General features: G+C 45.5%; 4 protein-coding genes across 5 annotated transcripts; 3 read left to right on the forward strand and 1 right to left on the reverse strand.

Moving 5' to 3' along the window:
• Window positions 1-2,896: 2,896 nt before the first annotated feature.
• Tm9sf3 (transmembrane 9 superfamily member 3) lies at window positions 2,897-60,957 on the forward strand. Its single transcript, XM_052186057.1, has 15 exons — window positions 2,897-3,160; window positions 12,392-12,587; window positions 18,094-18,216; window positions 19,294-19,454; window positions 20,576-20,653; window positions 25,879-26,010; window positions 34,517-34,683; window positions 38,564-38,658; window positions 40,839-40,969; window positions 49,202-49,341; window positions 51,661-51,729; window positions 55,902-56,048; window positions 56,812-56,895; window positions 57,015-57,091; window positions 59,305-60,957. Exons 1-15 carry the CDS (start codon window positions 3,065-3,067, stop codon window positions 59,370-59,372), a joined length of 1,764 nt encoding a protein of 587 aa, XP_052042017.1. The 5' UTR covers window positions 2,897-3,064; the 3' UTR covers window positions 59,373-60,957.
• Window positions 60,958-67,365: 6,408 nt separating this feature from the next.
• On the forward strand, window positions 67,366-190,305 carry Tll2 (tolloid like 2). The gene is made up of 21 exons (XM_052186069.1): window positions 67,366-67,754; window positions 90,851-90,961; window positions 118,577-118,651; window positions 130,475-130,630; window positions 134,728-134,845; window positions 141,287-141,465; window positions 143,371-143,476; window positions 150,966-151,090; window positions 153,812-153,927; window positions 157,950-158,052; window positions 165,564-165,680; window positions 166,310-166,455; window positions 167,597-167,792; window positions 172,611-172,736; window positions 174,141-174,301; window positions 176,499-176,679; window positions 178,841-178,966; window positions 180,223-180,350; window positions 182,842-183,055; window positions 185,338-185,588; window positions 187,125-190,305. The coding sequence occupies exons 1-21, from the start codon at window positions 67,586-67,588 to the stop codon at window positions 187,257-187,259; spliced, it is 3,039 nt and encodes a 1,012-aa protein (XP_052042029.1). The 5' UTR covers window positions 67,366-67,585; the 3' UTR covers window positions 187,260-190,305.
• Window positions 190,306-192,274: 1,969 nt separating this feature from the next.
• On the forward strand, window positions 192,275-208,174 carry Opalin (oligodendrocytic myelin paranodal and inner loop protein). The gene is made up of 6 exons (XM_052182129.1): window positions 192,275-192,410; window positions 198,742-198,938; window positions 201,493-201,528; window positions 203,955-204,074; window positions 205,047-205,103; window positions 207,724-208,174. Exons 1-6 carry the CDS (start codon window positions 192,275-192,277, stop codon window positions 207,898-207,900), a joined length of 723 nt encoding a protein of 240 aa, XP_052038089.1. The 3' UTR covers window positions 207,901-208,174.
• A 4,534-nt stretch (window positions 208,175-212,708) lies between these two features.
• Window positions 212,709-233,900, reverse strand: Dntt (DNA nucleotidylexotransferase). Of its 2 annotated transcripts, none has more exons than XM_052186090.1 (11): window positions 233,614-233,900; window positions 229,306-229,480; window positions 228,183-228,311; window positions 227,236-227,406; window positions 226,223-226,294; window positions 224,506-224,629; window positions 221,209-221,341; window positions 219,749-219,857; window positions 217,922-218,194; window positions 214,859-214,939; window positions 212,709-213,154 (listed from the first exon to the last, which is right to left on the reverse strand). In XM_052186090.1, the coding sequence occupies exons 1-11, from the start codon at window positions 233,814-233,816 to the stop codon at window positions 213,068-213,070; spliced, it is 1,557 nt and encodes a 518-aa protein (XP_052042050.1). In that variant the 5' UTR covers window positions 233,817-233,900; the 3' UTR covers window positions 212,709-213,067. The 2 variants fall into 2 exon arrangements, with proteins under 2 accessions (XP_052042050.1, XP_052042043.1); XM_052186083.1 differs by having other exon boundaries at window positions 214,859-214,942; window positions 233,614-233,899.
• Window positions 233,901-257,845: the final 23,945 nt, after the last annotated feature.

The raw sequence follows: 257,845 nt of genomic DNA on the forward strand, positions 1-257,845 counted from the left end.
GTAAGAATGAAGGCAGAACACAGGTAAATGTTCTAGCCTGTTTTCCGCTGCTGTGTTAAACACCATGAACAACTTTGGAGGAATGAGTTTATTTGACTTACATTTCCAAGTCTCAGTCCATCATTGTGGTCAGCACAAGTCAAGCGGGAGCCTGGAGGTGAGAGCTGGCTTGTTCCCTATGTCTGGCTCCACCTGCTTTTTAATACAACCCAGGACCATGGATAGCACTTCCTCTATGGACTGGGTCCTCCTGCATCAACCAGGAACCAGAGGAAAAAAATGTACTACAGACATGCTCAAAGGCCAATCTGATGGAGGCAAGTCCTCAACCGAGGGTTCTTCTTTCCAAATATTTCTAGTTCATGTCAAGTTGACAAACAAACAACTCCCCCAAAACAAAACAAAAAAGCAAACTTTAACTTGCACAGTAAAGTTGGATCTCATTGTACAGGTGCATAGTCATTATAGTGGCTTGAATAAAAATGGCCCCCACTGGGCTGGTGGTTAAGAGCTCTGACTGCTCTTCTGAAGGACCCTAGTTCAAATCCCAGCAACCACATGGTGGCTCACAACCATCCGTAATGAGATCTGACTCCTTTTTCTGGAGTGTCTGAAGACAGCTACAGTGTACTTACATATAATAAAATAAATACAACTTAAAAAAAAAAACAACAGAATGGTCCCCACTGCCTCATATATTTAAACATTTGGTCCCCAGGGGGTGAGGCTGTTTGAAAGGATTACAAGGGTTAGGAGGTTTTGGCTTTGTTGGGGGAAGTATGGCTCTGGGTGTGTGTGAGCTCTGAGGCTTCAAAAGTCTCTGCTAGACCTCGTCTCACTTTCTCCGCTACTGACCCGGTGCCAGGCTTGCTGTGATGCTTCCTGCCATGGACTGGAAGCCAGCCCCCCAAACCCCAGTTAACGGCTTTATTTTATAAGAGTCGCCTTGGTCATGGTGTCTGCCTTCACAGCAATAGAACAGTGATTACGTCACAGACTAAGGAAGCTGGGCTGTCTTCATTAGCAAAGGCATCATCTCTAACCTCTTTACGCATGTAGCACACACACACTTATAAGAAACATCCAAACAGGGCTGGAGATATGATATGACTCAGTAAAATTGCTTATATAAGGATTTGGGTTCAGATCCAGGGAACCCACATAAAGTGGGACGTTGAGACAGGAGGATTTCCAGGATGTCTGTCAAAACACTTGAACTTCAGCTTCAGTGAGAGACATTGTCTCAAAAAAAAATGTGGACAGTGATTGGGGAAGACATCTATGTGTCAACATCTGACTTCAACACACACACACACACACACACACACACACACACACACACGAGCATGTACTCGCACGCTTATACGTAACACACATACACAAACTTCCAAAGCAAATCACTTTAGTAATCTTAATCACTTAAGATTGTTTTCTCCAGGTAAACTAGCATGTTACCATACAAAATGGAAGCAAACTTTTCCATTTTTAAGTACTTCTTATTTCATTTATTTCATGCCAATGAGAGCACATCTGATCCACCTTTTAAAGAGCTGTATGGCTGGTAATACATTCACAGTTAAAAAACTAAAGGGGCAAAGCCAGTCTAGTCTTTCAGCAAGTCACCCAACCTGTGCTTCTGTTAGTTTTCTGTAATGTGAACACACTAGAGGTATTTGTTGCATGGTGTCTGTGTTAGTATCAGAGTGCCTGGCAGATGAAATCATTACTATTATCACCCTACTATACATATTCACTATTCAAAGCGTGTTTTGGACAAAATGATATAAATTGATTTCTTTGTAGGAAATCATGGTGGCATGCCTTGGGAATGAACAGGGAAGATTGGTAGTGGAGTCTTCTTTAGATTTCTGCATAGTATGGTGGTACAGAATATTGGCTGTGAGGTATTACATGAACAAATACCAAAATCTGTCTGATCCTAATAGATGAGACAATCTTCCTCTAAGTCCTACATTTAGGGGAGTGTTCTTCTGATGATTTCTGAGTCTGTAGTACGTTTTGGTTTGAGATGGGGCCTTGCTATGTAGCCTGGCTGAGCCTGGTACTGGGCCTGTAGATAAAGTTGGCTCCAATCTTTCTGCAATTCTGCCTCTGCCGTCCAGGTATTACATGTAATACCAGGTTTGGATTACATGCCTGCACTACTATGACCCGATTTATTTCATTTTGTTGCTTTCTGCTTTTCTTGTTTTGTTTTACACTGTAACCCAAGCAAGTATGCAATATGCAACAATCAGTCCAGCTTCCCAAGTGCTGGGGGTTAGTTACATGGAGTAACTCTGGAGTAAGACACCAAACTTAGCTCCTTACTACTACTGGCTTAGGTACAGAATATAAGATCAAGTGATTGGAACTATGAGGAGCTTCCATTCCAGGATATACATTTATGAGGTTGAGAAAAACAATAGGTAGGCAAATGAATAAACAAGAATGTCAGCTTCACCCAAATCTCTTGATTGTACGGAAGTCTAATCAGTACTCAGTAAAGTTTAAACATCCAACCTACTCTATCCAAGTTTAATAATCATCGTCTATAAAGAAGCTTGCGAAGCCCATGGCTCATTCCCTGGGTTAGATGGAAAGCGGTGTTCGCGCTGATCCCCAAGCCCCCAGTAAGGCGCCCTGCCCCGCCCGGCAGCCCCGGCGAGCTAGGCGCCGGAGCCGATGTCCCGCCAGCCCGCCGGCTTCGGCTCCGACGCGCGAGAGCCCAGGCCGAGGCTGAGCGAGCTGCCCGGCAGCGGCTCCGGAACCCTTCATCCCCGCGGACTGTGCGCGCCGGCGCCCCACGGCCGGCGACGGTTGCGGCCCCGCGTTGGGAGGACTTCCGGCGTGTGCCGGGGTGGCCGGATGACGTGGCTGAGTCAGAGGAAGAGGCTCGGAGGCCGGGGGGCGGGGGCGGCGCGGAGCGGGCGGTGACGGCGGCGGAGGCAGCGGCTGGGCCCGGGCCCCGTGCGTCTGTCCGCGCCCGGTGGATGTGAATCGGCGGCGGCGGCGGAGGAGGAGGAGTCGGTGGGCCGGCGCCCGGCCTGTGGGAGCGCGGAGGATGAGGCCGCTGCCGGGCGCTCCTGGCGTGGCGGCGGCCGCCGCGTTGTTGCTGCTGCTGCTGCCCCGGGCTCGGTCTGACGAGCACGAACACACGGTGAGACGAAGCGAGCCGCGCGGCCGCCCCCGCCCCGCTCCCCCGCCTGCCGCCCCGCCAGGCCCGGCGTAGTCTGAAGGCCCGGGGGGCCCGGTGCAGCCCCGCGGCCGCCCGAGCGCTCCTTCCGGTCGGGCATGGCGGGGCCGGATCCGCGGGAGCTGGGGAGGAGGCATTTCCGAGCATTCGGGGCTGCCTGGGCCTTGCGCCCCGGCTCCGCCTCTCGGGGCTGGTGACCTGGGGTCGGCCCGTAGCGGGCTCTGGACCCGGGAAACTCGACGCTGTGGGGCACAACACGGCGGAAGATGGATGCGTGGTGACCCAGGCCCTTGCCAACCAGGAAATACCCATCCCTTAACGGCGGGCTCCGACTTCTCCCCACCCTTCACCCTCTCTCCCGAACCGGATTTAAGCCGCGGGGTGGGGACAGCTTTAGAGAAGCGGAGGTGTGAACGGTTTACACGCGGACACGTCCTCACCCTGCGCGCACTCGGTCCTCAGGACTCCCTTGTAACTTTTTCAGCGCTCCGCGAGTCCCCAGAGGACGCACTGTCCCGGTGGTGGGTCCCTAACTGGGGCAGCTCTGACCCGAGGGGCCATTGAGTCACCCAGCCCCCAGGCCACACCCCCACTCACTTTTGCTTTTGGTCTGAAGTTGATTGGCGGTTTATTGTATGTTCACATCAAAGCTTGCCTATTAATGCCTCTTGGAGTGACTTTCACCTAGGGCTGTAATGCTGTGGATTTTTTTTTTCTTTCTTCAGAATGGTAGACACGGGGCCGCGTGGAAAGTCAGATAAACCTAGAAGATTGCTTGTCGAATGATTGTTTTTATGTTTTTTATTCGTATGAATTTTACCCGAGTAGTTGTGTATTTGCTAAATTTGAAATATGTGGAGAACGTTTGGTTGTAGTTGGTTGACCGGTGACAAAATGAGAGCTCTCTGCTTTAAGGGGCAGACTTTAGATTTTGTTTGTAGTGATCAACCTTTCTTTGTAGTGATCAATCCTTTGGCCTGGATTAGCCGATAAAAAACTCTAAACTCTAAACTAGGTTGTTGTACCTTCAGTCAGTGCCAGAATCTAATTGTGTGTGTATGTGAGTTTTTTTTTTTTGAGAGAAACATTGAATCGGTAGCATGTTTTTCTGCTACACTTGTGATTTTTCACTTTAAGATAATTTTGGTTTCTTTTAAATTTCAGGAAGTATAGTAGTTTAAATAGTATTTGCCAATTTTTTTAACACTTCAGTTTCCATGTAAAATCTGGAACTTGTTATTATAGTTCGACCACATAGACAGAAATTTATATTTGACTTTTTAAATTTTTTGTTTTATACTCGGAAGAGGGAAGACTTAGTTTATAATTAAATTCGTTGTAAGTGTACAAAACTGTAGCATAATTCACAAGTTTTGTGTGTGGCAGTTTCTTTCTCTCTTTCTCTCTTTCTTTCTCTCTTTCTTTCTCTCTTTCTTTCTCTCTTTCTCTCTTTCTTTCTCTCTTTCTCTTTCTCTCTTTCTTTCTCTCTCTCTTTCTCTCTTTTCTTTCTTTCTTTCTTTCCTTTCTTTCTTTCTTTCTTTCTTTCTTTCTTTCTTTCTCTCTCTCTTTCTCTCTTTTCTTTCTTTCTTTCTTTCCTTTCTTTCTTTCTTTCTTTCTTTCTTTCTTTCTTTCTTTCTTTCTTTCTTTCTTTCTTTCTTCCTTCCTTCCTTCCTTCCTTCCTTCCTTCCTTCCTTCCTTTCTTTCTTCCTCCCTCCCTCCCTCCCTCCCTCCCTCCCTCCCTCCTTCCTTCCTTTTTATTTCTTTATTTCTTTATTTCTTTATTTCTTTTCTTTTCTTTTGGTGTTTTCGAGACAAGGTTTCTCTGTGTAGCCCTGGCTGTCCTGGAACTCACTCTGTAGACCAGGCTGGCCTCGAACTGAGAATTCCACCTCCCTCTGCCTCCCAAGTGCTGGGATTAAAGGCGTGAGCCACCACCACCTGTGTGGCAGTTTCAATGAGAAAATTTTTAAAGCTTATTTATTTTTATTTTATGTGACAGCTTTGCCAGCATGGATGTAGTATGGGTATCATGTATGTGCTGAGTGTCTTAGAGGCTAGAAGAGGGTGTCAGATCCCCTGGAACTAGAGTGACAGGTGGTTGTAAGCTACCCAGGGTAAATACTAGGAACCAGAGCTGGGTCTGACTGCTTGAGCCATCTCTACAGCCCCCAATTCAATGAGATTTTAGTGTTAGGAACGCCATATTTAGTTGCTTCATTCGTTCATTTACTCAGTTGTGCGGATTAAACTGAGGCCCTTCTGTGTGGCACGCACATATTCCACCGCTGAATGGAAGGCTGCAGTTTTTGAAACAGGGTTCCTCTATGTAGCCGTGACCATCCTGGAACTCACTCTGTAGACGAGACTGACCTTGAATTCAGAGATCCACCTGCCTCTGCCTCCTGAGTGCTGGGATTGAAGGTGTGCACCACCACATCCGACTACACATGGAATGTTTTAATTTTTATGCACATAAAATATTTGCTAAAAGGATCCTCCCCCCACACACATACACACTGGATATGGACTCCATGGCTTCCCCTATGCAGTGCAGGCCGTGTCTCTGCTCGCCACTCTTACCGAAAAGGATGCTGTGTGAAGATCCGGCTCATGTACTGAAGCAGGAGAGTGGACAGTCAGTGTGTGTGCACCTTGAACAGATCCTTTACGTCTAAGTTTCTTGGAACTATTTCTTGAAACCTGGGTCTTTATCTTAGCCAGATCATAGGGCTCTAATCAAGTGATTTTTTTTTTTCTTTTCTTCCAAGAAGGCAGGAGTAGCTAGCGAAGGGAGAGATACAGAAGGAAGAGACAAGTTGTCAAGGGAAGACTGCTGAGTGATGTTTAAAAAACACCTGTGGCATTGAGTTATTAATTAAAGAACAACTTTCAGAAGCTAAAGCTTGCCTTAGGTCATTTCCTGCTAAAATGTTACTGAAGGACTAATAATATGACTTAAATAATATGTGCCAGGTCCTGTTGTGTTTTCCATATTAACCCACATTAAATGTGTGTTGACAACAGTGAGGGCCAGAGAGGTAGCTTGGTAGTGGTGTGCTCCTCACAGGCAAGGCCCCAGTTTTAAATCATAGCACCCTAAAATAAATAGCCCTGCCAGATGTTCCCCAATAGACCAGGACGCAGGCCTAGAGAGGTAGTCGTGGGTGAAGTTGTACCCAGTATGAATAGAGGTGGAATTGACTCCAAACCTTCTTCTGGTTAATAAGTCTTTGGAAAAAGCAAGTTTCGTGCGTGTTTTCATATGTGGGCTTGGTGTGTGTGCACGTGTGCTTATGGAGGTCAGAGCTTGGGAGGAAGTTTGTCCTCAGCTGCTCTCCACCTTTGTTCATAGAGGCCACCTTAGGGGCCTGAAGCTCACTCACTAGGCTAGACTGGCTGGCCACTAAGCCTCAGAGAGAGAGCCTCTTGTCTCTTCCTCCCAAGTGCTGGGGCACAGGTGCGGGCCACCTCCTCTGGTTTCTTATGTGGATATTGGAGAGCTTTACCAACTGAGGCATCTTCGTAGGCCCGCATTAGTGTCTTTAGACAGCTCAGCTTGTTTTCTTAGGAACAGGACTATAAAACACTTTTAAGTTCATGCGGAAATGTTTGGGTGAGTCTAGGTCCACATCCTGAGATGTTTGTACAAGCACTAAGAAGGCAGAGGGCTCGGGCTCAGTGGCAGGTGGCCGAGCAGTCGCGCAGGACCGCTTCCTCGCTCCAGTGCCCGCTTAGCCACCATCTTGAAATTATTGATGAACAAAGGAGCCTATCCTTTTCTTGTTTGCTACTTTTAAACTATTCTTATTTGTAAAAAATTACTCTATTATTTATGCACATGTGTGCATTTGCTCTTGGAGGCCATAGGAGGGTGTTGGATCCCCTGGAACTGGAGTTACAGGTAGTAGTGAGTCACCCAGTGTGGGTGCTGGGAACCAAACTGTGCGGTCCTTAGGAAGAGCAGTAGTCTTACCTGCTGAGCCATCTCTCCAGCAGTTTTACTGTTGCATTCTGGAGGGTGGAGTCTCAGTATTGGCTAAAGTGGTCATGAATTCTTGGCTGGACTCAGGTGATTCTCCTGCCTTGCCTTTCTGAATAGTTAGGGCTATTGGCATTCATTATCCCTGGTTAGATAGTTTTATTTTATAATGGGTCCCCCAAATTAGCTGGTTCTAAGAAGGAATGACTGTCCTGTTATCCCCTATAGCGCCCATACTCTTCTTTTTTCTGTACCTACTTAACTAGGGTTTGGCCTACCATTAGACCTCTATAGTGTTCTTTAAACTTTTTTGGTTATACATGTATTTGTTTATTTTCTTCTGTGCTTTGGGGAAGTGAGTGTATGTGCTGCAGTGGGCATGTGGAGGCCAGAGGAAAACCTGTCAGAGACAGCTCTTTCCTTCTGCCATGTGGACTTGGGACTGAGATTCCATTGTCAGATTTAGCAGCCGGTCCCTTTACCCAGTGAGCTGGCCGGCCATCTTGTTGACCCCCTTCTCCCACCCCCTGTATTCTTTATGTGCTTATTTATCCAACGTTCTTGCAATATTCTTGGAAAAACGATGAGAAGGAAATGTGCTGTTGACTTCTTGAGAATCTGCTAATTCTAGTTTTTAAAGGTTGGACTGTGTAGATTATAGGACATAGTGTTTGAAATTAAAATTAATGAATACTTTCACTTATCAACGACAGTCTCCTATTACATTACTGAAGGGTCATAAAAAGGTCTCTCTAAAGCCAGACATAATAGTACACACCTTTAATCCCAGCACCGGGAGACAGAGGCAGACAGATCTCTTGTGAGTTCCAGGCCAGCCAGGCTACATAATGAGACCCTGTGGGTGCGAGGGAGGCTTTAAAGTAAGTGAAGAGGGTGACAAAGTAGCCCAGTGGATGTAAAGCACGAGCCACTTTTTTGGGTTCTGTTTCTCAACATGATCAGCAGGTTGTGTCTTGTCATTTGTGTCCCTCCCCTTCCCTCACACCTGTTCCATATATACCATAGCCCTGCTTAATCTTAGGAGTACATAGCTAGCGTCTGTTGAATGACTTGAGTAATTAGGTAACTACTAGGGGCAAAGATCTGTAGTGCTGGCAGCATGAAACCTGCTTACAGCAGTGAACAAAACCAGCCCATTCCTCACTGTGCTCATAGTCTTAGGCATAGCTCTTTAGGTTACCTAACTGAACCCCATTTCTTTTTAGTCTTTGCAGTTGTGGTTTCATAATTTCTGATGTGGGATGGCCCCACCTGTGCCTAAGATGGATTACTTTGCCTCTGTTGGAAACTTTTTATATTGTACCATTGAATGATTTGGAAAAAGGTTTTAAGACTGACTTATTTTCTGTTTATTGTGTCTGGCTTGTATGTATATAAATGCACCATGTTCATGCAGTACCCATGGGGACCAGAAGAGGGCATCAGATCCCCTAGAACAGGAGTTTCAGTGGGTTGTGGACTGCCATGAAGGTCCTGGAAACGGGACCTAAGTCCTGTTTGCAAGAGCAGCAAGTGCTCTTAACCACTTTGCCAGCTCTCTAGTCCCCTACAGAAGGATTTGTCTGGTTGACAAATGGCAGCTTGTGACTTAGACTGTGTTAAAAGTATAGGAACTTTAGAAACTTCCTTGAAGATTTATCGTGAGAATTAGACATGTCTTACAAATGAGGTTTGAACATGCTAGTGCAAATTTAGTTTATACAAAATGCCACACTTGGTCCTCTTTTGGGCTGCACTTCATGATAGATGGAAAGTTGAGGTACAGAGTTATTTTAAGAAAGAATCATCTCAACATACTGTTGAAAACAAAAATTAATTGAAGGGCTTTTGAAACTAATTTCAGAAATACAGAAATGGATTTTGCTTTCTCTAATAAAAGCATTTTAAAGCCTGTAAAAATGAAAGATAGCGGTTGAGCCCTCATTTTGAGCTTTTGATCCTGGGTGGGCAGCGTAATTTCTGAGTTTTTTAGTCAGACTTTACAAAGAAGTCAGCAACGTTTTTTCAGTGTTCTTCCTGGGTTGTGGGTAGGATTATTGATGTCTATCAGGGAGTAAAGGTTCTGTGAAATCTTCCTTTTGGTTCTTCGAGCTTCAAGATATCTTTAAACATTTTTTTCTCTCTTAAGATGGAACTCTTAAAATGGAGACTGTAGCCTAGACTAACTTCAAACTCATAATCCTCCTGCCACAACTCCTTGAGCTTGTGCTTAGCAGTGTGCCACCATGTTCAGTGAAACAGATCTTCACCTAGCCTTGGGAGCCCTTACTGTCAGGGGTGAAAAAGTCTGGATGAAGTAGGAAACATTTTAAGTTCATTGTATTTAACTGCAGAAAAGGAGCCTGTTAAAGAGTGAAACATTGTTTGAGCCCCGTCCTCACCTGCAGCTCTGAGTGTTTCTCATTGCTACTGGAGCCCTGTCCCAGAGGCTTAGACTGCAGAATTGGGCACATTGTTGTTAGAGTTTTTAATGTTCACCTGCAACTTTGTGTTTCTGACTTCTGCTTTCTCTCTTCTTGGAGACACTTGGCTCATTCCTTCACAGCTCTGCCAGCCTGTTAAGGTTTCACACATGTTTAAACTTAAAGTCATTTCAGAATGTGGCTTTAATATATGTTGTTACCCTTAAACTGTTTGGGTGTGCATAAAATAAATGAATGTCTTACTTTTAAGAAGTAATTATGTTCAGATTTTTTATTTCTAAAGAATCACATATTGAGGTTTATCTCACAGGTATTTTCTACACTCAGCAGGATTCATGGCCAGGTTCTTATTAAGGGGCCCTTCTCTACAATGTTCCAATCTCTCCTTTTATCTCTGAGTGAAAACTGTTATAGTCAGCACATGCTTGACTAAGTTGCCAATGAACTTGATGGGTCACTATTTCTTCTGTGTTTACCAGTGGTATTAAATACTTTATAACATTTTGGCTTGGTGAATAGGTTTTCATTCTTGGAACTCTGATCAGAGAGAAGTGGTTGTTGGAGATCTCAGTTTGGAGAATTCTGAGGATGTACAGCTAGAAAGGAGTACTTTGATTAATGCTCTATGATTGTGGATTGACTGGATGGGAGACCTATCACATAGGTTTGTCGGGCATGCCCCCAAGTAAAAGGAATAGTTATGGATGGAGGTGTATGGAGACATTAGTACTCAGACCCTTAATTATTTACATTACATATGGAGATTATCTGTAGCTGCTTTTCTGAGCTTACTTGAAGCAGCTTATAGTTTTCTGTATTACTATTCACCCAGGCCTTTCTCTGATAGAGCAGAGTTAATTATTCCTTTATTGTTGCTACCATAGCTCTTTGTTACCGTAATCACAACCTTTTCCCGTTGTTAATCATTTACATGTATAGTTCTATGTGGGTTGTGAACTTGAAGGAAAGAAGACTTATTCTTTATTAAATATGAAAAATTCTTTATTTTTGAGACAGCCTGACCATGTAGCTCTGTCTGGAACACACTGCATAGAACAGGCTGGCCTGGAAGTCAGAAGTACCTTTCTCTGCCTCCCAAATGTTGGGATTAATGTATTACTATCCATGTGCCATTGTGCCAGGCAAGAAGGATATTTTTTTATTGTCCGTATATTTTCAAATCTAACTTAGGGCTTGCTGTATGCTGCCAGTGTGTCTGAACAATAAGGTTTTATTTCCTTGATTATCTGAATGATGTCTTCTATGAACAACGAGGCAGTTAGTATGTTTTAGGGAGGTGGCGGTTGTTGATATGAGCAGAAAGGAAGAAGCAGAGTTTTGGAGTAAGAGTAGATAAGCTAGTGGTTTGGGGTTCTCTGGAAGATAGAGAAGAGCCTTGGGTTTGAGACTCCTAGTATCTTTAGGAAAACAGATTAAACAGTAGATTTGAGTAAGGTTAATTTGGTTGTGAACACATTAGATTTTTGTTGAAAGTGTTTATCGATCAGTTTTCAATGTGAAAAGTGGAGCTAGAAATTATGTAGCTGCTAGTTGCATAGCTTCCGGTTAAATGATTCCCTTTAAGAGATCAATAGGTTAGGGAACACATTCTATTGAAAGCAGACTCCTCAGTGGTCAACACAGCTGTTGGCACATACTAGGCACTTCATAAGTATGATCCATTGGATCAGCTTTTGTACTATTAGTTGACTTGAAAGTACCTGGGGGCTGGAGAGATGGCTCAGTGGTTAAGAGCACTGACTGCTCTTCCAGAGGTCTTGAGTTCAAATCCCAGCAACCACATGGTGGCTCACAACCATCCGTAATAGGATCATATGCCCTCTTCTAGTGTGTCTGAAGATAGCTACAGTGTACTCATATAAATGAAATAAGTAAATCTTGAAAGAAAGGAAGGAAAGAAAGAAAAGAAAGTGTCAGAGCAGAGTTTGGATCCTATCACCGTATACTTCACCACTCCCTGTATCTTTAGCTCTAGGTAGATCTGATGCCTCTGGCACCAGGGCAGATACACACAAAAACATACATATAATTTAAAAATAAATCTGATTGTGTCTGGTTAATATTACTATTAATTTTAAATTTATAGAAAAATTTAAAAAATCCTTGGTAGGTTCTACTGCTGGGTAATAAAAAGGTGAGGTTGGCTGCCCCAGACCTATATATGGCTATATATATACTATTCACTGATGGTTAGAGGTGTAATTCAAAGAAATAGAGATGTAGGGTGGTGCATCTCTGATGATAGGTGGAATGTAGCTTTGGATGTTCTTGTGTTCATTGCAGTGTTGCTTTTCCTTTGCTAGTTATTTGTTCCTTGTCTATCACAGTAGCTGTGAGGAAGACTGAGGGAAGGCTGCATTGTTTTGTGCTGACATGAGTTTGTCAGGGGAGGGAGGCTAATGATTATCAAGAAGCTGTTGATTTTCTTTTCTCCTTCCTTGTGCAGGTTTTCCTGTCAAAGTATGTTGGTTTGGCGCTTACTTTTATTTAATAGTTAGAAATCTACTTTTACAAGCTCTTGACTTTTTTTGAAAAACACTGTCTTTTGTAAAACAATTTTTGGGGGAAATGGATTCTGAGACCATAATCAGGATAAAATTTCAAGATTCATGACCCTTGACTTTGAAAGTGTGGACATTGGTAGTCAGATTAAATTTCTACTGTTTCACCTTTTTAGCATCTTAAATGTAGACAGTTTACTTAATTGAAATAGATATTTTAAAAGTCCTTGTCTTGTTTTTGTTGTTACAGTATCAAGATAAAGAAGAAGTTGTTTTATGGATGAATACTGTTGGGCCCTACCACAATCGGCAAGAAACATATAAATACTTTTCACTTCCGTTTTGTGTGGGGTCAAAAAAAAGTATCAGTCATTACCATGAAACTTTGGGAGAAGCACTTCAAGGAGTTGAATTAGAATTTAGTGGCCTGGATATTAAATTTAAAGGTAAGTTAGCATTAGTAGTTCTTACTGACATTGGAGCCAGGGAGTTGTCCTGTATTGTCATGTTCATTGTAGGATGTTTAGCAAAGTAAATTGTTAATAGAATGCTTCCCTAACGTAGTTCTTTCTAAAAAGTATTTTTTTAGTAAACTTGCTAGATACATAGATGGCCTGGGAAGGCCATCATAGATCTCATAATAAAGTGATTTTTGGAGGTGTGGGATTCTAAAGGGATATGTGGTTTCTAAAAAATTTGTGTAAAGCCTCAAATCTAACTTGTACAATATACTCAGAATGTACTTGGTATTGCTATACTAATTCATCCTTAACACCTGTAGAATATTTAAAATTTAAGTCAAACACTTAGGTTCAAGGGGGAGTCTCTCTATTGTGCTGCCAATGAGAAGGCGTGTGTGTTTATGTGTGCGCTTCCCTCTGGGAGGTCTCGGCACACTCCCTGCACAGCATTTGGAGAACCATGGCTAGAGCATCTCTGGGAAGCTAAAAGTTTGCTGAATCTTTGATCTGGAAGTTTAGATTTTTTTAAAAAATATATATAGAACACGGGCTTTGTACTCAGGAGCTATGCTTTTAGCCTTATTTCTTTTACTTCATTGATTTTAGTAAAATTGTTTGCTCCAATTTTGACTTCATTATGTCTATGGATATATAATATAGATAGTAACTGTCTTCTGATATTTTTAGTGCTTTGGGGGGGCTATAGCATGAGATACAAAGATAATATTACTTTGATGTGTTAAATTGTGTACTTATTTATCAGATTTGTTTTTGTTACTGTTTTGAAAATGGATGCATATATTTATACCTTCCTCATAATGTCCCTAGGGACTTAATTATAAAATTGAGTTGCAAATTTAAATCATAGTGGTGTGGCCTTATGAGTGTTAGAAACATACCCTGAAGCTTCTTCTTTAATTTAATAAGGTAATTGAAATATTTAATCATAAATATGAAGAAACTAAATGAGAATGTGTGATCTTTGGGAACTTCAGGACTGAATTTACCCACTTAGCTTCTCCTTTTCTATATTTGGTAGACATGTCTCATTTAATACAAAGGAATGTGAGTGGGGGAGGGAGAGAGAGGGAAGGAGGAAAATAATGGGAAGGGGGAGAGAGAGAGAGAGAGAGAGAGAGAGAGAGAGAGAGATTGTGAACCTACAAGTCCTGCTTCGGTGCAGTGATTTGATCAGATTTGACATCCTTATGCCTTTCTTGTCAGAAGAAACATTTATACAGCAGTCTTAGCCTCCCTTCTGCAAATTCCTCGAGATTGAGATGGAGATAAGTAGTCAGAGGCTGTTTCCATGGACTTGAAAGTGAGATTTGTTTTCTTTCCAGACTAAGTTAATACTTAGGGATGGAAGAATTGCCCATTGTACTCCCTGAAAGGTAGCGGTTCTCCAGGCCTCGCCAGATCTACACAGACCTGCTGCTGGACCCTCTAATTTAGGCAGTCTGGATGGGCAGCAGTGGATGGAGGTTGGGCTCACTCACTGCTACAGCAGGCTTTTGCTTCTTTGGTTCATAGATAAAGATGATCATGCTTTGAAATTGTTCCTGACTGTTACTCATTGTTGTTTTTAATATTCTTTTGGGTAGAATGTACCTTTTGAGGCCCAGATGTGGGGCAAGTGTTCATGGTATTTCATACATACTAATAATGATATAGAAAGCAGAACACTGTCTCAATGGGAAACGCTGATCAATCAGTCTACTCTGTCTAGTTTTTTGAGATGTTTTAAAGTAGAGACTTGTGAAGCTCAGGCTGGCCTCAAGTCTGCTATGTATCCGAGGCTGCCCCTCAGTTTCTCATTCTCTTCGTCTCCTGCGTGCTGGGGTTATGGACATACGGCATTGTATCCAACTTCATTTGGTTTCAGTCTTTCATCTCAAGCAGTTCACTTTCCATTCTTTAGAAGGTGTGTTCATATGCAGTAAAAATTTTAAAACATACACACATAGACATGCACACACATGCTTGCACACATACATACAGAAACGTAATATTAATTTATTTAAACTTAACAGATTCTATAAGTCGGGGTGGTGGTAGCAGCAGTGGTGGCGCACACCTTTAATCCCAGCACTTGGGAGGCAGAGGCAGGCGGATTTCTGAGTTCGAGGCCAGCCTGGTCTACAGAGTGAGTTCCAGGACAGCCAGGGCTACCCTGTCTTAAGAAAACCAAAAAAAAAAAAAAAAAAAAAAAAAAAAGAAAAGAAAAAAAAAAGAAAACTAAACTTAGCAGATTCTATCAGGCTACTGGAATTGGTACCATTTTGTAGTGTGAAGGTCACTAGAGAGATTATTTAAGGAACTAATCATATTCATGGTCTAAAGACTATTTTAGGTCTGGGTTGTGTCGAATGCCTCTCACTTCAGATTTTCTGCACAGCCTTCTCTTTTTGTTATATGCTGGTGCTAGACATAAATGCTAATTGGGAGCATTTAGAGAAAATACATTAAATATGCAAGGACAGACATATATTAGGCATCCTGAACCAGCCTGACTTTATAACTTTCTAATTATGGATATTATCTCTTAGAACATTGCTGTAACTGAGTAGAAAACCTTATGTTTTAGAATGTGACATGGTATAGCTACTGCCTTCTGTGTGATTATAGAAAGAATAGTCAATCTTTTGTATCTCTTGTCTTTTGAAGCATGGGGAATAATATACCTAATAGATTCATTGTTAGGTTTAAATGAGATAATGCACTTTTAAAAGTACTTAGTATATAATTTGTTTGTGACTAGTTGTGCCTACCAATTAATATGTATATATATATATATATATAGTATGGATCTGTAATTCTACTTGTTTATATATTAGCACTTCTGAAATGTTAAATTAGTGTATTCCCAAACTACTGTACTCTTTCTGCTGGTTCCATTAGGTTAGTACATTCCTACATACCCTAGCTGCTAAGACTGAGAACGCTCTTAATAAATTGCACAGTGTGTACCTACTTTTATGACACTTGGTTCCTTTTGATTATTAGATCATCTGAGATTGTAATTCTAATATTTTGTTGTTGGCTGTGTGTGTGTGTGTGTGTGTGTGTGTGTGTGTGTGTGTGTGTGTGTAAAGGTATTAACCATGCTGGCTAGGCTAGCTTAAGCCTGGAACTTACTGTTTATCCCTTGCTGGCCTTTGCTGAAGTCAGCTTAGAACTTAATGATTCTCTGCCTCAGTCTTTGAGTGCTGAGATCACAGATGTGAGCCACCAGGCCCAGCTGGGATAGTATTCTTAACCTGGGGAAGTCACTGCCTCGTGACTTTCCCTGTTATTTGAGAATCCTGTGGTATAATAGAGGACACTAATAGTTGAAAAATAATGACTTCTAGGGATTATTCCTTTTCGCTTATTATATTCTTTTTTAAAAAATTATTTCTTCTTTGATTATCCTAACCTAATATACAGATGGCACTTTGTATTTCTTCCTACCTTGAGTGAATTGGTAAATTCAGAGTTCTGCAGATCTGGAGAAATGCCAGTGCTGTTTAGATCCTATGTAAAGTTAAGTGATTCTCTGCTTTGGCTGTTGTCCTTCCCAAAGGCGACATTTCCAGTCTGATGGCACACACACACACACACACACACACACACACACACACACTATAATACATTTATATTTAAAAGCTATAAACATTTTAAGGCAATTTCTGTACCCTTCCTCCCGCCCTTTCATGTTTTATAGTATTAGGGATTGAGCTGAGGAGAGGACCTCATGGACCTTAAGCAAATGTTTTCCCACTGAGCTACATTTCCAGGCCTGCCCTCCCCACCCCCACCCCTGTTGTTTTTACCTTTTATTTTGAGACACAGTCTTGTTAGGTTATATGACCTTGCTTTGGGTTCCTCCGGAGCCTGGCTGACTCTGGTTTGCAATCCTTCTGTATTTGCTTCCAGGTAGCTAGGATTCCAGGGTTGCTCCCTAAGCTATGTTCCCAGTCAGGCTGCTTAGTTAATCTGTGCCTTTATAGTTTTTAAAATTAACTACATATACCAGTATTTCTAGTCAATTTTTTAAAAATCTTTTTGGCAGTTATGGAATATGTAATTGCCTTTCAGACTGCACTAGGCTGTGAATGTGGAGAGTTTAAGCAGACCTCTGGCTTCAGGGGTCCATCCTTGGGCACTCTGAAATTGTGCATTTTATGTGCTTGACATTTTCAGGGTGGGGTGGAGTGGGCTGTGGAGGGAAGTAACACACTCATGAGATTCTCAAGAGTGTAAGCGCAGACATGCTTAAGAGTGTGCATACATCCCATTCCAGCCTTCACACAGCCCTGGGAAGGAGCTGGCAGCACAGTTTCCTCAGTTCACAGTTGAGGAACTGTGAGGTCATGGAGAGGTTAAACCTTTCGCTTTGGTTCAGGTAGCTAGTCAGTAGTGAAACGCAAACCAGAACTCGGGCCTTTGCCATGTCACTGTGTACATATATGGTGATTTCTTGATAACTGCTGAGCGCTGTGGAATTTGAGGGAAGAGTGTGCTTTTCCATATTAGTAATCCCATCAGAAGAAAAAGTGTAAGTGAGGTGGTGTGGCAGACTCTCCGAGAGCACAGTGTGTGCCACACTAGCGGCTGTTTTCTGGGCTGTTATTGGGCATACCCTGGCAGTAGGTTCTGGGTCTCTGAGTGATCTCTGAGAAGTGTGTGTAACGTTTGCTCGTTAGTGTATGGCTTTGCTTTTGTCTTCCTCCTCAAGAGTTTTGCATTGCTAAAATCTTAGTTGAATCTTCTTCAGAATTGATAGGTTTGTGTTTCACTTGAGGGAGGTCATTTTCAACCAGTGATTTATGGTGAGAGATTTTTTTTCAGCTAGATTTTCAGTTATATAGAATGTGGACAGAGTTTGAAGCATTAGAAATAAGAGACCATCTGAACACAGCTATGAGAACACTGTTTTGCAAGCAATCGAGAATGGAAATGATTCACCTTTAGGGTATTTTTGAGTGATTTATAAGTAGAGATGCCTCCTAGAGAGAAGCTAGCCTGTGATCTTAATGATTCTGAAGAGCCTCTGTGGCCACTGATGACTTGGGTCTCCCATGCTGTTGGAATGAATGTTATCCGAGTGGCCGTAAGCGACACTGTTATCCCTGCCTAAGCTCCTGTCCTTAAGCTTTCCCATACAGCAAATGAAAATTTCCTTATGTGCCATAAGCTTCTATCTTATTTGTTTTTATATCAATTTGTTTATTTTAAAGTGAATTTCCTATTGTTCTTAGATTATTTTCTTTGTATGAGGAGTTTCTCACATAAGGCATCTTTGAAAATAAAGATGGTCAAAACCTTTTATTATAAGATAATGGAAAATATAAAAATACTGGGAGGGATAGCATACTGAGCTCCCATATGCCTATCGCCAGACTGAACTATTGGGAATAGAATTAACTACAGCAAATGCTGACTTTTCTTTTGGTGCTGTATTTCCTGTAACTATTTTGCAAGTTAATTTGTAAATTTTACTTTGCAGATGATGTAATGCCAGGTACTTACTGTGAAATTGACTTAGATAAAGAGAAGAGAGATGCATTTGTGTATGCTATCAAGAATCACTATTGGTATCAGATGTACATAGATGACTTACCAATATGGGGTAAGTATCCTGTGTTACAAAGTAGGGACTGTTCCAGATCATGATGGAAATGTGTTTCTGTGTTTGCCCCAGAATCGTCTTTAATGCTGATTTTATGGCTTCCTCCTCCTGGAGGCGGTTTTTGATACTGCCAGACCAGGAAAGTCTCAAAATAAAAGGTTTAATATGGTATAACTTTTCAGACTCAAGGAATTCAAAGGCATTTAAAATTTTCTTCTTCCCCAGGTTCTTTACAGCTTATTTTCTCTTAAATATAGTTAGAGGGACTGAATAGGATTTTTTGAAATTTACCCCTTTATGTGACAGTGTAGTAGTAGTATGTTTTTAGGGATATGATAGTTTTTTGAATGTTTTACTTATCAGTTTCTTTGGTATTTACCAAAGCATTCAATATCAAGAAATACTCTTATCTAGCTCCTGCTTGTCCATTTTATTGGGGAAGAGACATAATATGATTAATACAAATGAAGGCATAGTCCAAAGATAACTTAAATAATTAAATTATTTTAAATGCAAGGAATAGGCAGTTACTATAGGCAACATGTTTGATCACAGATATTTTTCTTGTCTCTATACATATGCTCCTTGTATAAGTAATTATCTTTTGATCTTAAAATTGTTAGCTGATCATTATGGTCATCTGCAGCAAACTGACTGAGCTACATTAGATATGCTAAGGAGATTTATAAGAAATTTAATCTCTTGGGAGGAAAAGGCAAAGAGGATTTCTGTGAATTCAAGGCCATCCTGGTCTACATAGCAAGTCCCAGGCCAGCCAGCACTGCATAGCGAGATCCTGCCATGTGCAGCAGCAAGAAGCTAGTGAGGACGGAGGGTGAGTTCTGAGTATCAAACCGTGACCATTTGTGGTAAACATGTCTTCATCATTTTGTGCTAGCGTGACCCTGGCACATGTTTGCTAAGAAGGCCAGCCTACACATTTGCCTTGTGCTAATAACCATGAAGGTAATGGTAGAATTGCCTCTTTATGTAAAGGACATTTAATGGACTTTTAGATGCTGGGTGTTTTGAATACTAGGTGGTGTTACCTCTTATAAAGTGTCTTTTCTTTTGTAGGTATTGTTGGTGAAGCAGATGAAAATGGAGAAGATTACTATCTTTGGACCTACAAAAAACTTGAAATAGGCTTTAATGGAAATCGAATTGTTGATGTTAATCTAACTAGTGAAGGAAAGGTCAAACTGGTTCCAAATACTAAAATACAGATGTCGTATTCGGTAAGTTTTAAAATAATTGTTTAAAGGAAGAAATGGTTGTGTTAGTAAGCTTTAGAAGATAAAAATATATCTTAAAGTTAGATGCAACAAAATTCCTCAGTGTATGTACATTAAATCTCCTAAAGGAAGAGGAAGTACCTCAGATCTGTGGTATGGGATGCCACACATTGGCCTAATGACCATTGCTGTAACATGGCTACCATTGGCACCAGGTAGGTGACAGCTCAGCCTTGTATCTTGATAGTGGTTTAGGTTGGGGAAGTTCATGTTTTTTTCTCTTCATTTGCTGTTGCAAATAGAGGTGGCATGAAAGTCGTCGTGTAGGTGTCGATTGCTGTGCTTGATGAGAAGACTTCTGCACAGTAAGAGCTTGTCAGAGTCCATTCTCAATAAAGGTCATTCTATTCTTTATGCTTAAAAATGGTGGAAGAAAGAGAGGAAGTCCAATATAGGGAGACTTTTCTCTTTGCCGATTATTTTTCTGGTCATTGAGAAGTATCCCTTGCTTATAGCCAATCCTGAAAATTCTTTTTTTCCATGTGTATGCAATATAACTATTACATAACTGTAGAGAACTTTAATAGTTGCCATAAAACCATAATTTAAAGATAAAAATTACGTATTCTTAGTTGGTTTAAATACTTGTAAGCTAACAAGTATTTAGCAACTGGTATTAATCCCAACACATATATCAAGTCAGCAGTAGTGATTTGTCCTTGAAAGCTGAAATGACCCATCTGAGGAAAGCTGTAATATTATACAACTTCTCAGACTAGGACTGAAGAGATGGTTAAGAGCTCTGCCTGTTCTTCTACAGAACCCAGGTTCAATTCCTGGTATCTACATAGCAGCTCACAAGATCATAAGTCTAGTTTCTGGGGATCTAGAATCTTCTTCAGGCTTCTGCTGGCACTGCACATGGGTGGTGCACAGACACATACCCAAATCCATGCACATAAAATAGTAAAATTAAAAACTAAAACTCTGGTCCTGTCAGTATCTTATTACCATTTTATTTTAATTTTTAAGTATGCCAGTATTTCTGATTTTTATATGAGTTTTGCCATCAGATTATTAATCATTTATTGACATTAATTTTTAAGTGGGGATTTTTTTTTCAGGTAAAATGGAAAAAATCAGATGTGAAATTTGAAGATCGATTCGATAAATATCTTGATCCATCCTTTTTTCAACATAGGGTAAGTCTTGTTTCTATAAGATAGAGCATATATGTGCAAATCAGTTTCACATTGAACATCTTTACATATCTTTAAAATGCCTGTGTGGGCCATTGTGCTAAGCACTATGGATTTTAAGATATAACTAATTGTGATTTCAGTTATAACCTTAAAGTCATAAGAATAATAGGGCATTTTAAAGGAATAATAAAACTTGCTTACTTCATAGTGTGGTGTAAACCAGTTAAGCGGTATATAGGGAAAAGCTAAATACATGGAAGCCAAAAATAGTACTTTAATTGCAAATGATGATTATATTGGAAAATGCGGTTCATCTCTGTGGTCAGATGGGCTTCTTAATTCTGAAGCGGGTCTTATGCTGCTGCTGAAGTGTTGGCAGGCTTCTGTTCACAGGCCTCTGCCCTGGTGAGCGTGAAGAGACAGCAGCAGAACGGAGAGGAGAGAACAGTGCAGGTTTTGCCAGCAGGAATCCTTCCGTGTGGAGCGTCTAGAAAGGGAATAAATGTTTCTGGTAGTCCTCATTCCTCACCAACACGTGGAGGTTGGATGAAGCGCCTAGGCCAGGGTTTGTCTGGGAACTGGATCTCAGTTCAAGGTTGCACTGTTGGGGATGTTCCTCCAGTTTTAAAAATTCCTAATACCACTTACTAAAAATTCATTGTTTTTAAATAAAAAAAAAAAATCACAGTAAACAGAGTGACACTTAGGATTCATATCGCTAGGGGGCAGTGGCGTGCAATTGGTAGGTTCAGTAATCATTGCTTTTTTAGTTTTATACTTAATCTTAGCCAAAAAGCTGAGCAGTGATGCTTTATTATTTTAATAAGTATTTTCTTGGTGTAAACATTTTAAGGCTATACCACATTGTATAGTTTTTAGGGTATTGACAAAGGAATGTTAGAAGTTTTAGATTATTGACAGTGCATTATTGTAGGTATTGATTTAAACTTTATTCTTTAGATTGCATATTTCTTAGATTAGGGTATAGTAGGGAACCTCATTAGAAGTTTTAATACTTTTAAATGTATATTTTAAACTGATATATAAAACATGTTATATATATTTGTGAGGTAACATGTGATGTTCCAGTACATATATACATTATCCACTGTTTCAGCCAAGTTAAACATATTCTTTCAAATTCAAATATTTTATCATTTTTTTCATGTTGGAAGCATAAGGTGTTGGTGAGATGGCTAATAGGCTAAAGTGCTTGCCGCCAGATCCAGTGACCTGGGTTCAATCCCTGGGGTCCACATGATAGAAGGAGAGAACTAAACTCCCAAAAGTTGTCTGATACCTATATACCCCCTGGAAATAAATGTAATAAAAGTTTTGTAAAGAAACATTCAGAATTCATTTTTTGAAATATTTATTATCATTATCTACAAAAGATATCCATAAAAGAAACCTTTCACATAATTTCACATAGATATATATCTACAGAAGGACAGCACCATGGTGGGGGAAGCACCAGGACACTGCATTCGTATCTACCTATAACTTTGTACTCGGAGAACTTTGACCTGACCTTTCCGCTCCTGTTCTCTTCAGCCTCTTGATGGCTGCTGTTCTCCGGCTTCTCTGAGAGTGGCTTATGTGTACACATTCAAGTGAGATAACAGGGTGCTTGTCTTTCTCTGCTATATTTTATGTAATAATTTTTAGCTCTGTCCGTGTAGGAAGTCTCAGCATTTAAGGCGTACCTTTCTTATTACTAAGAATATATAAAATTTTTCTATTTAAAATCTTGAGCAGTTGACTAAAGATTTTATATATCATTTTTTTTTCTTGACCATTTCTGGGTTATTAATTTCCAAGTAGAAACAAAATCCCATCTTGGGAGACAGCTGTAATTTCATCTTAAACTGCTTTTTTAAATTTTTTGGTGATACTTTAATGATAAACTTGCATAGTCTTTTAATAATTATGATGCATTCATTGTTCCATTTATAATGCCAATGGGAATGCAATAAATAAATTGTTGGAGGAAGGATGGAATGATCTTGTCTGTCTTTAACTTCCGTCTTTTCCCTGAAGCCTCTGGATGAGTAGCGGAGGCAGAGCTGCCCTTCCCATTCACGCATTTCTGTAGCATGTTAGCCCAAGTAAAACTCTGCCTGCCCTCATGGACAAGCCAGTACACCCTGTGTTGTTCTCTAGGGACTCTTGTAGCTCATAGCACACTTTCTATGAAGAGCTGCAGTATGCAAGTGAGAGGCTCTGCAGCAGGGAAGGCACTACTTGACGCAGACTTAAAAGACTAGGGAGAGTTTACAAAGGAATATAAATCACATGTGAGAGGAAGGTACATGAAAATGAGAAGAGGAAAGCAGATGTGCTCTCCTTGGTCAGTGAGCAGGGCGAGAACTGACAGGAGTATAGGGTGTAATGAAAGGAAAGGTTGATAGATTTGTGGAAGGCCATGTTATAGTATGGACAGAATCCTGGGATATTGTTAGGTTGGCTATGAAGAAATTGGGCTCTGTATGTTTTAGAGTAGAGTAGTGATAATGAACATTATATTGTGGAAGATTTGCTTGATGACTTTGTGCAGCTACACTGAAAAAAAAAGGAGAGACATAAAACAGCAAGAGACTGATTAAGAGAAAATTAGACTTGTCGAGTGTGAGATTATACCGTGGGGATGCAAAAGGGATAAATATGGAAGGAAAACAGAAGTTTAATGATTGGGACCGAAGAGAATGTTGAGAGGTTAAGAACACTTGATGCTTTTGCAGAGAACATGAGTTCATGTCTGACAGTTCACAGTTGCCTGTGACTATAGTTCCGGGGATCCCTCTTCTATAGGCACCCACATATGTATGTGTGTACCCATACACTGCTACGTATATACAATTAAAACTTAAATACGTTTCTAGGTTTAATAACTAATGAATTAAGGAGAAGGAAGGACCAGAGATAATTCTAAATTTTTAAAGCCAAATATTAGTTCCAGTTAATAGACGCTAGAGGATAAGAAATGAGTAGTATGTGTGGGGGAGATGCTAGGGCAATCCCAACCTGAGATTCCACGGAGGTGTTAAAGTGGAAGTTATGGTAGTTAGTAAACGTCTGAAAGATGAAATTGTATGAAATCTGGAAATTTGAGCAAATACGGGCTGAAGGTATCTCCAGCGCCATCACTGGAAAGTTGGCTACAAGCTCTTGAGCCTTGGAGTCATGGCTGAATACCAAGACTGGAGCTTTAGGAAGAGTCAGCTAAGGGTGAACAGAGTGGAAAGATGAAACCAAAGCGGTAGTCAGTGACTTGGGATGGCGGAGTGTCAGCAAAGGTGAACACTGGCAGAGGGAAGGAGGGGAGCGCATCACCCAACTGCTGAATCAACTTAGAAGTTCATGGCAGGGCGGGAGCCGGGGCAGTGGTAAAAGTTCTTGTCCCTAAGCCCCATGGCTTCAGCTCAGTCTCTAGAGCCCACATGGAAGGTGAGAACTGACTCCCACAAATCGTCCTCTCACCTGCACGCATACTCATATACTCAAAAATTAATAAATGTGAAAAAACCCACAAAAGTTCATTGCAAGGGCAGTATTGAAATCCACATTATAAAGACATGAGGAAAAAATGTAGTTTTGTTTGAAAAGTTTGGTTGAGTTTTGATAGGGAAAAAATGGAGTAGGCGCTGTTAAAGATATGAGTGGTCACAGCAGAGTTAGCAATGTGAGCAAACTACGCTCTCTGCTTTCCTGTTACTCTTCAGATCTTGTGCTGATTCTAGGAAGTGCAAGTGGAAATAGAAGCAAATGAACCCCTTGGGAAGGTCTTATTGCAGACTGCCTTTGTTTCTTTAAACAAATTTCAGTGGTGCTTTTATGATAAATATTCCTCCCCCTTTTTCAAAGTTTTCAAAATGTGCATTCATTGTTTATAATTCTAGCAGGTGCTCAGTAGGTAAGTTAGTGAGAAAGGGAAGAAGGGGAAGGTTAGTTTCTTATGTAAGGCAGTTGGTGATCTGCTCTTCAGGAAGAGCCATGACCATAGACTTTGTCCTGTCCTAGGGTTCAGGCAAGGTCCCAGAGCGAGGACTACTTTTTGCCTTAGTGCACATCCTCAGCACATTAGCGCAAGTTAAATCAGTTCTCATTGTACAGGAAAATTGCTGATGCTGGAGAAAGACAGTGGTGTGTGTGTGTGTATATGTGTGTGTGTGCGCGCGTGCGTGTGTTGGGTGGTGTTGGTGTGTGGATTAGGAGTAGGGTACAGAGTAAAAGAGGAAGCTCTCAGTAGGAATGGGATTTGTTGCCCAGTGGGAAGATTATGGATGTATCCTAGGAAGATACATCTCAGAAATTATGTTGTATGGGATGGTAGAAGATCTGAGAAAGCAGGGCCTTGGGAACTTGGAGAGAAACTTCAGAAATACCCTCAAGGAACTTTGGGAGGTTAAAATATAAGTGACAGAATAAGTGTGCAAAACCACAGACTTAGTTCAAGTCAGATATACTGAGTTCTAAGATGTCCTTGGAGATGAAATAGTACTTTGTAGGTATAGGCCAGAATCTGGATGAAGTCAAAGGCCTTGAGGGCACGATGTTGTTGGAGGTTTCCATGTTGTGGTCAGACGATGCCATGCGCTTGTGATCACTATCTCTCCACCTCACGCAGCACAGGACGCTGTCTCCATGTTTACATGGGAAAACTGAAGCCACATAGAAATGTGCACAGCTGAAGTTAGAACCTGAGCCCCTTTGATTCTGCTGCCATGGACTTCCCGTGTAGAGTTGCATTGTGCATACCTTATGGCTAAATGATAGTTGGTTAGTAAATCTGACTTGAAAAATCTGTATAGATGATGGCATGCTTTCATGGAGGTTGGATTTTAGGCCAGCGCCTCATTTTGACTACTTCTCCCCAGTGTATCTGAAGTTTAGATTTTTTTTTTTAAAGATTTATTTATTATTATATCTAAGTACACTGTAGCTGTCTTCAGACATACCAGAAGAGGGAGTCAGATCTCATTACGGATGGTTGTGAGCCACCATGTGGTTGCTGGGATTTAAACTCAGGACCTTTGGAAGAGCAGTCAGTGCTCTTAACCGCTGAGCCATCTTTCCAGCCACTGAAGTTTAGATTTTTATATAAAAGATGAAAGATGGTAATTGTCTCCTGTTAACATACAGTTGATATCATGAAACATGAATTTGTATAACTGGTATTTCACACTGGTAACTCTTTTCTTTTTTTTTTTTTTTTGTTAATTTAGATTCATTGGTTTTCAATTTTTAATTCCTTCATGATGGTGATCTTCTTAGTGGGATTAGTTTCAATGATTTTAATGAGAACTTTAAGAAAAGATTATGCCCGATACAGTAAGGAAGAAGAAATGGATGACATGGTGAGTAAACACTATTCTATATTTAATAAAAACTAGTTATCCCATATACTAAGTTTTATTACTTTTAATTGTGTATACATGCGTGCATGTGTGTTCCTGGAGAGGCTATAGGTGTTGGATTTTCCCTTGGAGTTTCAAGTAGTTACAAGGTTTTCTTCCAGTCTGGACCAGTGCCCTGTGTAGACCTTGGGCACAAATTCCACAGCCGGTCCCACAACACCCAGGGGAAACTCCAACATACCCAGGATCATAGGATCAGAGGTGAAGACACAACATCTATCACAACATGGGGAGTAACTGGACCAGCGTGACACAGGGACACAGGAACGCTGCCTGACCAGTGGCACAGGTTCCTTCCAATCTAAGCAGATGCACTGAGCAGACCTTGGGTGCAGAATCCATAGCCAGTCCCACAACACCCAGAGGAAGCTCCACTTCCAGGTGCTCTAACACGCCCAGGATCACAGGATCACAGGAGCTTGCTTACACCAGGATCCCAGGGTCCCAGAGGCAGTTTGACTCCCAGGAGCTCTGACATACCCAGGATCTCAGGATCACAGGATCCCAGAATCACAAGATCACAGAGACAGCTTGACTCTGAGGAGTTCTGACACAACCAGGATGACAGGAAGGATAGGTTCCAGTCACATATATTGAGGGCAGGTAGCACTACAGATAACCAGATGGTGAGAGAGAAACATAAGAACATAAGCAGCAGAAACCAAGGTTACTTGGCAACATCAGAACCCAGTTCTCCCACCATAGCAAGTCCTGAATACACCATCACACTGGAAAAACAAGATTTGGGTCTAAAATCACTTTGCGTAATGATGATGGAGGGCTTTAAGAAGGACATAAATAACCCTCTTAAAGAAATACAGGAGAACACAGGTAAACAGCTAGAAGCCCTTACAGAGGAAACATAAAAATACCTTAAAGAATTACAGGAAAACATAATCAAACAGGTGAAGGAAATGAACAAAACCATCCAGGATCTAAAAATGGAAATGGAAATAATAAATCACAAAGGGAGATAACCCTGGAGTTAGAAAACTTAGGAAAGAGATCAGGAATCATAGATGCAAGCATCACCAACAGAATACAAGAGATAGACGAGAGAATCTCAGGTGTAGAAGATACCATAAAAAACATTGACACCACAGTCAAAGAAAATGCAAAAAGCAAAAAACTCCTAACCCAAAACATCCAGGAAATACAGGACACAAGGAGAAGACCAAACCTAAGGATAATAGGTATAGAAGAGAGCAAAGATTTCCAACTTAACGGGCCAGTAAATATTTTCAACAAAATTATAGAAGAAAACTTCCCTAACCTAGAAGGTGGTACCCATGAACATACAGGAAGCCTACAGAACTCCCTGGGCCAGAAAAGAAACTCCTCCCATCACATGATAATCAAAACACCAGATGTACTAAACAAAGGCAGAATATTAAAAGCAGTAAGGGAAAAAGGTCAAGTAACATATGAAGGCAGGCCTATCAGAATTATACCAGACTTCTGGCCAGACTATGAAATCCAGAAGATTTGGGCAGATGTCATACAGACCCTAAGGGAACACAAATGCTAGCCCAGGCTACTATACCCAGCAAAACTCTCAATTACTCTCAAAACTCTCAAAACTCTCAGTAGATGGAGAAAACAAGATAATTCCATGACAAAACCAAATTTACACAATATCTTTCTACAAATCCAGCCCTACAAAGGATAATAGATTGAAAACACCAACAAAAGGAGGGAAACTATACCCTAGAAAAAGCAAGAAAGTAATCTTTCAACAAACCTAAAAGAAGATAGCCACACAAACATAATTCCACCTCTAACAACAAAAATAACAGGAAGTAACAATCACTTTTCCATAATATCTCTTAACATCAGTGGACTCAATTCCCCAATAAAAAGACATAGACTAACAGATTGGACACAGGACCCAGCATTTTGCTGCATAGAGGAAATGCACCTCAATGACAAAGACAGGCACTACCTCAGAGTAAAATGTTGGAAACAATTTTCTAAGCAAATGGTCCCATGAAACAACCTGGAGTAGTCATTCTAATATTGAATAAAATAGACTTTCAACCAAAAGTTATCAAAAAAGATAAGGAAAGTTCATAGTTGTCAAAGGAAAAATCTACCATGATGAACTCTCAATTCTGAACATCTGTGCTCCAAATGCAAGGGTACTCACATTCATAAAAGAGACTTTACTAAAGCTCAAAGCACACATCACACCCCACACAATAGTAGTGGGAGACTTCAACACCCCACTCTCAGCAATGGATAGATCATGGAAACAGAAACTAGAGAGAGACACAGTGAAACTAGCAGAAGTTATGAACCAAATCGATTTAAAAGATATCTATAGAACATTTCATCCTAAAGCAAAAGAATATATCTTCTTCTCAGCACCTCATGGTACCTTCTCCAAAGGTTAAATTAACCATATACTTGGTCACAAAACAGACCTCAACAGATACAAGAAGATTGAAACAATCCCATGTACCCTAGCAGATCACCACAGTCAAAGGCTGGTCTTAAATACCAACAAAAACAATGGAAATCACACATGTGGAAGCTGAACAACTCTCTACTCAATGATAACTCGGTCAAGGAAGAAATAAAGAAATTAAAGACTGCTTAGAATTTAATGAAAATGAAGAGACATCATAACCAAAATATATGGGACACAATGGAAGCAGTGGTAAGAGAAAAACTCATAGTTCTAAGTGCCTTCAAAAAGAAACAGGAAAGAGCTTACATTAGCAGCTTGACAGCACATCTGAAGGCTCTAGAACAAAAAGAAGCAAATATGCCCAGGAGGAGTAGATGACAGGAAATAATCAAATTCAGTATCTTTCCACAAATCCAGCAAAGGATGGGATAATAGATTGAAAATACCAACACAAGGAGGGAAACTACACCCTAGAAAAAGCAAGAAAGTAATCTTTTAACCAAATAGAAACAAAAAGAACTACACAAAGAATCAACCAAACCAGGAGCTGTTTCTTTGAAATAATTAACAAGATAGATAAACTTTTAGCCAGAATAACCAAAGTGCACAGAGACAGTATCCAAATTAATAAAATTAGAAATGGAAAATGTGGAAATTCAAAAAAACATCAGCTCTTACTACAAAAGCTTATACTCAACAAAATTGGAAAATCTGGATAAAATGGACACTTTTCTAGACATGTACTGGGTCCCAAAATTAAAACAGGAGCAGATAAAACATCTTAAACAGTCCCATAAGCCCTAAAGAAATAGAAGCAGTCATTAATAGTCTCCCAACCAAAAAAAGCCCAGGACCAAATTATTTTAGTGCAGAATTCATTCAGACCTTCAAAGAAGACCTAATACCAATACTCTTCAAACTATTCCATGAAATAGAAACAGAAGGAATACTACCCAATTAGTTCTATGATACCCCAATTACACCTATACCTAAACCACACAAAGACCAAAGAAAGAGAACTTCAGACCAATTTCCCTTATGAATATCGATGCAAAATTACTCAGAAAAATTCTTGTCAACTGAATCTAAGAACACATCAAAATGATCATCCATGGGCTTCATCCCAGGGATGCAGGGATTGTTCAATATATGGAAATCCATCAACGCAATCCACTACATAAACTCAAAGAAAGAAACCACATGATCATTTCATTAGATGCTGAGAAAGCATTTGGCAAAATTCAGCATGCCTTCATGTTAACAGACTGTAAAAGATCAGGAATTCAAGGCCCATACCTAAACATAGTGAAAGCAATACACAGTAAACTAGTACCCAACATCGAACTAAATAGAAACTTGAAGCAATCCCACTAATATCAGGGACTAGACAAGGCTGCCCACTCTCCCTATCCAATATAGTACTTGAAGTTCTACCTAGAGCAATTAGACAATAAAAGGAGGTCAAAGGTATACAAAAGGAAACAGTCAAAATATCACTATTTGCAGACGATATGGTCGTATACTTAAGTGACCCCAAAAATTCCACCAGAGAACTCCTAAAGCTGATAAACAACTTCAGCAAAGTGGCTAGATATAAAATTAACTCAAATGAATCAGTAGCCTTCCTCTACTCAAAGGATAAACAGGCTGAGAAAGAATTAGGGAAATGACACCCTTCACAATATTCACAAATAATATTACATACCTTGGTGTGACTAACCAAGCAAGTGAAAGATCTGTATGACAAGAACTTCAAGTGGCTAAGAAAGAAATTAAAGATCTCAGAAGATGGAAAGATCTTCCATACTCATGGAATGGCAGGATTAATATAGTAAAAATGGCCATCTTGCCAAAAGCAGTATACAGGTTCAATGCCATCCTCATCAAAATTCCAACTCAATTCTTCACAGAATTAGAACAATTTCCAAATTTATCTGGAATAACAAAAAACCCGGGATAGCAAAAACTATTCTCAACAATAAAAGAACTGGGGGAATTACCATCCCTGACCTCAAGCTGTATTACAGAGCAATAGTGATAAAAACTATTGTATTGGTACAGAGACAGTCAGGAAGATTAATGGAATACAATTGAAGACCCAGAAATGAACCCACATACCTATGGTCACTTGATCTTTGACAAAGGAGCTAAAACCATCCAGTGGAAAAAAGATAGCCTTTTTAACAAATGGTGCTGGTTCAACTGGCAATCAGCATGTAGAAAAATGCAAATCAACCCATATTTATCTCCTTGTACAAAGTTAAAGTCCAAGTGGATCAAGGACCTCCATATAAAACCAGATACACTGAAACTTTCAAGGGAGAAAGTGAGGAAGAGCACGTGAGCGCAGGAGAAATGTTCCTGAACAGAACACCAATGGTTTATGCTCTAAGATCAAGAATCAACAAATGGGACCTCATAAAATTGCAAAGTTTCTGTAAGGCAAAGGACACTGTCAATAGGACAAATTGGAACCAGGAGATTGGGAAAAGATCTTTACCGATCCTACATCCAATAGAAGGCTAATATCCTATATACAATACAAAGAACTTAAGAAGTTAGACTCCACAGAATCAAATAACCCTATTAAAAAATGGGATACAGAGTTAAACAAAGAATTCTTAACTGAGAAGCACCTAAAGAAATGTTCAACATCCTTAGTCATCATGGAAATGCAAATCAAAACAGTCCTGAGATTCCATCAGTCAGAATGGCTAAGATCAAAAACTCAGGTGGACAGCAGATGCTGGCAAGAATGTGGAGAAAAAGGAACACTTTTTCATTGTTGGTGGGATTGCAAGCTCTTACAACCACTCTAGAAATCAATTTAGTGGTTCCTCAGAAAATTGGACATAGTATTACCTGAGGACCCATACTACTCCTGGGCATATACCCTAAGATTCTCCAACATATAACAAGGACACATGCTCCAATATGTTCATAGCAGCCTTACTTATAATAGCCAGAAGCTGGAAAGAACCCAGATGTCTGACAGGAATGGATACAGAAAATGTGGAACATTTACACAATGGAGTACTACTCAGCTATTAAAAAAACTAATTCATGAAATTCTTAGGCAAATGGATGGAAGTAGAAAATACCATCCTAAGTGAGGTAACCCATCACAAAAGAACACACATAGTATGTACTCACTGATAAGTGGATATTAGCCCCAAAGCTCAGGATACCCAAGACACAATTTATAGACCACATGAAGCTCAAGAAGGAGGAAGACCAAAGTGTGGGTGTTTTGGTTCTTAGAAAGGAGAACAAAATACAGGAGCAAATATGGAGACAAAAGAGAGACTGAACAGAGACTGAAGAAAAGACCATTCAGAGACTGCCCCACCTGGGAGTTCATCCCATATACAGTCACCAAACCCCAACACTATTGTGGATGTCAAGAAATCCTTTTTGAAAGGAGCCTGAAATGCTGTCTTCTGAGAGGCCCTGCCAGAGCCTTACAAATATAGAGTCTGATGCTCGCAACCAACCATTCACTTCGTGCTGGGTTCCCCAATGGAGGAGTTAGAGAAAGAACTGAAGGAGCTGAAGGGGTTTGCAACCTTATAGAAAGAACAATATCAACTGACCAGACTCTCCCCTACCCCCCATAGCTCCCAGGGACTAAGCCACCAACCTAAGAGTACACATGGCTCCAGCTGCATATGTAGCAGAGGATTACCTTGTCAGGCATCAGTGGGAGTAGAGGTCCTTGGTCCTATGAAGGCTGGATAGATGCACCAGTATAGGGGAATTAAGGGCGGGGAGATGGGAATGTGGTGGGTGGAGGAACACCCTCATAGAAGCAAGGGGAGAGGTGATGAGATAGGGGATTTCCAGGAGGGAGGGAAAGGGGATAACATTTGAAATGTAAATTTAAAAAATCCAATAAAAAACAACAAACAAACAAAAACAAGTAGTTGCAAGCTGATGTGGGCACTGGGAATTGAACCTGGATCCTCTTCATGAGGTTAAGAGTGTGTTCTCTTAACCGCTGAGCCATTTTTCCAAACTTACACATTTCTTTAAAGATTAAAAAAAAAGTATCTGAGCCGGGCGGTGGTGGCGCATGTCTGTAATCCCAGCACTCTGGGAGGCAGAGGCAGGTGGATTTCTGAGTTCGAGGCCGGCCTGGTCTACAGAGTGAGTTCCAGAACAGCCAGGGCTACACAGAGAAACCCTGTCTCAAAAAAAAAAAAAAAAAAAAAAAAAAAAAAAAAAAAAAAAAAAACCCAAAATCCAAAATAAATAAATAAATAAAAGTATCTGTGTGTATGATGTGCATGTGTTGGCAAGCATGCTAGAACGTGTATGTTGAGGTCAGAAGACCGCTTGATGGACAGTTCTCTCCTGCCCTTACATGGGCTTTAGGGATTGATCTCTGGTGGCCAGACTACCTGCTGAGCCATCTCTCCAGACAATTGTGTTTTTGATGTTGAATCTCGATTAGAATTTCTAATCTGAAGTCAATAAGGACAGATGAGTTTTCAGAATTCAGAATTCTTATATTTAAAAGAAGGTCTAAAGCCAGGTGCAATAGCAAATACATATAGTTCCAGATATTCAGGAGACTGAGACAGGAGAATTGCTTGAGCCCAGAAGTTTGAGATGAGCCTTGCTTTTCTAGGTTATGTAGCTCAGTGGGAAAGTTCTACTTAGTGTTGGATTTAATGCCCAGCATTACAAAGTTTAAAAATGATTGTAATGTTATCTGTGGGATCTAGGATCATGTCTATTTAAATATATTCTTTTTTTCTAACATAACTTAAATGTTCTATTAAGCAAGATAAAGAAACTTCTGATCTCCAGCCAAGTTTTGTTACCAAATAAGGACATATCACACTTAGGAAATAAAATTTAGTTTGTAGAGCTTTTGATTTCAGAATCATTTGTTTAAAAGGAAACATAGGCTAGTTTTGATATATTTTTTAAATATTGTTAAGTGTTAAGTTAAATTTAAGGGGTGGGCAGAAGGATTAGTATACATTTAGTTTACTATTTCAAAAGACTTATTCCTATTTTTTATTATATTGCAGCATAAAAGCATGTTCCGTAGAACACTAATACCTAGGTGTACTTTATCATGAAATAGGCTTGAGAAGCAGTTTAAAATGCCAAATTTTAACGTGCTTAATATATTGTAGTGATGGTAAAATAAATTCCTTCTTAAGTAGTTTGCTTAGGAAACTTTGTTTCAGAAATTAAGGATAATTGGGTTATTCAAAGCTGAACTTAAGCATGGATTAAAAAAAAAAAAAGCCCTAGATGACTAAATATAGCTAAATGCTTAACTTGAGCTATAAAGGGCATTTCTCTTGGTTTTTAGGGCAAGTACTGGTCTAAATATATTTCTCTTTTGTGTCTTTGACCATTGATGGTGGTGAGCCGTACTCACTGTGAGTGGCAGGATAGGGCCTGAGAGTGCAGTAATGTCCTATTCAGAGAGACTTTTATTCTTCCAAGTTTTTTTTCCCCTCCTTGGCCTTTTCTCTATCCGATTTTTACTTTCATGAATCTCAACATAGAACACATAACAGTCTGAGTTATTTAGACAGGAATCACTTTAACTTTGAAATCTCTGTCCTCAGTATTTTGAATTGTTAAAAAAGTGTGGAAGGAGGGAGTTTACAACTGCAGTTTCTTTTCTTTTTTCAAATATTTATTTATTTTATGTATATGAGCATACTGTAACTGAAGATGGTTGTGAGCCTTCATGTGGTTGCTGGGGATTGAATTTAGGACCTCTCCTCACTCCAGTTAACCGTGCTCGCTTCGGCCTAAAGATTTATTTATTATTATATGTAAGTACACTGTAGCTGTCTTTAGACATACCAGAAGAGGGTGTCAGGTCTCATTCCATGAACCACCATGTAGTTGCTGGGATTTGAACTCAGGACCTTTGGGAGAGCAGTCAGTGCTGTTACCTGCTGAGCCATCTCACCAGCCCACAACTACAGTTTGTTACCTGTGTATGTATTTCACTTTGATTTTAAATTGGCTGATTTTGTCTACCTGCATGTGTCTTCTCTACAGGACAGAGACCTAGGAGATGAGTATGGCTGGAAGCAGGTGCATGGAGATGTGTTCAGACCATCAAGTCACCCTCTGATATTCTCCTCCCTCATTGGCTCTGGATGTCAGATATTTGCTGTGTCTCTCATTGTTATTATTGTTGCTATGATAGAGGATTTATACACAGAGTAAGTGTTGGCACTTTATCATGTTTGTTGGTATAAATAGTTTCTTTAGTCATTGTAATCTAGTAAGTCAGTCATTATCAAATATTTGCTTTATTGGTAATTTTGTTATTTTAATACTACCTGTTCTATTATTGTAGAAAGATGTTAATCTATAAATCTGAATGTTTGTGGTTGTGTTCCCGTTACATGCCCAAGCTCGCCAGCCTGGCTGAGCCCCCCAGTCACAGTGGCTGTCACTGAGCGAGGCAGAGGCTACTCCAGTCTAACGCTATTTGAAAAAGAAAACCTGCGCTCTTTCAGATTCAACTAGATCTTTATCATTTCAGTTATGAAATTAAAACATCACATTTATACTCAGACTGAGACCACTTCAGGAGTAAAACCAATCATTTACAGTATTGTTTTTTCAAATCCTAGGTCAGTATCTTCTTTTGCGTAGTTTTGGCTATGCTGTTTATTAGCAACCAAAACCATTTACCAAACTTTGTTAAGTTACATTATTTATTTGTGTATGTGCCTGTGTGTTTAGGTGTATGTGTCTGGGCATGTGCGTGCCACAGCACGAATGTGCAAATCAGAGGATGATGCTGAGGAGCTGTTTCTCTGCTTCTGCCATATGTCCCCAGCATTGAACTCAGATCACCAGGCTTGCCGGCAAGCACCTTTACCTGCTGAACTAGTTTACTAGCCCAGTTTGGTGAAAGTTTTTTATTTGAGTCAGTAAGAAGGCTCGGGGCTCTGTCATATCTGCTTTTGTCACCTCATTTCCAGAGAGCCACAGCATGTACAAACAATTCACTGTGGTGTGGGGTAGCATCACCACCTCAGGTGTCAGCAGCAGCCATGATGTCTTCCTCTGTCAGAGCAGCCCCAGCTGCATTCCAGTTCATGTACATTCGCATATATGATAGCATTCCATGAACAAATAATACATTTGTACTGCTGAAAGAATTGCTTGTTAGTTGTAAAATATTTATCCATGCAGCAGGCAAGATGGCTTAGCAGGTTAAAAAAAAAACTTTCCCTCCAACCCTGATGACCCCCATTTGTTCCCCCTGGGAAGGAGAAGACTAACTTCAGAGAGTCCTGCCCTCTGACTTCATGTGTGTGCTGCAGTGTGCATGTCCACACAGGCACAGGTCAGACACACATAAAAATAATAAATACTTTTTTAAAAAATTTAACTATACACTAAGTTGCTGTTCCTCTTCTGGGTAGGTCCTTGAGAAGAGGACTAGATCTTAACCTCCTGATGCTTAGACTACCCATATAAAGTACCTAGTTAATGTTTAAAAGCTGATGGGAGTATGTATTAACCAAAAAAGCTGTTTCTTAAAAACGTCTGTGCTGTTTCTGTAATCTACTTTTATGTTGCCATTTATTACCACATTTTGAAATAAGGTTCATGTAAACTACAGAGTTGCCGTGGGTACGTATTCATATTTTAGGGTATAATGTATTTTAAGGTGAAGCGAACATGAGGAAAGCATTTCAGCTCTGCGAAGCAGCCGTGCTTTACACTAAGTGCTGACTCTAATTCACCATTCTCAAGTTGAAGCTGACCCCATTATTCAGTGTTGTAACTACAGAGTAACTTTTTCTAGCATCCTAGTTTTTGCATTGCTTTGTCCAAATTTTTGTTTTGATTTGCTTTTCAAAATGGTATTAGAATTTGGCAACTCATTAATGCATACTTTCTTGTAACTTTAAAGCCTTTTGGTTTTGTTGTTTGTTTTAAGATTTATTTATTATGTATACAGCATTCTGTGTGTATGCCTACAGGCCAGAAGAATGTGTCAGATCTCATTGTAGATGGTTGTGAGCCACCATGTGGTTGCTGGGAATTGAACTCAGGACCTCTGGAAGAACAGCCAGTGCTCTTAACCTCTAAGCCATCTTTCCAGCCCAAGCTCTTCAGTTTTTAGGTATAAGAAGCTACTCTTCTATGGGTAGTGTCAGGGCCAGGTCATGAGGTGTTCTGACAGTTACTGCAGTAAGTAGGTGTTGTGTTTATGTGATGTGTGTGCAGTTACTTAGAAGTGGTGATGCTGTCTGTCATAGTATGGTGGAGAAGGGACTGATGACATCAGGGTCCCATCTACTTTGTGCATATTTGCACCTTCATTGTGCACATCGATCCTGTATGAGGACTGTTGTATTTCTATCCTATAGACAGGAAAGGGAAAGCTCAGAGAGGTGAAGTAATTGGACTAAATTGCACATTGCTACTAAAGAAGTGACAACTGGTTTTGAATGGAGGTGATTACATTTCAGAGTTTTTAATTTGTACTGTTATGGAATTGAGAATAGTGATGAAACAATGTGAAGTGGTGAGAAACTGGAACATTTGAATGTGAAGTTGGGGTGATTGCTCAGGGGACATGAGTCTTAAGGATAGATGGAGTAGCTAACCTTAATAGGTGCGGATGGCTCTGCCTCTGTGATCACTGTGCCATCAGAGGAAAACATTGGCAAGGTGCAGGTAGGCCAGTTAACTGTGGTGCTAGCTTGAGAGAGCCCATGAATCCCGCGGGGGCGGGCGGAGGGGCGAGCTCTCAGTGGCCCGCTCTTTAGCCTCTCATCTGCTCTTGAGGACGGGCTGCCGCGGTGGACTTGTCAGTATAATGAAAATGGCTTGTTTGGAGAGAGGGGATGAATGCTTGCAGAAAATTGTTGAACAAAGAAACAGAAGATAGATCTGAATGTTAAAACCATCCTGCTTGGACACAGTAAACTTAACCTGGAAGTCATTTGGACTCCAGGCCAGCCTTTTCAAGCTCTTCGTGTGGATAGTAAGAACTTTTGCCTGGATTAGGCTCACCATACACTAAACTAGCCCTTTGTGTTTTCTTTTTACTGCATTTATATCTGCCTTTAACACACACATATAAAGAGATTGGGTCATATTTGTTAGTCTTTGTGTGGAAGGAATAAATTAGCACCTCAAGATGTTTGAGTTCTTAGAAAAACAGATTTGATTTTTTTTAAACTGATTAATTTTGAGATCTGTGATTCTTTTAATTTGAGAATGACAAATTTTTACACTTGGATTTAGTTGAAGATGGATAGAAATGAAATCCTGCAGTATTCTTATTTTCACTGTTGAGATGTGCTTTGCATGCATTCATTTACTTTCCCAGCCACTATGAAAACGAGCACAGGTGTCAGAACAGGTGCTACACGTTGTAAAACTAGGGGCGGGAGTGTGCAAGGTGCTAGTAAATAGTGAATATCTCTACTCACTGCCATTTAATATTTTTCTTTTCAGCTGGGTATTTTTAAACAGTTTTTTATTGCTTTACTCAGCATGAAGGTTGGTATGATTCTTTAGATTTCATTAATGGGAAGAGGTTAGAGATCAGGCTGACAAGGTTGCCTGTAGATCAGTAGATACTTTTAAAGATCATTTTTACAGAAAAAAAGTAAGTCTTAGCATGTTGTGTCATTTAAAATGGTAGCATTACAAACTATCCTACTTGATTTTTATTTCTAGTAAGCAGGCAAAAAACTTAAGTGTTGAACCAGTTATAAAAAAGGAATGTTCTGTTTCGGTTTGTTTTTAAACAGAATATCTTGTTTCATACGATGGAACTGCTTTACAGTGTTATAAGTAGAATTTTAGTTCTGACTTGCCATTGGTGGCAAAGAAACGAAAAGTGCGACTTTAGATTGTATTGCAAATCCAACTGTAGACTAGACAGAAGTAGACCCAGCTTGGTATGGTTCCAGTTCACCTGTGACTGGGAAATCTTTAATGGTTTTCTGTAATTCAGGATGGGATGATTTTCTGTTTGCATTACGTAGATCTAAGAGGACAGACTCACTCCTTTTTTTTTTTTTTTGGTTTTAATTTATAATACATATTTTTATGCCTTTGCAGGAGGGGATCAATGCTCAGCACAGCCATATTTGTCTATGCTGCTACATCTCCAGTGAATGGGTACTTTGGAGGAAGTCTGTATGCTAGACAAGGAGGTAACTTAGGAGTTAACACTGTTGCATCTTTAATTGATGGTATTCTTCTGCTGTGAAGTATTTGAAATTTTAAATGGGCAGTACAGATAGTAAAGGCCGCTGTTATACCAAGTGTATAACCTCTATCAAATCTGTTATGTTTTCTAGATTATTTTTATGGAAACTTTTAATATTATGAATAATTAATAGATTTTTCTCCATTGTGAAGTTAGCCCCAAAGAACATGTACAAGAGTACTTCTAACTTATCGATGTTGCGTTTCTCTGAGGTACCTAGCTCTTTAGATGTGCTCCAGGTGACCCTGCCTTACATTCACCCTTAAAGTTATTTTTCATGGGTGTATATAAAAGTGTGTTTAATGGCTATAGATGAAGCTTGTAGGCAGTGGCAGGAGATTAGGAAACAGTATTCATCTCGTGAGGATTTGTAGCTTTGTGTCACAGTTTCTCAGGTAAAGTTTCTTCACACTAGACCTGTAATAGTGAGGGTCAGAAAGGTACTTGCATTGATAAATATGCATATTTTCACTTATGAATGAGAGGTTTTTCAAAGATCTTATCTATTGTGATTTTTTACAGCGTATCTAAGCATGGTCAGCGTTAGGAGACTTCGCCTTGCATTATATTGTCTGTTTGTACGTCTGTATATATTTAGCAGTCTACCAAAAGCAGGGTAGGTCTGGGCACAGTGGCACATATCTGTAATTCCGGTACTTTTAAGGCTGAATCAGCAGGATTGCCTCAACTTCAAGACTAGCCTAGGCTATAGAAACCAGGAAGCTTTTATAGGTAATAGGAAATCAGAGCGTAGGATCATTTACAATCCTTCTGGATGGCCACATTTATCATTGTCTGTTTGTAGATTTTATTTGCTAGATACGTGGCCGAGTGAGTGCCTTTGGTTTAGGCAGTTCTTTCAATGGCCTATAGACATATCATTATCTATTCCTGACTCTTTTATTTAGATGTTCGAACTCTTAACTCTATCATCAAGTATAGAAAATAAATGGTGACATATATAATAACATCCTAAGGAAGTAAGGGCGCTTAATGTAATGTGGCTTTCCTACTGAAAACTAGTTGGGCTAAACTGTGTTGCTTATGACTCTGAAGTCTTCACAGCAGAAACAACTTTGCTTAAAATAGGAAGTGTATTTATGTCTGTATCTGAGTCTGTTTTTTTGTCTGATAGCAAGCTAAGAACAGTTTGTCACCCTTCCTTGTACAGTACCTGTTCTTAAATGTTGACAAGCTCAAGTAGGAATGTCAGATCTTGCAAAGTATAATTTAAAGATCATGTTCTGAGTCTAAACAAGCCCTAATAATTCAGATGAATAAAGAAGTCAGCTCAGAGAGTTGAAAATATTTCATGGATCTCAGGTCTGCATTATAGTGTGGCTTCAAATCTTTTCAGTGATCCCAGTGTACAGACTAATAGATCCAGTCTGAACCTGGCAATAGCTAACCTGGAGCCTCCCAGGTGTGAGGAGCAGTAGGAAACTAAGCACAGACATCTGAGCAACTGGTTGTATTAAGACGTGGGGAAGCGGGACCTGCAGATAGATAGAAAAGTTTCATTTGTATGTGTCTGCACCTGAGAGGATAAAGCAGTGCACAGGAAGGATTGTTAGGTGTTAGGATGGATGGGAATTTTAAAAGTTGAATAAATGTTTCACTTTAGTCGTTACCCCTATAATTAATTATTTCAAATGCTGGCCATTAGAGAGGAAGGATTTGTGAGACTTCTGTAAAAAAGAACTTCTATAAAAATGAACTAGAAGAGTAAGATCAGAATTGAGTTTCTTTGAAGGAATGTTAAGATTTGCAGTGGTAACTCTACCACTGAACATGAGAAGTCTGTGACAGAATTTAAATTAGAAAAAGTTAGCTTTATATCTAGACCGTAACAAATGACATACAAAAGGTCAGGACAGTTGAGTGGCAGAATCAGAACAATGCCACCAGACAGGCCAGTGCTCCTCACTGCAGTGCAGCCACCTTATAAACCAGAGCTAGACTGGGCTTTATTAGGTAACTGGTTTGAAATAATTATTTGCATATCAGGTTTAATAACCTTTGTATTGAATTTTTGAGTTTATAATTTGGAATTACATAATATATTTTAAACTTTAATACATATTTGTGTCGCTCAAATTTTTTATAGCTTCTCTTTTCTTTCAGGAAGGAGATGGATAAAGCAGATGTTTATTGGGGCATTCCTTATCCCAGCTATGGTGTGTGGCACTGCATTCTTCATCAACTTTATAGCCATTTATTACCATGCCTCTAGAGCCATTCCTTTTGGAACAATGGTAAGTTACTTGAATTTCAATTTTAAACAGTGCTTACAACCATTCTAATACAAGGCCTGCTGCCCCTCTGGAATCCCCTCCTATTGGGTGTTCTGAAGTTTCAAGTAGCCCCTGTTGAGTCTCAGAAAGTTTTTGCTAGGTTCCAAAAACTACCGGTTATATTTAAGGTTCTCTACATTTTCTTGATTCTGTTGATTTTAAGCCCTGTGGTAGTGCACACCTTTAAGCCCAGAACTTGGGAGGCAAAGGCAGTGGATCTCTTGAGTTTGAGACCAGTTTGGACTACAAAGTGAATTTCAGGACAGTGTGGGCTACAGAGAGAAACCCTGTCATAAAACAAAGAAAGAAAAAAGAAAGAAGGAAGGAAAAGAAAAGAAAAAGAAAAGTTGATTTCATAACTTTTATCAGAAATGGGAGAGAACTGAAGAATGAGTATATTTTAGAGAAAAAAAACCACCAAGAAGCATTAGTGTTTTATTAAAGCGGTCAGTGTTCTAAGTTGTTTTTTTGTTTCTTTGATTAAATACTGACCAAAACCAAGAAAAGAGTTTATTTGACTTAAAGTTTATAAGCCATCATTAGGAAAGCCAAGGCAGGTAGGGTTTCAGAGTAGGAGTCTGAGGCAGCAACCATGGAGGGATGCTGCTTCCTGGCTTGCTTCTGAGCTCACGTTCAGCTGTCTTTCTTATACAGCCGGAGACTAGCTGCCTGCAGTGGGCTGGGTACTGCAGCATCAGTGTCCCACAGGATGCCTGCAGGCCATTCTGATGGGTGCACTTCTTCAGTTGGGATTCTTCTCAAGTATGTTAAGTGAACAACTGAAGCTAACAGTGGCTTTCTATCCCTTACCACCTTTGACACGCGAACATGTCACTTTAAGTCATATCCTTTACCTTTTTCTTTTTTTTTTTTCTTTTTGGTTTTTCGACACGGGGGTTCTCCGTGTAGTTGTGGCTGTCCTGGAATTTACTCTGTAGACCAGGCTGGCCTTGAACTCAGAAATCCACCTGCCTCTGCCTCCCGAGTGCTGGGATTTAATATCCTTTCCCTTCTTGTTCCTCAAGATTTACTACTATTAAAATATAAAATTCAGCATACCTTTAAAAGTACCCTCTTTAAACATTTTAGTACTTTAAAAGCCCAATGTCTTTTAAAATTGAGTCTCTTTAACTGTGGGCTCCCATAAAATCAAAACCATGTTATATACTTTCCAAAAAAGAGAGAACCAGGGCATAGGGACAATCAGAATAACATAAACCTCTCTCACCTCCAAACTAACAGTATAAATCAAATATTGTAGCTCAGTGTCCAGAATCTGGGACTGATCTGGGCTCTAAAGAGATTAGGCATCTCTAGGCTGGAAAGTTCTTCCTGTCACAGCACACAGGGCTTGTCTTGTGGGCTCAAGTAGGGTCTATTCATACCTGCTGATTGCTTTCTTCTTTGGATATCTCCAGTATGCTACATACTGAAGCTGTACCTTCCTTAGTGGCCTCTACATCCTCTTCAGGGACTTCAGCCCTGCCACATAGTGTTAAACCCCAATCTCTCTCTATGACCCCTTCAGCCCTGGCATTTCTACAGCATGACTTGCTACCAGAATTGCTAGCAGGTTATTAATCCATTAGCGGGTTAATACATTGATTCTATCAGAGCCCTGATGGTCAAGGTAGCTATACATATATATACACACACCATTATTTAGCCCTGCCAGCTAGAAACCAACCACACCTTCCACTATAAGAGCCTTTTAGGGTGAATGTTTCATATCACTTGAGAATGGGGACAGGACAGGGTTACCATAGTGCTTTTAGAAAGGAGTGTAGATATGAAATATTGTGTGACCTGTTAAGCCTCAAAGAACCATAGTTGTAGTTTAAGAATTGCAGGGTATCATGGGACCCAGTCACCTTTCTACTCTAAACTGTTCACTTCAGCATGTACCAACAAATCCTGATCTCTCCTGGTTTTGTCTTTGAGGCAGTAGAGCCGTTGGTAAGGATAATGAGTGGTTTGTGTTGATTTGTCATTTTGAGACCTGTTTTAGCTGAGGATGGGAATCTTGAACATAGAAATATTCACAAGCTTTAGAAATCAGATTTCACAAACATATAGGAAGATATCCTTCCATGGTTACTTGAACAATAACCAGAAAAAAAATACTTGACTCAAATTCTAGTATGGGAAATTCATGATACATAATCAGAAATTACTACAGTGAGGAGATGGAGACCAAATTAATGGCACCTTATAATAAAGACTATAAAGCTGCATCTCAGAAGTAGTGAGCATACAGACTGCCCAGCGGGTAGCATGGACCCAGTAGCGAGGAGCTATGAAACCCACTGGCTGACTGTGGGTATAATGACTAGGTAAACACATGTATCTTATCAAGAGACTCAGAAGAAAGCCACAGCACATGGGCTCAGTATTGGAATAAAGAAGTAGTTCTTTTTTTCTTCTTTTTCTTTTTCTTCAAATAACTTTGACACAAGAAAAGGCAAAGGGAGCACTCTGATGAGAAGGAAGTAAAGCTAAAGCCAGGCCATGTACTTGACTGTGGGAGTGCCCAGCTACTCCAGTCCAAAGTGTCTTGGCTGGAGGGCATGTTTTCTCACAGAGCATATTATATGGCTGGAGAGAAGTTCATGAAACTGGACCCAAATTTCCTTTTCCAGGGGAAAAGAAAGAAAGTAGATTCCACTTTGCAGAATGAAGTGGATGTATATTGATGAGGCACATGATTTTAGAATGGGTGTTCTTTGTTTTAAAGGATAGATAGGTAGGTATGAGCTTTATAAGCTAGTGCAAATCCATTAAAGCAAAATGGCTGGAAAACCACCATGTCCCCATTTGAGCTGGTTTTAGAAGCCTAGAAGAGCACAGTGGCATCCTATTGGACAAGATTAAGAAATGTGGCCAGAGCCCTAGCAAAGAGGCTCTGAGCACACAGTGAAGCATTGGGATCTTACAGTGCAGGACACACTGTGCTTTAAGTACAGTCTGAGAAGCAGTTTGCTGCAGAACGCTGAAGACATTGCCTAACGAGATTCGCTCTGATGGGGCAGCATGTTTTGTAGTGCACATTGTTTTCATAATCATTATCCTGTTCAGCTTTCAAGGGAACTAAGTAGAAATGGGGGCACAGTTACCTCTTGCATAGAGTAAAACTCCCAAGGCTTTTATGTAGTGATCATACTGTTAATGGTGCCGATGGAGTTCTGTTCATTGGGTTTGCTGTTGATATTTTCTCCCTTTCTGTCAAAACTAGTTTCTCCAAGTAGTGCACAGCCATGCATGTAGGCAAAACCCCTATACACATAAAATTTAAAAGAAAGATTCCACTTGTTCTGCACCAGTTCAAGAGCTTGGTGCAGTTAGTCCTCTGAAATGTAGCCATCCAGTCAGGGGACAGTGATCCTAGATTTCATTTCTCTAGTGCGCTTAAGTCACATTGAAGGCTTTGTGCGGGAGAGGTGCTTATTTGGGTATACATCTTCTTTAATGGATGTTGAAGTCTTTTGTGCTTCTGTTTTTATCTCCTCCAACCCCCATTTTCTTTCCCCAGACAGGGTCTGGGTAGAATTAAAAATGTAGACCAGGCTGGCATTGAACTCACAGAAATCCACCTGTTTCCCAGGTGCTGGGATTGAAGGTGTGTAACACCATACCTGGCCTTATTTTTTTTACTTTTTTTTTTCACAAACACACACACACAAAAAAAAAACTGTAAAAAAAATAAAATAAGGCCAGGTGTGGTGTTGTGTACCTGGTGTTGTGTGTGTGTGTGTTTGTGTGCGCACACATGCACATGTGTTGGAGAAGGGAGCATAATTGTGCTAAAGTGCAGGTGTCCTGAAGAGGACAAGTTGTAGGAAGAGGTCTGTTCTCTTCTTTATCGTGTAGGCTCCAGGGATCAAATGCAGATCGTCAGATTTAGCAGCAGGCAGCTTATAGCCACTGAACCGCCTGCCCTTCCTATTTTAGTTGGTATGCCTTATTAGATGAGAGGAGTGTATTATATATTGGAGATACAAGTTCTTTGTCTTAAAAATGTTTTGCAGTAGTAGTTTCAGTAATAGTCTCAGTAATATTCTTCTATTTTATGTCTTGCCTTTTAATTTTCTTGTTTCTATTTAAGGGCAAAATCACTAAATTTGAAGATCAGTATATTAATACATTTTTTTTCTAGCTTAACCTTATAGTTATAAGTAGATAAGTTAAGAGGCATTGTGTTTCTAATCCAACCTGTTTAGATGCCAGTTCTTCCCCAAATAAAGGAACAGATAGATTCAATGCAGATCCAGTCAGAAAGTCCATTTTAGAAACCAATACAATGCAAAGATTATTGAGAAGCCAAATCAACTTAGGAAAAAAAGTCATTCCAAAATGCATAAAAGTTACAGTAACCAAAACACTGTGGTTAGAATACAGTTTGCAGGAATTGGTTCTTTTCTGCCATGCAGTTCCTGGGGCAGAACTCTTAGTGACAGGTACCTTTACCTATTGAGCCATTTCACTGGCTCTTTTTGTTAAAGTTAATTAACTGTTTATTTAGATACAGGTTCTCTCTTCATACATAGTCACTGCTGGCCTTGAACGCCCAGTCTCTTGACTCCACCCACCAAGTGCTAGGATTGGCGATATCTACCACCATACTAATTTAGCTTTTATGTCTTAGTTGCTTTCTTATATATTTTTCCTCTGTATAATTTTTAAGTTGCCTATGAATAAAGATTTTACTTCTTTTCCATCCCTCCCTTCCTCTTTTCTTCTCTTTGTCACTTACTCATTACACTGACCAAGCCTCTGGTACAATATTGGGTAGATATACAAGTGCAGGTTGTTGCCGAGTTGGGAGGGCATTTGGGCTTCCAGCACTGTGCCTTTCGGGAAACCCTTGCTTGTCTTAGATGCCCTTCATCAGGTTATAGAGTCCTGCTGTTCCTGCTTAATCAGTTTCTGCTGGAAATGAATGTTGGGTTTCGCAGCAGCTTTTTTTCTGCAGTTTTGGACATGCAATCTTAAGTTAGTCCTATGCTGCTTTAATAAAGCTCCTAGATTTGGTTTTGTGTCTATATGAGAAATACTGTTCTGCAGCTTTCTTACAATGCTTTTTCTAATAAGATTAGCTTTCTGCGGCACATTTTTCATTTCAAGTCTACTATCTTTTTATAGAATTGAAGTAACTCAAACAGAATGGAGAATTAGGAGCTAGCATGTTGAAACTGTGGACAGTAAACAAGTTTCTTAGATTTTTGAGTTGGTAGGACCTGTGTTATGGGATCCAATGGTTGGAATGCTTGATTTGAGACTTCTGAAATTTAATAAAATCATAAAATATGAGTTTGAAATGTGTTTAGAGCAATCATCTGCTGTGAACAGGGGCCAAATAAATACTGGCACACAACACAGTAATGGCTGCCAATGATGTATTTTTCAGGTGGTGACCAATGACATTCTAGCAGCTTCTGGCTGTTGACAGAGGCCTGGAAGATATAAAGTCAAGGCCAGCTTGGGCTGTGAAGCTCCCCACTCCCCCTTCACTTACTCACACACACACACACACACACACACACACAAACACACACACACACAGTGTTCTTAAGAATCAAGATAGCAATAAGCAGTTAAAGTCTACTTAGAATGTATTACCTTTAACTGTTTCTCTTTTAGCATTCCCCAAATAGTCTGTCCAGGTTACATTTCCTCCTGTAACCCATGCACACCATAGATTTTTCCAAAAGCCAGTCTCTAAGTAAATGTAGGTATTATATAGATCTTTGGTTCCTGGGTGTAATTGATCAGCTAGTAGATGTTTATATATATTAAATACTGAGAAGCAGTGCTTACTTGTAACTTGTTCTTATGTGGACACAGATCTCCCCCTGGGAAGTAATTCTGCCCCACCCTTCTGCTCATTTCACTTTCCTCAGGATGAGGACCTTGTGTTGGTTTTCACTAGTGCAGTAGACAAGTGGTTCTTGAATTTTTAGCTGCTAAATTTCACTTTAAAATAAGACCTTAAGTGAAAGCCTAGTAGAGGAACAAGATATAATAACCATGATCCTACTTTAAGTAACTCTAAATTTAAAAGAAGAGAAATCTCAAGTCAATGGTTATGAATTATAGGCAGTAATAGCCTCAGGAACCAACGTAATACTTACCGTTAGTGTTTAACTCTGATACTGAGAAAGTCTGGATTTGACCAGTGCATCGATTCCACGTCACATTTTCCTTATAGCTTGCTTTACAGTATCAGTTTTCTCAAAGTGAGCTCATCTAGAATCTGAACGGAAGAGTTAGGAACTGGTTTCAGTCTGATCAGTACAATTTCTAACTAGCTGCCCAAACTTCTTAATCATCTATATAGAAAAGATCTGATGGGAAAATATTTTAAACAGTGCTTTAAACAGTTGGTAATTCTTTGATGAGGTGTTTATGGAATATCTTCTTGAGCTTTGTCATGGACACAATGTTGAGGGTGCTTTGTATACATCTGTTGTAAACTGCATGTAGCACACAAATATCGTACTAGTGTCATTGCTTGTGTATATTTTAGTGAGCAAATGTGTGCATGCTTGAATGAGGAGAGAGGTAGACCCACAAACCAGTGTAGCATTTCACTTACCTTAGTCTGTGGTACTTGCCAGAAGTTCAAATGTAGACACAAAAATAGGAGGAACTTGATTCTGATGTTTGCATGGAAACGACTCATTCTGGCTAAGATCTCTGTTTGTTAATATTTTCTGTAGCATGTGTTTGAATCTATATTGTTAGACTTTGGGACATGTAAAAAAGCCAACTGTTTTCATGGGCTGAGGAGGTAGCCGAGAGTTTATAGAGTTCCAGCTCAAATGCCTGCAGAGGTCCTATACTTCATCAGTGAGGTTCTGTTGGTGGGGTTATAAACATCCTTTTTGGCCATAGATCCCACATAGGAACATTCCCTTCAGTTTCTCTTTCTTATTTGAAATTAATGTTATAGTAAAGGAAGATGCAGAACTCTTTATTATAATGTATTAAGCAGTGGTTCTCAACTTTCTTAATGCCGTGACCCTGTAATACAGTTCCTCATGTTGTGACCTCCAGCCATACAATTATTTTTGTTGCTACTTCCATAACCGTAACTTTGCTATTGAATGGTGACTTAGTTCCCAATATCATTGCAAATATTTGTTTTCTGATGGTCATAAGCTACAGGTTGGGAACCACTGTGTTGAAGCATATGATCTGACAGTAACTAAGAAGAGACTCAGCAGCACACGGCCTGAATTTGCCACCCTCATAATATGCCACGCTTAACTCATAATACAGTATTTAAAAATCCTAAAACGCTTGTTTATTTTTCACATCTCACATCTTTGTTATGTTAGCATGAACTTATGTCCTAACAACTAAGACAAGTACGTTCCTGACTGTGGCGCCCTCTCTGTTGTTCCATCTTGTACTTCATCAGTTTCTTCAGTTTCCACTCAGCATTCCTATACATTAGAATCTCCAACTGTAGAATGGAGATTTTAGAGATAAAATCAGTTCTGCTTTACTGCTCCATTATGGAGATGTCTTACCCAGATACTCTCCAGAGTAAAGTCTGTCTGTGTCCTTTAGAAACACCACAAAGTAAGCATTTTCATAACTGTGGCCTTTCCTATAATTTTAAACTTTGAATGGGCAGAGTAATAATTTGGATTACTTTATTATAGTAAACACACACACACACATGTTTTTGTTTGCATTCTAAGGTATTGTAGAAGAGAAAAGTACCCTGAGCCAAACAAATCTGAATTTAAATTTTGGGCTGGCATGTACTAGCTGTGTGCTTATGGAAAGTTAGCCTCACCTCTCAATGTTCTTCACCTTAGACTTGGGGAACTCCTTGTGCATATTAGGAGCTCAGTAAAGTATAATAATGAAAGATAAGGAGTAGACATGTCAACAACACGAAAGTTTACAGGGAGAGATCTGAGAGGTTCTCTGTCAGGGGCAGTCTAGGAGAGTAGGTGCAGTGGGGGCTGAAGGAGGGAAAGAAAGAGTTCAGCCCTTGTCAGTTCTGCAGGAACATTTTCTCCTGTTTCCAGTGGTGCATTCCTTGTATTGTTTTGCCCTTACTAGAAGTTAACATTTTCTCTGTGATCAAAGGGCAGTTGAGTTTTCAGGTGTCTCTCTTACTTGTTTTTATTAGTGGTTTTGTTCTCTGAGTAACCACACACATTTTTATTTAATTTACAGGTGGCTGTTTGTTGCATCTGTTTCTTTGTTATCCTTCCTCTAAATCTCGTTGGTACAATACTGGGTCGCAATCTGTCAGGTCAGCCCAACTTCCCTTGTCGTGTCAATGCCGTGCCTCGTCCCATCCCGGAGAAAAAATGGTAAACAGATGCTAAAGCTTATTTGATTGTGTCACAGTGTATGAGTTCTTAAGGCTGTTGTGTGCATGTAACTTTAGAAGCAGCTTGTGTTTATGCAGATAACTGTGTAAGTTTACAAATGTGTTCATTTTCATTTTCCCATCAGCCCTCATTGTAAAGGTATAATTAATTATACCCTTATTTTGCCATCTGAATATTGATACGATTCACATGTCAAATTTTTGATAAATAGTGTGTAGAGGTGGGTGGGAAGTAAAGTTTCAACAGCTCTTTAAGCCTGTAGGTTAAATGTGACCTTTACCAATTTTTGTAAATAAAGTACCCAGTCTTCACATATTACCTATGACTTCTTTTATTCTCCAACATCAGAGTTGACAGAGCAGTAGTTAGAACATAAGCCATACATATCAGCAAAATCTGAAACTCTCTCAACTGTTGAACAATCTGCCAACTACTAGTTTATAATCTTTTCATTCCAGATATTTTATTTTAAACATTGACCTATTTATTCCCATATAAGTCTATCAATTGAGAGATTAAATAAGATTGAAATCAGTTGTAGTTAAATATTTGAAGACAAAACAATCCAAAGATATACTAATTTGATACTTCTATGCTAAAAACAATAATAGGGAAAATATTAAAAGTCTTTGTTTTCCATAATTAAAGTATTATGTTTCTTTAAGCAGGAAACCTTGTAGGAGTAGTAAACATTGCAGTTTGTGAAACAGTAGACTGTTATCTGAGCTGTGTTGCAGATAGCACTGGTCAGAGTTATATGGCATCAAGTATACACATTCAAGTATTAAGGACCAAGGGTCAGCCAAGTCCCATGGTGCAGCATGGGTGAACCCTGCCAGAAACACCTTGGGTTCATGTTTGATTCTGAATTATGTTTTGGTCATTGAATGTTCACAAACCTTTCACTCTCGCTGAAATTTTTACAAGGTGCACATTAAGTTTTATGACCCAGAGTCCAGTTTTAGGAGTCACTATGTGCTTGTTTTTGTTATATTGGTGACTTTAAGAAACTTTGAATTGAAGAGTTTTGAATTAAGGTTTTAAACTCCTTTTCCCTAAGTCAGTATTAGATCCCTAGGTCCCATTAATACCCTTGTGCTCATGCTGGGAAGAGAAGGTAAACGGAGAAACCCGGTCAGCACGCGCAGGAGGTCTTTCGGAAGTAGGTTAGGGACAGGCGAAGCAACCCTTGGAGGTATAGGAAGGCTCGGCTGTGGATTCATGTTCTTGTTGGTTTTTAATCACATGGGAACAAAACTCTGAGTACTAGGTCTGGCTTTTTATTGGATGCTTACCTAGGTTAAATCACTTTTAACCTAGCTTTCTTTTTTTAACCTTTTTTTTTCTTTTAACCTTGGCTTTCTATAAAAACAAGGAAGATGATAATAAGTTTGTTTTTTCTCTCTGTCTTTTAGTCTGTATGTTCTCATTTTGAGATTGTTTTTGTTATTCTTTTGTTTTGTAAGTTTGCTTGCCCCAGAGGTAACAAAGAAAGAAGTATCTTTTTGCTTGTCCAGATGTTGTTCTAGGTTTTGGAAATACCTAGACAAATAGCATCTGCTGCTCAGCAGGCTAATGATTGACATCTGATGTAAGTCAGCAGAGTTACAATACAGTGTAATAAGTTCTGCCATAGAGGAAAGTCATACTGATGGGGAAGGAGTAGAGTCTTTCTGAAAACACAGGGAAGGCTTGAGAACTGTCCATGCTGGAGAGCATGGAGTTAAAGCCTCATTCCAGGTAGAGACTCGATGACTTCACTCAGGAATGGTAGCTAGAGGGATGGAATTGGGATTTTATTTCTTAGTCTTTCTTTGTCCTCATAAATCAGAATTGACCATCATTTAATTTGTTGGAAAGGAATTAGAGCCAAGAAGAAGGTGGGTAAAGAACTGGCAAGGCCATTTATGAGAACTTGTTTCAGATCGGGACCTTGGGACTTTCTTTTTTCCCCTCCCCCCCTTTTACTTTCTGTAAGTAAATGCTTATAGAGTTCTCAGAAGTTACTATAGCTGGGAAACTGGGACTAAATATTTAATGTGTTTCTTGTTCTGCCAGTAGAGACAGTATGTCTTCTTCAGATACTTCAGTCAGGCTTTAATACTGGAGAGAGTAGATGACTAGTTTGAAGTCTCATTCACAGTTATATGCCTGTTTGGATTTTGGCTTTTCTTTGTATTGATTTGTCTTTATACATTGACATGATTTTTAAAGTATTAAGTATCACCTCTTAACTGGAATTTGTACATATTATGAAAATCATGCTAGAAATGTACTTTTAATTTTAATATTTTCCAGGTTTATGGAGCCTGCAGTTATTGTTTGCTTAGGAGGAATTTTACCTTTTGGATCAATCTTTATTGAAATGTAAGTTTTGTGATAATGTTTTTGTTTTTTGAAAGATTTAGTTATGACAAGAATTTAAGAACTAGAGTATGTTAGATATTCAGCTTTTTTTTTTTTTTTTTTTTTTTGCCTAACATCCACTTATTAGTGAGTACATACCACATACCATGCATGTTCTTTTGGGTCTGATTACCTATCAGATATTTTCTAGTTCTATCCATTTGCCTGCAAAACTCAGGATGTCCTCATTCTTAACAGCTGAGTAGTATTCCATTGTGTAAATGAACCACATTTTCTGTATCCATTCTTCTGTCGTGGGACATCTGGGCAGTTTCCAGCTTCTGGCTATCATAAACAAGGCTGCTATGAACATAGTGGAACATGTGCCCCTGTGTCATGGTGGGGCATCTTTTGGGTATATTCCCAAGAGTGGTATTGCTCGGTCTTCAGGTAGATCAATTTCCAATTTTCTGAGGAACCTCTAGACTGATTTCCAGAGTGGTTGTACCAGTTTGCAATCCTACCAGCAATGGAGGAGTGTTCCTTTTTCTCCACATCCTAGTCAACATGTGCTGTCACCTGAAGGTTTGATCTTAGCCATTCTGGCCAGTGTGAGATGGAATCTCAGGGTTGTTTTGATTTATATTTCTCTGATCACTAAGGACTTTGAACATTTCTTTAGGTGATTGGGTTGTTTGGTTTTTTTGGTGGTTAGCTTCTTGGATATTAGCCCACTATCAGATGTGGGGTTAGTAAAGATTTTTTTTTCCCAATCTGTAGGTTGCCGATTTGGCTTATTGGCTATGTCTTTTTCCTTATAGGAGCTTTTTTATGAGGTCCCATTTATCAATTCTTGATCTTAGAGCATGAGCCACTGGAGTTCTGTTTAGGAAATTTCCCCCTGTGCCAATGAGTTCAAGGCTCTTTCCTGCCTACTCTTCTGTTAGATTCAGTGTATCAGGTTTTATGATGAGGTCCTTGATCCACTTGGACTTGAGCTTTGTGCAAGGTGACAAATACGGGTCTATTTTCATTTTTCTGCATATCAACAGCCAGTTAGACCATCACCATTTGTTGAAGATGCTTTCTTTTTTTCTATTGTATATGTGTGGCTTCCTTGTCACCACTGCTAGGTCTGGCTTTAGTCAGAGAAGATGCACCTAACCCTCAAGAAACTGGAGGCCCCAGGGAGTTTAGATGTCTACTGGGGTGGGGGTGGGGACATCCTCGTGGAGACAGGGGGCAGGGGATGGGATGTGGAACAGTCAGAGGGAGGGTTCACTGGGAGGGGAATAAAATCTGGAGTTTAAAATAAAGTATTAGAGTATGTTAGATTGGTATGGAATCATCAGATAAAGTGGTCCCTCTGAATTCAGTTTTGCACCACTATAATAAAATACTGAGGTTGCCAGCTCTTGTAAAGAAATAATTTTACTTAGCTCACAGGGTTAGAGTCTAGGTCACAGTATGTTATAAAGAGAACAGTGGGAACCTGGAAGCAGGAGCTGAAACATCACAGAAGAATCCTGCTTACAGCTTGCCCAGCCTGTTCTCCTATACAGTCCAACTCCACCTACCCAGGGGTGGCAGTGCCACAGTGTTCCGGCCTCCTTAAACCAGTCCCCAAAGGCTTGCTTACAAACCAATCTGATAAAGGCATTTTCTCAATCTCCTCAGATTATCCTATCCTATCTGGTGTCAAGCTGACAAAAACAAAAAACTAAAACACAAAAATCTAACCAGCACAATTGAATCATTATCAGTTTGGCACAAATACATCACTATTTAATCATAATTTTCCTTTTTTATCCCCAAGATCTCATATTAGTCACAAAATATAAAACTTAACTTTAAAAGTCCTATAGTGTTTAATATTTTCAACACTTTAAATATCTAAGAATTCTTTAAAAGTCCAAAATGTCAAATTGTATACTCTTCTAAAGCCAAAAGTTACTTTGCTACTCTAAGGGAGAAGAACCAGGGCACAGTCACAATTCAAACCAAAACCAGACTCTGAACAGTACAAAGCGATCAGTGTCGAGCATCTGCGGCTCACTCACAGCATTCTGGGCTCCAGAGTGCTCGGATAGTCCCACTCCTCTGCCTCCGCCACCCACAGAACACGCAGCTTGTAGGTTCCAAAATGGCTCTACCACACAGCACTGCTTATGCTATGGCCGCACCAACATTGAGGCCTCCCCTGGCCTCTGACTGTGCTAGGCCTCCACTTCTCTCCATGACCTCTCCAGTCCTGAGCTTTCATGCCACCAGAGCAGTACTGTTCGGGAGAGTCATGTCACCAGGTTCAGCTGCCAGTTAGAGGTGCAGCGAGATGCATCTTTGGCCTCTCTGGACCACAACCATTTGTGCTGACAGCAAGGACATACCCCAGATGATTTCACTTTAGTGATGCTGGTCCCTTCGTAATTAACCAGCACCAATTGTTCAGTAAAGCAAAGGTTTCACTTGAGTGGTTCATGTCTCCTATTAACCACAGCTGATTCTTAAGCACCAGTTGACCAGAAAGCACAGATTCTTAATTCAAAGTACACACAGAAAAAGCCCAATAGAGTATTTGAGGGATTCTTAAAACTTCCTCTGAAACTTCCTAAGCCAGGTCTCGATCATCTGTGCCTTTCTTAGCATTATTTTCAAGTTCCCACAACAACCCATTAAAACCCTGAACACTCGCTCAATGGCTTTTCAGCCCAAAGTTCCAGGCTCCTTTCAGGGTTCGCCCATAACAACACAGGTCTGTTGGAGCAGTGTGCTTCCTCCTGGTACTAGTTTATGCCTTAGTTTGCTTTGTTTTGCTGATAAATGCCAGCTTGGGGAGATGAGTTTATCTGACATACACCCCTGAATCACAATCCAGCGAAAATCAGGGCCGGAACCTGGAGGCAGAAACTGAATCCTGCTCACTGCCTTGCTCTAGTCGCTTGTTCAGCCTGCTGCCATGTACAACCAACACCACCTGCCCCTGGGTAGCACTGCCTGCATGGTTTGGGCCTTCTCACATCAACCAGAAAATGCCCCAAAGGCTTGCCCACAAGCCATCTGATGGAGGCACTCTCCCCAGCTTATTCCAGCGTGTATGAAGGTGACAGAGTGTAAGCAGCACAACGCATAGGTAGGTGTACACACACGAATAGATAGGTGTCTTTTGTTGCCTCTCAGCTGGGAGTATACTACAGGCATCAGAGAGGCCATGGTTGGCTGGTTACTGGGGTTTTTTACCAGGGAGTAAATCTCCTAGACAGTAGTGATGTTTCCCTTACAGTGTGGATCTTTACTGCTCACTTGCTTTCAAAATAGGTAAATAAAATAAATATTTTTATTTTATTTTTTGAGATTGTATATAATTACATGATTTCCCTCTCCTTCAAACTTTCCCATATCATCCCTTTATATGTAGCAAGGGATCTGTAGATAGTTTTTGAAAGGATATGTGATTGAATAAATGGATTACAAAACAGAATTTTTAAAACAAGAACTAAAGGACCCTTTTCTGAATTAAGGCTGTTTGAGCAATGGATTTTAAAGAGATTTTTTTTTTCTTCTTAATGAAAAAAAATACTGCTCTTTCTTGTCACTCTCCTCTGAAGACAGTGCCAGTCTCTATCAGACTTTGGCTTCCTAGGGTGTTTGTTTCCTTTACTAATTTTGTATATTCTTAGTTTATCACTTGTTTTTCTGTTTAATAAAATGTGAAATATGTTACTTGAGTAGTGTTGTGTCTTAAGAAATGGAAAAATGAAGGAATTGACTTTTATTTTACAAATGTAGATGGGGCTGCTCTTTCTTCTTCACATTTTAACTTCTTTAAGCTGCTAATTGGGTCATTTTTCTCAGAGATAAATACCTTTTTAAAAAGAGTTTGCTCTTTAAAAAATTTTTAATATTTAATAAACGAGTTAAGAAAAAGTGTCTGGGAATTACTGGGAAGGATGAGAATGAGCTTGAAGTGACGGACACATGAGCACAAGGATAGTGAGCACAAGGATAGTGAGCACGAGGACAGGTGAGCACGAGGACAGGTGAGCACGAGGACACGTGAGCACGAGGACACGTGAGCACGAGGATAGTGAGCACGAGGACACGTGAGCACGAGGATAGTGAGCACGAGGACAGGTGAGCACGAGGACAAGTGGCGAGGGCAGGCGAGCTTCACGATGCCCTCCTTGCCTCCGTAGGTACTTCATCTTCACATCCTTCTGGGCATACAAGATCTACTATGTTTATGGCTTCATGATGCTGGTGCTGGTCATCCTGTGCATTGTGACTGTCTGTGTGACCATTGTGTGCACATACTTCCTGCTGAACGCAGAGGACTATAGGTGGTAAGTGCTCGGTGCGGCTGGAGCGCTCAGCTTTTTTTTTTTTTTTTTTTTATTTTATTTTTTTTTTTTGGTCTTTGAGACAGGATTTCTTTATTATATAGCTCTGGCTATCCTGGAACTTGCTATATAGACCAGGCTGTCCTCAAACTCAAAGATATCTACCTGCCTCTGCCTCCCAGGTCCCAGGATTAAAGGTGTGTGTATGTCACCACACCCAGCCAGTATCCCTTCACTCTTGTTTTTCATTCATCCATCTCATTTGCCTCCCGGGGCGAGGACTGCAGGTGTGCACTGCCATGCCCAGGCCCTCCGTTCTCTCAGCAGCACCGTTCTGCCCAGTCCTCTCCTCAGCTTGACACGGTTTAGAGGCAAACCTATTTTAAGATATTAGCATACTGGCTGTAAATACGGTGAGAAGTTTATGGGAAAATAGTGTTAGTCAAAACTGTTTGTCCTGTTTGAGGTATTTCTGCAGAGAGATCTACCTTGAGTTTGGAGGAAACATCTTTCCGCTCTAAACTTCAGTCTCAAAAGGGAACTGGAGTATTTAAAGCCACTCAGAGAACACAAACGAGAACCTGACCAGATCAGGGACTCCTAGTTCCCAGGCTCTTCTCTGTTAATATTTAAACATCAGGTGCAAGTATTTGTTTTTAAGCATGCAGAATTATAAAGGATAGTTTTGTAAAATCCTTTGCCTTATAATTTTGAGTGCCATTCATTCCAGAAGTATAATTTGTTTTAACTTCGGTTTTTATTGCAGGCAATGGACAAGTTTTCTCTCTGCTGCGTCAACTGCAATCTATGTTTACATGTATTCCTTTTACTACTATTTTTTCAAAACAAAGTAAGTTGAGTTTTTCTGTCATGTCTTACCCAGGAAACTATACCTGTCCTTTAAAACAGTGTAAAGCCTCAGAGTGAAAGAAAAATCTAAGTGTTGAATATTATTTTATTGTATTGCAGGATGTATGGCTTATTTCAAACATCATTTTACTTTGGATATATGGCGGTATTTAGCACAGCCTTGGGGATAATGTGTGGTAAGTATTTTCTGTTCAAGCTCATCAAGCCTGAGTTTCATCACTGGAACCCAATACAAAGCTGGAACCAGAGAACTGACTCCAAAGAATTGTCCTTTGACCTCCATGTGCTGTGGCCCACATGGCTCACCCAATAATAATTAAATAAAAGCTAAGGAATTCTGTTTTTTTTTTTTTGCTTTGTTGTGAACACCAAAATGAATTCAGAAGTTTGCCTTATACTTTTTGACTCCCTTAAAATCTGGTCTGCAAGCTGATTAATTTCAATTTTTGTGTCCATCCTAATGATGCTACACTACATAGCACAGAATTACGATGATCAGTTTCTCATTTATACTGGGAATTGTCTTGTTTGGATACTGTGTTTTTCTGTGTTGCTCAGACTTAAACTTCAGGTCCCACCCCATCCTCTTGCCTCAGCCTCCTGAGTAGCAGGGTTACAGAATGTGGCACGTGCTCACTTTAACATGGGCATTTCACAGCGTGTGGTCATTGGAAAGGGTTGCAGTGTCAGCAGGTGCAGCCTGAATGATCTCTGTTCAGAAATTTCTCAGACTGTTGCTGAAAATACAGTTTCTGGAAGGCAGCACAGGCCACTGGCAGTGGGTGCAGCATTCCTGTTCAGTTTTCCACAGTGGATTTGGCTGATTGTGTCCCGCAGGTGTTTTCCATTGTATACTTCCTATAAAATAGTAGCTCAAGCTATATAAGCCTCTTGTACTCAGTGCTTATCCAAGAATGCTGCAGCAGATGCTTGTAGATTTTTATTGGAAGCATGAGATGTATGTAAAGTTGGAAGCCATTGACAGTTAACTGCCTACCTTCATTGGTGATTATAATATTGTAACTCTTACTGTTTTTCTGTTTATTAGCAGAGATTCCTTTATAAAGAAAACCAATCTGTTTTGTTACCTTGAGATTTGCCAGTTTGGTGAATACAGATTGGTTCATGGTTGTAGGTGCAGCTCAGACTGCTTGTCTAACATGCAGAGATCCTTGGATTCAATCTCTAGTATAGTTAGAAGGGTGATGAGTTAAATTGTGTGTAGGTGGACTATTAATTCATAGAAAATTAATGAAAAAAATTATTTTCTGAGACAGGGTTTCTCTGTGTAGCCCTGGCTGTCCTGGAACTCACTCTGTAGACCAGTCTGGCCTCAAACTCAGAAATCCACCTGCCTCTGCCTCCCAAGTGCTGGGATTAAAGACGTGCACCACCACCGCCCAACTAATTTAAAGATTTTAAAGAATAAATCCAGTGAAGAATGGTTGTTGATCACCTATCCAAAGGCCCAAGTTTAAAAAGCAGAACAAAAATACCCCCAAGTGTTTGTCTAAAAAGACTACTTGGTCTGTTCATTCATTTCTCTGCCACTCACTTAGTCAACAAATAATGATTAAGTAACTTTCATGTACTTGGTGCTTTTAGACACAGAAGGTAAATATTTTATTAGCAAAATGCTTTCTGAAATTTTGAACCTGACTTAAGATTCATTGTTTGAAATGAGCAGTTTAAAACTCCTCAGCCACTTACCTATCTCTTTTGTTTATTCCCTGAAGTCTGTAATCCTTTGTACAGCTTTCATAACTTACATAGAAAGGAGACACGAGAAAGTACCTTCTAGAGCTTCAACACTTCTGGCTCTTGCTTCTCTCAGTCCCCAGAGCTTCCCTTGTTACTTCTTACGCTCTGTATGACTTGGGATGTGTGTGTTGACATTGCCATGCGTGGACATTCACACTTCTAATACCAGCACCTACAAGGCTGAGGCAGAAGGTTCCACAATTCAAGGACACTCAGGGCTACATAGCAAGACTGTGTCCCTCCCCAACCCCAGCCCCTCCCCCCAAAAAGTAGCATTGCTTTAATGGGCTGCATTTGTCATTTTCAAGTTACTCTTTCCTTTGTGAGATGTTAATCCACAGCTACTGACAATACTAATAGTAAGTATGATTTGATTCTAAATAACGGGGTAGGTTGGCTCTAACATGCTTTTAAAGCAAATGATACCATTTAAGAAATTCAGAGAAACATTACTTTGGAATGCCAACATAAAGACTTGACCTTGAAAAAAGAGTAGAACTCTCTAGAACAGAATATTTTAGTATTTGTAAGTGGTAGACCCTGGTTCCATTGTATTTGTTTCAAAATTTGTTGTTGTTGTTATTGTTTATTATTATTATTATTATTATTAATTATTATTATTTTGCAGGAGCAATCGGTTACATGGGAACAAGTGCCTTTGTTCGAAAAATCTATACTAATGTGAAAATTGACTAGATATCTGAAGCAACCTGGAACTTCGGATCAGTTTCTCTTTCATGAGGGTGGAACTTGCACAGAAAAGAATAATCGCAAGAAGAGATTTGGGCTCAACACTGGGTACTTTGTGGGTCTCTTTTGTGGATGGCTTCAACAACATCTATTTCCATTGATCCTAGGTTCTTACTGACTGCTTTCTCCAACTGTTCACAGCAGATGCTTGGATTTTATGCAGTAGGCATTACTACAGTACATGGCTAATCTTTCCCAAACTAGCTCATTAAAGATGAAATAGACCAGCTCTCTTCAGTGAAGAGGACAAATAGTTTATTTAAAGCATTTGTTCCAATAAAATAACTAGAGGGAAACTTGGATGCTAAAATTCCATAAGTAGAAATCTTCCTGGCACTTGGTGTTTCTATGTTACTGAAAAATGATGTTCCAGAAAGATTACTTTTTCTCTTATTTTTACTGCCATTGTTGATGTGTTGTGGGACATTTTTATATATTGAACCTGGGTTCTTTTTTGACCTGTTTTGGTCGTCCCTCCATTCAACTGCATCTTTTTTTTTATAAACAAAATTAAAAACTATTAAATTCTGCATGGAATATATCTGCTGTCATCTTAATCTTAGTTGGATCAACCTCATTTATTTATCTTAAAATTAACCAGCTTTCTCAATTCCATCCAAAGAAGATACAGTATGAAAATAGAGATGTACTCTCTATAATAAAATTTACTGTACAGTTAGCAAGCAAAGTGTTAAATGGAGAAGATACTTGTTTTTATTAAACATTTGGAGATTTAGATAATTTACATTTTAACTGAATGTCTAAAGTGATTATCTTCCCCTCCCTTCCCCCAAGTTAGTCTTACATCTTTTTTTTTTTTGGGTTTCAATGAAGGCTTTACATAAGAAATTATTAAAAAAACAAGGGGGGCAATAAATGTATATAACATTAATAATGTCGTGTAGGTGTAGGTTCCTGGATGCATTTGGATGTACAGATTGACTGGAGGACTTTTTTGGGATGATGACTGGTGTAGAAACGTATGGGTTTGGGTGGCCTTTCACATCTTGCCTACCATTGCATGAAACATTGGGGTTTCTTCAAAATGTGTGTGTCATACTTCTTTTGGGAGGGGCTTGTTTTCTTCTTTTATGAAACTCCTACTGGAGCTAAATTTGTAATTTAGAAACATTTAATTTTGTTAATCCTGTCTGGGACATTTAAGTAACATCTAAAGCATTATTGCTTTAGAATGTTCAAATAAAATTTCCTGACCAAATTGTTTTGTGACAGTAGATGTGTTTATAATTTAAAGATACCTGATCAAAAGGCCATATTGTAGAATTCCAGTTTAAAAAAATAAAATATAAAGCATACTTTTCAAATACAAAGGACACTCATTAAATTTCCCCAAACTCAGAGCCAGGGATGATAGTTTATGCCTATAATCATAGCACCAGGGAAGCCAAGATGGAAGGTTGTACTGAATTTGAGAACTAGAGAGTGAGTTGTTGCTCCTGTGCTACTCCGGAAGACTCTGTTTCAAGGAAAATAAAAAATAAAAAAAAACACATCTGAATGTTTGACTACATGCAGTTATACAGTATTTCCTTTCTCTGACATTGTGACGTGCATGGCTAAGCATTCATTGGATTGCCGTGAAGTAGAGGGGCCGCAGTGCTCGCTCACTCAGCGACTGATAAGTGAAGGCTGCACTAATTGCAAAAAAATTTATTTTAATTTGCACATATATTTTCAGGATCTGCCTATATTGTGAAGTTTTCCAAGAGTCATTGAATTTCTGACTTAGTAGTTTGCTCTGCAGATTCCCAAAACTGAACTGTGTATTGGTGGTTTTAGAAAGACCCAGGTCATCTATGTTAAACCTCAGTGTGAAACTCATGCATTCGGGGTTACATGAGTTACTTTTATAAACAGATAGACTCCATGTCTTATACTAGGCATGTGGCATCTTCAGGGTGTGGGGTTTGGATTCTTAACCTTCAGTGAGCTACGAGCAATGTGACTAGAGCTGTGCTCGGTCATCTTTAACCCAGCATCTTGTTCAGTGTCACCTACCAATTCTTCTCTTTCTTGCCTGCCCCTATGATCTTAAACTAAAGGGCACTGTTTATTCCATGTAACTTTTAAACATGAAGTATTTCTAATGTAAGAACACTTAGTCTGCATGCTGGGGTGTAGCTCAGTGCTTGCCTAGCTTACACAAAGCACAGGGTCATCCACCATACTGTAAACTGGTGGGACAGGGCACGTTCGCAATCCTAGCGTGAAGGGCAGCGTTTACCCTCAGCTACTGGGTGTCAGGACTGTCCTGCACTAGATGACATTCTATCTCTAAAAATGAACCAACACTTTTTCTGTCTAATAGAGTATATATAAATTGGACAGCAAACTTTTGTCTTAATAAAATGTTTCTCATAATCATTTTAGATGCAGGTAAGGTATATGCATTTCAGAGAACATGGCGGTTTCAGGTGCATCTATTTGTCCTGCTAGGTTGAGCTCTGGAAGTCTTTGAAGTGTGCAGTGAAAAATAATTTTTAAATGTATTAAGAGCATTAAAATGGATATAAATTATCTTGAAAGATCCTTTATAAAATGACTTGTATTGACTGGTTTATAATTTCACACAGAGGTGACTGACATAAATGTACATCTTGAAAAAGATGTAGGTCCCAGGTGGCTTTGCCCTCACTAGTTCTCAGTAGAAGAGTTCAAACAATATTACTTATATTAATTAGAAGACTTTTGTACTCCATTAATGCTGTATTTAGTTTACTAATATCTGCTCAGTTTGTCAGCGGATAGTTTGAATACTATTAAAAACTAAGAACGTACTTTAAGCATGCTTCCTGAAAATTAACTACGTTAGAAACTGACATCCTTATACTAGTCTCCCAAGTACAAAAGTAGGAAAAAGCAGTAGGGAGCTGGCTAGAGAGATGCTAGAGTGTGCTAGTGCATGGTGTAGGCTCCTGAACCACAGTGGTTTGTGGGAAAGCCCACGCCCTTAGAATCATTGTATTTGCTATGTATACTTCACGGCTGGTATGCTTGCGTGTTTCCACTGACGATGGGTGGCCCTCTTTCTGAAGGTAGTTGCTGCAAATTCCAGTTCTTCTAAAAGTCACTTGATTTAAGGGTTTATCCACAAGTTGTGCTCATTTTGATATAGCATTTGTTTCCTAAATGTTTACTAATCACTTTATGCCAAATGTCTTGCAGATGTTATTTTTAAACTTACTGAATTTTTACAAATATAAAAAGGAAAAAGTATATTAGTGTAATTTGTTTAGGAATAGCTACATACCGAAGGGCTTCTATACATGAATTCTAGGGGCAAAGCCTTTTGTAGAAGCCTGCACACTGCATTCCATTTGGGTTTTAAGTTCAGATGTGAACAGTTTTAGTGCTTCATTCTCTCGCACTGAACATGTGGTAGGAATAGTGATGTGCAGAAGCACAGACGTTCATGTTTCTATCATGTAAAATTCTGTAGTCATGCTGTATATTAGCAGTGAAGGTGTTAACAAGATCATAGGATGGTTTGAAAGTGTACTGAAGGCTAGACTAGATTTGCAGGAAGGGTAGAACAGAAGAGAGGCACACACCTGCGGATGTTCTGCATGCCTTACGGTGCGGATGAGCATGCCGGGAGGTTTCCTCGTTTAATGTTCCTCCTGGAGCCATGTGTGCAGTGTGCAAAGGTAAAGGTATTTCAGAGGCTGAAGTTCTGGTGGACCAGACAAGCTGCAGTTTATGATCATCCCCTCATCAGCCTAGGTCGTTTGAACGTGTCTGAGTGCTGTAAGTAGGAGCTCAACGTCAGGAGGAAAGAGGGTCTCTGAAAAACAGCAGGTTTTCCTGTAAAAACAGTCTCATTTGGGCTTCTCGTCTGTGCTCACCTTGAACCTACAAACCTCCATGGACAGTCAGCAGGTGGGGACACATGGTGTTTGCCCATACCACTTCCATTTTGTATACACTCTTGAGTTTGTGTAGGCTGTATTCCAGTTGGCTTTTCAGTAATAGAAATCCCTCATATGATGTATCAGATAAAATTGAGGTTCTAATCTAGTCTGTTAATTTATCTAAAGTTTGATTTTTTTTTAAAAAAAAAAGTAATAAAAAAATTAAATGTACTTCCCTTGGTTGCTTGCTTTCTTTCCTTTGTGAAACAAGTAAACTGAGGCTTGAGGGGTAAGATAACTTGTCATCATCAGCCTGCCTGCCAGGATCCCACAGTTAGTAACTCAGGACTCAGTAGTTGTCAGGGATCAGATAAGACCTAAGGTTATGTTGAAGACTGATGTGGTGTATGTGAGAACTCAGGCACTGTAGAGCAGTGCACACAGAACTCTAGGACATGGCCCTGCCCTGATCCCACTGCAGAAGTAGCGGGCATAACGGGGGCTGCTGACTCCTGAAAGGAAGGGTTTAATGTTTCAGGCTTAATTTCCATGTCTGACTCTTTTGTATTTTGAAAAAACAATATACAGGAAAGTGGAAAGAATGGTATAGTGATAAGATTTCTTTTTAAACACTGTTCCTTTCCCTATTCTTTTGACTTCTCTTTATAGATAAGTTTTGAACCACTGTCAGCCATATAGGTTGCTTAGTGTAGATTTGGCTGACTTCTGATCTTATCTGCTTCTATGCCACAGAAGGAAGTCTGTTATACACCCAGCCTCTTGATTTCAGAGTAAAGTGAACTACTTGGCTTAATTTATAATAAACAGAGGTCTATGGTCTATATTCAGCCAAGAGGGATCTGTATATTACTTGAAATATTTGTTTTAACTGATTTTTCACTTTCAAAGTTTGCTATGAACAGGATTTTTCAAGTTTTTTTTTTTTTTAAGAGACTTGTGGGGGCATTGTAACTGGCTGATATTTGTTAGTCCACAGTGACGCATTGTTACTACAGGACTAACCTTGAAGTTCTGGGAAAGTAGAGTCTACAGAGATAATGTTGATACAGGTTAGTTTAGTCAGGTCAACTGAAGTCAGCTTTAGTAGGGCAGATCTGAAGAACGTAAGCTCCTTAGACGTGGCTGTGTAATGAGGATGCAGGTCCGTGGCCACCCAAGTGTTCTCAGAAAAGTCAAAAGTGGAAAGGCAAGACCCTGTTAGGATGGTTGTAGGGTTGGAGGCAGCAAGCGTAGACCTTGAGAGTCATTAAGAGTCCAGGATATGTAAGGCTAAAGGAAGCTTTGAGTGGTGGAGGGCTTAGGACGCCACGCTGAGCTTACATGGTCTTAGAGACATGACAGTTTTAACAGTAATTAAATACCTTCTTCAGAGAACTCAGCGCGTCACCTCAGTAGTGTAAACGAAGGAATGAGCCAGAAGAATACTGTTACTCCAAGGTTCATTACCTGTCCTGGAGGTGAAGACGAGAATGGGAAGTTGGCCTAGGTAGGGAAGGTGGAAAGGAGATTAACTGTAGATTTGAAGGGTTCTGAGCAAAGGAATGAAGTTGTGACAAGATGGACAGGGCATAGACTTAAAAAGACCGCTTAGGGGTTTTCTAAGGGCCGAAGACGGAAGTAACACACATCAGCACAGGAAGTAGTGCTGAGTAGAACAGCCTGCGGTCAGAAAGCCCATTCTGAAGTGACCTCCACTTTTCCCACGAGATTCAGATTTTCATTTTGTATGTATGTGTTTTGCCTACATGTATGCCTGTACTATTTACATGTGCCTGGTGCCCACGGAGGCCAAAAGAGGACTGTAGTTCCCGATGGCAGTGGAGCTGGGCATTAAACCAACGTCCTTTGGGAGAGCAACCAGTGCTCTTGACTGATGAGCCATCTCTCCAACCAACCCTGGATTTAGATTTGAAATACACTTAGTTTATTTGTGCAGTATATGATGATGCAGGCCTACAATCCCACCACTTAGAAACTGAGACCGGAGGATGATCACAAGTTTGAGGTCACCTTCGAAAGAGCCTGTCTCAAAAGAGGAAAGTGAGCGTGTTATGCACTTTTACTCCAGCACTTGGGAAGCAGAGGCAGGAGGATCTCTGAATCGAGGCCTGCTGGTATACACAGCATGATTCAGGACAGCCAGAGCTGCATAGAAACCCTGTCTCAAAAAGACGGGAAAAGTTTAAATCCATATTAGCTTGCTATGAGACTAATGTGTGTGATGGTGTAATGGAACTGTAGAAGTGATCAAGTATTGGACATTCCTCTGTAGTCATTCCCATCTGAACTTCATGACAGTCCCAACATTTGCTGCTTAACCTAATTGGTCAGCAGCCAGAGAAACATCGGAACAAGCCTCACACATAGCTGAGCAGCTTGCATAGCTACCAGCATGGGTCTTCAAAATATTTGGATAAAGGGAATTGGCGAAAAGACTGGCGGCTAACCCGCCAGGTGGCCATTAGGGGCAATAAAAGCCCCAGCTTCTGTTCAGGCCTAAGACCAGCCTCTAATGTCTGTTTTCCAGAATTCTCTGTTAATGAGGAAGCCAATTGGCTGTTTTCATAGGGCCATCTGGAAGCCTGGAAGTGTCACAGAAGTTTGTTAGCCCTTTAGATGTCGGTTTTTGTGGACTTATCTACTGACAGGTGGTGACCTTCACTGGGGTTCACTATCGTGAACTCTGGCGTTGGGTTTGACTCCTTCCGGCAGTCAGGCAGAATGCTGCCCCACCTCCTACACCTATGGGCTATTTTAGTGGCCACTTGGCCTTCCTTGCCATTTGGTGCCAGCTCTTCCTCTCAGGCCCCGTCCTCTCACCTGCCAGTTCTAGCAGCTCTTGCCTAACCTGGCTATAACTTGTGTGTCATTTGAAGACAGCCTCAGACAGGGTTGGCCATCAATTCCTATGTGCGACTCAGAACAAAATAAAATTCTTCATGTAGCATTCTTTTGTTAATCACTACATGTCCTGGTTTGAAGGAATTGTTCTAGTTAATAGATAGGCAGGTGATGATAGTGTGAGACATTTGGAGCCTGGTTCAAAAGCCAAGCTTTGGACTGCTTTGTCATTTAGCAGCTATGAAACCATGTGGTAACAAGCCCCAAAGAGAAAGCACATTGATGTGCTATAATGCTTGATTAGGGCAATTTACTTGTATAAAAAGATCTTTGAAGATCCTTGCAGTAATATGTGGATGTCAAAGTGGATCCGTTCTGGGAGTTTTTACATGGAAGGCGCATCACATAAGCGGGTTTCAAATAATGTCTGATTATCCCCCTAAATAACTTGGGTACATGTTTTTCACTGGCACAAAAATAACCAGATTTAAAGAACCACTCGTTTTTATTTTATCAAACTAACGGCAAGGCTTGCTTGGTATAACAATAACTTTAAAAAACAGCATTGTTACATTTGTGAGTCTTGACTACCAAAAGCATCCCAGACTGGGACGGTTTTACTGAAGGATAAGATCATCCTTAGCCTTCCTTATGAGTCCCACCCACAACTTTGGGTTTGGTGGGAGCTGCAGCATGCACCTGTGCTGGTGGGACGGGGTGGGGGTGGGGCTGTTGAAAGAGTGAAGAGAATCCAGTTCCTCATTTTCCCCCTTTGCTGAGGCATGTGAGACACACTGCATTCTGCAGAGAAGCGAATTTCGAAAGCACCAAGTTGGCAGTTGACAGCGAGGTGTACAGGACTGCTCACCCCAAGCTGCTGGCCCTCCTGCGTCCTGCCACGCGTGCATCTGGGAGTTGTGAAATGAGTTACTAGAACGAGATAGGGCGCGAAGCAGTGTTGCCCGCACAACGGTGTCAAAACAAGATTGTCTTCGGCCAGGTGGGCGCGCGCCCCGGGGGAGCCCAACACTTGTCAGCTTGCTTGGGTTCTTCCGAAGTTACCGAGGTGCAGGGAAGAGGAGGGGCCTCGCCTAGGGCGCATAAGTGATTGGCTGTCCGGGGCCCTTGGAGAGGGCGTGTGGTCCAGCCCTGGTGGAGAGGGGCGGAGCGGCCACTGTTCCTACCGCTGCTGCCGCCAACACAATCGCAGCCACCGCAGCCTTGGCCTCTGGGCAAGTCGTGTTGAGCGGCGGCTTCCCGGGTGTCCAGGCCAGACGGGAACGCCTTACTGGGCTTGCTTGGTACCCTACCGGGGCTTGGCAGCCAAGCAGCAGCCACCATAACCGACCCTGTACGTGGTGTCTTTCTGGATCCGAGCTTTCTGTGCACGTTAAGTCCCTCGGGCCCCGCAGACCCTTTACCGCTATGCCCCAGGCGGCGGCTCTCGGCACCCTGGTGCTTCTATTGCTGCTACCTCTGCTCAGCGGTGCTGAAGTGCCTGGGGACCACTCGAATGTCGCCTTGGACTACGGAGCCTTGGAAGGCGAGGAGGGCACGGAGCAGCAGCTGCATTACCATGACCCCTGCAAAGCTGGTAGGTACCACCGCTGTCCAAGTCTCCGGACAAGTCGGGCAGAAGTTTGCCTTTGAAATGCAAATGAGTGGTGGGCAAGGCAGGCCACTCCGCTCCGTGACACGTCCCGGGCTCCCGCGGGAGGGGGTGGCCAGTGTCTGCGGGGAAACTGCTTAAATACTCCTCCAAGTCCAGGAGGACATCCTGGTCCCAGGTTAGCAATGCACATCGGGTGGCGGCCGCAGGAGCGGTCCCATAGGGAATCCTGGCGGATGTGACAAGCAAAGCCTGTGTGGGGCACCATGTGCTCAGGTCGCCTGTCAGCCTCTAGTCCCCCCCGCCCCCCATACACACACACACACACACACACACACACACACACACACACATACACTCCCGCTACCTCCAGACACTGCAGGAGTCGAGCCTGGCTGGGCGCGGCGCTCCAGGCTCCAATAACTAGCTGGCTTCGTCGGAGTTCATAGCAGTTGGAAGTTTCCCGCGAAGTTTTCCAAGATCTGTAGTTACTCTTGGGAAGAGATTAGAAGACAGAAAAACTTCACAGGAGGCAGAAGGAAGAGTCCCCTAGGGAGAACACTCGCCCATGACTTGAATTGCTCTAGCCTTCCCCCACCCCACCCTTACCCACATAGTCTCCTCAGCACCAGACCTACCGAGATGGAAGTCAGCAGGTGCTCTAATTCCACCAGGAAGCTGTGCCCCAGGACTGCACCGGGCTCCCTGGGCTTTGAGCACAAACCTTTGCCCCAGCTATAGGGCCTGCTTCCCTCCAGCTACCGACCCCCCAAGGACCCAGGCATATCCAAAGTCAGGAGCAGTTACTAGCTGGGACCCACGGAGGTGCAGGACTCAGACCACCTGAGGCTGCTCCTGGATGGTGGCGAGGAGCCCGCTAGTAGTGTTTTCCTTTGTCCATTGGCCAACCTGATTCACTTCCGGTGGGCAAAAATAAGGGCTAGGGGGCAAGAGAGAGAGGCCTTGAGGATACTTGAGGCAGTCGGTGTGGTCCCTCTGGGCACAGTGGTGGCCCACCAGGTCTGGGCCAATGCATTTCATTCCCTCAGTTCATAGAGACCTCTCCCAGCTTCAGGTTCCTCAGCTCTTAATTGGAAGATAAATAGTAGGGCTTGTGTGGGAATTTCTTGCCATTGGAATCAATTAGGGTGTTGGCATTATTTTTACCATAGCTGTGGTGGCACAAGTGCATAGGCTGGAGTCCTTCACTGTGCATGTTGTCTGGAGAAGATGAGCTTCCAGGGAAGGCCTCAGGAGTTCTTGAGACCAGAGGGGCCTGTGTCTGTTGACGGTCAAGCCGGGTGTGGGGGACCTGGTCTTAACCACAGGAAAGAGGCCTGAAGAATCCACCTGTATATGAGGCCCTCGGTGGGAAATCGAAAGGGTGACTTCCGGGAAATAGAAAAAAAGTGGTTTCCGGATAAAGGAAGGCACCATGGCCTGACCAGGATGTCCATCCAGGAAGGTGTGAGCATGGTTGGAATGGCGGCCTGATCCTAAAAGCAGAGCACCTAAGCTTGAAATAAGTGAGAGATAAACACCTGCAGATCCTCTGGGAGGCAGAGGGGCCCGTGGGGCAGGAGGGAGGTGGGTTTGAGGAACGCTCTGGGTGCCTCGTGTATGTGGGATGCTAATCTAGATGCTGCAGATCCAGAGGGAACGATGCAGATCTGACTGCGGGTGCCCACCTGGGCTAAGCCTCCAGGGACAGCCCCGAGGCGAGTTTGCCTATTGGCTGTCCAGGGATCTCAGAGAATGTTGGGAACAAAGACGCGGCTGCTCTGACTGTTGGTAGACTGGATGGAAAGAAGAAGCCGGAGTGGGGTCCAGCTGCTTCAGAACATCCTCTGCAGCCATCCTCGGAGCCTTGCAGCCCCCACTCCTACCCCGGCCTCCCCCTGGACTAACCTGGTGCTAAGGGCAGCCAGAAGAGAGCAGTGGTAAGGGAGGCCTGCAGCAAGAGCGCACCTCAGGCAGCCGACCCTCCTCCCCTCCCCCGACTTCTGTAGGAAGGTGCAGGGAGCACCCTCACAGAAGGCCCGAAAGCAAGAGGCACTTTAGTGGAAAGACAGCTTCCCCACTAGGGGGAGCTGCACTTCCTGGTTGCATGTTTAAAGCTTACCTCCAGAAAGGGCTTCTATCCCAGAGAAACTCCAACTCCTTGGAAGCTCTGGTCAGAAGGCCAGCTCCTGGCCCCTGCTTCAGAGCTTCACCTATAAACCATTTCCCACCTGTACCTTCCCCATGTGGGTCTCCATTCCACTATGCATCCATAATGCAGAAGGGAGCATCCTGGCTCTCCCCCCACCCCCATCAGTGGACAAGTTCTGTGTGCTCCAGGCCATGGTTTTCCCCCTATAAAATGGACATACTGAATTTGTTTGGGCTCTAAACTGACAGATCTGGGGTGGGGGAGCTTCTCACTTAAACATTTTTAAATTACATTTTTTTCATGTATTTTATGTTCGGGTGGGGTACGTGTGGAGATCAGAGGACACCTTTCAGAAATTGGTTCTCCCCTTCTGTGTGGTTCTGGGATGGAACTCAGGTGACAGGGCTTGGCAGCAGGTGCCTTCACCCATTATGACGTCTTTCTAACCAAGAAACTCCCCTCTTGATGTATGGCCTATCATACCCTGAACCCACGTGACACCGTGCGGGGACTCGAACTTGGATCCTCTACCTCCTCCCTATTCAGTGTTCTGTTTCTGTGACTTTTGTTCCAGCCTAGCCATTAAAGTGATGTGCAGTCTGTGCTACAACCCCTCTCAAGGGTATATTTACCATCTTACATTGTTCTGTTTAACGTTTCTACCACTTTACAACTCCTACCTACTCCGCTATGTACAAGCTGCATGACCTGGGGCAAGTCTCCCTGTGTCTTTGTGCCCTCGCTTGTGGACAGGAATGATTTGTGACAGATTAGAGAACATAGAAAGATATGTCTGTCATCGGGGACATTGTAGACAGATTTTCTAGAGACGTGTTGAAAGAGCATCATTCCTGAAGCTTTGGATGCTGTTTTAAACCATCAATTCTAAATTTACTAACAGTTGACTCTGCAAAGAGGGTGGTTACTAAGTCAGATGATAGGAGAGTGGGAACCTTCCAGGCATGAAGATGGGGAGCAGCCAGGGGCTTCTGGGCACTGGGTCTGTTGGTCCACAGGTCTATTACTGGCTTTTCCTTAGATACTGCCCACACAGTCAGGCGCTGTACAAGAACTCAGGCATTTTCTGCATCTCCATAATAGCAGTATGCTCCCTGTCCGCCTGTCCTCAGCCTCTTGGCCGAGTGAAGCCAAGGACTGCTTCAGTTCATCCCCGCCCCTCCTGTCTGTGTGGCTGGTGACACATGGTTCCACTTACCTATGTCACTCACTCTTCCTATCTGCAAAATGGAGGTGGGAGCAAAATCTTTTGCCTTGTAATGTAACCGGGAGCAGGGCCCCAAACAAGGAAATGCGTGTATACTGGGTATTTGGAGGGTGAAGTAAGGATCAGCAGGGAGGGAACTGGAAGTGTAAAGCAGGGAAGGAGGAATTCAGTGAGGTGAGTGGGGCGCAGATAGCTGCTCTAGGCGGTGTGCTTTGAATCCTCCAGGGCCTCTTAGTAGCTTCCAAGTGCCTCCTAGAATCATCTATCCAGAGGATGGAAGACTGAAAGGAACCGACGTTTGTAGCCTTTGTTGTTCACATCTGCTTCCCTCTCTATTCTTGAGGAAGAACTCACCCCTACCTTGGTATCCAACAGCCTGACTGGCACGCCATTGCAGTCGGGCCTTAGTGGGTTAAGAACAGATGGGGTGGTGTGTGTCTGTCAGCTGGAAAGACCTGCAGGACCGACAATGAGGTGCCGGAATCTCCGCGATGGCTCCCCAACCCTTGTGTCTGCCCACAGCCTGCCTGGTTGTTGGGTTGTTGGAGAGAGATGCTCACTCAGGTCGTCTCCCTTGTGGCTTTGTTGTTGGTTTTTCCTCACAGCACGGCAACTGGATTCGAGGCGGATCTAAGAGGATCGGGTGGGAGTCTCAGTGCCTTTGCTGACCATCTCACACCCTCACACCCAGCGTGAGGAGCGTCTGCCCCAGCTGGAGCATGGCTCCCTTTCACCAACGGGATAGCTGTAAAAATGACGTTGTTAAAAAGCAAGTAGACAAGGGAGGGTTGCAGCCAGATTTTCAAAACTGACCTGCCACGCTCTTGAGGCATTAACTGGGTTCTCTAGACTTATGGAAGGTTCGAAAGTAGAAACCTGGGGAGACGGGCAGTGAGTAGATGGGCTCCACGCAGCTTCCCAGAGTCGATTTGGAGAGTTTGGGGCTCAGGTCACCAAAACCACGGCCTGTATGAGGCTCTCTTGATGCAGAGATGCTTGGGCAGCCTGTGTAAATCCAAGCGAACTGGCTGCCAGCCTGCTGACACCTGCTTACTATTTAGCTAGTGGCTTGGCAAATGCCAAAGGCATCGGACAGCTGTGAATGCTGGATCCACATGTAACATGTGACATGTGACATGTGGAGCCCCTGGTGGCTTAAGGCTCAGGAGCCAAAGTGAGAGCTACGGGTGGCAAACGGCCCATCGCTTAATTTGGGCTGTCCCTGGCCCCTGCCTGTGATTTCAAATCTCACCTCTGTCTGGAATTTGGAGGCTCACTCTACCCTTCTCATTTGTTTCAGGATACCTTATGTAGCCCAGGATATCTTGGAACTTGTCCTGTAGACAGGCCAGCCGCAGACTCAGAGATCCATCCCCTCTGCTTCCTAAGTGCTGAGATTAAAGGTGTTCGTCATCACCATCCAGCTTACCAGTGAGGGCTTTTTGAAGTTCACCCAGAGACCTTTCTGGGGAAGCTTCTGTCAGCATCCCTCCAGGTCCTCATATGTAAGGTCAGAACATTCGACTCTGTGATTTCTGGGCCTCGGTCTCTGGGCCTGGTACCGGGAGCAGCATCCAGCTTACTGCAATGTTTGTCAGTTTCTGCTGCATGAGGGAGGAGGGAAGGATGCTGGCCTTCCTTCGGTGGATCGGTTTCGTGGCTAAAGGAACTATGCGTTTGCCCTCAGTCTGGGCCATGCAGTGGTCCTTACCCAAGAATGTCAGGAGAGGAGGCAGGGGACAGTAGGGTCAAGTGGTCTCTCCTGGAAGCTTGCCTTCCTGTCCCTTGTGAGTCTCCTAAGGCTCAGACCCGGGTGAAAGCAGCCAGCATTTTTATGTCTTCCTTTACATCCTCTCCTGTCCTGTAAGGTCCTTGCTGCTGGGCAGATGGCTGATTTAATGGAATTAAATTTCTCTAAGGCCTTGTACGTTAAATGCCTTTCCAGTCTCCAGGCAGGAGCTGCTTCTGGCCCACCTGCCTGCCCTTTGGCAAGGCTATGTGAGTGTGAGGAGTTACCGAACCTCCCTCACCCTGTTTCCTCAGTAGCCAAGAACTCATCCAGCTTCCAGGATTGCCGCAAGGACTGAATGGTAGACATTTGATCAGATTCTGAGCCCAGTTGCTGGCACCAGGAGACACCCAGTGATTGGCATTTCTTTTTATTATTATTATTATTATTAGTCTTTCAAGACAGGGTTTCTCTGTGTAGCCCTGGCTGTCCTGGAACTCACTCTGTAGGCCAGGCTGGCCTTGAACTCAGAAATCTGCCTGCCTCTGCCTCCCAAGTACTGGGATTAAAGGCGTGCGCCACCACTGCCCGGCTTGTGATTGGCATTTCTGTCATCAGAGGGCAGAGCAGGCGCTGTAAGTACTTTTCTACTTGTGGAAACACTGGCAGTAAGTGATCTCCTATCTGCATAATCAGAGTTGGGGGCTCATTATTATTAACAATGTCTCAAAAGTAAGAGGGGTCGGGACTGGAGAGACATTCTGCAGCCAAGAGCAGGGCTGCTCCCCCACAGGATTAGTGCTTTGATTTCTAGGACCAAAATGGCGGCTCCCAACTGTCTGTAACTCCAGTCCAGGGGATCTGATGTCTCTTCTACCCTCTGTGGGGACCAGGCATGAAAGAGGTGTACAGACGTACATGCAGGCAAAATGCCCCCCCCACACACAAAATAAAAACAATCAATTTTAAAGAAGTATGAAAGCTATTTTTAAAAAGTGAAGGGTAAGTTTTATGCCACATTCACTATATTTCAATAAAAATAAAGTAAACAAAGACTAAGAGAAGGACGTACGTCTAGGGAGGAGACCGCTGCCTTGGCTTCGGTGTAAGGGTCAGCCACTGGCTCAGTGCTCAGCTCTCACGCCTGCTCGGGCAAGCAGATGCAGTACACGGAGCATCAGATGCCAACTGGAATCCAGGGCCCCCAACAATGGCCAAGGCTTTTAGTGGCTAGGCAGTGTCTAGGAAAGGGGAGATGAGAATGAGGAGCTTGTCAGGCACCTCACAGATGGGGCTGCTCCAGGAGCCCAAGCATAGTAAGAAATACCACCCTGTCCCCTCAGCCTCATCCCCAGAGGAGACGTGCATTGTGGCAGCTGCTACTTTGCACATGGGGGAAACCGAGTAGCAGGCTTGTCCTTTCTCCATTGGTTTTCAGCACCATCTCTGTGGACTCAGTAGAAAGAAGTGTGCACCGTGAGACATCAGAGATGGACTCCCAGGTCTTACATCACTGGGACCCACCCCGATGGGCTTTGCATGACCCTTCGAGGGGACAGCCCATTTTATCATCAGCTCAGCATAGGGATCAGGGAGGGATATTGCAAATAACCGCAGATCTGCAGCACCCTGGCAGGCGTGGTCTCTGCACTGGTGCTAAAGGTCTAAGAGCTTGCTACCAACTGACAGCCAGGCTGGGCATGGTTGTCTCAGAAGGAAGAGGCCTCTGGATGGAAGCCAAGTGGACGCATCATTCCATAGTGCTTCTGTGGTCATCTATGGTCCTCTGGCTGACCGCCACGCCCAGGACCTTCTCCTGAAGTTTTCCACACCCACATGTTAGCCAAGTCTCACACAGTAAATGTGCACAGCTATCTAACTGTGTGGCTCCCTAATGACCCGTCATGTCTCCAACTGTACAGATTGGATCCGTTCATGTGATCCCTGGTCTCCATTATTGGGCAACAGCTGGGACAAAGCAAGAGTACCTGTACTGGACAATGTCTGCGTTCAGAGTTAAACCCTCCAAGAAGACCTGTCTTAGCTCACTGGACAAATAAAACACTATATAAATATAGACCACATGGGGTCTCTGGGTAGATTCCGTGATTTCATATAGACAGAGCTCTTAGGAGACTGATTGGAGCCTGGGAGAGATTTACTTCTGAAAGTGTTTACTACTGCTCGTACTAGTCCCACTCACTGAAACCCAGCAAACTTTCTGAGTGGCGGGAAACCTGGTGGCTGAACATTTTAAAAGATCCATGTTTTCTTACCATGCTGGTGTATGTAGCCCTCCATGTTTAAGGAGATTTGCCTCAAACACAGTCAGCCAAGAATCTCATGCACCCATTGAAGGTGTTGGGCAGAGAGCTTGCTAGCAAGCCATCGAAGAAGCCAGCCCCAAATCTAGGGGTAAACAGTGGGACCTTACTCCTCCTGACTCCACCTGAAATGTGTTCCTGTGACCTCCAACTTCCAAAGAGTCAAGGTACCAGTGAGGTTGGCTTCCATGGCACATCTGAGAGTGGTGTGCATCTTCCCCAGAGACCTTGTCAAACAGTCACTTCATGACTCCTCAGATCTCGGCTTCTCATCCTCACCGGGGCTCCGAGTGGAAGAGTGGGGGCGCCAAGCCTCCATTGGAGGTCTGCCTCTGAGCTCGGGCCACACCTGATGTTTTATAAAGCACCCTGTGCTGGCTTTCCGCGGACTGGGGGACTCTGGGGAAGCCCCTGGGATAGGACCTGGAATTTTAGGCTCTTGCAGGCCATGGTCTAGGTTCTGCTTAGACAAGAACCTGTGCTGGAACATGTAACTGGTTGGCATAAGGACAAGGATATCAAATCCCTGAAGGAACCTCCCTCTACTCACAGGCAACAAGCACAGCTCTATTCTACCCAGTCTCAAGGCTGTCAGGAAGCCATAGACAAGCCTCTCTTCCCTGACTTTTTTTCTTCCTTGTTGACCCAGGTCTTGATAAAAATGAGAGAGTTCTGGCCCCAAGATATTCCTGGTCACAAGGTGTTGGAAAGAATCAACTAATAAATACAAGATCTTGAAATGTATCCCTTCTCTCTTTTCCATATCTCCCTTCCAGAAGGCCTGGGACAGAGCATGGGTGGGAGGTCAGGTGAGAGAGAAGGATACAGCTATGGTGCCCCCGAAGAAGGAAAGGATGGAGATGGGCCAGCTTCCCAGGGAAGCCCTTGTTTGGAGGAGCCAACGTCCTGTTGAAGGCACTGTTGTTGGCATGACGCAGCCTGTGGCTTGCTGTCCGTGGTGACCTTACCACCTGCGTGACGTGACCAAATTTCCTCACCTCTCAGAGCCTCAGTTTACTCCTCTGGGAAATGAGAATGTCATTCAAGTCCATCACCATGGTTTGTTTGGAGATTAAATGTGGTCGTCAAGTTTAGTGTGCTGTCCTTGGGAGCTCTTCCTTGCGGTTGCATTGTCTTTCCCCTTAAGAATTTCCCCGTGACAGGCTGAATTTCTTGTGTGTACTTCCCTCTCCCTCTCAAGGCCGCAGAGTTCTCTTGGGATCCACAGCAAGTGACAAGTGTTAATTTCCACCCCTCCTTGGCTCTTCACCGTGAAGCGAGGAGAGGGTGGCAGATACCGATATGCATAAGAGGTTTTTCCTGGTACCCACTCAGCCGGCTCACAGTCTACGTCTGCCTGGATGCAAACCTAGCAACAGGAGCCCAGCGCTCCCGCTGATTGGTTAGCGACCTTATCTGTGATCACGCCATCCTCTAACTGCTCCTGCCAATTGCCAATCAATAGACTCAGACTCGCCCGCACAGGCACTCAAGTGTTGGTGTTCAGCCTGGGTCTGCCTGCTTCACCAGCTGGGCCATGTCGCTCCCCGCCTCATGCTGTAATTTGCCCACCACACTTCCATTTCCTCCCACCTGGGTTACTGATGGGTGCTGATGGGAGCCCTTGAAGCCTGTTTCCACAGGAACTGTCAAGCTACCCCCTCTTGAACTCTTCTCCAGGTGGGTGTGTATGGGGGGAGTCAGTTGTCCTCCTTGACTCAGAAGTGGTCACAGGTGCAATAGTCCACCCCGGAACCTGGTTGCAAGCCATCGACTTTACTCACTTTGCCATGTAGCCCAAACCAAGTCCTGACTGCCCTGGACTTGAGCCTGTCTGCCTCCTTCCATCCCTACTAAGCCCCGCCCCATCCCACCCACCCCTGCCTCCTCGCCCCGCCCACCCCTGCCTCCTCGCCCCGCCCACCCCTGCCTTCCCGCTATCTCCCCCACCAGCTCCTCTGTGGATTCCTACACTCCTCAAATCTGTTTTGCTACAGGCAGAATAGTATTTTAAAACTCACATCTGTCGAATCAGACCCAGTTTAGGACCGTGTAGAATTTTCCAGGCATTTGGAGGTTGTTAGTTCTGAGCCCTTTCCTGCAGGCCCCGCCCTGTCACCTGCCACTCTTCCTTGGGGGAGGGTCTTCCTGACAGCCTCTCAGGGCTTTCCGTGCAGGCATCCCAAGCTTTTCTAAGTCTCAGCCCGTACATTTCTCCATGTCGCCTGCCCAGCCCCATATGATATTGGAATTTTCTTTTAGATTGCTCATTATTTATAAAGTGCCTCTATTTTTCCATATAGCGTTTTCCCCCTAAATAGAACTGATTAGAGTTACTGGTGTGTGGCAACTTGTTCAATGACTGTCCATGCACCAGACCATAAGATACCAGCGGAAGACACCAGCACAGTATCGGCGCCTGGATAGTGTCAGTTGTATTTATAGTTGTATGTATAGTTGAGAACCGAGCAAATGGGATACCACAGGGATCCAAAAGATAGGACTTATCATAGGATGATTAAGGAAGGGTTGCTGGAAAAGTGTGTGGTAAGCCCCCCAGCTTAGGCCGGAAGGATGGGTGGGATTTGGAAAAGCTGGGATGCAGGCAGGAGGCTGGAGAGAGTAGCGTGAGTCAAGGGGAAGCCTTGGGATGCTTGGGATGTGAGGGAGCTGGGGCTTTACCTGGCTTATTCTGAAGAACACCGGTGACAAGATTGAAATGAACTTGGAAAACAGGGAATGTGCAGTGGAGTAACTTGAAACATATCTTAGCGAAATGGGGAGCCACTGACTGCTTTCGAGTGAAAGATTATTTCAGGGAAGATATACAATGCTTTCGATCTACAGAAACATGAAACGCCCGGCCAGGATGGCTAACCCTGGGGGAGGAGGACTGTTATTATTCTGGGAGTAGAAAGGCACAAGATCCCACTCTGCTGTGAGGACCCTGAGCTTCAATGTGCAGAAAGGCAACCAGCAACACGATGAGACAGACTGCTGAGACATGTTCAGCCAACACTGGGACATCTTTGAGATGGGAAGGGGAGGTAATGCTTTAACATAAAGTGTTTTCCTTGGTTACACATCATGGTAGGCTGCTTAGAAATTACGTATAGGAAGGACTGAAAATGTTCCATCATCTCACGTCCTAAACAAGACTGTCCTTAGCAGGGCACATGTCCTTCCAGACCCTCCGTGTGTGCTTGTAACCAGAGTTCCCCTTTTCTGAATATACTGTGCAGCTCTGAACCTTCTACTCCATTTCCTCGGTGACTTGAACCTCTTTCTGAGGCAGTGAAGATGCTTATGTAACAAGAAGACTCACATAGATAGCAACAATTTAAGTTGTGTTCCTGGTTGCATAGATGCATTGTCATTTGCTTAACAAGTCCCCTTTGTTAAGACACAGATTCCCCCTCCCAATTGTTTCCTTTTTCTTTTGTAAGCAATGATGCTGGAGTCAACCTTGGGGCTGGGTATTTATTTATTGCATGCTGAAGAGTGGACCCCGGCAGGTTCTTGAGCATGTTACAGAAACATCTACTCAGGGCTCATTTTGTTATTTTTGAGACAAGGTCTCACCGAGTTGCCTATGCAGGCCTCAAAATTCTCTATGTAGCCCAAAGTGGTCTTGAACTTGTGATCCTTCCCCCCTCCTCTCCCCAAATAGCTAGGAATACTCGTAAACCAGCATTAAGCTAACTAGATCTTTATACATGTCTTTATTACTTTATACTGAATTCCTATAGAGTTGCTGGAAGCATATAGATGCTCTTGGGGTCTGGGCTGCCGATATAGCTCAGTGGTCCAGCATATGCCCAGCACACCTAGGGCTCTAGTGCAATCCCCAGCAGAGCCAAAGCAAAATGAATCAGAGTCACATTTCTTCCCTTCCCTGCATTCCCATGAGGATTGATACTGGGTAGTCTAGCTTTTTAAGATCAGAGCTGGCTTGAGAAAAGCATTTTGTCATTTTTTTTTATAACTTGCAGTGACAATTTGATTTACATTTCTTTTCCGAATGATTTTGAACTCCCAGAAATGCCTTTAACATTAAGTGGCTCTCTTAAAGAGTAAGAATGTCAACGGTTCCCTGTCATATTTGCCACAGGTAATTTCTGGAGAGATTATTTACTTATTTAGAAAGGAGAAAAGGCATTTCATACTATGAAACTGTTTTGGCCCTCACCACTCATGACTGTATCAGTCAAGATTAAGTGCCTAGTTACCGACCCAAGTTGGTCTACTGCTGATCATAGTGCAGACGAGAGACTCCAACCACAGCAGGCATTTATTTGGAGAACAGTTAGTAAATTTATCATACAGAGTTGTTAATCTGAAAAAGGAGACAAGAGAAGGTAGAGAGAACTCAGAAGAAGGCAAGGATGCTAGGTGTACGAAGCGACTACTAGGTTCCCCGCTCCCATCCCATAGACTGAAATCTAAACTTCTCGGGAGAGGGCGTGGCTATGGTCCTTGGAAGTTGAAGTTCATGGAGGTGCTGTGGCTCTGTTATTGTCGGGGCGTACCCTCCAAGACCTCCAGTGAATGACTAGAGCCACTAAAATACAGAATCCTGTCTGTACTTGTGTTTCCCTTATGGGCCACAGTGCCAAAGCTAATCTGCCTCCGGCTTCATGCCTTGGAGTTTCTTACCGCCATGTTCCGGCCTGTCCCTTAACTACAGTCAAGGAAGATGCAGCCAATCAGAACACAGATGCTGTCGCATACCAACACAGATGCTGTGACATACCGTGGCCGTGGATCTGATGGCTGAGATGAACCACTAAGCAACCGAAGGGCAGGTGGTGTGCACAGCATGTCTGTGATTGATAGAGTCCCATGCCAAACAGGACAGGATATCCTCGTGCACGATTTTATTATACTATTCAGAACAGCATGTGGTTTAAAACACTAACCATCTCTTTCTGGAACTTTCCATTGAATTTCTTTCAAGTACAGTCGATTGTGGGTAAGTGAGGTCATGGAGAAGTGGGCAGATGTTCCTCAGGGGAAGGCCTGCTGGCAAGGAGCTGCCCCATAGAGATTGGAAGACCTCGGGTGGTCGGAGCTGGTGGTTCTTTTGACTGTGGCTGGCAGCAATTCCCGCAGGGGCAACAGAGATGAGGCCACCAGAAGCAGCGAGCGAAGGTTCTCCCTCCGTTATGCAGTGCCATCCAGGCCTCTCTTCCCGTGCGACAGATGGTAGAGAGGGAATTTTTACAGCTCCCAGTTCTAGAACAGCAGAACACGAGAGAACAGGGAGTAACGGCGCTGACAGGCAACATGTGACCACAGCTGGAAAAAACTGGACATCTGCTTTGTCACATCAGATTCTGGAGTCTGCGGTCCAGGCTCATGGAGGCTCCCTCTTGGCTCTGTCCCAGGAGCCAGACCCCTCCGTCTTTCCACTTTCTCTCCCCAGGAGAGGCCTTTCTTGTTATAGTCCAAGATGGCTGCCAGAGCCCAGACCACCATTGGCAATCTAGCTGTGAGAGGCAGGGAGAAGAAAATTACATAAGGACCAGGGGAAGAGGTGTCCCATTTGCCATGTACGCATCATCTCATTGGCTGGAACATAGTCACATGGCCACAGGTAGCTACTTGGGAATCTGGAGGTGTTATTGTCAAGAGCACTTAAGCTGAAGTCCAAGGTTCTTTTCTTGTAGAAGCAGAAAAAGAAATTGGTAAAAGCAAAAATACAGCCTTCGCCACAAGCAGCCAAATGTGCAGGGCTTTTAGGCAGAAGGTTCAGTTAAGATAACACGCCACAGGCTTTGCCGTAAGCTAACCAGCAGTTCCGCCAACACCGATGGAATGTTGGAGCTCGGAGGGACCCTGGGGGGTGTCTATTCTAAATGTCTCATTTTCCCAATGGGAGCCCTGTGGCGAGGAGGGGCAGTATCTTATCCAGAGTCATAGAGGGAGCTGTGGCTCGGCTGGAGCTAGGCCCCAGACCTTCGCTTCTCTCCACCTAGTGCATCTTCCCACTCCGCTCACTGCCTAGGTCTCCAGGGGCCTTCAGCTTCAGAATGAGTCACGCACAATTGCTCCTGTAATTTATGGCTGTATGAAAGATCATTCCACAGTGGAGAGATTAGGACTTAGGAAATGCGCCCGGTCCTGCCGTCAAGCACACATGATGTACAAGTAAAAATCTGAGACGCTCTTGGCTTTTAGGATGTAAACAGCATCTTCCCCGCTGGAACTGAGTAGAGTCCGTGTGGGCTTCTGCTGTGTGTGTGTGTGTGGTGGGGGGGCAGCCGGTGTGAGCTGGCAGAAAAATCATATCGTGCTGGAATCTAGCAATGAGGAGCGTTGACCAGGTCGAAGGAGTTGCTTAGCTTCTTCCTTCTTTCTTAGCTGCAGAAATAACCGAAAGGCTTTCTCACAACCGCTACGCGGGCGAGGAAGTCCTGCGGGAAACAGGGTCACCGTGCATGTTTTATATTAATGAAGGAACTAGTGAGAGACACAAGAGTTTAAGGAGTAAAGGAGGCCAGCTCTCCCTGCAGCAAAGAATCAGGGAGGAAACAATGTCACTGGCGTCAGAACTGGTGGGAGGTGACGCAATCCCCTGAGATACCATGGCCAGGCCTAGAGCACCACAGCAGAGAAGACATACCCAGACCTCCCACCCAACCCCACCCCTGGCACTGTCTGCAACGGGTTGTGTGTGTGTGTGTGTGTGTGTGTGTGTGTGTGTGGTTTGTTTTGTTTTTTGTTTTTTGTCTTTTATTTTCTTTCTTGGTTTAAAGCAACCACAGTGAAAGTGGACAAGGGAATTGGGAGAGGCAGATACAGGAGCAGGCCTACTGGGCCAAGGATTGAGCAGAAAGCTCAGGCCTGGCCCCAGCTGTTCATTTCCAGGGATCACAATAGGTTTAACCCATTAACAATTTATGAGTAGGAAAGGTGTAGACATGGGCAGTGCCCCAGTGCTGGTGACAGACACTGATGATGTAGCTCTTTTCGTCGAGTCTAAAGTCACCAGTTGAGTGGAGAAGGCTCACAAAGTCTATCCAGAGCTTTAAAGCGTAGGTAACCTTGCAGCTGTGACAAGCCTCCCCACACCAATTTGCTGCATACACTTTATGATTTCAGGTTTGCTGACCTGAGTTTTTTATTTCGGTCAAGCTGTAGCATGGCCATCGAAGTATCGCTGTGACTCTACCCTGATCTATAGATGAAGAGTCCTGTGTTACTGCCTGCTATGAGGTGCCAACAGCTTGGAGCCAGTCTATAGGACCCAGCTGTGTAGGGCGCTCTCCCAGGTCCTGACTGACCCAGGTGTCCTGTGGACGCTTGGATCCTACAGGGTCTCTGATGTGTGCACTCATACCCCTGAGTCAGGCTTTAGGGCGTAGTGACCAGATCATCCTTAACTGGAACAAGCTGGTAATGGGCTCTGGTACAGCGGAGGGAGGAGAGGACAAGTGTCTACTTGGATGCTATTTCTCAGGCATCAATGGGCCGATGTGGCTCTGTGCCAAGATGGATTAAGAGGTCATGTTCAGGTTCAGAGGATCAGAGGGTTGAGATCAATGAGGGATGCTTGTCCTGGGTGAGAGCAAGTCAGAAGAGGTCCAGGTGTGTCTGCTACCTACCATCCCTCATATGAGGAAGAGCGTGATGGAAGACAATGCTCTGCCTCCCTCCCGGGATTCCTCCAGTGAGGCATAAGCACATTGTTTAGATGGCTTTTACATTTTTGCCATTTTAGAAATTCCTGGGTCCAAACTTGTTCCCCCCCCCCCAAGACTTCAATATAAAACTCACAATGAATCTATTTTGCCCAATTAAAATATTTACTGTTTCTTCCTCCTCTCTCCCATATGTTCAAACAGCTTAGCCGTCCATCCCTCGAGAAGGCCATTTCTCCAGGAGCAGCTGTGGGCTCTGCAGACAGGAGGCTTCCCATGCTAAACAGATCCTGTCCTTTAATCCGCACCCAAAGATCCAGGAGGCACGATTCACATATGCCTCCTTCCTCCCCGGCCAAACCTCTCCCCACCCACTTGCTACCGAGTGCGCTTGAATGCAGAGTCCAGAAATTTAGGGTCATGGTTTCAAAGTTCATGGTCCTGAGAATAAACAAAAAAACTATTGTGGTTGCATAGAGCTGTGGACCCCATTAACACCGTCCCATGAATATTTATAGCTGGGAACTACAAAAGAACATAGAGGCCATATTGTATTCCTGGAGCTTTCCCTTCCATGGGGTCCTTTCTCTGTGGGTTACTTTAATGTAAGCTTTGCCGATTTAGTTGCACACTTTAAGCCGATTAACTTTTTACTAAAAAAAAAAAAAAAAAAAACTTCTTGTTTATTTGTATATACACGTCCCTGACAAAGATTCACACAAAATTGCTTCAAACCTGGAAAATCCTTCTGCTGGAAACTCAACAGAACTAAAAGCATCTCTGGGTAGGATTTCCCTGTAATTCTCCTGCCTCTGGCCTCTCCACCCCACCTCCACAAGTTTCCTGAGAGGAATGGCAGTAGTTTGAGGCCCCATATTTAGTTCCTGCACTAACCTGACCTTATCCCCAGGTGTGCCTCTAAAACAATACTAGCAAGGTACCTCTGTGAGGTGCTACAGGGATGGGCAAATGTGGAGATCTGACTGTATCTCTAAAAGACACAGGAAGAGAACCAAACAATTGATATGGGGGGACTTAGAGGCGGTTGACTCTGTTGGTTTCCAAACCCAGTGTGAATCAGAGTAGGGTGTGACGGAGCGGAGCCTGTGTTTAAATGTGTGTCCCCGGGCTCTGTTCTTGGAGGTGTTGATTTCATCACTTTGCTTGAGACTTGGAGTTCCGTACATCAACACCCTCCTTAGATGCTCACTGCAAGCGGATTGTGGGCCAGACCTCCAGCAGCTTGGAGCCTGCTCAGCTGTCTCCAAGCTGGTGAAGGGATGCCAGTGAAAGCAAACGTTACTTGCATGGGATCATGAACAGCTTCCCGCGTGAGTTGTGGAAGTGAGCACTGTGCAGACATCCTGAGGTGTGACCCCATAGCACGGGATTTGTGGTTAGGTGGGATGGGGATTGAAAAGTCCCCCAAGCACTAAGTGTGCATGAGAGAGTAAGGAGATGGCTGGTTGGGAGTGGGGAGAGGAGGAGGGCAAAGAGGAGGGGAGAAGGGGAGAGTTCACTGCTGAAGGGCTCCTCCTTGCAGAGGCCAGGTTTCCTGGAGTTTGGAGAGAGTTTCTGGCTGAGTCATGTGACCAAGAGGCTCTGGAAAGTCTAGAAAGAGGCTTGCAGGGCTGTGCTATCTGGGAGCTAGCGAGGCATAGCTTGTTGAGTGTGGCTAGTGCTGACAGCATTGGAGCAGGGTCTCCCTCTGCCTGGCTGGGTCATTGCCTGGCTCAAAGACTTCTGGCTCTATGGGTCTGGCACCTTGAGTCAGGCACCCAGTTTCCTTAAACACTGCCAGAATTCTCAGTGTCTCCAAGCCTCATAGAAACTGTTGTGAGGGATCTCCAGGGCCACCTTCCTACACTCCATCCCCTCTAAGCACCTGCCTGACTGTCCTGTCTTGGCCCTACCAGGTGCATATCTGAAGCAGACTGCTGAGCCCACCCACAATCTTAGTTCCAGAATCTGGGCCTGTGTGGGAACAGAGTATTGAGCTCAAATCTGAAGTTGGAGCCAAAGGTCTGATTTCTCGCTAACGGCCTCCATCGGCTGCACACAACCCCCCTCAGGTCTTCCAGGAGATCCAGTCATTCTTTCATTTCATAGAACAGTTCATGGAGGTCAGGGCCAGGCCCTGTGCTGGGAGCTGGTGGAGAAAATGTGTGCACGGAAGGGGTGGCAAACCATGGCATGTGGTGCCAAAGTGAGGGACTCCTCAGAACCTCTGCACCCCTGGCTTCTCTCACAGCCCTGGATCTCCATTCACCATGCCTTCCTTCTCTGCCCCTTTATAACCTCTCAGTTCCTGTGACCTCATGACTTGCCATCTTCAGGAATCCATGTGGCTACGCCCCACAGTACAGATAGCTTTCCTTCCTTTGCTGGGACTACTTTTGACCCTGCCCTGACAGAGCTTTGCCGTTTGTCACATCTTTGCATACATCATTCCTTTGGCCAGCATGCTTTTAACTGTGCCCCAGGCCCAGGTTCTGCTCATTTCCTGTTCTCATGTTTACATGTCACCCTTTGAGGCACCGTCTGGTGCTAAAGGAGCCACACCTTAGCAATGTGGCTGCTGATGGCATCAGGGTGGAAGGCCGTCTCCCTCTGTGTGGCTACTGTAGATGGAGAGGAGCAGACAGGGTGAAGTGCTATGCTGAGCACACCCTGGGGTGGAGGATGCTGGACAGGAGTCTGTCCCAGCAACTTGTCCCTGTCAAATTGTGGGTCTTCCTCCTTTACAGCTACAAGGGGCAGGCACACCTGGTAACCCCAGGAAAGAATAGAGTTTAGGAGCTATGACGTGGCACATTCTGCCATAGCTCAGTGACCTGGAGCTGATTCACCAGCTGGTGAGAGCCACTTCACCTTTTCCAGCTTTACCTTCAGTGGCTAAAACCAGCAGCGGCGGGAGCAGCATTACACCAGGGAATCAGCCAACCTAACTAACCAAGGCTGCATCTGCCCAGCCCAGGGCTTAACACCAGTGCACGCACCACTTACTGAGTGGTAGTATGAGGTTGGTTTTCAGGGCTGGTGAAACGACTCAGTGGGTGAAAGGGTTTGCTCTGAATCCTGACAACTCGAGTTCCGTTCCCAGAACTCGCAGAAAAATGGGGAGGAGAGAACTGATTCCATAAAGCTGGCCTTTGGCGTCCGTGTGCACACGTGGACAGCAGCCATAGGTGAAACAAATCTAAACATTTTTTAAAAGGTCTCTTTTTTATAGTTCTACATTTTACATGTACTAACTTTAAAAATATATTTGGGGAGGAGAAGAATAGGAAAAAAAATACCTGATATTGCTCTCCGACCTCTGTGCATAGTTACTGATCTGTGTGTGCCCATCACCTACACGCATGCACACATTTATACAAACATGTACTTACACTGTACACATATGCATACACAAATTTCTTTTGACTACTTTATGGGAATTCCCTCTCTCCTTCCTTTCTTCCTTCTTTACTTTCTTTTAAAATTTGGAGACCGGGTCTCTCTTCATAGCCCAGGCTGGCCTAGAACTCATTATCTAGCCCCAGGCTAGCCTTGCAAGGAGCTCCTTCTTTACCAGCCTCCTGAGTGCTAAGATTACAGGTGCAAGCCTCCATGCCCAGCTACGGGCTTCTAATTTTTATTTCTGAAAAGCATTCTTCTTGTAGATCATTCGCCATTTCTTCCTGAAATGCCCTTACCTTATGAGTCAGGATGCCGTAACCAAACAGCACCTCCTGCTGGCAGCTCACTGGATTGCAGGGTAAAGCTCTAGCAAGGTCGATCAGTGGGAGATGAGGGCAGAAGGGATTTTTCAGGGAAATGCATTTGGGATTCTTTCTATGGCTCTGCAGTTCCATGTCTCACAAAGGTTGCCTGGCTTGATTTCTTAGTCACAGCCATGACGGACACAACAGAAACATCAGAGAGCCTGTGACTCCAGGGTCATGGGTGTTGGGGACAGTCTCTTGTTGCCATTACTAGTGCTATGCAGAGTTTAGTGTGTATGTAATTTATTTGAAGGATCTTTTAAGCACGTGAGTCCTTTCTCAGCAAGTCCAGGAAGGTCTCTGAGGTTACGTATTTCTGTCAAGCTCTAAGATGGCATCAATGCTCCTGGTCCGTGGATGATAGAGTCTGGCTCACTGGCAGTTGGCAGGGGAAGAGGTAAAAGGCATGCCTGGAGGATTGTCTCATAGAAGGCTTTTGTGGGTCACACTCTGTGTGATAAATAAGTAATATTACTTTTAGTGATATTTCAGTGGTTGTGGGTTTTAGATGTACTGTTTTCCCTGGGTATATGTGGAGACTGATTCCAGCATCCACCATGGAGCCTGAAATCCACAGGTGCTCAAGTCTCTTAGGTCAACTGGTGTCATACTTGGTGTGTAGAAGTAGGTGCCCCCTCCCATATAATTCTTGACATTATGCAAAGGTTTTATAAATAATTGCTATACTCTATAGCTTAGGGGACTCTGAGAAGGAAAACCGCCTGTGTGTATTTAGTACAAACACAATGGTTTTTTTCAAAATGCTTTTGACCCATGGTTGGTTGAATCTGGGTGTAGAACCTTTGGCACGGAGGACTGACTGTAGACTTTGACGTCTAAATTTTGATGAAACAATTTCAATGTTTAATTTGCTTGGATTTGATTTTGTTGTGCGGAACATAGTTCAAAGTCAACTCAAGTTTTCCTTCGTTGGTTGAGTCATTTGTTTCAACCCAAGCCATCAAAGAAGAATCTCTTGCTTTCCATGTGAGACCTCATTTTTCAGACTTTTCTTACACAATCTAGAGTCTGGTTCTAGACTATTCTTTGTGACAGAGTTGTGGCAATTACTACATCACATTCTCTCTTGACTGGTCTCACTTAATTATAGGGGTGAACTTTTAGATAGTTTTGTCAATAATAAAAAAATACTGTGACTTGAAGTATATGAACCTACACATCACCTTAGGAAGAGTTAACTTTTAAAATTATAACCTTTCTCATTCATGACTATAGTACATTTCTCCTTCAGAGCTACCTAATTTTTATAGCTTTTTTTTAGTTTTTAATTTTGATGAATTTATTTTTGTGTGTGCATGTGTGTATATGGGGTGTGTGTGTGGGTAGGTGTGTGTGTGGGTGTGTGTGCGTGAGCGTGCGCCATTGTGCATATGTGAGGCTCAGAGAACAACTTGTGGGAGCTGGCTTTTCCATCCCACAGTGTGGGTCCTGAGGATTGAACTTGGGTCACAGGGCTTAACAGCAAGGGCCTTAACCAATGTGCTATCTTGCTCACTCACTTTTATAGTTTTAGCAGGAGTACATATTTCTTAATACAGTGCCACACTTCCTATTAGACTTATTCCAAGGTATCTGATTCTTTTTGTTCCTTTAAATAATTATATATATATATATATATATATATACAACATATATATATATATATATATTGTAGTTTTGATTACATTGCATTCAACTTTATATTTATGACATGGTTGCTAGCCTTAAGCAACCATTTAAATTTAAATTAATTAAAGCAAAAATAAGATTTAAAATTTAGTTTCTCCTTCATATTAACCACATTCCAAGTGTCCAGGAACCACAGACAGTTAGTGGGTATCCAACCAAAGCTCAGATATTGAATCCCTTTCAAAATTGCTATAAGTTTCTATTATACAGCTGTCTGGTATGTTACTGTATCAACTTTGAACCAGTTATTTCAATTTATCTCTTGGATTTTTTGAGAGTGTAGTTGCTGTTGATCAAACTTGTTCGCCCCCCACCCCCTGAAACACTATGAGACCATCTCCTTCCTGTCAATGAAAGAAGAATTGACAAACATGTTCCCCACTGGGTCCATGGCAGTCATTTCCAATCAATCACAGCACTTCTACTAGTTCCTGAGTTATTGAAACCTTCTTCTTTAGTGTCCTGCTTGTCTCCATGGAGACACAATATTAACTACAGTGGGTTAAGGAGAGAAAACTAAAGCCCCTCCCTGTGGTTTGAAGAACACACAGTGGCAGGAGTTTAGGATTGCTGAATACCATGTGATTGAGGAGGAGGTGCCTTTCTGAGTTGTGGGCAGGAAGCTTCTTGGACTATCTTGGGTGGCGTATCCAGGGGATCAGTTTCGGAAGTCTTGGGGTAGAATCTGATGGAATCTGTATGACAGGAGGGAAGAGTATGGGACCTGGATTCTATCACAGGAAGTCCTTGGAGGCCACAGGGAGGGAAATATGACTGACAGTGGCAAGGCCTCTCTAGGTCCTGAGGCGAGATTGAACACCAGATCTTTCCATTGTGTGATGCCTCAAAGCCAGCCCTGGACCCTCTTGTGTCTGATGTGGGTAAGGTCTACCCTGGGCTGGGCATGTGTGAAGGTTAACATTCCAGAGAGTGGCGTGGAAGGAGGGCAGGGTCCTACCTGACTCAGTCTGACTATATATCACTGCTCATGTAGACATTGCTGAGTATCTGCCTACAGGACAGAGATATCTTGTCCCATTTACTTAGTGGGTCCCGGTTCTGGCTTTGTGCTCGTCACTTACTCACACGACCTCACCGGATGCTCACGGCAGCCCTGGAAGGAAGCGATATCACTGTTTACCCCCATCTGAGAGATGGAGAAGCTGAGATTGAGGGAGTTTGAATTGTGTGTCTGGTTTCTCCCAGGCAGTATCTATGTGATTCTGTTCCACACATTGTGCCTCTGGCTTAGTTTTCTTAGTGTGGGAAGTGGTCTTTGATAGATGAAATGTGTGTGCATAAAACCAGAGCCTGTCTTCAAGACATGTAGAATCTTGCAAAGTGGGGGAAGCTGAAGTACTAAGATCTAAGTACTGAGGGGGTTGTGGGGCTGGAGAGCGACCAGGGCTGGAGTCAGCTCTGTCCCTTGCTGGCCCTGTGACCCTGAGTATGATTTTCTTTACTGAGCCTCCTCTTTGTGGTTTCTAAGAGGGTAAATAATCAATATGGGAATATCAGTGGGGGACATGGACACGTAGGTTGACTCCATTGATCCCTAGTGCTAGTGTGTCTCGTGATCCCCAGCCTCATCTGCCCGAACCCTGGCAGGCATGGTATAGCACCTACTGGGTGAGTAGGTGACACAGGTTAATCCTACAGCAACACAGAGTCAGGAAGGGGTGTGCTGGCGTGTGAGGAGAATTCACCAGAGCAGATATGAGAGTTGTAGCTGGCAGGGGTCTTCAGGATAGAAGGGGGAGAGGGGAGCCAGTTCTGTGTTGCTCTTAGCAAAACTCGTCTGATTATTTCTCACACAACTTTGAAGTCCAGTTCCAACTTTATCTTCAGATGAAGATGCCAGAGCTGAAGTGAGCCAAGTGATTTGCCAAACAGCACCATGGTGGTGCACCTGTTGGAACAGAACTGCTTACCACATCACCAGAGGGCAAAGAGGAAATGGAGGAGGGGTCTAGGCCTATTCTCCCAGTCTCATAGCTCCACTGCTTTCCAGCAGGGCCCATCGAGGTCCACACCTTTACTACATGGGCCTCTCTGAACATGTCTCCAAAGCAGAACAACAAGGCATCCTATAAGCCATTTCTGTGTTCTACCCCATCTGTGCTCAAGATGCCAGGTGCTGGACTTGGCGATCTAGAACATTGCTTGTCTTCAGAAAAGGAAGCTGTAGACTGGGGGAGTCATTCACAGGGAAGAGCAACAGATACTGGGAGAGATAATGTAAGTGATGGCATTGTGCCTTTTTGTCTATATTCTGGGAACAGAAGAAGAAAGAAGCAGCCATCTTACATGATGGACTGCCCATAGCTGCCTGGGGCATTGGTGAGATGGTGGTATCTATAGACCAAGCCTCCAGGTTCCCATGGTGGTTGGCCCAGATACTATGGCTTTAAAACAATTATCTCCAAGACTCCAGGAGAGATTTGATTGTCAGCTCTGTCTTTCCTAGGACTTGATCTCCGCGTCTGATGACTTAGCAAATCCCCTTTTCTGGCCTCCAGGCTTAGTTGACCCACTGTGCTTTCTCTTGCTAGCTGTCTTCTGGGGAGATATTGCTCTGGATGAGGATGACCTCAAGTTATTTCACATCGACAAGGCTGAAGACTGGACCAAGCCATCCATGGAAAAAATGGGACACGACACTGGCAAGTATTGGCCCCTCCTCTGCGTGGGTCCCAGTGGACTGCTTGAGGGCTCCAGTAGGAGTCTTTGATATCTCTGACATGTAGGTCCAGAGACCTATGTGGAAGAACTGGAGGGACCACACCACCTCCTCTGATGAAGGCATGGATCTGGGACATTGAACTTCTATCTATCTGTGTCTGTCTGTCCATGTGTCTATCTATCTGTGTATCTATGTATCTATCTATGTATCTATGTATCTATCTATGTACCTATCTATCTATGTACCTATCTATCTATGTATCTATCTATGTATCTATGTATCTATGTATCTATGAATCTATGTATCTATCTATCTATCTATCTATCTATCTATCTATCTATCTATCTACCTGTCTGTCTATCTACCTGTCTGTCTATCTACCTGTCTGTCTGTCTGTCTGCTCTCTGTCATATATGTGTGTGTATGTGTAGCATGTACTTGTTCACATCTGTGAATGCACGCACATGTGTGTGGAGGCTAGAGATCAATGTCAGGTGTCTATCTAGTTCATTCTCCACCTTCCATAAGTGTACTCTCCCACTGAACCTGGGGCTCGTCAATTTGTCTAGGTTGGTCGGCTAAGGCGCTTCAGGCATCTGCCTCTCCCTGGACCTTGCTCCCAGCATCCTGCTATCACATCTGGCTCTTTAATGTGAATGCTGGCCATTCTAATTCAGGTGCTCATGGTGTACAGGAGGCATTTCATCAGCAAAACCATTGTCCCAGCCCAGACTCAGCTAATCTATCGAAGAAAATCTCTAGTTGCCTCTGTTAGAAGGTTTAACCTAGAGCTCAGTATTAGTTCTTAAGAATCTAGCTTGAGGTTTTGCTTGTCCCAGACTGGAGAGACTTGCTAACTGGGCTAGATTTAAATGATCTCCGACAACATTGTCAATGGTAATGACCAACCAGGCTAAAATGAGACATTTGCCCATGGAGAATTGTGCACTTGTTTGATTGACAACCAGGCAAGTCCTTATGTTGTCTGGGCCAGGAGACCCACTCAGTTTTCATTCTGTGTTTACTTTCTCTCTTCTTTCTCTCTTGGTTGCCAACCTTGAGACGAGGCTGGTATCCTAGGTGCTTCTCACCTTCTGCCCCCCCCCCCCCCATATACTAGATTCAAGTGGCCTTAGCTTTGCAGCCTCCTGATCATTAGAAGTAGTGCAGGGGACCGAATGTGGGATTGGAAATCCTCATGTGGCAGATCGTAATTTGTTATTTCATGACTGAGGCTCACAGCATCCTGCTCTCTGTGAACCTTTTCCTGACACATTCTTCCTTCTATTGAAGCTATTTAAGCTTCCTCTTGGGTCAGGTTCAGTGTTGGTGAGAGAAACAGAAAACAGTCTAACCTTTGCCTTAATGGAGACCCTCAGAGTAGGCAGAGGGGTGTAGATCTGGTTCTGTGTCCCAGTCTGTAAAACAGGGGGTGAAACTTGATTTCATTCCATAGAGCTTTGGAAATTGATGCCAAAGGCTAGCCCAGTTCATGGCACATAAGATCTCAAGAAATGGGAGGAATTTATGGTGAGTGTGTAGTAAATTAAGAGCAGTGGGGAGAGACAAGAGTGGAGTAGTCTTTGAGTATCATATATATGACACCATCATCTTGTGTCATAAAGGAGAATTAGGAGCCCTGAGGGGGAGAGGAGACTTCAGGTGAAGGAGAAGGCAGTAGTTAGGAAAAACAAGAGGGGGGTCTATATGGAACAGAGGTAAGTTGTGGTCACTGGAGGATGGCCTTTTGGGCAGACTCCTTTAGGTGGACATCTGCAGAGAATAATTAGGGCAGATGAAAAACAAAAACTTCTTTCCTGTGTACCCTAAGAGCTTGGGTTTAACCTGTGTACAATAGAAGTCCTTTCTGAAAGGTCTCAATGAGAGTATAGCTCACTAAGTATGGACTTGGCCATTCCTTGGTGGAGAGGCCCAACCCTCCACTTACTGTAGCTGCTCTGAGGATACTGAGTCCTGGCTGAGGATGTAAACAACTGGTCACACTGATTTCTGGTAGTGATGTCATGGGTGTATCCCTAATGATGTACTGGGTGATGTTAGGGATATTCCTGAAAACCAGAGAGAGGAGGATGAGATGTGTCCGGAGTCAGAGCCTCCAAGGTTATCTGAGGAGAATGAGCAGCTCGTAGGACTCCCCACAGGGGTAGCCAATGTTGTCAGTAGGTCATGGAGCCATTGCTAAGTGTCTGGGGACATGTCACACTTCCTCTGTGGCGTCTGAGTCTGTGAGCAACATTAAAATTTGTGTGGCCTCTTATATGTGGTTTGAAGAACTGAATAGGGGTTCAAATGAAGAATTGGTTTTTTTTTTTACAACAGCATATCCGCTGCTTCAGCTGCGTTCCAGCAAAACAAACCATCTCTTCATGATTTATCACGACATCCGTTTGCCTCTTCCTCAGTCCTTCCCAGGGGTCTGGAGAAGATGATCTAATGGATTTGTGCTTAAGATTCATTCACAGCATTGCTTAAAGCTAGTGAACACTGGATGTCTTGCACACTCACTCCGATGAACTTTACATTATGATGTCCACGTGGTACATTTCAGACCTCAGAGACTCTCCCTCAGAGTCAGTGCTCATCCCAGAACCGTCTCTAACCTGACCTTCATCAGCATTCCCCTGATTCTTCTGTGCAGGCCACACCCTGCTTAAGTGTTATTCCATATCTTGTGCTAGCCTGCACTCCCACAAAATCCACCCTAAGGTTGATGAAATAGCTCATCCCTTTGCATGGCTGTAAACTGTTCTGCTACACCTTCTGCTAACAGACATTTGGGCGGCTCAGGGTCTCCCGCAATAACGAAAGTGATAAAGGCAGAATGGACTGCCGTAAGTACCCATCGCCGCTTGTGAAGCTGCCCTGGGTGGAACGGTAGGGTACTGGGTTCAAGTTGATATTAGCAAAGCAATTTCCGAAGTGGTTGTGCCAATTCAAGGGAGCACACCTTCTGAGAAAGCAGGAGTGGTACCCAGGCAGAGCCTGTTATCAGTTTTGTGTCTTGCACTCCTTAACGTGAGTCTCCTGTACCGTCTGGCCCACACAACAGGCCCACGTGCCATCAGGATTCACAGGCTTACCTCATCAGCTCTTTCACTGCTCCTAGGGCACTTGCTATATACAGCATAGCAGTTACAAGGGAAAGGCTCCAGAGAGACAAGGCCGTGGTCAGACACAGGTGCATAGCTGCTAGAGACGCCCCGTCAGGGAAGGTCCCAAGGATGCTGTGGTGAAGGGATGCCCAGCGGTTCACCTTTCTCAGAACGCTTGCTCAGGATAGATGTGGGATTGGGATGACTATCTGCTCTGCCCTTATCTTGTGAGGTAATGGAGGACAGCGCCTACATCACATTCAGCTTTGAACTTCCCAGAGGCAGGCCAGTGCCTCAGATCTAGAAGGTGCTGACCAGTGTGGTTGGGGACAAGAAGACACTGGTAATAGACACTGCAGACCCTGGCCTTCTCCAGGAGGTCACGTGTGCCAACGGGGCTTTGGCCTCAGAAGGATGCTATGAGCACCGATCTCAGTCACAGGCTTACACTATTTGGGCTGAATCCCAGAATCCCAGAGGCGAGCCTCAGTTTCTTCATCTGCCAAATGGGAATAGAAAAATTCTTACCTCAGAGTAAGCTCATGAGGCTGCAGGAAAGAATAATTGTGATGTGTCTGGCACCTGATAAATGTTCAATAAGGGTCGACTCTTCTTCATATCTGAGGGGAGAAGATTGATGGAGGAAAGGGCTGGAACCAAAGTGAAGACCAGGGGAAACTGCTGCATATGGAAGGGCTGGGGCTGGGGTGTGGCGTGGAGGTGGGACACCAAGGCTCCACATGCACCAGTCATGTCCCCTCCTTTCTCAGCGTAGCACAGGTTTTCTTCTTCAGTGTGTTTTGGTGACAAGTTGAATTTTTATCCCAATTATTTTTCTCTGAGGGTCAATTGTATTTTGTAACTATCTAGAATAGTTATTTTATTTTCAGGTTGGGGATTTTTTTTTATTGATTTTGCTGATTAAACTAATACTGCCTGACTTTTTTTTTTTTTTAAGTGCAAAAGCTTATAAGTGGAAAAGGAAAATCCTGTTATCTCAGCCCCAGGGATCACTGGCACTAACTACTTGCTGTATTCCTTTCTGTCTTCCTGTGTCATGGCCTTGTGTATACACACACACACACACACACACACACACACACACAGATTTTATTTATTTATTTATTTATTTATTTATTTATCTATTTATTTATTTTCGAGACAAGGTTTCTCTGTGTAGCCCTGGCTGTCCTGGAACTTACCCTGTAGACCAGGCTGGCCTCAAACTCAGAAATCCACCTGCCTCTGCCTCCCAAGTGCTGGGATTACAGGCGTGCGCCACCACTGCCTGGCCCACACACCCTTTTCCTTCTGGAATGTGCTTGGGTAGTCTACATGTTTGGTAACCCATCATGGATGCCCCTCACCCCACGCCAAGGCCATCAATGGTCTCCAGGCAACCCCACCACACCACACCTAAGTCCTTAGGTACGGATGTGAAGACTGATTCCTTTCTAATGTAATTTTAAGTGAGAGTGGTGTTTCTGGGATGAAGATAATATGTAGATCTTTAAGCATTTTCTGGGTTAAAAAATATGTATAAATATAAAAGGAGCCATTCCTTAACCCAGTCTCGCTAGTTCAAAGGCGGGGAAGGATCCGGTCTTTATTATAGTTCGCCTAGTCTCTACACTTTGATAAATGCAGTTTCCTTTCTCGGAGGCTGAGAAGGGAGCTCCAGCAAGAGAGAGCTGAAGTCCCACATGGGGCAATAGGGAAAAGGCTGTCACTGCAGAGCAGCCGCCGGTCACTTCCCTGTGATGCCTGAGCTTCTCCCCAGGCTTCAGAACACAGGGATGCCAACTGCTTCTAAGGTGGGCCAGCCAGCCTCTCCGTCCAGAGGTGTCCTGGAGGTGCTCACGCTCATGTTCACGTTCTGAGTTCACTCCGTGGCAGCATTCCAGCTCCCGGCTTGCTGCATCCTCCCCTGGCCATCCTTCAGCCATTTTGTCATCAGGAAGGAATGGAGAACAGTCGGATAATGAGGAGCTGTTCTCTTGTTCAGGAGCCCACCCAGTGTTCTGCGTGGGCACGTAAGAAGTCACAGACACTGTTGAAGCCTTTTTGGGGGGGGGCGCCCAGCAGGGACTTTCGTCACTGTTCACTTGGGTGACAGGTTTGAGTTGAGTCCTAATGTGCTTCCGGGCCTCAGCTCTCTTCCTCCACATCCTGCTTCTAGATCGTCTTCCTGGCCACTGTACCACTTTGTGCTAATTGGAATAGTGCTCCCCCCATTCGTGTCCAATAGACCTCCAGAAAGTGACCCACAGGAAAGGGACTTTGCAGATCTAGTTAGTTAAGAAGCTTGGCATGAGATCCTCTTGGTTTAGAGTGGACCCCTAAAATTCAGTGAGCAAAGGCTTCACAAGAGGAGGAGAGGATGCAGGACACACACGTGGATGGAGGCAGACCCTGTAGGGATGCTGCCACGGACTGAACACAATCCTGCTCCTTAGACCCCCTTCAGATGCTCCCCTTGCTTGTCCGAAAGCTTCCCAGTCCGCAATCTACACAGACAGGCTTCCTTCCCCTTCTGTCCTCTGTCCAACACAATGACATCGTGTCTGTCCACACCCTGAGCTTCCTTCCGTCCAGCCTTCTGTTCCAGCGATTCACACTGCTCTAAGTCCCCATTCAACAGACAAACAAATGAAGACCAGAAAAGGCTGGTGACCCATGCTTAGCTCTGCAACTGGGTTCCCTCGTGACATCTCTCTATTTGGCACAACTGCCAGCTGCAGCATGCCACCTGGCTGACAGTGCTGTTGAAATGGCGGCATTTGGGCATGTCATAGAAAGAGGGCTAGCTTCTCCACTTTTGGATGGGCTCATTCCTCAGTCCTGGGAGCTGGCTGACCAGCGGATGTGGCAGTGGCATTTGGATGTGTGTGGGGCCAGGAGGCAAGAGCATCTCCTTCAGGGAGAGTCCCTCTGGATGCTTTTGATTTGCTGTGAGAAGAAAGGCGCTCTGGGCAGGCATAGGCCTAGCTGCTCTGTGAATGGAGCTCTTGAATTAACATTGTGGAGTTTCCTAAAGCTGCTAATCGGATTAGCTGTGTAGTGAAGGAAGTACTTAGCAGGACACACACACACACACACACACACACACACACACACACACACACACACACTTTCCAACCCTCTTGCATCTTTTCCGTATGCTTGGCAGGACCTGCTTGCCCTGTTTCTGAGTCTGAGTTTCCTTTCAACAGCACAAGCTGGGCAGAAGCCTGTGTGGTCAACAGGCTGCATTTTTTTCTTTGTTTCCTCTTTCCCTGAAGGGCTGAGGAGGCTTGCTTTGAACATTCCCATCTTTGCAAATGTACCTTGAGAGCAATTCTATCTTGCGGTTATCTCTGTTGGGATAATGGGTCTGAGTTCTTGATCTCTATAATAAGAACTCTGAAAGGGGAAGCAGTTTTAATTACTTATTGGCACTGATGGAAACCAATGTTTCCCGCCGTGTCCATTCTGAGCCACTTGGCTGCGTCCATCCCCACTGAACAGGCCAAGCTAGACTCTTACACCCTTAACTCCTGCCATCTGTGCAGAGCATCTGCAGAACCCCAGCAGTTTGGCTTCTAGGCTCAAAGTAAATAAATGAGCAGAAGTGAGTCTAAGACATAACAGCTTGTGTCCTCTCTCTCTCTCTCTCTCTCTCTCTCTCTCTCTCTCTCTCTCTCTCTCTCTCTCTCTCTGGGTGTCATCTTTGAGTCATAAAGCCTTCACCCATCAGCCCCTTTGGCTTCTAGATTGCTATTCCTGATCTTGACCACAACTTGGGGTGGCATAGGGACACTCATTTACTCTCTGTGTTGTCATCAAAATAGAAGGGCCCATGGGACCACATCCTCATGTATTTCAAGACCATTTAAACTCTGGTGTTTCAAACTACAAAGACAGACATCAGAGGCAGCTGTGTACCTGAGAGGCATGTAGGCGTCTGAATCAGATACTCTGGTTCAGGGTTTCTGGGCTCTGTTTTCCAAGGAGGGAGGATCTGAAAACAGACTCAGCACATATATGTTCTCTCCAACACATTTTTAGCCTCAGGGTCCTTGAGGGAATTAGTGGATGGGGTGATTTTAAGCAGGTCTATAGGCAGACCATGCGTTCTGAATATCCACACCCATGGAGAGACATTCTCCAGCCTATTTACAGGAGTTCTGCATTTTACCAGTTCTCTTCGTTGAGGCGGGATTGCCTCCAGCTAACACGTGTCCAGGTGAGAGGTGGGTAAGTGAGTGATTCTTGTGGTGTTCTGTGGAGGATTCATGTCCTAAGTATAGGAATACTGGGTCGACTTCTTGCTGGGGCAACGCCCAGGATTCAGATCTGTCTGCTCACACACTAGACACCACCAAGTGCCATCTTGGACACTTCTGACTGCTGGAGATCTGTGTTGCTGATGCCTCTGGCTTGGGAAACTGGAGAGGGTCACAAGGTTGAAGGAGCATTTCTCATCCATATCCCTTTCACTGGATCCCCAGGAGCTGCATGGGGAGGGGTCTGAGTGACAGGCTTGGTGATTTTAATTTTTGAATTATTTGATTTTGAGGGGAGTCTGATGAACATCAATGAATAGTGCTCTGAGAAAAAGGCACACACACACACACACACACACACGCATTTGTGTTTGCTTGGAATTTCAACACTATTGATCTTTAAGTTATAAGATTGTGGCCTACGCCCTTCTATTTCTGGGTGCTTCTACAGCCTTGAAGATGCTCACTCGGGCCTCTGACCTTGTGGATTTGTGCTGTGGAGGGTGTTGGACAGGCTCAAGTTTACATCCCTGGCTCTATATTGATTAGCTGTGGATTTAGACCAACTCATTTCCTATTTATAAAATGGGACACTTTTTGTGTCATCGTCTGTACTCCAATTCTTACCTCGTGGGAGAATCAAATAAATGTAGTTAGTGGAAACATTATCCCAGTCTCCCTCTCTCTCTCTCTCTCTCTCTCTCTCTCTCTCTCTCTCTCTCTCTCTCACACACACACACACACACACACACACACACTGTACTATCCCCTTTGATTGACATTTTGCTGTTTTCTTGTCTCCTTGTTTTTCTGGTTCTTATCTATGTCCCAGACCCTGGGCTCCCCAGAAATTCCTTGCAGTGCCCTCCCGTGATCCAGTGAGAATGCTAAAGCCAGGCCTATAGCAACATGCATTGGCAGGTTCTTGGAACTGACTCAACTAACATGTAGGAAATCTCTGCTAGCCCTCAGGATAATGATGTATCTTGTTATCTCAGGTCAAACTTTAAGGTCTGTACATCATTGCTCCTAGAACAGCCCCAAGTATTATCCCCAATCTGTGCCCTTGAGCTGCTAAACACCCAGTCCCTCCATTACCATCCTCAAAGAAAATATGAGATCTGCAGGCACGTGCTGAGCCTCCTCACCCTGCTAACGATTCTTGCTTCCAGTCAGCATCCATTTGCAGTTAGTTTGCATTTCTCCTTTGTCAGACCTCAATAGTACAGACTTTAGTTTGGTCTTGGCCTTCCTTCCTTAGTGCCAGTATCAGGCTGGGTGTATAAATGATGCTACCTGTAGACTATAGATTCTGTACACTGGTTGGATCTGACCAGGGCCTCAGAACTGCATAGTGGCCTTCCTGGTTCCCCTCAACTTCCTCCCTTTCCCCAGAGGCCATTAGGGTTAGGCTTCTATGCTGACTGTGTGTTCTCTATAGACCATAGGAGTAAGTAGAAGCTCAGAGAATGGTCTCAGCCTGAGTGCTAGCCCAGGACGGGGCAGATCCACATTACCTTCCTGGAGCCTCTGAAAATGATGTCTGCTAGCCACATGGGCAGTAGCTTATCTTACTGGTCCCTTCCTACAGATGGAACACATGGTCCTCGGGACATCTCTGAGACACAGAGAGCATCCGGGTTCCTGCCCATGGCTCCAGTCTTTCCTAGATGGAAGCCATCCACCTGGCCTCCACGGTCAGCCTGCTCTCCCAGGAGACTTCTCTTGGAGTTCCACAACATGGAACTTAATCTTCATGTGCTGTCCCCACACCCTGCCCTGGGCGCTGTCACGCCGCCCTGCTGTCTCTCTGATGCCAGAGTTCGCATGGCTGCCCCTTTCCTCCTTTCTTTCGTGTAAGGAATGCTAACTGGGGAGCCTTCTGTGCTCCATACCAAGACACAGCTATAGCCGTGCTTTTTCCACTCTTTAAGGAGAGTGAGTGGAAATGATGAGTGATTTTTGTCACAGTCGTGGAGCACGGGAGGGGTAGGAACCGGCATCAGAAACTTCCCTCACCGTAGCAACCAGTCATCTCCCCTAAGACTGCTTTCCAGGCACGGGTAAGTGTGGGCCCAGCCTGGAGTACAGGGACCCGCAGGCAGCACTGGGGAGGCCCTTAGCAGACTTTCTAGTTCCATGCTGGCAGCTGTAAAGAGCAGGGCAGAGCAGGGACCTCAGGGAAAGCGGAAGTTGGGGAGGACATAGGAAGTGCCGGCCCGGGAGAATATGGCAGGTACAAGAGTCAAGATAAAAGCCAGAGTCCACAAATCAAAATCAGGGGGTGAGGTAAGAGACAAAAGAAACCAGGATGAGTAGCTCCTAAAGCCTCTACTGAGGTCAGAATACCCCAGAGCCTGGACTTAGCTGGGGCTGGTGATCAGTGGGCACAGGGACCAGGACTCCAGCATTAGAACCAACAAGGCCTGGCATTGACTCTACCTACGAAGTCTTTTATTTGGTGAGATGGTTTGAAATGATAAAGAGGCATTTGATAAAGTGCACATCTGCTCTCTGGGAAGGAAGGAAAGAAGAATGCAACATAAGGATTCTATCATCTCTTCTTCCCCTTCGAGGCTGACTTACACCTTGGACAGCAGCCAGCACTCACTGAGAACTTTAAGTGTTGGTGGGGGGGGGGAGCAAGCTCACTTTTGAGCTGATATCAATCACCACTGCATTTGTGGAACTGGAGCCACAGTGGGTGCTGAGCCGGGTAGTCAGGTATTCTTGATCTATCCAGGGAGTAGTAGTACTCTCAAGGGCCACGAGTCCTGGAGTTTGAATTGGCATCAGAAGATTAGCTTGAGACGCTGTATCAAGCAAGTAGGTAATGCCTGATAGTCTAGTCAACGTGTTCCCCAGGTATGAGATACAGAATCCACTCGGGTAGCTCTAAAGAAAGACTTTGTTCTGAGAAGATATGGATGGTTAATTAATAATCAATGGATGACAGATAAATGAAGGATAGAGAGATGGCTCAGTGAATAACATAAGAACCTGAGTTCAGATCCCCAGAACACACACGGAACCAGGAGTGGTACTGACATCCCAGGACTTCTACTGTGAGAAGGGGAGAGGGGGAGTGAGGAGGTATGGGGGGATGGGTCAGGAGAATCCCTTGAGGATCACTGGAAGCTAGCTTAGAACATGCAGCAGTGACCAACACTTGTCTCAAATAAGCTGGAAGGAGATGACTTACAGCTAAGGCTGCCCTCTGACCTCTACAGATGTGCTCTGATGTTTAAGTGTCTTCATTCACATGCACACATGCTTCTTGTATGCATAATCACATGTACACTTTATATGTACCCACAATGCAAACACATACACGAAAGATAAGAGACAATTAATAGATAATCAATAGGTAGGAGAGGAAGAGGAAGAAAGGGATGGAGGGAAGGGCTGGGACTTGTGCGGTAGAAAGAGAGGAATAAGGCTGAGTTCATTTATCAGAGACGTCAAATGCCCTTTGTCCTTGCACTTGTTCCGATATGGCCACCACATGAACCTATAGTGTGATTGATTCCCTCAACTTAAGTGTCTCCTACCGTGGCACCTACCTGGGTAGGGGTTCTGTGAAAGTGCTGAGAGTAACGGGTATTACTGAGATAATTGCAGAAAGAACTCAGCGTTGGCCGACAACAGGACTGGGGACTTAGATACAGAAACAGCAGCCCTGAAGATGGTGTGGTCCCACGTCTGTGGGCTAAAAGGAAGTGACAGATGCAGCAGTCTCGGGCTGGAGAGGGGATCCCCCTGAAGAGGCTCATCTTCCTTTGGGGTAACCTGGCCTTTAGGGCCAAGCCTCATCATCCAGCCTAACAGGATATTGTTTGGAACATAATTTTTCATGGAAAAATATGAGATCCCATCAGCCATCTTAATGAATTGAATTTGGGGTCATTGTTCCGGAGGGTTGCTTCACGTGGCTTTGAGTGTCAGAAAGATTGTGCTTCGAACACTGTTGTTTGGTTTTCCTTAATCCGCGTCTATCTTCCCTCTCCTTTAACTGTGGGTGTGCTTTGTTTGTACTGATGGTGTTCTTAATTTAAGTAGTAGCTAATTTCTAAAGCAGAATAAAATGAGGTGACCCTGATACAGGTATTTTATTTATGTAGCCCCCTGATAAATATGTCCCATATCAGTGGACTAGCTAGGAAAAAAAAGAATGCTGATATAAATCTTTTTTTTTTTTTGTAAAAATGAAGGATCACACCTTAATTTTTTGTTTGGTTCTGATATAGGGTCTAATTGTGTAGACAGACTGGACTCCAACTTGCCATCCTCCTGACTCAGTGCTAGGATTGCAAGTACCACCATGCTCTGACCTTCTGAAACTTTCTCAGTTGGCCTTTCTTGTCTCGCTTCCATTTGGTCCTGGGAGTCTGAGTCTTTCTCTCTGCCTCTCTCAAGTTAGTTGCTCCTTGAGACCAGTGGAAACTGCCCCTTGGGGCACATACGCCTGCAGACCTAGCATGTACTTCTGGGCACAGTGGCAGGCAAAACAGGCTTTTGACAAAATCAGTGTCACGGCTTTAGAGTTTCCTGTGACAGAGCAAGCTTCAGGGATGTCTGAGGTTTTTACCTACATAATGGATGGATAGGCTTCTCCTGAGAGCCAGGAAAGAGTCCTTTGGGTTTTTGTTGTTTTGCTTTTGCTTTTGTTTTTTGTTTATTTTGGTTTTGTTGTTGTTGTTTTTATTCTGGTAAACTTGAATACTGTGAGGACTGCCCCTGTGCCTCTGCTGCTCATGGTATAGACTGGGTCATGATAAACCTTTGATTTGCCTTCATCTGATGCTTTGTGGAACTTCAGAACAATCATTAAATTGCATCCGATGCAGCACCTTATAAAAACTGCCCGGAGGGCTCCCAGAAGTCGGGAGTGTGTGACTGTGGGATAGCTTTGTTCCTTCTTAGAAAACTACATCCATGAGCCAGACAACAGAGCCAAAGAAAGCCCAGATTGCTTCCCACAAGGGGACGGGAACCAAGCTCCCAAGACTGAGGAAGCTGGGACACTGCTCCGGGTGCTAGGTGGGTCTACCCGTGGGAGTCTGGGATAAAGCTTTGGCCCGCTTACTCCAGGATGATGCACTGAATGACCTGGAACAAGCTGTGGATCTTAGAGGGCTCCCCATACCGAGGTTGGTATGTGATCATTTCTTTGGTTTCCAAGGAGACACAAGAGAAGGTGACAGCGTTGCTATCAAGCAGTCACACTCCATGATGCTAACCATCTTCTCCAGTCCTCTTTAACTACACTTGCTTGTCTACATATACCCAGGAAAGAGCCAGACTTGGCATCTATGCCATGGGCTCTGCAACACCCTTTCATTCCCAGGCCTCCTTGACGATAGCCCAGGGCCTTGCTCAGGCCTGTCATTAGCATTGCCTACAGGCATGAGTGTCCCCTCCACCCTGTAGTCCAGAGGTCCCAAGCTGTCAGCCCACCCCCACCCCCAGCCAAATCTGGTCTGCAGATGTGTGCTGTTTGTTTTGTAGTGCTTACATTTTTCAAATTTACTGCCAACATTTGAAAATCGGATTTCTCATGAAAACCCAGAGCCCTGGCTTGTCTTGAAGAGCTGGAAGACCCAGTCACACTAGCCCAGAGTCCACATGGCAACAATCAACCAGTTACACAATGCAACGGAGCTCAGAAGGAGCACGTTCTCTGCGAGTTGCCATAGTCCCATCATTTCAGAATCCTCTTTTGACACCTGTGTCACCTGCCTGGTCCCTGACCTAACTCACTTGAACTTGCACAGTGACCCAGCAAGGAAGAGTCGCAATCTTGGGCCTTTATGGCAAGTCCGACAATGAAGGTCAAGGGCCTTTTCTCTTCCTCTTTAAGGTAGGCTTGTAGAACTTCATCTATTACCTGGATGCCTGGGAGAAGGTCTTAATCTGGGGCCTCTTTTCTTCCTTCGGTTGAATATTCAGTCTTGGGTACCTGCTTGTAATATAGCATGCTACCTCCTGAGCTCTGGACGATGCTAGGGACACAGAAAGTGCAGGTGGAGGGGACAGACACATTCAGTCATTTGCCTGAAGGTCTTGTGACCCTGCATGTAAGTTGGCATCAGGATAGACTCTTCTTGTCTCTGAATCCATGGGAGGGTGACTATGAGTAAATATCTCTGCAACATTTCCCCAACATGGCAGTACCCAGAGCATCACTTATGGTGACCTCTACCTTCTGAATGCTCTTGATTCTGTCTCTGTGTCTCTGTGTCTCTGTGTCTCTGTCCTCTCCCTCTCCCTCTCCCTCTCTCCCCCTCTCTCTTTCTCTTTCCATGTGCACTATATAGTCCAGGATGATCTTGATCCTGAGATGCTGAGATGCTCTTGCCCGAGAGATGGCTTGGGTTTCTTTCTTTCTTTCTTTCTTTCTTTCTTTCTTTCTTTCTTTCTTTCTTTCTTTCTTTCTTTCTTTCTTTCTTTCTTTCTTTCTTCCTCTTCCTTCCTTCCTTTCTCTCTCTCTCTCTCTCTCTCTCTCTCTTTCTTTCTTTCTTTCTTTCTTTGTTTCTTTGTTTCTTTCTTTCTTTCTTTCTTTCTTTCTTTCTTTCTTTCTTTCTTTCTTTCTTTCTTTCTTTCTTTCTTTCTTTCTTTCTTTCTTTCTCAGATTCTTCGATTTCCTGAAACTCTTGCTACTCTTTCCGTGGTTTAGCACATGGGACTTGCCCTTTGAAATATCTGTAAATCTTTATTGGGCATCTCTACAAAGGGCACGGGATAACATTTTTCTACAGCTTCTCCTGAAGCTCTGGCAGGGCAGGGGGAGTCCTAGTCCCTGCCCAGTCATGGTCATTCCTGCTCCTCCACGTTCAAGCTCAGGGTTCAGTTCAGGATTTAACCCCAGCCAGTGTACACATTGGCTTAGATGTGTATTTGTTGGCACTCTGTCCACACAGGAGCATTTTCTACTTCTGTATTTAAACATGAATTAAGTATGGATTCTCCTTCACTTGTCTATACAGACAGTGTAGATGTTACAGGACTGGGCACTGCCCAAGGGCTGGCGTCTCAGCATCTATATCTGGGGAGCCTTTACTCGGATATATTACCTAGTGGCCGCTTTGCTGACAACTCTAGTGGTCTGTGCCCATGAACAGCATATCACCATCCAATACTCTTACTACCATCCATGTGCAGGGCAGCCTGAGCAGTGATCGCTCACGTTCTAGCAGCTTCTGTTGAGAAGGTGTCCATCTGGCCTGTTCCCTGCTCCCACCACATAGCTCTGAGCTCCTCCATCTCCCAAGAGAGAGATCCAGATCTTCTCTTCCTTTCTTTGGGGATTCTGTGTTCTTATGTTTCCTGATAGCCTCCTGTTCCCTGGGTCAGCTCCCACAGGGTGGGAGACTGTATCCTGTGTGTTGCCTTTAGCTAGCTCATTTGGAGTCTCTGTGCTTCTTGCTGGTGATTTAGTCATTTAGTGTGGTTGTCCAGTCATGGTACTGAAGTGCTGCCAGCATCTCCTGATCCCAAGAAGGTGCAGTAGAGAGTCCCAGGAGTAGTACTGAGGACCAAGTTACACAACCACTAACTGAGAAGTTGGTACCCATGAATATGTATGAGATGGTAAATAAAGTGTCTCTGAGCAGAAACACACATGGAATTAAAGACATGGGTGCTTGGAAACTCAAACAGGATAGCATGCAAAAATACTTCATGCTGTGTTATATATACTTGGCAGTGCCATGCTGTGCACAATATAGTGTTTCACTTCCCTAAGGAATTGGACTAGGGGCTCACTAGCTTAGCTCTCACAGCCATGTTAAAGAACATCATTGTGAATAACGAGGATGGACTAGATCTTCTTTCTGAAGACCAAGCAGCACCTAAGAACACATTCCACATCGCCCCAATAGTCCCTCTTCCCCTGCTAGACCACCAGGGAACAATGAGGCAAGGGCCTAGCTCAAGCACTCCTAGATCTCCAAACAGCAGCTGGTGTCTGCAGACCATGCCTCACCGAGCCTCACTTTCAGCTAAAAGAGGGTGGGGGACGATCATGCTTTTACCCCAGATGCGGTGTTGAGATGACACGTGTAAATGGTGCCCGATCTGATTCAGCCCACTTGGACTGGATGCACTTATATGCTTATATGTTTGTGTATGTGTGTGGTTTATTTGGGTAGGTATGTATATGCATGTGCCTGCATATGTATCTGTACCATGCGTGTGTGGGTACCCACAGAGGCCAGGGCATTGGATCCTCTGGAACTGGAGTTACAGGTTGCTGGGAGTTGCTTGGCACGGTTGCTTGGAACTGAACATTGGTTCTTCCCAAGAGCAGCAAGTGCTCATAACGGCGGAGCCAGCGTTCGAGCCCCTGGGCAAGCTTGCTGAGCCAACATGCTGTGACCACCATGTGTTGGAGGGATCCAAGCTGTTCCCTTGGTCCTCAAGTGGTAGACAGCTTTGTAGGAATGGCACATTGACAGACGTACAGAGAATTGTTCCATAGGCCAGGGCGGAGGACACCATCAGGGGGAGGAGCACTTGATCCGTAAGCCAAGGACCGGAGTTTTACTCCCTAGTGCCCACATAAAAAGCCTGGTATGTGGACACAGGTAGATTCTGAGAGCCTGCTGGTCATCCAGCCTGGGCAAAATGTCCAGCTCTAGTTCAGTCAGAGACCCTGTTTCAAGGCAACAAAGCAGAGAGGGAAAGAGGAAGATACTCTGTTGTTCTCTGACCTCTGTATGTTCATATATTAGGGGTGCATACCCCCACACTTATATGTGTGAGGTACTGTGGAAGCTTATTGGATTGGGTGTGGGGGTGGACAAGAGAGTGTAGAACCATGAATGAAGCATGGAGAAGGGGGTGTGGCTTCCTGAAAGGGGGAGGGGGCTGGGAATTTTGATTGGATGTGCAATGGGCATGACATCACAGGAGGAAGCAAGCCCAAACACGCTCATGGAGGAGGGAACTGGACCATGAGATGGAACAGCCCAGGAGGCCCGGTTCAAGGTGGACAGCTGTGGGCGTGAGGATGGAGAGGTGAATTAGTTAGGTGTGTGGGATCAGACTGGTCTAAGCCTACCCTACTCCCATTGCAATGTATGTCTAGAAGGTCTGAATCCCTCCCTTCCTCTTCCCATTTCAACCTGCCTTTCCTTCATGCTCAACCAGTCCTTCTCTGTGGATGCTCACACATCTTCCAAAGTAGCTTGCTTTAGCCTTGTGCATTCTCGGTACGCTCTGGTCCCGGCTGCTCTCTTCCTATCTTTCTACCAGTCACGAGGTCCTTGGGACTAATCTCCTCACTGCTGTCAGCCTAGCCAGTCCTTGCTTCATAAATGACTCTCAGAAGTTTCTGGAAACCAATATAAAGAACATCTTACCAACAAAGGACCGTGAAGAAGTAGCAGTTTCCCTCTGGAGTTTCACAGAACCCAACCTGAAGTCATTTCTGTGAGGGAGAATGGCCTGTTCCTTTCCTCTGTCCTGCTTTCCCCCCATTTTGATGTGTTCCATCTCAGAGAAACTACACCATCATCACACACCCTCAGGTTCAAGGCTGGCATTCTGTCTGTGCATGCAGGGTAGCTTTAGTCTAGGGAAAGTTAGGGTGAGTCGGGGCTACAGGCTGTTTGGGGAGAGCCTCATTTGGAGGAGACAGAAAAGGTGGTCCCAGTAAGGTTCTGACCTCAAGATGGTCATCAAGATGAAGAGGTTGAGGTCTCCTGAAGCAACCTGAAAGATGACAGTGAGGTTACATCCTACACATCGTCCTGCTACTGACACATAAGATGTTAGATCCTCTGATAACCATTCCACTAGCGAGAAAACAGGCTGAGAGATTAAGTACCTACCAAAGATGACTTAGACCCAACGCTGTGCTGTGTAACTAGATACTGCATTCCTCTCCTGCATCCTCTCCTGACAGACTCTCCCTTTCCGGGGTCTTAAAACCTTTTCTGTCTTCCAACGACATCCTTAGGAAGCCCTCCTGGACTTCCAGGTCGGGAGCCAGAGGTCCTGCTCTGGGTTACTCTTATGTCTGCCCCACAGCTGTCTCCTGCACACCGGGAAGTGGCCAATTGCATGGTGGAACTGGCTGGAATCAAAACAAGGGGTGGCTCCTGGCCATGGTGGGGGTGCCTTGCACAGCTCTGCAGGAGTTCTAGAGGGGTTCTGATCTCAAATAAGAGTAAAGACAACCTTCTTTATACCCAGAGGGGCCCATTCTCTATTCCTGAGGAAGAACTGCCTTCACGGCTACCTAGCCTGATGCCGGGTTTGGAGACTGAGCACTCTGACTGAGGCACCTATGTTCAGCCAGCCCCTGCTAGGGTTCCCAGAGGAGGCAGAGGAGTGGACAACTTCTCTGGAGTCTCGGGTTCCATTTCTCATCTGCTTTTCTTCTCCCTGCCTCCTCCTTCTGTCCCCCTTCTTTGGAGGCCTGCCTCTGTCACTTGGAGACTTCACATCTCTCACAGTATGCACCAGGCTCCCCGAGCCTCCAGCAGCTGCCCTGAGATACAACCAAGTAGCACGCGCTGTGAGCATGGCCTGTTACATTCTAGCTGTCCAGGAAGCAGGGATTTTCCTATCTCTTTCATTGGGGCATTGGCTATTCATGGCCAAGGTTAGCCTCTTTAGTCCTCGAGTACAAAGGCCACCAGGAGAAGCAGGTGGCACTAGGACTGCCCTCTGGGTTTGCCTCTTACCTGCTGTGTGCCTGCAGGGTAATGTTGGGGGTGCTCAAAACTTCAGTTTTCAGTTAAATGAAAGCTAGCAGCAATGCCTACCTTATACAAGAATGCCGAGAGAGGCAAATGAGAAAACCCACAGGACTCGGCACACAGGAGCACTGCACTCAGCAAAGTACCCAACAGAAGCTGACAGGTACCTCTATGAGTGCTAGGCTACAGTTCGAGAACCACTGAGAGAATCTTGGCCACTCGGAGCCATTCTTCCAGGGGTGACAGGATGACTCCACAGAACTTGGCCCCTGGGGTCTTTCTTTAAGGTCTGCCTTTTCTTTTGTTCTCTGTAACTGTGTAAGCCATACATGGTTATAGACAAGCACCATGTGGAGCAGGGTTAAAGAGATAGGATCCCAGCTGCAGTGACAGGCCTTTGTTTCAATGACTGTGGTACCAGCAAGAGTTTCTCGGTCTGAACTTGAATTTGTTAACCGTTAAGGAGAACGTGAGCTTTTATCTTGGCTTGTGGTGCTTGTATAAAATGCCCTGCCTTGGTGGTTGGCTGTTCCATCCATTCCTACTCCTTTAGACTTCGAGAAGAGATTCAAGGTCAGTGATACCAATGATGATGGTTTCATCGTATATTGAGGTTAAAGCTTGACAATGGAGCATTTGCATAATATGCACAAAGTCCTGGGTTTGTCCTTAGCACCCTTTCCCAAGTTATAGGAGCTGATTCAGTGAGCGCTGGCTGTGTGCTGGAGTCATTCTATGCACTGTGTGCATGATCTGTCTCTTAATTTACATAACAACCCTGTGAGGAAGGATAGCTTTTGTACACTAAATGATAGTGGACACAGCCAAGAAGGCAAGGCCGGGCTGGGTGTGACTGAGATGGAGTGGGTAGCCAAGGGTACACAGAGCCCAGGGGCAGGAGAAAGCTGGAAGTGTGAACCACGCTTAAGCAAAGCATCTGTGTTGGCTCATACACCAATGTGGGAACAGACACCTGCAGACACAGCCTTCAAGATGGGTGGAACCAAGCAAAACGGAGATTCCTGCCTGGGATCCCAGATCTCAGAGGCTGTGGAAAGTGGGTCAGAATCACAAGTTTGAGAGCAGCCTGGGTTATGTAGCACATTCCATTTAAGCTTGGGTTATAGAGCAATGTCCTCTCCTGAATATCCACTCCCATGATCCTCTGCCTAGGGACAGGATCAAATTCTCGGTTTCATCCTATGCCACAACACAAATATTTTGTCTGTGAACTTAGAAAAAGAGGGCCTGGTCTTGAAAAGACTGAGAGGGTGCTGACAGTTTCTCTCTGGATCCCACCAATGGGATGCCTTGCTGACAAGGTGTGGACTCTTTGTTTCTTCCAATGTTGAGAGAGAGAGAGAGAGAGAGAGAGAGACAGAGACAGAGAGAGACAGAGACAGAGAGACAGAGAGAGACAGAGAGAGAGAGAGAGAGAGAAGTAGGATAGTGGAGGGAATTGGGGTTTGGCCTATGACTTTTCATCTGCATAAACACACCCACCAGAAAGTTTCCCTAGCAACTTGTGTGTGTGTGTGTGTGTGTGTAAGCATACTTGTACTTATATATGTGTGCAGAAGTGAAGAAAACATGTTCTTTGGCAAATATCCATTGGAATGGAGTTCTTCAAAAATAATTCTTTATTTCTCAATTATAAAAACATCATGGGGTATAAAATTTGGAAGTTACAAAAAGCATATAAGAAATGTAAAGCTTACTTCACAGTCCCCAAGCAAAAGACCCCCACAATGGTCCCTGAAGCCTTGGTTGTCCCGTGTATTTTAAGCTTTTTATGAGACCATGGGGTCATGCTGGATTCTATCTGAGTTATACTTGGCATTATTTCTTAACCTGTTGGTTTGTGTTTTTTATGCTACTTTTTTACCTTACAATATTATGTTTTTCTATTTGCAAACAGCTGAAATAGTTTAAAAGGTTACAAATTGTTCCACTGTGTCATAGTTGATCTTAGCACTCCCCAAATGTGGGTACTTACTGATGTTACAGACTATTTTTAAAGCTGAAATGAGCGACCTTTGTCCTCCTGCCGATGTCCTCAGTGTGTTCAGCTTGAAGACATAGCATTGCCTGTGTTAGGAGACTTTGAAATATCTTATAAAATTACAGAATACTACCGGTTTGTTTCTCTTCCACCGGAACTGTAGCAGAATTCCTGTCATTACTCCCTAGCCAGGATTAAATCATTTCATTGACACAATCTGGCAATGACCTTTTAACTCGTTTTCCCTTTCCCTTCTGTAGCAGTTGGAATTTGAAAGCTCCTTGGCACGGGCGCGATCAGTATCACACACTGACTGCCATAGTGACCGTCTGGTTTGTTCTTGGGTCGACCTTTTAAAGGGGCAATTATTAAAACCCCAGCGGGACAGTTGTATTTTGCTAGTTCCTGTGGAGGTGAGCACCTTCTGGGTCTTGTCTGGGCGTGGTGGCTTGGACACACCTATCTAGGTGAGGAGCGAAAGGCCTGGAATTCAGTGTGGCTTCCGGACTCTGATGGGTCAGCCTTGGGAAAGGAATGCTGGTCCAACTGCTAACTGCCTGGTTCACGGATTACAAACCTCGACTCTCTCTCATTTAAAATGGGGACACTTCTTCACTATGTGTTAAATGGACCATTAGGCAAGGTGGTGAGGTGTCCCCAGATAATCCCTCTCAGTGTTATGCCTGACAGGTTTAAGTTGAGGCCCAACTGCAGCCACAGATTCCTCTGTGTTTCTTGAGACCTTTACTTGAAGTCTGGGTTTCTTTGTCACTCTCTTTGGCACACAGGTGTCTCCCTGTCTTAAGTTCCAGCACACAACCACCTACCTTCTTTCACAAAATTTGGTTACAGTTTTTTCAAAGTACTTAATTCCTCCCTGAAAAAAAAAAGAGCTTATTGCTTATGCTAATCCATTAGAACTCAGACACCATGAAGGCAGGCTGTGTGGGCAGGACCCTGCACCATTTTGCTGCCCAGAGCAGGTGCTCAACCAAGATTTTCTGAAGTGAATGGGCTGCTAGTAAACTGGTTTTTAGGCTCTTGTGCTTGGGTTTTCTTCTTCTTCTTTGATCGACTCAAAGCCATTTTCTGCTATAATTATCTATAAAGGCACGCTAAAACAATCTGCTGTTAAGAACAGTAGCTATTGTGTTTAAAAGAAAATGAAGGATCAAGTAATGTTATGCTTTAAGAATGAAAAAATAGACGGAATAATTAAAGTTTTGTTTATGCATTTCCATCTTGATGAATATTCATAGTCACTATTATTCAAATGGGCAATATTGATTTATGAAACAAGGTCCCCTTGGGATTGGAAGGAGCCTATCTCTTCCTGCCTGGATATCTTGCGTGAGTATCGTTGATATTTCATTAATTATGGTGAGTTGAAAGGGTGTTGTGTGTACACCAAAGTCTATTCTGAAGCATGTAATTAAGGCACTTTTTGTTGGGAGCGGAAGAAAATTGGACTTTCCCAAAGAAAAGCAGCTTGCTCCCAAAGTTGCTAACAGATTGCTTCTTAATTGAACTTGGGAGGTGAATTATATGGTGAATTAGAAAAAAGAACAACTTGGAATTCAGCGAATTGTTCCATAAAGGAAACTGTGGAATTGAATTGCAGATGCTGGTTAGAGACATTGCAGACTGGCCTCATGCATCACAGGCCGCTGACCTCCACTGTGTTTCAGAGAGAGTTTGGACAGGCCAAGCTCTCCTTTCAAGGCCTGGAAGGCTTTCTTTCCCAGAGACCAGCTGTAAGCCTGGGTTTCTTATGCAAAGGAGACAGTTTGAATAAACCCCTGTGACTAATGAAATTTACAAGGCTTTGCATATTGTTACACTGAAGAGGTAATTAAACATTGGCCAAATGTGTGAGATATGTTTGTATGTTTGTATACATACTTGTGCTTATATATGTGCATGTGTGTGTATGTACATGTGTACACATAGACATGTCGACCTTTTTTGGTCTTTCAGTCAGTTCCTTAGGAGGAATATACCACTGTACTATGAATGAATCCAGTTGCCCAAGTATGTTTGTTTGTTTGTTTGGTGTGTGTGTGTGTGTGTGTACACATACATTTGTTCATGTGTGAGTATGTGCGTCTGGAGGCCAGAGGACAACCTCAGGTGTGATTCCTCAAACACAGACTGCCTTTCCTTCGGAGACAAAGTCTCTCTGACATGAGTTTGCCAAGTAGGTTAGGTTGGCTGGCCATTGAGCTCCCGGGACCTCCCGTCTCAGCCCCTCAATGCTGGGGTTAGATTGTCAGCGTGCTCCCTCACATGGGTTCTGGGGTGAAACTCGGGTCCTGCTGCTTGCAAGACAAGCACCTCACTGAGCCCGGCCCAGCTCCAGTCTTTCTCCTACCGCACTTCCATCCTGTAGTCTTGACCTGAGCCTCATCTGTCAAGGAACAGTTACTGTCATTTTAGGGGTAACACAGCTTCTTCTGGGGTTGGGTGGGTCTAGCCTCAACATATCTTTGGTTCCTAAGTGAGATTGTAAGGAAGGGCCTCAGTTGTTAAGAACCTCATGCAATACATACGCCTGGCAGGGGTAAAGCATGCCTGGGAGGCAGAGGTGGGTGGATCTCCGGGTTCGAGGCCAGCCTGGTATACAAAGTGAGTGAGTTCCAGGACAGTTCCAAGGCTACACAGAGAAACCCTGTCTTTAAAAAACAAGCAAGCAAGCAAGCAAACAAACAAACAAATGCCAAAAAAACCCAAATTGCCAAGAAAACAAAAAAAAAATCATACAAGGGGCTGGAGATGGCTCAGTGGTTAGGAACAACTGCTGCTCTCCCAGAAGAGCAGGCTCCAATTCGCATTGATCACATAGAAGCTCACACCTCTGCAACTCCATCTCTAACTCCAGTTCTAGGGGATCCAACATTATCTTCTGACCTCCGTGTATGGTGCAGAGTAAAGAGATGCAGGAAAACCCACAATACACATTTTTTAAAAAAGAATAGAGTACAAGATGAGGCTTCTTCTACAGCTCTGAGCAGCTATGGTCAACTTTATTTGGCAGGCAGTGGTAGGGTAACACAGGAACCCTGTACAGAGTGTCCTAGAGCTCACTCTGTAGACCAGGCTGGCCTCAAACCCAGAAATCCACCTTCCTATGCCTCCCAGGCATATGCCCACCACGGCGAGGTCTCATTGTATAGACCAGGCTACCCTGGAACTCATGACCCTCCTCTCTCAGGCTTGTAACATCTGGAACTATAAGTATATGCCTCAGCCAGGTGGTGGTAGCACATGCCTGTAATCCCAGCATTCTGGGATGCAGAGGCAGGTGGATTTCTGAGTTCGAGACCAGCCTGGTCTACAGAGTGAGTTCCAGGACAGCCAGGGCTACACAGAGAAACCCTGTCGGGGGTCGGGGGGGGGAGGAGTATATGCCTCTTTCCCTGCCGGCTGTGATGACTCTTGATTGAATCTTCAGATCCCCTAGGACGCTTTTCAAAGTCTCCGTGTCCAGGCATGCCACAGGTCAATTAGAGCAGAGCTTCTGAGGGTAGGAATTGGGTTGTGGGGCAGGCCTCCATATTTCTAAAAGATTTCCCAGTCATTCAAGATCGTGGCAGATGTTGAGAGCTTCTTCAATAGCTGCCTCCCTCTCACTAGTAAAGCAGAGAAACACACATTTCCCCCACAGCACTAAACTGAGCTGTGTTTAGAGACTGCCACCATCCTTTGAAACACCATTAAGCTGCCCCAGTCTTTTGCAGGCTGGCCCATCCATCACCTATGTAACCGGGGCACCTGCCTCGTGCCAGGTTCTGAGTATTAGTGTGTGTGTGTGTGTGTGTGTGTGTGTCCTTTCCTTTATGTTACTAAATCTAAAATGTTACTAAGAGGGTTCCATTGAACACAAAAAGATGTCAGGCATGTGTGGTACGAGTTAAGGGCTGGGTGGGGCCTGGGGAAGCTCAGAGGCGGTATGGCCTTACAGCTGGGAAGAGCCAGGGTACCAGCCTGCAGTGTCCCAGAGGAAGTGGTGTCCAGCTAGAGGTGAGGGAAACCAGTGAGATGTAGCCAGGCCCAAGAGAAGGACATGCTTTAAGAAGATGTTTAAGATGAAAATAGGAAGGCAGTCCCTGTCTGTGGGACTGAAGTCTGTAATTTCAGTACTTAGGCACGAGGATTTTGAGTTTAGGGTCAACCTAGCCTGCATAATAAGGTCCCATTTCCACAAAAATAAAGACAAATAATGGGAAATAGAAACTCACTTTCTACAGCTTAGGGTGGTCTGGTTTGTGGAAGTAGAGGCAAGAGGTGAGGCAGAGGAGCCTCAGAGGGCCATGCCGCTAAATGTCTCAGCCACACGCAGAGCAGATCACATCCCAAAGCAATGGGATGGATGCTTTGCAAGCCTCGTCAACATGGCCTAGGTGGGTCCCAGGCGGAGCCCGGTGTCCCTCTGAGGATGACGGCAGAAGAGCGACTTCTTGTCTTATGTTGGTTTTGGTGGTAGTGTGTTGGTTTTGTCTTTTGAGACAGGAGCTTGTGTCGCTTAGATGGGCCTTGAATTTGCTACATGCCTTTACCTCCTCCTAAGTGCTGGGATGAAAGACACGCGCTTCCATTCAAAGCTGGGATTTGTCTTCTTAACCCACAGCTCTGTCATTTAATGTCAGGTGGCCTCTCACAGAGTGTCTGGACAAGGCTTGGGGGTCTTTGGAGTTGCCTATACCTCTGAGGGTAGGCAGCAGAGCACGTTGTTCTTGCTTTGATGGGAAGTCTGAGGGCAACAAGGACATCTATGACTGACACCACAGTGCCCTCAAGGCCATTGAGGCACTTGGCGTGTGTTCCCTGCTCCTTCCTCGGGTGTCTATGAGGCTGGAACCCCTAAACCCGGGCAAGGATAATATTTAGCTGCATTCTTAGCTTGTGGCTAACACCATGGTTGGCACTTTCACAGATTCTTTCAGTCATATCTACCTGTTGTGTCTCTCCCAACTCCAAAGCTTTTCACCTGTTCTAGCCCCCAGCATCAGAGAGCCAAAGGAACTAGAGAACCCCGCCTGAATCTTCTGCCTACTGTGGAACCCAGGGGTACTTGGCTCCCTTCATCACAGCCTCAGCCTTCCCCACAGCCCCAGTCTCTACCACTGCCCTAAGGGCCTCCATTAGAACCTCCAGCTCATCTTGAACCAGGGCTGCATCCAGACATCACTTACAGATCTTCCTTCCTGCTCCCTTCCCTGCTTCATTTCGGGAAGTGGAACAAGATGAAACTGGCTGATGTCTATACTGGACTCCCACTGCTTGGAGACACTTATTTTAAAGCTCAATTCTCATGCCTCCCTCTTGTCCACTCTTAACAACTCTGGTTATGCAAAAATTGGATGCAGTTAACCGCCCGAATCCGACCTAGGATCCTCAAAGATGAAGGCCAGGGGATGCCTGCCTGCAGGGCCTCTCACTGGCTGGTCTTGCAGTTGATGGCTGACAGGCTCACTGCCATTCAGTATCTTTTCCTTCCGTTCCTGGCACCCCCAGCTCCCTGCTGCTGAGTGTGTTCCCACCTCAGGGCCTTTGCACCTGCTATTCCTCAGTTTGGAATGCTCTTTGCCAGGTATCTATAGACTTTGTCTCTCTTCAGACTTCTGCTTTTCTTTCCTACAAGAAATGGCCCTCTAGAATCTCTGTTTTTTTTTCTTCATACTCACCAGCAGCCAACTTAAATACTTCACTTTTATTTGTCCGCCTTTTCCCTCCCTCCATCAGAATATAATTTCCTGAGGTCACCTCCCCGGCAGTAGTAACAGAATCTGGCACATAGCAGGTGTCGGGTGCATATTTTCTGAATGAACACACATCTAAACAAACCCATTACCTCATTTGGTCCCCGCAGCAGCCCATTTGACAGACCAAAGATGCTAACGCCCAGGTTCTCGGCAGCAGTTGCGCAGCCTGTGGGGCGGAGGCTGAGCTAGAATCGGAGCCTGGCGGCGACCCGCCCCTCTCTCTGCAGATGGCACATTCCTGTGCTAAGGAACGACTTCATACCGTCAGGATTTCCCCTGACCTTTAGCCTGAGAGGAAATGATATCGCAACTGGAATACCCAAGGGCCGAGAGCTGGCAGCGCAGACCCCAACAGCTGCAGGAACCCTGTGAGCGCATTCCTAGCTGGCCAGCCAGGCAGGATGCAGGGAGTCTCCTGTCCCTGCCTGGTGGTGGGGGTCCTTTCTCTACAGGAGGCCAGGGCAGCTGCAGGCTTTGCCTGAGGCTTTGGCTTTGCCTGAGTCCACTTGGCAGGTGGACAAGGCAGCCTGCCACTCAGGAGCTGGTGAATGGTCACACATTGCTTCTACTGGTGCGGACTTGGACATAGGCTAACCATTGGACAGTGAGGTGCCAAATGTAAGCCTTCCTCAGGCACTGGTGGCTCAGGGTAGATCTTAGGACTTTGACCAAGAGACCATGTTGTGAGCCAGACACCCCCTCCTCCCACCCCCGCCCCCCGCCCCCCGCCCCCGCCCCCACCCGGGCTCATTAGCATTCACCTTAGCCTTGGCTTCTCCGAGATGGGGTTGTTATCTACCTAGCCCAGAGTGTTCTAAGGGCCGCAGAAGGATTATGGAAGGTTGATTCATAAGCTTCAGGTTTCTCACTCAATGCAAAGAAATACCTTCTTGTTTGTCAATAAATTCTTCTTTGGAGGCTTTGATATGGTTTCACGGTCACTGTATTTCCTAGGCACAGATCTGCTCCCCGGTACTCCACCCAGCACCCACTGATGACTTTTCTTACTCTCCCACAGAAGCCCGACCCCTCCTGTGAGCACATGCTCAATTTAATCTTCAGAATGTGCAGTTAGCTCCTCTGCTGTTCCATTTAGAGAGTGCTAGCGTTGAGACAGGAACCATGTCTGCCATGTCTGTGGCTGAATCTGTGGCCCCAGGATTGGATCCAACACACAGCAGGACAGTTAGTCCTTGGAGACTGACATCTTCTGACAGTGAGGTCAATGCTGACAGCATGTCTAGATATGGCTGCCCCCACACACATTTGATCCCTACTGTCCTTGCTCTACTGTGTCTGCAGAGTCCCATTTATAAAGAAAGTACAGTGGTTCTCTAAATGTGATTCTTCATAGCAGGAAAATAGAACAAAAAGAGAAAGACCAGAACAGCAGGACCTCAGTGACGGAGCTCCGTCAGAAGTTGAGCGGCCATGCTGAATACCGCTTGCATGGACCTGACTCCAGAACGTCCTTGTGCATCCATTCTGCCTTCTCTAGGAGGATAAGGAGCTGACCTAGAATTCCCCACAAAGTCTATTAATTCCACTCTGAGCATCCTTGACTGACCAAGGGTGGTGGTAGTCTTGCTACTTTTTAAGTGGTTATTAAAATAAAAAAGGCACTATGGACCCAATAAACCTTAGTTGACCAAATCCTTGCTGCTCTGGTAATCACCCAATGGCCTGGTTTGCTTCCCTCAATGCTACTGAAGGGTGTGTCTTTAGCTCTTTTCCTGTCCTCTTTCAGGTGGCCTTGAGGAGACATCTGCAAGGTGGCCAAATGATACAGTCTCTAATACCAGCATCCAGGCGCCAAGAAAGGGTAATGTATGTGAGGCTACACCAGGCCTCTGGGGAATCTTTTGTTTTATTTTTCTTTCAAATTTTGGCAAATTTTGGTAAACAACCTAAACCCTTTAACCATTTCAAAGTATAGTGTCTAGTGTTGTTAGGTACATTGACAATGTGGCATGACCCTCTCCATCTTGTTCAGACTTTCAGCATCACTCCCAAAGGAGACCCTGTATCCATCAGCTGGTATCACCACACCCCAGACCCATGCTTTGGGTGTCTTCTGGAACCTGGGACCTCCTTTGTCAACAGCTGGACTGGGCATGCACACAGACAGCAATGGGCATAGAGAAATGTTTCCCTTGGTGGAATGAGGGGTGGTTGGGTTGGAGGGGGACTTGCTGGGGGGGTTGGGCATAGAAAATTGTCCTGTTGGGATGGGGGCAGGGAAAGCTGTCTTGCTGAAGGGTAAGAGTATGGAAAGGCAGGGTTTGTGGGTTGGGGATTGCTAGGCAATCTGTCCTCTGGGTTTGGTTTTTCTCTCTGGTTACTTGGCTTGTGAGTTGAAGGCCTGAGAAAGAGACGACAAGACCTATGTGTTTCAGAGAAGTGGGGGGTCCACACGGTAAGAAAGGACAGTAGATCTGGGGTGGTGGCTGTCGGCCACTGTAGAGTAGAGTCTGCCCAGGCAGGGATACGGGAGGCAGGTGGCTGCTGGCGGCCAGTCTAGATCCTTCCCAGAAGTAGCCTCATGGCCTCTCTACATGTGAAGGTTCAGAGGCCCTATGAGTTCTGGTGGTGTTTGAATGTGTGTCAATCTTGGAGACATGTTTCCTGTTCAGGGCAGTGCTGGAGTTAACTGGAGAGTAAAGGAGTAACTTTTTAAATGCTAGGATCCTGTGTTTAAGAATGCCTCTGTAGGGATGAAATATAAATCAATACTTGTTATAGTTTATGATTTTGCTTCAATATTATTTCTCTGACAGATGCAAATATTGAAAAGTTCATATACATTCACACGAGTGTACCAATGGCGTGATCCTCTTTAGTGCTTCCTCTTCCCCCTTACTTTGGCTACCTCCTCCAGGTCCACAGCCACCTTTCTCTTCTTCCCAGATAATGACACTTCTCCGCTTCCTTAAATGTTTTTCTGCATGCATTCGTGTTGGCATAGGAGGACTGGACACATATAAGCATGCACATCAACATGTATGTATGCATAGGTTTTGGCATTATTCTTTTTAATGCAGGATTGCATTTTACGTACGTTTCAATGCATCGTGCTTCATCACTGATGTCTTGCAGAAAACTCCAAAGCAGCTGTGATTAATTTAGTCCTAAGATTTGCAGTTCTCCATAGATTCGATTGCAATACTTGCAATTCTTAGTTGTGTTCTCGGTAGAGATTGACAGTTCATCCGATTGTTCCCTTGTTGCTAGCATTCATTCCACTTCCGACTCTTGCTGTGAACCATGCCTGCACCAAGCATCCTTGAACATGTACTTCATGTATGTAGTCTGATTTTTAAAGACGTATTTTTATTTTTAACTATGTGTATTCATTTGTGTCTCTGTGTGGGCACGCATCTATGGTAGGTGTCCACAGAGAGCACTGAGTCCCCGGGAGCTGAGAAGGGGGATCACAAGGCATGGGCAACTATGCATCTCAGGGAAGGAGAGAGTCCACAAGTCAGGGAAAGACCGCAGATCTGGGGTAGGGGTGAGAGGTCATAAAGACAAGAGTTGTGGACTGATAAGCAGCCTGACCTGACCTGGGTGCTGGGTACCAACCTCATGTTCCTTGCAAGAGCAGTATTCTTAGCCACTGAACCATCTCTTCGGCCCCACTTAGCATGTTTTTTTTAAATGGATGTTGCAATATTGAGTGTCTGCAGGAATAACAATCCACATTTCCATGGTAACCTATGAGGATTATTCCTTTCCCCAGAGCCTCACGAGTCCCATGTACTTTTAACCAATAAGCAATAGCCTATTATTACTTAGTTTGTGTTCCTTTTTGAATGCTGGTGGCCGGGAGCATCTTTTCCTGTGTTTGATAATGATCTGGATGTGCACGTTGGTATTCACCTCCTTGTATCCTTTGCTTATTTCCCTATTGGGGTGCAGATGATCTTCAAGTTGCCTTACTTCACAGAGCAGCAGATTCGTCCCCTCCCCCACCATGTTGCTGGAGGAGTCTGCATTTGTTTTCAGCTATGCATCTTGTAGCTGGGACCACAGTCAGGCCCTGTAGAATCTTCGCCTTTCTTTTCTTCTTTTTCTTTTCCTTTTGCCTGCGGCTGTAGTTCAGTTGTCTTCAGAGTATTTTCATAGCATCCATGAAGCCCTGGCTTTGGGTCCCAGCACCATGTAGACTAGGTGTCAAGGTGAAGACCTGTAATCCCAGCAGCTGGCATGCAGGGGTAAGAGGATCACAAGTTCAAGGTCATCTTCAGCTAAACAGTAAATTTGAGGCTGGTCTGAACTACACAAGACCCTGTCTCAAAAAAATCAAAACAAACAAAAATATGTACTTTTCTTCTTTGGCTTATTTGATAGTTAATAACAATATCTGTATTAATTCTTTGAAAACTTTATGTAATGTTTTTTGATCATTTTCCCGCTATTCCCCAACTCCTCCCAGATCCACACCTCTCTCCACACCACCCAACCAACTCCATGTTCTCGCTCTCTCAGACCTGTTGAGTTCAGTGTGTTGCCCAATTATTCTTGGGTGTGGGGCTTGTCCTGAATCACGATTCACCCCGGATCACCCTTAAAGAAAACAGACTCCCTCCCAAGCAGATATCAAATGCCAGTAGTTTCTCGGTTGGGAGTGGGACTCTGTGTTCCACCCCACATACTGGGGTTTTGTCTGGTCTGAGCTCATGCAGGTCTCATGTGTGCTGTCGTAATCACTGTGAGTTCGTACATGCCTCTGCCCTGTTCTGTCAGGAAGACACTGATCTCTTATGGCAAGCCATCTGCTCAGGCTCCTGGAATCCTTCTACTCTCTCTTCCACAATATTCTCTGAGCCTCAGGGTAGGGAGTTGGGGAGGCGAGTGTCCTATGGATGTCCCATTTAGGGCTGAGCGTGCAGAAGCCTTTTATTCTCTACACATTGACCAGCTGTGGGTCTCTGTGTCAACTGCAAGAAGTTTCTCTGATTCAGATTGAGAGATGGACTAATCTATGAATATAGCAACAACTCATTAGGAGTTATTTTAATACTATGGCCTTAAAGCAGAATAATGTTAGAAGATTCTTCCCTAGGGCATATTTTTCTATCTAACGGTAGGTCTTTGGTGCCAATAATGGTGCCAGGTCTGGGTTCCTAATCATGGAGTTGATCTTATAGCCAATCAGAAAGTGATTGGTTACTTCTATAATATGCATGCCACTGTTGCACTCGTGGGACAGTAATTATTATGCTGACAAGGTTTATATCTGTCTAAGAAACACTGTGGACTGCTTTTCTCCCCTGGTAGCATACATAGCACCTTACAGCACCATGAAAGCTAGCCTGTAAGGATCAAACCTTCAGGCCGGTACCTGCTTGATTTATCCATGTGTTATGATGCCAGCATGTGGCACCTCCAGCTTCTTGGGCTTCAGGCAAATACGGGGACTGCTCATTTGGCTACAGACAAGCGTGGTGGTAAAGATGGATCACCGTGTGTGGAGAAGCAGCTGGAGAGAGTTGTCACAGCACCAAAATGGCATTGGCACCATGTTGAATTTCCTCTTCTGTATTTATGTGATTTCCTGCTGCATCAAAACCATCCTTGAACTTGACTTTAGACAGTGACATGTCACGGTTCTGTGGAGTGACTGGGCTCACTCAGTGCAGTGGCTCTTCCTCTAATGTCAGCAAGGGTCACCCACTTGACTGTCTTCTAGCAGCCAGCTTGGGCTGGGCGGTTCAGAACAGCTTAGTTGTCCTCTCCTCTTCAAGGACCCAAATCTACAGCAAGGTGGTTGGCTTATTAAAAAGCAGAAAACGTAGGGCCTGGACCAGAACCCTAATAATAACTACTTCTGCCACATTTAATCAAGTCAAATGTCAGACTTTAAGGACAGAGAGATGTGGATTCCACTGAATGTTAGCATTAGCATGAGCTCACAGAGACCAGGGGACCTACTGGTCCACATAGGATACTATCATCATTTCTCATGCGTTCATCAGGGATAGATAGTATCAGGGTATTTGCATTCACTAGTTTGCAGGGCATAAAAATCACCCAGTCAAATAAGCCATGAGAATCAGAAACACTTGGGTTTGAATCCCTGCTCAGCCTGTCAGTAGCTATGACACTGGTTGCTTTACCTAACTCTTCATTTGAAGCTTGGGGAAAATTAGAAATATTCATAAAACGTGGAAACATTAAACGTGATTAGGTGTAGCTCAGCCTTCCAGCTTTTGCTTTGTTTTGGAGAGAGGTTCTCAAAGTCTAGTCTAGTCTGACCTTGACTTCAAGATCTTCCTGCCTCTGCCTCCCCAAGTGCTGGGATCACAGACACACACCACCGGGTCCATCATTCCTCCACTTTTTCTCCCCACCTTCCCCTCTAGGAACGATATTAGCAGCAGTAAGAATGCATCATCTACCCCTGGACTGAGACTCCACAGCTGTTCCACAGCTGCACAGAGGACAGGAAGGAACCAGCCTCCTGCAGCCCATTAAAATTCTGCCTCTAGTTGGGCTGCGCACAGAGTCGGCTCTGCAGCAGATGTTGGAGTTTTTTAAGCAGGATGAAGATAACACTTTCCCCTTTCCTCCCACACCTCTGAAGCCTGCTAAGCCCTCAGAGCTGCCCCTTGAATGACCCTGATTTGTCCGAAGAGGTTAAGTCCTCCTCTCCACTCTGTATCACAGCCACAGACACCAAGGTCTTTAATGGGGGAGAGGGGCGAGGAGCGAGACCCCCAAGGTGAAGTCAAGGCAGGCTGTCCCAGTCTGGCCCTTCCCTCTTCCCACTCCATCCCTCTAGGACACTGCTGGATGCCTGCCTGGGGGCGCATCTTGTTTTTATTTGAACTGAAGATATGAAACACCAACCTTAGATTTCTCTTTAATTGCAGCCTATTTCCCACAAATCTAGAATGAGATGAGCTGAACAGAAAATGGGATTTAAGGGAGTTCTGGGTTAGTTTTAGCAGAGGTTGATTTCCTGACACAATGTAGCTCCCTCCCTTTGGTCCTGCAGGTGAGCTTTTGTGTCTGTAGCCTAGAGGCTGGATTCTAGACTGCTCACTCAACATCCCACGAAGCCTTGATCAGCACAGCCCGTTCCTAGGAGCTGAGAGCTCAGCATACACTTGCGTCTGTAATGTTGTTAGTAAGGGGGAGTGTGTAACTGCCTCAAGGGTACACCTTTGGCTAGCTGAGTAGAGTCCGTTATCCAGAACCATATTTGTAAAAGAACGCGGTCCTTTTCCTTTCGGGACCAAGCTGTAAAGCCTTTGTTCCGAAGTGAAGAGCGGGAGCTGTTTTGCAACCCCAAACAAGGATCCCACAGACAATTGCAAAATGCCACCCCATCCTCAGTGACACTCCCTCCCTGAATGTCATTGTCTGTATGTCCAGGTATAACCACAACTAACTAACTAACTAACTTCAGGCTCCCGGTTTAACTTGTTCCAACTGCAGGCAATTCCTGAAGCTCTTGCACCGCCTTTCCTGACCACCAGTGACTGACAATCTCCGCTTGGTTCCATGCCTGTCCCTCAGATACACTTCAGGAAGTCATCAGGCTCAGGGGGAAGTTGATGCATAACCACAAGGAGAATAAATGCCTATAACTATCGAGCATTATCTTAAGCCCCTAAAACTCTTAATCTCGGCCCTCGAGCTTTATCAATGATTCTCAAACTCCACTGAGTTTTGGCCGCGATAGGAGTTTGCAAAACTGCAGGTGCCTGGACTCCAGGCCTGTTGGGTCGCAGTTTCAGTGCAAAAGCAGATAGCTGTAGTTTTTAATGGCTTCCTCCGTGTTTTTAGGGTGTACCCAGGTTTGAGAGTCATGGCATAGGACAATTTACAACTCCCTTTGAAACAAGGAACTGCTCTTGAGTCTTTTGAAAATGGTTATCAAGCTGTGGCTCTGGCCGCTGCCTTGTGGTGGTGAGAGGTTTGCAGCTATCTGGGCATTCAGGGTACTTATTTCTGGTGTATGAGTTACCACTTGCCTAATGTAAAAATTACAGCTCTTTGCTTGAGTCGTCTGGTCAGTTGTGCTTCTGTTTATGGCACAGCTGCACCTTCAGCTGAAAATGAAATATTGAATAGCAATGGCCGATTCACTTTCAGAGAGGACATGTTGCTCCCAGAGCCAGGGAATTTAAATGGCCTGTATCCCCACCACCACCACCCCATTCCACCCCCAGCGTGTTAAATCCTTTCAGATGCCCCCGAGCTCCTCTTGAAATGCAGAGCTCTTGGCCGTAATAAATAATTACATCCTTCTATTTGGACTCTGGTTCCAGATAGTAGTAATCCAAGAAAATCCAATAATGACAGTTGCATTAAGACCCCTCTTCCAGGCTAAGCAGAACATCTGTTTAGACATATTTTTAATCGGCAAATGCTTCCTGTGTTGAGTCCTCGGCAAATTAAATTTCTCACTGGACCGAAGGGGAAGCTGCCATTCAATAAGTCATCTCTGGAAATTACACCCCAGTCTGTTTCCAGGTGCACTTAAGATTTTCCCATGCTGACTTGGCCACATAAAACCGGCTCTTACAATGCTCGGTCACGTGTCCATAGAGCACAGCTTGTCCAGGCAACATGGGATGTCTCAGTACTTGTCCCTCAAATGGAGAAGTATTTTTTTTTTTTTTGCCCATTCTCCAAAGGAGAATTGGCAGCAGAGGAAAATTAAGAGACTTGTTGAAAACCATATGGGATATGAATAACAAACTTCCACTTGCTACATCTCTGCCTGTGATTACTTAAGACAGGATGAGTCTCAGGATGTGAACATTAAGGGCTTTGCTGCTGCCAACCTTTCAGAGAGGTTTCCGCCACAGAACCATTGGGCTGTTTATTTTTAGAATAGCTTGTCTGTTTGTTAGTTCATTCATTCAAAATACAAAAATATCGGCCGCTGCCACCCTCCAGGCCCTTGTGTAGGCATGGAGAACAGAACTGTCAACGAACAAGCCTGCCTCAGTTCTTGCTCTCATGAGGCTTCCGGTTGGCTAGACCATTTGAAATCTTGAAACAATGAATTCTATGGCTGGATAGCAAAACAGAATATGCAAGCGGCTATGTAAACAGGCTGGGTGAACTATGTAAATTGGAGCAGGGTTCTAACAGCAGACCTGCAGCCTGACTGTGTGATGGGGTGCTCCCAACTCCAGTGGGGTGTAGCCAGGTGAAAGATGGCCCGCTCTTGCCACATCCAGATCTTCCCATTTTAAAACAAACTAGAGCCCAGGTGCAATGACACATGTCTGTAATTCCACCACTTAGGAGGCAGAGGCAGGAGGATTGCCCCAAGCTCAAGGAAAGATTGGGTTTAGAGAAAGGCCCTGTCTTTAAAAAAAAAAAAAAATGTTATGTGAAATCTCTGGATTTTTCAAGAGTTGGCTTCCAAAGTAAGATTTATTTTTTTAAACACAGTATGAGCCAAAAGTGTCCAGGCCAAATAAAACACATCTGTGGGTTGGGCTGATCCCAAGACTGCAAGTGTATGACTTCTGTTCTAGAAATTCGAGCAGTAAAAGAGTTTCGGCCTTTAAATGTATTCTATAGCAACTTTCTAGGTGCAGAAGAAAATAGGGCCAGGGAGCTTCTAGGAAGCCACATGCAAACCTGTGTGTGCAGTGCTCCATCCACCATGGATGGAGTTCAAGGGAAGACAGATGAGAGGGCCGATGAGAAGAGGCCAGGGTTTCCCAAGCTTCAGATGGCAAAGAGACTACTCAGGCACAATGAAAACAGACTAGGACTTAGGGGTCAGAGCCGCTGTGCCAGCACCGATGGAATGCCAACACAGGCGTGGGAGATGTGTCCTCATGACATGTGAGGCAGGACGTGGTTCATAAACTCCCACTCAAAACAGAAGTCCTCAAAAGACCCAGAGAGTAGAATGCAACCTTGCTGTCTGTCTCAGGCTGGGATGGGAGCAGAAAGATCTTCTGCAAGAGTCTCAGTCACCAAGTCTGTTCCTCATGCAGGTGTGAATCCTCAGCCTTCCTGTATAGGAAACCCACAATTCAGAGACTGATGTGAAAAGCTCATCTGAGACCCATAGAATCTCAAGAGTCCTGAGGAAAAATACAAAGCAAATCCACAGCCAGGATCCACATCACATAGCGCTCCTAGAAGAGACCTCCAAACCTGTTTACATATGGCCGGCACTAAATGGACTCAGTAAGGTTTTTAATGTGTGTGTGTAAAAGACAACAGTAATTCCAGGAAAAGCATTCACGAATGTGGGAATGAGTCTGGGACATATGAACTTGGAGGGGGAAAGGGAGGAGCAGAAACCGTGTAAATCTGATACTCATGGATTAAATTCCCAGAAAATTTTAAATTAAAAAAAAAAAAAAGGCTAGGCTAAAAAGAGTCCTAAAACACCAGAAACACAGGAAGTTAATCAATGAAGGAAAAGTCAGAGGACAACAAATTAGAGAATTCACTCCAATCATATGGCCATCAGAAGGAATTTTAATAAGCATGACTAAGGAACAAGCCAAAGTATGAATTTAAAACAGAGGGAGAGAGTATTGCTAAAAAGAAGATATGCTTGAGGATCTTCTCGCTAGGTCTTGACTGGATGCAGGCTACGTCACTGAAGCAGGCATAAGCTAAATGATGTGGTGAACACAGCTGAAGAGAGACTAAGTGAGGAAGAACGCAGATCTCAGGACACCACACAAGTCTAAGCACGCGGATGTAACTGAGGGTGTTCCCACCTGCTCCCATGTTCCCAAAATAACCTCCAAGACTTGTCATATATGAATAATTACCCAGGCTATCAGTTTGGGCTTGTTTCCCGAATAGCTTGTAACTCAATCAACCTCTTTATTCTAAGTCCTGCCGTGTGGCTAGTTACCTCTCCTCAGGTTCATGCAATTGTCTGCAACAGCCTTCGGGGTGAATCTCCTCCCTGACTCTATCCCAGAATCCTCTCCCCCTGCCGGAACTCCCACCTCCTATTTCCTGCCTAAGCTAATAGGCCAACAGCTTTTGTTTTCTTTTCTTTTCTTTTCTTTTCTTTTCTTTTCTTTTCTTTTCTTTTCTTTTCTTTCCTTTCCTTTCCTTTCCTTTTCTCTTCTCTTCTCTTCTTTTCTTTTCTTTTTCTTTCCTTTCCTTTCCTTTTTTCTTTCTTTTCTTTTCTTTTTTCTTTTCTTTCTTTTCTTACTTTCTTTCTTTCTTTCTTTCCTTCCATTTCCTTTCCTTCCTTTCTTTCCTTTTCTTTCTTTCTTTCTTTCTTTCTTTCTTTCTTTCTTTCTTTCTTTCTTTCTTTCTTTCTTTCTTTCTTCTTCTTCTTCTTCTTCTTCTTCTTCTTCTTCTTCTTCTTCTTCTTCTTCTTCTTCTTCTTCTTCTTCTTCAGTTTTTTCGAGACAGGGTTTCTCTGTGTAGCCCTGGCTGTCCTGGAACTCACTTTGTAGAGTGAGTCTCATTCTCAGAAGGAAACCTTGGACTCTGGTTTCTTCAGACTGTTTTCCCAGCCCACTAATTCTTTATTCATCATTTAGTTCTGTATGATTATTGAAACTGAAAACTAATGTTAATGAACAGGAGAGAGAGAGAGACAGAGACAGAGACAGAGAGACAGAGACAGAGAGATAGACAGAGAGACAGAGAGAGAGGGGGGAGGGATTGAGGAAAATAATCTGCTTTAATCCACTTAAAAGCAGGAAAGAGACAGAAAGACAAAAAGGAAAACCCAAGTTAGAAGAGGAGATCCACTTAGGCAGACAATGACACAAAAAGGAGATAGACACATGGTATTGTAAGGACACATACCCAAAGCCCACTTAAACTTACATGCAACAATCATCATTAAATTAATCTCATTGAAGTTGAATAGCTCTGGGCTGGAGAGATGTCTCAGTAGTCAAGAGTGCTTCCTGCTTTCCCAGAGGACCCTCCAATTCCTAACACCCATGTCAGGCGTCTCAGAACTGCTTAAGGTAAATGCACGTCAGAAGATCTAATGTCCTCTATCTGGTTTCTGTTGGCACCACGTGTATATCTGGTGTGCACTCTTTCACTCACATATACATAATAAAAATAAACTTCAAAAATATGTATAGATGTCAGAGAGATGGTACCTGCCTCTTGATCTGAAAATTTGAGTTTCATTTCTGTCACACACATGATGGGAAGAAACCAACTCCAGCAAGCTGTCCTCCAATCTTCACCCACATTCCATGGCATGCATGCCCACAATGCACATATGCACACCCACAGAATAAACAAATAAACGTAATAGAAGAAAATTTACTAATATGAAATATTTTTCTATCTTAGCTTGCTATATATATATATATATATATATATATATATATATATATATATATATATATATATATCCAAATGTTAATGAAGCCTTGTAATCCGAATCCAATCTTACTTGGTTATGTGTATAATTCTCTTTCTTTGCTGGTGAGGACAGGACATTGTGCAGTTGCTCTGGGAAACAACCTTGTAGTTCCTAAAAGGGTTAAACGGCACCATGGGATCTGGCATTCCACACCCAGCACATGCTCGGCAGAAGCACACGTGTACACGAGTGTGCATAGCAGTATAATCTATAACAACCCCAAAGTTGGGATGACTCTGGTGTTTAACCCAGGAACAGGTAAGCTAAATGTGGTCTATCCCTACAATACTACTGAGCCACAAAATAGGATGAAGAGCTGATTCGAGCTGCAAATGTGGATGGACCTTGAAAATTAGCCAAGTCAAGGGGGCAGAGGCAGAGGTTGCTGCGGCCTGACCTCACTCATATGGAGAACAGGCAGAGCCACAGAAGCCCAACAGGTCTTGGGCTGGCAAGGCAGAGAGAGAACCCAGAAATGACTGTTAATGGGGTCGAGGTTTCCTTCTGAAGTGTTGACAAACTCATACAATTAGACAGCAGTGATGGCTGCGCACCGGATATATAGACTAATACCCGCGGAATTGCATGGTTGGCTGCACACCTGATACATAGACTATCACCCGCGGAACCAAGCGAATGCTGTGGTTGTGAATTAGATCTCATTTTTGAAGGAAAGAAAAGAGACATACAAACGAAGAGAGAAGGGAATAACTAAAAGGAAATAAAGGAAAGTGGAAAAGTGAATTTTCAAAAGCTGGATTTTTTTTCGGAGGGAGGAGGATGTAAAAACTGGAGAGGAGGCTCTCCAAGGAAGGGTGAGGAGGGGTTGTAAGGAAGTGCACCGGATGGCCCTGTGGAGGTCCAGCATGGTCTGGGTTCAGTCAGGGATCCCAGCATGACCACTCTCCTTTGTCCATCCCCACTATTTTCAGGCTCCTTTTTGGACTTCAAACCTTTTTTCAATATTAAAAAATTAATTAATTATATGTGTGGAGCTGGGGTGGGTGGGTGGGTGGGGTGGAGTGGGTGTGTGGGTGCATGTGAATGTAGTGCCCACAGAGGGCAGAAGAGGGCACTGGCTCCCTGGAGTCACTTGATCTTAGCCAGTTCACCTGCAAACCAGCTGTTGAATATCACCTACCAGGTTCTCAGAAACCTTTATGGGTAACATATTCCCTCAGAACACAGGTTTACCCACCCCTGTGTCCGTCCACCATCAATACAATCTTAAGTTCAAGCATAACTTTCAGAAGACGTGGTGGCAAGGTAATCGACCCTTTGACTGTCTTGCAGATGGCATGGATGGCACCACATTTCTGCCTGGCCCTGGGACCTCAAACACCACAGCTAAGACCTTCTCCGCTCGGGTCCGAAGAGCTACAACCTCAAGGACAGAGCGGATATGGCCTGGAGGGGTCATTCCTTATGTCATCGGAGGGAACTTTACTGGTCAGTAGCCCTAGATGTGACCCCTTTGGAGCAGGTGTTTGGGCTCTCAGGCTTGAGAAGGGACTCTGTGGGAATGTGAGGGTGCCGGTTCCACAGCAGTCCCTCCAGCTAAGGTTTCCTTGGGCTGGTGTAACATGACATCAGGCTTCTGTTGGGGCCGTGCCTGCAGAGGTCACCCTGTTCTGAAGGTAGAGAGCAGGGAGTCTCCATCAGGTCAGCCTTAAAAAAGCTTAAACAGTGAGCAGGATGAAGACAAGCGTGGAGCTGTCCACGGTGGCTTCCAGCCTCTGTCCCTTGGCTGGGGAACAGTACCGCACATGGTAACCAGAGGCTACACATAGGTATCACACAATGTGGCATGACACTGCATCTGGCTCCACCCCTGACAAATCATTTGACCTGTATGTCTGTAGTTCCCTGTTATTTAAATAGGGCTGGTATCCTGGTGTGGTGGTCACACCTTTAATTCTGGGGCTCTGGAGGCAGAGGCAGGTGGATCTTTGTGAGTTCAAGGTCAACCTGACCTACCAAACAAACAAGAGAGAGAGAGAGAGAGAGAGAGAGGGAGAGAGAGAGTTGCACACATGCACTGTCCCGTCTCCTGAGACACTACCCCAGAGCGTTCCCAGGCTGGCTTCCGATCAAATGACATATCCAAGGTCAATGCTCCTGGGTCCCCATCACCCCCACCAGCTATACATGGACAGCCCCCTCTGTAACCTTAACAGCATTCACCATGATCCAAAGTTTCCTCACTTGTATTTGTGTTTGCTTGTCTTTGCCCAAGCACAGTGGGAGCAGGGACTAACCGCTCCTTTCATTCCTGCATGTCCAGCACCTAGGACAGTGCCTGGTACAGTGGAGGAGCTCCCCATCTCTCCCCAGCAGGCCTGCAGTGTGTCACTGGCTGGATGCCTGAACAAAAGCCCCATTGGGTGAGCATCCCAGCCTCTCGGGACCTTTATTAGCTTTTTGCCTTCCTGGGATACTGTGGCTTCTCTAAGAAGCACATGGCTCAATGACTTGCCACAGGCACTGAGAATTGAGTGAGCCCGTTAGCAGCAGATCCGCAGGACTGAGAGTGGATAAGCAGAAGCTGGGAGAGACGGGCACCTTCCTAGGCCACCCTTCTGATTGGCGACATTTTTCCAGCTTCCCCATGCTTAATCAGGGCCTGCCGTGAGGAAATGGAGAAATCTTCTCCCTGTCACTCAGGCAGCCTGACAGAGAAAGCCGCACACTGAGAGATTAGAATGCATCCCCGAGGGCAGCTACCACCCAGTGCACACATGCACTGTACTCTTCCTGGTCTAGCGTGCTGTGTTTTTCTGACCAACGATTTATATTGCCTTCACCAATGTGAGCTAACTTTTTATAGTAGAATATTTCATACAGGGTTTTATGTTTTTTGTATAGTTAGTAGGATTGCTATTTTCTTTTTTTCTTTTTTTTTATTCGATATATTTTTATTTACATTTCAAATGATTTCCCCTTTTCTGGCCCCCCACTCCCTGAAAGTCCCATAAGCCCCCTTCCCTCCCCCTGTTCTCCCACCCACCCCTTCCCACTTCCCTGTTCTGGTTTTGCCCAGATTGCTATTTTCATAGGTAGTTGGGCTACAAGTAATGTGGATCTCAAGTATGCCAAGATGTCAAATAAATAAATAAATAAACAAACAGCTAAGTTAATCTTCCATGCATATTTTTTGAGAGACAATATAACACTGTACCAGTATTGTATTATAGACTATGGTGGAGGTTTTCCTCATTTTATTTATTCATTTATTTATTTTGCATCATTATTAACTCAGGTCTCTGATCCATTCCCCATTGCACTTCTCAATTATTTGTTTCTAGAAACATCTCATTGCTCCTAGCAAACCTAAAATATTCTTTATTCTTTCATCTTCATGCTAGAGAATACTTACTCACTTGGCTGCCAGCCTGAGGCTTTATCGTTTAATAACTTTCCAAACAAGGAACTCTGAAAACAGGGTCAGGAAAGGTATAAAATTCAGCTGTTTGCAAAGTCCTTACAGGAAATCAAGATCAAGGACCCTAGAAAATACTGAAACACCATTCAAAGTGCATAGCTGTATGTGCAACTGGATGTATAGTGTGCATGGGAGCACTCTCCTGCAGGTGTGCAACTGGACATATAGAGTGCATGGGAGCACTCTCCTGCAGGTGTGCAACTGGATGTATAGTATGCATGGGAGCACTCTCCTGCAGGTGTGCAACTGTATGTATAGTGTGCATGGGAGCACTCTCCTGCAGGTGTGCAACTGGATGTATAGAGTGCATGGGAGCACTCTCCTGCAGGTGTGCAACTGGATGTATAGAGTGCATGGGAGCACTCTCCTGCAGGTGTGCAACTGGATGTATAGTGTGCATGGGAGCACTCTCCTGCAGGTGTGCAACTGGATGTATAGTGTGCATGGGAGCACTCTCCTGCAGGTGTGCAACTGGATGTATAGAGTGCATGGGAGCATATTTCTGCAAGTGTGACAGAAAATGAGATCAGAATGCCTTGCTGGAGAGAGAACTCTCTTCTGTCCAGAAACCCGAAACCACTAGTTGAGTGACCAGGGTAAGACAAATGTTTAGAAAAAATACTTTTAATACAAAGGAAAAGCTGGGAAGCCTAGGACATTTCTACTGTTAAGATCCCTTCAACCCACAGACTCCAAGTCCCTGGGTTTTGAGTATTTGGGAATCTATCTACCTATCTATCTATCTATCTATCTATCTATCTATCTATCTATCTATCTATCATCTATCTATCATCTATCTATCATCTATTATCATCTATCTATCTTCTATCTATCATCTATTCATCTATCATCTATCTATCTATCAATCTATCTATCTAGCATCTATCTATCTAGCATCTATCTATCTAGCATCTATCTATCTATCTATCTATCATCTATCTATCTATCAATCTATCAATCTATCTATCTATCTATCATCTATTATCATCTATCTATCTTCTATCATCTATCTATCAATCTATCTATCTATCATCTATCTATCTAGCATCTATCTATCATCTATCTATCTATCATCTATCTATCTATCTATCCATCATCTATCTATCTATCATCTATCTATCTATTATCTATCTATCTATCCATCATCTATCTATCATCTATCATCTATCTATCTATCTATCAATCAATCATCTATCATCTATATATCATCTATCTATTATCTATCTATCTATCTATCTATCATCTATCTATCATCTATCTATCTATTATCTATCTATCTAGCATCTATCTATCTATCTGTCTATCTATCTATCCATCATCTATCTATCATCTATCTATTATCTATCTATCTATCTATCTATCTATCTATCTATCTATCTATCTGTCATCTATCCAAAATGAATGTTTAGCCTACATGTATGTCTGTGCATGCCAAGCCTGCAGAAACCAGAAGAGGATACTGAATATTCTGAGATGATTATGAGCTGCCTTGTTGGTGCTTGGAATTGAGTCTGGGTCCTCTGGAGGGGCAACAAGTGCCTTTAACCACTGCACCATCTCTCCAGCCACAACACACCCCTTGGCAAGTTTTTGTTCACTCGGCTGGATGAAGCTCACTCTGTAGCTGAGATGTGCCTTGAACCTCGGGCGAGTCAGCTCTCGCCTCTGACTCCTTAGTGCTCAGATGGCCGACTGGCACCAGCACCCTCAGCAAAGGGAATTGTGATTCCCAGTGGATTTCTTTTTTCGGTTACTTTAAAAAGCCTTCTAAAGACATTTTAAAACATTTGACAAACCTACATATACACAAGATAGTCTAAGTGCTGACCTGATATATTTATAATGTATAATTATATAATGATACATTGTTTAATGATCCTCACAACCCAATTAATGAACACATTCATCACCTCCATAGTTAACACTTCTGCGCACATCTGTTTAAATGATGTTAACACTTCAGACCTCTCTTAAGCCTCAAGTAAAACAACACTATCAACATGATTTTTAAAAATCAGAGCAAACTTGGTCTTAAGGCTGTGCCTTCATGTCTGAAGAAGGTGTGCCCAGGAGTAAAGTGGCCAGCATTGCCCTGTTGTTTCAGGTACCCAGAGGGCCATTTTCAAACAGGCCATGAGGCACTGGGAGAAGCACACCTGCGTGACCTTCATAGAGAGGACAGACGAGGAAAGCTTCATTGTCTTCAGTTACAGGACCTGTGGGTAAGTAGGAAGTCAGACTGCCTCAGCACAGTAGGAGGCAGCAGATGGAAGGACGAGGGTTCTGGGAGGTTCCGTCACTGGACATTTCCACTGAGCTGTGGTTTACCAGAGGACAGGGTTTGCTGGAAGCTCTTTGTCCTCGGTGAAATCGCAGAGCAGCTGAGTTCACAGTGTGTCTCCAGGAGGACTCCCTGTTGGTGGGTCCTGTAACCAGGACAGCGTGGCTGCTGACTCCTGTGGAGACTTAGGTCAGGACTCCATGGAGGAACTGATAGCTGATGAGGTGGCAGGCTCACCCTGCTCTCAAGTGGATGTTTGAATGTATGAACTTCTGCCATTTTAGAGGCCCTGGCAGAGATTGAGTTATTATAGAAGAAACCTGTTAGGCTAGCTGGGGAGATGGCTCAGTGGGAAAGAGCTTGAGGATGTTAGTTCAGTTCCCCAGTCCCTGTGTAACAGCCATGTGTGGTGGATATGTCTATTACTTCAGAGGTGGAGCCTAGAGACAGGTGAATCAGACAGCCAGGCTCGTCAAAATGGTGAGCTCTGGATTCTATGAGAGACCCTGACTCAAAAAACTAAGTGGAGAGCAATAGAGAGAAGCGCCTGACATTGACCTCTGGTCTGCACACCTGCATGCAAGGGTAAGTACACACATACACACACACACACACACACAAACACACACACACATGCATGCACACATACACACACACTCATGCATGCACACATACACACACACATGCATGCACACATACACACACACTCATGCATGCACACACACACACACACACACACACACACACACAATGTCTGTCATGCTAATAAATGTGAGTGATATACTCTCTTACCCAGGTTCCTATATTGGATTTAAAAAAAAAATCCCCACCACATGCTCTTCACATAGACGATTACTAAAGAGACGACTGAACTTTGAAAGGAAAGGCAAATAAGTTGGCAGCAAGTGCAATTGAAGAGGAAGCCCAAATAACAAGTTCATATACAAATAAGACATTTACTGTTTTGTTTTAAAATTTTTTAAATTAATTATCTAATTAATTTTGCAGCACTGGGCATCAAACCCAGGGGCGTGTGCTTATTAGGCATCGAGCTGCACAACACACACACCCCCGCCCCCACTGTCATTTGTAAAGTCAGAGGATAAAAAAAAAAATAGGACCTTCATAATGAGAAGCAGTACAAGCTACGGTGAGGATCAGCCTGCATACGTATTTATTGTGACTCTGTCAGACATATAGAGAACATTAAGACTCCTAAGTCAAGTCTAGTAGATCCAAGAGGGAAGTGCATGGAGAAATGTCCCCGGGATAATTGTTTTTATTTCTGTATCCAAATAAGTTGGCATCGAGTTGACAAAAAATAATTAGGGATTTGTAGAGGATTTGTAAGATACAGTTAACAGGGTTGATTCTGCAAATCTGCTAATTTATACTCCCATAGTGTATCTTTAAACGCACATCAAAGGCCAGATACCTGCTCATCCATTAAATACTAAGAATAGCTCAGTAGCCTGGGGAGATGGCTTTATGGGTAAAGTGATACCCACACCAGTTGGAGGACCTGAGTTCAGACCCCCAGAGCCCACCTAAAGCTGGATAGAGCAGGGTAAGCCGTTAATCGCAGCGCTCTGGAGGGGAGATGAGATGAGAGGCACTGAAGAACCTTCACTCCCTGACTGGGTGGTCCAGTGAACTGCGAAGTGAACAATGGGAGGTGTCGTCTCAAACAAGGTAGAAAGTGAGCACCAACACCCTGGGCTGCTCACTGACCCCAACATGTGTGTTCTGGGACACATACGCCTGCAAGCGTGTGTATGCATGCATGGGACACACACACATTTTAAAAGCAAAAATAAACAATAAATTTTAAGAATATCTTAATAGGTTATAAAAGTTAGAAACAGCATTAAAATATTCTCATATTGAAAAGCAATAATGGCCTTGAGAGATGGCTCAGTGGTTAAGAACACTGACTGCTCTTCCAGAGGTCCTGTGTTCAATTCCCAGCAACCATGGTGGCTCACAACCATCTGTAATGGGATCTGATGCCCTCTTCTCATGAATCTGAAGACAGTAACAGTATAGTCATATAGAATAAATGAATATTTTTTAAAAAGATAGAAAGAAAGGAAAACAATGAAATGACATGGTAATAAGAGTAAACATCACTCTTTTGTTAAAACTTCTACTTGGTCTATAGCCTTTATCAAGTAATCAAGATCTGCATAATGTCTAGTAATGAAATCACTATAGTTCAAAGGGAAAGAGATAAAGCTAAAGATATGTCTACAAAATAAACCACATTGCTAATTAAGAATGATGATGACATTGTTAATTCATAGAAGCTGGTGATCTCTTGTGTGTGCGTATGTGTGCACGCACATGTGTGTGAACCATCATTACAAAAGAAATAGCCCAATGAGAACACAAATAAACACACAAAGCAAAACATTATAAGGCTAATAAACTGAAGAGAGAATTCTTTGACCAAATAAAAACAGTACATAATTACTTCAGGCAAGAAAAAGCAACAGTACAGAAACACACAAGCAGAGAGAGAGAAAAGGGAAATAGCTGGAGAATCAGCAGCAGAATCATGAATAGTCCCTGCAACACTGAGGGTAAGAAATGTGGATAAACTCCAAGGTAAATATGTAGCATTGGCACAGACCAATAACTTTGTAGGCTTAGATTTTTTTTTTACAACCTACTTTAATAAGGGTTCTTAAATGCTTTAACCTCCCTTCTAGCCTCTCACCACACACCACAGGCAGTGGAAAGGGAATGTTAATAGGGCAAAAGGGAAATGTAGGACTGTGTAGAAACAGTTCTTTGGGGTGGTCCCATTCTTTGCTGTCAGGATAGCAGCAGTTCAGTTCACATGAATCAGCAGTGGTAGCTCGATCCACTGGCAAATGCCATTCACAAATCTGCAATGGCAGTTCTATCCAGAAGAAACCTCGAGGCTCTGCCTATTGGCCCAAGCCCAAGGAAGTGGCAAGAAGCCACTGGCACACCACCAGAAGTGCTTTGCTGTGTTTCTCTCTAGGAAATCATGACAAAAGAAGATTAGCCAAGAAAGCAAGGAGAACCAATGCCACACGGTGTTGCCCACTGTCTGTCGGACTGGATTTATGTCTTTTCTAAGCATCACATACTCTCGCGAGCTTCTGCTCACTCTAGCAAAACATCAGAAGCCTTTTTCCAGGCAGCTTCCAGAAGAATTCCACAAGTCTGTTCTCAGCAAAATATCCTCCCACATGTCTCTCCAGCAAAAACATCCTCTCGAATAAGACAGTTTCTGGAAAACATCACATGACACAGCTCAGTCTCCAAAGAAACAAGATATTTCCACTTCATATGTTTGAGAGAGGATCTCACCATATAGCCCTGGCTAACCTGGAACTCTATGCAGACCAGGCTGGCCTCCCCTGACTCTGCCTCTAGGGGCTTTCATTAAAATGTGAGCACCACCATACCTGGCACTGTGTTAGACCGAAGCACATTCTTTGTAGTTCTTGTCCCTCCCTCTTCCCCATCTCCTTCCATCCCTCTTCTTTCCTCCCCTCAGACCACTTTCCTCTTCCATGTCCCATGTGTCCTTTTACCCACAATCCATCCGTTCTCACCACCTAATACTATCCTTTCTTAGTTACCTTTCTATTTTTGTATTTTTTGTATTTTACTCTTATTTACCTGTTTACATACATATAAGCCAGGATCTGCATATGAGGGAGAACATGCAGTTTTTGTCTTCCTGAGTTTGAGGTTACCATGCTTAATATTATACTTTATAGATCCATTCATTGTCCTGATTCTACTTTTCCTTGCAGTTGAACAGCATTGCATTGTATTTGTCTATCACTTTTTCATTATCCACTAACCTGTTGAAGGACACTGTGATGGTTTGTATATGCTTGGCCCAGGGAGTGGCCCTATTAAGAGGTGTGGCCTTGCTGGAGTATGTGTGTCACTGTGGGTGTGGGTTCTAGGATCATCATCCTAGCTACCTGGAAGTCAGTATTCTACTAGCAGCCTTCAGATGAAGATGTAGAACTCTCAGCTCCTGTGCAATGCCTGCCTGGATGCTGCCGTGTTTCTGTCTTGATGATACTGAACTGAGTCTCTGAACCTGTAAGCCAGCCCCAATTAAATGTTGTTCTTATAAGATTTGCACTGGTCATGGTAACTGTTCACAGCAGTAAAACCCTAACTAAGGCAGACACCTAGGCTGGTTCTGTGTCCTTGCTGTCACTAATACAGAAAACAGCCATAAACACAGATTGTAATGTCCCTGTGGTGGGACACAGAGCTCTTTAGGTACATGCCCTGGAGAGATACAGCTGGGCAGAACAGTAACTTTTAAAGAGACTGATAAACAGAAGGAAGAAATTCGTTCCCTTGAAGCCCCAAATCCAGAGTCGCATGAGGAATTCTTTTAGATCTTTCAAGGCTATTGATATTGAAACATTGAAGCATGTAAGAAAAAGAACATTTCCAATGCTTTTTAGAGAACTCTCATGGAATTGCCTGCTGTCCTGAAAACATCCATAATGGATGAAGAAATTGACAAGTACAGATGCACTTCACACGAATAGCTATGCAAAAGTCCACCTAAGATGTTAGAACTCCCAGTGAGAGAGAAGAAGAAAGGCTACCCATCAGTTTGTCTAGAACACAAGATCTGTTTGTATCCAGGAAGTCTACTCATATAGCTGACAGATCGGAGAGATCTGGGCATACCTCCACAGATGCTGAAGGCATCTAGGTGACCAGGATGCACTTGTTTTTCAAAAAGTAACCAAGACATCACATGAATAGGTGCTAATTATAAAAGTGTGAGTTTTCATGTATAGAGATATTTCTATGTGTATGTCTTATATTTGTATGTGTATGTTTTATGTATATACGAGAACACACTGATCCTAGAAGTATTTCTTTAGAATCAGGAAACATTCAAAGAGATGCCCAGTCTTCACAATTATTTGAACTGTTCTGGAAATGCTAACATGCCTAGACAGGAAAGTGAAATCAACACACACAGTGGAGATTGGCAAGAACGAGGCCAAGGTTGCATTACTGAGAGTTAGCATGACCATGTGCCTGGAAACCCCAGAAAGCCAAGTGAGAAACTTAAAACCCAAGAGACTCTACTAAGTGACTGATCACAAAGTGCATAAAAAGTTAAATACGTTCTTTATTCATGCATTGTCTGACAGGTTTTTAGAACAGGAAAATGTTATAACTTTATTGTTGTCTTTGGATAAAAGGTGAGAGAACTCAGTCTTTTGCAACATGGATGGACATGCGTGCTTACATGCTCAATACATGATGTGGCAGATGGAATCATTCAATGTTTTATTTTTTTTTAAAAAGATTTACCTTAATGTGTCTGAGAGTTTTGCCTGTGTGTATATGCTCCTTACAAAGACTTGTACCTTTGGAGGCCAGCGGAAGGCATCAGATTCCTGGTAGCTGGCATTTCAGGTGGTTGTGAGATGCCATGTGGGTGCTAGGAATTAAACCCTCTGCAAGAGCAGCAAGTGCCATCAACTACTGAGCCATCTCTCCAGCACCTTTGATTTCTTTTTTATATCTTTATTCAAGTATTCTGATAAGCCTGGTGTGGACACCTGAAATCCTAGCACTCCAGAGGTTGAGGCTGGGATATCAAGAAACTTAAGGTCAGCCTGGGCTATATGAGTTCTAAGTTCACCTTGGCTACAGAGTTAAACAATACTAACAGGCTAGAGAGATACCTTAGTGGGTAAGGATGTTTGCTATGGAAATCTTAGGCTCTAAGCTTAAATTCTCAGCACCCACTTCATTCTTTGGCGAACCTCTGTACATGCAAGGGTATACATACCTTCACACTAATGTGCTATTAGGTACATGCGCACATGTATACACACCACACACACACACACACACACACCACTTAATAGCAAAATAATAATAAAAGTCCCATAAAACCAGTGTTTACCTGTGTATTAGGAATAATGAATAAACATTTCTTGAAAAAAAAATTGTCCCCAATATAGACTTTCACTGAAGAGCATTGACAATAACACCCAGAGGAACCCTTTACAGAACTCAGACACCTACCCCTCAAAGAAGGTCCCATAGACACAAAACTTAGAAGCAAAGAGAGAGTATAGACACACTTCATTCTGGGTAGGAGGCCCATTTCTGCCTTTGGGTTCTAAATGGAATCAGTGACCACCAAAAGGCAGAGATGCTTTTTGAGGGAATTGTGGCCTCCTTGTGGAGAGCTGGACAGTGGAAGTCCCCCACCTCTGAAATACATTTCTGTTTTTCAAACGCACCTTTAGACCACAGGTAGCAAGGTGAAATGGGAATGGGCGTGGCTCTTCATTTTGATATCCTCAGACCTGATAATATGCACATTTCTCCCACCCAGATGTTGTTCCTATGTGGGACGCAGAGGAGGTGGCCCTCAGGCCATATCCATCGGGAAAAACTGTGACAAGTTTGGCATTGTGGCTCACGAGCTGGGCCACGTGGTTGGGTTCTGGCATGAACACACTCGGCCAGACCGAGACCAACACGTCACCATCATCAGAGAAAACATCCAGCCAGGTAAGGGATCTTGGGTAGAATCTAGAATCCAGTAAGGTTGGACACCCACAGGCTTTGGGACACCAAAAGGAGGACTGCTGGGAGCTGATCAGGCTCGTGGCTAGCAGGGGAGGCAGAGACTCCACTTTGTAGGCTGTTACGAGCTCTGCCACGGTCTACCTGTGGCCTTCCTGAGAACACATCTGCTGAAGCTTGTGGCGTACAACAGAATGGAAACAATGATTCTCCTTCCATGTGGTAAGGGGCAGTGAAATCCAACCCCAGTTCCTAAGTGGCAGTGTCTGGGTGATTAGCCAAAAGAGGAGTTCTGGCAGCTTTTCTGAGTCACTTTTGCTATGCAATGCAGCCTTTTGAAATGGTAACTTAATTAAGATACAAATGCATGCAAGAATAACACCTCTGCAGAGTGTCCTGCCCCAAGGCAGACAGCATGCACAGGTCAAACAGGCATCCATCCCCTCATGTCAAATAATTTGGTCTAAAAGTTTGTATTGGAGCCTGGTGAGGTAATATTGGCTTATAAGTTATACACCAGGGAGGTTGAGGCAGGAGGATAACAAGTTAGAGGCCAGCCTGGACTATGAGTGAGTTCAAATCTATCTCAGTCAACTAATGAGACCTGTCTCAAAACAAAGAGATACAAACAAAAAACTACAACCAAAAGGATGATATTAAATGTGAAAGTACCTAGCTAAGTGGTATGGCTGCCTTAAATCTGCTTTGTATGTATTTGTACGTGTGTGTTCACATGTTTGTGGCATGTGGAGGCCAGAGAACAACCTTGGGTATTATTTCTCAAGGCCTTTCCATATCATTTTTTGAGACAAAATTTCTTATTGACCTTGAACCTGCCAAGGCTCCTGGAATGGATGATAGTAACCCCTGGGAACCCACCCATCTCTGTCCCCGAGGCCAACTTTTTAACATGGTTCTGGGAATTGAGCTCTAGTCATCGCGCTTGTGAGGAGAGCACATCCCAGACCAAACTCCCCAGACTGCTTTAAACTTCCTTCAGAGGACGAAGCACTTGGCTTTTATCTTTCTGGTTTATTTCGTGTTTCTTCACATTGTAAGATCAGAATTTGGGCGAGTTTTTTTTTTTTTACTAAATTTATTAATTTGTTCATTTTACAACCCAATATTAGCCCTTCCTCTCCTCCTAATAATCCCTCACATGAGTCCTCCTCCCGTTCCACCTTCCTCTCTGGGTGTCCTGCACATCAAGTTGCTGTGGGGCTAGGTGCATCCTCTCCCACTGATGCTAGACAAGGCTGTCCATTTAGGGGTTCAGGACCCATAAGCAGGCAGGTAACAGGCCCAGAACAACCCCTACTCCAGTTTCTGGGAGACCCACATGAAGACCAAGCTGTTCATAAGCTACATATGTGCAGGGGTCTCCCTCTTTGGTTGGTGACTCAGTCAATCTCTGGGAGCCCTCGAGGGTCCAGGTTGGTTGACTCTGTTGGTCTTCCTGTGAAGTCCCTGTCCTCTTCTGGTGCCTCAATCTTTCTTCCAACTCCTCCATAAGGCTCCCCGATATCTATCTAATGTTTGGGTGTGAGTCTCTGCATTTCTTTCTGTTGGCTGCTGGATGAAGGGAGAATTGTTTTAGCAAAATATTTTGGACAAGTAGATTGAGTGCTAATCTTTCTGCAGGCATAGTTGTAAGTTTCAAATGGCATTTAGGGAGGGGTGCTGGACAGTGGGGCAGAGAGAACATAAGACGTGCCCTTTGTTTCAAATTTCTACACTTTTCCAAACAACAGCCAGAAGTCCCACAAATCCTGTTTTCTAGGCTGTTCAGGCAACAGGAGCAGTAGGAAGTCACCCTGGGCCCTCCTACCCACAGCTTCACTTTGGGTACTGCGTTAATTCTACAGTCCTTAACAGAGTGTTGTGTTATAGGTCAGGAGTATAATTTCTTAAAAATGGAAGCCGGCGAGGTGAGCTCTCTGGGAGAGACCTACGACTTCGACAGCATCATGCACTATGCCCGGAACACCTTCTCAAGGTCGGAATCTTTGCTGGGACATCTGTTTTATTGCAACTGCTTCAGGCTCGGGTGGGAGTCCTGAGGTCTGTGGAGAGTGAGTGGGTTTGGGCATGCTCCTACCATGTCTGGCCTGTCCATCCTTGAAATACAGTGGCCTGTGGGCTGCTGTGAAATACAATCTAATCATGTTCTTGCTAATGAGATTGAGCCCCGTTGTGAAGCTGGCGTTCCATCATGCCCTCATGTCACAAGGAGCAACTGGAGAAGAGAAATTATGGAAAGGTCATTTGGGAGAATAACCTAAAGGCCCTTTGTAGAATTCCTATTAGGTGGGGCATCTCTGACTAATGTACATCCTAAACAAATCAGGAGGTACTTGCCGTTGTCCTAGAAGAGGCTCTGTTTTCTTGGAAGCTAGGCTGTGTCAGAGGAAGGGCTGTAAATCACAGGTTCTTTTCAGAGACAAAGGAAACTAGGCTCCAGCCATCTTGAGAGAGCTCAGTTACTCAGATCAGAGTGAGAACAAAGACCCAGGTTTCAGGTCCCAAGGAGCGGGTGCTACTCATCAGAGAAGGGCTGGACCTGCTGTTTACCTCAGGTACACTTGGGGTCTGCCCCATGTGTGGGGCTGTGCAGGCAGGTGTTGTGTTCTCCACGCTGCTTCTGCATCTAGTTCCCATTGTCTATGCACAGAAGCTCAGCCACACTAGTCCCAGCTGGTAATCTTTTCAATTCTTAAAGGGATCATTTAAAAGGGCACACTGCAAATATCCCCCCTCTCTTTTAGCTGTTAAGCATCCTCCTACAACAGTCTGTTCATTTATCTAATCCTTCCCCTAGAAAACTGAGATGATTTCCAACGCACGCATGCACGCACACATGCGCAAGAGTAAGGTAGGAAAACAGGCAGCCAAGTTGAAGTCTGGAAGCCAGTGCTCAGAATGTATGTCAGCAGGATGTGGAGGCTTGTCAGTGCGAGCGGCAAATCCTGCATGTGCTTCCTAGTAGGCAAGGCAAAGAGGAACACGGATCATCCTGAGTATCCACGTGTGTCAGGATTAAGGGGAGCCATTGGCTTAGCTGTGTTGGCTCTGAATAGGAAACCGATTACCGAGAGTGAGGTCTTTGGTTCTTGGGCAAGGCATCCTATCCCTGAGGTGGCCAAACTGGTAAATGCCAAGCTCCTCGGGGACACTATTTCACTAGCCACATATCTGCTTCAGTCATGACCTGCCTACTGCATCAGCGTGGGGTTTCCAGCCCTCTCACCAGAAAGCGTTACTCAAATCAGTTTCTGAGTCTCTTGGAGATGGGTGGAGCAGCTGCTCTCTGAGCCCCTTCCGGGTCCAGCCTTATGTGCAGCAGTCTCTGAGTCTATAGGTGACAGAGGGGTGGGACAGTGATTCTGTGCATTGCCACACAGGAAATCCGAAGTGAAGGGGCTTCCTCTTTCAGACTGGTAAATTAACTAGACCTGGAGGGGTCCATTCTGGGCTTGGGAGGTGTTCTAGTTTCCATTTTTTGCTGTGATAAGATACTAAGACCAAAGCTACTTTGGAGACAAGAATTTATTTAATCTTATACTTTCAGGTCATAGTGATTTTTGAAGGAAGTAAGGAACTTAAGGCAGAAGCTATAGAGCAGTGGTTCTCAACCTTCCTAACGCTTGACCCTCTAATACAGTTCCTCATGTTGTAACGACCCCCAACCAAAAAATTGTTTCGTTGCTACTTCATAACTGTAAATTTGCTACTGTTATGAATTGTAATGTAGATATCTGAAATGCACGATACCTTATATGTGGGTTGAGAACATACAGGTTGAAAACCACTGCTATAGTGGACTATTGCTTTCTGGTTCACTCAACAGGTCCATTCAGTCTGTCCCTGTCTCTCTTTCCCTCTCTCTCAGTTATGTACTTCTATTTCATATGTATTTTGCCTGTACCTAAGTGTACCTCATCTGTGCCTGGTGTCCTCAGAGGCAGCACATTGGGTCTCCTGAAACTAGAGTTATAGACTGTTGTGAGCTGCCATGTGGGTCCTGGAAACTGAACCTGGGCCCTCTGCAAGAACAGCAAGTTCTCTTAACTACTGAGCCGTATCTCTAGCCCCACAGCTAGTTTTCTCATAACAACCCAGGATCACTTTCCAAGGGAAGAGTGCCACCCACAGTGGACTGTGCCTACCTATATCAATTAATGATCAAAAAATTGACCAATTTGATCTAGGCAGTTCTCTCAGATGACTCTAGTTATGTCAAACTGATAGTTGAAGCTAACTGGAACATGGAGGGAGTCCCAGGAGGCCAATGGAGCAGGTAGGTTGAAACCTAACCAGGGATCAGAGAGGTGGGTAGGAATGTAAGTATTGGGATTGGGCTGAGACTCAACTTGGAAAACAAGCAAGGAATAACCTGGCACCACCTGTCAGTCAGAGGCTATGGGCTGGTATATAGAGGCAATATCAATTGTCAAGGACACAATGTCACATTGACCCAACTGACAAGCTTGTGCCTTGGGTCTTATGTCTGTAACTTCTGTAACTCTTCATATCACTTTATAATTTTTTGGTCCTGAGCCCAGTCTTTAGTGGTTGAGCCATCTCTGTTTATCTGCAACATGCCTCCCTCCCCCAGTAGACTGAGATCCTTCAACAAAGACACTATCTCATTTTCTTTGTGTCTCTAGAATCTGGTGGTGTCCCAACTAGGTACCCAGTATATTTTTGTTACTTTTTAAAGTGAATGTGTGAGGTCGAAGAGGCCTATAGAGCTACACCACGGAGGAATGAACAAGGAAAGTCCTGTCTGTTATTCTTTCTACGCCTTTGCACATACTCATGGTGGCCGCTCCCCTCCAGAATGGCAGCTGTAAGCCTCTGCTATGTAGGGCACGCAGGGCTAGAGGAACAAAGCCACCTTCCTCTCACCTGCTCTATGCCATCCACTGCACAAGTTCTGGGGCCTGAGGCCAAGCAGAGGCTCCTCCTACTTTGCCTAACTTTCTTCTTTTCCTAAGTATCATTCCTCTCCTGTGATCTCTAGCTCATAATCGCATCACTTCTGCCCCTCTGGACAAACTCCAAAGTCAGCATGAACTAGCTTATCAGCATAGACCAAAGGAAACCCTTGGGCCAAACCCATGAAATAATCACACCTCATCCAAAGCGCCTATAACTGCTAGGAGGGAGATTGGCAAGGGACAGCACCAGGGTGTGATGCGCTCTGGGTGCAGGGCCATAGCCCCCAGACAGACTTCTGCTACTGCTCCAATACCCGTTGCTGCACAATGTCCTTACCAAACTTAGTCTCTTAAACCACAACTTACTGTTGTTGTTTGTGATACTCTGGGTTGGCCCAGCTCTTTCTTCTTTGGTCTGGTTTTGCCCAGAACTTTATTGGGCTGGGAGTTTAAAATGGCCAGCCACACATCCAGGACTCAGTGCCAGCTGGCTATAGCCCATGTCCTCCTACCCATGACCCTTCACCCTTCAGTGGATTTGGTCAGGCACTTCTCCGCTAAAGGACTCAGGGTTGTTAGAAGGCAGCCTGTGTAGCTGCAAGCCTCTTAGTGGCCAGGCTCTAGAACTTGCAGACATTTGATTGGCCAGAGAAGACCAGAATCAGGTAAGAAAAGAAATACACTCTGCCTCTGAATAAGAGAAATGGCACTGTTGTCTTTCAAAGGCACGTCACTATCTAGATGGTGAGGTGTGTTATTTTAACCATCTCCCCAGGCTCTCTTACCAGCTCTTGCCCCAGAGTTTGGTATTCTCCCCTCCACAAATACGTTTTGCTGCAGGTGGATGCCTGTCCTGGTGTTTATGGTGGTTTTCTGTATGAGGTTTTAGAAGGCTGTTTTGTACAACAGGCTCTTACTGGCGGGTTTTGTGGGTGCTTTGTTAGATGCACCTCTTCTCTTCTAACTGCAACTCATTCCTCTGGGTTGTTTCTTTCCCGGGGCCACACTGTATCTTGCCTTTTAGCTTGTGAAGGAGCAGTGATTGCCTGCAGCGCCCAGGCTGGTGGAACAAAGCCCTTCCTGCTGATGGGAAACTCGCTCTCTGAGTCTCTTTACGACCTGAGCTCTCTCCTTTGAGCTCTGTCTCCTCTGGTTTTATTGCCCTCCCCCCACCCCCTTGGTTGGGCCCAGGCAGTGGGGAATGATGACCTTAGAAGTTTTACTGGGCATGGGTCCAGGAGATGAGGAGACAGTTCTCTGGTACAGGGATGTCTTTGTTTGGAAAACTCCAAGCTGACATTTTATCCTCCAAAGCATCTGCCAAACCTTCCCTGTTTGGCCTGCAGTCAGTGCTGGGCACTGTCTATCCACAAAGGGGAAAGATGCAGTGCTCTGGAACTACATACAGGATGGCTCTCCTGTGGGCATTCCCCAGAATCCAGCTGTCTGTCAGTAACTCAGAGAATTGCATCGATGTCCCAGCCCCAAAGACAGACTGTGAACCATCATCTAGCCTGCGACTTTTGTCTCAAGCCCCTCTGTCCTCTGGGCACTCAGACTGTCACATACTGTGCTCAAGGAGCAACAAACTTCCATGCACAGTAGGCAGGAAGATGAACATCTCTAGCAGAAAGTTCTCGTCTTGGCCTGTGTAGGTGCTGGGGCTGGCTCTCCATTTCTAGCTCTGTTCCCACATGAAGTCACTGGGGAACCTGGTGACAATAGGCCTGCCTCCCAGGGTCCTCTGAAGAGGAAAGGATAGGAAAGCTTAAGAATAATGGAGGAGGGAAGGAACATGGTCTGTACACGCCTGGCCCACTGGAGGCTTTGCCAGTGATCTTCTAAGCCCAGGCTACTCCTTGTACAACAGGCCGATACTTGTTTGCAAAAGTCCTCTTTCAAGGATGCTGTCACAAAGTGACACATCTTTTGTTAAGGCAGAAGTGTCTGAGTAACTGAATTTAGGGTTTTAGTTGTCTTAGGGGTCATGATTTGGGGTTTCAAACCTGGTGTCAATAGGGGAGAACAGGGGTGCCACTGAAGTGTCTTGGGGGACTCTGGAGAATAAGGGCCTGAGACTCAGAAAGTCAGGGCAGAGGGTTAAATGCTGGGCAAAGGAGACTCAGCTCTGCTTCTTGGAGAGAACGTACGCTGGGAGTCTGAGGAAAACAAGCATTTCACAGCCAAAAAGATAACAAAGTGATGTAAGCAGAAAGAAATGGAGGTGTGTACTATCCAGTATGGCAGAGAATTTAAGAGAGCACAGAGGAGAGAGAGAGAGAGAGAGAGAGAGAGAGAGAGAGAGAGAGAGAGAGAGAGAGAGAGAGAGAGAAAGAGAGAGATAGAGAGACAGAAAGCAGTTCATAACTAGGCTGTGTATGTTTTAGTCGATTCTGTTGCATGTAAATAACTATTTTGTGAAGCTCTCTGAAGATAGTCCCTGATTGTGGCTGCATAATTTAATTAAAGCAGTAGGCAGGGTTTGTGTTCGCCCCCAGTCCCTAAGGATAGAAAGGAGAAAACTGGTCTTGAGAAACTTACTTTTGGCAGAGAAGAAAATATCATCACACACTAAAAACAAAAATAGTATGACATGAAATTAGTCAAGAGAATATGACAACATAAGATGGGAGGGGTAGAAAGGGTCCTGGAAGGCTTTTAAGAGGGGAGAGAGAAGATGGGGATCTAGAGAAAGAGTAGGAGTCTGTGGGTGGGCGAGATGGGGTGGGGGTGGGTATCCTAGAGAGATGACAGTGTACGCAGCAATTTGTTTGTTAGGAATTCTCTAGAAGGAGATAACACAAGGATGGCTGGAGCAGATGTCAGAAGCCATAAGCAAAGGGCCCAGACAGCCAAGTGACAGGAAGTTTCTAAGCACACATCTATCCTTGCCTGCTGGGGTGCCCATATCACAGCACTGTAGGACTGGAGCCAAAGAGGCTGAGCCCACAGAGGGGGACACAGTCAGGAAGTGTCTGGAGAAATTTCAGGAAGAGATGCTGATCACGTGAACTCAGGAAATGGTCTGGCACCCAGGAGAAGGATATGGGGTCAAGGGATGCCTGCAAGGTATACTGGACAGAACTCGATCATTGGTTTCTTCTCAATAAGAAGAGAGTGAGGAACAGGGAGGAGCCGAAAGCACTTTCTGACTCAATCTCCAGAGACAAAGGTCCCTGGACAATTCAAAGGGTGGGATGAATTCAGTTCCTAGCCAAAGTTAGAGCTGGTTCTAGGCCCCTGGCACAGCTCAGGGAGGTGGTGCCAGGAACTGGGGTCTACTAGATGATTCTGAACAGGAAACAATTCTCTGTGGGTAGTTAGAACTCTCTGTGGTATAGCATGGGAAGAGAACAGAGGCAGGGGCATCTTCCAAGCAAAAAGTAGATATGGTCGCTCTCTCTCCCAGATCATGCAGCAAAAGCCTGTGGACCCGGGGAGGACAGTGAGGAAAGAGAAGATGACAGCTTCGGAGATGTAGAGAGGCAGATGACAATGACGTGCCCCCACCCCCAGCATCGCTGATGTGGTTAGATCTCAATCAGAGTGGCGAGTGAACAAAAGCTGAGCTCCAAAAAAGGAGCAGAGATAACTCTTCTCAGAAAGTTGGTTAAGAAAGGAGCAGATGAGACTTGGAGAAGGGATGCCTCGTAGGACAGGCCCAAATAGAGAGTCTACAGGCAGAGGAGGGGTCCTGCGCTCTGCATTGAGTTGTGAGTAATCCAGGGCTCAGCCAGGCATCTGGGGGTCCTCTTGTGTTTTAGAAATGCCCCTCGAATTTTAGATCTTAGTCACACAAGTGTAGAGTAAGGTGCTAGGGCTAGGAGGAGCCATTATGACCAACCAGACAAACTCCTATTGTACAGAGGAGTAAACTGAGGCTCAGAGAAGGGAAGAGGCTTGTCAAGTTAACCCACGTGGCGAAGGCAGGCCTGGCATGGGAATGCGGAGCTTGGCATCTTTTGCTGACCCCTGGTGCTCTTGATTTAGCTCACGCTCCATCTGATCTGACTAGCAAAACCACTCACAGTTTGATTGATCATCTCATCCACCGGTGCTTGTCGTCTAGCTGCTGGACCAGCTCTCAGGCTCTTCCTGAAGCAGCTCCCAGACCTGTTATCTACACGAAGTACTGCCTAGTGTACAACTCCAGGGGGAGCCACTCACACCGTGATCTCCAACTGGTAGTCTCTGATTTGTGGGACATGATGGCCCCAGGGCAAGGGCCTGTCCAGAGCCTCGTGAAAGTACTCAGTACACATAAGGAAGGCAGGCCTCTGACTACTGGACTAGGGTATATTTTTCGACTTGGCAGTTGCCTTCCCATTGGGAAATGAGTAGGCAGATCAGATGAGATGGAATACCGCAAGGCAGCTTGAGTGAAAGGAACCACTCAGCCATGCAGCATGGGACAGGGGTGGCAAGCAATGGGGACAGGGATGCTAATGGGAGGAAAGAAATGAAGACTGGGAGTCTCCTCGCACATAGCTTGGTAGCCTTGACTTTTCTCCCTCTCTCTCTCTCTCTTTTTTTTTCTTCCTGTAGAGGAGTTTTCTTAGACACCATCCTCCCCCGTCGAGACGACAATGGCGTCAGGCCAACCATTGGCCAACGCGTGCGGCTCAGTCAGGGAGATATAGCCCAAGCCAGGAAGCTGTACAAATGCCCAGGTAACTGTGAGCCACGGGGACTCCCAGCGACTCCTAGCATCCCACGCTACACAACGCATGCTGTGTGCAAGCAACCCCATCCCCTTGCTGGGAACCGAGAGGACCACACCTCGGCAGCTGTGGTTTCTTGCGTCTCTGTTAGGAAGTGTGCAGTGCAGTGCAGAAAACTGAGAGGCCTGTAGCAGGTTCAGAGTCCCTAGCCTGACTATGAGAGGCTTTTGAAGTTCTCAACAAAGCACTGAGTGAAGAGAGAAGAGAGCACAGGGACCCAGCACAGTGTGACACGTCGCTCCGAGAGAGACAGGCCCTCTTCTTTCTAGGGAACTGGGGAATGTTAATATGGCAAGGGAAAAACCAAGAGCTTCTGGAAGGAAGACAAAAAGTGAGGGGAATACTTTGGGGACTCTAGGAGTCTGGTTCCCCAAAGCCACAGTCAGAACAAGTCTCAGTGCTGCGGCCTCAGGGTTGGTTACCAGACGCTTGCTATTAAAGTCCAGAGTATCTTAGGGGTAGAGCAAAGGCTTGTTCTGTGCTAGGACAGCAGTCCCGCCTCAGATGGACCCTCTGTGCCTTCATCTCTGTTCTAGTTTCATTTCTCTTGCTGTGACTAAATACCCTGACAAAAAGCAGCACAGGAGACAGAAGGGCGTTTGTTGTTGTTGTTGTTTTGTTTTTTACTTAGAGTTTTAAGTTTCAATCTATTATGGTGGGGAAAGCCAAGGCAGGAACTTAAATCCTCACAGCCAAGAGCAGAGAGAGAAGAAATGTGTGGGTCCTTGTTTGCTGTCTCATGTAGCTCTCTCCTGCCTGATATGGCTTGGGACCCCTACCTAGGGAATGGCACCACCTACATTAGCCTACATCAAATTACAATCAAGACAACCTCCCATAGACATGCCCATAGGCCAGCTGATCTAGATAATTCCTCATTAGGACACTCTCTTCCCAGGGCACCTTGTATCAAGTTGACAATTAAAACTAACCTGCTTTGGTATCTTTTTGTTCTGTGTCATCTTGGGATCAGGACCCCAAGGCCCTTCTAAATCCATGCAAAGGGTCAATGATAGCAGCCAGGTTTGTGTCACTGATGGGGCAGAATGAACTCTAGGGGATTGGGAAGGACAGAAGGAAGCTCCATCACCAGGAGCTCCGGTAACTTTTTCTACACCCTTCAGACAAGATATGTTTTCATTTGCGGTTGAATATTTGAAACAGGGGCCACTGGAGAAAGTCTGGGCTGTGACATTGCCCTACAGTGCAGGACCATGGGGACTGCAAAATGCTGTGTAGGCTGCATCCTCACGAAACAAGGAAATATGTTCAGCCATCTCCCAATCGTCTGGGGACATGCTAGGGCCGAAATACAGGACACACATATCATATAACCCTCTAAATTCAAAGGGAAACCTTAGAGCGGTCCCTGGGAAATGCCGTAGTATTTATTTAGTTACACTGTATGAGCTGCTTATTTCCCCGAAGGCTCCCAGGCAGCTGGTAAGTATCCTGGAGCACACAGTAATGTATCTATTCCTGCAGAATGCCGATGATTATTCTAAAATAATTTCCATGGAACCCTCGGGGGTGTTGGCTGCTGGGAGTGAGCCTCTCCTTGCCTGGCAGTTGTTCTGTAATGTGACACTCGGGCTCCGATAGCCAGGATTTCCTGAAGTAAATGATGGGCCGCCCTCCGCATGCCTTTCCCTGGAGCTCCAAGCAGCGGAGGGTGTTCCAAGCGGGTCACTGCAAGCTAGGGCAATGGCCAAGCCAAGGTGGCGTCGAGAGAGGGAAGAGATGTTTAAAGAGGCCTGTTCCCTGCACTTTGTGAGTAACTCCATGGAGGGAATCACTCGGCAAGCAACTGGCTTTGTATTTTAGGGGTGTCCATCTCCATAGTTCGGGAAATACAAATATTGTTTGCTCCCAAGCTCCAGGATTTCCCCTTTCTTTTAAGGAAGAACTAGAAGAAGTAATCTTTTCCCATGCAGGTTCTGTGTTCTAGTCCCATTCATTACTGGGCAACCTTCAGAGACTGAACAGGCCCAGGGGCATACTGTAGACCATAGCTTCCTGGTCCCCTGCATTTTCCTCTGCTTCCTTGTTTGTTTGGTAACTCTCTCAGAGGTAAACAGCAAAAAGAAAAGGGTTGGGAAGGAGGTGAGATCAAGCTAGAAGCATAAACGAGTCTCCAAGCATATTTCCTTTTGGCTTTCCTGCTGTATCCTTCTGTATTCACCCTGCTGTGGCTGTTGTTAGCAGTCTCAAAGTCTCCAGTGTGGCTGGAGGCATGTGGCTCCGTGTTAGAGCATTTGTCTAGCACGCTCAAGGCTCTGGACTCAACCTTTCTCATAACCAATCAGCAAACCAATTCTACACTCCCTGAAACAGTCTGTAGTTGCCAAACCCATTTGGTGTGATACAGGTGACCCATGAGTTGGTTCAGCTCATGGCTGGAGAATTGAGATCTAGTTGAACCTAGATGAAGCCACACGGAGTCCCAAGAGCCTTTGGGGTGCTTTGGCAGGAGCTCTGGGCGCTACCCCTTGGCACCAAGATACTGCTTTTGCTTGCCCTGGCCGGGGAAATGGCCATGTATTTGGCTCACTTCCCATCAGTCGTTCACGGGGCTTTGGCTTGGGAAAGGCTTTCACTCCGCAGGCCTGGGCAGGGTAGCTCGGGTGGGAGACTCGTGCCTGCATCAGAGTTGTCATTTTGCTTGTGCAGCATGTGGGGAGACACTACAGGACACAACGGGAAACTTCTCGGCACCTGGTTTCCCAAATGGCTACCCCTCCTATTCCCACTGCGTCTGGAGGATCTCCGTCACCCCAGGGGAAAAGGTAGGTGAGAACACTGGCTCTTTTGATTATATCAGCGCATGCTGCGAACACGCCTGGGTATCACACCACACCTCATACACACGAACAGTTTGCATCATCTTTAAAAGGTAGGCTAGACCCCCATGGGGAATAGTATGGCACCCTGAGCCAAGTAGAGTAGGAGAACCCAACCCTTGTGCTGTTAATAATAGCAGGTGTTCTGAGTACCTACTATGTGCCAGGAGCATTGCGTTCCCTGTTTTATGACCTCAAAGTCAGTCTTACTCATATAAATGGAGGCCTGGCATGTACTCAATGTCCATCTAGGTTATAAATCAAGCTACCTGTCAGGTAAAGCACACCCTCTCCTCTACCTGCACTGTTACTCTCAAGGGCAAGCGTCCAGTCTAGAGTTTGTTGACATACTGGAGTAGTGATTTGGTAGGTGGCAATGTGGCCACCTGTGTTGATGTCCAGCCCACACCATTCACTCCTGCCTCGAGAGCAGCTGCTCCGTGGCTGCCCTCAGGCAGGGTGGGCTGGTCAGTCAGGAGTCTGAAGTCAGATCCAAGAAGGAAGCCAGGGAATGTCTTATAACTGGGCTCAGAGAATGCGGAGGCCCTGGAAGAAGATGTTAGGGGTGTGGCAGGCTCTGTGTCCGTTGGCCTTGAAGATTCCGTTGCCTTCTAGAGCTGAGCTCAGGACCAGAACTACTTCTCCTTAGTCCAAGGACGGTGTGCTTTATTCTACTACAGGGCACTTCATGTCCATCCCGCGTGAACAAAGAATATGAGGGGAAATTGCCCAGCCACACAGTAAAATGCAGAATGGGGCTTTGAACTCTGAACCTTATCTTTTCTTAAAAGATTTTTTAAAAAATTAAGTTATATGTATATGTGTGTTGAAGTTTGCGTGAGAACCCAGATCCCCTGGAGCTGGAGTTACAGCAGTTATCAGTCACCCAACATGGGATGTGGGAACTGAGCTAGGATGCTCTGCTGGAAAAATACACAGGGATAACCACTGAGCCATCTCTCTGATCGTTATCTTTTCATTGGAAAAATCCCAGATTTTTCTTTTAGCTTGTCTCAGGTCATCCCTCCTTCTTGGGCTTAGGTGAGAGGATCTCCCTGTGTTCCCACACATGTCATCGTGTGTCTCAGTATCATGACTACTGTGTTCTATCATTTATAGTCCTTAAGCACACCGAGGACAGAGATCGTCCGCATCAGTCCCAGCATCCCATTTGAGTGGCACAGCCATGGCACAATGAGCCTTTGTCAAACGGACATGAGGATGTATGAGGATGGAGCCCAGCCTGGACAACTAGGGACAGTGGGGTGTATTAGATAAGTTCAGCTCGCCACAGCCAGCCTACAGTACTTCATAACTTTACTTCATAACTTTGTACTTCATAACTTAAAGTATAATGTGAGAACTAGAGAGCAGTGGTCATGGTCCATTGAGAGCATTTTCTACACACTGGAATCTTTCCTCAGTAAAGCCATGTAGGCCACACCCTTGTATCAACCCCCAGGCTAGATGCCAATACCCTGCTTATCATAGAGTAGAACTCGGACTTACTCAAGGTGACTGAATTTGATGGAGAGTTGGGAAGGGAACCCACACCACTGAGGACCCGAGGACCTGAATACTGGACGGTCATCATGTTACACAAAGGAGACAGAGTTCACGCACACATCCACTTACTTGTGCGTAGGCACTGTCACAGTTAAGTAGTAAGCCAATGCCAGGGCTTGGAGGACTGCACAGCGGCTAAGAGCTCTGGCTGAGCAAGCGTGAGGATCCAAGTTCAAATCTCCAGCACTCACATGAAAAGCCTGGCATGACCCATGCATGCCTGCGACCCAACACAGGATGGAGATAAACCAATTCTGAGAGCTTGCTTGCTGGCAAACCAGCACAGCCAAAATGGCAAACTTCTGGTTCAGTGAGAGACCTTATCTCAAGAAAATCAGGGAATAGGTGACAGCGGAAAAGAAATGACCTCTTTCTCTGCCTTCTGCATGTCTCTCTGTGTGTGCACATGCATGTACACACACAACGCTCATGACGCGCACAAACACACACACACACACACATGCAAACACAGTGTTGTTGTCTTCTTGAACCCTTTTGCATGGCTATGACTGTGTCTGCTAGAGGTGCTAACGTGCAGGAAGCAGGAGGAGGAGGAGGCTGGTAATCCCCACATTGTTGACTTGCTGCACAGCAGGACTGTGTGATACGTTTGAACCGTGTAAGCTTCACTAAGTCTCAATTATTAGGGCTCACTGGGGGCGCGGAGAATAGACATCGCTGAAATTCCTGCAATTATTCCCATTTCTGCTTCACCCAGCCTTCCCCAGAGCTGCTGGTAATTAGCAAACTTGATTGACTCTCAGAGCACCTCTCGCTCATCACCTCTTCCCCTGATGGTCTTTATGGTTCACTAACATACTTAAAATAATCAGCCTGAATAATTATCCCTCTCAGTCAGACCATGAATGTGTTTCCAGGGAAGTTTTACTAACATTTCCTCACTGTAATCTTAAAAGAGCAAAGACTAAAAGAATTCTTGTGGGGCCAGCTTATAAGCATTCCTGAACCCCACTGCCTCACCACAAGCATGACATAGAGGTGAGAGAAACCCAGGGACACCCCAATTTAAGATGCTGCTCAGCTTGGGTTCCTCACTCTCTAGGCATCTGACAGACACGCCCCTGGCACTCACACACCCACACGCAGCCCCATCTGTTGTCCTCTGGTACTCATTCTTCATTTCCTAGGCGACCACGGGGCTCCGTGGAAGAATCTCACTGGATAGGGATTGGCCCCGGGGAAGGAGTAGGCGCTCTGATGATGATCAGGACAGAAAGAAAGCCTGAGAGGGACTGTGGGATATCAGCTGAGATACGCCAAGGGCACTCGCAGTGTAGTCTGATGTTTAAAAGCGTGCTGTTGGAATACTTCCTGCACGCCAGACCCAGCACTGGCCACTGTGTATGCACTCTATATCACAGACCCCTCCACAACCTGGTCATGTGCCCATTGTCTTCCAGATGAGTACTCCCTCAAGATTCTAGAGCCAGTGAGGGGTGGAGCTGAGGAGTAAGGCCAAACCTGTCTGATTAGACACCCCTGAGAGGGAGAGGCAATGGGGACTCCTAAAGATCAAATATCAATCATGTGGTTCCACCTGTGCACAGACTTACTGTGGGGGCACCTGTCTGGTCCCAGCGAGGGTTTTTGTAACCTATAGAGCACTGAGAAAGAGTCACAGGCTGGCCTTGGAGAGTCTAGAAAACAAGGCGGATTTGACTTAATAAGATAAGGGTATAAGGACTTCTTTAGGGGTCTTCTAAGTGTGGAGTGGGGACAGTCTGAAAACCCTGAGGTGTAAGCTGTGGAAGGCTGGGTAGTCTGGGGATCATGACAAGAGTAGCCATTGGGAGGGGGCATTGAAGAGAAACAGCACAGGAACACACCGTAAGCAGCCAACCAGTAAGAGCGAGGAGATGACAGAACTGAATGGGTGGAGTGACTTCAGGAAGGCTCTTGGAGATGATGACACTTCAGGAATGAGACGTCCTGGCTAAGGGATGCGGATCGCAGCGGCAGTCGGATGCCCTTGCGCTAACCCCAGACCCTCTGGAGTGATTGATGATGTTACAAGATCCTCTTGTATCTCTGAACCTCACTGACCCCTTACCTCCTCCCAAATCCCTAGTCTCAACTTGCCCTTGCCTATCTTTAACCGCATCTTGCTTTCTGTAAACCACCTAGCAACTTCAAAAGCTCAAGTGACTCCCCAGACAGAACTAAAGGACCCAGCTCCCTCTGTTTACTCCCCTCCCACCTAAGGTTTATTATCTGATGTCAGGAGACTTCCTGTGTGTGTGTGTGCTTTGAGAAGATGCTCCTACTGTGGTCTGAGGGCCCTGTATGCTAAGAGGTAACACGAGAACATGGGCGTCTAAACGCGCCTCTCAGAACTCTTCGGGCTCTGTTGTTCAAACCTACTTTATGGTAACTCTTTGCAGATCGTCCTAAATTTCACCTCCATGGATTTGTTTAAGAGCCGCCTGTGCTGGTACGATTACGTGGAGATCAGGGATGGCTACTGGAGAAAGGCCCCCCTGCTGGGTGAGTGGACCTCAGCCTTCAGAGAGTGAGAGATGGGGGAGGGGGCGCTGTTCTCCGGGAGGCTCTTCCTATCTGGAAGGTTCCGTGTGGCAGCAGCTGGCACAGCAAACTCCCGGGCGCGCTTGTCATTGTAAAACTCTGGCCACTCCATTTGGCCACACATGTTAAAGGCTTTTAAAAACTGTCAGTGCCTTATGACCCAGCAATTCCTCTCCTTGGAATGTCTCCTAGGGAACTAATTAAGGGAGTGTGCAAAGCCTTAGCAACACGGGGAGGTGCACTGAAGCAGGAAGAATCAAAGCAATTTAAATGTTCAGCAGGAAGGCTTAGCGGAGTAAATTGTGACACACCTTTTCAACGGGAAATTCCCATCCAATAAAAATGAAATTGGGGGTGGGGAAGTGTGTATTGATACAGAGAGATTATTTTTTTTCTGGCCACTCTGTAACCTGCACAATGTTACAGAGTGGAGTAAATGGAGTTATTTCAAACACACACATGAACATAAAGATGTGTTTAACGCAGGAATTGCAGTTAGCGGCTGTCACGGGCGGAGGTGAGTGCAATGGACCGGCTTGATAAAGTGAGGAGCACAGCTGTGCTGTCTTAAATTGTCAAAACTAAATCACTTGAACCATTGCGTGGGCTGAATCCAACGGCAAGGAACCATTTTATGATTTACGATATAAATCTCGAATAAAATTAGAGATGTAAAGAACCCATAGTGGTTATCTTAGAGTTTTTTTTTTTTTAATGTTTCTATTCTGTTCTTGGCTTGGTTATCTCTTCCAGAGTTTCTGATGGGTGGGGATTATTTCTGTGGAGTAGACAAGAGTACAGACTCATCCGCCAAAGGCCTCTTGGACCTTCCTGCGAAAGATCACAGGAAGACACTGTAAAGAGAAAGGTTTCCCAGGAGAGGTTTCTCTTGATGATCACAGAAGATTAATATTGCCTAGAATCAGTGGTCTTGGGTTTGGGGGGCTGGCTTGGGACTCCCTGGTCTGAGGAGGACAGCTGTAATGGAGCTGCAGGGAGAACAGATCAACAGAGAGGCAGATGAAGGAGTTGCAGTTGACTGTGGGATAGCCCCATCACTAGGATGATCTGAACGATGCCCTCCTGGCCTGGTCAAGTCCAAGGTTTTGGTGATAACTTGGTCCTCCGTATTCCTTCATGTGAGTGGAAAAGCCACACTGGCGGTGCCGCCAGTGATGAACCTAGGAAGGGGCTGTTGTCAGGGCAGTTGGCTGCAGATGGTGATGAGACAGAAAGCCCTGATGTCATGTCAGATCCTGCGGGACCAGGAAGTGACAGTCACACAAGACAGGGTAGTCTCTAGGGAACCTGTAGCCCTCTGCATGAGTAATCTGTAGCCATCAGCTATCAATGGGGATAGCCCACAAATGCCTGTATCTAGAAAGATGTGAGTTTGATTTCCCAAGGGTACAAACAGGTGGGAATTTATGTCCTTTGACACTAGCAGCAGCTAGGTCTGTGTGCCATCACTGGGAAAAATCCATCAGGCAGTTCCTAGTCCAGATATACAAACTAAGTTCTCCCCAGAAGTATGCATAGGAATGTGGTTATACTGCCTAAGACCGGGTAGAGCCTGTCTGCACTGGGTTGTTTCCAGCCTAGAATGAATAGACAAGGAAGTAGCAGTCAGAGATCTAGGTCACAGATAGCACTGGTCAGGTGTGCCAAAATGGCAGGGTGCGGGGCATGGGGATGACTTGGCAAGGAAAGTGCTTTTATCACTAGTGTAAGGACCAAAGTTTGGATTCCTGGGCACCGCCATTAAAAATCAGGCACTGTAGTGTATGTCTGTATTCCAGGACTAGGGGTTAGTAGTAGAAGTAGGTGGGGCCCTGAAACCCCGGAGCCAGCCAGATTAATTGAACCAATGAGGTCCAGATTCAGCAAGAGACCCTGTTCTCAAAAAAAATAAGGTGGAGAGTCAGAAGACACATGATGTTGGACTCTGGCCCCCATATGTACCGGGATACACATATGTAATCATATCCACACCCTCACGAATGTGCAAGTGCACCTGCACACTCCTATGCATTCAAGCACCCTCCCCCACCCCCACTCCCAACAAGGCTGGGCTCCTGGGGTTTCATTGCCATCATTGCCTGGAGAATATCTCTAGGTAAGAATCCTGGAATACAACCTAAACAGAACCCATAAAAGTGAGTCACAGAATGATCGCATTGGCTGCCCATGTGTCCTGTCTGGTACCAAACACGTAGGAATGGTGCTCATCAAGGGATGGGCTTGTTGCCTCCAATCGAGGAAGCACGAGGGTGGTGGGCAGCATTATGTGTGTGCCGTACACCCGTCTACCCCACAACAACATTCTATAAAAGCTGTGTGGGAAGAGCTTCATCAGTACAAGGAATCGGAGACCCTCACCCTGACATACCTCCCAGTCACTGAATCCCTCACGGCACGGGCAAGCCAAGTTTCTCAAGAGTACTGAGTGCCTACAGCTTCAGGCCTAGCTAGTGACTGAAGTCAAACCGGAATTCCCATGTGTCCTGGTGAAGGGGACAGGCGACTGCTGGATATTTACAGTCCTTCCCACACAGATGAAAAAGGCCACGCGTTGCTTATCTGAGAGCCAGCGTTAACCAGGCTTCCTGGATTTCTGCTTGCCAAGGTTGGCAGCCCTGTGCCCCAGGAATGGGTTAGACTAAAGCCATGGGAGGAAGGAACCAAAGTTCCCCAGAGAGTGGGCACAGCCAGCCTTCCAGGCATTCCCTCTGCTCCAATGGCAAGCGGAGAATTTTCTCAGTAGGGATCCCGGTGTCTCTGCTGCACTCAGGACTGGGACGGGACTTGTGAGGTTTGTCAGTTTATTGGTGGTAGTGATGGCTTGGGCTGATGGGCTGGGGGGAGTTAGTGCTCATATTTTACCTGAGTTATTGCTCTCTCTGTCTCTCTGTCTCTCTGTCTCTCTCTGTGTGTATGTGTGTGTGTGTGTGTGTGTGTGTGTGTGTGTGTGTGAGAGAGAGAGAGAGAGAGAAAGAGAGAGAGAGAGAACACATCATTGCGGCCAAGGCATGGCCGGGTGCCTGAAACTATCACTCCTCATTTGTAAGTTCCCTCCTTCGCCAACTATTTGGTCTGCTCTGATGTTTCCAAATGCAGTCGTTAGTGGATTTTTGTGTTTGGAACAAGTGCATTGTGTTGGCTAAGCTGGTCCCCGGGAGGGGTCAGTGCCATGCAATCTGTCGGGAGGGGGCAGGTCAAGGCCCCTTTGGCAGGAGGGAGAGCGGATTAGGGCAGATTGTAAAGTAGGCATCTTTGCTCGGAAAACCTCTGCATCACAGTCCCTTTCCCAGGGCAGTGTGCAAAAGCCCAGGCACAATGTGCACGTAACTTTTTATGAATGGAGCCTTTATGACTCCCCGCAGAGCCCACTTGGAGTGTCCTCCTCTGCATCTCCTCTCGATATCCTTATTAAACGCCTCTAAACCCAGGAACCAGATTTCAGTCCAGGAACTGACACCTCTTTGCGCCCGCTTCCCCGAAAGCCTGCCTGGGCTCTTCCGAGGGAGGCTGTTTGTGATTCAGATTCGCACTTACTGGGTTCAAAAGAAAATTATAGACAAGAATATTTCACAGCTGGGGTTTCGGTGCCAGGGGCCACTTATCCTTCCTTAATAGAGTATGTGCAGGGGCTCGTGGGTGGGGCCAGTTGGTAGTCTCAAACAGTGCCCTTCAACACGGACTCCCCACCCCCCCTGCAATCCCCCCCAAAGCACCATATTTTTTGTCTGCAGAACTGCCTTGGCTTTCGGTGCTTCTATAACATACACTAAAGCCCCTTATCCTGTTTCCTTGAAACCGGGAGGGGAATTCAGAAAGGTCAGGTTGGCCCGTCGAGTCGCGTGGCCCCACTACTGAGGCTTCCTGGGCAAAGGGAATTTTCCCAAAGGAACAGAAATGATAGCGTGAGGCGAACAGCCAAGCCTGGCACTGGCACAAGTGTGCTTAGTGATCTCCATTCGTGCTCCTCTTATTCTGAGCTGGGAGGGGAACATGGCGCTTTTCCCAGGAAGCACATTTGGTGTCGGATCCCAAACTGCACAATGTTCAGAACCAGACCCCAGTTCCTTTGGGTGATGGCAGCGGTGATGTTGATAGTGACCCCAAAAGTCTGGATCTCAAACTGCCATGCTTCAAATCTTGCTTCCACCTCCAATTCTGAGACAAGTGCTCTCATCCTCACTTTTCTCATCTGTGAAATGGGGATAATAACAGTACCCCATTCAGGGGAAGGCTTTGCCTTGCTGTGACAAAACACCTGAGGGGAATTAACCAGGAAAAGGTTTATTTGAGCTTCACTTGATTGCTTTCAGTTTGGTGACAAGGCCAGAAGCACCTGGCAGAAAAAAAAAATTTCTGGTACTTTATGGTGACACGAGGGTATGGGACAGGGAGAGAATATTCTTTAAGGACAAACTTCCATTGATCTAGTTCCCCCCATCTCTAAATAGCCCTTAAGCTATGAGTCTATCAATGAATGGATTAATCCATTGATAAGGTCAGAGACCTCAAGATGCAGAACACCCCCACCCCCTGACTTAGTCAGGGTTTCTATTCCTGCACAAACATCATGACCAAGAAGTAAGTTGGGGAGGAAAGGGTTTTTATTCAGCTTATACTTTCCACATTGCTGTTGATCACCAAAGGAAGTCAGGACTGGAACTCAAGCAGGTCAGGAAGCAGGAGCTGATGCAGAGGCCATGGAGGGATGTTACTGGCTTGCTTCCCCTGGCTTGCTCAGCTTGCTTTCTTATAGAACCCAAGAACAGCAGCCCAGGGATGGCACCACCCACAAGGGGCCCTCCCTCCTCAATCACTAATTGAGAAAATGCCGGGCTGGAGAGATGGCTCAGCAGTTAAGAGCACCGACTGCTCTTCCGAAGGTCCTGAGTTCAATTCCCAGCAACCACGTGATGGCTCACAACCATCTGTATAGCTACAGTGTACTCTCACATACATAAAATAAATAAATAAAACCTTAAAAAAAAAAAGAAAATGCCTTACAGCTGGATCTCATAGAGGCATTTCCTCAAGGGAGGCTCCTTTCTCTGTGATAACTCCAGTTTGTGTCAAGTTGACAGAAAGCCAGACAGTAAACACCCCCGCCCCAAGGCCCTACATATGATCACCACTGCAATGGGACCCAGACCTTCAGCCTAGGAGCTTTCTTGGCACATTTAAGGTCCAAGCCAGAACCAGTATGGATGAAATGAGATAATCCGTGTGAAACGCTTCAGACTTCAGACAGGATCTTACACAGACACAGTGACAAAGGGGGACTGTGATTACAGCGTCTATGCTGACAAAAGCCAAGATGTCAGCTAAGAACTACAGAGATGTGGGATATCTGCTGAGGCAGAGCAATACACCTGCCCGGGTTGGACAGGGGCGGGTCACCTTGCGGAGGGGTGACAGATGGTTCTTCTCATTGAGTTAGGTCCATAGGTGACAGAATATAGATGCCCCCCCTCCCCGATCCCCTCATTTGGAATCAGTTCTCAGTGGCTGTGGCAGCTGGGCATTTAAAAGGAGAAATAGACTGAAAACGTGAGCTAGGTGAAGCAGTCCTGCTTAGGGCTGCTGTGATCTGACTGCACAGTGCTCCCTCTTGCTAAAATGTGGTGCTCCTTTGTGCTTACCTGTTGTTTTCTAGAAACTCATCACAGTAACGGCCATACCATAGATGCCACTCCCAAAGTATATAGGCCTCCAATCTGTTTTTCTCTTTGAGTGTATGAGTGTGTATGTGCATGCTGTGTGTGCATGGGTGACCATGTATTCAGGAGCATGTATGCATATGCAGGTAGGAACCCCCCCTACTGGGTGTCATTTTTCAGGTGCCACCCACCTTCAGGCTGGCTAGCCAGTGAGACTCCGCCTCTCTGGTGTGAGAATTGTAAGAACACACCACCATGCCCAGCTTTCTTACATCACTTCTGGGGCCCAAATTTAAATCCTCATGCTTACACAGAGCCATTTCTCCCAACCTTTTCAATGTACTTTTCCTTCCCAAAGTCTTGACAAAAATTTCGTTTCACTGACTAGGAAGACCACTAAATCCAAATGGCGAGAGGTAGCCAAAACAAGGAGGAAGCGCGCAACCCTGGTTTTCCTCAAAGAATATAAGCCAGGGCTAAGAAAGGGTCAGTGGTGCCCGTTCTTCCCCGGCCTCTGCCTTTCTACTTTCCTCAGAAGAATAAAACATAATTATGGTGTCTAGTGCCTCAACCAGGGCTTTCCATGCACTGGTGGTTAAAAAGTGTCTGCCTTTTTTAAAATTGAGAACTGGCTATAATGACACATGTTTATAATTCTAGTACTTGAGAGGCTGAGGCAGGAGGGTCCAGCAAGTTTGAGGCCAGCCTGGGCTACTTAGTGACTATAATGCCAGCCTGGGCTACATAGTGAGACACCCCCCCATCCCCCACCCACCCCTATCCCCCCTCACCCCCACCCCCCGCTTAAGCTGTCACTCTGTGGCTGTTGTTTCCTTAGTATCTCAACCTGAGGCTGCTCGGGCGAAGCCCTAATCCACATGGACCTTCCTCCAAGCTTGTGAGGTACTCGACGACTACACAAGGCCTGTGAACTGTCGGAAAGTTGCCTCCATACGTGCTCAGGAGGTGGTAGTCATGATTCTGTGTCACATCAGGCTTGGCACGGGGAACTTTACATGGCTGTGTCACAGGCAAAGGTCTGGCCAAGCCATACAGACAATCTTGTGACCCTGCTGGGCTCTGTCCAGGGACTAGGGGCACTATTTCCTGTTCTCCCAGATCTTTAAGTCTCCTTAAAGAGTCTTATCATAAAGTGGTCTTTATCATCCTGCCAGAGCCAGTCTTAGCTTGGAGGAAGAGAACTCGGAATCAATACTTAAGGAGCTCCCCATTATCCTTCCAAAGTTCTTCATCTCAGTCTCTCTCTCTTCCCCTCCGAGTCTCTCTGTACTATCAGTCTAGGGGACTCACTCTTCTCCAATGCCTAACTCTCAGTATTGCATCTGGCCCTGAACTAATTCAAATGCAAGGAAGCTTTGGTTTCTTGGTCTCTGGCCCTACTTCCTGAGGCAAGGGTAACCGAGTACCCAGTGCCCCAAAGGGAAGGGTGTGGTGTCTTCAGAATTGTCAGGCAAAGCAAACAAACAAACAAACAACCATCATCTTTAGCTCAGCACCATCTCTCTACTTCTGGGACTACCACAAGATCTGCTGCAGGACCCCACGTGGCAGGGAAGGTACCTTCCTTCGCTCTGTCTTGTAATTTGAGTGCCTGGAATCCAGAATTGTCCTTCACGGACTCACAGGTGTACCATTCTTGAGCCCATATTTGCTCCTCTGTGGAGTGCAGGATTAGCTGTCCCTTTGAGGGCCATTGGCCACTTCCTACCTTTCCTTCAGGCTGTGGTGAGGTGGGCCCCATGTCCACAGTGTCCTGACTGTCCTGTCTCTTTCCAGGGAGGTTTTGCGGCGATAAAATACCTGAGCCCCTTGTCTCCTCGGACAGCCGCCTCTGGGTGGAATTCCGCAGCAGCAGCAGCAGCCTGGGCAAGGGCTTCTTTGCGGTATATGAAGGTTTGTTCTTGATAAAGCAGTCAGGCGGGTGGCCCCTGACGAGCATCTGTCCTTCTAGCGCAGCCTGCTTCCTTCCCAGGTGTATGGGGCAGCTTTCTAGGGGATCAAGCTCTTATCATAGGGTCTGAGCTGAGGTCCGCACACTCCCTCCGTCACACTTGGAAGGCACAGGCCAAGTCTGCTAAGCTCTGCCGCTGTCACAAGCCCAGTGAGCTCTCCTCTCAGTCCATCTGGGGTGTGGACTGTATATCAGGGAATAGAGTCCTGTGGAAATGGCAGTGGTCTCTGGCTACCTGAATGAGCTTGGGCAGGGGGCCTGACGTGCCACTCGCTACCCAGACATCCTGTTTCACATAAGAGAAGGGTGGTGAAATCACCCCAGGGCAGCTTCTGTGTGTCTTAATCCTCCCGGCTCAGAAAGGACCGGAACTGGAAACATACCAATCCAAGTTTCTCTGAATGGCTACTTGGCTACCCAGAGCTAAAACTCAACTTTCCCAAGGCCAGTTTTGTTAGACCCAGAAGAGAATGCTGCCTCTTGGAGCCACCTTGTGGCAATAAGTAGCCATTCACCTGTGTTTGTAAGAACGTGATCAAGGACCCCCCTTTTTCATGTGTTCTCTCTAAAGCCATGTGCGGGGGAGACATAACCAAAGATGCAGGCCAGATTCAGTCTCCCAACTACCCTGACGACTACAGGCCTTCCAAGGAATGTGTGTGGAGGATCACAGTGTCGGAGGGGTTTCACGTGGGACTTACCTTCCAGTCCTTTGAGGTGAGCGTTGCTAGGATGTTTTCCAGAGTGTGTACTTTTCCAGAGTCTGCCCCATACTCTCTGCTCTATAAAGACAGGGTCCTGAGCCGGGCGGTGGTGGCAGTGCATGCCTTTAATCCCAGCACTTGGGAGGCAGAGGCAGGTGGATTTCTGAGTTCGAGGCCAGCCTGGTCTACAGAGTGAGTTCCAGGACAGCCAGGGCTACACAGAGAAACCCTGTCTCGAAAATAAATAAGTAAATAAAGACAGGGTCCTAGAGTACCCAGCACTCAGGAGGGCGAGGCAGGAGGAAAGTGAGTTTGGGGCCAGATTGGACCAACTAAAAAACAAACAGAAGGGATTGGGGTGGGTGGGGTCTGGGGAGATGGTTCAGTCCGTGAAGTGTTTCCTTGCCTTGCTGGCACAAGGGCCCGAGTTTGATCCCAAGTGCCCATAAAGCCCCATGTATACCTTGTAACCCCAGAGTTGGGAGGCCATGCAGGCAAATCCCTGGGAATTATGGGCAGCTAGCCTAGCCTAAATGGTGTGCTCTGGGGAAGTGAGAAAGCCTGTCTCACAAAACAAAATAGGTGTCTTCTGAGGTTTGTATATCTCTGACCTACACACACACACACACACCACACACACCACACACACCACACACACACACACACACACACGAGAGAGAGAGAGAGAGAGAGAGAGAGAGAGACAGACAGACAGAGAGAGAGAGAGAGAGAGACAGAGAGAGAGAGAGACAGAGACAGAGACAGACAGAGACAGAGAGAAACAGAGACAGAGACAGAGACAGAGAAATGTATACACACATAGACACACAGATACATACCCAGAGATACAAATAGGCACAGACACATACATACACACACACACACAGACACACACACACACACACAGATGGCTTTCCACTTTTGGTTAAGAACAGGAAGCTAAGAGTCCATTTCAAGCCCATCTTCCTTGTTCCTTTTAGAGCCTCCTCGGCCTGATTCGTCTTGACCTTGGCAACAGAGGCAGACTGGACAAGCTGAGTATGAACTCAGCCTGCTTAGATCTGTGAGAGATGGCTAGGTTTTGATTCTGAGTTAAAAATCCTTAAAGCCAAGCCAGCCAGTGTCACCCACATGGCCTCTGTCTTTCTCTTTAGATCGAAAGGCATGACAGTTGTGCATATGACTATCTGGAAATCCGAGATGGTCCCACAGAGGAGAGCACCCTGATTGGTCACTTCTGTGGCTATGAGAAGCCAGAGGCAGTGAAATCCAGTGCCAACCGACTGTGGGTGAAGTTTGTGTCTGACGGCTCCATCAACAAAGCTGGCTTTGCAGCCAATTTCTTCAAGGGTATGGCTTAGCAATCTGTTCCTGTGTTTATTCAAGGGAAGAAATATTTCTTTCCCCAGTGTAAGAATTCCAAAACCTATGAGACCTTAGCAGCAAGCAAAGCTCTTGCAGGGAGGAGGCTGTCCATTTTGAACTGCTGATAGGGCCGTTCCTGTGAGGAACAGGCTCCAGTTGGCTTCTGCAAGGAAATTATTCTATTTGGAGACATGAGAGTTAGTGATTTTTCTGAAGGGTGATTTTACCAGGTCAAAGTATCCATGGTGAAATCCTGATAACAACACATACCTGGCAACCTCACTAACTGGGCTCCCTGCGTCCCAGGGCCTGTGTGAGCCACTTCCTTTACCTGATAGCATTTTGTGCCTGTGATCACCCTCTCGGTCAGGTTTGGAGTATATTGACCAGCATTGAGAAAGGTGGTTCAGGGTCGCTCTTGGACACGAGTGGCAGACCCTCCGCAGTCTTTCCTGACACTCCTAGATGTGAGCCAGAGCTGCATCCCAGGTCTTCCACTCCAAAGGCATTGCCTTCCATCCGGCACGCTGCTGCCCAGGAGAGTGAGGTGTGAGGGCAGCAAGAGAGCAAATTCCCTTGATGGACCCAGACCCAGACCGTAGAGGTGATCCAGCCTAAGGAGGGGCTTCCATGTTTTCTCTAAAAGGGCATTCAGGACCCCCAAAGGATGTACACCACCCCTAAGAAGGACACGGGTGTATTCCCTAGGCCTGGTACACTGTGACTGGGTCCTCAGGAGCATGCCACCAGTCCTTGGTAGAGATAGGGGGTCCCCACAGCTCCTTCTTCACGACCTCTCCATTATAGTGTCACTTGATGTCCCTCCACCCATACCCATGTCAGGGGCACTATTTCCTCCCTTCCCTCCTCTCCCATGCCCCCGGCTGTGATAGACAAAAGTCCCATCCTTCCTCTCTTCCCCCACCCCCATCTTCCTTGTGCCTCCGTTTCATTTTATTGTTTTAGCTTGTGAGGGAGGATTTCATCCTGTAACCCAGACTGGCCTGTAACTCACTGGGACTCAGGAGCATTCTCACGCCTCAGCCTCAGCTTCCCAGTGCTCAGATTACAGAGTGAGCCACTGCGCCTGCCCCTGCCTCTTCTTCAGTACTTCCCCTAGATTCCTGATAAAGGTTTGACATCAGGAGAACAGACTTCCAGACAAACCACCCCACTAGGCAGCCTCATTTCCTTACCAAAGCTTCAGTTTCCCCCATAGAACAGAAAGAAGAAAATGTGTTGAGTCGTGAAGTTCCAAGGAAACGATGACTTGGAGACCCTTTGTAAGGTGTTGGGCTCCGTGAGAGATGTGGGATTACTGTTCTTTCCTTTTGTGGCATGCAGAAGTAGTGAACATCTTTTTTAAAAAAAAGATTTATTTATTATATCTAAGTACACTGCAGCTGACTTCAGACACACCAGAAAAGGGTGTCAGATCCCATTACACAGATGGCTGTGAGCCACCGTGTGGTTGCTGGGATTTAAACTCATGACCTCTGGAAGAGCAGTCGGTGCTCTTAACCACTGAGCCATCTCTCCAGCCCAGGAGTGAACATTTTAACGCCCAGTTTCCTCCGACCATGGAGGCCACAGTAGGATGCCCAGAGCACAGTATCTGGCTTGTGTGTATTTGCAGAAGGAGAGAACTGGAAGCATAACCACCAAGCCCGTGGCAGAGCCACAGATGAGCCAGAGAACCTTGTGCCTTGATGCCAGTTGGCAACAGCCTTTGCCTGGGGCCCAGCTGGCCCATAATGCTGGCCGGGGTGCCAGCTGGCCTCCACACCGACCTTCTAGTGCCAGATGGCAGCCCCTCTTAGAGCCAGTTGGCTAGGCAGCAGGCAGAGCCTTACACTTCTGCTGATTTCAAGAGAGGGTGGTGGCATTCAAGGCTTGGCTGGTCCAGGGGGTGTGACAAACGTCTTGAATCCCTACACCCTCTCATTCCAATGCAGAGGGACCGTAGGGGATGCTGGGTAGGAGAAGCTTTCTTCAAGGTATTTCTTCCAAGCCCTGGAGTGTGCTCTAACTTCCCTTAACTCTCTGAAATTCTTTTAATGTCTTTTCCGGGTCTTATTACTGAACCATAGAACTCAGTAATCTTTTCCTGTGTAGCTAGAGGAGAGAAAGAAGCCAGAGCCGCGGCCGTACCCGGCTAAGTTCTGGTTCCAGCCCATTCTATCTGCATGCTCCCAGATCTCCTTAGAAGGTGTGCCAGCATGAGCATGAGCCAGTGGGCTCGGCACAGGTGGTACTGTAGAGCCCATGTAGCCTGCCAGACCCTGGCAAGAATGGGGCCTGCTTGCCTGCCACTTACCGACGATGGCGTGGTGCCACGGACAGCATCACAGCCCACTGCCCTTGAAGCTTTTCTCCAGCTCCCTGGCTAGCATAATCCTTTTGTCTCTGCAGGAATGGTGCTTTCTTTGCTTTAAGTCCATTCCACTGGCTTCTCTCCCTCCACCTGGCAATAACTAGGCTGAAAAATGGTGAGCCCCTCTTTCTTGCCTCTGAGCCCTGCCCACAACTATCACATCTCTGGGCATCAGGGCCTCTCCTCTGTCCCCCCTGGGTCTTTATTTATCTTTATCCTTTCTCATGGAATCTTTGCTAAGTTACCTCTGCTCTCTGGTCCATTTCTTAGACCCGCTGTGCCCCTCTCGTCCGTCCGTTCCTTCTTCACGGAGCCATCCTTGCTGCCCCTCCCTTCGCCTGCCCTTGCCCCGCTCCTCACCTCCTGCCCACTGCCCAGGCTGTTTCTCCTTCTGTCCTTCCCACCATTGTCTTTCCAACTCCTGGAGGAGCAGAAACTGCGCCAGAGTTGTCTGAAGTGGCAGCCCTGCACACTGACAATACACCAGTCCTTCGTGGGCATAATTTTCAATTACCACAAAAGCCAATGTCGCTCCTGTTTTAAAAGTAGAGGAAGACTCAGAGAAGTCAAACAACTGGCATCCAAATCCATATGATTGGATCATATCTGTTGGCCCAAGCTGACCCATCTTGCCTGGAGTCCTGGTCTCTGTCTACTGCTCCCTATTCTCCTATATATTTCCCTTATTCCAAAATTTCTGAAAATGCTTTAGATGCCTAAAAAGTGTTTTCCATATTTCAATACAATAAGTAAATAGTCACTTGAACAGTTTCAACATGGTTGCTACTACATTTATTAATGGCCACAGACAACGTCATCTCCCTGCCTACAGCATCTTTCGGAACCCAGTGACCAACTCATCCCAGTCATTGCTGAGCCCAAGAACGCCTGACACTCAGAGTTACTCTGTGTGCTCTCCACTGAGTGAGACACTGGGGTACTGACAAGCTATCCGCTCCCTGGAGAAGGGTGATTACACTGATAAGGAGTGTGTGCAGAACAGACAAGGAGGAGGCTGGAAGTGGGTTCATTTGAGTTGGAAATTCAGAGGCAGAGAGGGAAAAATAATAGAGAGGCCATTGCATTTGTGGAGGACCAATGAGCGGAGAGTTTGAGGAGCCAGACAACCCAAGGAACCCTCTGAGAAACAGTAGGCACGGGTCTGAGAAGCTACCCAGCAAGAGTATTTTTAAAGAGGCCCTGTCCGCGGTGGTGAGGTTGGCTATCTATCTTTTCAGGTTGTTCCCATCGCTTAGTCATTCTGAATTCTTTCGTTTCTTTGTGGCATCCATTCTTTCAAGATTTGTCCAACAACTTCATACTTCCTCTGCCTCTAGTTCCTCAGCAACACGGATCAGCCACTCCCCTCCCTGCCCCGCCCACTAGTGCTGTTGAGTGGTCTCTTTGTTAGACTGTTCAGGGAGGCAGAGCACACCCTGTGTGCTGTCTCTCATGTACCGACATACCTGACAACGGGATGATTTTCCTGTTATTTCTAATACTTGTCTTAGAGAGGATCAGTGCTAAGGACTTTGCTTACTTCCGGGGCTTGTGAGCTAACATCTCCTGAGGGGGTCTCCAGTGACTCCTGTGTTCTGTCCACGGTCAGAGCTCATAGCATCCTACCAACTGTTGTTTAATGCCCTGAGCACACTACTGGACGCCTGCTTGTCCTGAACATCTGAGGCTACCCACCCCAAGGCTTGCCCCCTGCCTACCCAACAATTTCTCCCACAAACAGTGGCTAACTTGAGAACCCAGTGTTTTCTGTAAACGTCTTAAGAATTTCTATTTAGGGGGCTGGAAAGATGGCTCTGCTCTTCCAGAGGTCCTGAGTTCAATTCCCAGCAACTACATGGTGACTCACAACCATCTGTAATGGGATCTGATGCCCTCTTCTGGTGTGTCTGAAGAGAGCAATGGTGTATTCATATACATAAAATAAATAAATAAGGCCAGAGAGAGTGGGGCCGGGGGTGGGGGGGTGGGGGGTGGGAGGGAGAGCAGAATTTCTATTTAAAAAAATGCTTCACAGCAGACTTCTAGTTCTGTCTAGGAACAGCTTCATGTATAAGTGCATCCCTCTATTAACATTCTTTACTGAATGCCCATGAAGCCCCTGGTGTGGAACCTGGTGAGATCTACAAAACCATTCATGTATACTGGATGGGCACCTTGCTTAACTCTGTCCTGCAGGCCTGGTCCTTTCCTTTCTGGATAACTAGATGCCCCTGCTTATGTGATCAGGATCCCGCCTTTGACTGTAGCTGTGTATGACTGTTGAGTGTAGACAAGGGAGTTTTTAGGAGGTGACCATTAGGAGCAGTTCTTGTCATAGAGAAATGTACCTAGAGCCCCATGGTATGGAAGGGAGGAAACGGACTGTACTCTTGGTGACAGTTGAGCCCTGTGCCCTTCCCTCCCTGCAGAGGTGGATGAGTGCTTTAGGCCAGACCACGGCGGGTGTGAGCAGCGTTGTGTAAACACACTCGGCAGCTACGTGTGTGCCTGCGACCCTGGCTATGAGCTGGCTGCTGACAAGAAGACGTGTGAAGGTAGGCGTTGGACCTGTCGAGTTGAAATGACAGGGAACGGGAGACAAGTTTTAGGAAAAGTGGGGACAGAGATGGGTAAGTGATTGGCTATGAAATAACAATGGACAGAAGAGATGACAACAAGCCGGGACAATCACAGACATAACAGGTTCCAGCCACCCTTAAAACTGTGAGACAGAGGCTGCAGCTTGTCACCCGCTGTGGGTGTGTAACATTCATGTGGTCGTCATGGCAAGACCACAAGGAACTGTGATCACTCTGGCATGACTCCATTGATAGCCTTTCCCACACGGACTGGGTTCAGCCCACCTACTCACCTACCCACCCACCCACCTACCTACCCACCCACCTACCCACCTACCCACCCACCCCCCACCCATTCACCTACCCACCTACCCACCTACCCACCCACCCCCCCACCCATTCACCTACCCACCTACCCACCTACCCACCCACCCCCTACCCATTCACCTACCCACCTACTCACCTACCCACCCACCCCCCACCCATTCACCTACCCACCTACCCACCTACCCCCCACCCATCCACCTACCCACCTACCCACCTATCCATCTACCTACCCACCCACCCCCCACCAATCCACCTACCCACCTACCCACCTACCCCCCCACCCATCCACCTACTCACCTACTCACCTATCCACCTACCCACCTACTCCCCCACCCATCCACCACCGACCTACCCACCTATCTATCTACCTACCCACCCCCCCCACCCATCCACCTACCCACCTACCCACCTACCCCCCCACCCATCTACCTACTCACCTACTCACCTATCCACCTACCCACCTACTCCCCCACCCATCCACCTACTCACCTACTCACCTATCCACCTACCCACCTACTCCCCCACCCATCCACCACCCACCTACCCACCTATCCATCTACCTACCCACCCCCCCACCCATCCACCTACCCACCTACCCACCTACCCACCTACCCACCGACCCACCAACCCACCGACCCACCCACCCACCTACCCACCGACCCACCGACCCACCTACCCACCTACCCACCGACCCACCCACCCACCTACCCACCTACATGAATGCTCACACAAGCCAGGCGCAGTGAGAAGCTTGATGCAGACATCTCTAGCTCTCCTTTGGTCCAAGACCTGTGGAGACCCCGACTGTGTTACTTATATGACAGGTCAAATGTGCCACCACCACTTAAAAAGCAGTAGACATGTCCCTCACTCATTCCTCCAAAGCCCCAGTGGAAGTCACTCAACTAGAAAAAAAGAATCTGGATCACTTCAGACTGTCTAACTTCTTCCCAATTACTAGAGGACAGCAGCAGGTCTTCCTGATGCTTGGGGGGAAACTGCAGTCACCTGGAACCAAAAACAGATGAATCTAAAATGTTTTCCTCCACGCAGTGGCCTGTGGTGGATTCATTACCAAGCTAAATGGCACCATCACCAGCCCCGGATGGCCGAAGGAGTACCCCACGAACAAGAACTGTGTCTGGCAGGTGGTGGCCCCCATGCAGTACCGCATCTCCCTGCAGTTCGAAGCCTTTGAGCTGGAAGGCAATGACGTATGTCTCAGCCCCGTAACTGATGCGGCTGTGTTTGTCACTGTGCTGTGGCTGTGTTTGTGACTGTGCTTGTGGCTATGTTGTGGCTATGCTGTGACTGTGTTTGTGACTGTGCTGTGACTGTGTTTGTGACTGTGCTGTGGCTATGTTTGTGACTGTGTTTGTGGCTATGTTGTGGCTATGCTGTGACTGTGTTTGTGACTGTGCTGTGACTGTGTTTGTGACTATGCTGTGGCTATGTTTGTGACTGTGTTTGTGGCTGTGTTTGTGACTGTGCTGTGGCTGTGTTTGTGACTATGTTTGTGGCTGTGTTTGTGACTGTGCTGTGGCTGTGTTTGTGACTATGTTTGTGACTGTGTTTGTGACTGCTGTGGCTGTGTTTGTGACTGTGCCATGGCTGTGTTTTTTATTGCGTTGTGACTGTGTTTGTGGCTATGTTGTGGCTATGCTGTGACTGTGTTTGTGACTGTGCTGTGGCTGTGTTTGTGACTGTGCCATGGCTGTGTTTGTGACTGTGCTGTGGCTTTGTTGAGAGGTGACTCAGAGCTAGAACAGGCTCTTCAGGCATCAAGGTGGCCTGGGTGAAGTTGCCACCTCTGGTGGAGACCTGGGGTGCAGACTAGGCAGAATTGGGGGTAGCGGAGAAGATGGAGTGTTTCACGTCAGTTTCACTGTGTCCCTTTTCACTGAGTCCAAGGAAGATGGGATCAAGAGTAAAGGAGCTGGGGTAGAGCAGTCAGGATGGACAGACCGGAACTCCAGTGTGAGGAGCTGGGGTAGAGCAGTCAGGACAGATCTAAACTCCAGTGTGAGGAGCTGGCTAGTGTCCAGCTGAGGCTCTGAGGGCCAGCAGCAGACAAGGATATGATAAACAGCCTGTTCCTTTCTCTTAGAAGTGGCTGTGGATAATCAAGTTAGAGGAGGGCTACATGTAGCCCACAGCCAGGATGGTGACAGGATTCCCTGGGGATAGTATGAGTCCCTGGGGCTGCATGAACATCTCCATGTACCCCTGCCACAGCCCCACTGGGCTGTGTACCCACTTTAACAACAGCAGTAGCCTAACCCTGACCCACTCCCGGTTACCCAGGGAGATGTCCACACCAAAAATCCCGATACGGGAGGCTCAAGAGAGGGCTGAGCAGGTAAGAGGAAGCACTGCTCTTACAGAGGACCCAAGTTCGATTCCAAGCACCTTCCTTGGGTGGTTCACAACCACACACAACTCTTCTGACCTCCACAGCCACCTGCACTCACGTGCGCAAATCCACACACATACATATAACTAAAAATAGAACACATCTTTAAACATAAAACAAACAAAAGGAACAAAAGCCAATGCACAGAAGGCTCTGGAGCTAATCAAGTTACTCTCAAAGTGAGTACGCCAGAGAAAAAAACGAGACACTTCAAAGTAACTGAGCACACACTCAGCATTTAAGTTATTTCCAAAGTAAATTCCAGGCACATGAGGTAATGTAGACTCTAGTTCCTGCTCTACCAGTGCCGAGCTAGGTGACTTCAGACAAATGTCTTTCACCTTCTGTGCCTTAGTTTGCCTGCATGAGACTCTGCTGGAGTTGGATGGTGGCCATCCTTTGAAGACTTTTCCTTCCATGCGGTCCCCTCTTTTGCCACCTCTGAACAGCAGGGGTCCATTGCTGAAGCCAAGGCCTTGCGGTCGCCCAAGAGATAAATGAGTAGAGAAATGAGTAGGGATCCAGCCTCATGCTGCCCGGCAGTGGGACCTCACAGAGCCTCAGCTGGCAAACCAACGTCCCTGTCACCCTCTGGCACCCCCCAGCAGAGTGACAATGCAGAGGACTGATTGAGCCCATTTGCCCACAGGGAAGGGTGTGGTTTTTGGGGTGGAGGAGGTGCATCTCACGGAATTATACAATACAGTGGGCCTTCTCTCAGATGAAGACCTATGAACTATCATCAGGAGGACTTAGGGATGGAGGAGGGAGAGGAGAGGGCTGTACTGAGCTGTGGCTGCTGGTTTGTACTAACAGCTCTAGATGGAGTCTTAGCTGTGACCATGAAATACAAGGGTGAAGCTACAATCTAAGAGTCCGAGGACATCACAACTATGGTGTCAAGAGGGCACAGCGGGGGAGGTGGCATGAGTGCCCCTGAGATACACAGATGGAGTAACTGAGGGCAGCATACTGCCCATGTCCCTGTTCCTTCCCAGGTCTGTAAGTATGACTTCGTAGAGGTGCGCAGTGGCCTGTCCCCGGATGCCAAGCTTCATGGCAAGTTCTGTGGCTCCGAGACCCCCGAGGTCATCACGTCGCAGAGCAACAACATGCGCGTGGAGTTCAAGTCTGACAACACCGTCTCCAAGCGAGGCTTCAGGGCTCACTTCTTCTCAGGCAGGTGGGGCGGGCCTGCAGAGGCCCGGAAGGCAAGGCGCCTGGACCCTGGCTTCCGGCAGCCTCCTCCCCGCCCACCCACCCGCCCGCTCCAGCTTCCTCTCCATCTTCTACCTCAATAGCGGCCTTTATACGGTGGCCCAGTTCATCTTCTAGGGATACCTCAACAGGTTGTTATACATCAAGTGCAGCTTAAAACAAAGAATTTTACTCTAAGTTCTATGAGGCAGAAATCAGAATTCAAAGACACCACAAAGTACATAGTAGGTCCTGTTGGTCGCATCCCACTGGCATATGAACTGTCCAGTGAGGTATTTGGATCTCTGTCTTCATGCTCAGCACTGAAGCAGGTCTAGTATTTGTTGGTTTTACAGGTACTCAGAATTCTGTCTCTGACTTTTGAGTCAGGAAGTCTCACTGAGAAAGCTCTGATTTGTGTTATGGGCACAACACTGACCTGAGCTCAGAGGTTGACTGGGTAGCACCCAGTGTTGCATAAGCTTCTTCCTGGTTGGGAAGGCCAGAAAGACCCAGCTTAGGTCAGGCTTGACAAGGGCTGATATTTGGAGGAGATGGGATCTGAGGCAGTGGGGAAAGGCTCTCTGTCTGATGCATGTGGCCTGGACCAGATTTGAAGGGCTGAGGTGCAGCTAGAATGACTAGAAAGAAAGTGATCAAGGTCTGGAGAAGAGGGGACGCCATGAACTTGGATTTGGGAGTCTCAGTGTTCATAAAGACTGAGATAAGAGCAGACTGGCAGGAACCGTGCCTGTCTGGGGAGGCCACCAGCGGGCCAGGTTGGGCAGGCTTGGTCATAATGAACTACAAGTAGCAACTGAAGCCTGAGACCCAGCGGAGCCCGGCATAAGGCCCTCTGGAGGGTCTCAGCATGGAGGCCTACAAATGCCATGTGGTCAAACCGGGCCAGGCAGGGTGGAGCTGAGGGTTGGGAATCCCCTCAGAGGAGGAGATGCAAGGCCCCAATGAAGGGTACAGTTCTATGCTTGCACACAGGGGCAGAGAAGCTCTATGTGAGGGTAGTAATGACCCATGAATGTCAGCAAGAGGAAAGGAAGAGGAGAAAAGGAGGAGGAGAAGGAAGAGGGAAAAGTAGAAAGGAAGAGGAAGAGAAGGAAAGGAGGAGGAAGAGAAAGAGGAGGAAGAGGAGGAAGAGGAAGAAGGGGAGGAAGGAGAAGGAGGAGGAAGAAGAGGAGAGAAGGAAGAGAAAGAGGAGAGGGAGAAGGAGGAAGAGGAGGAGAAGAGGCCTGCACTGGGCTGTGATGTCCATCTGCATCTAAGAGCTCTGGATGGGGTCTTGGTTGTTCCCACGAAATACAAGGATGACGCTATGGTACGGACTGTCCTAGGACACCACAACTACAGAGGCAAGAGAGCACTGCCCAAGGCACATATAGCCGGAGATGGTAGAGCTCTTTACTGTGTGGCCATGGAAAAGTCCACACAGCCAGAGCCCCAGGAACCACAGGATAAGCGCAACACTGGAGGTCACACGCGACTGTAATTATAGAGACCGACACTTCCTGGGGGCTAGTCACTCTCCCAAGGGATTCCCCTTCATTCCCCCCTGCAGCATCCCGAGGGGGCCTAAGACAACTGAGGCACTGCCTCAGACACTGCCCTGCCCTGCCCTTTGCACACACAGGGGACAGTGTGTATCCAGACCTTGGCTTCTTGCTGAATGACTAGGCATATGAGCTGCCTCAGCCTGTTTCTTTGCCTGTGAACCGGGGTACAGATATGCTTTTCTAAGCTTAAGCGGGAATCAACTTAGATGACAGTATCATTTAAGAAGTGTCAGGGCCCCATCCTGTGGCAACCATTCAGTAGATGCTGGGCATTTTTATTACCGCTGCAGTTGCTGTTCATGTGAGCCTGTCCTCCAGGGAGCTCCTTGGTTTGGGTGGAAAGAAAGACAACAACATATGTTCCACATACAAAAGTGCTTTAGAGAACCCCCAAGAGACCAATGGAGGCCCCAAACACCCCAAGCAAAGATGCTCCCTCTGTGACTGACACCCCTTTAAGGGACTGTGATCTGGGAGGCTCCTCGAAGGAAGCCACTTTTGAGCTAGGTTCTGAGCCTTGAGGGACATTGACAAAGCTGGCAGCTCTTCTCAGGAGAGTCCATTGATCCCAGCAGACAAAGACGAGTGTGCCAAAGACAATGGTGGCTGCCAGCAGGAGTGTGTCAACACATTCGGAAGCTACCTGTGCAGATGCAGGAACGGGTACCGGCTTCACGAGAACGGACATGACTGCAAAGAGGGTGAGCGGGGGCTGCGGGGTGGTGTGCGGGGTGTGAGTGGGTGAGGCAGGCTTGGGTGGGGGGTCAGTGATGGGAACCACTATCTGCAGGACGCTATGAGATCTCCGTCTGAATCTTCAGTCTAGGGGCCCTCCAGCAGGATACCCCTGTGATGGCCCACCTGGGGGGGGGCAGCCGTTCTCTTCAGGAAGCCAGCATGAGTGTCCATTGCAGACCCGTTTAATCCAGTAGGCTTCAGAATTAACACGCATCGGTCTAAATCGTGGCTCTGCCATTCCCTCGCTGTGCAACCTTCAGCGAGTTACTTAAATACTCTGAGCTTCATTTTCCTCTTCTGTGACAGGCAAGGTGAATATGCCTCTTTCCTAAGGGTTCTACAAGGATTAAGGTCTGCCTAGGAAGTGTGGAGACAGGCCGGTCCATACTGTAGATTCTAACTGTCGATAAATATCAGGCCCATGTCTGTCATAACACTGGGACTGAGCATGAGATAGGAGGACATTTCTTGTCCCCCCCTCTTAGTGTCTGCTGAGGGTCCTTCAGAGTCAGATGGGTTTGTGTACACTGCCATTGTGGAGGAAGCCTGCCTTTAGCTTTTCCCTTGCCCAATGCAGGAAGTTTGTGTATCTGTGATAAACTATGCCCTGCCCTGGGTGCAGTAGGGAAGAGGAAGGATAGGGAAGGTGTGAAGACCGCAAGCCTCCTTCTGTTTCCTTATTTGGAGATGGAGAAAATTCAGTGAGAGGGTGCCTGCACACCACTTACCACAGAGGAAGACAAAGTCAAACTACTGTCACCAAACAGGCCGTGGTAGCACTCTTGGATATTAATAGGCAACCTGGATGGGACTGATGGAGGGAAGGCCTAGAGACCTCAAAGGGATCTCTGTTAATATTCACCCTGTGCAGCACTCTTTAGACCTTTTACATGGCACACTAACCCACATGTATGAGCCTGGATCCCTTTTTACACACGAGGATATGAGAGGTCTCGATGCTGTAAGTTGTAGAACCAGTGCTCTCACTGAACTCCACCTGACCCCAGGGCACTAAGTCTGCCACATCCCCCGTGCCAGCCTCCATGTGAACAGTCATAGTCATTGAAATGTCTCTTCTCCTGAATCAGTCCAAGCAAAGTCAACACCAGGTCACACCAGATGCAGGCTGGCTGCCCATACATTGGCTGTCGACCTTGAGACTCCCCTGTGATGCTGTCCCCAGCTGAATGACCCCTCTGTGTCCCCTTCTGACCTCCAGCTGGCTGTGCATACAAGATCAGCAGTGCAGAGGGGACCCTGATGAGCCCCAACTGGCCTGACAAATACCCCAGCCGGAAGGAATGTACCTGGAACATTTCATCAACTGCAGGCCACAGGGTGAAAATTGTGAGTCTCCTCACTGGTTTGTTAAGAGCACAGACCTTGGCATTGGGCAGAACTGGGTTTAAGTCTCTGCTCCATGATCAGCATGGCGCATATCCGGGTCTCAGTTTCCCTGCTGGGAAATGGGGAAATGCAGCGAGTCTTGTGGTGGGTGCTCCGAGCAGATGAAGGGAGCTTGCTCCGAGTTCTGTAACAGCCCTGCCTACAGCAGCACTGGGTGAGGCAGCGGCCACCATGCAGGTCTGCAGAGCTGTGTGTGACTCAGATGTGTCCAGGGCTGACCTCTTACAGGACATTTTACTCTTGAAGAAGAAAACAAAACAAAAGACTTGATTTACAGAGAACGTTGAGAGGGTAGGTTACATACAAGTCCTTGGGCTCCCGTTCCCACTCTAGAAATTTGTGAACCTCTTCAGAAGTTTCCCACACAAAGGAAAGCACATACCTTTTTTTTTCTTACTCAAATCAGTCACATAGAAATACAATTATTTATACTCCTCTGCAATTTACATCCTTATCAATTAGCACACTAACTCCTCCTTCAGTTAAAAAAACAAGTGCCTTGCAATTCATGTAAAGTCCCACCCATAAATCTGATGTGTGCTCTCACGTAGCAATGCCAATATTTACAAAAAACAATGAAACAAAACATCACACACACACACACACACACATGCACACACACCGGCACCCTCACATACACAGGAATACTCACAGAGACAGAGACACACAGATGCACCTGGACACTCACAGAAACATATACACACAAGCATACACAGGGACACTCATAGAAATACTCACAAACACATAAACACACACAGAGAAGCATACTCACGGACATATATACACACAAACATACCCAGGAATACTCATACACAGAGACAAACATGCAGACACACACACACACAGATGTACATGCATTCTCATAGACACAAACACACACAGAGACATACACAGAGACACATCAGACACACACACACAGATGCACATGCATTCTCATAGACACATACATACACACAGAGACATACACAGAGACAAACATGTAGACACACACACACACACACACACACACACACACAGATGCACATGCGATGCACCTTATGAGTGACAGACTGAAAAACGCAGGGAGGACGGAAGAGAACGAAGGAGAACAGGGTGATTGGTGGATGACAATGTCAGGGTGTTTTCTGCTGTATGAGGATAAATTGACGGACTCCCAAGGCATCATGGGAACAGAAGGGACCCCAAACCATGAGGCATGCTCCCTGGGCCCCTCCTGTACGTGATATGTGCTGCCTATGCAGAAGCTGCTTTCTTCTGCCCTGGGTCCCCTAGAACAGTGTAGAATTGGGGGAGAGTGTTAGCAGTGCCTTTGAAAGGCCAGCTGTGCCCTAGACTGCCATCTGCTGGAGAGATGCGCTGTTGCTCGGCAATCTCCTCCCCTGACAGTTCTGAAGAACAGCATTTCCTTGGGGTAGGGCCTCCAACCTGCAAAGTGGGAAGCTTCTATCTGAGGCATCTGCATACAAGAATTATTGCGGGGGGGGGGGGGGGGAAAGACACTTGCCTTGAAAATGGCTGGTGAGCATGCGGACGGAAATCTGCCTTATCTACGATAGAGTGAGTGACCCACTCTATCCCCAGCCAACCTTCACCTAGCACTCCCTGTTCACCGTGACATCACAGGCAGGCAGGCAGGCGGCAGCCAGACAGGCATCTATCCACCCACACCCAATGAGCTGTATATGGCCGGAAACTGTTCAGTTCCTCAGGCCAGGACAGTCTCTGATGGAAGGATGGGAAGAAAGGAGGCGACAGAATCCTGTTATGGTTAACTGTGCCCTGGAGAAAGTCAGCTCCAGGCCATGTTCAATTCTTACTCCAGCTGAACAGATTTAAACAAGCCAATTAGCATCTCTATGACTCAGTTTCCCCTTCTGCTCACTTGGGATAATAATAGATCTTCATAAACCTCATTAGAATTTAAGTGAGAAAATGTTCATCATTTATTGGGAAGGGAGAAACTCCCGACACACGCCAGCCACTTTGAGGACGATGGCAGAACAGAGTGGCCCTGCTCAAAGCCCCTGGGATTTCAAGTGGACAGCAGTAGGCACAGGCAGACAGCAGCACCTCTGAAGCCACAGGTCCTGGGTTACCTTCTCTGCCAGTGAGGACGCTGGCCATGCTCCTGATGTCTTCTCTTCTTCAGGGGTTGTGCATGGGACAGGGTTGCAAGGACTGGATGTAGAGCCTGTAACGCAGCTGCCAGCATGGGTGAGCGCGCTCGGTAGCAGCTGGCTCCTAGCCTCAGAGGAAGGATGGGGAGAAGTAAATGTGGGGAGCTGGTCCCGAGACTGGGCGTCGTACCACCACGCAATGGTGGGCGCCCCGAAAAAACCCGTAGACAGACACCTCCCAGGCCCTGGGTGCCCCTCCCCTCCCCCCCCTCCATGCCAGATCCTCCCCTCACTTTCCGCTCTTCCCTGCCCAGACCTTCAGTGAGTTTGAGGTTGAGCAGCACCAGGACTGTGCCTACGACCACCTGGACCTGTACGACGGGACGGACAGCCTGGCTCCCACCCTCGGCCGCTTCTGTGGCAGCAAGAAGCCGGATCCCGTGGTGGCTACGGGCAGCAGCCTGTTTCTCAGGTTTTACTCGGACGCCTCGGTGCAGAGGAAAGGCTTCCAGGCTGTGCACAGCACAGGTGCGGGGCTGGTGAGCACCTCGCAGGCTCAGGAAGGGCAAGGGGGTGGCACGCTCAAACATCCCGGTTAAAAAGTGCGCCCCCACTCCATCTTTCTCTTCCCCTCCTCCGTTTTTCTCCCTTTTAAACTGTGTCATTTTGCCGCCTGTGAGGGCAAAGGTCTGAAACCTGAATGGAAGTGAGCAGCCATTTTGTTCTCTGGGGGCCACTTCTGGAAAAGGTTTCTTTTCCTTGTCATTTTTCCCCCCTTGACACTCCAAAAGTCAGTAGCTCTACCGGGTCCTTTGGAAGAAAAATGTGTGTGCTTCTAACTTATCCACATTGTTAGAAATAAGAAGGCTAATAAAGAAGCACACACACACACACACACACACACCCTACCACTTCAGCCTGAGCCCTGTGGAGGAGTGTAGGCCCTTTGATCCTGGCATTTAATTGTGGCAGAGCCAGAGGCTACCCAAGAACCTGAGGCTTTTGTCTGTGGTGCTGAGCATCTGTGATGGTGGTCATGATCGTGGGACACTGCCATTCTTTTTAACAGCCCCCTTTCCCACCTCAGCTCTTTTTAATTACCCCTTCCCCCTATCCTCATCCCACCCACCCCCCCTTAAATCAGAGCCAGAAAACAGGGCTCAGTATGCACAGAATGGCGGTCTCTATGTCTGATCTAAGTGTAGATTTCCCTGCTTAGCCAGACACCCCACACTTTATGAGACCCTCCCCTCTAGCCTCTGAGGGATCTATGCTTCCTCCACGAGAGTTTGAGGCCACTGAGGAGACTTCATCTTCTTGTCCTTCAGACAGAGCAGCACATGGGCGGTCTGGGTCAGGGAGATGGCTCAGTGGTTAGAACACTGGCTGCTCTTGTGGAGGATCTGGGTTTGATTCCCAGCACCCACCTGGCAGCTTGCAATTGTCTGTAACTCCAGTTTCAGGGGAGCTAGTACCCTCTTCTGGTCTCCACAGACACTGCAAGCACACGCTACCCATGCATGCGTGCACACAGAGCACATAGACACAGAGCAAAGTAAGATAAACGCAGGTGCTCTGGGGAGTTGGGGCATACTTGGGACATATTTGCAGAATTGAACAAAGGAACTATTTACAGCAGGGCTTGCAGAGCATGGGGACACCCCAAGGGACAGGACACAGTTTGAGAACCACAAGGCTCTAGTCACCCCAGCCCAGAGGGCAAATGGAAGAAAGGCCTGGGGGTGGGTACTGCGTGCAAGTTGTCTAATTTCACTCTGGCATGAACATGTTGCCAGTGGTTGAATCCAGTCACAAAACTAGGTCACTGGGTGCAGGGTGGAGGGGTGGAGGGGTGCTGGAGTGGTGGGATGGGGGGCTGTGGGAGTGGAAGGGAGGTGGGGTGCTGGGGTGGAGGGGTACAGGGGTGGAGGGGTGCTGGGGTGCAAGGGTGGAGGGGTGCAGGGGTGGAGGGGTGCAGGGGTGGAGGGGTGGAGGGGTGGAGGGGTACAGGGGTGGAAGGGTGCTGGGGTGCAACGGTGGAGGGGTGCAGGGGTGGAGGGGTGCTGGTGGTGGTCCAGCAGGGAGGGAAGGGGGCATCTTGCCCTCTTGTGGTTATTTTTTGTCTCCTGAGTTGAAAGTCAACTCAGACATGAAGACAGAAATAAGGACTCAAGTTGGGCAGGGCCGGGCCCACACTGGTGACCAACTCCAGATGGGATGTTAAGAACCCAAACTGCCCACCACAATCCACACCAAGAGTAGCACTGCATTCCCTCAAGACTCTTCCTCCTCACCCCACCCCACTTTCCCACCTCACCCCACTTTCCCACCTGGCTCCACTCCCAACCCCTTTCAGTAGAGACGGGAGGTTTGTGGGCTCAGCTGCAGTTCTGATGTGCCTTTATTGCCCTCTGCTGGCAGATGCCACGAACTACAGCATTCCCGGAGCTGGTGGGAGCCCTTTCTGCTTCCAGCCCCTCCAAGGCTTGGCGAAGTCAGACCAGTCAAGTCCTGCAGTCGGGCAGCCCACTCTTTGGCTCCTTTTCTTGATTGGTGGAGGAGAGAGGGCAGCAGCTAGTCCTTCTCAGCAGCGGTCTTGGGGACGGAAGGGCCAGCTTGGCTGCTCCAGGGAACCTGCCCTGTGCCCCACTGGCCTCTGCTTTCTCCTCACACAGTAGGATTGTGAGGTTGCCTACCCCGTCCTGCAAGGCACCATACAGACTGTGGGAAAGGCGGTGGGAAGCAGTGGGCTGATGTCCAGACTCGGGGTGCCGGGGAGAGGGTGAGCCTTCGTTCTCTCTCCGCCACAGAGTGTGGGGGCCGGCTGAAGGCCGAAGTGCAGACCAAAGAGCTCTATTCTCATGCCCAGTTCGGGGACAACAACTACCCGAGCCAGGCCCGCTGCGACTGGGTGATAGTGGCTGAAGACGGCTATGGCGTGGAGCTGATATTCCGGACCTTTGAAGTCGAGGAGGAAGCTGACTGCGGCTACGACTTCATGGAGGCTTATGATGGATACGACAGCTCTGCACCCAGGCTTGGCCGCTTCTGCGGCTCCGGGGTGAGTCTGGGGGAAGTCCAAGCTACCTCCACCTGAGCTGGTCCTGGCTGGTCCCGCCGCTGTGAGCCCCCGCCAGGAGCCTGTTTGCCTCGGGGCCCAGAGGAAAGGGGAGTCCCCAGAGATAGGTCGGGAGGCAGCCAGGCGTCCTCCAGTCACACGGAGGACATGATCAGTGAAGGGGGCTTTATTCTTTTGCCTTTGTCCCTATTTTTCAAGAGTACACCCCTTAATTCTTACTTGGGCTTTATGAATTCATTCTATTTGTATATATTCCTTATAGTCACAATTCTTTTTGTTGTTGTTGTTCTTGTTGTTATGTTCAAGACAAGGTTTCTCTGTGTAGCCCTGGCTGTCCCAGAACTCATCACTCTATAGACCAGGCTGGTCTTAGACTCACAGAGATCCACCTGCCTCTCCCTCCCAAGTGCTGGGATTAAAGGTATGTGACACCACCTGGCTTATTTACACTTCTTATTCTAAGCAAAACCAAGCGTCTTTGAAGATTACAAATCATTGTTGGTATAAACACAGTATCAAGGTCGTTATTTTCCTCTTTATGGCCTACTTCTTGGGCTCGCTGTATCCCCAGCCCCTGGCTCAGGCTGGACGTATAGTCTGTGGTCAGTGGGCGACTAGGAACCAGTGAGACCAATGTCCCGCTACACACCACACTATCCACCCTGGGCTTCAACCGTTGTCTTTGCTGATCATAGTGCACCTCTGCTCTTGCCTGGACATAGGCAAATCAGTTTAGAGTCACCACTGCTCCTAGTGCAAGACAGACATCCAGCTCAGGATTCATGTCTTTGAATGGTTATCTTTCTGTCTTTCTTTGTCCTTCCCCCAAAGAAAGAACAACCGAATGAGCTCTCCCTGTGAAGGAGTCCCTTAGAGGTCATAATTAGTGGGAAGTCCTACGTGGCATCCCTAGGATCCGGCAGGCAGTGGCCTTGGCATCTGGCTCCCTCCTTGCAGACGACCCGGCGGAAGCCGCCCGACAAGTGTAATCGGCTCCACCCACTTGGTGGCCACAGTAGAATGCAAACCTGAGTGATGGTCTTCTGTCCAGGTTTCCTGGCAGACATGCAGCAGTGTTAAAAAATCATAGAGCAGGGATCCTCGGGGAACAAACTTCACAATCATTCACAATCAGAAAGACCCGAGTGTGGGTCCTGCTGCCCTGTGTGATCTTGATGCCTTAATGAAATGTGTAAAATGGAGTCATGCACCTGCCTTACTACACACTTGTGAAATTTGCAAGGCATGAGATCTGGATGTGGCCAGCACCGTGCCTGGCCCCCCTATGCCCTGACTTACAATAGATGCTGTGTGTGTTAGGTGTCTAGGCTCAGCTTTGTAAAAGCAAGGCCCAGGGCACCTTCCCTTGAGAAGAAGCCTGTTTGGATGCCTGTCAGAGCTTCTGGTGAGCTTGCGGCAGCCATGGTCAGCCTTAGGCCCCATCTCTGCACCCCCTCCTTTGAATTCCAACCATAACCAGCTGACCTAAAACCTAGTTTTCCATTCTCTTTCCCTCAGCCATTAGAGGAAATCTACTCTGCAGGAGACTCACTGATGATCCGCTTCCACACGGACGACACCATCAACAAGAAAGGCTTCCACGCCCAGTACACCAGCACCAAGTTCCAAGACGCCTTGCACATGAGGAAGTAGTGTCTCAGTTCTGGAAAGCCAGAGAGACCACGGATGTTTTAGACGCTCGTGAGTGAGAAGCCCCCAGTGTACAGTGTTTTTTTCCACAACAAAAACTCAAACTACATTCTTGAAACTATATATCTGGATGACAGTGCATGCCTTTGGCCAGCAGGAGGAGAAGGGGGGGGGGGGCATTGATTCTGGCTGTGGCGTTGTCAATTGCAGCTTCTGGTGGAGGTCAAAGTTTGAAGTTAGTGACCAAACAATGCCCTCCTTCAGGCTCATTTCTAAGCTTTGCTCCTATGGGGCAAAGATACCAGCCTGGGGCAAAAGGCTGCCTCTTTCTCAACTCTGGTGACATGAGCCCCTGCTGGTGACGTGGCTGCCTTCTGATAGCACTGGGCATTGAGGAACATAGCTTGGCAGTGGCTACACTGACACTCACAAATGTGGCTGAATACCTTCATGTAGCTCGGCCAGAGTCAAGCCAATCAAGAACCCGAGACTGTGGACACAAGCGTTAAAGTGGCATCCCAGGGGACAGGGAGGAGGCTCAACCTGGGAACCCTGAGCATTTTCCTCTGACACTGCTTTTCCTTGCCTCCTGTTGGGTGCCTCTGTCATCTGTCTCCATTCAGAAAGGAGCACCCATGGTCACGCCTAGCAGAACATTTGCCCGTGAGCACCCCCAGGTTGCTGAGAATGACGTCCCGCTTCACCCAATACCCCTCCACTCAGAGGCTTAGAAGATGTCACCTGTGCTGGGTTCCCACCGGCTTCCAGGAACCCCCAGCTGTGAAGGCACCTGCTTCAGCAAACCTCAGTCCTCCCTGGACAGTCAGTTCAAACAGCATCTGCGAGACATGCCAAGTCATTGCAGGACCAATTCAGATCTCACTAGGAGAAAACTAGCAATTCCGAGTTCTGTAAGAGCCATCATCTCTGGAACAAGTCGGCCTGTGGCACGATTCCTGTGACCAGACAGGATAGAGTGCATTGGCAGCTTTGCTGGGGTTAACCGGGACCCAGCCGCCCGCTTGCGCTCGGAATTCTCAACGCCCTGCACTTGGTGTGAAGGGTGATGTTTACATAATATTAGCACCTCAAGGTATCATTGAAATAGTGAGGTCGTTTTGAAAGGCATTTTGTTAAGGCATCTCTGGGCATTATGAGCTAAAAGCTGTGGTATGTTAGCTTTCTAAGAGCATTTATGTTGGAATACTTTTAAAACAATGTTTACATAACTATGGGGTTGGTGGTGAACACATGGTGGCACAGGAGACTGTTGTCGTTAGAGATGGCATAGTTCCCAAGCACCAGAATCCCTATGTGATGGACTGTCACTTTATACAGAGCATGTGTGAAGCCTAAAGGATCTACTTTAAAAGAAATCACAACATCCCAATCGGAGGATGACATCCAACTGAAAAAAGTGCTGGGAGCGAAACTAGAAGGAGACAAAGAAAGGAGAGAGAAATGCATCCAAGTATTATTATTATTAATATATGTCTGTATATATGTATCTATGTATGTATGTATATATGTAAGGATCAGCTATCAACGCCTTAATCAGGGCATCGGGACAGTGCCAACCCACTGACTGTGGCTTATCATCAGACTCTGGTGCTGGCCCCACACTTTATGCCTCTCCCTTCAAAACCGAGACCTCTTCTCTCTTCTCTTGAACTTAAGCCTCAGCCTCCATCCTGTCCTGATTGCTGGCACGCCCTCCCAGGGAGCTTCCTGTGACAAGAGAGAGCTTATACCATGGCTCTTGTCCCCATCAGCCCACTGGGGTAGATTCCACATCTCTGGTGTGTGTGTGTGTGTGTGTGTGTGTGTGTGTGTGTGTGGTGTACATGTGCATGTGTGTATGTGTGATTAGCTTTTATGTTTGCCTCATCTTGTCTGTCAGGGGTGGAATGGAAATCAGGATGCATAAGGTATCTGTCACCCAACTCCACACAGATAAAAATTCTGTATCTTTCACCTTTAGAAATGTAACTAAGATTGGCAAATCCCATGGAAAATAGGAGCTGGGGAGAGTCAGGGTTGGTTGATTTGTCATCCTGGTGACACACTGATAATTCTTTTTAGTGTGAATGTTTTCAGAAGCACGCAGCTTTGGCGGAGGCCAGCTTACAACAATGGAGCTCTTATGAAAGCTCTTACTTAGGCCTGTGAGGGCCGCATTCCCAGAAGACAGGCTCTGATTCAACAAGGGCTGCTGGAGGGCCCCGCCTCTGGAAGCCGACACCCACAGGGATTCGCACATGACACAGGCTGGTTTCTGAGAATAGTCCACTCCACAGACAGGCCCAGGTGCCCACTTTGGCTGTTCCAATTGCTCAGTGGCCTTTCTGGAAATGTCGGGTGTGGATGGGTAGAGAGGCTCAAGGATAGCCCTTCAGCTGATCCTTTATGTGGGACCAGGCCTGGGGGTGTCATGGAACTCTAAGACCCAGCCTGGGGGTGTCATGGAGCTCTAAGACCCAAGAACTGCCTCCAGGATAAATGATGTAAGGAAGTGTTTGGAGCTTGGGTCCCCAGGCTGATGTAATTCTAATATGTGCGGAGTTGGCAGAAAGTAAAGCCTGCCCCCCAGGGGGGGACCTCCAAACAGTTGAAGCCAGGCTGTGTATCAATTCACTATTTTCTCTAAAGTATCTTTCTCAGTATTTCCTTCTACACAGTCATGGCGTTCATAAATTGCCCAGTCTGTTTAAATAATTCTCCAAACACAGTTAACCAGCAAATCTACGTAAAAAACATGCTGTCCGTTTGTCCCCATTGCTCTTCAAGGTTCTTGGTATTGTTTGGGAAGAGATGGTCCCTTAGCATCCACAGATGTTTTTAAAGTTTGCTTTGCAGATTGTGATCAAAGTTCTAATCAGCAACCCCAAATATCTAAAAATGTTCTTCTTCTTTTTTAAATAGAAAAGTGTTATCTATAAATATAAAGGTATTTTTATTTTGAGTAACTACATTTCATGTAAAATGTCAGTTGCAAATGTCTTCTTGTTGGCAAGAACATGGGGAGATGATAACCCTTGTTTAAAAATGATGACTTCATTAAAGAATGTGGATTTAGGTTCCGTGTTTGTGTTACTACTTCAGACGACATTGGCCTTTAAAAATGTCTTGACATTTGTTGTGCTTGTATGAGTGTTTACCTGCACATATGGGTGAAGACTCTGTATACGCCCGGTACCCTCAGAGGTCAGAAGAAGGTGTCGGATCCCTGTAACTGGAACTATAGGCAGTTGTGAGCCACCTTGTGGGTGCTGGGAACTGCACCACGGCCTCTTGAAGAGCAGCAAAGGCTCTGCACTTCTGAGCCATCTCTCCGATCTCCATCACTGATGTTTTAGAGAAACATTTGGAAAAATCAGAACAAGTCCACTGCAATAATATTTTTGTACGACACAGGAATGCAATGAAATCCTGGCCCGAGTGAGATGGTTTTAGGGGATGAGCCTTTGAGAAGTGAGAGGTCTCTTTCCCCATCCACCATGTGAGAGCAAAGCAAAGACATGGCTGTCCCTGAACTGGCCATGAACCCTTATCACACAGACATCAGTACGACCTTTATCGTGGGTTTGACAGGTACCACAAGCATGTGTCTAATGCACCCTGTTGTTTATAAGACGCCCAGCATCCGAAATTCTCTCGATCTAGGTAGCCTGCATTTAGACAGGGCCAGGATTTAGTCAGTCATTGGTCTGACTAGGAGCATCCACATTCAAATCCTGGAAAATGTAAATGATCAGAGAATCAGAGTTAAGTTCCTAACCTCACTAAGGACATCCCTTCCGCTGCATCAAAGGAGATGCTTCTCTGGCCCAATACAGAAAGCCCCAAACTTAAAATGGTTGGACTAAACAGTTTGGGGCAGGGGAAAAAACCCTTACAATGGTGTAAAAATGATATGCATTCAGTAGAAACCATGCTTTCAAATGTTTAATTTGCATTTTTGACTAGGCAAGCAGTATGTGGTAAGATATTCTAGCATGGCACCATGTGGTCTCAAGTGTCAGAAAAATGACACAATGGTATTGTTACCAAGCTGTGAGGTTTGGGAGGTTGGGTGTGTCCGGTGAATTTTTGACTTATGCTGTTTGTAATTTACAGTAGAGCTGTTGGGCACAGCTGCCTTATACAATAGGGAGCTTCTGCAGCCCAGAGGAGGGGAGTCTGTGTACCTCACACATTCCCTTTCCTTGGTGTAACACTTCTGAGTGCATTCTGCAGATCCACTCCTGAGCATTGGCGGGACAGGCACTGGAAAGACCCTGAAGGAGTCTTCCTTGATGTGGTTCACCCCAGACCAAGCTCTTCCTCCTTCAATCACCAGAGTCTTCATCAGTTGGCAAAAGATGAGACATTTTGGAGCACACTTTCCTAAGGACACCCTCAGGAGACTGTTCAGGAATCCCTGTTGTTGAAACCCCGGGAACAAACCGCTGTCTCCCAGAGCCTGGTCCCATGACTCTTCTCTGCAAACTCCACTACATCCAGGCAATAGTGCCTATCAAGATGCTTAGGTTGAGGTAGCACTTAACTGAAGGTGCCAACCCTTCTTCTGAAGAGATGGTGTACCCATCAGAGGGAGAGTTGGGAATCGGTAAGTACATTGCGAAAAAAGCCAGAAAGGGCCTGCATGGCCTTGTGCATCTGTAGCCAGGCCACAGGACCCGGGACACAGTTCTTTGCTTGGCTCATGGTAAGCTAAGTTCTTGGGTCCACCTATAATTCTGTGTCTTGCAAGAAAATTTAGCAGCCTGGCTCAGAATGGTTGTGTTGATTAATCATCCAATCTATAGATTCAGAGATGGAGGCTGGGTAAATCGATTCATTTCCTACAGAGGCAACTGTGAATTTACGTTATGGTCTCACTATGTTGACTGTGACTTCTAGATGTCAGTATTTTTACTTTAGACACTCACTGTTTTGGGTGTCTCCAGAGAGGGGGGTGGGTAACATAGGTCATGCTCAGTAGAGGGATCCAACGCCTTGCACCCTGACTGGTGACAATGGTGGTGTTTGCTCCTGACTATTCATTGGCATCCAAGAAGCCCCCTGGCCTGTTCTGGCCATTTGAATCCGTCTCTGAAGGTAAACCTGAAGGCCTCGGCATTGGAAATTTTTCTAAGCCCCCGTGGGATCGAGGTAGGTATACAGGTAGGACGAAAAACTCACCCAACTGAAGGCATTCCAGGTCTCTTCCAGTGTGACATCAAATTGCCCCGTGTGCACACTCAGCTTGGAGTCTGTGCCTGCGTTCACACCAGCCTGTGATTCTGAGCACACACCAAGCAGAAGTTAAGCACACATGCCAAGCCTACAGTTCTGTGTCCCACCTCTCTTTACCTCTCTCTGTAGCCTTCTCTCGGTGGTTTTTATTAACTGATCAGACTATTTATTATAATTCTTTTTGTCATCAATTCGTGGTTTCTGTGTGCCGGTGTGTGGTGGTGTACGTGCTCGTGTGTGTGTGTGTGTGTGTGTGTGCGCGTGTGCGTGTGTGTGTGCGTGTGTGTGTGTGCATGTGCGTGTGCATGTGCGTGCGCATGCGCGTGCCGGTGTGTGGTGGTGTACGTGCTCGTGTGTGTGTGTGTGTGCGTGTGCGTGTGCATGTGCGTGCGCATGCGCATGCATGTGCATGTGTGCGCCTCTCTGTGTGTGCGCCTCTCTGTGTGTGCATGTGTGGATGGCTAGAGGTCAGAGATGGAGTCTCTTAATGAGCCTGGAGTTCATCAGTTCAACTAGGCTTGTTGGCCAGTGAATTCCAGGGACGTAGGGATCACCTATCTCTGACTCTTCCCTCCTTTCAGTGCTAGACAGGCACACTATTGACTGAACTGTCTCTCTCCAGCGCTACCACTCACTATCTTAAGAGGCAAACTCATGACAGAAACCATCAACTCTTGAAAGAAGCCTCTGCTCTCGGAGACTTGCACTCACGCACTGGGCTGTCCACAGACTGCTGGGTAGGCTGTTCATTGTGGAAGCCACAACCTGCCTCACATAGAGCAGCCTCAACACCTCTCACGTAGTCATTTTTCATGCTAATACGGATGTCATGTTGCCCACGTCATGGCTAGGGATGTGTTTAGTGTGTCGCCTGACTGCTCAAGGGATGGAGCAGTTCACCTCAGTCTTCTTGTTCTACACACCCATGCACACACACACTTTGTGTAGTGCAACTGTGTCTGCAGAGGTCAGAAGAACGTGTAGGGTCCCCTTGTAGTCACAGGCTGTTGTGAGTTGTCCAAAGGGAATGGTTGGAACTGAACTCTGGACCTCTGCAAGAGTAGTATGTGATCTCAACTGCTGAGCCACCTCTTCAGCCCTGTCACTGCTGTTTCTACTGAGCTGCAGCTGCCAGAGCCCCAAGCTCTCAGGCCAGCTCGTGGCTTCTTTGCTGCAAAGGAAAAAGGACAGAACATAAAGACAGAGAGAAGGAAGACTCGGGCCACATGCAGGGTGCAGGGGAAGCCCGTCAGCTGAGGACCTGGCTACTCCCCTGACCATACATGGCGTGGCAGGGGCTTTCCTGGGAGTAGTCTAGCCCTGCCTCCCCCTCGTTCCCAGCTGGTGTCCTACAAATGGGAGACACGGGCGACAGTGCCAGTGAGAGAGAAGTTTGCCAAGGGAGCCTGTCAGAAATGGTAAGTAAGAGTGCGCATCTTTTCTCAGCCTAACCTTTCTTTCTCTCACTGTGAACCAATTCCAAGACTTTAAGGCTCAAGTCTCCCAGGTCAATACATATACCTTATTATATGCTACACATATACATATATAATTTATTATATTATTACAACAAAGGAGGTTGGCTTGTAATTATTTTCCTAAGTGAAAAATATTAATTAAAATAAATTCTCATCCAATATGTGCTGCCCCCACCTCTCACTTGAGGCCAAGCTTTTCTTTCCACCACGGGGATACAGGAGAGGGGTCTCAGCGCTCTCACTTCCTGCTGGATTCCGATCGGCGATCTCATCTGTCCTCGGTCAGTCTTCTACCTGCTGCTTTCTCCGCAGTGTGGACTCCGCCTTTTCTTACTGATGTGTGATGCATCTGGCTGTGACTTGGCCAGGGAAGCTTGCTAAATCAGGAGAAAAATCAGGGTTTTTTTTTTCTTTGTGCAAGTTCTAGAATTTGTAGATACATAAATTCATCTATTTGTCTTTATATATATATGTGTGTATATATACTTAACATATATCGATGTATAATATATATGGTTAAAAGTAAAAGTGAACCCGCCTGGAAGGGGTGAAAGGAGAGGAGAGTATGGCCTCAGGGGCATGTTAAAGTACATTATATATGTATATGAAAATGGCCTTGTGTATAATAGATAGCATTAAAGAATGTAATAGTATATAACAATAAATACAATATATTATGTACAATTTAAAAATTAGGAATGGTTTTAGTTATAAATATTAGTTTATAAGCCCTAATTATTTTTCTACTTATTCTAGGAGAAATAGCACAAAGTAAATATACATGTGTATATATGTATATATATACACATATATGTATATATATATACACACATATATGTATATATATGTGTATATACATGCATGCATATATATGTGTATATATATATATGCCATACTCTTGCCAAATCACGCTTACTTAGTGCCCCATTACTGAAAATTAGATCTGTTTCAGCAGAGTGTCTCAGATGGGTTGAGATAAGGGATTGACTCTCTCATTAATATAATAATCTCAGAGTCAGTCTGAGCCAAGATCAAGTTGTTGAAGGATATACTGCAACAGTTTAGTACTGGAATATCTCTGGTTCAATGCCACCAAAATCTGTGAACTTCTCAGAAAATAACACAGGTGACTGACAGTGGATGAGTAACTGGAGTCCTTATATTAAATATATTCTATATATATGTTTATGTATAAATGTAAAATATTTATACTGAATATATTCAATATATACAAGTGTACATAAATGTGTGTGCATAAAATACTTCTGGCTGAATTTTACCCAGCCTTTACTGAGGAGATCCCAAGGTTTGCCACAGCCCTGGGTGGCTTGGAGGACATTTTGCTGAAGGACATATGTCATAAGCAACTATTGCAGACCTCACATGGGATTTAAAGAGATGGGAGTCACGGGAGTTAGGAAGACCTGAGACCTAACCCAGTGTTTACCACTGACCTCGGAAGGAAGCTAATGTTGGGCTAGGTCTCCTCACCTGGGCTCCGGGGACAGTAGCGCTGCTCTCATGGGAAGTCATCAGAACAGTGCCCATGGCGGACGCTGTCTGCCGCCCCTTTCCCTTCATAAGTAGTAAACTCACGAGGGATACTTGGCGACAGAAGGGTCAAGGGTGTTGTAGTAAAAATTTAATCTCAAATCGGGGTTTCTGCCCCAAACTTGATTATTCAACTCCCAGATAAAAGACACTCAACTTTTATATTTATAATAAGCCTTAATGAGCACTAGAGCTGGGCAGAGTGCTACGCTCTATGCTATAATGTCTACTGCCCTGCCAATAACCCAGGATATGACTGGCCATATTCCATCTGAGCCGTAACCAACTGGCCAGCCCTCATGGCCATGTCGCCATGACCCACCTTCCCTGTTTGTCTTCTATTCTCTCCTACTCTCCCTTTCCCTTTATTCTTCCTCCCTCTGGGAATTGAAACCTCACCTAGCTCTCTTCTGCCCTGCTATAGGCTGTGAGCATCTTTAGTCAACCAATAGTTTTAAGTTAAGAAGGTCACATAGAAGTTTTAAATTAAGAAGGTCACTTTGTGCATGTGCAGATTCTCTCATTCCCTGGGGACATCCAGGCCCTGGGGACCAATGCAGTACATAGCAAAAGACTAAACCTCAACACAAGGGCCCTTAGGAACATTCTATAGCCGTGACACTGACAGACAATTCGGCGTCTTTACTGCGGGTGTTTGACGCTAACAGTTCCACCCAACAAGCACCTACTGAGTGGCTTTCCTATGCCAGGCTCTGTGCTAGACAGACCTTAAAGAACACGACATCATGGGAGCTCCATCAGTGCAGGACACCTGCAGGCTGGAAGGAGCAGCCACAGACAGTGCGTCCCTTGGGTTTTCCTTGGGAAGTGAGCGGGACAGGCATTACCCATTTCCAGACTGGAAAAACTGAGTCAGGATAGAGGGGGCTGTGCGGATATGGAGACCTGAAAGTGTGTCTTCTCCAAGACCACACGACTTCAGAGTGTCAGAGGCTATATCCACACCCACATCAGGTGGCCCAGAGCCCAGGGTCGCCTCAGCGCCACCCGCTCCTACCAGCTGCGTCTCTAGAGGGCTCTGTGCCATCTTTTCCCCGCCATGACAGTATGATACTGTTTCTACAAAATATGAAGGTCTTTCTGAAATTGGCCAAAACCTTCGTCACCCGAATGTCGATAAACAACACACGCAAAGTCCTCCTTGTTCTTTGCAGTCTCTCTCTTCCCTCTCCTCCAAAGGAAGCTTTGTCTGCCTGTGGCCCCCTGACATCACGCCGATGAGATAAGTCTGGACAGCTGCATAGCCTGGTGATCAGCAAGTGTCCTTGGGCACCTGTAGGGCTCGGGGAGCAGGGACATGAAGGGCAGCGGTTGGAGCCCTTGGGCAAGGAGGCCCTGACCTGAGAGACCCAGGTGCCACCAGAAGAAGTTTGTTGATTCACTTGCAGAAACTGAGGTGTGGCACGAAACCCCTGTGGATTGTTAGGGAAATGTCACCAGAGGGCTCCGGTTCTAGTGACAGCTGACTTAGCTGTGTGATGACTCGCTGCTATGCTTGGGCCTTGGGAGTGTCCCCTGTAAAGGGATAATGCACTGTTACTGAGTGGCGGAGCCGTGGGCAGAGTCACCGTTGTGATGGATGGGCCGGATGGGGCCATCTTTATAAAGGATCTAATCTTTAGGGTGGAGTTGCGAAGTTCCCATTCTTCAGCCCATGTGGCTTCCAGCCCACAGGCGAGTGGGTTTTCTTGGTTTTGCATTTGCGGGGTTCTGTGATCAGGACCTGGCCTTGAGCTCTCTGATCTGGACCCAGGACCAGAACAAGATGGCTGTTTCCAGAGAGGAGCTGCAACTGTCCTCACTTGCTCGTGTTGTGACTCCTCGTGGTCCCTGGGTCACTCTCTCCTCCTGTGCAACGAGACCTTTTGCATTCTGGGACACTTCAGGCTTCCTGTGTTCTTTGGGACACTTTAACCTTTTTTTATTATTTCTATTCTTTAATCAAAACTTATTAGTGGGGGAGAGGTGTTCTTGCGCCTTGTCCCTTGTGTGTGAGTTAGAAACAACTCGGTGGAGTCGGTTCTCTCCTGCCATCTTTATGTGGGTCCTGGGGACAGAGCTCAGGTCACTAGGCTTACATAGCAAGTGCTTTGACCTGTCGAGACATTTCTCTGTCCCTAGCTCCACATTTTTATTGTCAGAAAACATTTAATATGAAAATTTAGCAAATGTTTGCTGATTGAGTTGCAGATCCAGTCTTGGGGTGCTGCAGGGGTAATCAAGAGCTAGAAGGCAGGAGGAACAGGGTACCAGGAGATGGGACTAGAGGAGGCCTTAGCCAGGAGCCAAGAATAAAGATGGATGGAAGTCCAGAAGGTAGAAAGAAGAAACAGGGCCAGAATGGGCTGGAGAGATGGCTTAGCGGTTAAGAGGACTGACTGCTCTTCCAAAGGTCCTGAGTTCAAAGCCCTGCAACCACATGGTGGCTCACAACCATCTGTAATGGGATCCAATGCCCTCTGAAGACAGCTACAGTGTACTTACATATAATGATAACTAGATCTTGGGGCCGGAGGAAGCAGAGGTCCTGAGTTCAATTCCCAGCAACCACATGATGGCTCACAACCATCTGTACAGTGTACTCATATACATAAAATAAAGAAACAGGGCCAAAGAAGGCCACTGGCTAAGTCATGGCAGGGTCCAGGAAAGGGACTTGATATTGATAGAAAAAATATGTGCCAATCAGTCCAAACTGGAATGATGGAGAGGGACCGGGGGAGGAGAAAGGAGCCACCAGAGACCTTGGCAGGACCTTATCCTAATAAGAGGCATTTGTGGGAAATTTGGTATGCCGGGGGAGGGGGTGAGGGCGGGTGGTGGAAAGTTTATATATTGATCGTGCACAATTGGGAAGGGTAAGCCAGGTACAGAATGAATCCCGGGGAGAGCTGGGTTAATTAAGTTCAACTTTCTGCTATCCTGATTGGTTCAGCTCACAGCCAGAGCCTTGTCTCAAACTTGGGACCGCCCCCTCCCCGCCCACCCAGCCTCTTCTTTTTCTGGTTAACTCTCCTGGTGAAGTGGTGAATAGTCAGGGCTTAAACCATTCCACTTGGGGGAGCTGATCTGCTGAAAATAGCGCCAAGTACTTCTAAATCCTCACAGTTCTTGGGAAAAGTCACTTTCCAGTGCCTTGATGAACTCCTACTGAGGAGGAGTTCTATTCCTGGCTGGGGAGCTCTCCGCCACCCCAGGCTCCTGCACTGACTATTCTGAGACTGGGAACCGAGAGGCACTGCTGGAGCCCGTCTCTGGGTTCAGTTCATCTTTCCTGACTTGCTGTGGCTCAGAGGCAGAGGTTCGGGGGGTTGCTAACCATTCCTGGGAGTTTTACTGTTCTTTTTCTCTCTTGCAGAATTTTTCACTGATCTTTACACTGCCGTCGAATACAGTAAGTAGAGTGGTTAGACCCCTGTCTCCAGGCAAGCCAGTGAAGGTCAAAGGACTCACGGTGGGACTCCAGACCCCTGCCCCACGTGCACTGAATAGAAAGTATAGTCTGTGTTGAGCAATGTTTGTTTTAATTTAAAGTATTCCCTCCCTCTCTGGTGTGCGTGTGCGTGCGCGTGTGTGTGCATGTGTGTGTGTGTGCGTGTGCGTGTGCGTGTGCGTGTGCGTGTGCGTGTGTGTGTGTGTGTGTGTGTGATGAGTGTACATGTACCATGATATGCGTACGGAAGTGAAGACAACTTACTGGAGCAAGTCAGTTCTCTCTTTCCAACCTGTGGGTTTTTAAACAGCAGGAACAACAAAAAGTATAAAAATACATTTTGAAAAAGAAAATCAAATCCCTTAAATTCCCATCAGCAGAAAACACCCTGGGCAACGCCCCCTGCTGTCTGATTTTACAAGCAGCAGCGCTCCCTGCTGACTTTAGATGCAGCAGCGCCCCCTGCTGTCTGACTTTATATATGCAGCGGCATCCCCTGCTGTCTTGACTACAAATACTCTGAACTTGTTCTTCCTTCTGCATGTTCTTACTCTATGCATAAGCCTGTGCCATCAGTATTTATAACCACAAGAGAGGATAGTCACGTGTTATTCTTCAAGTGGTTTGTTTATATAATGAGTTCCAGATAGACTGTGTGATGGACATCATTATAGATGGGACTTGTTGGTAGTTTCTCTTTTTGAGACAAGAGTTCTGGTGTAGATCTGATTGGCCCTGAACCTACAATGCTTTCACCTCCTAGTGCAAGGATAACAGGCATGTGCCTCCATATCTGGCTGCATCTGTATTTGAGATAAGTTTCTTAGTGTGGAATGCGGAAAGGGATGATTGGGCCAATCTGAATTTGCCCATAGCCCAGGACAGTCTTGAACTCAAGATCTCTCTGCCTTCCAAGTGCTGAATTTAAAGGTGTGCACCTCACTATAGCTGGCACATTTTTATTTTTTGCCCTAATAAGCCCAAGTAAATTTCTATACTTTGAAGACAGAATGCTTTATCTGAAATAATGGTAGACTCTTCCCAACGTCCTCAGAAAGACAATACTTTTCAGGAGGACACTGCAGGATCCCAGTAATATGAAAAAGTGTGGGGTTGTATTTACATGAAAGTAGTCATGTCCTGGACAACAGACAACACTGCCACCATCCATGATGGGACAGAGGCCAGTTTTGGAGTCCAAATGCTCAAGTTCAGGTTAGATTTATCCATGGCCATTGTAGTCATCAAAGTCACTGAGAGGATTACATTTAAAAAAGACCAGACTAGTACTGTGAATGCTTTAAAGGAGTGACATGAGGTCATGATTATGGTGCTCATGTGATCCTTAAAAAAACCCTCTTTAATTATTTTTCCTTTTCCATTTTTATGTCTGTATATGTGGTATGCATGAATGTGTATACATGTTTCACATATACGTGGGCACGTGTGTGTGTGTGTGTGTGTGTGTGTGCATGTGCATGTGGAGGTTCATGGTTGATGTCAGGAGTCATCCTCTATGACTCTTCAACCTTATTCATTGATGCAAGGCCTCTCAATCAAACCCAGAACTTGCTGGTGTGGATATGATTAGTCTTGCTACCCAGCTTGCTCTAGGAATCCCTTCTCTGCCTTCTGAACCTGAAGTTATGGAAGGTCATGACTTCCGCCAGACAGTTACATGGGTTCTGGGGATCTGAACTCTGGTCCTAGAGTTAACCACTGAACATCCCCTTAGCCACTGCGTACCCTGTTTCAGCTGGCAAAGCGGGATGAGACCCCACAGCTTCTGTGCAGAGGAAGAAGCCTCCCACAGCAGGCGGAGTAAGCCTCCAACCTGCAGTCATTATATCTCTGTTTATCGTGATAGGAATCCCAGGTACTATGTATGAGCCAGTATCCTACCTCTGAGGCCCTAGGCCCCAAGCCCCAGGATGACTCCATGTGACAGGCTACACAGTTGCTCATGTGATGCTTTGTTCCCAGAGATGCACTTGAACTACCTCAAACAGGAGTGAGAGGTGGCATCTCTCCTTCCTCAAGCCAAGATGTCAACCTGAATGATGTACTCTTCAGTGTGGGTGCCACCCAGGTCCATGGACGACCTACAGATTGCTCTACTGCGTGTGTGGACGCAGACATGGCTTCCTTAAGAAGCCTCCTTATAAAGCCTTACTGCAGTTTATATTTTCTCCTAGTGGGGACAAGCGGGCTGAAGTGTGCTGGCCTCAGCATGAAGGCTAGAGACAGGAGATGTAGAATGCATTACGGTGATCCATCAGGTAGATAGTGATGAAGTCACTTGACTTTTGGAATTAATTTTTCTTGCAGCCTGACTTCACTCTGATTCGTCCTTGGGAAGCAGCCACTCAAGGCTCTGCTTGTAGTCACTGCTGTCAATCGGTTAGAGGGAAGATGTTCTTCAGGAATTTGACTCCGTGGTTGACGGGGTGCTTTGCATGATGTGTGCTCAACAGATTTTGTTTTCTTATATAGCATGTTCTCTCCTTTCACACAGACTTCCTCTCCAGTTGCCACCAGTGCCAAAGCCACAGTAAGTGTCCACTCCCATGACCAAGCCTTGGTTCTGTCGTCCACAGCACGAGGGTACAGTGCTCTTCCCGTCTCTTGCATTTGTTTTGAGGATTGAAGTTTGACTTGTGAGCTGTCCTCAAGTCCAGGACTAGACTCAAAAATTATTCCCATGACCAACCCTGCTCAAAAACAACAGAGAGACTGTGAAACCACAGGCCCCAGTCTCTGCTCAAAAACAACAGAATGAAACCACAGGCCCTGGGGCTGGAGAGATGCTCAGCAGTGAAGAACACTTACCTAAGACCCCTGCTCGGTTCCCAGCACCCACATGGTGACTCCCAACTGCCTGTAACCTAGGTCCTGAGGTTCTTACGTCCAAAGGCTCCTGCATGCATGAGGTGTACACACACACACACACACACACACACACACACACACATTAAACAAATAAGTAGATAAAAAACAAGCAAGCAAGCAAGCAAACACACAGAAACAAATTCACAGAGCATGGAGAAAAGCAGCCAGGGATAGAAGAGTCCATACCTATGTTGGACTGTATACATCTGTATGTTGGAAACCAGACAAGAGGCATCTAGAGTGATAGACTTCAGGGTGGTGGTCGCATGTAAGGGATGGGGAAAATTCTAGTTCTTGATCTGAGCATCAGTTTTATGTGTGAAATGGCATTCTGCAAAGAGTCCTCATTCTGTGTATTTGTAACAATGGGTTTTCACACCCTGCTAGCGTTATATTTGTAGCGTGTTTATAGGAATGTGCACGTCATCTTTTTTTTTTTTTTTTTTTTTTTTTTTTTTTTTTTTTTTTTTGGTTTTTCTAGACAGGGTTTCTCTGTGTAGCTCTGGCTGTCCTGGAACTCACTCCATAGGCCAGGCTGGACCAGGCTGGCCTCGAACCCAGAAATCCACCTGCCTCTGCCTCCCAGAGTGCTGGAATTAAAGGCACACACTACCACTGCCTGGTGCATGTCATCTTTAGTACTTCCATAAATGTTGCAACCCTGAAACCTTGTGGTGCTACAAGCGTGTCTGTTACCATTCAGATCAAAGTGGATGATTGAAAGCTGGATCATGCAACCAACATAAATGTTTTCAAAATAGCAGCAGATGGCATGGGATGTACGAACAGCGCTGACTTTTTGTTTCTCTATCTAGGTTGTTCTTTTTAATATAATATTTTATTTGTCCTTTTAGAATTTTGTGCATGCACACAATGTATTTCAATATATCCATCCCCCACCTTCAACTCCAGCTCCCCTTAAATTCCCCTCCATCCCCTTTCCCTCGAACTTCATGTCCTTTTATTTTATTTTTTTAATTAACTGCCAACCACTGTGGTATGGCCTACCCACCAGGGACCAAACCTCTGGAGAAAACTGGCTCTCGCTCTGCTGAAAGCCATTAACTGCTGGCATCTCCTCAGCCAGCCGTGGGAGCTCACGTGGCCCGCCCTGAGCTCCCCTAGACCGTAGACTAGTTTGGCCTTGTGCGGACAGCACAATTGCCATGAACTCACCTGTGGGATGCTCCAGTCTTGAGTGTAAGACACGGATTCCCCAGTCTCTCCTGACTTCTGGCCCTTCTACCTTTTCTCCCCACTCTTCTCAAACATTCCTGGAGCCTCAGAGAAGACAAAATATAGACATCCCAGTCACAAGCAAGCACTCCATAGACATGCCTTCTCTGCACTTTGGCTAGTTGTAAATCTCTATATTAACCATTCTCCACAGGGGGGAAAAAAAGGGCTTTGACTTTTTCAGACTGAAGACAATTGGGATCATGGCATTTAACTGTGGCTCTGAACTGTACCTTGGCTTTTCTTCTTCTGAAGGGTAGTTTGTGCTTCTGTTCCGTGAGGCTCCTGTTCAAATCAGTTGTCCATTGTTTTAGTAGATGATCAGCATTCCAAATGGGCTTAAACTACATAATTAGATCCTGGAAGAACAAGTCATCAGTCATACACAGTACAAATATCTTTTGAAATGTTTCATTTCTCCATTGCAGCCAGGACCCATGCACCTTTTTTGTTTATTATTTTTTTTCAAGACAGGGTTTCTCTGTGTAGCCCTGGCTGTCCTGGAACTCACTCTATAGAACAGGCTGGCCTCGAACTCAGAAATCCGCCTGCCTCTGCCTCCCAAGTGCTGGGATTACAGGCATGCGCCACCACCGCCCGGCTTGCTTGTTTATTTTAATCACTGAATATATCCTCTATTTTGTTTTGCTTGTTGAGATGGGGTTTCTCAGAGTAACCAGCCCTGGCTGTCCTGGACTTGCTTTGTAGACAGGCCAGCCTCAAACTCACAGAGATTTGCTTGCCTCTGCCTTGTGAATGCTGGGATTAAACGTATGTGCTGCAATGCCTGCTGTCTCCTCTGTTCTTGAAGAATCTGGGCTTTTCTGACTCCGTTTTATCTCTCTGGGGCAGGACTGTGGTCCCTCTATTGGACTAGCAGCCGGAATCCCGTCCCTGCTGGCAACAGCCCTGCTGGTGGCTTTTCTGTTTACCTTGATCCAGCGAAGAAGAACCGTCGATGAGCCTGTGGAGGTGAGATTAGCCCAAGGAGGTGATGTCTGCTTCTTTGCCGGTGAATGTGTAGCTTGAGTCAGTTCCTCAGTGCACTGCCCCTGCCTGGCATTAGCACGTCAGAACTCAGGGCCTGTGTTATTTCTGAGGTCAAGGCAGTAAATATTTCTGCTCTGTGATGTCCTTTGTCAGTAGATTCAGGCAGAGCTGATTTGCACATAACTCCTTGGTTGCTTGAGCAAATCTCTGGCAATAAGATGACATTCAGGGTGGCAAAAAATAGGAATGGAGGGAGATGACTGGTGCTGTGCAAACATGTCTGTGCAGTGGGGTGCCATCTACACCGAGGGAGGGAAAGGGCACAAGCCTCATCATCAGATGGTAAGAACATGAGGGAAGGCAAGAGACAGAGAGCAATGAAGTATCTATGGGAGGAGTATGGTGAGACCACAGCCCTGCCCACGCCTGTGTCTAAATGGGCATGACTTACATACCAGAGGATGTGCACACACCCCTGATGTCCCACCTGACCAGGTGGGGGGTGGGGGGATGAGGTAGGGCGGCTCAAGGGTTTGTCACACTGTTCAAAATGGTACTTAAAACTTTGGCTTCTGGAATCTCCAGCAACAGTTTAACATGTCTTTTGGTAACGGGCACCTGAAACCACTGTGAGTGCACAGGGGGATGGTTGTAACTACACATAGGCTACTGTGGGAGTAGAGCACAGGGGACCCAGCTGTCAGCTCATGGCCAGTCTGCTTTCGTGTCTGCTCCGGACGGATGCCTCTTGAGTCTGTTCATTTAGCTCACAGCGGGCTCTTATATGTGTGTTCACTTTTAAAGGCTACTGGCAATTCTGATGTGCACTGTGGTTTAAAACACAAGGATTTGAATGATGACAGCTGTGGCCCTTCCCATACATACATGCATACATACATACATACGTGCATACATGCATACATTTATTAATGTTTTTATCTTTAACCATTTTAGGAGACTGAGGCACCATGTGAAATTTCAGAACTCTATGACAATCCCAAAACATCTGAGGTAAGCGCTTTTGATTATAATCCCTGCAGGTGATTGAAAGTGTAGCAATCAATGTAAGGGTTTTAAGTGTGCACTTGTGCAAACGTGAGACCCTGTGGTAGGGAGGCCAGCCAAATGTGTGAAAGGAGCTGTCCGGTGTGTGTACTGACCAGGGAGGGAGTCAAAGCTGATTTAGTATTAGAACACCAGGGGCTGGGCTGTAGCTTAGTGGCAAAGTGCTGTCTCAGCATGCAGATGTCACCAGGTTTTGTGCCCAGTACTGAAAACTAATATAGCAGCGGCAGGAAAGGAAATCAACGTTATAATTTATTTACTTGACAAAAGAAACAGATGTGTGACTATCTTAATAGGAAAGAGAAGTTTTGTTAAAAGATAAGTCACTTGTGATAAAGCTGTTTTACTTATTTAGTGCATATACAGTGTGTGTGTGTGTGTGTGTGTGTGTGTGTGTGTGTGTGTGTGTGTATTTGTTACTGTCCTCTGCTGATGCTGGCCCACAAGCTCCCGGGGAGTCTCCTGACTCTGCCTCCTAACTCCCCGAACAAGTGCTGGGACTGCAGGTGCTTGTACTTTGTCTGGTTTTTATGTGGGTACTGGAGATTCAAACTCAGATCCTTACCCTTGCTAGCAAGCACCATTTTCCCCCAGCCCTTGACATGGACTTTTTTTTAAAGATTCATTTATTTATTTAATGTATGTGAGTACACTGTAGATGTCTTCAGACGCAACCAGAAGATGGTTGTGAGCCACCATGTGGTTGCTGGGAATTGAACTCAGGACCTCTGGAAGAGAACTCAGTGCTCTTAACTGCTGAGCCATCTCTCCAGGCCCCAACATGGACTTTCAAAGCTAAGCAGGAACTTAACTTGAAAAGTGGCACCCAAGAGAATATGTCTTTAAGATCAGAAGTGACTCAAGATTGTCCATCACTTGCATTCAGCACTGGACTTGAGGTCCTAACCTACACAATGGGATAAGAAAAAGCACATATAACATTGAAAAGGAAGAAGTAAAATTACCATAATTTGTAGGTGCTATATGGCTGCCAACATATAAAAACTCAATAATCTACAGATAAATTTTTAAACTTAGAAAAATAGTCAATTATGTCTATTGTAAATAAAAGTAATACACAGGATTTAGTTTTGAGGTGTAACACCTCACTATGCATGATCAAAGACCTGGGTTTGATTTCCAGCACTGATAAAATTCAAAAGCAGTATGTATTTCTTAATATCAATAGCTATGATATTAGAAAAAGCTATGTCTTCAGACATACCAGAAGAGGGAGTCAGATCCGTTACAGATGGTTGTGAGCCACCATAATTAGAAAAAAATTAGCTATGAGTTAGAAAAAGGAATTTCATAAAATCCTATTTTTCAGTGGTAATAAAATACATAGAGTACTAAAGAGTAAATCTGATCAAATATCTAATCCTATCATAGAAATCATAAAACTTAGTAGAAGACATTCAACAATAGCTAAGTTACGGCGGTTATACACTGTGGTCCTGGATAGGGATACTCAGCAGCATAAAGATGTCAGCTGCCACAAATTCCTGGTACTTTTAGTATCTCTATAATCAGTGTAATCGTGGAGCTACAGAAATGGCTCAGCAGTCATAAGTGCTTTTTCAGAAGACCTGGATTCAGTTTCTAGACCATCATAGCTGCTCACAGCAGCCTATTGTTTGAATTCTAGCATATCTGCAGTCTTCTGACCTCCTTGGATAGCAGGCATGTGCATTTAGGCAAAACATTCATACACATAGACAATTTTAAATTAAAATAAATTTGGGCTGGAGAGATGGCTCAGCGGTTAAGAGCACTGACTGCTCTTCCAGAGACCCTGAGTTCAATTCCCAGCAACCACATGGTGACTCACGACCATCTGTAATGGAATCTGATGCCCTCTTCTGACGTGTGACTGAAGACAGCGACAGTGTACTCATATAAACAAAATAAATCTTTAAAAAAATTAAAATAAATTTATTTGTGATATAAATCCTAACACATTTTCAATAAACGTAGTAAGGTTCTAAAGCTTATAAGGAACAAAACCCGAGAAGACCAATAAATGAACATGGAGGACAAGGGAGAAGAGAAGCAAGAGAGTCACTTTGAACCCACCCAGATCAATGTCATATTAGATATAAATAGCTTAAGTGGCTTCACTTACATGGCAGAGATAGTTGGGTTGGCTATAAAAGTAATACCCAACTTTATAAAAACCTACAGAACAACACTTTCTCAATATAAAGTCTATATTGAGAATATAAATAATATATTAATATAATATATATACTAATATAAATAATAAATTAAAAGTTAAAAGATGGAGACAGTCTGCCAACAATAATTAGCCAGAGAGTTGTATGGCCTGAAGACCCCTTGAAGACAACAAGCTCAGGCAGTCATCACAGCCGCTTATTTCCTGACCCTCCCTCAAGGGTCAGTGTTTTTACTCTCTGATTCCCATTGTCTTGCCAACCATTGTTTCAAATGTTTGGTCTGAATTTTGCTGTTTCCATTCAAGGATCAATATGGTTGTTTGAGTTCATCTTAGCAAGAAGCAGGAGTCTCTACTATATCATTTTAAAAATCTGTTTGTGTTCTCAAGAATCCTAGGCGGTCACCCACACATGAAATGAACCCACGAGGCAACCAAGAAGGTCACATATATGTGAAGACTGTCTCGGGAAGTGAAGAGCCCCTGCCCGACACCTACCGTCCTCGTGAAGAAATAGAGAGAAGAAGAGGACTTTGGTGGCTTGTGCCCAGGCTGAGCCTAGAATGATGTCACTGCATCGGGGAGCAGACCCAGAGCGGGAACAAAGCTGAAAACCTGGGGTCTGTGCTCGGCGTCCGAGCCTGGAGAAGTAAGGAGCCAGTCGCCTCTCGTTCCACATCGATTTCATTTGCAGATCCAGGGCACATTTGGCTGCCTTGCCCCTTTAGCGGACAACTGCAGTCAGGATCATTCGATCTCAGACCTTGCGTTGTAATCAGCAATGCAACCTGGGTGAGTTGCTCATGCATCCAGATGAGCCCTGTACGTCCTATTTCTGAATCTAGAGAAGTCTGCCTTTGGGAAATGGCTTGACTCCTGAGTGTCCCGCCTTCTCCTCTACCTGTTCCAAATGTTATCATTAAAAATAATAATAATAATAACAAAGCATTGGGAGTTGGCTTTTTGGGGTGTATTGACCAAGGCCAGCTTGGCATAAGTTAGGACATGAATAGAACTTAACAGAAGACATGTGAAAGAAACCATTTCTTCCCTTTGAATATCTCAGGATAAGGCTCACATGGAGTCATATATGCTTCAACACAAGAAAGTGTGCGGCTGATTGGTGTCACGTGGCTGAGAATGAGATATGCGGTCCCTGGTCAGACATGCTGCTAAGTACTTCTGAGGATTCTGATGAGCTCACCTACCCTCCCCCAAGCCTGTTTGGGGTTTTATAAAAGAGGGAAGAATATTCTGTGCTTCATTTGGCCATTGGAAAAGTGACAAAAGGAATAAAGGAATTGATTTTTACTTAGTAGACTCTAGAGATAACAGTCCTCCTCCTTACCCAGCTCTTCCCACCTCTTCCCATCCTACTTGTTACCCATAGTCACAAAGTCAACAAGGAATTCTAAACCTTCTCTGTGGCCTGCTGTCCAAAATTTTAACATTTAAAAATAACTCTAGTGGTCACTAGCAGTCTCCTCACTTCAACTCTGGATGCCATTGGTCCTTGTGTGTCAACCAAATTCCAAATCACAAGTACAGAGACCTGTATTACGCATTACACATTAACCTTCAGGATGCTCAAGTCCTGGATGGTTAATCTTCACTGTCAACTTGATGGGATTTAGAATCACCAAGGAGACACACCTCCAGAAAGATTTAACTGAGTAAGAAAATCTAGCTGAATGTGGCCAGCATCATTGCATAGCCTGGGGTTCTGGAATTCAAGTTAAGCACGCAGAACTCATCACTATCTGCTTCCTGACTACAGATAAAGTCTATGGCCAGCTGCTGCATACTCCTGCTACCACACCTTTCTTGGACTGAACCTTCAAACTGTGAGCCAAAATAATATCTCCACCTTTAAGTTGATTTTATCATAACACTGAGAGAAGAAACTAATATAAAATTGATATTCACGTTTTAATGACTTTTCTTTGCAATGAGGTGTTTGCTTCAAAGAACCATAAAGAAAAGATGTCTGTGACGGAGAGATGCCAAGAGGACCAAAGATGAACACAGGCACAAAGGGATGGGTTGGTATGTCCGTACCTGCCTTCCAAGGGACATCTAGGGACAACTTCACCAGTTCAGGCCTGATCCTTGCCTTCACTTCCCCAGAAAGTTCCCTTGTGGCCTTCCAGTGCACAGCCACTGCCTCGAAACAGACCATGCTCGACAGTGGGAGAGCTGGGGCCTCAGGACATCTCCAGAAACATCCACAATCTCCTTGAGCCACCTTGATATCCCAGAGAACCATCTTTTCTTGCATGGGGCCTCTGGTTGTTTAGAAATGGTCCAATTTCTTGAGCAATAGGGAATGGTTCTGTAAACCCAATGACCATCATATAGTAACAGCTCCCTTTTGAAGCCCCTCTGAAATTTAATTTTGGGTTGTCATGGGCCCAGGTCTTAGATAAGCACATTTGGACATCTTCAATCAGCTATGCGCAGGGATGCTAAAGGTTCACTTCTCTTACATGATGGGGAATGACTTTGGATTCCCTGAGAACTTGAGGAGACTGTGGCTTTGACATATATGGGTTTCAGCTCCAGCCTAGAATGTTGGTCACCTAGATCCTCAGTTTTATATTAATAAAACTGACCCTGGAGGGCAGCTGAGAAGCCTGATTGGAATACACAGATCAGTAAGCCTTGTAACTTATAAATAAAGTATGACTGCTTTGTTTTTTAATTCTTCATTTTAATTCTACTTACAATCAATTAATTGCTTAGAATCTTCATTTCAAATTGTTTTTTACTAAACTTGCAATGTTCAGGATTTCTGTTGGTACAGAGACTTATTTTGTAATAAGGCGAAATAAACAGCCATTGTATGAACCTACAAAGTATCTGTGGCTCCTTTCTCCCTACGTTAAGGATGCAATTTTTCCCTTCTCTCTGCCTCTTTTCCTCAGATGCCAGCCAGAACCTCTAGCACTGTGGGCTCCCCTCCTTTCACTAGAGCCCCTTCCCTTCCTTGTAGTGGGACTCCACTGACAGGCAGTGGGGGAGCCTCCATGCTGAAAACTCAAACGACCTTTCCTTGTTTCTACTATTCTCTTCCTCTTGACGACTGGTATGTTGAAAAAGATCAGGATTTGGAGCATTAGTCAGGCCCTGCTCTGACTCACCAACTGGCCTTGTTCACTCCTCAGTGGCCTTTGAGGAAGTGGCTTCTCTGATCATCAGGGGTAGACTGTCTCTCTAACTCCAATTAGGCTGGGCAAGGGAAGGGGACTGGGAGCCTCTGATCCCTGGGACCCCAGACTCCTGGAATTTAGTTTATATTATCCTTAGGGCATCCTGTGTTAATTCCCACCCTGACCATATCAGACCTTCCTGGAAGGACTGTGTGGCCACAGTCATTCAAAAAGGATCGCTCAGCACCTCCCCATACAGGTATGTGCCTGAGTCGTGGGATATTACATCACAGGTTCACCCATGACCATAGCAACTTGTCTGTTGGCTGAATGGCAAGCAACCACATGGCGTAGGTTAAGTCAGTGCCCCCAGATTCTCCCTCATGTCCAAAACGGCCATGGGAATCTAAAGGTGTAATGGATAGAGCTAAAGTGACTGGAGAGGCCTTCAGCAGTGGGAAGGCCTGTCTCCTCAAGGGTTTGCAACATGTTCTGTTACCCTGCTAGACAACCCTTGGGTTCCCTGAGGGTTTTGTTCCTAGACCCCCTAAGGTATTGGGAAGAGCTTGGATTCAAGTAGCCCTGTGCACAGGTTCATCTCAGGGTGCCATGTGCTTCCGGGCTTCAGGCTTGTGGCCTGGATGCCCATGAGACTGATGTTATCAGTCTCACTTCCCAAGGGCGTGGGCTGCTTTTGTAGGCTACAGATTGAAGTACTGCCTGAGCCCAACCTCAGGCTGCTCTGCTGCAACGTGAATGTTACCAGGGAATTTGGGGTTATCCTCTTCATATTCTTGGCCCTAATAATGAAAGAATTAAAAAAATAGCTCAGATAGCAGCTTTGGGATCGTTTTATTAGCATTTAAGAGAAGAAAAGAAAGGAAGAAAGAAATAAAGTTTTAAATTTTGCCAGATGCATGGAAGAGAGGGAGGAAGTATAGGAAGAGAGGGGAACAGGGCTTTTGGTTAGAAATGGAGGCTGCAGTCCGACATCAGACAAGCAGTCACATGCTGAGTGGGGGGATATGACGTCAGGGAAAAAGCAAGAAAGCCCAGAGCATCAGAGACAGCACACACACTCTGGCCTATGTCTAAAAGTAAGAAAAAGAGATTTTAAAAAAAGGAAAAGTTAAGCTTATTTGAGTAATTTCACAAAGTGGGCAGGCTTGGCAAAGCTTTGTAATAACAGCTCATAAGCAACTTCACAGAAGGGGTGTTTCTGTGGGGGGAGTACACCATCTTCTTAAAGGGACAGTCAATTATTCCTCCCAGATCCTTAGCACAGTTGTAAGTGAAACAGCCTTACAGAGGCGTGGTCTCTTGGCCAAGTGACTGACAGGCCCAGATAGATTGTCTCTTCTGAGAGGAACAATAGTATGAACTAGTCTAATCTTTTGGGGCAGACCAGATTGTCCTGTTGCCACCCAAGGCCACCCTGGTCTTTTGATCAGGCCTTAAGAAATAGCAAAGCATTCCTTGGAGAAGAGGCATCTGGGTCAGCCTGATTAACCCTTTATGGAGAAAAGCACAGTAACTGGTGGGGCTGGATTCCTCCCATTCTCCTAGAAGAATCCTCTGAGGGTCCCTGTGGTAAGGGACCTTACTCTCTCATGGGGGCATAACTTTCCTTCCACAGCACAACTCCCTTCTAGCCCTTATCTCCTGGAAACAGGCTGATACTCATCAGTTTGCCTCCAGCTCTACAGCAGGCTGAGGACAGTGACATCCTTACAATAGGTGGCCTTTGGGTCCCTTCAGGGTATAGGATCTGCCCTGTGCCCTCCCAGAGTAAACAGGAAGAACAGATCTGGTGAGGGGTGTTCCAGAGGCTGCCTCCCTCCCATGGGTTCCCTCTCATGGCTTCCCTAAGATAAAGAAACCCACGCTTTCTTTAAGAGCTCCAGGTGGAAAAGGAAGACTTTTCTGTATGGTTTAGGAAACTGCTTTTGCATCTGAGAGAGAGAAGTGAGAACACTTCCTTGGTACGGCTCAGGGCCGGACAAGAAAGGAACCAACTCCGAGTAGGGTGGAGACAGCTAGGAGTCAGCATCCTGTGTCCCAGCACTTCTGAGAGGACCCAGGGTCCTCTTGGGAACCTCTGATGTGCTAGTTACACCCATGTGTCCTTTCAAAATCAACCACAGGCTCTGACTCTTCCACGTTTCCAGTGGTGTTTAGAAATAAAATAACTGAGCAAAGCAAAGAAAACTGTATGCTTTTGCTTCCTATTTTTATTGGCGATATACAGAGATTCAGACACACGGGAGTTAGGTGAGCTTTGGTACACTTCTCTGGATGATGCTCCAATGACAAGACCATTTTTATTAGAAACAAAACAGACGAAAGAGCAGACTATTAATTCTATGCAGTAGGAGAGATTGACTGAGACTGTGAGCCACGCCCACATCCTGGCTTATCAAGACTTCAAAGTTGCCTTAGAATACTCTCTTTGCACAGTATACTTATGATCCACTTGCCGCCAGCATCCTCTGAGGTCAAAGAGTCCCTGACTTTCCCAAGCCATCTTTTACTAACACAGAGCACAGTCTGTCTAACTTGAAAAGAACAATGCCAACCACTCCTTCTTACGCATTCCTTTCCTGTGGTTCGATGTAGTCCAATCCCAGATGGGCAAAGATGTCTTCTTCACTTTCTGCTTCAAGAAACACCCTCTGGAAGCACAAGAAGAGACACTCTCTCAGGCATTTTATGAGCTCTTGAGGACTAGGCAGCTCTTCCCTGACATGACACTCGTTGGCTTGTTTATTACATATTCTATTGCAAGCCTTCCTGAATTGAACTTTATGAAGTTGCTTCTGCTTACACACTCAGTGTCTGAGGCTTTATGAAGTTGCTTCTGCTTACACACTCAGTGTCTGCCAGCACCTCCTGCCTCCTCCTCTGTAAGAAGTGCCTTGAATTTCTATGAGGATTATCCTGACTCTCCATGCATGAAGCTGTAGGACTGCTCCTGTCTTTAGGGAAAAGCACACAACCCACGCCTGGCCAATCAGAAGCACAGTGGGTTAGCAGGTGAGCACATGACCCAAGCCTTCGTCAAGGAGCAATTAGACTCATGCAAAGACCATTCTAGAAGATAGCCTCCCTGTTAGAACAGAATGGGATTCATGGGAAACGTCTGACAATCAAAACCATTTGTTGGAAAACCTGCCTAAGATCCTGGATACAGGTTTGCCTGAGACCAGTTTTGGCCCTAGAGACAGCACTATTTATTTAGCTAAGCTCCTTACAGTTTACCTAAGATCCATTTCGTAGGTATCCATTATACTTCTCTCTCTGTCTCTGTTTCTCTCTGTCTCTCTGTCTCTTTGTATCTATGTTTCTGTCTCCCCCCCCCCCCCGCCCAATAAAATATATTGAAGTTTGAATCACACTTCAGTCCAATGAAATCAAAAGCTCCAGTAAGCTTTTAGCTCTCTTGTTAGCAGTCTATTTAAAGTCCTAGGCTAAGTTGGATATCCATCCATATCCATTTCTTTTAAATAAACCCCTGGGGGTAAGGGGATCAGTTCTTGCTTTTAGCGATTTTATGCCTTCTTCTCCCTCCAATCCTAATATGGTGCCCTCGAGCACTGTAAGAACAGTAGACCTTTCTGTCCATAGATTTAATGATAGAATTGCTAATTCTTCATCAGCCACGTGGTAACTTGTCACTTTTCTGAGGCATGAATTGAATGAGGTGCCACTGACACTGAGTCCCCCATGGTTAGGGACTAGGGCCTGACCGCTTCCCATCCACCTCTAGGAACCTGTGTTCTTCACTGCATGAGACACCCACTGATGACCCACTCAGAAGGTGATTGTCCCTGCATTGGATGGTTATTCCTGTGACATTTATGACTTATGGGAATCCCTGATTTTCTTTGGAGTAAATGACTGTAAACATCAGGAAGACAGCCAACTCAACGCTGCTCACCTATGTGCTGGTTCTAGAACCCCGTTGGTTTACTCTCTGAGCCAGAAGTCATAGAGTTGAGCCCTGGGCCCGGTAGGGACTGAGGCGATGTTTCCAGCTCTTTTCAACTGTGATCCACAGAGAACAGAACATTTGTAGCAAAAAGAAGCTAACCTAGACACTAAAATCCGTCTGGATTGGGGGATAGGGATGGGGAAGTGGGACCAGCAGGTGAAGGTACTTGCTGTCAACCTGAGGCCCTTAGTTCCATCCCTAGAACCTACGTGGCAGGACAGAACTGGCTCCCCTGACCCCACCTGCAACCACTCTGTAAGTGCACTCATTTTCCCCACTGTAAGAAAAAGAAATAAGAGAAATAAAAAAATGTTTAAAAAAAATCTGTTCACAGGAAGGGCTTACAGGTAAAGGTCAGTCGCCCCTCTCGGGAAGGAAACACTACCTTGGTCTTGTCATACAGAGCGTGATTATCCAGCATCATCTTTCGCTCATGTGTGGCGTAGCGCCGCAAATCTCTCTCAAACTGCTACGAAGAGAATTAAAACAAATTACTGTCCAGTCCAGATTATTTCTGGAACACGGTGTTGAAAGCTATCTGAGGTCCTTTGGGTGTTTGAAACTGTTGTCTCTAACATACATTCTTGGGGTGACTTTCTTCCCCAGGGCAAAGCTCCTGAGTGGCTGAACTCTGGGGTCCCTGTACTAGAACAGAAACTCAGTGTGACCAGGAAGCTGATTGGCTTGGAACCTTGTCAATCACAGCAGGTGATGTGTGAATATCTGTGGAATGGCTAAATGGACAGCGTGCGCATAGTTTCTAGAATAATACCTGGACCAGAGAAAATGCTTCCTAAATCGTTTTAAGTTTCAAATATCATTATTATAATAGAGGGTGAGGAATGGGGAGACCTTGATCCAGATTTTGTGCCTATCTGTGTGTCCCTACTACCTAGCATCTCTGAACCTTGCTTGTCCCAAGATGGAGAGAGCGAACGTTAAGGCCCCTCCATCTTTGATGTCCACTCATACTGAGATTCTGTGAAGAGTCACCTGCCCCAGAGTGACATCTCTCATGATCAGGAGGACACCCTGAGGCTCCAAGGAGCAAATTTGAAACCCAGGACAAGTGACCAGCAAACGTTAGAAACAAGGACATGGAACCACAAATACTGCTGCTGGTTTCCTGAGAGAAACCCAGGTCCAGAACTTTGTCTTTTTCCCTGGGATTAGGCAGAACGCCTGGGACAGCTGAACCCTCTAGCAGCAAGAATTCATTTCTTCTTTGCTGGAAAGTTTCTGTGCCTGGGTGAGACATTGCCCCCCCCCCCAGAAGCCCCTTATAGTAGCACTGTAGGAGGTAACGGCTTTGTGGAATATTTACCAGGGAGCAGATTCACTACCACAGGTCCAGGAAATTGTAGGTCCTGCTTAGTTCCCCACCCCCAGCTCCTGACTGGACATGGTCTTCCCACAGTTCACACTGGTTCCCAGCAACTGGGGAGGCTGGAGGTGTAATGGCGGTTGGTTATATGCAGTCAGTGATGGGCTATTCCCGGTTCTCTGCCGTGCAAGAAATATATTCCTGAAGTCCTCAGCTAAGGCCAAAAGGGTTTCTGTGCATGTAGAGAGAAATTCAGTTCACCCAACAAATACCCGCAGAGTGCCAGTTCCTCAGGGATCTGAGAGTCTAGCTGGGGACACAGATGGTTTATAATAACAGAAGAAATAACAAAACTACGGACTAATAAGAAGTCAGTGCTGTGGACATGCTAAGCAGGGCTGCCGTGATGAACATCACTGAACGAGGGCTTGAAGGAGGTGACTAAGAAACAAAATGGCCGCAGAATGGTCAAGAGAGTTACACTGGGTAGCTTTATGTCAGCTTGACACATGCTAGAGTCATCTGAAAGGGGAAAACCTAAACTGAGTAAATTCCTCAGTGAGATACAGCTGTAGGACATTTTCTTAATTAGTGATTAACAGGGACCGGCCCGGTCCATTATGGGTAGTCCCATCCCTGGGCTGGTGGTCCTATGAGAAAGGAGGCCAAGCAGTCCAGTAAGCAGTGTCCCTCCATGGCCTCTGCAAAGCTCCTGCCTCCAGGTCCCTGCCCTGTCTGAGTGCCTGTCCTCACTTCCTTTGATGATAAACAGTGCTATGGAAATGTAAGTAGAACAAACCCTTCTGTCCTCAAGTTTCTTTGATTCATGGTGTTTTGTCACAACAGTCATAATCCTAACTAAGGAATCTGGTCTTTTCCTGAGCCCCAGAGATTTGCTGGAGACAGGGAGGGGGAGGGGGGTGTCAGGCTGCCACAGATTCAGGAACTGAGCCTGCCAGGGAAACACTTGGTTTACTTGTTTATGTATTAGATGTTGTGGCCTTAGACAACATGTGGCCACTCTGATCCATATCAGCCACAGCCACTACTCATGCCTGCTTCTGTCTCTCAGCTGGGGGAAGCCAGGCTGTGCACGCTCCCTTTTCCTTCATAGAAAAGCCACATAGTGTTTCCCCAAGTAGGAACAGTGAGTTGGTCAGATCCTGAGGTGGTGTGTGTGTGTGTGTGTGTGTGTGTGTGTGTGTGTGTGTAAAGAAGAGCAGGAATGGCAGAGCCTGTAGGCCCTCCTGATCTACCGGTGACCTTGGATGCTACCCTGAGTTAAAGGGAGGCAAGAAGTGTCAGATGTCCTCACAGGACCCCATGGCTTCCGGCTAGGACCAAACAAGACCCTTAGAAGGCCACGCCATGGCCCAGGCAGTGACACCCTATGCTCAGCCCAGTACCAGCTGATTTATTCCGTGACTTCTTTGCTGTGCTGCAAGAGTGCAGACGCTTAACAAGAGCCTAGCATGACACCTAAAAGAGGAGCGGATGAATTGCTGTCTCGGAGTCCTCACCAGAGCCCTGTGGGGTTAGCGGAGCTGTTAGAGAGAAGGCTGGGAGAGCGTTATTTACCTGAAATAGGTACAGAGAGGGCTCTCCCATTATGGGACCACCCGTAATGGACTGGGCCGGTCCCTGTTAATCACTAATTAAGAAAATGTCCTACAGCTGTATCTCACTGAGGAATTTACTCAGTTTAGGTTTTCTCCTTTCAGATGACTCTAGCATGTGTCAAGCTGACATAAAGCTACCCAGTGTAACTCTCTTGACCATTCTGCGGCCATTTTGGTTTTGCTCCGGGACAAAGCGGCTTCAGCCTCTTGAATCCTGAAGTTTCTTTTTTAAACCCTCACTAGTTTCTTAGAGCAGCCTTGGAGACGGGACAAGCACGTGCTCTTGTGCTTTAAAGAAATGTAAACAGCAGGAGAAAGCCATTGTACCACAGTGCAGCTGCGCACTGCTGCCCCCAGATGGCGCCACTCACATCTATCTTATAGGCCTAAGAACCTGTCCAAGATCGCTGGAAGAGGCAGGGTTGGGTCCATCAGCAGGTCTAGGACCTGAATCCATCTGAGTTACTCCCCTGAACCAGGAAAGCCAATAGCAGACAGCTCTTACCCTAGAGCCTGTCCATCCCAGCAGGGCGAAGGCCCGGCACTCGTAGGGGCACATGACCAGATCCACACGGATGGCCTTCCAGCCCTTCCCTTCCTGCTGGCTGCTCTGCTCGCCGCCGCGCACTCTCCCATGCTCGCCGCCGCGCACTCTCCCATGGTGCAGTTTCAGAATCAGGAAGCATTTCTGGAAGTGATCCAGAGCGTCCACCTTCCTGCTGGGCAGCTTGAACTTTTCAAAGGTTGACTCTATGAGGTCGCAGTACAAAAGCAAGCCCTGAAAAGCAATGGGAGGGTTTAGAAAAGGTCTTGGGAGACTGGGAGGGGGGCACCCATGTGATGTTATAGTAGCTCCTTAGAAAGCCTCTTCAGAGCTGGACATGGAAGTACTTTTGTATGTCCTGGGTAATGATTCTCTCCACAGAAAAGGAATTTCTGCATGAGAAAAGCTGAACCCAAACTCCCAATAATAAAACTTCAGAGCCTCCACCTCTCCATGTTTGTGTCTGAGGGACAACTTTGCTCCTTTAAAAGCAAAGCCACTATGAACAGAAAACCACACCCTTCCCTGCATGTCGATCGCCTGGACTGGGTCACAGGGTTGTGGCTGGAAACCCAGGCCCAGTGTGGGGCATGATGACCTGCTACATCTGTTCTTAGGTTGCTTTGGCAATGCTGGGCTTGAACCTGGACACTTGCACTTGCTAGCTATGCACTCTACCACTGAGTAGACCCCGGCCCTGGAAATGCTTCTTCTCCTGAAAGAACTATCTCTCCATCGTGAAGGCAGTGGGGAAAAGGCCTAAGAAGCCTGCTTTAGGGGGCTGGAGAGATGACTCAGTGGGTAAGAGCACTGACTGCTCTTCCAAAAGTCCTGAATTCAAATCCCAGCAACCACATGGTGGCTCACAACCATCCGTAAAGAGACCTGACGCCCTCTTCTGGTGCCTGAAGGCAGCTACAATTTACTTTGATATAATAATAAATAAAACTTAAAAAAAAGAAGAAGAAGCCTGCTTTATCTCAAGTTTCTGTCCAGAAAATTAATAAGTAATTTAGAGGAATCCCAGGCAAGCACTAGCCCCCTAGGGGTTCCTGTGCTTCACACAGGGGTGGCACTTGGCTGGTGACAGATGGGGACATTCTTGGGTGAATGGATCCTGAACTTGGGGAGGCTTTGACTGGGGCATTCCATCTGATTCTGGTCGATTTCACGCCAGCCACTTGGGGCTGTGATGAGGTGTTACAAACAAGAATGGTGGTCACTGCACACTGATCATGTAACACATGAAATTAACGATGCTTGAGGCTGGGGAGATAACTCGGTGGTCAAAGTGCCTCCTTCACAAGCACAGGGACCCGAGTTTCAGATCCCCAGAACCCATATAAATGCTTGGTAGACATGACAGTCTGCCTGCAATTCCAGCCTCAGAAGATAGAGACAAGGGATCCCAGAACAAGCTGGTTAGTAGCTGGCTAGTAGGACTAGCCATATTGATAAGCTCTGGGATTGATTGAAAGAGCCTGCCTCAGTGAATAAGGTGGAGAAGTTGTCGAAGATGATTTTCAACATCAAACCATCAATCTCAGGCTCCACATGCACCCACACATGTGTGCCCCCACCCTCTCTCTCTCTCTCTTTATATATATATATATATATATATATATATATATATATATATATATATATATATACACACACACATACAAACATATACACACGTATAGAACACACACACACACACACACACACACACACACGCTAAAAAGAAACAAGCAGAAATCAATGCTAAGACAGCCTTAAATGGCAGGTGCTGTCTGGCCTACTTACCTGCTGTCTCCAAAAGTCTGTCACTTTATGCAAAAGCTGCTGCTCTTCGTCCTCTGTGGCTTCTGGGCTGGTAATTAAAAAGTCTACGTCATGTCCAGTCATCTTACCCCTAATTTGCAAAAAAAAGCACAAAAAGGATATCAGTTTGACTTTTTAAAAAATATTTTTTATTGAATATAATCTTCATTCACATTTCAAATGCTAAAAACCTTTCCAGATTTCTCCCCTCCCCAAAAACCCCGACCCCTCCTCCCACTTAGTTTTACTTTTAGCCCCTCATTTAAAAATAAAACAACAAATCAAAACAAATCTCTTTGTTACTGTGTCCCAAGTATGAGGTTTGTGGTACAAAATACTCACAATATAAAACCGGCTACTCTTGGTTGTACAACTCTACTTCTTGCAAAACAAATTTGTGGCAGAAAAACATTTTATCTAGAATTATATTGTTGTATATGGATGGAAAGAAAGTAACAGATATTACTTCTCTATGCATCACATACTTAGATAAACACGTATGACAATAGGTAGCCAAGCGAGAGCTTTGGGGATACCATGCAATGTAGCCTTCTTGGACCTATTGCATGGCTTAAGAGACTTTTCCTTGTCATTTTTTTTTTTTAAAGATGGGGTCCTATATGGTCCAGACTGGCTCTGAGCAGACTGTGAAGCTAAGGATGAGCCTCGACTTCTTCTCTTCCTGCCCCTCCTTCCCAGGTGCCGGGATTGAAGGTATATGTCACCACACCTGGTTTATTGGATACTGGGAATCAAAGCCAGGTTTCCTTCATGCTAAGTAGGCACTCTGAGTAAAGAACCCAGCTCAGAAAATTCTCTTAGGTTTAGTCCTCTTTGATGCAAGCGACCAGGTATAGTCTCGGGGGAGGTAGGTGAGAGGTGGGAGGGACAAGTCCTTTCTGAAATGGAGGCAGTCATTTGAAGAACTACAAGAGGTAGTTCAAGAGGTATCCAGCTGAATAACTACATTGCGGAAGACTTGTTCATTGAGTTATTCTTTGACTCAACCAGTTTCTTGAGCATATACTTTATGAGCAGGCTCATACCCTTGCCTCAGTAGGAACTAAACCCATTAGCTCCACAGGGAAAACACACATAGTGTAGTAGACATGTGGGAAGCACAGGAGAAAATACCTAATCCTTCTCAGAGCAAGAGGGAGTCAAGGAAGGCTTCCTGTAGGTGGCAGCATCTAATTTGAGTCTTAAGGGATTGAGAAGTCAGACATGTGCCAAATTTCACTGCAGTGAAAGTTTCACCTGAGCAAAGCCACAGAGGCAAGAACCAGCTCTGTGTAGGGGTGTCAAGTATTTGGGGCTCTGACACAAAACCCAGGAGGTGGGAGCCAAAGCTGCAGTGAGGTTGGCACCAGGTCAGAACAGGCCCTTTTACACCCTTTCAGAGGCAGGCAGAAGAGGGGTTCCAAAACAGCTACATCACTTACCTGCGGAACCCCCCAGTCATGGTGACCAAGGCATCTGGAAGAAACGTCACCACCGCCTCCTTCACTAGCACGCTGACGGCCTCTGCCTCTGCCCTGTTCACACAGCTAACGAGGTCTTCATAGTAGAGGAATCCTGAGAGGCCATTTGACAGGCCAGCGGAGAGAAAGGCACACGTGAGAGGGCCAGCCTTTGATGGGAGACAGTGCTGTCTCATACAGTGCTCTTAGGCATTGGCCACACCCTGAGCAGGGCACAGCAAACTATGGATCTGCCTTGTCTATTTGCTTGCGGGTTTTTCATGGTTACAAATGAGCTTTGATTTCTCATGGAGAAGTCTACCATATTCATATCAAGGGGAAAGTATTCAGATCCTTCTGGAATCTAAGCTGTTCCTACCTGATGTTGTAATGGAGAACCAGTGATGCCTCCTCCTCCTCCTCCCTTTCCCCCTCCCCTCCCCCTCTCCCTCCCCCTCCTCCTGCTCCACCTCCTCCTCCTGCTGCTGCTGCTGTTGCTGCTGCTTTGAGGAAAGGCCTAGACGTCTCCGAACTCCTAATTCCTCTGCCCCCCCACCAAGTACTGAGATTCCATGTGTGTCCACACAGTGGGATAGGGGATGGGAAAATTCAGGATTTGGAAGTGGAGGCTTCATTAGAAAAGGGGAAGATCATGGGAGGAAGAGGGTGGATTCTGGGCCCAAAGCAACATGCAAAGTGCCTTAAAGGGGTTGGCATGCTGCTTCCTGGCCTGGGGACTACAAACCAATGTTCTGAAGCAGCATCATGAGGGAGCGTAGAGCCTTAGACTATCACCACAGAGCAGACGGAGGGAGGCAGAGCAAGAAGGAGGCTTATCTCCAAGGATTGGGATAAAGTACTGGTGGGAAGCTGGGCATGTCTGGGAGAGTCAGGGTCTGATGACAGTTAGTCATGCTTCCATATAAGATGCCGCACTGTAATTTAAGGGACCCAAATGCCACTCGACAAACGGGAGATGCCCTTCTCTAGAGGCTGCTGACAGGCTCCTGTTTCTCACTCCAGGATGAGACACAGCCAGACAGTCGCTTGGCTTGCGCACACTGTAAACAGTTCCCAAGTTCAAATTCTTCTGTAATCTTTAAACAGGACAGAAGTGTGTTAGCAGGACCAGGAACAGATGTTGATGCTAAGCCATCTATCACTGGTACTACCAAGCCAGTTGCTTGATCGTCATAGAGATAACTGATGAGATATAAACTTTTCTTGTTCTGTTGTCAACAGTTGCCTTTTTATTGGGACATGGCTGCTTTGGCGTGTGTGTGTGTGTGTGTGTGTGTGAGAGAGAGAGAGAGAGAGAGAGAGAGAGTTTTATCTAAGAAGCATTATTCCATTGGGCACTAATAAATACAGAAACCAACCCAGTTGGTGCCAGGAAATCCCTATGCCCACTCACTTGATGATGTACACGTTACATTTTTTTTAAAGAATGTGTAGCTGTCAGCCAGCACCTCAACCTGCATTCCTAGCACTCAAGATGCTGAAACAGGACATCACAAGTTCAAGGCTTTCTGAGAAAAATATGCTGCTGTTCCCCACTTCTTCTGTGAGTGTTAGGAGTCCTCACTATCAGTCCAAATCTTCTCCATGCCACTTAGGTTTGATAGTCATACACATTTCTCTTTAACGGTATCTCTGGAGCCGGTATAAAACACGCTTACTAGAGTACACTTCTGGCATCCAGAATAGAAATACTAAATGTTTTTTTCTTAGACTCTTTTATTTGTGGTGTGGCATTATATAAAGCTTATTAACAGTCACTCAGAAATCAGCAAATCTGAGAGATAACTCAGTCGCTAAGAGCACTAGTTCCTGATCCAGAAGCCCCAGGTGTGATTGCCAGCACCCAGTGGCAGCACACAGCCATCTGTAACTTCAGTTCCAGGGAGATCTAATGCCCTCTTCTGGCCCCCTTGGACACTGGACGACTGTGGTACATAGACAACCATACAGACAACACTCATATACATAAACTAAAAATAAATGAAATGATTTTTAAAAGAAATTAACAGGCTTATAAAATGAATGGGGGTTTATATACATGAGTGCACTGTAGCTGTACTGATGGTTGTGAGCCATCATGTGGTTGCTGGGAATTGAACTCAGGATCTCTGCCCACGCCTGCCCCACTCACTCCTGCCCCACTCGCTCCTACCCCACTCGCTCTGGCCCAAAGATTTATTTATTATATGTAAGTACACTGTAGCTGTCTTCAGACGCACCAGCAGATCTCATTACGGATGATTGTGAGCCACCATGTGGTTGCTGGGATTTGAACTCAGGACCTTTGGAAGAGCAGTCAGTGTTCTTAACCGCTGAGCCATCTCTCCAGCCCTGTCTTTCTATTATTATCAATTAAACGGAAGATAGCTGTTGACCAATTACACATACCTAGTATTCTTTGGTAGAAGACTCTATCACTTCCAGATTAAAAACTTGATAACTTCACATTTTCTATAACCCCAGAAGCTAGGGAACTATAGCAATGACTCCCTCTGGAAGGACAATTTTACTCTATTTTTATTGTATGTTAAAAGGAAACACTTAAAAATCTCACACATTTAGAAGGGACTGTGAATTGCATCTCCTCTTTTCTGGAAAAGGTGCCAGCACTGTCCATGGAAGGCAGTGACCTGGCCAGCGTGGCGACCATGGGGCTTGCCAGACTTTGAGATGGGAGTGAGAGCTCTTCAGTCTCCACTCTGGACTCTTGTCTCTTCCGAGGCTACAGGGCTCTGATCGGACAGATCAAGGCTGTGGCTAGATTTCCGCCCCTTTCTCTTTCATTTCCCAGTCCCTAGTGCATGTTCCTGGTGTGAACCAGCCCATTGAGAACCTACTTTATTCAGTACTCCTCTCCCCTTCCTCCACGTCAGCTTACCCTTCTGTCCTCAACTCTTCGTGCATGGTTTTTACACAGGAGACAGCCAGTCCCAAGTGTCCAGGTGGGTCTGTAGGAAGCAGGACACTGCCAGCCCTGCTTTAATGTCTGGATAAAGGGGGTCATAGCGCCCCAGAAAGAGGCCTTGCTCTCCTGGCCTCAGGGCTGTGTGCAAGCTGGTGTATTCCCCGGCTAGCTCAGGCTCATCAGTGAGGTGAGGAAGGCTCAGGGTTTTAACTGGCTTGCTCCAGATCACTCAGTGACAAGTGCTGGAGCCAAGATTTGCCTGACCCCCAAGTCTGGAGTACGTAAAAGTGACGTCCATGTCACCCGACCCTGACAAGCCCAGAGTAACCCGTGACTCCCCACAAGACTGTTACCTGCTTTCTGCATATGTGTAAATTTCAGGCTTTTATCTGACTTTATTTTGCTGAGAGTTCTAAAACCCATCCTGAACCATTTCTCGGCTGTCTTCAGTCCCACGCCAAACACGGATGTAAAGAGCTAAGGGGGAGGGAAAGGCAGGCTGTTATCCACCATTGCTATGACAACAGAGTGGCGCTTTCCAAAGTCTTAGGTCTTAAGCCACAAACAAGAAATATAAGCAAACCTTTGGCCCAGTTTCCCTTGAAAACATCAAGAGAATGGGAAGTGTGTGTGTGTGTATATGTGTGTGTGTGTGTGTGTGTGTATGTGTTTGTACTTGCACAGACGTGCATATATATATATATATATATATAATATATATATCTGTGCATTTGGAGACCGGAAGTCAACCTCAGGCTGGGACAGTTGGCTAGGGAGCCCCAGGGAGCTCCTTGTCGGTGCTTGGATCTAAAAGACAAGCTATGGGCTGGAGGGATAGCACTGACTGCTCTTCCAGAGTGTACTCATACGTAAAATAAATGAAATCTTAAAAAAAAAAAAAAAAGACTCTGAACAAAATTAAAAAGAAAATCCTTAAAAGGCAAGCTACCACACCCAGATTTTTCTGTTGGTTCTGGGGCTCTTATTCAGTGCCCTTTAGTGAGTTCTCTCTTGAGCCTGGGGATGGCAACTTTCAGAGACTTTTTGGTTCTGGAGGATCCTTCCATAATCAAAGTGTCACAAAATGAGACGGACAGACATCTATGTAAGGAGACAGACGGCCAGTTCTGTGTCTGTATGAGACGCTGTCTCTCCGGCTGTCTTCAGCTTGTTTAGCCTTTTACATGAAGTCCTGAAGCACATCTTTGGTGGAAGAGGGCTCACAAAGACTCAGCAAATGTACCCCATCTACAAGTGGACAGTGGCAAAGTACAAACTTCAACCCTGGTCTGTCTGTGCGCTGAGCCTGGCCCCGATTCTGGCCATATGTTAAGCCTTGTATCACTTATGAACTGAAGGAACTGGGCAGAGTACCATAAACTCTGAGGTAATAAGAATTGGAAAGTGGTCAACCCTAAGTCCCAGAAATCAAGATGCAATGAGGGCTTTTCAGAAGTTTGTACTTTAGGACCACGTTTGCTCTATTTGAATCCTTGTGTCCCTTTGACATTTATAATCATGAGTGACAGATTCTTGGTAGGTAATTTCAGTGTGATAGGTAAGTGTTTACACATGAAGTCTTTGTGGGGCACACTGGTTAGTTTTAACTGTCAATATGACACAATTTAGAATCATCCAGGAAAAGAGTCTTAATGAGGAATTATCTATATTACCTTGGCCTGTGGGCATGTCTGTGGTAGATGGCTTGACTGTTAGTTGATGTAGGAAGCCCACTGTGGAAGATACCATTCCCTAAGCAAGGAGTCATGCTTAATACAATAACGTAAGAATAAAGAAAGATGGCTGAGAACAAACATATGTCCATCTCTATCTCAGGCACAGCAAGAAGGGGGCCGGCCCCTGTAAACCACAGAGAGCACTCCACAGAGTCTTTACCCAGAAACTTAACCTAAACTTTCTGCTTCTAGAACTGGCAGAAAATAAATTTCTATGACTAATCAGCTCAGTCTGGCATTTTGGTATGACAGCCTGAGTTATATAATCAAGCACAGCAAACAACAGGATAAATAAACAAACCACTCCCCAGTATACAAATGTACAATCACTTACTTTGAAGGATTTATATCGCTCATCATTTAACACAGCTTTAACTTCAGAACTTTCTCCATCTTCAATAATTCCCTGCAAGGAGGGGTGAACAAAAGATTTTAAGTATGTCTCTACATAATCGAAGTGCCAGTCTCAAACCTACAGTCCGACTGCTGGTTTCTCCTGAAACCTGAGGATTTTCCCTGACTGATCTGGAGAAAGCAAGGATTTCCCTGTAATCTTGAAAAAAAATAACTTAGTTTATCATAGATCCAAGACCTTTATAATCTCAGACAAGGATACATACAGAAGGATAAAGATCTTACTCTAGAGACTCTAAGACAAAATATTCACTGACAGGCATTGTTCAAATGGTCCTGATAATTTTCTTTTCAGTTGATTCAAGTTGTGGAAATATGAGGGCCTGAAACCCACCAGGTTAACTGTTGGCCCACTGAAAAGCTGGTCATTATCAAGCCCTCATGAGGTCTAGTCTCTGTTGTCTTTAATTGAGAGATTTTTCTAGAATATATTTCTAGAAAAATTTTTTCCAAGTGTCTTGCATTTGATTAGATTGACACTTGCTACCAGATGACAACCGTGCCTCGGTTGGAAATCTTTAACTGTTGCTAAACAGGTGACTCCTGCCCAGTCTCTTCCCAGAACGTACAGATGCAGAATTAGCCCATGGAGCATCACCCTGTGCTGAACAGAAGAGCTGAGGGATGTTGAGCCCCACCCCCACCCCCACCCCCACCCCCACCCCCACCCCAGGCTGGGGTGGGAAGCAGAACATTCTGCTGCTCTGAGAGCTAAGGCTTGAGTCTTTCACCGCTAGTAAAAATCGCTATCTGAGAAAGTCATCCTACTGGGATCATGTTGAGATTATGCATTTTTATGTCTATACCCACGTATCTCTTTCTGTGCTATGCTGATCCACTTATAGATAACTAGGAGAGAGCCCATACTCGTGTGATTCTGTCTGTCTCTCCTTCACTTCTCTAGAGACGTAGCAAATCCCACTTCTCCCTTACCTCTATGATGCTCTTCACCTTGTCCCCAAGGCAAGGAACTCCCTCTGTGTCTTTCATGCTGATGATGGGGAATGGCAGAGCCTTCAGGACAGAGGCTGCTCGCATGAATGCCACACAAGAACCTTCATTCTCTCTAAACTCATCATTTTCAGCCAGAATATCAAAGGCATCCTAAAAAGATAAAACCAGGTCAGCAGGTCTGCTCATGAGAGTCACTCGCAAGTCCCTCCTGTCCCCTTTACTAATGGAGTATCTTTGGAGTCAGGATCAAGCTCCTGTACGTTTGTATTCTTCCCTGTGGGACACCGTCACTGAACTGAAAAGATACAGGTCTAACAAATTATGAGTTCAGCATCATTCGACATTTAGAAACAATTTAATCAAGTAGTGACCTGGTGCCCATGGTGTCCCAGCAGTCATGACTGGGTTGAGTATAATCCTTTCCTGTCTTCTAGACTAATCTGTAGCCAGGGTTCTGTCACGATCCCTAGACATTCAGGTCTCTTAGTGTGGACAGAAAACACAGCTGGTGCTTGTGGAATCAAGGCCGTGGTCACCACTCAGACCCAGAGCCGGGGTTATTTAAGGTGACGCATGTTGCCTTACTATCAGAGAATGCAGCTGTGGTTCAGTGGGCCCAGGGGCTGCCATTCATTTCCGGCTCTTCCTCACAGATGTCTCTTGAAAGTTAGAGACAAGAAGTCCCGTGCTTGACACACTCCTGAATATGTTACTCTGGTGAACCCTGACCCCTGAGTAGCTTAGAGCATATGAAAGAGGAGTCCCACTTGACAAAGAACCAGAGGTCAGGTTAGACAGGTAAGTATGGAGAACCATTCTCAGATTTTCAGAAAAATCATAAGTTGACTTGTAGACTCATGGAAAGAAGCCTCAAGCCCCACCCCACCTCCACCCCTTTGCCCTGGGTTTTGAGAAAACCTCATTACCGTGAACAGTTGGTTGTAATTGTTTAACGTGGTTCTTCGCTGACACGCGTACTGGGAAATCTTTTGCACAGCGGGTACTGGAACACTCTGGGAGCCTGAGACAGGACTCAGCGAAGAGTTTCTTCTCACCTACCAAAAGCATAAGCATCCATTTTGAATAGTGATCAATTAGCCAATAGTAAGTGGATATGTAACTATAAATAGTTACTCAAATATAAAGAAAACACTGCCTTTAAGACTTTTTATGACAATTGTCTCTGGAAGAGAGCAAAATCTCAGAGGAGTCAATATGTGTCACATACCTGTCTAGTGTATAGATATAGATATGTACAATTGTTCTTCTTATTAGTGCATATTAACTACACCAGATAGTGAATTTCATTGTGACACGTCAAGTATGTACAGGATATGTACTTTTGAAATTACAAAACTGAAAAATAACCAGCAATTAAATTTTATTCCCTTTGTGAGAGAATTTATTACAGATGATCCAAACCCCTTTACCAGAGACTCTAGCATTATTGGTAAAGGACTTGGATCTAAGAAGTCATATTCTTCCCTTTTTTTCATGAGTTATCAGAATGAGAAAAAAGAAACTCTTTACTTTTCTGAATTTCAAGGCTGATATTCTGAAATATTGGTGTGTGAATGTGTTCATAAAAATAGTTCTCGTTTATAGGGCCGGAGAGATGGGTCCAGGTGAATAGTGAGTGCTACTCTTGCCAAAGACCTGAGTGGCTCGCAGCCTGCTCCAGGAAACTTGTTGTCCTCTTCTGGCCTCCGTGGACACCTGCACACATGTGCACACATATATACACAGACACACACACACAGACACACATGCACACATATACACATACAAAACTAAATATAATAGTTTGGTTTTTTTTTTTAAGAAAATAGTTCCCATCTATCAATATGCCAGTACGGTGCACGATTTATGTGTGTGTTGTTCCAGTTTCCACGGCATCTTAGGAGGTGGGCGTTATTGTTGTTATATAATAGAGGAGGAAATGGAGGCCCACCAGAGTTAAGTGGCCTCCGTGAGAAAAGATTGTCATCAACCCAAGTCTGTGGACTCTGACGTCCATGCCAGTGGCCATCCAGCAGAGGAGACACTTACAACAAGCTGGTGTCTCCCCGCCATCTCCACTGGCTTCCCGGCTCCCATGCAGTCAATCAGCCAAGAGATGTCCAAGAGTTGGAGCTCAGAGCTGGCTCTGAGGTTCTGCAGCTGGAGCCACTCCAAGACGTCGGATGCTGAGTTGTTCTCTGCCACAATGTGGGTGACAGAGTCACTAGAAAGGGAAGGCAACGTTATCAGTAAAAGGAGGTTCCAAATGGGACACGCTCTCCCCACTCCTAAAAGTTTCTGAGAGTCCCTGCTGACTAAAGACAAGGCAACACTGGGTCTGACTGTGGGTCATCACACAAGGAAATCATCTCTGTTTTAATTGGAGAAGCAGCAGTGGACTGCATTCCGGGTTGGATTAGGGGCCAGGGTTGGATGAGGAGTGTCGGGGGGGGGTGATATTAGTGAGACTCATGTAAAATAGAAGTGTAAGGAAGATGGAGAAAAAGTTACCCTTAAGGTTGTGCCTGGCACCATGCAGGCGGTTTTAGTGTACTGCTTCATTTTTGCTCATGGAAGACTTGAAACCAGGAGTTTTCAGATTTTTCTGATGAAACCTGAGTTTTCAATGTGATATGAGACCTCAGAGTGCAAAGAGAAATAGGTATAAATGTGCACACGCCATTTAGAAGAAATAAGTTGTAATGGTCACCCTCCTGAAACACACACACACACACATGCACACACACTCACACACACAGAGTTCACAATAGTTCTTTGTTTACATCATGGAGACATAGGTAGGAGGTGTGTGGTGGCTCCAGACACACAGAAATAGTAGAGCTATGAAGAGACAGAAACACTTAGATCCTCACATGTGGCATACGCATAGTCAATTATTGTTCTGTACACAATAGATATATGAAGTTATTATATGTTAACTAGAATATATGTGATAAGTATAATTTCATGCAGTTCAAAGATCCTCAGTGTACCGAACTCTCTGGATTGATTCTGTTCTCCAACACGAATGTGGCATTTTGAGTGGCATGCCCAGGTAGTCTATGCCCCATAGGAAACTGGTTTGTTTCTTTTCTTTTTAAAGATTTATTTATTATATGTAAGTACACTGTAGCTGTCTTCAGACACTCCAGAAGAGGGTGTCAGATCTCATTATGAGATGGTTGTGAGCCACCATGTGGTTGCTGGGATTTGAACTCAGAACCTTCAGAAGAGCAGTCAGTGCTCTTAACAGCTGGGCCATCTCTCCAGCCCAGAATCACTCGAGAGTTCAGTACACTGAGGATCTCAGGTAAGGTAGGAACCAAGACTGATCTTCTTGGCAGACAAAAATACACAGGAGCTATGGATGTCAGCCTGTTCCAGAGCATAGCATTCTCTTTGCCTTGGGCTTTGAGTTTTACAAGCTAAGAAAGAAGTGTAGCCATTACTGATAATCAGTTCTCTTGACATTTTTCCTTTTAATTAATCATCATGAGTAGTAATTAATATCATTGTATATGTGCATGCACATTGGTATATGACATCGTGCACATGTGGAGGTCAGAAATCACCTCTGGAGAGTTGGTTTCCTTCCTCCTTTCCTGGGTTCCCAGGGTTGAATTTAGGATGCCAGCAAGTGACTTCACCTGCTCAGCCATTTTGCCTGCCATTAGCATTTCTCTCTCTCCCTCCTTCCTTCTTTCCTTTTAAAATAGCTTTTTCACTATCTTCATTTTTATTTTTAACTTTTTAAAATTAAATAATTTAAATTCTGTATAGGTGTTTTGCCTGGATGTAAGTGTGTGTACCTCTTGGAGGCCCCGCTGCACATGGAAGCACGATTTCTTGGAACTCGATGCTTGGGAGCTGCCCTGAGGGTGCGGATAACCAAACCCGGGTCCTCTAGAAGAGCAATCAGTGTTCTTAACCACTGAGCCGTCTCTTCAGCCCCAAACTAAAAGACTTTTTTTTTTTTTTTAAACATTTACTTCTGCTGTGTGTGTGGAGAAGTCAGAGGCTGACTCATGGGAATTATTTCTTTCCTTCTACCATGTGGTCCCAGGAATTGAACTCAGGTTGTCAGGCTGCGCAGCAAACACACGCACTCACTGAGCCATCGTGCAGGCTCTATCTTTGTTCTTAAAATTCCATATCAAAGACCAGGTATGGAGGCACTCAGGAGATAGAGGCAGGAGGAACTTTGTGAGTTCGAGGCCAGCCTGGTCTACATTGTAAGTTCCAGGACAGTCAGGATATCTAGAGAGACCCTGTCTCAACAAACAAACAAACAAACAAAAGTATGTCTGTTGTAAAAATAAAATTGGAAGACACAGAAAATCTGAGCATACACGCTCCCACGCCAGACAACTGCTTACAGCATTTCCATAGGCTGCCTTCCTGTCTTTGTTCTGCTTGTTTCACTGTGGAGAAACAACCTTCTTTTGGTTTGGCTGTACAGGCCAATGGATGTAACTAATTAACAAGACTCACACTTGCCCTACGGCGAAGTTTATCAAAGGATTCTGACATCCTTGCTCTCACCTCAGCATCACGTCAGACAGAACATTGATCTGAAGGCCATGGTTAGGGAGAAGAGGGGGGCTGCATAGGACTGCTGGTCTGGAAAGGGCCAGAGCCAGGAGGTGAAGCCCAAAGATTCCCCCTACAGTAATTAATGACTCTATATCTGGGCACAGAAATTCTGTTAGCGCCGGGGCTGCTGCTTCCTGTGGTTCACCTTTCTCTGCAGCACACACGTGTTGCATGTGCCTGTGCTCTCCGCCTGAGAACTTTGCTCCATCATGGTCTTGCTCACACGTTTCCTGTCTCCACAGCAGCTGGCATTGTTCTAGCCCCTGGCAGCTGGGGCACCGCTCTGATTCGCCTTGCCAACAAAGTTACTTGTTTCCTGATCATCATCGCCCCAGACACTTGCCTCAGCCAGTTTGCTCCACCGGTACCTCAGTCCGTGGACCTCCACCAGCAGCTTGGACTGCTTACCAGAGAGTTTTCTGAGTAAGTCGCACCCAAAACTGATGGCTCTCGCTTTCCTGACTGGTCCCTGTTCAATTCCTTTACCGTGAGAAGCAGCTTTGTAGCTGCTAAAACTTCTGATTTCTGTTTTTAAATTTCTCTTTGAACATGTTTTTCTGTTTTATCCGCCCATCCTTTACCTATCTAATCTCTTTCTCTTTTAAAGCTAACATTGTACGTAAGTCTCACAGATTAGTTACGCTCAAAAGACGAGTTGAAATATCAGATTGTGTGAAAGGAACATTAGGGACCGAAGAAGAAAGTGTGTGTGATAACTTAAACAGTAGGACACAGTGTGACAAAGACTCAGAAAAGAGAGAAACCCAGAACCTCAGGAATTTTTGACTGGGGACTTTTTAGCAAAAGATCAAATGTCCCCTCAGCCGGGCATGTGAAGTGTGACACTCCTGAGTATCGACCTCGGAAATGTGTCTCCTCAGTGTCTCAAAGCCAGCATTTCATCAGCAAGGAAGGTTTGGCAATTTTCTTTTAAATTCAAAGACTTAAAATCCAAAGCGTAAAAGCCGTATCATCTCTGACATAGGATGTTCATCACCCCTCCCAGCTCGCACGGTCTCAGACAGTGAACTGAGTGGATCCCCACACTCCTACCGTAACCCCGACACTTCTGCCTGCAGCCGCCATATACATCGGGGCCTCTCCTGGGACTTTCTGAATCGCTTTGATTCTCTTCACTGGGTCTAGATAGTGAATGTATAGACTAGTCAGCAAAACCATGATAATTGGTGCCTACTGAACTAGTCCAAATGCTAGCTTCAATCACCTGCCTAGACTCTGATCATATCACACTGGGGTGCCATCTGTCACCCCTAGACAAACAGCTTTAACCAGCATCTCTTCCTGAAGCCCACTTGAACCACTCTTTGGAAAACTGTCACCAAGGCCACTTAGGTACCTGTGGTGAGCCACCTCAGTCTAGCCTACCACAGACCCTTAGTACAGCAGGTGTTAAGTCAGAGCCAATCAGATCACCCTCCCTGCTCCAAAGTAGCAAGTTAAAAAATTGAACCCAATGGTGTTGAGTCAGTTTGGGACAGAAGGAAACCAACTCTAGTGGTTTCAATGTGAAGTTTTTCGACTAGTTTTCTGGTTATCACCGCTGGGTACTTCATCTCAGAGTCAGTCATGGGAAGCCATATTTTTTTAAAAATATTACCTTTTGGTACCAATTAGTTTCTACATAATCTCATTTAGCCCCCTCTCAGCTTGTTTCCCTTAGCCGACCGGTCCCTTGGGTCCCTTGGGTCCCTTGGGGATATGCAGGGCTCCTGCATGGTTGCAAAGTGACCAGGGCTGTCCTACCTTAGTTCATTTTCCACCCTGAACCCTTTCCTTCGGGCCAACTCCATGAGGAAGGCTCTCCGAGTTGTTCCCATCTTCTTCTCCAAAATGAAGAGGACCAAGTCTCGAAATCGGATGTCGTGAGGCATGGAGCCCCCTGAGGAGCCCATCTGCCTAGGTCTCTTCTTCCGAGGACCCAGGTGGACTGCTTGCGGTGAATCCATGGAGGCAGACGGACTGGCCCTTCTATACCATCAAGTGGTGTCTCCTGAATGAGGGCTCTGATGTCACCTCACCAGCAGACTCTGAAGCCTGCTTCATAGGTGCCACCCTGGGGTGACAACTTCCTGCTGAAGGGATGTCTCACTCTGATCACATCCTTTTCCCAAGATGGAGCTCTTGACAGAAAGGATAGTGAACTTTGGTTTTTCACACACTTGATCTCTGCAGCACCTCAGAATAAACTTGTGAAGAAAGTGGGAACCGACCATTGGTTGAGTACTATTACTTATCGCTAAATGTATTCAAGCCTTTAGGTTGCATTTTACAAGTCATTTTTTTTAAAAATTTATTACATTTGCTTACTGGGCAGGGGGTATGTGTGTGCATGCCACAGCATCAGTGTGGAAGTCAGAGGCAATTTCCCCCTCCATCGTGTAGGTCCCAGGAATCAAACCTGGGTCGTCAGTCTTGGTGGCAAGCTTCGATCCCCACTGGGTCATCTAGCTGGCCCCTGCTGACTTTATTAGCTGGTCCTGCTTCACTCTAGCTCACATTCTTTTTCTCCTGGACCTACATTACAGTACGCCAGGTGTCTGTCATTTGCACAAATGTGTTGCATCCAGCTCCTGTGATTTCACGTGAAAGGCATCTGAATTTCTCACTCTGCTGCTCACTTTTTGAAAAATAATTGATTTATTTTTGTGTTATGTGCATTGGTGCTTGAGGGTATCAGATTCCCTGGAACTGGAATTGCAGACAGTTAGTTGTAAGCTGCCCTGTGGTTGCTGGGTCTTGAACTCTGGTCTGCTGGAAGAGCAGCCAGTGCTCTTAACCACTGAACCAGTCTCTCCAGTCCCTGTGGTCACTTTTTGTTTCCAGCAAGCCATTAACTCTGATTTTCAAAGCTCCATTCTTCTCTGCTGCTTTAGTTACTATCAGTTTGTGGTGGGCACAGGACCACAGGTTCCCACCACATTTTATAGATGAGGGGAGCTGGGACTCAGGCACCGCATCACAGAGTAAGGGGCAAACACAATCGTAAACGCAGCTCTTCTGGCTTCAACTGGGACGCTTCTTAGTTTGGTTCTTGTTGTCTCTGTTTGGCTTTGTTTTTCTCAGTGCAGGGAGTTTCCAGAGAGCGGCCGCTCTCTAACTACCATCGCTCTCTGAGATGAGGTGAGTTTTAGAGTAGAGTGGCTGCGATGAAGTTAGGGACATTTTCATAGCTCTCTGTGCGAAAGGAAATTTTCATCTTTAGTTAACATTACTCCGTAGGTCTCACACCCGTCACAGGACCTAGGCAAGACCTAGAAAGCTTTGCTGACTGAATTCTTACAAGACTAGGCTGTCAGCTAGATAATATGGAGGCGTGTCAGTGCCCACACAGTACCGTATGGGCAGCAAGAAGCAGCAGAGAAGGTCCTTGGCCATGTGAGGAACTTGCTCAAAGCTGCAGAACCAGTAAGTAGCCGCAACTAAGAGGCGGCTGAGTAAGGAGTCAGATTTGTCTGACCTCAAAATACATATCCTCTTGGGGCCAGCGAGATGGCTCAGCGAGTAGAGGGGCTTGCTCCCATCCTCAGGACTTGGGTTTCATCACAGCAACTAGCATAGTGGAACATGAAACTGAGTCTCACAAGCTGCCATTTGATCTCCAGAGAAGTGCCAGGGTATACACACACACACTATAAAAATTATTAAATAAAAAAATTAAAGATGTATGCTCTTGGGCTGGAGAGATGGCTCAGCAGTTAAGAGCACTGACTGCTCTTCCAGAGGTCTTGAGTTCAAATCCCAGTAACCACATGGTGGTTCACAATCATCTGTAATAGAATCTGAAGCCCTCTTCTGGTGTGTCTGAAGACAGCTACAGTGTACATAAAATAAATAATTCTATTTAAAAAATATATGCACTTGATCAGGCAGTAGTGGCACATGCCTTTAATCTCAGCACTTGGGAGGTAAAGGTAGGCAGATCTCTGTGAGTTCCAGGTCAGCCTGGTCTATGAGTCAGTTCCAGGGCAGCCAGGGCTACACAGAGAAACCCTCAGAAAATGCCAAATATATATGTATACACACACACACACACCCCAAACCTGTATGGGAACTTTATTGCCATTGGAGCATTGTTGGGAGGTGAACCTGGAGGGGCATCTAGACATCAAAAAGGATTAGTGCCTTTGTCATAGATTGGATACAGTTAGTTATCGTGATGGTGGGTCGTTAAAAAGTAAAGCCACCCTTCACAATTCACCTCTGCCACACACACCCTGGCTTGCCTTTCTGTTCCCACCCTGAGAAGAAGAGCGAAGCCTTGTCTATCTTCAGTGACATTCCAGCCTCCAGAACTGTTAAATCTTACAAATTACTCAGTTTCAGATGATTTGCTATAACAGCTGAAAATGAACTAACTGCACAGTCACAGCTTAAGGAGGGAGGTGGAAAACGCTCAGGATCATTCAAAAATGGGTGTGGGGGCACAGAAGCACAGTGGTCATTTTTGGAATTAATTAAACTCTGCTCGTGAAGTACCTTGAAAATTGTGAAACGTGGTTCTGGGGAGATATCTCAATTGGTAAAGCGTTAGCCAACCAAGCATAAAGATATGCGTTTGATCCGTGGTATTCGTATTAACAGCTGGTTGTGGTGACTTGAGCTTGAGTCCAGCGCTAGGGAAGCAGAGACAGGGAGGCAGATCCATTACCAGGGCTTGTTGGCCGGCCAGCCCCACCTAATTAGGTAGGTCACAGTGAGAGACATTGTCTCAAAACAAGTGGATGGCATTCTAGGTCACCCTCTGCTTGCACGCCTGCACACACACACACACACCTGCACACACCTGCACACAAACACACAAAAATGTGAAATACCATACAAAAGTCAATTGTTCTGCTATTCCTGTTGGCATTCCTGATCATGACTGAAGTGAATCTTCCTTCTATACTATACTTTTGGGGAGCTAATTGCATCAGGTGTTAAGTGGCTCCTTGGTCTAGTCAATGGCCAATAATTTCCAAATCCTTTGTGTTGGCCGAACAAATCAAAGTCTATCTTTTCCTTCATGCTATTGCTGGAGGGTTCTGCTTTACTCCAGATTTGGGCCAAATGGAAGCTTGACGTGTTTGTGCCGGCCACACCTGGACTGTCGCAGCCACTGCTGCAGCTGGGCAGAGATCACAGCAGGATTGCCTCGTAAGCACACTCAAAAGCCAAGTAACATACATCGCGGTTGCTCATCGCCCATTGGTTAGAGCAGTCACAAGACCCACCTCTCTGTGGCAGGGCCAGAAAATGCAGGCGAGCATGCGGGATGTGGGAGAACACGTGTTCCTGACATGTCAGGATCACACGCTGGCTGATGTCAAGGGGAGAATAGGGAATGTGCATGAAGTCAGGGAAGGGATAGGGCGGCCCCAGGACCACCCTCTCCCCACCCGAGTGGAAGCAGCACCCACTGCTGTGTTCAGGCCGCTCTCAGGCCAGAGTTCTCAGCTGCTGATATGGACACACACTTGTTTCTCCCTAAACCACACCAAGCAATACTTCCAAGCCTGATCTGGAGAGAGCCTTCTGAACAAAGGGATGGAGGGCTTTCCTGAACTTTTCCAGGGACTCTTCCTGCCCCCACCATATTTACTTCTTGCCCCTAACTCCCAGCATTATGAGCTACAGACGTACCCACAGGTGTGTTGCCAGACTTTTCTGTGCTTCAGTCCCTTAATATGCACAGTTCTAGTGGTTCTAGTGGTTTCTGTCTTGTATGTATGGTTTTGTTTTGTTTTTGTTTTTGTTTTTTTCAAGACAGGGTTTCTCTGTATAGCCCTGGCTATCCTGGAGCTCACTCTGTAGACCAGGCTGGCCTCGAACTCAGAAATCCGCCTGCCTCTGCCTCTGCCTCCCAGAGTGCTGGGATTACAGGTGTGTGCCACCATCGCCCGGCTGAGTATTTATGATGACTAAATAAATACAAGAATATTGGCATTCAGTGCTTGCTCAGGACAATGCTGTTAACTAAAAGGCCGTGACTTCTCTTTGTCCCCCTTCACGTCCCTGTCACCAGTATTTCTGCCAGCACCATCCAAGGCAGACTCTGCAATCTTAGGGAGGGCGAAGAGATCTGCAAAGGTCCCAGGGTTTCAGGGAGATGATCCAAGCCAAACAAAACACTCTTCAGTGCTGGGTATGGTGGGACATACTTGTGATCCCAGAAACGGGGAAATTGAGGCAGCCGGGTCAAGAGTTTGAGGCCAGCCTGGATTATACAGTGAGACTCTGTTGATGACTGATGATAAAGTTGATGTTGATGATGGTGATTCTCTAGTGAGCTAAGTCCTGTGCAATGAGTATTAAAGTGTCTAGCACCCCATGGAGCCCTGCAGTACGGAAGGCTGCTTGGCTCGTTGAGTCTGGAGCACAGCTTGGCCCTGTTCTGTTTGCTGTTTTCTGCAGAGTACTCAGACAATCTACTGACTCAGTAAGGAGTATCATGGTCCTGGGCTGGATGAGCCTGAGACACCAGCCACTTTTTAGACATGTCCGCCTGCGCGATTTCTGCCACCGGTGGGCTCCTCAGCTTCCAACTTGTAAAGCAACAATCAGAGAACTGACCTTCACAGCCTCATAAAACAACACTTCCTCTACCTGCCTGGCCCTCAAGGGCTCCACTCACCATTCTCCCTGCCTTCCCACCCTGCCACTCCAAGGTGCTAGCTGGCATGACTGAAGCTCCCACCTGGATATGACCTAACAGGGATGAGGAAACGAAGGCCACATCTGGCCCCTGGTGCCATTCTGCCAGTCCTGTGCACTTGCTTCTCCTCTGGGATTAATCTGGATTCCACATCTGTATCTCCAGCCTGTTTTCCTCTCCTTGGTCACCCATCTGACTGTCCTTAGAGCCCTCCACTGTGCAGGAAAGAGGCTGACAGGCTGCAGTCTTTCCCTGGATGGACAAATGCTTCTCCCTTCATCCACAAACACTGTTTTTTTCTCTGAGCCCAGTTGTTCTTTGCACACATTGAGGGAGTCCGTTTAGGAGAGGAGACGTCTGTTTCCGGCGGTTTTATCTTCTTTTATATCAAACACCTCACGGCACATCTTTATTTCAAGCCGCCCATCTGGGAACTTTGCCATGCCACTGCAGGCAGGGGCTTGTTTTGGTCTGGTTTTTTACTGAGCAAGTGCCCGGCTTCCTCTGCTGCCTGCACAGCTGTTCTCGGCTCTGCAGCAGGTGTCTTCTGGAGTGGAGAACTGCCCCACTGGGGAAAACAGTAGAGTTTCTCAAAGGACGAAAGTCTCAGGAAGTGTTTCTTGTCATTGAGATGCCATCCCCAGTAACCTTTATCTTCTGAGTGCCTAAATACAAGAGCATTCTGTATCTCAACTCTTTATTTTGTTATCCATTCAGTGAGACAGGACAGACCAAGGGAATCAATGGCTGCACCACGTTAGTGGTGGCAACTAGTTTTCATCCAACCATATTTATTAGACTCTAGAGGGACACAAAATGAGCAGGCTACGGTCTGAGCATCCACCATGGATGAGAGGAGGGACAGGCAGTTGCCCACAGGGAAGGCATACATAGGAGAGTTTGGGGTTTTGTTGGCAGACGTGGGAGCTGTTGAAATGAATTTGCACAGAGGCCCACCGAGCAATAGAGCACCTCATGAAAACCAACTAGGCAAGGATGAGTTGGAGAAGAGAGAGGGCAGCAACTAAGAGATGACAGTCGTGAGGTGTGAACTACGACGGACAAGGAACGGGAACAGAGTCTCAAGTGGGATGACAGCCCCAGACCACAGGCTGAGCTGCTCGTTGGGCACTGGCTGGGAGGAGGGCGTCTCAGCCGTGGTCCCTGGGAGCCTGCAGGGCCAGCGCAGCCATTCCTGACTTCTTTTGCATTTGTATCTCCCTCCAGCCTATTCCCTTCTTGCTCTTTGTCTTCTTGAAGTAGGGTCTCCTGTAGCCAGGTCACACTGCCTTGAACTCGGTAGGTGGCCAGGGCTGACTCTGAACTCTGTCCTTCTGCCTCTATCTCTTGAGTGTAGAAGTTACAAGAAGCAGCCTGGATGCCTGGCTTGCATCTCTGTCTTGACTTCCAGGACTATTTAATTCCACTTACAAACATTTCCAAAATCCTAAGACAGGGTTATTCATCACCGCTCCCCACTCTGTCTCTCAAATCTTTTCCAGCCTCTGTTGCTCAGTAAACTCTTGAGGCAACCAGCTAAGTATCCTCTCCCTCTGGATTGCTGATGAGACTTGAGTCCGGGGTCAGAGGGCAGTAGCTATGGCAGGTATCTGTCATATCTCTTGAACGCTCAGCTGCCAATGCTCAGTGACTGTCCTCAGGCGGCTTCTGCATACGGAGAGGACCAGCCTATGCCACTACTCATGACCTGGAAAACGCCACTCGGTTCTGGTCCCAGCTTTCAGGGTATACACCCTTTCACTGAAAAGTCAATGATATGCTGAGATATTAGTAACACCGGACATCTGTAGAGATGGTCCACATTCGGAAACATTTGTCCTGACATCCAGCTATCCCGGGAGGTGAGCCTGGTTGCTGGCAGGATCTGTCTGGAAGATTAAGATAGAGACTCAGAGCAGTGTCTCCAGCTAGACACTGTTGCCAATGGCCAGAATGGAGCCCATGGAAGCAGAGAATCCAACCATGAGTGCAACCTGCAGTTCTGTTGGGTGCCCTCCAGGAGCCAGTTCTTCCGGGCTCTAGATAGGCAGACTGAAAAGCACAGATGGTCCCAGCCCTCTCAGAGCTTAGAGTCTATTAGAAAAAAGCAAACGGTAAATAGTCCACTAGAGGTGGCTGGTGTAGGTGCTGTGGGAAGGAGGAAGGGGACAGGTGGGACTGGGCTGATTTTAACCAAGTTGCTCTGAGAAGCCTTTACTTGTTCTCAGTGCAATGAGTAGAAGGTAACAGTTAAACAGGGTTCTGAGACACAAACCATGGGAATGGGGATAAGAGGACAAACTTGCTGGGCTAAGGAGTCAAGTTCAGAAAGAAGCAATTTGAAAAACGACTTCTGTGGTCTTTTAGGCAATTAATTGACAGGCAGAATAGAACTGTTAACAAATACAGTAAGTAAATAAATAAATAAAAGTGTTGAATTAAACTAAACCTGGTGCACGTCTGTCCTCCCTGGCTTGAAGAGATCTGTTAAACCGTTTTGGTTTTTCTTTCCTGAGTTTTATGGGGGAACCTAAGTCTATGGGAATAATTGCAGCTCTGAGAGTTTGAACTGTCTTCGTGGGGGCATAATGCCTAGTAAACAGAAACTGATGACACCACAGAGCCCCTGATCACGTCCAGCTAGACAGTGATCACCAAGTCACTGAGCCACTGTAGAGGACGCTGACAAAGGCTCCCCTGCTCCTCAGGCAGGAGGCTGATGGCTCAGAGAGAATGCCTCTACAACTCAGGTCAGGACTTTCCTTGGGGGGAACCAATCAGTGGTTGGGAGAGGTTGTTGCCATGGGTGATAGCACCGAGTGATCACTGAGCTCTTACACATTGGTTGCCTGAGTTGTGACTCTATTGTGAGTCCTGACCTGTCTTCTCCCACTGCCCCAGAGTGTTGTCCCACACACACATCCCTCATCTCAAGTCCTGCAGACTTGCTCAAAGAACACGCCTTTAATATATGTTTGAAATGTCTTCTCCCCTACCTACTACTCTATAAACAGATACATGTAGTTTATCTCTCCACTTAGAGTATATAGCCTTCACATGCCCTGGAGGGCTGGGCATCCTACACATACATGAACTCCTAATTACACACCTAAGGGTACCAATTCTATTTCAGACCAGAGAGACTGATAGCAACTCTGTCTGCTCCTGATGCGGGTGCAGAAGGGCAGAGGGCTCAGGCCACAAGCAGTGGTGCCAAACTATTTCTCTAAAGCTGTTGTTTTTTGGTTTTTTTTTTTTTCTTTTCTGGTGATGCAGCCAACCGCTCCCCTCATTCCTAGCCAGGAAACACAAGTCTTTCATCAACACCTGGGAGGAAAAGGGGGTTCAACGGCCCTGCAGACACAATCCGTGCATGTGATCATGCATGTGATGCCAAAGCTCGGTCCTTAACTCAGCAACATTGAGACTTTATTTTAAATGTTTAAGTGTTTCTCAAAAAGAGAAATTCATGGGGAGGGGTGGCATGAGAAATAATTTTCAATGCAACAGTCATTTTCAAAATACAGACCTATGAATAATCCTTCCCTTTTAAAAACTTGAGTAAAAGTTAGATTTGATTTAGAAGGTTGTAGAGACAATAGTTCAGCTTGCATCATATGACAAATATCATAAAAATATGTATACAAACCACATGTTTCTGTGGTGCACAGGAGGAACAAGATGCCAGGAGATTATCCCTGGTGAGGGCTCAGCTCTTTGTTTCCAGATAGCCCCCTTCCCACTAGATCAGCTGTTCTCAAGCTGTGGCTTGTGACCTCTTTGGGATAGAATGATTGGTTCACAGGGATCACCTTAGACCATCGGAAAACACAAATATTTACAGTGTGTGTGTGTGTGTGTGTGTGTTCTCATGAGTGTGAGAGCACATATAGAGGACATAGAACACCTTAGTTAAGTCCCTTCTCTCATCCCACCTTTACATGGGTCCCAGGGGTTGAATGCAGGTTCTCCCTCCTGGATTGATTCATCTCGGTCAGTCCCACTCTGTCTCTTATAGAAGGGCACTAGTCTCATTCCTAAGGGCTCCACCCTTATGCACTGACTAACTCCTGAAGCCTTCACTGCTGTGTTTTACAAAACACAAAGTAAGCAGTGGGAGGGAGCACCTCAGTCCTGGTCACGGTCACGTGAACAATCAAGTCACGTGACAGGCCTAATACAAAAGGAAATTTATTGGGGGAAGGGAGCCAGGGAGGGGAGCAGGGGCTCAGAAAGGAGTAGAGGCAGAGAAAGGGGAACAGAGGACAGAAAGAGACCAGTCTGGGAATAAGTGGGAGAGAGAGAAAGGGAGAGGGGGGAGGGGAGGGAAGAAGAGGGAGAGAAAGAGAGAGAATGGGAGGGAAAATCTTTTTGTAGAATCGTTGTAGAACATGGCTGAGATGGAAATCTGCTTTGATCTCTGTCTTAGTCAGGGTTTCTATTCCTGCACAAAACATCACGACCAAGAAGCAAGTTGGGGAGGAAAGGGTTTATTGAGCTTACACTTCCACATTCCTGTTCATCATTAAAGGAGGTCAGGACTGGAACTCAAGCAGGTCAGGAAGCAGGAGCTGATGCAGAGGCCATGGGGGGATGTTTCTTACTGGCTTGCTTCCCCTGGCTTGCTCAGCCTGCTTTCTTATAGAACCCAAGAATACCAGCCCAGGGATGGCATCACCCACAACGGACCCTCCCCACTTGATCACTAATTGAGAAAATGCCCCACAGCTGAATCTCATGGAGGCACTTCCCTAACTGAAGCTCCTTTCTCTGTGATAACTCCAGCCATTACAATCTCCTTAACAGAAGTCAAGTATGATAGAGACCCAGACCTCCTCCCTACCCTCTGGATGCTTGAGCTTGCTAATGAAGAAACTGCTGGGTCTTTAAATTTGCACCACCGACTGGAGAAATGGCTCCGAGGTTAAGAGCACAGGCTGTTCTTCCAGAGGTCCTGAGTTCAGTTCCCAGCAACCACATGGTGGCTCACAACCATTTGTTCCAGATTGGACAATACAGAGAAACACTGTCTCGAAAAACAAAACAAACAAAAATATTTCACCTGCCCGACGATCCCAACAGCACTACCAAGATCTCACCAGGTGGCAGGACATCCATCAGAAGAAGGTGTCATCTGGCCAGTATGACATGGTGTCACAAGGACAGATAGCTCCTGTCTGTCTCTCATATCCAGGTATGAGAAATCTGAAGAATGTCACATCTCCTGGAGCCACTCAAGCAGAAAAGGGAAGTCACTGAATGGAGTGGTTGTAATCATTACACTAAGCTGAAACGACAAGGTGTGTGTGTGGGGGGGGGGGGGGAGGTGAGGAACGGAGGATGAGTTTCAGTTGTTGCCACAGGAGAAAAAGGGAAAGCAGCGCCCTCTATAGACAAAAGAGGGAAACTCATATTTTCTCTGTGCACTTCAGCTAAGGTTAATGATTTTTGCTCTCTCTGACCCATGAGCTTGTGAGTACTCAGGTGCATCTATCCATATGCCCCATGTACACAAATACATGGACAAACAAACACACACACGGGCACACACGGGCACATACTGAAGACAGCGGCAATGCAAAAAAAAAAAAAAAAAAAAAAAAAAAAGCGTTTCATTAACAGCACCAGCCTGGTCTTAGATCGTTGGGGTAGTGCGTGGACGCCACATTCCTGTGAGAAGATTCAGTCTTATACCCAGGAGAAATGCAACAAAACAAATCCATTAGTGGTACCAACAGCATGCTTTTACTTGCAAAGTAGCCTAGTGGCTTCCTGAACTGGCCAGACGTGAAGTTCTCCTTGTCATCACTTGGGGTCAGCATTTCCAGCTTAAAAGGTTTCCGGGCTATGAGCCAAGTCCCTGAAAGGAAAAAATCTGGTGAAATTATAGCAATGAAATGACTTTAGGAGGTTCCAGAACCCCCTTTTATGTTTTCATGTTCCCTGATTCACGGTCTGTTTGTGTTTCCCTGTGTGCAAGAATCATCCATTTTATTTGCAAAGGTTGACACCAGGCTTGTACCATTTATTCAGTTTAGAAAAAATAATTTGGCCGGGCGGTGGTGGCGTACGCCTGTAATCCCAGCACTCTGGGAGGCAGAGGAAGGCGGATTTCTGAGTTCGAGGCCAGCCTGGTCTACAGAGTGAGTTCCAGGACAGCCAGGGCTACACAGAGAAACCCTGTCTCGAAAAAAACCAAATCCAAAACACTAATAATAATAAGAAGAAGAATAACAATAATAATAATAATTGGAAGTTTTCATACATGTGTATAATGTATTTTAGTTGCTTTCACCTGCCATCCATGTGGCCGAAATATTTTGTGTGTGAGAGTGGGTGAGTGTGTGTGTGTGTGTGTGTGGGTGGGTGGGTGGCGTGCGCGCGCGCGCGTGCTCTTTTGTGTGGAAGCCGTAGGACAAGCTTCAGATCTCATCCCTGTCTTGCATGGACTTTACCAAGTGGACTCTAACTCGACCCCCCTGCCTCCAAGACTATCAACTGAGCTGTCTCCTGAGTCCTTAATGTACACATAGTATTCTATAACTCAGGTATCAGGTCCTATAGAGCTTTGGGGATTCCAGATACCACATGAGGCCTGGAAGTGGCCATTCTGTAGAAACAGAAGCTTGTCCTGGCTTTGGCATAAAAAGAGAAAGAGGTGTGTGGATATGTTCTGCACCCCTTCCCCTGAGGGACCAGACACACGCCTGTATGGTATAGAATAGAGTTTATTCAGGGCCTGGGGAGGGGAGTTAAGGGGGGTAGTAGAGGCAGAGAGAGGGAGAGAGTAGAGAAGCAGAGGCCGGCCATGACCACGTGAGAGAGGGGGAGGGGAGGAGAGCCCAAGATGGGGTAAGAGGGGGCTGAGAGAATAAGAGATGCAAGAGAGAGGAGGAGGGGCTGGAGCAGCTCTTTTTATAGTGGGCCAGGCTTACCTGGCTGTTGCCAGGTAACTGTGGGAGGGGCATACCTGGCTGTTGCCAGGTAACTGTGGGGTGGAGCTTAGACAGAATCCTAACAAAGGCATTTTAGCTTTCTTACAGCTGCAACTCCTCATACATACAGCATGCATAGTAAACACTTCCCTCTATCTGACTTTGAAAATTAAAGGTGTTACACTATGGGATAGGCAGAATGGTCATTAAACATTTGTTCAAATCTGTATAACAATCCGTCTGCAACACAAGTGGACCCTAGTGTGAACAGTGGGCTTTGATATGTCTCTGCGGGTTTGCCTACTTAGCAAACCAATGCTTTGATGCAGGCTTTGGTAGTGGGAGAGTCTGTGCGTCTTGGTATATATGCGGTATCTCCTCCCTCTTACTTCTGCTATAAAACACGAAACTACTCTTTCACTTAAGGGTTTAAGTCTTTCACTTAAAATGTTAATGATGTTACTTGTACTCATTGTTGTGTTTTATAAAAAAGAAAAAGAAGCCAGGGATATGTTTGGTCGAGGCGTGGTGTGGTGTGGGGGAAGGGGTGCCTTTGCGGACCCATGCAGAGGCATCCCTCCCCCCTGAGGTACCAGGACCCAGGACAGTATAATGTAGAATAGAGTTTATTTTGGGCATGAGGAGGGGAGTTGAGGGGGTAGGAGAGAGGGAGAAAGGGAGAGAGGGAGGGGGCAAACAGCCTCTTTTATAGTGAGTCAGGCACACCTGGCTGTTGCCAGGTAACTGTGGGGCAGGGCCTAGAAGGACCACCAACACTCAATGAACACTTATCTATGTAGGTAGAGGCTCCTCTTGCTTCCCGATCAGCCATCTCTGGATGGCACAAATAGCAGGAGGTTTAAGTCCGGGCTCCGCCATTTTCCTGACATCTTGGTGACAAGAAATTTCCTTGAATCTTCTTCGGGTGCCTATTTATTTATTTATTTATTTATTTATTTATTTATTTTCTTTTATTGTTTTCCAAGGCAGGGTTTCTTTGTGTAGCCCTGGCCGTCCTGGGGTTCATTTAACTTTTATAGACATGGCCGATCTGCACATTGCTCTTTGAGAAAAGAACAGTTGACAGTTATATGCCAGACAGATGACGGGTTCGTTTCCTTCCAGTTAGCAGATGTTGGGATTTCTGCATAATGTAGCACGTGGAAAACGACACTGTAGTGGGGTTTTTGCTTGTTTTCCCTGGGTGTGTGGGTACCACTTCTTGTGTTTGTTAAGATCATTTTTGTTGGATAGTGTGTGTGTGTGTGTGTGTGTGCGCGCGCGCGCGTGTGCATGTGCGTGCGTGTGTGTGTGTGTGTGTGTGTGTGTGTGTGTGTGTGTGTGTGTTCTGCAGGACTTATTTGGGGAAGGTTTTTATTGACGCTGTGAGAGGGAGAACCGCTGGACACATCTGGAAGAGTCCAGCGAGCAGTGAGAGAAAGAAGTGGACTAACACTAGCAGCAGACTGGACATGACCAGGGCTCTCTGCGATAGAGGGAGAGCAGCAGGGGGCGGAGGATGGGAAAGCACTGTCAGAGCAGTAACAGAGCAGAGCAGAGCAGAGCAGAGAGTGCTTATGGAGGAGGGCAGGGTTAGACGGAAGTGAGAAGCTGAGGGCCGGGAAGCCCAGGAACTGCAGGGGGGCTGGGGGAGGGGAGCAGGGGGAGAAGGACTAGGATGCTAGCTAGCACGAACTCTGAAACGTGTAACAGGTGCCTGTGGTACTGAGGGAGAGGCCAACAGGGGTGGTGTTATGCTAATCGTTGCCACAGGTGTCCCTCCCCCACCCCCGCTAGAGGTGAGGGAAACGCCTCCTTTTGGGGGATGGGAACCTGTTTCGAAGGTTCCTGAGGAATGTTGGCCTTTATCTAAGTGCCAGGAATCCTATAGTGCAGGCTGAGCTCATTTGTGGATGGCCGGACTGCTTTTTCAAGTTTGGAGAACTAGGGTTTCCTTTGGACCTGACAATAACAAAATGAGCTTTTCTTCCTGTGTTTTGGTTGCTAACATTTGCTCCAAAGTAACATCTGTCTAAAAAAAAAAAGAAAAGAAACGAAAAGGAAAAAGGTATGTGTGGTCTGTGTATGTCTGTGGTATGTTAGCATTCCTTCTAGGCTCCGCCCCACAGTTACCTGGCAACAGCCAGTATGCCTGACTCACTATAAGAGACTGCTTGCCCCCTCCTCACTCTCTAGCTCTCTAATTCTCTTACTCTTCTCTTTCCATCCCCTCCCCCTCTCTCCACCTGTTCCTGACTGGCCTCTTCTCTCTCTCTCTGTCTCTCTGTCTCTCTCTCTCTCTGTCTCTCTCTCTCTCTCTGTCTCTCTCTCTCTCTCTCTCTCTGCCTCTCCACCCTCAATTCTCCTCCCCATGCCCTATTCCATACTGTATCTGTCTTATTGCTAGTGCCTCAGGGCAAAGGGATGCCTCAGCATGGGCCGGAAGAGGCACCCCCTTCCACCTCACCATACTGTGCCTCTACCAAACGTATCCTGGCTCCATTTCATCTTTTTTATAAAACACAACAGTGTGTGCATGCAGGTACACACACGCACCAGCACACACATACAGGCACACACACATTTATTTCGTTTAAATGTATTTTGGTTGTCTACCTCATATGGCTGATGTGAAGACTGTTTTACACACACACACACACACACACACACACACACACACACCAACATCAGAAGTCTTCCTCTATCACTTTCCACCATATTTTTTTGAGACAGGACTCTCATGGAACCTGTAGACTTTCAGCTAGACCGTCTGGCCAGCAAGCCTCTGACATCCTCCTGTCTGAGCCTCCCCTCCCCTAACCAGTGCTGGGGTCACAGGTGCACACGTTCTAGGATCTGAACTCAGGTCTTCAGTCTTACACAGGAAGCACTTTAGCCTGTTGTACCATCTCCCCAGCCCTCTGCTGGACAGTGGCCCTCAGCGGACATTCTGTGGTGACCAGGCTGTCTGTTACACGCAGCTCTTTCCCATCCTGAGAGTCTAGACAGGAGCAGGCATCTTACATTCACTAATTGGGTTTTTTTTTTTATGGTTTTATTTTCATATTTAAATCATCAATCCCTGAAATCTGTTTTTATGGATGAAATATGATATTAGGCTGACATTTCTCTTATCAACAGCTTCTTAGTTGTCCTAGAATCTTTTATCAAATAATCTGTCTGAAACCTCCTTAGATTTGGAAAGAATCAGCATAGGGCAATGACTTCTAAATTTGGCAGCAGACAGCCCTGTGGGCTCAGAACTTCAGCTGAGGCCTATAGTCCCCGTTTGTGCCTCTGTCGTTTGGAAAAAGAAGAAATACATGTGCACTGAACCGAAGCAACATTTCAATAAATAGCTGCGTGGGAGAGTGGAAAGAACATCCTCCCCAGTCAGAAAGTTCCTCCTCTCCCCATTCTCCTGTTCAGTAATTGTGAGCAAGACACACAACTGCTCTGAGCCTTGGTTGTCTTCTGCGCCGAGAAATACTAGCCACCATTGTTGTGTTTCACAAAAAGATAAGGAGACAAGGAATATATTTGGTGGATGTGTAGTTGGGTGTCAGGAAGAGGGTGCCTCTGAGGGCCCATGCTGAGGCATCCCTGCCCCCTGAATGACCAGCCACGCGAGAAGTATGAAGTTTATTCAGGGCATGGGAAGGGGAGTTGAGGGAGTAGAGATGGCGGGAGGGAGAGAGAGTAGGGAAGTAGAGGCTGGCCATGAGCTCATGCAGAGGGAGGGGAGCAAGAGGACCCAGCAAGAGGACAAGAGAGAGAGGAGGGGCAAACAGCCCCTTTTATGGAGAGTTAGGCATGCCTGGCTGTTGCCAGGTAACTGTGGGGCAGGGCCTAGACAAAAAAGACAACAAACACCGCCATACTGTGGTTTGTTGCTCAACTGTATTGTGGCTGTAAAAGAGCTTTATAGACTGTGTGTGTGTGTGTGTGTGGGGGGTCTGGCTGTTGTAGGCAACACAACTCAGATTGCTAAATGTTTAAATACTTGATTGAAGAGGTCAGCTCAGAAACTTTGGAAAATTCCACCAGACCCCTCCCCTGCTGAAAGAGAAAAGTCATAAAGAACATAGGCGCCCCTCCCCTCCATAAGGGAGGGGCTGATTACATTCCTCAGACCACAGGGAGGTCCCTGCAGGTAAGGGAGGCCTGGAGTTATTCCACTGCCTCTGGCCACCTACCTCATTCCCTAACGTCCAATCAGTTTAAAAGTCACACTGTTCTGCCAATCACATTGTGCCTAATGGCAGCTGCCCTGAGGACTGTATACAGACTGGCTCGATGGGTTGCCTGCGGTCTGTCTCTCCCCATATGCAGGATGACCCAGCATGCCAGATTAAATAAAATTCCTCTCGATTTTGCATCAATTCCTGTCTCCATGTTGTTCACTCTGGGGTTTCCGGTAAGTTAAGGCTCGCCAGAATCTGTCTTACACGATCTTTATAATTGCTTTAGAGCTGATCTGCCTTTTTTTTTTTTCCTTGCTGGTAAGAATCCTGGATCTGGTTTTTAGTTTTATCCTTTTAGATAGCATCTGATCAGGAAGGTAGTAGGAGGAAAGGCGGTGACAGGAAGGTCAATGTCATCTGCCTGCCTGGCAGAGGGTAAAAACTAGAGTGATGTTCACAGCTTCATATAATAGTTTTCGAGGATTGATTTCATTTTTAATTTTTTTTTTCTTTTGAGACAGTTTCTCTGTGTAGCCCTGGCTGTCCTGGAACTCACTCTGTAGACCAGGTTGGCCTTGAACTCACAGTAGTTTGTCTACCTCTGCCTCCCAAGTGCTTGGATTAAAGGTGTGTGCCACCACTACCCAGCTTCTATGATTTATTGATTTATTTTTAATGTTCTGTTCTATGATTCATAGCAGTTTGCTGGCAGTACAGAGCGGTGGCAAGAACCATGCAGTGCGGTGACCGGAGCATGATCCCTCCTGTCAGAAGTCACTCAACTTCACTTCACCCCACGGATTGTGAAGATAACAGTCCTCGGGTTCATGCAAGGCTTAGCAGGGGTTCCTGACAGCTCATAGTTGCCCCAGGGAACACAGTGTGCTGTGCCTGTAGTCCATCCTATTGGGGACATGCAGCCAAATGGGACATCACTCTTCCCCACTCCACTGACCAATAGGAAAATACTAAGATCTTGTTGGCTTAGGCAGAGAAGATGTGGGACAGTACCCAACGGGAAGGCACTATGTCCAGGAGGACAAAACGGAGAAAGCACACTGAATACAATATGGGCACACTGGATACAACGTGAGCACACTGGATACAACGTGAGCACACTGGATACAATGTGAGCACACTGGAAACAACATGAACACACTGGATACAACATGAGCACATTGGATACAATGTGAGCACACTGGGTACAATGTGAGCACACTGGATACAACAGGAGCACACTGGATACAATGTGAGCACCCGGAATGATGGCTTAAGGAAAAGGTCTTAAGACTAAGACAAAGGGAAACTACAGGGCAGCTGATTAAGAACAGTGCCACAGTGATTTAATTTGTTGGAACCTGAGAAACCTGTTCTTCAGAGTTCCTCAGCTATGAGTCTGGCTCTATCACTGTTTACATCGATACAGCCACCAGTTAAGTTACATGGTGATGAATGTCTCTCAGCTCCAAAAGCACAGAGCTCATTCACATTCTTTATTGTAAACCCCAGGAGAAATTGATACCAACATTCTTCTATGGTTAGCCCATTTTAGTATATTAAGTTCTAAAACTTTGAAAACTGGTCACGCAAAGCACCCCAGCAGTTGGTCCAGGTGCTGTGACAAACAGACATTTCTCTGGGACAGTTATCAACAATAAGTGAGCCCTTGGGGAAAGAATTAAAAACGACAATGGGGGAGGGGGTGTTTACACTTTTTTTTTTTGAGAGTTTGCATTATTTTATTTGCAATGTAAATTTTCATTAATTCTATTTCAGCCTAGAGCTAGAGAAATGTCCACGCGAGTGTTCTTGTTAGCGTTATACGCCTGACTGGGGTGGGAGGTAACCTGCAGAGTCACCCAGTGCCCCCCACTCAGGAGGCTCACACTTGATCCATGATCTGATGAACAAGGGGCCTCATGTGCTTATTTAGCACTGAGCTCTACAAAGTATGTAGCCAGTTCTGTTCACTAGAAAATGTATGACACTCAGAAGCACAGGCAAGCCAGGTATGGTGGGGCATATCTTTATTCCCAGCCTTCAGAAAAGAAAAGCAGATCTCTGTAAATTCAAAGAAAGCCTGGCCTACTTAGGAGAGTTTTAGGTCAGGGCTATATGATGAAATACTTTCTCAAAAAGTAAGACAAAACAAAAGAAAGAAAAAGAAGGAAGGAAGGAAAGGGAGGAGAGGGAAGGGAAGGGGAGAGGAGAAGAAAAGAAAAGGAAAGAAAAGGAAAGAAAAAGAAAAGAGCCTTATAACCAGGCTGGTAACACATGCATATAATCCCAGCACTCAAGAGACTGGAGCCAGAAGACCACAAGTTCTAAGCCAGCCAAAACTACATAGCAAAACTGTCTCAACAAGTAAAATAAAATATGGTTTAAAAAGAAAACAGGAAAAGAGGGTCTGGAAAGATGGTTCAGTGGTTAGCAGCATATACCATTGTTGCCTGTTTCCTGCACTCATATCAGGCAGTTCCCAACCACCTTAACTCCAGCTCCAGGGGATCTGGCACCCCCTACTGGCTCTCTCAGGTACCTGCACTCACATGCACATACAACAGACACACATAACTAAAACAATAAAATAAAGATAAAAGTAAAAAAAAATCAAGAAAATAAAGAGAAATATGAATCAGTATTTACAGGGAAATTTGCTGTATCATGCTAATAATGTACACAAGTAAATTATAAATCTCAAACAGCAGAGAATAGGTAGTTTTGAGAGGGAAAAAAATCAGTATAGTTAAGTTGGGTTTGGGAACATTCTCACCCTGTTACACTGCCTAGTTAGAGGAAGTAAGAGAGAAATCTAAGAGAAAAGATTGGTCAAGAGTGTAGGAGAGAAACAAAGAGGAGGTGGGTGGTTAAGCTAAAGTTAGCACCAAGCCCAAATGTCTTTTCGTAACGAAAAGGAAAAGGTAGCTTCTATGTGAAGGGGGCTTAAAAAGAGAGAATGGGGGTTAAGGGCCCTTGCCCCAGCACCTCTTCCCTCTGAGGGACCACACGCACACAGACATGGTATAGAATAGAGTTTATTCAGGGTAGAGGTTGGGAGTTAGTGGTAGAGAAAGGCAGAGAGAGAGAGAGAGAGAGAGAAGTGGAGTGGAGGCTGGCCATGACCACGTGTGTGGGGGGCAGAGAGGTGAGAGTATGTGGGAGAGTGGAGGGAGCAAAGAGGGAGAGGAGGGGCAAGTAGCCCCTTTTATAGTGGGCCAGATCCATGGGGCAGGGCATACCTGGCTATTGCCAGGTAGGTGTGGGGTGGAGCTTAGACAGAATACCAACAGCTATCCTTTGGGAGGCCGGAATCCAGGTAAATCCACGCCTTTGATCCCCAGCTTCTCAAGGAACAAGGTCAGCTGCCTTGATTCCTAATGATAACATAAAAAGAAAAAAGAAACTCCTTTTCTCCTATTGTGCTAACAGTAATATGCGCCTTTGTATTTCCAATATTGCTGGTTAATTAACTTCTTTCCCATTCTACTAATTTTTCCACCAAGTAATCTTTTAATTGTATATATATAATCCTGTTACTTTAATAGAACTATAGTCATAATCAGCCACTCTGAAAACACAGCACCCAGAGTCCGTGTATTTAGAAATTTTAACACACACACACACACACACACACACACTTCGGTAGCACAGGAGTGTGTAAAACATTATAGGAAGTTCGCTGCAATTGTGAGTTCAATCATTTACTTGTAAGTTGGTTGTTAAGCACTTGAAAGTACTTTGTTCCCAGGGAAGCTAAGCTATAAATGGGATGCTTTGTTCCCCAGGCTCAAAAGACTGTTGCAGAAAACGTTGCCTTTTCCATGAAAATAGAAAACAAAACAACTGGTAACACAGTAACGAGGAAGAGGAATGAGCTAAGGAAGTCAGCCCTTTGGCTTTGCACATGTATTCCAGAACAGCAGCCTGGAGATCCAATGGCCCAGGCCCTTTGTAGGCTTAGTTGAAAGCCTGTGTGGTCTTCAAGGGCGCCAAGTTGAGCTTTTGTGATACTATGGTCCTGGTTCCTCCTTCCAGCTGAGCACAGACAGGAAGTTAAGGGGAAGGAAAGCCCTCCCAAGATGCCCAGAGAGTGCAGAAAGAAGAGGAGTGGGGAGAAACACCGTGTGGCCTTCAGTGCTGTACTCAGTCCTGCCCTGGGGACACCAGCTGTCCCCCATGCTCACACAGTGTCCTCTCTGGGGATCTGTCCCATCCTCCCCAACCCCCTCAAGCCTCCTCTATCAGTGGCTCATGGGCAGTTTCTAGCTATCTCTGGAAAAGCATGCATCATGCCATTTCATAATTGTTTGCTTAAATATGTTTCCTTCCCTTGCCTAGGAACTTCTCAAAGGAAGAAAGAATTTAAATTCAGTTTTAAAAGGGTTTCAGGGACCTACCTAACACAGGATGTATGTTTCATTTGTCAAAGTTGGTACCAAGCTATGAGTAAAAACCAGGACTGAAGGAGAAATACACAGGAAGACATCGATTGCTCTTCCAAAGAGAAGGCTCAAGGCTGGGAAGGAGTCTTAAACTGCTACTTTACAAATGATGGTGGCTACACTGTGAGGTCTTCCCTCAACCCCCACCCCCCACCCCACCCGTCACCATATCCTTTCTGAACACACAATTCTTGGTGTTCAGATGGGAATAACTTTGTTCAAAGTTATTGAACACCAATAACTTTGGTGTTCAGATGGGAATAACTGGCCTCTGACCTGGATCCACGGTGGAGGACAGCATGTTTTCCCCCAGCTTTCATGTTTAATTCAGAGATTTCCAGATGGAAATGTGAACTAGGTATGTGTCAGATCCAGAGTAAATTCCATTTCCCCAAAGTCTGGTGGTTAGACAAAAGCCAGTTTTCCTTTACCACCATTTTCCTTACTTCCTTACCTTGGGCAGAAGGGACAAATGGCTACCCGTGGTGTCTATTAGCATACCAAGGCACACACTAGCCTACAAGTCACTTCAGGTCCTCCCAGCACTCAGCACTCACCTCCTCCCACCAGCTTCCCTACCCCCAGCCTCTCAGAGGTAAATATCCAGCAATCACTTATTGAGTTGGGGAGGGGAGGGGGCAGTTGTCGGCTTATAACCTTATTCTCCTCCTGGAATGAAAATCCTTCTACCAGGGTTGATTAGACACTCCATCATCATGTGTTGCAGGAAATAATAAAAGAACCGCTGGGGACTCTTTGGTGCTGCTGGTCTCTAGACCGGAAAACTCTCTGGCCCTGCGGGGCCACTTCACTCGGCCGTCCCTTTGTTAGCCATCTCTCCAGCAGGGAACCCCGAGTTCCTCTCACTACCACCAATGCCCCACACACCCATGGTCTGCCAGCTCACCATCCAATTACCAGGTAAAGCAGGACAATTAATGCTTGATTAGCTAGCCAATTAGATTTATATATACATAAACACAATTACAAGATGTCAATGAAGTAATAACAGATCATTAATAATGGAAAAAGTTTTATCCCAATTTTTTAACCTTTTGATAATGTCTGCTGCCATTCCTCCTTCTCCGACCTGCGACCTTTGTCCTCCGTGCTCTCCCACTCTCTCCCCACAACTCCTAGCCCTATTTCCTCATCCAATCACAGACCCTCTCTCTACTGATGAAATTGGAAAGGAAAATTCCTGCAACAATAATGTCCATCACATAGGGCTAAATATAGCCTCAAAAGCATCCATAATAGAAAGTTAACTAGGAAGAGATGAGTTAAGTAGATTTGTTACGCTTATTTTTCAACAGATTTAATTTTAATCTCACATATATTATTTTTTAAGCATTGTTAAATACAGGCTCACAAATTCTCTAAAAGTTGACAATTGATTCTGAATAATTGGTGTGAATTAGATCCATCCAGCCACTCATTGAGCAAGAACCATCTGGTCACCTTGGAAGAAGGAACTAAGCAAGCAGTCCAAAATGAGGGAGACACAGTCCTAAGTGTTAGCATTAATAAGGGAGATGCAGTCCTAAGTGTTAGCATTAATAAGGGAGACAGAGACCTAAGCATGAGGCTTGGGCCCTGACCTCTAGCCTGCCCAGCATGGGACTGCTAGCTCACTCATAGGTTGACTGTTATTTGTACTTGAAAATTTCCTAAACAAAATAGAGGTTTTACACATTTGTCTATAAACATTAAGTAACTTGTCTTCTCAAGGTATACTTTAATTCTGCACGTTTATAAGTAACACTAAGTTTAGGAATAATTTCTGAATTTTTCATTTTTCTTTAGGTACACAGCTACTTTTTAAGAATCCTAATAAACGTTATTAAATACACTTCAAGAAGTAACTATCAATTGCCAGTCCATAATCAACAAGATAAAAGCTGAATAGGAACGCTTATTTTAAAATTATTTTAAAAACTTGAGTTGGCATCTCATGCTTGCTTTAATTTGTTTTTCTTTTGAATTAATTTAATTTGAATTTCTTTGGTTTGGTAAGATTGTGTTATATAAACAAGATTATATAAACAAACACCATTTGCCCACTTTTCTACGGTGTCTAACCACTGACTTTCTCATTTGAAAAATCTCTTTATACCTTATGTTACAGGGCATCGATGAAGATCTATCTCTGAACCTGTTTCTGGGTATCATTAAAGGTCTATTTCTGTACCTTGTTGCTTCTTAGATGTAGGGTCCTCTTGTTTATAAAGGAGCAAAATGGAGAAGTCTGTGAGAATTACAATGGCCCAACTGATCTTCCCGTTCTAACTTGAAGGCTGCCAAAGTTCTAGTCTGTCAACCTCCAGTTGGTTATTTCAGGATGGGATTTGAATTTTTCTCTTTGGACAGCTTGAGGCTGGAATAGAACACCTTTTATAAGCCAACTCACCCTAAGGGCCCACATTACATCATTGATTGAGTAACATTATGCCACATGAGAAATTCTTTTCAAAAACAATTGTCTTTTTTGTTCTGACCAGTGACATTGTTGTCTTTGTGAAAGAACCACCCTGTCTAGGTTGGGAGTGAGTCGGTCTTTGTCCTTTCCTGCTTTGTTCTAGTTTGAGGTATTTATCTATTTTAGACTTTTTCAGAGTCTGGGGGAATGGATCAGCTGTTAAGAGCACTTATAGCTCTTCCAGACAACATAAGTTCATTCCCAGCATCTACATGGTAGCTTACAACCTTCTATAACTTCAGTTCCAGGAGATCCAACAGACTCTTCTGGCATCCAAGGACACCAGGAATGTATGTGGTACACATGCATGCATGTAGGCATGCATAAACATTCATAAAACATAAATTAAAATATAAACAAACACACAAATAAAAAAATAAATGTTTGCAAGTCAGTTCATTCTCTGGGCCTTAGTTTCTTGATCTCAGATTTATAAGTAAATACACAGTGTGTAAAATAAACACTGTATAATACACAGTATTATACAGTGTTTGGGACATGCTTCTACTAAAATGTATCCATTTTGTCTGTCTAAAATTGATCCTTTATGTTATCTGCTAAATCTGATTAAATACAAGAACAAGAAAATTGGAGCACTCTAAAGAGTGCATAGTTGTGGGGGGGGGAGGTGTCCCAAGAATGGGAGTCCACCAGAGAAGAACATTCTGGAATCGTGGTGAAAGAAATGCTGGTGATGTCAACATTGATCTATCAGGCCCCCTTGGGACTAGAGATACAGTTAGAAGGTTAACAGACACACTAGTAGAATCAGAGACCTCATGCAAACCATAGCATTGGAGTTAATGACAGGGTGAGTCACTGGAGAAACAGAGCTTGAATTCCCCAGTCTGTTCCTTGGGTAGAGATGGCCAACTGCTTTCCCATGGAGTGTCTGCTTTGGTTACTAGTGTTACTGGACTTAGGATCATAGCCTCTGTACCAGTGAGCCATCTTTGGCCTCCTGTCCTTGATAAACTAGTTAAAGCAGTCAAATTAATAGTGAAAGCAAGAAAACAAGATGTGTTCAATATGGTCATGTTGGGAAGAGGGACAAAGAGGTCAGGTGACCCTCTCAAGCCCATCTGCAGTGTCCTGATGAGTGGTTAAAGCTTAAGTCAAGGACCAGAGCTCTGTGAAGCTCAAAAGCCCTCAGCCAGTCAAGGTGCTCACCATTGGCCTCTCTGGAAGGTGGGACGACTAGTTGTAAACCTCTTTCCTGGGCAGGTTTAGGTCTTTTCTTCTCAAGATTCTTGGGGAAATTCCAGTTTCTTAGGGTTCATTGTTTCAACAGTCTGATAGTC

The sequence above is a fragment of the Apodemus sylvaticus genome, chromosome 1 (genome assembly GCF_947179515.1).
Source record: "Apodemus sylvaticus chromosome 1, mApoSyl1.1, whole genome shotgun sequence".
NCBI lineage: Eukaryota > Metazoa > Chordata > Mammalia > Rodentia > Muridae > Apodemus > Apodemus sylvaticus.

Coding starts and splice junctions, on each gene's coding strand:
- Tm9sf3 (XM_052186057.1), top strand. CDS start 3,065: ATGAGGCCGCTGCCGGGCGCTCCTGGCGTGGCGGCGGCCGCCGCGTTG. Junction 3,161..12,391: donor CTGACGAGCACGAACACACG/GTGAGACGAAGC, acceptor TTGTTGTTACAG/TATCAAGATAAAGAAGAAGT. Junction 38,659..40,838: donor TCTGTATGCTAGACAAGGAG/GTAACTTAGGAG, acceptor CTTTTCTTTCAG/GAAGGAGATGGATAAAGCAG.
- Tll2 (XM_052186069.1), top strand. CDS start 67,586: ATGCCCCAGGCGGCGGCTCTCGGCACCCTGGTGCTTCTATTGCTGCTA. Junction 151,091..153,811: donor GAAGCTGTACAAATGCCCAG/GTAACTGTGAGC, acceptor TTGCTTGTGCAG/CATGTGGGGAGACACTACAG. Junction 165,681..166,309: donor CTTCTTTGCGGTATATGAAG/GTTTGTTCTTGA, acceptor TTCTCTCTAAAG/CCATGTGCGGGGGAGACATA.
- Opalin (XM_052182129.1), top strand. CDS start 192,275: ATGGTGGTGTTTGCTCCTGACTATTCATTGGCATCCAAGAAGCCCCCT. Junction 198,939..201,492: donor TTACACTGCCGTCGAATACA/GTAAGTAGAGTG, acceptor CCTTTCACACAG/ACTTCCTCTCCAGTTGCCAC. Junction 204,075..205,046: donor CCGTCGATGAGCCTGTGGAG/GTGAGATTAGCC, acceptor TAACCATTTTAG/GAGACTGAGGCACCATGTGA.
- Dntt (XM_052186083.1), bottom strand. CDS start 233,816: ATGGATTCACCGCAAGCAGTCCACCTGGGTCCTCGGAAGAAGAGACCT. Junction 228,312..229,305: donor CGGGGAGACACCAGCTTGTT/GTAAGTGTCTCC, acceptor TGCTTTTGGTAG/GTGAGAAGAAACTCTTCGCT. Junction 218,195..219,748: donor CAGACTTTTGGAGACAGCAG/GTAAGTAGGCCA, acceptor ATTGCTTTTCAG/GGCTTGCTTTTGTACTGCGA.